Source organism: Salmo trutta, chromosome 33, assembly GCF_901001165.1.
Source record: "Salmo trutta chromosome 33, fSalTru1.1, whole genome shotgun sequence".
In the NCBI taxonomy this organism is placed as follows: domain Eukaryota; kingdom Metazoa; phylum Chordata; class Actinopteri; order Salmoniformes; family Salmonidae; genus Salmo; species Salmo trutta.
Window position 1 is genome coordinate 26,903,399 of NC_042989.1, and position 225,166 is coordinate 27,128,564.

Consider the following 225,166-nt stretch of genomic DNA (forward strand, 5'->3'; position numbering starts at 1 on the left):
TGAAACGTTCTTTACTCTGGCAGTTTGGAGATTACTTTCCACAGGATACATAAAATGCCAGTGTCATGCAGTGACACTGGCAGTAAATTATGTTTTTGTGATTTGCTAAAAAAACATTCAATCTTCTTGGTACGGCTAACATATCTTACTTCATGTCTTTTGTTTTTGAGGTAAGATGTTTTCACTACTTACAAAGCCATCACAGTACTCTGTTTTAATTTTACTGACAATTCACTGAGATGTTTGCATGAAATGTGTTTCAAATCTTTCATCTTGAAATGGTAGCAGCGTAAATGATTCACCACTGCAGCCCAAGTTTGGGATTTGACGTTTCTATGCCTGAAGGCCCTACTGTTTTCACCAAACAGAATCACCTGGAAAGATCATTATATTTCCTTGTTTATCTTGGACCTGTCGAAAGAACTCCCTGATCTTTCCTACTATTCTGGCACCAGGCAGAAGTAGGGCTTGCCACCGAAGAAAACAATGAAATAATATTATCATATTTCTTCGAATGTATTTATAATGGCGTTGGGGTTGAAGTGAAATGACGACAATAAATTGGTGGTGAAAGTAAACAATAATAAAACCAAAGCCAGCAATAGCACATCATCTTTGCAGAGCTTCAGTGATTGATTGTAGTGATTGTATTACCAGACTGGCAGAAGTGGTAAATCCTGTCCAGTGGTGGAAGAAGTACCCAGTTGTCATACTTGAGTAAATGTAAAGATACTGTAATAGAAAATTACTTCAGTAAAAGTGAAAGTCACCCAGTAAAATACTACTTGAGTAAAAGTCTAAAAGTAATTGGTTTTAAAAATACTTATATATCAAAAGTAAATGTAATGCTAAAGTATACTTAAGCATCAACAGTAAAAGTAAAAATAATTGCAAGTTCCTCAAATTAAGCAACCCATATGACAACATTTTCTTGTTTTTATTTGTTTATGGAAAGCCAGGAAATGTCAGGTATGTGATGAAAACTCTGGGGAATTTGTGGGGAACCCTATACCTTTATGGGCATATCAGGTAGAGATGGTTACATATATGCACTGCTCAAAAAAATAAAGGGAACACTTAAACAACACAATGTAACTCCAAGTCAATCACACTTCTGTGAAATCAAACTGTCCACTTAGGAAGCAACACTGATTGACAATAAATGTCACATGCTGTTGTGCAAATGGAATAGACAACAGGTGGAAATTATAGGCAATTAGCAAGACCACTCCTTTATTGGGGGTGTTCTGCAGGTGGTGACCACAGACCACTTCTCAGTTCCTATGCTTCCTGGCTGATGTTTTGGTCACTTTTGAATGCTGGCGGTGCTTTCACTCTAGTGGTAGCATGAGACGGAGTCTACAACCCACACAAGTGGCTCAGGTAGTGCAGCTCATCCAGGATGGCACATCAATGCGAGCTGTGGCAAGAAGGTTTGCTGTGTCTGTCAGTGTAGTGTCCAGAGCATGGAGGCGCTACCAGGAGACAGGCCAGTACATCAGGAGACGTGGAGGAGGCCGTAGGAGGGCAACAACCCAGCAGCAGGACCGCTACCTCTGCCTTTGGGCAAGGAGGAGCACTGCCAGAGCCCTGCAAAATGACCTCCAACAGGCCACAAATGTGCATGTGTCTGCTCAAACGGTCAGAAACAGACTCCATGAGGGTGGTATGAGGCCCCGACGTCCACAGGTGGGGGTTGTGCTTACAGCCCAACACCGTGCAGGACGTTTGGCATTTGCCAGAGAACACCAAGATTGGCAAATTCGCCACTGGCGCCCTGTGCTCTTCACAGATGAAAGCAGGTTCACACTGAGCACGTGACAGACGTGACAGAGTCTGGAGACGCCGTGGAGAACGTTCTGCTGCCTGCAACATCCTCCAGCATTTCCGGTTTGGCGGTGGGTCAGTCATGGTGTGGGTTGGCATTTCTTTGGGGGGCCGCACAGCCCTCCATGTGCTCGCCAGAGGTAGCCTGACTGCCATTAGGTACCGAGATGAGATCCTCAGACCCCTTGTGAGACCATATGCTGGTGCGGTTGGCCCTGGGTTCCTCCTAATGCAAGACAATGCTAGACCTCATGTGGCTGGAGTGTGTCAGCAGTTCCTGCAAGAGGAAGGCATTGATGCTATGGACTGGCCCGCCCGTTCCCCAGACCTGAATCCAATTGAGCACATCTGGGACATCATGTCTCGCTCCATCCACCAACGCCACGTTGCACCACAGACTGTCCAGGAGTTGGCGGATGCTTTAGTCCAGGTCTGGGAGGAGATCCCTCAGGAGACCATCCGCCACCTCATCAGGAGCATGCCCAGGCGTTGTAGGGAGGTCATACAGGCACGTGGAGACCACACACACTACTGAGCCTCATTTTGACTTGTTTTAAGGACATTACATCAAAGTTGAACCAGCCTGTAGTGTGGTTTTCCACTTTAATTTTGAGTGTGACTCCAAATCCAGACCTCCATGGGTTGATAAATTGGATTTCCATTGATTATTTTGGTGTGATTTTGTTGTCAGCACATTCAACTATGTAAAGAAAAAAGTATTTAATAAGATTATTTCTTTCATTCAGATCTAGGATGTGTTGTTTAAGTGTTCCCTTTATTTTTTGAGCAGTATATTTCCACAGTGCAGAGGCATATACAATAAAGCAGAATCAATTAGTTAGCCAGCTAACTTGCCAAAATAACTCTATTTTTTAAGATAAGCTTGAAATTGGCATGGTCTAATTGACTCAAACACAAACACATATCGAAGTTTAGCTATCTTAGTGAACCAGAATTTCTGGTTCTTTTTCAAAGTTAGCTAGCTGTGTTGTATTGAAAAATAAAGGTCAGCAGAGAGTTAAGGGACCACTGATTTTAGTTTGCATCGGAAAATCGACAAAAGAAATTAGCCAGGATCTTGTTTCATAAGAAGGTACAACAGAGTTATAGTTGTGTTTTCATGATTTAGTATTTGTCTCATGATAAAAAGCACTATGTATGTTTCCAGCGGCTACGAAACAGCACTTTTGCTGTCTGCCGGTTCTTCAGTTGGTGGCTCTTTCTACTGAATCTGTGTATTCATTCACACGTGTCTGATTAGACTCCAGCTTAATATCAAATCCAGTTGAGGTGTTTCCAGTGTTTGTTCAAAACCTCCAATAAATCTCCTGCAAATACAACCCTTCTTTCCCATGAACCTCAGCAGCAGCAACAGAGGAGACTATTTCAGCAGATGACCACAAGGGGGAGAGGACAGGAGCCTGTCGTCAGACGGATGGTAGCCTAATATATACTCCCTTTGGAAAACAACGCCAAACAACACTAAACAAGAAGAATACATACATGCTAGATGGAAAAAGTGACCATCCAGATTTTGCCCCACAGAATAAATCAATCAAACGACGGTGAAACATTGTTGAGAACCCATGCCAATCTGTATGTTTTCATATTGATTTGTTGTGTGGAGGTGTTTGAAATGTATGTGCTTGAAATTATATGATGTTATGGTGTCAAGAGTTTGAGGGTCTTTGTAACTCAGATGATATTCTGGATCCTTTAGGAAGACATCCTCCCCAGTGATGATAAATGGGAAGTGCAATATTTTGACATGAGACACAGCTTGGACACTTGACATATGCAAAGTGAATCAAGCTACATGAAGATGCTGATATTTTCCATCTGATATGACCATTCCCCTAATTTACTATGTAATCCTCATGGTTACTACATCCCGTCAAATAAGGTAATTCTATTAGCCTCCATTATCATCATTAATATCTATTAAGAACATACAGTGTAATATAAACATACCAGATGTGTGTTTGAGTGGAAGAAAGTGGTCAGGGTTCTGGTCATCTCTCCAGCCCCATGCCAATACAGATGGATCACAGGAACTGGCTGTGAGTGTGTGTGTGTGTGTGCATGTGTGTGTGTGAATGTGTGCATGAGTGTGTGTGAGTTTGTGTGTCTGGGCAACACAGGGCAATGCACTCCTGCATTGCACATTCACCAGACATGAGACATAGAAATGTTCCACTCTCTCACTCCTGGTTTAGCACTTTTCATGTCATTTCACACTATCATTAATCTGATCATGTTTGTTCTCTGCTAGGCGGAAAAGCAGGTAACAATGATTGGTTTTGGTCACATTGTGGTTATGGAGGTCAGATCAGGTTGGTCACTATCCTTGTTCAAATAGTAGGAAAATAGTTTCCTGATGACTCTTGAAATAGTGGCTATTTCTAACGTGATTGATTTAATGCCTCTGCATTGGGGCAGCTATAGGAAAGCCTCACAATCTAGAGCTTTGAATTTTGGTAGTGAATTTAAACTTGAATTTTGATTCCCTTGATGGGTGGAATAGTCATGAACTTTCAGTCACTGACCAACCAAGATTGGAGTTTTCCTTATAAAATAACCTCTGTCAATGTATTTAGGCTATGTTTACTGATTGTAGCTAATTATAATCTCAATTGGTGGTTGGAGATATCCCTCCAGTGGTGTGGAGGCTGTGCTTTGGCAAAGTGGGTGGGGTTATATCCTACCTGTTTTCCCCTGTCCGGGGGTTTCATCGGATGGGGCCACAGTGTCTCCTGACCCCTCCTGTCTCAGCCTCCAGTATTTATGCTGCAGTAGTTTATGTGTCGGGGGGCTAGGGTCAGTCTGTCACATCTGGAGTATTTCTCTTGTCTTTTCCGGTGTCCTGTGTGAATTTAAATATGCTCTCTCTAATTCTCTCTTTCTCTTTCTTTCTTTCTTTCTCTCTCTCGGAGGACCTGAGCCCTAGGACCATGCCTCAGGACTACCTGGCTTGATGACTCCTTGCTGTCCCCAGTTCACCTGGCCGTGCTGCTGCTCCAGTTCCAACTGTTCTGCCTGCAGCTATGGAACCCTGACCTGTTCACCGGACGTGCTACCTGTCCCAGACCTGTTGTCCCAGACCTGCTGGAACCCTGACCTGTTCACCGGACGTGCTACCTGTCCCAGACCTGCTGTTTTCAACTCTCTAGAGACAGCAGGAGCGGTAGAGATACTCTCAAAGATCGGCTATGAAAAAGCCAACTGACACTTACTCTTGTGTTACTGACTTGTTGCACCCTCGACAACTACTATGATTATTATTATTTGACAATGCTGGTAATTTATGAACATTTGAACATCTAGGCCATGTGCTGTTATAATCTCCACCCGGCACAGCCAGAAGACGACTGGCCACCCCTCATAGCCTGGTTCCTCTCTAGGTTTCTTCCTAGGTTTTGGCCTTTCTAGGGAGTTTTTCCTAGCCACCGTGCTTCTACACCTGCATTGCTTGCTGTTTGGGGTTTTAGGCTGGGTTTCTGTACAGCACTTTGAGATATCAGCTGATGTAAGAAGGGCTATATAAATACATTTGATTTGATTTGATAACATGCTACCTATTCATTCCAACATCCAATTTTTCATGGGACGGTTGTAAAATCAATCACAGGTTGTAAATAAATCTGCTATCTCAGGTGGGTCTATCTTCAAGCACTTAGGAAAAATCTAATTCTAAATCTTTTTATGCTTGTTGTCTCTTTTGAAACATAATGTAATGTTTTACACATTCAAAAGTCTCTCAGCCTATCACACAATGTTATGCAAATTAGTTGCTCTATGTGAGGATGCTGAGGGAGAGTTTTTGGGAAGGCGTTGAGTGCTGCTGGTCAGTGCTGGGGTGCACTGTCTGTTCATCCAAATAAACTATCAACTTGATTATTCCATGGGAAATCAGTGTCTTAGACTGTTTACGCTAGTCAACAAACAACGTGCAAGTTTCCGTGGCCTTACAAGTTCGTTACAAATTGGTGGCAGCAGTGGGATCAGCACGTCAACTACAGTGGCTTGCGAAAGTATTCACCCCCCTTGGCATTTTTCCTATTTAGTTGCCTTACAACCTGGAATTAAAATTGATTTGATTTAAAGTGGTCCTATGGACAGATACTCCAATGTCCGCTGTGGAGCTTTGCAGCTCCTTCAGGGTTATCTTTGGTCTCTGTGTTGCCTCTTGTCACGTCCTGACCAGTAAAAGGGGTTATTTGTTATTGTAGTTTGGTCAGGGCGTGGCAGGGGGTGTTTGTTTTGTGTGTTTTGAGGTTTTTGGGTTATGTTCTATGTTAGTCTATTTCTATGTTTATTCTAGGTTGTCTATGTCTAGGTTGGAAGTGTTTGGGATTGGCCTCTAATTGGAGGCAGCTGTATCTCATTGCCTCTGAGACTATATTTAAGTAGGGTTTTTTTCCTCATTGTGTTTGTGGGTGGTTATTTTCTGTTCAGTGTTTCGTGTACCTGACAGTACTGTTTGGCTGTCGTGTTTTTTTTCTTGTTTTGTTTAGTGTTCTAAATAAAGTTAATTATGAGTACTCAACCCGATACGCCTTGGTCTACTCCCTTCGACGGCCGTTACACCTCTCTGATTAATGCCCTCTTTGTCTGGTCCATGAGTTTTGGTGGGCGGCCCTCTCTTGGTAGGTTTGTTGTGGTGAAATTTTCTTAACATTTTTTAATAAGGGATTTAATGGTGCTCTGTGGTATGTTCAAAGTTTTGGATATTTTTTTATAACCCAACCCTGATCTGTACTTCTCCACAACTTTGTCCCTGACCTGTTTGGAGAGTTCCTTGGTCTTCATGGTGTCGCTTGCTTGGTGGTGCCCCTTGTTTAGTGGTGTTGCAGACTCTGGGGCCTTTCAGAACAGGTGTATATATACTAAGATCATGTGACAGATCATGTGACACTTAAATTGCACACAGGTGGACTTTATTTAACTAATTATGTGACTTCTGAAGGTAATTGGTTGCACCAGATCTTATTTAGGGGCTTCATAGCAAAGGGAGGTGAACACATATACAAACACCACTTTTCCGTTTTTTTTTTAATTAAATATTTTGAAACAAGTATTTTTTTTATTTCACTTCACCAATTTGGACTATTTTGTGTATGTCTATTATCTGAAATTCAAAATCCATTTAAATTACAGGTTGTAATGCAACAGAATAGGAAAAACGCAAAGGGGACGAATACTTTTGCAAGGCACTGTAGCTTACAGCAACTCGCGAGCTTGGCTAAGTTTAGCTGGTTAACAGCGTGGAAAATGGAGGGAGAAGTCGAACAACCCGGGAACAGCAATCAACAACCACTGACCGACAGCCGGTGGTGGATCTGCCGGGTGCCATGGACAAGCGGATTGACCGGCCAGTGTTCATGCCCGAATCTTTCGAGGGGAAAGAAGGCGAATGGACTGTTTGGATTGAATAATTTGAGTTAGCAGCACAAGCGAACGCCTGGTTCGCGGCAGATCGTTTGAACTTTATCATGTTGTTACTGAGGGGAAATGCTCTGAGATTTTGTAGTACTTTACCTCAGGATACAAAGAACGATTACAACAGCGTGAAAGTGGCTTTGCAGGGGGCATTTTGAGCCACCGGAACATGCTAACTGGAATTGTGCATTGTTTTAGAATGGAAAATGTAAAGTGGGTGAGTGCATTCTGGACTTTGGCCATTATTTAAACCGTCTAATTTCAAAGGCTTATCCAGATTATAATGCAAGCACACGTGATTCACTGGCACGAGACCAGTTTATTACACACATTGGGTGCAGTGGTCTTCGTATGCACCTGCACAAGGCAGTACCAAAAATGTTGGAAGAGGCTATTAGCATTGCTACAGAGCTTGATCAGATAAGGCAGCTAGAATTGCTGAAAGGCAAAGTCACTGCACAATACAAAGTGAACATGTGTGGGACAAGCGAGGTTACTCTGCCTCCAGTTGGAGACAATGTCAGAGTTCCAAAAGAGCTGTTTGTGTGAGTCATTGTGTGAGAACATTGCACAGTTGCGGACCGAGGTGCAGCATCTGGCTGCGAGACAGCCACATCAGAGGAAGACTTTCCAAAGCAGCAGATCGTTTCCAGGGTCTTCTACAGTAGCAACGACGGGCACCGTGGGAGGATACAGACCGGATCAGGGGAGAGGGAGATCTAGGTTCCCCGGGAGCGACAGAGGACAACCTACGTCGACCAATAGCAGGGCTTGCTGGCACTGTGGTTGCACATTGCACATGGAAAAAAAACAGTTCTTACATGGAAAAGAACAGCACAGCATTGACTTAAACTACTTGCACAGCTGACCAGTCCACGGCGAGGATTACTACATGTGTTGTGGGGAGTGGGGTCTACCTGGAGTTCAAATTTGCTGACTTTGAGTGTGAGGTCATGGTGGACTCGGGGGCCCAGGTTTCCATGGTACACGAACAGGTATGGAGAAATGCTACTGGATGTAAGAATGGTACACTGCAACCGTACCACAGCACGGTTAAAGTAGCAAATGGACAGTTTCTATCAGTCCTGGGGAGCAGGTCGACATTCATGAATATTGACAGTTTGAATTTGACCTGGGAGTTTGTAGTCACTAGCGACGCAGACCAGTGCACTGATAGCGACAGACTTCCTGGTAAAATACGGTCTGTGCTTGATTTGAGAGAGAAAACATGTTGTGATTTTCAGGGGAGGGTCAGGGGGAGTGTGTAAAGTGGTGGTGATGAATGACACGATTATCCCCTCCAGAAGTGAAATGTTCTAACTGGTAAAGTTGAGGGGACAGTAAACAATGACAAAACTGAGGGTCTTCTTGAGCCCTGTGTTCAAGTCACTGATACAAGTAACCTGTTGGTAGCATGTAGCGTTTGCAGCTCAGTGCGTATGATGAATGTAACTCCAGAATCACAGTTACTGAGGGAGGGCACTGAATTGAGGGGTTTCTCTATCTGGGAGAAGGGTAGTGAAGGCACTATCATTGCTAGCCTGCAGGATTCTAACCAGCCACCATACTCTCCCACCACAGCAAAGTGGGATGTAGAACAGTTAATGCAAAAGCTGGACATAGATTGCAGCCAGCTAACTGAGGTGCAGCTGAAAACTGTAAAGGAAATGGTGGGAAGGTATGTGGGAGTGTTTAGCACTGGTGATTTTGACTTGGGCTGCACAAAACTAGTCCAGCATAGGCCTGTTGTCCCCTGTGTCAATCCTATCAAACAAGCGTTGAGGAGGGTGCCTGTTCATCTGCAAGCAGAATTTGACAAGCATTTGCAGGACATGTTAGAAATGGGAATAGTTAGCCCATCCAGCAGTCCATGGGCAGCACCAGTGGTGTTAGTAAGAAAGAAGGACGGCTCAATCAGGTTCTGTGTGGATTACTGAAGGTTAAACGAGAACACTGTTAAAGATGCTTATCCACTTTCTAGGATCGACAAGACCTTGGACTCACTTGCAGGTGCTCAGTGGTTTTCCACTTTAGACTTAGCCAGTGGGTACTGGCAAGTCGAGATGCACCCTGAGGTTCCTTGAAAAACTGCTTTTGTGACAGAGGGCTTTTCAAAATCTAGGTCATGGGGTTCTGGTTGAGCATCTTCCAGCGTCTCATGGACCTGGTTTTGGCTGATTTACAGTGGACAACATGTTTGGTGTACTTAGACGACATCATCATGGGCTCCTGAGTGGCGCAGCGGTCTAAGGCACTGCTTCTCAGTGATAAAGGTGTCATTACAGACCCTGGTTCAATTCCAGGCTATATCACAACCGGCTGTGATGGGGAGTCCCATAGGGCGGCGCACAATTGGCCCAGTGTCATCCGGGTTTGTCCGGCGTAGGCCGTCATTGTAAAGAAAAATGTGTTCTTAACCTGTTTGGGCTAGGGGGCAGTATTGAGAATTTTGGGAAAAATATGTGCCCATTTTTAACTTCCTCCTACACCAACTCAGAAGCTAGAATATGCATACTATTGTTCAGGTTTGGATAGAAAACACCCTAAAGTTTCTAAAACTGTTTGAATGGTGTCTGTGAGTATAACAGAACTCCTATGGCAGGCAAAAATCTGATAAGGTTTCATGCAGGAAGTGGCCTGTCTGACAAGGAGTCGTTCTTCTTGCCTCTGTTTATTGAGGAGTAAGGATCTTAGCTGTAACGTGACAATTCCTAGGGCTCCAATAGGCTCTCAGAGCCCGGGAAAAACAGGAACGATGACGAGGCGGCCTCAGGCTGAAACAGATTATCGCCTTTTCCAAGTGTCCCATTAGGTGACAATGCAATGAGGTGCGTGCGCGATTCGCCCCCGTGGGGAAATTTCATTCGGCTGTTTAGCTTATTGCAGATTCCCGGTCGGAATATTATCGCTTTTCTACGAGATAAATGGCATAAAAATTGATTTTAAACAGCGGTTGACATGCTTCGAAGTACGGTAATGGAGCATTTAGAAATTTTTTGTCACGCCATGCGCCATGCTCATGACCGTGATTTAGTATTCTGATAGTGTCTAGAACGCAAGAACAAAACGTCGTTGATGGAACATAACGATGGATTATTTGGGACCAAACCTACATTTGTTATTGAAGTAGAAGTCCTGGGAGTGCATTCTGACGAAGAACAGGAAAGGTAATAACATTTTTCTTATAGGAAATGTGATTTTGGTGAAGGCTAATCTTGCCGGGTGTCTAAATAGCTAGCCCGTGATGGCTGGGCTATGTACTTAGAATATTGCAAAATGTGCTTCATCCGAAAAGCTATTTTAAAATCGAACATATCGAGTGCATAGAGGAGTAATGTATCTATAATTCTTAAAATAATTGTTATGCTTTTTGTGAACGTTTATCGTGAGTAATTTAGCAAACTGTTAGTAAATTCCCCGGAAGTTTGCGGGGGGTATGCTTTTTCTGAACGTCACATGCTAATGTAAAAAGCTGGTTTTTGATATAAATATGAACTTGATTGAACAGACATGCATGTATTGTATAACATAATGTCCTAGGTGTGTCATCTGATGAAGATCATAAAAGGTTAGTGCTGCATTTAGCTGTGATTTGGGTTTTTGTGACATCATATGCTAGCTTGAAAAATGGGTGTCTGATTATTTCTGGCTGGGCACTCTCCTGACATAATCTAATGTTTTGCTTTCGTTGTAAAGCCTTTTTGAAATCGGACAGTGTGGTTATATTAACGAGAGTCTTGTCTTTAAATAGCTGTAAAATAGTCATATGTTTGAGAAATTGAAGTAATAGTATTTCAAACGTTTCAAAAATCGCGCCACTGGATTTAAGTGGCTGTTACGCAGGTGGGACGAATTCGTCCCACCTGCGCCAGAGAGGAACTGACTTTCCTAGTTAAATCAAGGTTAAATACAATTTTAAGAGCATGTGAAGCATTTAGACAAGGTTTTCAGCAGATTGGAGCAGGCAGGACTTTTGCCATTTGTTCAGGTCGCAGGTGAGCTACCTAGGACACATCATCTCGGCTGAGGGAGTGTCCACTGACCACATGAAAACAGAGACAGTCACGTCATCCCCAGGTCACTGACAGAGGCAGGAAGCTTTTTAGGCCTGGCGTCATACTACAGGAGGTTCATACCAGATTTTTCAGCTATGGCGGAGCCTTTGTACAGATTGACAGGTAAGGGGAAAATGTTTGATTGGAATGCATCGTGTGAAGTGGCCTTTAATTAATTAAAGTCCAAGCTTACCACATCCCCCCATACTGGCTTTCCCGGACGATAATCTAGATTTCATAATGGATACTGACGCATGTGACACAGGCATAGGGGCAGTCCTCTCCCAGAAACACGAGGGTAGACAGTGAGTAATAGCATATGCAAGTTGGGCACTGTCAAAACAGGAGATCAGGTATTCAACTGCCAAGAAGGAGCTTCTTGCTGTGGTAGTGTTTCTTAAACATTTCCAACACCTTTTGCAGGGGAGGAAATTTCTACTGAGGACTGATCACAGCTCACTGAGGTGGCTGAGTAACTTCAAACAACCTGAGGGACAGTTGGCTAGATGGTTAGAGAAACTGGATCAGTTTGACTGATCCAGGCCAGGGAGACTGCACAGTTATGCAGATGGTGTGTCACGCTGACACACACAGACAGAGAGTGTGGACACAGCCGTCTCACAGGAGGCCACTGTCAATCTGAGAGCCATCGTAAACAAGCCTCAGGATGTCACTATTGAACCTGTGGTTGGAGCTCGAACAAGCCAGGCAGTACTCCAAAATTCAGCTTTCCTTTTGGAAGCACAGGATAGACACCCAGTGGTCTCCCAGTTAAAGAAATTTAAAAAAGAGGGAAGAGCAAAGCTCAGCAGTACCTGTGGAGTTGCAATCGGAGCCAATATTCAGGCCTTCCAAGCAAGTGTGGGGGGCATATGGGGTGTTATGCCTTGCGAGTCAAAACTAAGAGACAGATGACACCATCTGGAGAGGGGTTGTATCAGATGAGCTATTACATGAGATTGGTATCTTTATCCACAATGATAGAACAGGAGGCCATTTAGGAGTTGAAAAACTCACCAGTAAAATTAGAGCAGTGGTGTAAGGGTTGCATGGCGTGCGCTGCATTCAAGTTGCAGGGTCCAGTCCCCAGAGCACCCATGACAAGTTATTTTACAGGCCACCCTTTTGAGAGGATAGCTGTAGACTTAATGGGTCCATTTACAGAGATGGAACGAGGTAACAAACACATTATGGTAGTGTCAGATTACTTTACTAGGTGGTCAGAGGAATATGTCATACCCAATCAGGAAGCAGTAACAGTGGCCAAGAAACTGGTAGAGGAATTTGTGTTGAAGCTAGGCGTTCCTCGCTCTATCCATAGCGACCAGGGGCGACATTTTGAATATAGTCTTTTTAGAGAGATGTGCAATCTTTTATAAATGAACAAAACACGAACAACTCCGTACAACCCACAATCAGATGGTTTAGTGGAAAGAATGAACAGAACTCTGATCAATTTGCTGTCACTTTTTGTTGATGTCAATCAAAGAAATTGGGATGAGATACTCCCATATGTGATGATGTCATACAGGAGTAGTGTTCGATCTTTCACGGAGTTCACATTATAAATGGTGCTGTTTGGTACTGAAATGACTTTACCGGTTGATGTAGTTATGGGGACACAACATAATGAAGGGAAACAGTATGTTTTCTCAATATGTGCAAAAGGTGCAAGGGTATTTAAGCACTGTAAGGGAAGCTGTAAAGATCCCATAAAAGCCACCGGTAAACAAAAGCAATACTTTGATATAAAGGTGACACCCCAGATGTACGAGGAAAATTAATAGGTGTGGCTTAGAGACTACCAGACGAAAAAGGGGTTGTCACCCAAACTGAGAAAGAAATTCAAGGATCTTTCCAAAATGGCAAAGAAAGTGCTGTATGAAGTAGTACAGTGTAATGGACCTTATCTGGACACTGTCAGGACTGAAAGCTCAGTCAAAGACACAGAGACTCATACCACGCAAACTGACTTGAACACTGAGTTGTCCTGTGCACCTACAAGAGAAAGTGTCTCCTTTGAGACGGGTCAAGCACCTGAGTCAATTGCAGCAGAAGATCACATGGATCAGGGGGGTAGACCTCAAATAACTATTAGGAGGCCTGTTTGGCAAGAGGGTTTTGTGTTGAACACGGTCAATGCATTCTGAATGTGTTTAGTTACTGTACACTTCTCATAGGGTATTGTGTGTGTGTTTATCCAAGTAATTAAACACAGGGTGTGTTCAGTTTAAGAATGGGGTAATGTAATGTTTTACACACTCGAAAGTCTCTCAGCCTATCACACAATGTTATGCAAATGAGTTGCTGTATGTGAGGATGCGAGAGGATGCTGAGGGAGAGTTTTTGGGAAGGTGTTGTGTGCTGCTGGTCAGTGCTGGGGTGCACTGTCTATTCATCCAAATAAACGATCAACTTGATTATGTCATGGGAAATCAGTGTCTTAGTCTGTTTACACTAGTCAACAAACAACGTATGAGTTTCAGTGGCCTTACAGGTTTGTTACAATAACTAATGAACCTTGTCAGCAAAATGTTGCCTGACACTCCTCCCAATATCCTGTTGTATTAGAGACAAGTGTACTTCCCAGATAGGAGAACAGAAAAGTTCTTCAGATTTCATCCCGCACAATAAAGAGCTTCTGTTGTGGAAAAGCGATTAAATCCAAATCTCGTTAAAGTACCTGTATTTAACAACACTTCCTCATAAGTCAGTGCCAAAGCTGTGGTTCATTTTCGTTTATAGCGCCTCAGCATGCAGTGTTATTCTCTATTTCTTCCTTAAATCTACTGTGTCCAATCTGTTGCTTTTACACAATTTTCACCTCACCTCACAAACACCCAGCAGCCAATCATCTGTGATTAGATGCCTTTTCATCCTTCATACTCTACAAAGCTGAGCTTACAGCTAAGGCACTGACTTCCCTGAACTGGGGTTGTTGTGCAGACCCAGATACATAATAGAATTCAATATCTAGAATTGTTATTACTGAGAGGTACAGTACTTAAAGAGGAAGTAAATGACCGCGTTAAGGAGTTTGGCAGTCAGCGGAAGGTGAGATCAATAACTCAGGGCTAGCCGCGGCCCGCACGTCTCTGGCGCAACGTTGAAGAATTGTCTGTGAATTAGTCTCCTTGGCAAATCAAATCAAATCAAATTGAATTTGTCACATGCGTCGAATACAACAGGTGTAGACCTTACTGTGAAATGCTTACTTACGAGCCCTTAACCATTTGATTAATTGTGCAGCAGTCTTATGGCTTGGTGGAAGAAGCTGTTATGGAGCCTTTTGTTCCTAGACTTGGCGCTCCAGTACCGCTTGCTGTGCGGTAGCAGAGAGAACAGTCTATGACTTGCGTGACTGTCTTTGGCAATTTTTTGGGCCTTCCTCTGACACCGCCTATTATATAGGTCCTGGATGGTAGGAAGCTTGGCCCCAGTGATGTACTGGCCCATTCGAACTATGCTCTGTAGTGCCTTAAGGTCAGATGCCGAGCAGTTGCCATACCAGGCAGTGATGCAACCAGTCAGGATGCTCTCGATGGTGCAGCTGTAGAACTTTTTGAGGATCTGGGGACACATGCCAAATGTTTTCAGTCTCCTGAGGAGGAAAAGGTGTTGTTGTGCCCTCTTCACAACAGTCTTGGTGTGCTTGGACCATGATAGTTTGTGATGTGGACACTAAGGAACTTGAAACTCTTGACCCGCTCCACTACAGCCCCATCAATGTTTTTCGGAACGCCTTTTCCTGTAGTCCACAATCAGCTCCTTTGTCTTGCTCACATTGAGGGAGAGGCCCACCACTGTTGTGTCGTCAGCAAACTTAATGATGGTGTTGGAGTCATGTTTGGCCATACAGTCATCGGTGAACAGGGAGTACAGGAGGGGACTAAGCACGCACCCCTGAGGGGCGCCAGTGTTGAGGAACAGCATGGCAGATGTGTTGTTGCCTACCTTTACCACCTGGGGGCGGCCCATCAGGAAGTTCAGTATCCAGTTGCAGAGGGAGGTGTTTAGTCCCAGGGTCCTTAACATAGTGATGAGCTTTGTGGGCACTATGGTGTTGAACGATGAGCTGTAGTCAATGAACAGCATTCTCACATAGGTGTGATTAAGATTGCGTCATCTGTGGATCTGTTGGGGCAGTATGCGAATTGGAGTGGGTCTAGGGTTTCTGACGTGAGTGCTACAGGGCGGTAATCATTTAGGCAGGTTACCTTCGCTTCCTTGGGCACAGGGACTATGGTGGTCTGTTTGAAATATGTAGGTATTACAGACTCGGTCAGGGAGAGGTTGAAAATGTCAGTGAAGACACTTGCCAGTTGGTCCGCGCTTGCTTTGAGTACATTCCTGGTAATCCGTCTGGCCCTGCGGCTTTTTGAATGTTGACCTGTTTAAAGGTCTTGCTGACATCAGCTACCGAGAGAGAGAGCTCACACAGTCATCTGGAATAGCTGGTGCTCTCATGCATGCTTCAGTGTTGCTTGCCTTGAAGCAAGCATAAAAGGCATTTAGCTCATCTGGTAGGCTTGCGTCACTTGGCAGCTTGCGGCTGGGTTTCCTTTTGTAGTCTGTAATAGTTTTCAAGCCCTGCCACATCCGACAAGTATCAGAGCCGGTGTAGTAGGATTCAATCTTAGTCCTGTATTGATGCTTTGCCTGTTTGATGGTTCGTCTGAGGGCGTAGCAGGATTTCTTATAGGTGTCCGGATTAGTGTCCCACTCCTTGATAGCAACAGCTCTAGCCTTTAGCTCGGTGCAAATATTCCCTGTAATCCATGGCTTCTGGATGGGATATGTACGTACGGTCACTGTGGGGACGACGTCGTCGATGTACTTATTGATGAAGCTGGTGACTGAGGTGATATACTCCTCAAGGCCATTGGATGAATCCTGGAACATATTCCAGTCTGTGCTAGCAAAACAGTCCTGTAGCGTAGCATCCACGTGATCTGACCACTTCCGGATAGAGCGAGTCACTGGTACTTCCTGCTGTAGTTTTTGCTTGTGAGCAGGAATCAGGAGGATAGAATTATGGTCAGATTTTTGCTCCTGGTGCAGAACAGTCCCGAGATATGCTTTACTGTTGGCCACCTATTCACATTCAGTATCAAGTGAATTGTGTCACACCCTGATCTGTTTCACCTGTCTTTGTGCTTGTCTCCATCCCCCTCCAGGTGTCGCCCATCTTCCCATTATCCCCTGTGTATTTATGCCTGTGTTGTCTGTTGCCAGTTTGTCTTGTCTGGTCAGGTCTTACCAGCGTTCTTTCCTGCCTTCCTGTTTCTCTAGTTCTGTTTCCTAGTAGTTCCCGGTTCTGACCATTCTGCATACCCTGACCCCGAGCCTGCCTGCCGTCCTGTACCTGCCTGACTCTTACCTGATCGCGAACCTCTGCCTGTCCTCAACCTGCCCTTTGCATGCCCCGTGTTTCTAATAAATCATCTGAGAACTGTACTATCCGCCTCCTGTGTCTGCATCTGTGTCATATCCTGAGTCGTGAGAGAATTGCATGCATTCCAAATCTGAGACGATATATAATGATCTACTGTTCATAAAGGGTTGAATCCTTAAGTGTCACACCTGTTCTCCTTATGTACTGCAGCCTACATGAACCTCAACTTTCATTGCAGAGTGGAGTACTTACTTGTATCCCTATTCTTCCCAGTTAACAAGTTAACTTCAATCTTTGTAAACCTCCTCTATGGAACTATTAAAAATTTCCCTTGACCCCAACATCATTGTTTAGACAGAAGCTAGAAAATGAAGTATGGAGGGAAAACAAGAATTATGGAAAATAATCAAATTTAAAGTGCATTTGACAGACATGACAAGTTAAATAAATGTAATATATTGAATGCTTGTGCTGAATAACTTCCTCTGAAGGAAACTGAAGAAAAATTGTACATGATTTACCCAACGTGTTCAGCTGGGTATGCACATATGATTCTATGGACGTGGCAGAGACGGAAAGAATTGTAACTGGAAAAAGAAACGCATCACTTGCTCCCCATTGCCCGTCCGTTCTGTATATTATGAAGAATTATATAATGTTATCTATTTTAGATTATGTCAGGTAGAGCCTAATAGGCAATAATAGACAACACTATGGATGGATGTTCTGTTTTTAAGTCTTGTAATTGAAATGTGCTGCAGGTGAAGCTTGACTGAGTTTCTGGCGTAAATAGTAAATGTTTGTATCAATATGTTTGTCATCACCCAAGAAGAAGAATGGAGCTCCAATACTTATGGTTTGCTCCAAGGCTTCTGTGAAGCTGTGGATAACTGAGCTGGACAAGTCCCAGTGACGTGACCACCCAGAAGGAGAGATTAGCCTGCTTCTAGCCAGGGATACCCGCCTGTAACACAGACTGCATCCCACCGTCCCACACCAACCCTGGTCACGGTGAATCTTCTATTTATGTCTCATGATTATCAGTGAATCATGTGCTAACAGTAAATATCATGAATGCTCCTACACTGCTACAATTCATCTTTGTTATTACCATAATGGATGCTGCACATATACAGTATACAAGTCAGAAGTTTACATACACCTAAGCCAAATACATTTAAACTCAGTTTTTCACAATTCCTGACAAATTAATTCAAGTAAAAATTCCCTGTTTTAGGTCAGTTAGGATCACCACTTCATTTTAAGAATGTGAAATGTCAGAATAATAGCAGAGAGAATGATTTACTTCAGCTTTTATTTATTTCATCACATTCCCAGTGGGTCAGAAGTTTACATACACACAATTAGTATTTGGTAGCACTGCCTTTAAATTGTTTAACTTGGGTCAAACATTTCGGGTAGCCTTCCACAAGCTTCCCACAATAAGTTGGTTGAATTTTGTTCTGGGATTGATTTGCACTTTTCGCACCATAGCACGTTCATCTCTAGGAGACAGAACGTGTATCCTTCATGAGCTGTATGATGGCTGTGTGGTCCCATAGTGTTTATACTTGCGTACTATTGTTTGTACAGATGAACGTGGTACCTTCAGGCGTTTGGAAATTGCTACCAAGGATGAATCAGGAGGTTTAGAATTTTTTTTCTGAGGTCTTGGCTGATTTGTTTTGATTTTCCCATGATTTCAAGCAAAGAGGCACTGAGTTTGAAGGTAGGCCTTGAAATACATCCGGAGATACACCTCTAATTGACTGAAATGATGTCAATTAGCCAATCAAAAGCTGTTAAAGCCATGAAATCATTTTCTGGAATTTTCCAAGCTGTTTAAAGGAACATTCAACTTAGTGTATGTACATTTCTGACCCACTGGAATTGTGATACAGTGAGTTATAAATGAAATAATCTGTCTGTAAACAATTGTTGGAAAAAGTATTTGTGTCATGCACAAGGTAGATGTCCTAACCAACTTGCCAAAACTATAGTTTGTTATTAACAAGAAATTTGTGGAGTGGTTGAAAAACTAGTTTTAATGACTCCAACCTAAGTGCATGTAAACTTCCGTCTTCAACTTTAGGGAGCGAAGAGTGGGGTAAATATAGATTTTTTTTTACATTCAGCATCACTCGGTCAAGGGAAATATACTACAGTATTCTTTATAACAAATATATATATACGTATGTATCGGGATGTTGTGTATAATAGTAAATAGTCAGAATTCATGTAAACATGAAAAAAATGTGGTCTCATGTCCCAATTTACACCGGGTATGGGGTAAATTGAGCAAATTATGGGGTAAATTGAGCATAAGGACAGGGTAAGTTGAGCTGCCTAGAAATGTCTGTACTGAATTAAATATTACCACTACCTTTTAAAAACTATCTTTATTTCCCAAACACAATTCAACACAATTACAATAACCTTTTGTATTTGAATCATTTTTAGCAACTTTTAACACAGGCTTAACATCTAACAAACACTATACTTTTTTTTAAACACTTAAAAAAAAGGTTTAACATAGGCCAGGTCTGGTTGTTACCACATATACCAATGATATTGCCTTGCATTACGCCTGGGAAGATTACGTTTATCTAACTTGCCATTGGCTCAACTTATCCCTTGGCCATTCGCTCAATTTACCCCAAAGCAAACCCTTTGACTATATTAGCCCACACAGCTACAAGGATGCACTTTCATGCTAGGTTTAGGACCTCATATTGAAGTTCATAGAGACCCCAACTGATGTATAGAAAAATAACAAGGGTGGCTCAACTTACCACTTTGGCTCAACTTACCCCACTCTTCCCTTTAGCTGTTTTTTAACATGGTGTATAATGTTGATATGTCATCCCTGTCATTGGGCTGGTAAATGGGGGAGGAGGGTGTGGGGGAATGAGTTGAGTAAACATAGATGGTGTGTAATGTTTCAAGGAGAGACCAAACAAATGCAGTAGTGTACCGAGGGGTGGTAGCAACTCTGAAATTCTGATCTTCTCTCAATAAAGTACAAAATTAAAAGCGGTTGCTTTCTGCTGTTGTCCTTCCAGCTCACGGTCTTCCTTGCTCTCTTCTCTCCAGCACATAATCTGGAATCTTCCTCTAATGGATGTGGCCAAGGCAGACTTAAAGACAGTTTGCTACAGCAGGAAAAGAATCCTGCAGCAACAGGACATGTGAATTATTATGTGGATTATAATTAATTTACTTTTTTTGTAGGGGTTGATAAATTTTTCTTTCGGGCAAGTCAAGTCGGACATTTTAATGTAGAAATTGCAAACTTTAGAAGCCTTTTTAAACTTCGAATACACTACAAGTTTGTATATCCTACTGTGCAGGAAAATTCTCAGCAACAAAAGAGTGATCAAATTAAAATCCCACATCTGTACTCATCCACTGCAGATCTTAGTGGAAAATCTGTGTCCAGTTATGTTGCAAAAATACGCAAGACCAAACCCGTCAAAATCCAATTGAGTAAAACAGGTCGGTAAGAGTTGCCACTGTGACACACCGGAACAATGTGCATCATTTGTCTGCTACATCATCGACAGAGCAAAGGAGCACTACGTCACTCTTAGAAAAAAAGGTGTTTTCTAGAACCTAAAATGGTTCTTTGGCTGTCCCCATAGGAGAATGCTTTGAATTATCCTTTTTGGTTCCAGGTAAAACCCTTTGGGGTTCCATGAAGAAGCCTTTCCACAGATGGTTCTACATGTAACCCAAAAGGTTTCTACTTGAAACCCAAAAGGGTTGTACCCTGAACCAAAAATGGTTATCCTATGGGGACAGCTGAAGAACCCTTTTGGAACCCTTTTTTTCTATGAGTTTACTATCCACTGTCTCCACAAATAGAATAGCTATCAAAATGTTAAAAAGTCAGCCAATAATAACCATAACTTTTGGGGTACATTATCAGAAGGTATGTTCTTCCAAATGAATCAAAGCAGTCAAACTGGAGTTTCTTTCACAACACATGTACAAGCAGCTCATTAATTGAAGCCCTGCAGCATGTGTTGTCAATCGTGACCCATTTGCTACTGAATTGCTAAATTAGGTGTTTCTGAGAACACAGTGGCAGCTTTACAGCCCTTTTGTGAGGTGACCATGTGAGTAGTGATTGTTGGAGTAATATCTAGTCAGTCAACCATTCAACTCTCTCACCTCTGAGCCTCAGGTGAAAGAAACAGTTGGTTGTGCCATGTAGCTTCTCTTTCCAGGCGTCAGGAAGATACATGGCTAATGTTATCCATGGCTGAAAATAGCTTGATTCTCTTTGGACACTGCCACACACCATTCTCTCTGATTTATAGGAATTCCTGAACTTTAACATACTGTAGGTCTGAGTGTTTGTTTTGCAAGGTAGATGATATCTTGTCATTTACAGACTAGTGCTATTTAATACAAAAATGTGGTCCCATGTGGCTCAGTTGGTAGAGCATGCTATTTACAATGCCAGAATTGTGGGTTCTCTGCTGTATGTTGCTCTGGATAATAGTGTCTGGAAAATGTAAATCAAGAAATGTGGCTTTATTGCCAGCCGGCATGATCACCTAGCTGTGGGGTGTTATTTAATTCATAACGTTTATGATATCTTATCTCCATTAGAGGCACTGCTGGGGTGGGTTTTCTACAAAAACATGTACAGTACCAGTCAATAGTTTGGACACACCTACTCATTCAAGGGTTTTTCTTTATTTTTTCTACATTGTAGAATAATAGTGAAGACATCAAACCTATGAAATAACACATAAGGAATCATGTAGTAACCAAAAAAAGTGTTACACAAATCAAAATATATTTTGATTCTTCAAATAGCCATCCTTTGCCTTGATGACAGCTTTGCACAATCTTGGCATTCTCTCAACCAGCTTCATGAGGAATGCTTTTCCAACAGTCTTGAACGAGTTCCCACATATGCTGAGCACTTGTTGGCTGCTTTTCCTTCACTCTGCGGTCGAACTCATCCCAAACCAAATGTGGACTCATCAGACCAAAGGACATATTTCCACCGGTCTAATGTCAATTGTTCATGTTTCTTGGCCCAAGCAAGTCTCTTCTTATTGGTGTTTCTTTGCAGCAATTCGACAGTTGATGTTGAGATGCACCTGTTACCTGAACTCTGTGAAGCATTTATTTGGGCTGCAATCTGAGGTGCAGTTAACTGTAATGAATTTATCTTCTGCAACAGGTAACTTTGGGTCTTCCTTTCCTGTGGCGGTTCTCATGGGAGACAGTTTCATCATAGAGCTTTATGGTTTTTGTGACTGCACCTGAAGAAACTTTAAAAGTTCTTGAAATGTTCTGGATTGACTGACCTTCATGTCTTAAAGTAATGATGGACTATCGTTCCTCTTTGCTTTATTTGAGCTGTTCTTGACATAATATGGACTTGGTCTTTATACCACCCCTACATTGTCATTGTCATTGAACACAACTGACTGGCTCAAACGTATTAAGGAAAGAAATTCCACAAATTAACTTTTATCAAGGCACACCTGTTAATTGAAATGCATTCCAGGCGACTACCTTGTGAAGCTGGTTGAGAGAATGCCAAGAGTGTGCAAAGCTGTCATCAAGGCAAAGGGTGGCTATTTGAAGAATCTCAAATATAAAATATTATTTGATTTGTTTAACACTTTTTGGTTACTACATGATTCCATATGTGTTATTTCCTAGTGTTGATGTTTTCACTATTATTCTACAATGTAGAAAATAGTAAAAATAAAGAAAAACCCTTGAATGAGTAGGTGTGTCCAAACTTTTGACTGGTACTGTATGTATGCTTCAGGTTAACGTTCTATAGTCAAGATCCAAAGTACAGTATAGAACTGAACATAACATTTAAAAGAAAATACATCAAACACATACAGTAGGGTCGTATTTCTGGACAGCTGGAGTTATATTACTTTTTGAGGTTGTGCTAACATGTAAGAATGCATATCTCAGAGGGCCTTGAACACTCCAGATGTCTGCCCCACTAGGTCCCTCACTAGGTTGGGGATTTTGGGTAAAGTTACTGGAATTTTGAAACCCTATCTTTCACTGATTGGAACTTTGAATATCTGCTTTAGCCATCACTGCAGAGACAGAATGGTAATTTGATTTCAGAATGTCATCGGGTCCTGCATCAGATCGCATGTGCTTCTCTTAGTTCCTCCTGTTACATGGTGATTTCTTGACGTCTACATGGACATGTGGCAACACTTACCTAGATTCCAGATTCTTTTCCATCTGTGTTGAGGTCCCTCAGAAATGTTTCTCATTTTAAGCCCCTGCTTTGCTGTTTAAGTGAACTCTCTTGTCAGACACCACATCTGAAATGGGGTGCCACTTTGAAAGCTACCACTTATGTCTAATTTGCAAAAAGCACAAGTCCAACATCTGTTTATTCCAATACCTTTTATTTCTATGTTTAAGTTAGAGCAACATGTGTTTGTGCATGTCCTCATCAAAGAGTTTAGATACTTAGCACACACTACAGATCACTGTGGAGAGACCTGTCAGCAGGATGTGTAATTCCTGTATGTAATGAGCCAACCTAGAGCACAGTGGGGAAGAAGACATCAAGGAAGCTAGTCGACAAGCTTCAAAACAAGATTGTTGAATATATAAACTCCTACATGGGAATGTGAGGTCCTTATTGCTATCATAAATTTGTCTCTAAAATAAGATACTCATAAATGGAAAAGCTCATACCAAATGTATAGTTTTGATTCACACAGGGAACTCATAATTCATTAACATCATAGTTTCCAATAACATAATCCTGCCATATTCAAGTGAAATTCAACAATTTATTGGATCATTTATTGGACATTAATTGTTTTCCAAATACATGTATCCACTTGTGCCAAACCACCAAATCCCCAGTGATAAATCCCATTAAAAACTTTAAAATACGTATTTCCCTCATTAAAATGCAAATACATTTTTTTACATTTTTGACATGCGGTTTTCTGGATATTTTTGTTGTTATTCTGTCTCTCACTGTTCAAATAAACCTACCATTAAAATTATAGACTGATCCTTTCTTTATTAGTGGGCAAACGTACAAAATCAGCAGGGGATCAAATACTTTTTTCCCCCACTGTAAAAGGCACAACAATCTTTGAAATATATTTGTTTTGCATGATTAAATATCTAAAATATGATTCAGGTTTACAACAGTACAGCGTGGTGCTGTTAAAAAATAATGGATGATTGTGCTTTAGAACAGAAGCCTATGAGTCAATAAGGGAACCAGTAAAGCCAAAAAGACACTGAGCTCTTGAATCCAGCTAACCCACATTTAATGATGACAATCAATTGTCTTGACAGAACTATTCTATATCCAACCATAACAAACTATTGTCCAGAGATGTCAAAGTCCTTATTTTCTCCCGTGAGTCATTAAAAGTTTAAACATCCATAATTATTTGTGTGTCCTTGTGGGTATACAGTATATATATATAATATTATTTCACACAATCATAAAGTATACCTTTAAATCCTATACCAATTTGTGAATAATATTCCATGGACCTCCATGGTGTACACTCAAAAACTGGATTGATAGGAAACAGATTGGAGAATCATAAAATTATAATTTAAGAAATTAGCCCAATGAGTTTTGGTTTTCAATAATAGTTTCCAGAAGTATAAGAGCTCTTTGTTTCATTTTTATATTTTCATTTTCACGAGAAAGGAGCCTATTTGTGAGCAGCAGGATTTGGTCTATAAAACCAATTATTTGGCAAAAATAAATCATAAAGAATGTTTCTGGTTTTTAAACATGCTAGACTGTATGTTTAGATCTTGTGAATGTCAATCAATGCTGTAATTTGTTAAAGCCTGTAATTTGTTTCATTTGACTACAGCTTGGTAAATGTATGGAACAGTCATGCTATTGGTGATTAACATAGTCAATAACCTTAACTCATAATGTACAGTACTTAACATATATCAGTCGGGAATGAAATCCTCTCTCAAATAATGTTATTTCAGTAAGCTCACAGTGTGACCAATTGCTGCAGATTCAAAGCACAAAAGTAAATGTCTACAGCTGAAGTCACAAACTTCTGGGAAAGGAGATGACAAATGATAGATTCAAGACAGTGATGCGTGTGGAAGGCATCTTAACCACAGTTCTCTTGTGAGTCACGTGCCCCAGTCCTGAGGCCTGTCTTTACAGGTAGTGGGGGCCAGGGGTGGCAGGGCTGGGTGTTTTGAAGGTGGTTGGTTACCAAGGAAAGGGACTGTTTTTTGAGGTTGTTTTAAAAGGGGCAATAGTGTTAGACACGTTTTGTTCCCTTTATTTATGTTCCCTTTATTTATGGACTAAACCCCATGCTACTGTTCAGGTGCCTGCCCAAAACGTATGACGTGATTCAGCCTAACAACCACTTGGTAACAACCACACTGTTTCCTCTGTGGGGCCAGATAGGGAAGAGAAATACAGATTCTGATGCAGAATACGGAGTGTGTAGACATTGTAACTGAGCTGTTTAAAGCCGAGTGATGTTCTCTCTCAGAATCAGCTATTAAAAATGTTCCATAATCCTTCTGGAGTAGATTGTGGATGCAGTCATGGTTGGGGGAGCGTTACAGTCGTAAAGTGAACGCCAGACAACACAGACATAAAACACACTACACTGTTTCTCATTTCACTTTATGAAAAAAGAAAAATGTGAATGTTTTGTAGTCAACTGACAAAATCTTGCCATAATGTGTTGTATGAACAGAAAACAACTATTTTATTGTGTTAGTCCAACTATTTGTTACTAAAATAAATAAATGTACAGTACCAAGTCAAAAGTTTGGACACACCTACTCATTCCAGGGTTTTTCTTTATTTGTACTATTTTCTACATTGTAGAATAATAGTGAAAACATCAAAACTATGAAATAACACATATGGAATCATGTAGTAACCAAAAAAGTCTTAAATATAAAATATATTTTGATTTGTTTGAGATTCTTCAAAGTCACCACCCTTTGCCTTGATGACAGCTTTGAACACTCTTGGCATTCTCTCAACCAGCTTCATGAGGTAGTCACCTGGAATGCATGTCAATTAAATTGTTAAAAGTTAATTTGTGGAATTTCTTTCCTTCTTAATGCGTTTGAGCCAATCAGTTGTTGTGACAAGGTAGGGGTGGTATACAGAAGATAAACCTATTTAGTAAAAGACAAAGTCCTCTTTGCTTATTTGAGCTGTTCTTAAGTTATGGATAGGGGGCAGTATTTTCACGGTCGGATAAAAAACGTACCCGATTTAATCTGATTATTACTCCTGCCCAGAAACTAGAATATGCATATAATTATTAGCTTTGGATAGAAAACACTCCAAAGTTTCTAAAACTGTTTGAATGGTGTCTGTGAGTATAACAGAACTCATTTGGCAGGCCAAAACCTGAGAAGATTCCAAACAGGAAGCGCCCTCTCTGACCAGTTCTTGGCCTTCTTGATCATCTCTATCCAAAACACGGGATCTCTGCTGTAACATGACATTTTGTAACGCTCCAATAGGCTCTCAGAAGGCGCCAGAACGTTGAATGATGACTTTGCAGGCCATGGCTGAAAAACAGTAGCGCATTTGGATAGTGGTCGATCTGAGAACAATGAGACTGGCGTGCGCGTGCACGAGAAGAGTCCATTTTACTTTCTCCGTCTTTGAACAAAAACAACGACTCCCGGTCGGAATATTATCGCTTTTTTTACGAGAAAAATCGCATAAAAATTGATTTTAAACAGCGTTTGATATGCTTCGAAGTACGGTAATGGAATATTTTGAAATTTTTTGTCACGAAACGCGCCGGGCGCGTCACCCTTCGTTACCCTTCGGATAGTGTCTTGAAAGCAGAACAAAACGCCGCTATTTGGATATAACTATGGATTATTTTGAACCAAACCAACATTTGTTATTGAAGTAGTAGTCCTGGGAGTGCATTCTGACGAAGAACAGCAAAGGTAATCCAATTTTTCTTATAGTAAATCTGAGTTTGGTGAGTACCAAACTTGATGGGTGTCAAAATAGCTAGCCATGATGGCCGGGCTATCTACTCAGAATATTGCAAAATGTGCTTTCACCGAAAAGCTATTTTAAAATCGGACACCGCGATTGCATAAAGGAGTTCTGTATCTATAATTCTTAAAATAATTGTTATGCTTTTTGTGAACGTTTATCGTGAGTAATTTAGTAAATTCACCGGAAGTATTCAGTGGGAATGCTAGTTCTGAACGTCACATGTTAATGTAAAAAGCTGTTTTTTGATATAAATATGAACTTGATTGAACAAAACATGCATGGATTGTATAACATAATGTCCTAAGAGTGTCATCTGATGAAGATCATCAAAGGTTAGTGCTGCATTTAGCTGTGGTTTTGTTTTTTGTGACATTATATGCTAGCTTGAAAAATGGGTGTCTGATTATTTCTGACTGGGTACTCTGCTGACATAATCTAATGTTTTGCTTTCGCTGTAAAGCCTTTTTGAAATCGGACAGTGTGGTTAGATAAAGGAGAGTCTTGTCTTTAAAATGGTGTAAAATAGTCATATGTTTGAAAATCCGAAAACTTCAATTTTTCGAGGACTTTGTATTTCGCGCCACGCCCATCATTGGATATTGGAGCAGGTTTTCCGCTAGCGGAACGTCTAGATGTAAGAGGTTAAGACACGAAGGTCAGTTAATACGGAACATTTCAAGAGCTTAGAAAATTTCTTCAAGTGCAGTTGCAAAAACCATCAAGCGCTATGATGAAACTGGCTCTCATGAGGACCGCCACAGGAAAGGAAGACCCAGAGTGACCTCTGCTAAAGAGGATAAGTTCATTAGAGTTGCCAGCCTCAGAAATTGCAGCCCAATTGTCACGGCTATCGGTGTAGCAGGAAGGGTCAGAGTCAAGGGCAGGAGACGGAGGTCCAAAAACACAGATGTTTATTAACACCATATGGAAAAAATAGGCAGTCGTAATACTGGGTGCGCCTAAACACCCGACAGGAGCACAGCTCCAAAACAATAAAGTGAACGGGGTGCAACCCGGCAATGATAAATCAACAGCTCCACCAAAAGGCTGAACTAACAAGAAAAGTAAATACAAACAGCCCTTCGTACAGATTCAAAACAATCCCAAACCGAATACCTTAACAAAAAAGACAAACTAAATACCCCCACACTAATTACAAACAGGGAACAGGTGCAGACCTAGACAGACAAAACCAAACACAGAAACATAGATCGGTGGCAGCTAGTAGGCCGGCGACGATGACCGCCGAGCGCCGCCCGACCGGGGAGGGGCGCCACCTTCTGTGGATACTGTGACACCAATTAATGTTACAGACACATCTCAACATCAACTGTTCAGAGAAGACTGTGTGAATCAGGCCTTCATGGTCGAATTGCTGCAAAGAAACCACTACTAAAGGACACCAATAATAAGAGACTTGCTTGGGCCAAGAAACATGAGCAATTGACATTAGACTGGTGGAAATCTGTCCTTTGGTCTGATGAGTCCAAATTTGTGATTTTTGGTTCCACCTGCCGTGTCTTTGTGAGACCCAGAGTAGGTGAACGGATTATATGTGTGGTTCCCATCGTGAAGCAAGGAGGAGGAGGTGTGATGGTGCTTTGCTGGTGACACTGTCTGATTTATTTAGATTTCAAGGCACACTTAACCAGCATGGCTACCACAGCATTCTGCAGCAATACGCCATCCCATCTGGTTTGCGCTTAGTGAGACTATAATTTGTTTTTCAACAGGACAATGACCAAAAACACACCTCCAGGCTGTGTACGGGCTTTTTGATCAAGAAGGAGAGGGATGTTCTTGCCTGTGCCCAAGAACACTAAGGTAACCTGCCTAAATGACTACCGACCCGTAGCACTCACGTCTGTAGCCATGAAGTGCTTCGAAAGGCTGATCATAGCTTACATCAACACCATTATCCCAGAAACCCTAGACAAACCCCAATTTGCATACCGCCCACACTGATCCTCAACATTGGGGCCCCTCAGGGGTGCGTGCTCAGTCCCCTCCTGTACTCCCTGTTCCCTCATGGCTGCATGGCCAGGCATGACTCCAACACCATCATTAAGTTTGCCGATGACACGACAGTGGTAGGCCTGATCACCGACAACGACGAGACAGCCTATAGGGAGGAGGTCAGGGACCTGGCCATGTGGTGCCAGGACAACAACCTCTCCCTCAACGTGATCAAGACAAGGGAGATGATTGTGGACTACAGGAAAAAGATTTGTCATGGATCCTCAGATCCTCAAAAGGTTATACAGCTGCACGATCAAGAGCATCCTGACTGGTTGCATCCTGACTGCTAGCATCCTGACTAGTGCGAATGACCTAGTACATCACTGGGGCAAAGCTTCCTGCCATCCAGGACCTCTATACCAGTTAGCGTCAGAGGAAGGCCCTAAAAAATTGTCAAAGACTCCAGCCACCCTAGTCATAGACTGTTTTCTCTGCTACCGCATGGCAAGCGGGACCGGATCGCCAAGTCTAGGTCCAAGAGGCTTCCAAACAGCTTCTACCCCCAAGCCATAAGAGTCCTGAACACCTAACCAATTGGCTACCCAGACTGTTTGCATTGTTGTTGTCCCCTCCACACTTTTACACCGCTGCTACTCTCTGTTGTTATCATCTATGCATAGTCACTTTAATAACTCTACCTACATGTACATATTACTGTGCTTGAACTAACCGGTGACCCCGCACATTAACTCTGTACCGGTACCCCCCAGTATATAGTCTCGCTGTTGTTATTTTACCGCTGCTCTTTAATTACTTCTTACTTTTATTTCTTATTCTTAACCATATATTTTTTAATATACTTTTAAACTGTATTGTTGGTTAGGGGCTCGTAAGTAAGCATTTCACTGTAAGGGCTACACCTGTTGTATTCGGCGCATGTGACTAATAACATTTGATTTGTTGGTGCTGCATCAGATTACCTGGCCTCCACAATCAACCGACCTCAAGCCAATTGAGATGGTTTGGGATGAGTTGGACCGCAGAGTGAAGGAAAAGAAGCCAACAAGTGCTCAGCATATATGGGAACTCTTTCAAGACTGTTGGAAATGCATTCCAGGTGAAGCTGGTGGAGAGAATGACGAGTGTGCAAAGCCGTCATCAAGGCAAAGGGTGGCCACTTTGAAGAATCTCAAAAAATTCTTTAACACTTTGTTAGTTACTACATGATTCCATATGTGTTATTTCATAGTTTTGATGTCTTCAATATTATTCTACAATGTAGAAAATTGTAAAAATAAAGAAAAACCCTTGAATGAGTAGGTGTGTCCAAACTTTTGACTGATACTGTATTTCTATACTGTGCTATGATGACTATTACAGGTAGGTTACAAGTAGTTGGACTTTAAAGCAACAATCAGCAGTTAAAACAATAACAAGTTTACTCTCCGCCACTGTTTTGCTATAAAGCTGAGCGATGTAGAAATGTAAACATTCTCAAATTCATAGACTGAACTATGGATGCAAGGACTGACCGTCCATGATATCAAAATTATAGTTTTAACCATGTTTTGAGGCTATACAGTGTTTGCTTACATTTACTTTGTTTACAAACATTTGAGAACAACAAGCTTATATTCTGTGTTTTGATGGGGTACAACAGTTGAACTAAGCTCATGAGGCATTTATAAGTTATGTTATTCAATCATCACTGGGTACATATCATTAATTTATAAGTACAAACATTGATGTAGCTACTGCAGATTGCCCTTTTAAGTACTTTCTATCGGACCATCAGTTGTACACATCAAAACAGCCTACAGTATTTGACTCCTCAGACTTGTGAGCTACTTCCTGAACTATTTTGCATGAAATAGTATTTCCTCTCTTCCACCTGAGAGTCCTCCAGCTTCAGATCACCAGAGAAAGATTACATTATCCCAATTAAGTCTGACAGCTCACATTCATCTACTGAATAGGACAGTGGAGGCTGGTGGGAGGAGCTATAGGAGGACAGGCTCATTGTAGTGGCTGGAATTCAATCAATGGAATGGAGTCAAACGTGTGGTTTTCATATATTTAATGTGTTTGATTCCGTTCCATTTATTCCATTATAGTCATAACAATGAGCCCGTCCTCCTGTAACTCTACCCACCAGCCTCCTCTGGTATGGGACAGCTGCATATGTTTTTCTCTTTCAATTTAAGGTTTGAGGTATAGTAGCCATATCCTGCTCATTACACCTTGTACACATTTTAGTCATTTAGCAGCAGACACTCTTATCCAGAGCGACTTACAGGAGCAATTAGGGTTAAGTTCCTTCCTCAAGCGCACATCAACAAATTAGTTACCTAGTCGGATCAGGGATTTCAAACCAGCAACCTTTCGGTTACTGGCCCAACTCTCCCGCTAGGCTACCTGCCACACCAGAGACATTTAATCAAAATCCAGTACCCCTAGGTTGTTCAAATCAGACACTAACATTTTACAGCCTCACATGAAATAGGTCTTTGAGTGACATTTTATTAGTATGTACAGTATATTAGATGAGTGATCCTGAGAGGATGTTGAGGCTGTTCATTTCCAAAAAGTCCCACTGCAACATAGGTTTAAAGTATATGCCTCCATATGAGGTTGGTGTCTCTGCTATTCAGAAGATTGTCTTCAAAGTTAAAAGACAATATCAGTTAGCCCAAATATGTTTACTAATCGAACAAGCGTCTTTAGGACTGTGTCCCGGCCTCTCAAACAGTTCTGTTTAGAATGAGAACTGCATCATGTCAGGATAGAAGTTCTTAGCAACTCCAGCTTTTCATTAGCCCTGTATTTGAACATTTAGCATTCACCATAGTTTCCGTCCCACTTGGCATAACAGATGCTTAGATAACCTTCAAAGGCCAGGCAACGTGTAAAAGTCAATTAAGAAATCAAGTCTAGACATTTGTCCAAACCACAGCCATGGGCAAGGAAATTGGCAGAGTAGCGCTTGTTCTTTTTGCAACACAGAGATCGAACCGATCAGAACTATTTTCAGCCTCACGAATCCCTTACTAAATGTTATATAAAGGAGTGAGTCAGGGGCTAATGGTATTATTAATGAGGGTAAATAGCATACCTCTGACTCACTCCTTCATATAACGTTTCTCACAGTCTGACATACTGTAATTGTAGCCTTCCAGCCAGGCTGCTGACCACACAATGTACGCATGATGTCTTTAAGCACACATTTACTGATCAGCCTCTGATGTATCACTGTTTTAATAACCTCCAGAGAGATGGATATGCTTCTTTAAGCTCTATAGCCAAAATTACAGACAGTGTATTCCTACATTATAGAAATAACAGAGGAGTATGTTCTAGTTTACAGCTAATGAAGTTTATGTAGAATGGATGCTCTAAGTATCTGAACTCCTTGTCCTTGTTGCCAAAGAGTGAGGGGAGAGAGTGAAAATGCTAATTCTGCCTCAGCTTGTCAGAAAGTGCAAGTGAAAATAAGGATTTCTCAAAACCAGGAATTGAATGTTTCTCAACACTGGCCTTCAAACAAAATATAAGTTGCCAAGCATTCTCTGAAAACAAATGTAGTTAATATTCTACTGCTTTTTCTCAGACAATTGTTCATGGTTGCATGTACAAATGTAAATTTGTACATGCAACATGATCTGCAAGAGCAAATGATGCATTAAAACACATTGTGGATATTTTGATTCACCCAATGCACTGCATCTCCTTTGTTAAATGTGCATTCCTTTTCAAAGTTTAAAGCTGTGATAAAATAATGTGCAATAGTCAAAAACCTACTGTTACACCCACTTTCTAGTAACCTAATTGAAACCGACAACACACTCTATGTTAATATGGTGGTCTATTTAGTCCACCAGGTTCTGCACACACTTTTCTGATGGCTGCTTGCACGCTGGTGTTCTTGGTGATATGGTATTGTGTAACATGCGTTACTCACATGCATGTCTGTTTTCTGCTTTCCCACCACCCACCCCAGCCACCACCTGTTTGATTCTGTGTTTCCTTCCTGCAGGGGGATCACTATAGCAAACCTTGCTCTCTGCCTGTAATTATTATTATGTTAACATTATGCATGCTCTGGCAGTGAGCTACCCCGAAGGAGCAGAGCCTAATGCCAGGACTAACGTATTGCATGTACTGTCATTTTTTCTGATAAATGGTTAAACAAACCCCTGGCGTTTCCTGTCTGCACTATACTATAACAGTAAAACCCAGCAGGAACAGGGGCCAGTGACCCTCTGAGGCTTAACCACCCTGGCTCAGTGGTTCATCCCTGTGGAGGGGGCTCTCGCTCAGTGGTTGATCCCTGTGGAGGGGGCACTGTCTCAGTGGTTGATCCCTGTGGAGGGGGCTCTCGCTCAGTGGTTGATCCCTGTGGAGGGGGCTCTCGCTCAGTGGTTGATCCCTGTGGAGGGGGCACTGTCTCAGTGGTTGATCCCTGTGGAGGGGGCACTGTCTCAGTGGTTGATCCCTATGGAGGGGGCTCTCGCTCAGTGGTTGATCCATGTGGAGGGGGGTTTGGTTCAAGGGTTCATCCCTGTGGAGGGGGGTCTGGTTCAGGGGTTCATTCCTGTGGAGGGAGGGTCTGTCTCAGTGGTTCATCCATGTGGAGGGGAGTCTGGCTCAGGGGTCCATCCCTGTGGAGGGGGGTCTGGCTCAGGTGTCCATCCCTGTGGAGGGAGGGTCTGGCTCAGGGGTCCATCCCTGTGGAGGGGGGTCTGGCTCAGTGGTCCATCCCTGTGGAGGGGGGTCTGGCTCAGTGGTTCATCCATGTGGAGGGGAGTCTGGCTCAGGGGTCCATCCCTGTGGAGGGGGGTCTGGCTCAGTGGTTCATCCATGCGGAGGGGAGTCTGGCTCAGGGGTCCGTCCCTGTGGAGGGGGGTCTGTCTCAGTGGTCCCTCCATGTGGAGGGGGGTCTGTCTCAGGGGTCCATCCCTGTGGAGGGGGGTCTGTCTCAGTGGTCCATCCATGTGGAGGGGAGTATGGCTCAGGGGTCCATCCCTGTGGAGGGAGGGTTTGTCTCAGTGGTCCATCCCTGTGGAGGGGGGTCTGGCTCAGTGGTCCATCCCTGTGGAGGGGGGTCTGGCTCAGTGGTCCATCCCTGTGGAGGGGAGTATGGCTCAGGGGTCCATCCCTGTGGAGGGAGGGTCTGTCTCAGGGGTCCATCCCTGTGGAGGGGGGTCTGGCTCAGTGGTCCATCCCTGTGGAGGGAGGGTCTGTCTCAGTGGTCCATCCCTGTGGAGGGAGGGTCTGTCTCAGGGGTCCATCCCTGTGGAGGGGGGTCTGTCTCAGTGGTTCATCCCTGTGGCAGGTGTCTCAATTGCTAAGTGGCCATGTGTCAGGTGGAATGATGGATAACCAATGATCAGAGGAGGAGAAGAGATGGTCTTATTGTACCATCATCGATGGTTCTGAGTCAGTACTACTGAAAATCTCAGGCCCTTTGGTCCTAATATGTTGTAATGTTCCTCATTGATAATTTTAAGAGCATTGCTAGTGGTTGTAAATTATTATTGACTTTGAAAACAAAAGCTGTGTGGGAAATAACAGAAGAAAAGAGGGATTTCCCACTGAAAAAAAAGAACGTCATTGTAAAATGAAACCATTATCCTGAGTAGGCTAATCATCACTTGCATCTAACATCAGGTGAGTTCATTCAGATGATCAGGAAAGAGCAAGGACACACAGACTTTTGTTTTCTCAAGAAAGATTTCCACTGATATCCAACATGTTCCCTACCTTCAACATGTAAAGTCAGTGAATCTCCTGTAGGCTGTGTGTGTGGTTTGAGGCCAGAGTCCTATCAATCCGTATTATTCCAAACATCAGCTGAGGATACTGTATGCAGGGTTGGTTAGGTTACTTTCTAATCCGTTACTAGTTACCTGTCCAAAACTGGAATCAGCAATGTAACTTTTGGATTTCCCAAACTCAGTAACGTAATCTGATTACATTCAGTTACTTCTAGATTACTTTCTCCTTAAGAGGCATTAGAAGAAGACAAAAATGTATGTTACCATTTGAACGATATCTATTGCAGGATAAATCGATGTTGAAGTTTACATAGCTGGCCATATATGGATGTTAAATGCTACTTTATGGGTTGAAAACCCCAAAAATGGAATTATTAGCTTCTACCCCTTTGACACGTATGAACACAGTGAAGGCAACACACCTCAATTCAAAAATTCAACTTGTTAGAAAATAATTGACAAGTCAAAACATAGCCTATAGATAATTAGCAGGCAGCGTGCCTTGGTTTGAGGGCAGCGTGGGTTAACTTTCCTGTTGCGTAACAATCACATTTTGGAACAGTGAGTACATCCTGACATCAGGCGCATAAAAAAAACTCACGCTGGGGCAACCGAATCGCATCCAAAATATACAGTATGAGCATACTTTATGAAGATGCCCCACTAGCTTTTACTGTCAGCTTTTCTTGAACTCAGATAACCCTTACACCCTATCCCTTGATTGCACATGAAGTTCTTTGAAAGGCTGGTCATGGCTCACATCAACACCATCATCCCAGAAACCCTAGACCCAGTCCAATTTACATACTGCCCCAAAAGATCCACAGATGATGCAATCTCTATTGCACTCCACACTGCCCTTTCCTACCTGGACAAAAGGAACACCTATGTGAGAATGCTATTCATTGACTACAGCTCAGCGTTCAAAACCATAGTGCCCTAAAAGCACATCAATAAGCTAAGGCCCCGGGGACTGAACACCTCCCTCTGCAACTGAATCCTGGACTTCCTGACGGGCCGCCCCAAGGTTGTAAGGGTAGGTAACAACACATCCGCCACGGTGATCCTCAAGACAGGGGCCCCTCAGGGGTGCATGTTCAGCCCCCTCCTGTACTCCCTGGTCACTCATGACTGCACGGCCAGGCACGACTCCAACACCATCATTCAATTAAAAACAGTGGTAAGCCTGATCACCGACAACAACGAGACAGCCTGTAGGGAGGAGGTCAGAGACCTGGCCGTGTGGTGCCAGGACAACAACCTCTCCCTCAACGTGATCAAGACAAAGGAGATGATTGTGGACTACAGGAAAAATAGGACCAAGCACGCCCCCATTCTCATCGACGGGGCTGCAGTGGAGCAGGTTGAGAGCTTCAAGTTCTTTGGTGTCCACATCACCAACAAACGTACATGGTCCAAGCACACAATGACAGTCGTGAAGCGGGCACGACAAAACCTATTTCCCCTCAGGAGACTGAAAAGAGTTGGCATGAGTCCTCAGATCCTCAAAAGGTTCTATACCTGCACCATCGAGAGCATCCTGACTGGTTGCATCACTGCCTGGTATGGAAACTGCTCAGTCTCCGACAGCAAGGCACTACAGAGGGTAGTGCGAACGGCCCAGTACATCACTGTGGCCAAGCTTCCTGTCATCCAGGACCTCTATACCAGGCGGTGTCAGAGGAAGGCCCTAAAAATTGTCAAAGACTCCAGCCACCCTAGTCATAGACTGTTCTCACTGCTACCACACGGCAAGCGGTACCGGAGCGCCAAGTCTAGGTCCAAGAGGCTTCTAAACAGCTTCTACCCCCAAACCATAAGACTCCTGAACATCTAGTCAAATGGCTACCTAGACTATTCACACACCCCACCCCTCCCCTCCCCTCTCCACACCACTGCCACTCGCTGTTGTCATCTATGCATAGTCACTTCAATTAACTGCACCTACATGTACATACTACCTCAACTAACCAGTGCCCCCACACATTGACTCTGTACCGGCACCCCCTGTATATATTGTTATTTTTTTACTGCTCCTCTTTATTTACTTGTTACTTTTATCTCTTATTCTTATCCGTATTTTTTTAAACTGCACTGTCTGTTAGGGGCTCGTAAGTAAGCAATTCTAATTCCAAGGTAAGAAACTCCAGCACAAATGATCACATTTTCAAATGTTCGCAAAACACATCTAAAGTGGGAATTAATCACTCTCAAAAACCACAAGCCAAGCCAATCACAGAATATGATGACAGAACTGAAGCAAATCATAGAATCTGGCCAGGTTGATATCAAGATTTTAATTTGGTCACATCGCACAGTAATAATTATAAAAGGCTGAATCCGAAGTACAGTGTGGGAAGGCCTTAAATGGAGCACAATCTCCATATCTTTGGCTGAGCTCCTCAACCTCTTCAACACACCACCACATTTGGGAGTGATTCAACGCTGAAAGTTAATTTGCAGTATGACAAGAAGAAAAATCAGATTTTGAATCCAGTCCTATTGGACTCCTATGGGATTATATCTTATAGTATCCTATAAGATCCCAATACAAAAAGCCAATAGAAAAATCCTAATCAGAATTTGGAACCAGTCCTATTGGAGTCTTACATGGTTTTATCCTATAGGATCCTATAGGATTCCAACAAAACTATCAGATTTTGGAACCAGTCCTATTGGACTCCTATAGGATTCTCTCCTATAGTTTAAAATCCTATAGAACAGGTCCTGTAGGATTCTAACCAATTGGATAAAATCCTATAGGAAAGGATCCAACATCTGATCAGATTTTCTATATATATATATATATATATATATATATATTAAAAAAAAATTGGACTACTATGTTAAGTCTAATCTTTGAGGCCAGGCTGCACAGACAGACACACAATATTTTTCACTTCCAGATGCACAGCAGTTACCTGGACTAACCCCATACAAACATCAAGAAATGAAATGTTTCTGCGAATGAATAGTAGCCTATCATAAATAATGTAGTTGTTTCCTTCAACACTGAAATCTGATGTTTTTACATTCATGGATAAGTGGATGATTTCTCATCAAATGACGTACAAACACAGGTGTTTCCTCAACAGTTTGACCCAAACCAATTTTTTTTCATTTCCTAATTCACTTTCCTCATACTGTGGTTTGACAGTAATATATGCTATTCCAACCCTACATCCTGCTCTCCAGGTGGATTTGGTAAAACGAGAAGCGCAGGAAATGAATAATTGACTGTGATAGCGTGCTCATCACTCTCAGATAAACCCACTTCCCATTTCTAAGATCCCGTTGACACCCTACACCATCTAAGAAACAGCAGCATGATAGTGTAGCTATTGTGAATACATCAAACTAAATCCACAGCATCACATATCAACATTTGCATGTGTAGTATAAAGTACTGTATAACGAAGTCTAATAACTTTCCCCCATCCCCAACCCACTGACAAAATACATATTCAGAGGGAGAGAGCCAAAATCCTAAAACAGTCCTGTTCAGATTTAATACTCAGATATATCATGTATTATGACCTTCTCTCCTCCAATCTATGGATTAGCTTCCTTCTATTTGATTGTGGTGGGAATGAGAGTAGTGTTTGGTTTTCCCATGGGTAAAAAGGGGGAGATCAAGGAAAATCACTCACTCCGCTATTTCTGGTGCATCTGAATAGTTACAATGATTCATGCTTTTTTATGATGCACACTGTGATATGGGGTAATTACAAAGAAGCTATAAAATCTAAATAAAGAGGCGTCTAATAGAGGGCAGTAAGCGGGACAGGACTTATAAAAGTCAGCCTTTACAGTAAGAATACAAATAACTCACAATTCACTTAATTATGTAATATATCAAATAGAAATACATTGTCATCCACTGTGGTTTCTGTTTTAATGAGAACATGCAACAATGAACTTTAAACTTGAACTAAAGGGGCAGTTGGACTACATCCATGTCCAACTCAAAACTGAACAAACAAAAACAGAATGAAATAGACAGTTTTCATGGGGCATTCAAACTGCACAGGGGATTTTGGCTTCCCCCACTTCAACCTATTTAAGAAGTATTATAGCAAAGAATAAGGTGCCTGAATTTCTGTTGCAGAACATTAAAACTGAGACTTTCAAAGCAGATGGAAAATGTGAGCAAATGAAGCTACAACATTGGAAAAAGCGGCAGCAATGGCTTGAACATGTCTAATTGAACTAGACAGTGCTTGACTACAGAGACGAGGATTCCATTTTCAGTACATATTTCACAGCTGGCACGGCGCTGGTTCAAACCATGAATAAATAAATCCATAACAACTTAAAGGTGTAAAAATCTTCTATTTTGCCAAGTCAGATGTTTCATGGCCACCTCATAACTAAACGCAGGCCTTCTGTCGCAGAAAATCTGTCTCAAAAGGGAGTCTTCTTCTAGAAAGTTAATACCTTAACTCAACTGCCGTCATTTACCTCCTAACTCAAGTGTCATGTGCATAAGAGGATACCTAAAGGTAGCCCAGAGGTGAATGTTTCTGCACACAAAGTATTAAACGTTTCCTTTTTTCAACAAAGTCGCCCAAAATCACTTATCTTGCATTTGCTTTCCACATTCTTAGGTATAGCACCAGTTCCCAATATCTGGGGAGTCTGCTCTTTCCACCTTTTTCATCCCTTAGCCCAAGTAACACACGGGCAGGGGTCTTTTACTGGAATTCATATTCTTCCAGAAGTCACCTTGCCATCCACAGCAGGTCCAGGGGCTGTGTCTTAAATAGTTCTCATACAGGCATACAGTTGAAGTCAGAAGTTTACATACACCTTAGACAAATACATTTAAACTCAGTTTTTCACAATTCCTGACATTTAATCTGAATAAAAATTCCCTGTCTCAGGTTAGTTAGGATCACCACTTTATTTTAAGAAAGTAAAATGTCAGAATAATAGTAGAGAGAATGATTTATTTCAGCTTTTATTTCTTCAATCACATTCCCAGTGAGTCAGAAGTTGACATACACTCAATTAGTATTTGGTAGCATTGCCTTTAAATTGTTGAACTTGGGTCAAATGTTTCGGGTAGCCTTCCACAAGCTTCCCACAATAAGTTGGGTGAATTTTGGCCCATTCCTCCTGACAGAGCTGGTGTAACTGAGTCAGGTTTGTAGGCCTCCTTGCTCGCACACGCTTTTTCAGTTCTGCCCACAAATTTTCTATAGGATTGAGGTCAGGACTTTGTGATGGCCACTCCAATACCTTGACTTTGTTGTCCTTAAGCCATTTTGCCACTACTTTGGAAGTATTCTTGGGGTCATGCTTGGGGTCATCTTCCCTGTGGCTCAGTTGGTAGAGCATGGTGTTTGCAACGCCAGCATGGTGTGTGTGCAACGCCAGGGTTGTGGGTTCGATTCCCACGGTGGGGGCCAGTACAACAACAAAAAATATGCATGAAATGAAATGTATGCATTCACTACTGTAAGTCGCTCTGGATAAAAGCGTCTGCTAAATGACTAAAATGTAAATGTAAATTGTCCATTTGGAAGACCCATTTGTGAACAAGCTTTAACTTCCTGACCAATGTCTTGTTGCTTCAATATTTCCACATAGTTTTTCTTCCTCATGATGCCATCTATTTTGTGAAGTGCACCAGCCCCTCCTGCAGCAAAGCACCCCCACAACATGATGCTGCCACCCCCATGCTTCACGGTTGGGATGGTGTTCTTTGGCTTGCAAGCTTCCCCACTTTTCCTCCAAACATAAAGATGACCAAACAGTTCTATTTTTGTTTCATCAGACCAGAGGACATTTCTCCAAAAGGTACGATCTTTGTCGCCATGTGCAGTTGCAAACCGTAGTCTGGCTTTTTTATGGCGGTTTAGGAGCAGTGGCTTCTTCCTTGCTGAGCGGCATTTCAGTTTATGTCGATATAGGACTCGTTTTACTGTGGATATAGATACTTTTGTACCTGTTTCCTCCAGCATCTCCACAAGGTCCTCTGCTGTTGTTCTGGGATTGATTTGCACTTTTCGCACCAAAGTACGTTCATCTCTAGGAGACAGAACGTGTGTCCTTCCTCAGCGGTATGATGGCTGCGTGGTCCCATGGTGTTTATACTTGCGTACTATTGTTTGTAGAGATGAACGTGGTACCTTCAGGCTTTTGAAAATATGCTCCCAAGGATGAACCAGACTTGTGGAGGTCTACAATTTTTTTCTGATTGTCTTGGCTGATTTCTGTTGATATTCTGATGATTTCAAGCGAAGAGGCACTGAGTTTGAAGGTAGGCCTTGAAATACATCCACAGGTACACCTCCAATTGACTCAAATTATGTCAATTATCCTATCAGAAGCTTCTAAAGCCATGACATCATTTTCTGGAATTTTCCAAGCTGTTTAACGGCACAGTCGAGTTAGTGTATGTAAACTTCTGACCCACTGGATTTGTGAAGCAGTGAATAGTAAGTGAAATAATCTGTCTGTAAACAATTGTTGGAAAAATGACTTGTGTCATGCACAAAGTAGCTGTCCAAACCGACTTGCCAAAATTATAGTTTGTTAACAAGAAATTTGTGGAGCGGTTGAAAAACAAATTTTAATGACTCCAACCTAAGTGTATGTGAACTTCCGACTTCAACTGTATATCTGGGTCTAGGTGTGCTGGAGCACCTTCCCTTTTGCCCTGTTTTGCCCTGTTTTTTTTACTAATTACTTTCTTACTAAAGGACACCAATAATAATAAGAAACTTGCTTGGGCCAAGAAACACCAGCAATGGACATTAGACCGGTCCTTTGGTCTGATGAGTCCAAATTTGACATTTTTGGTTCCAACCGCAGTGTCTTTGTGAGACGCAGAGTAGGTGAACGGATGATCTCTGCATGTGTGGTTCCCACCGTGAAGCATAGAGGAGGAGGTGTGATGGTGTGGGGGTGCTTTGCTGGTTATACTCTCAGTAATTTGTTTTGAAGTCAAGGCACACTTAACCAGCATGGCTACCACAGCATTCTGCAGTGATACGCCATCCCATCTGGTTTGCGCTTAGTGGAACTATCATTTGTTTTTCAACAGGACAATAACCCAAAACACACCTCCAGGCTGTGTAAGGGCTCTTTGACCAAGAAAGAGAGTGATAGAGTGCTGCATCAGATGACCTGGCCTCCACAATCACCCGACCTCAACCCAATTGAGATGGTTTGGGATGAGTTGGATGCTCATATGCTCAGCATATGTGGAAACTCCTTCAAGACTGTTTGGAAAAGCATTCCAGGTGAAGCTGGTTGAGAGAATGCCAAGAGTGTGCATAGCTGTCATCAAGGCAAAGGGTGGCTACTTTGAAAAATCTCAAATATAAAATCTATTTTGATTTGTTTAACACTCTTTTGGTTACTTCATGATTCCATATGTGTTATTTCATAGTTTTGATATCTTCACTATTATTCTACAATGTAGAAAATAGAAAAAATCAAGAAAAACCCTTGAATGAGTAGGTGTCCAAACTTTTGAACGGTAGTGTATATATATTATTTTAACAATACAAAACAGACACATACAAATGACAACATACAGAAGCTCACAAACATCCACAACATCACCCGTCCACTGCTCATACCCCCATCTCTAGCGCCACGTCACTCTCCACCACATGGCCACAAACTGCACCATTTTGTTTCTCTCACTCGCCCACACACTTTCAACATTTAGATAATAATGCATTTGACCTTTCCATTGTGTTGATGATGGAGGATTGGTTGATTTCCAGTTTTTTAACTATACGTTTTTTCAAGATGATTGATGGGAAAAGAAACGTCTAACCCATCCAGTATCTCACTGCACCCTCCTATGCCATGTCTTGAAATAGACAAACGGATTAAAAGTAAATTTACATTGTAATACTTCTATCAGCCAACTTTCTAACTCCGTTCATAACTTTTTGACTCTATAGCATTCCCAGAAGGCATGGATTATGGATTATTATAGTCACTTTAACTATACATTCATATACATACTACCTCAATTGTCTCGACCAACCAGTGCTCCCGCACATTGGCTAACTGGGCTATCTGCATTGTGTCCCACCACCCGCCAACCCCTCTTTTTACGCTACTGCTACTCTCTGTTCATCATATATGCATAGTCATTTAACCATATCTAGAAGTACATACTACCTCAATAAGCTTGACTAACCGGTGTCTGTATATAGCCTTGCTACTCATATTTTCAAATGTCTTTTTACTGTTGTTTTATTTCTTTACTTACCCACACACACACACACACACACACACACACACACACACACACACTTTTTTTCGCACTATTGGTTAGAGTCTGTAAGTAAGCATTTCATTGTAAGGTCTACACCTGTTGTATTCAGCGCACGTGACAAATAAACTTTGATTTGATTTGATTTATTGAGTCATTGTTAGTTTTAAACTTTAGACAGGATTCTGCCATTGTGCTGCAGAATTTGTGAATTTTGTCTCTTACTGTATGTCAGCAATTCTATACATTAATTTATACTGGATTAAGCGTACATTTTTGTTAACTGTAATTTCATTAGTTATGTTACAACATTCTCTCCATCCTGTGCCAATACCAGTTATTTTTAAGTCTTTATAGTCTCAAGCTCTTGACTAGTGAATTAACACAGATATATTGATACTCTGGATGAAAATAAATTCCTGACACGTATATCAGTATTTTCAATGACATCAACATATCATCCTGCACGTGCACGTGCTGCATACCTTTTACTCGTTTTATTTTGTCTTCTCCCCATTTCCTATGGTTACCTCACTTTCTCATTGCTCTGGACAGTCTGGTCTATATAAGCTCTGGAGTGCAGCTTAGACTTTTATTGGCCCTGCTCGCTTTGGGGACAGTCAGTGGTGATGGTCACCAGACCTGGGCTGGACTGCGAGGGGAGTCGTGGTGTGTGATCAGAACACACTGCGTGCTCTCTCTGTCTGACTGGACCTTTAAAGTAGGCCCAACGCTGGGAGGCAGCACAGCACATCTCCTTTTACATCCAGTCAGCCAACCAGGCAGAGGGTAGGAGAGCGGTGTAAGTCCCATAGTAACTTAGCCTTGTGGCCTAAAAAGCATGGTGTCCGGCCAGCGGATCCCATGCTCTGATGGAAGGCCGCCTTGCCTGCTGACTCACTGGAGGACCTCTCACACAAACTGGGGGTCTCTCTATATCTCTGTCCCTGATGATGGCCAAAGCAAGCAGCCCCATACTAATAATAGTCAAAGCATCCCTCTGGAAGCTCATGACTTCCTGAATAGTGCTGTACACCTAATTCTGTACCTCTGATTACATCCAACCTCCAGTACAGAACTAGCTCCCTCTGCAAGGTTATAGTGTGAGTCATTACTCACTTCCAGTCTAATAGAATTACTGTTTTGTACTAACACGTCTGTTGTGTATTGACTTCTTGACTTTACAAAAACTGTTGGCTATGAATCATCTAACTTGATTGTATGATTGATATACACTGCTCAAAAAAATAAAGGGAACACTTAAACAACACAACGTAACTCCAAGTCAATCACACTTCTGTGAAATCAAACTGTCCACTTAGGAAGCAACACTGATTGACAATAAATGTCACATGCTGTTGTGCAAATGGAATAGACAACAGGTGGAAATTATAGGCAATTAGCAAGACACCCCCAATAAAGGAGTGGTTCTGCAGGTGGGGACCACAGACCACTTCTCAGTTCCTATGCTTCCTGGCTGATGTTTTGGTCACTTTTGAATGCTGGCGGTGCTTTCACTCTAGTGGTAGCATGAGACAGAGTCTACAACCCACACAAGTGGCTCAGGTAGTGCAGCTCATCCAGGATGGCACATCAATGCGAGCTGTGGCAAGAAGGTTTGCTGTGTCTGTCAGCGTAGTGTCCAGAGCATGGAGGCGCTACCAGGAGACAGGCCAGTACATCAGGAGACGTGGAGGAGGCCGTAGGAGGGCAACAACCCAGCAGCAGGACCGCTACCTCCGCCTTTGTGCAAGGAGGAGCAGGAGAAACACTACCATAACCCTGCAAAACGACCTCCAGCAGGCCACAAATGTGCATGTGTCTGCTCAAACGGTCAGAAACAGACTCCATGAGGGTGGTATGAGGGCCCGACGTCTACAGGTGGGGGTTGTGCTTACAGCCCAACACCGTGCAGGACGTTTGGCATTTGCCAGAGAACACCAAGATTGGCAAATTCGCCACTGGCGCCCTGTGCTCTTCACAGATGAAAGCAGGTTCACACTGAGCACGTGACAGACGTGACAGAGTCTGGAGACGCCGTGGAGAACGTTCTGCTGCCTGCAACATCCTCCAGCATGACCGGTTTGGCGGTTGGTCAGTCATGGTGTGGGGTGGCATTTCTTTGGGGGGCCGCACAGCCCTCCATGTGCTCGCCAGAGGTAGCCTGACTGCCATTAGGTACCGAGATGAGATCCTCAGACCCCTTGTGAGACCATATGCTGGTGCGGTTGGCCCTGGGTTCCTCCTAATGCAAGACAATGCTAGACCTCATGTGGCTGGAGTGTGTCAGCAGTTCCTGCAAGAGGAAGGCATTGATGCTATGGACTGGCCCGCCCGTGCCCCAGACCTGAATCCAATTGAGCACATCTGGGACATCATGTCTCGCTCCATCCACCAACGCCACGTTGCACCACAGACTGTCCAGGAGTTGGTGGATGCTTTAGTCCAGGTCTTGGAGGAGATCCCTCAGGAGACCATCCGCCACCTCATCAGGAGCATGCCCAGGCATTGTAGGGAGGTCATACAGGCACGTGGAGGCCACACACACTACTGAGCCTCATTTTGACTTGTTTTAAGGACATTACATCAAAGTTGGATCAGCCTGTAGTGTGGTTTTCCACTTTAATTTTGAGTGTGACTCCAAATCCAGACATCCATGGGTTGATAAATTGGATTTCCATTGATTATTATTTTTGTGTGATTTTGTTGTCAGCACATTCAACTATGTAAAGAAAAAAGTATTTAATAAGATTATTTCTTTCATTCAGATCTAGGATGTGTTGTTTAAGTGTTCCCTTTATTTTTTTGAGCAGTGTATTTTCTAGTAAATTATAACAGTCCCCCTACAATTCTAATATTCCAAATATGCAATATTCTATAACACTGTGTTACTCAGAAACCTAATAACTAAAAAAGCTCTGACTTCTGAACTAACATGTTTTATATGAGAAACATGGTTTACATGCAGTCTTTTAACTGTGCCTGTGTGTAAACCTGCATGAGAAAAGGACTAGGTCTAGGGAGTGTGGTTCAGACAGAAAGAACAGAATAGGTGTTGTGCTCTGAACTTGACAGCCAAGTAAAATAATCACTATTGTACCAACAAATCACCTGTTAAAACTGTCCTGTTCAAAATATAAAGCACAGTATATCATGGCTTTTATGTCACCATTGGTGCATGCATTGGCTGATGCAATGGCCCTAGAACAATGCATCTAGCTGGGCCCTGCTGATTACAGTATCTGCCAAAGTACAGTCATCAACAACACCACAATGAAATAAGCACCATGTTGCTTTACTAAGGCACAAAGAAATGGCAAATTTAGTGAAGAGGAAAGTCTTTGAACACTTTCCACCAAAGACAGCTACTTGGGTCTCTTTTTCACTCTTGTAAAAAGAGAAGCGAATGAGGAGAGTGGGGAGAGACCGTTCTGTATTTATGAGTTTCTAGTCAACACTCTGAAGAAGGCTGCAAAGCCAAAACGTACTCTGTATGATATCCAGGGGCTGGAACCAAAATTATTTTCCAATCGTTTCGTACTAAACAGAACCATTATAGTTTTGACATTCCGTTCCCCTGTTCCTACCAGCAAAATTCATTTCTGAACCGGTTCGATCAAAAAAAGTGCAGGTTGATATCTTTCCTTTCTGTTCCTTTTTAAACCTCTGACATTAAACATTAAATAGCTCAGCATTAAATAACTTCACCAATAAGTGCGGATAGAGCAGCTTGCATTGGAGCGGGTAAGCTATTTAATCTTAATAGGAAAGTCATTAATATAAGGGCACAGGGCGAGACCCAGATGCAGACACAGGAGGCAGAGTCTCTGATATTTATCATAATCCAAGGGGCAGGCAAGAGAATAGTCGTGGACAGGCAAAATGTCATAAACAAGGTCAGAGTCCAGGAGGTACAGAGTGGCAGGCAGGCTAGAGGTCAGGGCAGGCAGGTTTAGAGTCAAGACAGGCAAGGGTCAAAACCGGGAGGACTAGCAAAAGAGAGATAAGAAAAAGCAGGAGCACAGAAAAACATGCTGGTTGACTTGACAAGACAAGATGAACTGGCAACAGACAAACAGGGAAAACCGGAATAAATACCCAGGGACTAATGGGGAAAACAGTTGACACCTGGAGGTGGGTGGAGACAATCACAAAGACAGGTGAAACAGATCAGGGTGTGAAAGTACCCCCGCCCCACCCCCCTCTAGGGGCACCACCTGGCATCCTACCTGGGCGCATACCTGGCTGACCGGGGTGCCAGCGATGAAAGTCGTGATGAGGGCCGGGACCAGGATGTCTTTAGCGGGAACCCAGCACCTCTCCTCTGAGCCATAACCCTCCCAGTCAACCAGGTACTGGAAACCCCTGCCCCATGGTCGAACCCTCAGGAGGCGTCTCACCGTGTACGCTGGCTGACCGTCGATGACACAGGGGGAGGGATGGGCTTAGAGACAGAAGACAAAGGACTGTGAGACAAGGGCTTAATCTTGGACACATAAAAAGTAGGGTGAACATGGAGGGTGCGGGGTAACAGCAAGTGAACAGCAGTGGGACTAAGGACTCAAGAAAGGGGGAAAGGACCAATGAAACGGGGGGAAAGTTTGCGTGATCCCATCCGGAGGGGCAGGTCCTGTGTGGACAACCATACCCTCTGCCCGACCCGATAGCGCAGAGCCAGAGTCTAGTGGTGGTCCGATTGTCGATGATACCTGGCTGGGAACATTGTGCCTTGCGGACCAGAGCCTCAATACCCCAAACAACCAAAGCTGCCAAACATGAGGCAGGGAGGATGGTCTCAGATTCAGAGGGAGTGGCAGTGGAACTGTACAGATGTGAGAAAGCGTCCAGCTTCACGTTTTTGTACCCTGGTCGGTAGGAGATGGTGAAATTTAACCTGGTAAATAACAGGGCCCAATGAGCTTGCCTTGGGTTGAGGCGCTTGGCAGTGCGGAGGTATTCTAAATTCTTATGGTCTGTCCATACCAAAAATGGATGTTCCACCCCTTCCAGCCAGTGCCTCCACTCCTCCAGAGCCATATTAACCACTAGGAGTTCCCGGTTCCCAACGTCATAGTTCCTCTCCGCAGGGTTGAGACGATAGGACATGAAGGCACAGCGATGAAGCTTTTGGTCCTGGACGGATCGCTGGGAAAGGACGGCCCCTACTCCCACGTCAAAAGCATCAACCTCAACCACAAACTGACGAGTCGGGTCCGGATGGATGAGGATGGGGCAGTAGTGAATCGCTGCTTTAGATCCCCAAAAGCCTTGGCCGCTGCTGGAGACCATGTGAACGGTATCTTGGGAGAGGTGAGTGCAGAGAGGGGGGGCCGCCAGGTTGCTGTAGCCCCAAATGAAACGATGCTATAAATTAGCAAACCCCAGAAACTGTTGGAGCTGCACCCTGGACATGGGCTGGGGCCAATCCACAAATGCTCTCACCTTTTCTGGATCCATCTGAACATTCCCTTCAGCGATGATGTATCCCAGAAAAGAGATAGTGGAGCGGTGGAACTCGCACTTCTCATTTTCCAGGAGGCACTGAAAAACCTGTCGAACATAGAGAATGTGTTCCTGGGCAGAACGGGAGAAAACCAGGATGTTGTCAAGGTAGACAAAAACAAAACAATTCAACATGTCCGGGAGCACATCGTTGACCAGGGCCTGGAAGACAGCAGAGCGGGCGCGTTGGTGAGTCCAAATGGCACGACCAGGTAGTTGAAAACTGTTTTCTGCCCCTCCCAAAAGATAGAATTTGTAGATAATTGACCCTCTTTCCACAAACAGGACCAAGGAGTGACGGACTCCATCCTATCTGGAGGGGTGCTCTCATCTTCTCTACGAACATAGACAGGGCTTTAACTCCCCTAGCTCCACAATTAAATAGGGTGCAGGCAGCAGGCTGTTAGCCAGCCTGCCAGCTTAGTGGAGTCTGCCATTAGCACAGTCAGTGTAGTCAGCTCAGCTATCCCCATTGAGACCATGTCTGTGCCTCGATTTAGGTTGGGCAAAACAAAACTGGCGGTGTTCGCCTTAGCAATCTCACTGGAATAAAGACCTCCTCCATTCCTGCCATTATTGAAAGAGATTGTGATACCTCACATCTCAAAATAGGGCTACTTAACTTTTTAATGTATAGGGGGCAATATTTTCATTTTCGGATGAAAAGCGTGCCCAGAGTAAACTGCCTAATACTCGGGCCCAGAGTCAAATATTTGCATAGTATTAGTAGATTTGGATAGAAAACACTCAGACGTTTCTAAAACTGTTTGAATGATGTCTGAGTATAACAGAACTCATGTGGCAGGCAAAAACCTGAGAAAAATCCAACCAGAAACTGGGAAATCTGAGAATTGTAGTTCTTCTTTTGAATCCCTATCGAAACTACAGTGTCTGTGGGGTCACGTTGCACTTCCTAAGGCTTCCATTGGCTGTCAACAGCCTTTAGAAATGTGTTTCATCCTTCTCCTGTTACTGGGCAGAAAATAGGAGCTCAGTCAATGAGTGGACTGCCTATGGACAAAGGACTTGGTGATGTGCAAGCCCGCCAGCGCGCCGTTCCTTCTTTTTCTTCTTGAATGAATACGCTATTGTCCGGTTGGAATATTATCGACGTTTTAGGTTAAAAATACCCTAAGGATTGATTGTAAACAACGTTTGACATGTTTCTACGAACTGTAATGGAACTATTTGACTTTTCGTGTCTGGATTTGCGCTCGCGCGTTATGCCTTTAGATAGTGATCTGAACGCACGAACAAAACGGAGGTATTTGGACATAAATATGGAGTATTTTGAACAAAAAGAACATTTCTTGTGGAAGTAGCAGTCCTGGGAGTGCATTCTGACGAAGATCAGCAAAGGTAAGAGAATATTTATAATACTAATTCTGAGTTTAGTTGATCCCAGAACTTGGCGGGTATCTGTATAGCTTGCTTTGATGGCGAGCTATGTACTCAGAATATTTAAAAACGTGCTTTCTCCGTAAAGCTATTTTGAAATCTGACACAGCGGTTGCATTAAAGAGAAGTATATCTATAATTCTTTCAATAACTGTTGTAAATTTTATCAACGTTTATGATGAGTATTTTTGTAAATTGATGTGCACATTCACCGGGGGTTTTGGTGGGAATAGATTTTCTGAACATCACGCGCCAATGTAAAATGGGTTTTTTGGATATAAATATGAACTTTATCGAGCAAAATATACATGTATTGTGTAACATGAAGTCCTATGAGTACCATCTGATGAAGATCATCAAAGGTTAGGGAATACTTTAGCTGTATTTTTGGTTTTTGTGATTCATGTCCTTGTTTGGAAAATGGCTGTGTGGTTTTTCTTGTGAGGTGCTGGGTTTTTCTTATGTCCTAACATAATCTAATTTTATGCTTTCGCCATAAAGCCTTTTTGAAATCGGACAATGTGGTTAGATTAACGAGAAGTTTATCTTTAAAATGGTGTAAAATAGTTGATTGTTTGAAAAAATGAAATTATGAGATTTTTGCTGTTTTGTATTTCGCGCCATGCTATTTCACTGGCTGTTGAATAGTGTGTCCTGCAGGTGGGACGGTAGCGTCCCACGTAGCCCTGAGAAGTTAATGTTAGATCCCTCACTTCCAAGGCAGTTATGGTCAATGAACTAATCACTGATCATAATCTTGATGTGATTGGCCTGACTGAAACATGGCTTAAGCCTGATGAATTTACTATGTTAAATGAGGCCTCACCTCCTGGTTACACTAGTGACCATATCCCCCACGCATCCCGCAAAGGCGGAGGTGTTGCTAACATTTATGATAGCAAATTTCAATTTACCATAAAAAATAACGACGTTTTTGTCTTTTGAGCTTCTAGTCATGAAATCTATGCAGCCTACTCAATCACTTTTTATAGCTACTGTTTACAGGCCTCCTGGGCCATATACAGCGTTCCTCATGGAGTTCCCTGAATTCCTATCGGACCTTGTAGTAATGGCAGATAATATTCAAATATTTGGTGACTTTAATATTCACATGGAAAAGTCCACAGACCCACTCCAAAAGGCTTTCGGAGCCATCATCGACTCAGTGTGTTTTGTTCAACATGTCTCCGGACCTACTCACTGGCACAGTCATACTCTGGACCAAGTTTTCTCCTGTGGAATAAATGTTGTGGATCTTAATGTTTTTCCTCATAATCCTGGACTATCGGACCACCATTTTAGTATGTTTGCAATCGCAACAAATAATCTGCTCAGACCCAAACCAAGGATCATCAAAAGTCGTGCTATAAATTCTCAGACAACCCAAAGATTCCTAGATGCCCTTACCAGACTCTCTCCGCCTACCCAAGGATGTCAAAGTACAAAAATCAGTACACTTTTTGAGGAAAGGGGGGCAGTATTGAGTAGCTTGGATGAAAAACATGCCCAAAGTAAAGTGCCTGCTACTCATGCACAAAAGCTAGAATATGCAAATAATTAGTGGATTTGGATAGAAAACACTCTGAAGTTTCTAAAACTGTTTGAATGATGTTTGTGAGTATAACAGAACTCATATGTCAGGCAAAAACCTGAGAAAAATCCAACCAGGAAGTGGGAAATCTGAGGTTTGTAGTTTTCAAGTGATTGCCTATCTAATACACAGTGTCTGTGGGGTCATTTTGCACTTCCCAAGGCTTCCACTAGATGTCAACAGTCTTTAGAACATTGTGTCATGCTTCTACTCTGAATGGGGAGAGTATAAGAGCATATGGAGTCAGATGACTGAGAAAATGACATGAGCTCAATCGCGCGCACTCCCATGAGAGTTAGGTGTGTTCCTTTTCATTTCTGAAGACAAAGAATCGTCCAGTTGGAATATTATGGAAGATTTATGATAAAAACATCCTAAAGATTGATTCTATACATCGTTTGACATGTTTCTACAAACTGAAATATAACTTATTTTACTTTTCGTCTGAACTTACTGCACGAGCACAGTGCATTTGGATTACCCGACTGAACACGTAAACAAAATGGAGGTATTTGGACATAAAGATAAACTTTATCGAACAAAACAAACATTTATTGTGGAACTGGGATATCTGGGAGTGCATTCCGATGAAGATCATCAAAGGTAAGTGAATATTTATAATGTTATTTGTGACTTCTGTTGACTCCAAAATGGCAGGTATGTGTATGGCTTGTTTTGATGTCTGAGCGCTGTACTCAGATTATTGCAAGGTTTGCTTTCGCCGTAAAGCTTTTTTAAAATCTGACACAGCGGTTGCATTAAGGAGAAGTGTATCTATAATTCTTTGAATAACAGTTGTATATTTTATCAACATTTATGATGAGTATTTCTGTAAATTGATGTGCTCATTCACCAGCAGTTTTGGGAGGTAAAACATTTCTTAACATTACACGCCAATGTAAAACGGGGTTTTTGGATATAAATATGAACTTTATCGAGCAAAACATACATGTATTGTGTAACATTAAGTCCTATGAGTGCCATCTGATGAAGATCATCAAAGGTTAGTGATTAATGTTAGCTGTATTTCTGGTTTTTGTGACGCCTCTCCTTGCTCGGAAAATGGCTATGTGGTTTTTCTTGTCTAGATGCTGTCCTAACATAATCTAATGCTATGCTTTCAACGTAAAGCCTTTTTGAAATTGGACAATGTGGTTGGATTAACGAGAAGATTATCTTTAAAATGGTGTATAATACTTGTATGTGTGAGACATTTTAATTATGAGATTGTTGTTTTGAATTTGGCGCCCTGCTATTTCACTGGCTGTTGGCGAGGTGGGACGCTACCGTTCCATATGTCCTAGAGAGGTTTAACCACCTAACTGAGGAACTCAATTTAACCTTGCACAATACCCTAGAAGCAGTCGCACCCCTAAAAACCAAAAACATTTGTCATAAGAAACTAGCTCCCTGGTATACAGAAAATACCCGAGCTCTGAAGCAAGCTTCCAGAAAATTGGAACGGAAATGGCGCCACACCAAACTGGAAGTCTTCCGACTAGCTTGGAAAGACAATAACGTGCAGTATCAAAGAGCCCTCACTGCTGCTCGATCATCCTATTTTTCCGACTTAATTGAGGAAAATAAGAACAATACAAAATACATTTTTTATACTGTCGCAAAGCTAACTAAAAAGCAGCATTCCCGAAGAGAGGATGGCTTTCACTTCAGCAGTGATAAATTCATGAACTTCTTTGAGAAGATCATGATCATTAGAAAGCAACTTACGGACTCCTCTTTAAATCTGCGTATTCCTCCTAAGCTCAGTTGTCCTGAGTCTGCACAACTCTGCCAGGACCTAGGATCAAGGGAGACACTCAAGTGTTTTAGTACTACATCTCTTGACACAATGATGAAAATAATCATGGCCTCTAAACCTTCAAGCTGCATACTGGACCCTATTCCAACTAAACTACTGAAAGAGCTGCTTCCTGTGCTTGGCCCTCCCATGTTGAACATAATAAACGGCTCTCTATCCACCGGATGTGTACCAAACTCACTAAAAGTGGCACTAATAAAGCCTCTCTTGAAAAAGCCAAACCTTAACCCAGAAAATATAAAGAACTATCGGCCTATATCGAATCTCCCATTCCTCTCAAAAAAAATGTTTAAAAGCTGTTGCGCAGCAACTCACTGCCTTCCTGAAAACAAACAATGTATACGAAACACTTCAGTCTGGTTTTATAGCACTGAGACTGCACTTGTGAAGGTGGCAAATTACCTTTTAATGGCGTCAGACCGACGCTCTGCATCTGTCCTTGTGCTCCTAGACCTTAGTGCTGCTTTTGATACCATCGATCACCTCATTCTTTTGGAGAGATTGGAAACCCAAATTAGTCTACACGGACAAGTTCTGGCCTGGTTTCGATCTTATCTGTCGGAAAGATATCAGTTTCTCTGTGGATGGTTTGTCCTCTGACAAATCAACTGTATATTCCGATGTACGTCCATCGGTGTACATATCCTGAAAGAAAGAACTTCTCACTCCAATACATTTTTATAGAAAGTTAGCAAAAATAGATAAGATCTTGCTAACATGGAAAGGAAAATACCTGTCTATTTGTGGAAAAATCACCCTGATTAACTCTTTAATCATATCACAGTTCACCTATTTGCTTTTGCCTACACCTAGTGACCTGCTTTTAAAATTATATGAACAAAAAATGTTACATTTTATTTGGAATGGCAAGCCAGACAAAATTAAAAGGGCCTATTTATATAATAAAAATGACTTCGGAGGGCAGAAATGATTAAATATTAAAGCATTAGACCTCTCACTAAAGGCATCACTCATACAAAAGTTATACTTAAATCCAAAATGGTTCTCTAGTAAATTACTAAGAATATCTCACCTCTTGTTCAAGAATGTGTCACGGTTCTCTAAAGGATCGGACCAAAGTGCAGCATGGTTGTAGTTCCATATATTTATTATTTCCGTGAAACGTTGCAATACACAAATAACTTGAATAACAAAACAACAAACCGTGACGCAGAGAGAAATAAACACTACTCAAAAGATAACAACCCACAAACACAAGTTGAAAAAAAACCTACTTAAATATGATCTCCAATTAGAGACAACGAGGACCGGCTGCCTCTAATTGGAGATCATCCCAAAAACCCCAACATAGAAATAGAAACCTAGAATAACCACATAGAAATAGATAACATAGAAAACCACCCAGAAACACCTCCTGTCACGCCCTGACCTACTCTATTATAGCAAATGACATCTTACAAGGGTCAGGACGTGACAGTACCCCCCCCCAAAGGTGCAGAATCCGAATGCAAACAAAAAAACAACAACAAAAGCAACCACAAAACACGAAGGGAGGGTAGGGAGGGTGACAAATGTCTATGGCGGCTCTGGTGCAAAACCCAGAACCTTACTATCCCTCAGATCCTCCAGCAGCGGAGGTGGCTCCGGTTCAGGGTGTAACCCCCGTTCCGCCCGCAGATCCCTCCGCTTCTGTAACACCGGACCGTGGATCGTCATCGGAGGAATCGGACTGTAGGTGGCGCCAGACTGGTAACACGCACCTCAGGGCGAGTGCGGGGAGGAGGCACAGGACGTACTGGGCTATGGAGGAAGAGTGCGAGGAGCAGGCACAGGACGTACTGGGCTATGGAGGAAGAGTGCGAGGAGCAGGCACAGGACGTACTGGGCTATGGAGGCGAACTGGAGACCAGGAATGCTGAGCAGGCATACTCCTTCCTGGCTGAATGCCAATCTTAGCCCGACAACGGTGAGGAGCTTGCACCGAGCGCACCAGGCTGTGAGTGCGTATGGGCGATACAGTGCGCATCACCGCATAACACGGTGCTCGTTCAGTCACTCGCTCCTCAGCACGCCCGCTCCGCAGCGCTCTCAACGCCAGCACCTCTCTCCGGAATCTTGATTCGAGCTCCACACTCGACTCCCTGACTGGCTCTGGTTCACTCCTCGGCTCTCCACGGTAAGCACGGGAAGTTGGCTCAGGTCTCCACCATGACTCTGCCAAACTCCCCGTGTGCCCCCCCCAGAAAAATTATTTGGGGCTGCCTCTCACTCTTGCCATCTTGGTGCATATAGCGCCTCGTAGTATCGCCGCTCCACTTTTGCTGCCTCAATCTCCTCCCTCGGGCGGCGATACTCCCCAGCCTGCCTCCAGGGTCCTTTCCCGTCCAAAATCTCCTCACAAGTCCATTTTTCCTGCTGATCCCTACCACACTGCTTGGTCCTTTTGTGGTGGGTTATTCTGTCATGGTTGTCTAAAGGATCGGACCAAAGTGCAGCATGGCTGTAGTTCTTCATATTTATTATTTCCGTGAAACGTTGCAATAAACAAATAACTTCAATAACAAAACAACAAACCGTGACGCAGAGAGAAATAAACACTACTCAAAAGATAACAACCCACAAACACAAGTGGGGAAAAAAACTACTTAAATATGATTTCCAATTAGAGACAATGAGGACCGGCTGCCTCTAATTGGAGATCATCCCAAAAAACCCAACATAGAAATAGAAACCTAGAATAACCACATAGAAATAGATAGCATAGAAAACCACCCAGAAACACCCCCTGTCACGCCCTGACCTACTCTACTATAGCAAATGACATCTTACAAGGGTCAGGACATGACAGAATGGCCTTTTCCCCTTTACTGAGATTACAACTGCTCACTTTTGGTTATTTGAAAACAAAATCATCTCCAAAATATAGTTATTTTTTAAACAAGCCTAAGAAAGTTGGTTGCAATTTCAGTTTAATCCACCTGAAAAGACAGAACAAATAATACAACAAATATTGTGACTAAACTCAAATATACTAATTGCTAAAAATAAAATAAAATTTGATAAAATATCATCTTTGTAAATGTTATCATACATAGGACTGGCAGAGTTATGTCACACATGCAGCTAACACAGAGATATGGAAATGTCTGCTCTACCTGAAATTACAACCAACTAATTGCAACATTACCACAAAAATGGAAGAGGCAAGTGGAAGGGGGAAAAAGTAAGGAACTTGTCTGTCGGCCCTGCATTAAAGACCAAAAATGGTTAAGAAAATTGTGATAAATAAAAATATATACCAATTTAATTTTAAGGACCAAAAAATTGACAGCTGTGCCATATAAATTGCAAAATAGTTGGGAAGAGATTTTTGATGTATTGATTCCATGGCACATGGTTGATGAATTGACACACAAAATGACGCCAGTTTCAAATGATCCTGCTGGAAAAACCAATCCTCAGAGTTGGGAAACATTGTCAGAGCAGAAGGATTCCAGCCTTGCTGAAGCACCCCCAGATCATCACCAATCCTCCACCAAATTTCACAGTGGGTGCGAGACACTGTGGCTTGTAGGCCACTCCACGTCTCGCACCCACTGTGAAATTTGGTGGAGTATCGATGATGATCTGGGGGTTCTTCAGCAAGACTGGAATCAGGGAGATTTGTATTTGTGAAGGACGCATGAATCAAGCCACGTACAAGGTTGTCCTGGAAGAAAACTTGCTTCCTTCTGTTCTGACAATGTTCCCCAACTCTGAGGATTGGTTTTTCCAGCAGGATCATTTGAAACATGCCAGGTCAATCAAGATGTGGATGGAGGACCACCAGGTCAAGACCCTGTCATGTCCAGCCCAATCTCCAGACCTGAACCCCATTGAAAACCTCTGGAATGTGATCAAGAGGAAGATGGATGGTCACAAGCCATCAAACAAAGCCGAGCTGCTTGAATTTTTGCGCCAGGAGTGGTATAAAGCCATCCAACATCAATGGGAAAGACTGGTGGAAAGCATGCCAAGACGCATGAAAGCTGTGATTGAAAATCAGGGTTTTTCCACCAAATATTGATTTCTGAGAACTCTTCCTAAGTTAAAACATTAGTATTGTGTTGTTTAAAAATGAATATGAACTTATTTTCTTAGCATTTTTCAAGGTCTGACAACACTGCATCTTTTTTGTTATTTCGACTAGTTGTCATTTTCTGCAAATAAATGCTCCAAATTACAATATTTTTATTTGGAATATGGAGAAATGTTTTCAGTAGTTTATAGAATAAAACAAAAATGTTCATTTTACCCAAACACCTACCTATAAATAGTAAAACCAGAGAAACTGATCATTTTGCAATGGTCTGTTAATTCTTTACAGAGCTGTATATGTGTATATGTATGAATGTTTATGTATATATATATATATATATATGGGTATGTGTATGTGTATGTATGTATGTGTATAGATATATATATTTACCCCCAAAATATATGGGGGCTTGGAAGTGATGCAGACAATTACACTGATGGAAGTAATAATCTATCCGCAACATGAAAGCTGATCCACCCCCTGAATATATATATTTTTTTAATCTTAATTTTCCGGTTTTCGATTCTGTTCCCTGAACCAGTTCCAACCCCAGACGATATCCCTGATGCAATGAAAAAAAAAAATGTTTAAAGTAAGTTTTATGCAAATAATTTTTGAGTGCTGACCCATCACACTTTTTTGCTAGTTTTGAAACAGGAAAAGACGTCACCTTGTTCACGTTGTCAGAGTGCAGGGGGCTGTGAGTGGGGCTGACCGCACTGAGCAGGTCTGGAGCTTAAACGACACCACACCAGGAGAGAGCGGGCTACCTTCAGAGGAAGTCATGAGGATTAGTCCTGACCCACGTCTGAACCACGTAGGAGGCATTCAATTATTCTGTATTTCCCCCATTGTTAAGTCGATCTGGAGAGAGAGCGATAATTAGCTTGCTGTGTGGGGCCTAAGTGAAAACCGAAGGGGAAATACTGTTGTGTGTGCTATCTAGAACCCTACTAGGTTCTAGATAGCACTTTTTTTCTAAGAGTGTAGCGTGGGTTTGGGAGTTGTGTTGTAACTCCCCGGCTGCCACCATCACTCCATGGCCCAGCTCTGACTCATCTTGGCCTGTGTACAGCAACACAAGGGGCACCCTTGTTCATTGTACTGTATTTTCTGTGCTGCACAGAATTGTTGGCAGCACCTGAGCTCCGAAAACCCAATCAAACTTCAGTATGAAACCAGGACTATCCTACATATTGATCATGTCATGGGCCTCTTTCAGGGTTGTAAATTCACAATACAGAGCCCATTCCCTTGTATTGCCTGTACAGAGTGCAGTGACTTTGAGGGGGTATGTTCGCAGAAGAAAAGCTGGAGGAGTACAACAAAGTCTCTTAGTCCCTTATTGTTTTCATGCCTTTGGCTCCTCCAGTTTTTGACAACAGTAGTGTTTGCTAAAGCTCTTATCATGGGCTCTAGATGGAGGAGCAGAACGGGCCAATAAAACCACAAAATAAACTGTGCTGAGGAAGCAGGTGAGACCCATGGAACATCGCAGACCCTGTGAGCTCAGAAGGGAAGACGTGTCTGCTGGCTAACTGTTTTCTCCTGATGACAAAGACATTTCCCAACAAACCGTCAGGACTACAGTAAACACAGTCCGTAACAATCTGTCTGTCGGCTGAGATATAAATCAGAGGCACACCACGTTCTCTTTGTAATCGGTGCAACAAGCTTCTAGAATGGATGCGGCAGACATGGAACTGAGTCGTCCCAGAGGACAATAGAAAGCCCCTCCCAGCTAAGAGCCAGGGAATGACCCGGTTTGCAGAAGAGAAGATCACCTCCTCTGGGAGTCTCTGGTCTCATAAAGTCTTCACCTATTTGTTAACACTACTATAACATGACATACTTCTGCAGGCCAGTGGAAAATATACACAAATGTCCCTTTTGAGGAGGGAAAAAGAGTTGCCTTCATAAACGAGCAGTTGTCAACTATGCAGTGCTCAGTACTACTGGAAGGTTAAATATATCACTGTTTGGTTAAATGCCTGATTCTGATTGGTCAAGGGACGTTCAACAAAAACATTCTATCCACAACTGGCAGTAGAGGTACAATAACATTACCAACTACACAAACTGAAATTTGACTATACTTAAATGCATGGGAAGGTTGGGGAAATGGAGAGTGAAAAGGGATGTATTTTTAGGGAAGGTTGGAGGGAGGAGGGAGGCAAGGTTGGAGGGAGTATAGGGAGAGTGAAACCTGATGCCCCACTCATGAAAATGTGGAAGAGTTAATGTTTCTCTCCACAGCTGGTAGCTGGTGCTGCCTGAGGGTCTGCAGTATAGACTAACAATCAACTACCACACCAAAACGTATCTGCCCCATCAGGCAGTGGGGATACAAACTAACTCTTCATAGTACGCAGTCCATTACTCTCTATTACTGCTATTCATCCATTCACATGCACAACTCTCTTTCCTTGCTCATCATCCACTAAGGTTTGAATTTCATGTCAGTTAAAAGGAGCTGTGGCCAGTCATGAAGTGCCTCACATCAATACTTCAGGAAACAATACCTGTAGTCACTTATGTCAGATGTCAAACTTAACAGCAAGGCAATTACACACTCCCTTCAAGCATCTCTCCCAATCATGTACTAAAGCATTGCTGTAGACATTGTGATGTGTTGTTAGCTTTTCAATGCCTTTTTAAAGGATCTAAACCATTTCTTCCACCCAATCTCACAGGGACTGCCACTGTTTTGTCAATGTAAATACTGACAGCATGCCTAGTCACCACAGTTTACATCTCATGTTTCCCAGTGTGGTTCGAGCCCGGTAACAGTCACAGGGTTTCAGTCTGAATTGAGGTTTGAGTGCTGCCACTTCAACAGACTCTTAAAGGGCAAAAGTGAAACCAGGAGGCATAAGCCAAATTACAACTTCTATCAAGTGTCACAGACTTTCCTTCATGACTCATGTTGAAACCAATATGAGGAGAGATGATTACATCACTTTGTTTAGCTCCACTGCAAAATGTATGAAGGAAACTGCTATCAACTTTGCTATGGCTAGACAGTACACTGTAAAACCGAATAAGTTAGCAGAAATCAATACATTTCTGGCAACTGATTGCTTTGTTTTTTTGTTTGTTTTGAAACTTAAAAGTATTGATTGATACAGTACTTAAGAATTTCTGTTAATTCATATATCATTTTTATTACAGGTAACTTAAAGTAATTACAATTATTAACTTTATTACTCTGATCTACAGTAACTTAAAATATACAGTATATATATCAATTTCACTCATTATGTTTAAGTAAATGTAACACACCCCTTTCAAGTAGTTTTACCACAAACTTCATGTTGTAGAACTTAATATTTTTTGTGTTATCCTTACCTCCTAGCTATTAACCTGTAATCAATTATTATAAGTTGTGACAACTAACAGGCAAATTGAGAAAACAAACTTTCTTAAATCAAAAGGTACATCTACTCAAATCTTTGTGGCAACTGATTGCCTAGGTTTTTTTAGTAGCAGTAACTCAAAGAGCACAGATTGGGGTCAATGTGGCAAAGTCTCAGTGGAGGTCAGGTTTGGGTCAATCATTTTCAATTCAGTCGATTTGCCTCTTTTGAGGAAAATATTTGAATTTCAGTGTCACGCCCTGATCTGTTTCACCTGTCCTTGTGCTTGTCTCCACCCCCTCCAGGTGTCACCCATCTTCCCCACTTATCCTCTGGGTATTTATATCTGTTTTCTGTCTGTCTGTGCCAGTTCGTCTTGTTTGTTCAAGCCTACCAGCGTTTTGTGTCTCAGCGCCTGCTTTTTCCAGTCTCCCTTTTCTCTCCCTCCTGGTTTCGACCCCTGTCTGTCCTGACTCCGAGCCCACCTGCCTGACTATTCTGCCTGCCCCTGAACCTGAGCCTGCCTGCTGTCCTGCACCTTTGCCCCTGCTCTGGATTACCGACCTCTGCCTGACCTGACCCTGGGCCTGCCTGCCGTCTTGTACCTTGGCCCCACCGCTCTGGATTATCGACCCCTGCCTGCCTTGACCTGTCATTTGCCTGCCCCTGTTGTTACGATACACATTGTCACTTCAACACAGTCTGCACTTGGGTATTACCTGAAACCTGATATTCAGTTTACTTTCTGAATTGACAGAATTTAAAATGGAATTGACCCGACCCTGACCTCCACTGCGACATTGCCCCATATGTAAGCCCCAAAATCTACTTGACAGTGCTAGGCCGTGTTACAAACAGTGGACAACATGCTTGAAAAAAGTAAGTGGTAGACCGATCCAAGTGCTGTGTGTTACAAACAGTGGACAACATGCTTAGAAAAAGTAATCTCCATGCATTTGAGCAAGGAAATAATAGAATAAAGAAAACGGCAGATCTAAGAAACACCATGACCTACAATTATTAGCCTAAATACTGCAAAGGTTCACTTATAAAGAGACGTATTTTACAGTAGCACTTCCACTGTGGTTGGGATCAATTCCTTTTCAATTCAGGAAGTAAACTAAAATGCCAATATCAATTCCAATTTTCCTCATTGCGTCCTATGAGACAAAATTAGAACTGGAATTTCAGTTTACTTCCTGATTTGACCAGAATTGACCGCAACCCTGGTGGAGGTGCTACTTTAATCATGATTACAGGGTAAGAGGATGTCACGCCCTGACATCATGGGAGGAGACGAGACCCTTCCTTGGCGGGAGTCACAGAGGACGCAGGAAGGACAGCGACGACGCCGGGGACCGCGGCCACAGAAACCCCAAGATTTATTTTGGGGGGGGGCACGAGGGGTGGTCGACTAAGCAGCGGGGAGTGCCAGAGCCCGTCTGGGACTCGATGGAACAGTGTGAGGAAGGATACCGGAGAGAGGGGTTAGCTAGGAGTATGAGGCAACGCAGGCGTTTGGAGAAGCGTGTCATCAGTCCGGTGAAACCTGTGCCGGCTCCACGCATCAGGCCTCCAGTGCACCTCCCCAGTCCGGTACGTCCTGTGCCTGCTCCCCGCACTCGCCCTGAAGTGCGTGTCACCAGTCCGGTGCCACCTGTGCCGGACAGATCATTTGCCCATAGATTAGGGATCCCCATCGTTCCAGTGGCTATGCCCTTCCCAGTTCACGCCTTAGACAGTCGACCATTAGGGTCAGGGTTGATTAAGGAGGCCACCGCTCCTCTGGCCATGGAGACATGGGACGCCGCTCATGTTCACCTTCAGCGCGCCGTACTGCGCCAGAAAGCCAGCGCAGACCATCACCGCAGTGAGGCCGGGTCTGGCTCTCGACCCGAAACCTGCCACTCCGCCTGCCCTGCCGGAAGCTGGGTCCGCGGTTTGTGGGGCCATTTAAAGTCCTGAGGAGACTGAATGAGGTGAGTTACAGGTTACAGCTTCCCCCCGATTACCGTATTAACCCCTCGTTCCATGTGCCTCTCCTCAGGCCAGTGGTGGCTGGCCCACTTCGGGAGTCTGAGGTGCGGGAGGTTCCTCCACCCCCTCTGGACATCGAGGGGGGCCCCAGCGTACTCCGCGGCGTACTCCGATTCGAGGCACTGGACGAGGGGCCTTCAGTACCTCGTGGACTGGGAGGGGTAGGGTCCGGAGGAGAGATGCTGGGTTCCGGTGGAGGACGTGTTGGACCCTTCAATGCTGCGGGAGTTCCACCGTCTCCGTCCGGATCGCCGTGCACCTCACCCTCCGGGTCGTCCCCGAGGCCAGTGTCGGCGCGCTGCTGGAGCCGCGCGTTAAGGGGGGGTACTGTCACGACTTCCGCTGATGCCGGTTCCTCTCCTTGTTCGGGCGGCGTTCGGTGGTCGACGTCACCGGTCTTCGAGCCATCGCCGATCCACCTTTCATTTTCCATTTGTTCTGTCTTGTTTTCCCATACACCTGGTACATCTCATTACATGTCGTGTATTTAACCCTCTGTTCCCCCCATTACCGTGTGTGTAATTGTTTATTGTTGAGGTTGGCACGCTTCAGGCTGGTTTGCTGGTGTCCTACTCTCTCATGCTTCTTTAAATGTCCCCTAAGGTGACTGAAAAGTACAAATTCAAAGAAAGGTTGCTTGAATGTACACAGAGGGCAGTTAAAATATGCATGCTCCTGACCTGCCCTATTCCTGACCTCTGCATTGTGGCATCGCGATAGATGAGTTTTAAGTGCATTGAGTACCTGAAATGTGCAAACACAATCTTCATAGAGACATGGCAGTCGACCCACTCTTGAGTAATGACTGTGCTTTAGACGATTGGATTAAAGTAAATGTGTTCTAGACTGAAATGGGGTTGCGCACAACTCACATTTCCAAGCCATTCTATCATCATCTGCAACCTGTAAGCAGAAGAAATGGTGTTCACTAACTGGTTATGACTAATTGGCTACATAAACGGAATAATCCAAAATTTGTTCCTGAAATCATAGGTAAAACTTTGGTGGCCTATCATTTTTAAAACTAAGAACATTTCATATCCTCTCTAGGGTCGGTGGGACGAAATCGTCCCACCTACTCAACAGCCAGTTGAATCCCGTGGCGCGTTATTCAAATACCTTAGAAATACTATTACTTCAATTTCTCAAACATATCACTATTTTACACCATTTTAAAGACAAGACTCTCGTTAATCTAACCACACTGTCCGATTTCAAAAATGCTTTACAACGAAAGCAAAACATTAGATTTTGTCAGCAGAGTACCCAGCCAGAAATAATCAGACACCCATTTTTCAAGCTAGCATATAATGTCACAAAAACCCAGAAGACAGCTAAATGCAGCACTAACCTTTGATGATCTTCATCAGATGACAACCCTAGGACATTATGTTATACAATACATGCATGTTTTGTTCAATCAAGTTCATATTTATATCAAAAAACAGCTTTTTACATTAGCATGTGACGTTCAGAACTAGCATACCCCCCGCAAACCTCCGGTGAATTTACTAAATTACTCACGATAAACGTTCACAAAAAACATAATTATTTTAAGAATTATAGATACAGAACTCCTCTATGCACTCGCTATGTCCGATTTTAAAATAGCTTATCGGTGAAAGCACATTTTGCAATATTCTCAGTAGATAGCCCGGCATCACAGGGCTAGCCATTTAGACACCGACCAAGTTTAGCCCTGACCAAAGTCAGATTTACTATAAGAAAAATGTTATTACCTTTGCTGTCTTCGTCAGAATGCACTCCCAGGACTTCTACTTCAATAACAAATGTTGGTTTGGTTCAAAATAATCCAGAGTTATGTTCAAATATCCTCTGTTTTGTTCGTGCGTTCAAGACACTATCCGAATGGTAAAGAAGGGTGACGAGCACGACGCATTTCGTGACAAAAAATGTCTAAATATTCCATTACCGTACTTTAAAGCATGTCAACCGCTGTTTAAAATCAATTTTTATGCAATTTTTCTCGTAAAAAAGCGATAATATTCCGACCGGGAAATCGTTTTTTAGTACAAAGAGAGGGAAAATAAAAGCATGGTGTCCCCTTGTGCACGAGCCTCAGTCTGATGGCCCTCTGATCGACCACCATCCAAATGCGCTAAAGTTTTTCAGCCAGCGGCTGGAATTACATCATTCAGCTTTTTCCCGGGTTCTGAGAGCCTATGGGAGCCGTAGGAAGTGTCACGTTACAGCAAAGATCCTAAATGTTCAATAAACATAGCCAAGAAGCCCAATGAATGGTCAGAGAGGGTACTTCCTGTTTGGAATCTTCTCAGGTTTTTGCCTGCCATATGAGTTCTGTTATACTCACAGACACCATTCAAACAGTTTTAGAAACTTTAGGGTGTTTTCTATCCAACGCTAACAATTATATAGTAGTAACCAGATTAAATCGGGTATGTTTTTTATCCAGCCGTGCAAATACTGCCCCCTATCCCCAACAGGTTAAGTTTGTCTTAGAAAAATACTGTTCTACTAACAAATGAAGGGATTGCATTCCCTGGGTGACCAACTTCCCAGCCTTCTCATTCTGTCTCTGTTCATTGTAGACGCCTCAAACAACTTTCTAAAGACTGTTGACATCTAGTGGGAGCCTTAGGAAGTGGACAATTATTACTACGTCACTCTGTGTTCAATAGGAAATGACTTGAAGAGAGCCCATGCATCCAGATTTCCACTTCCTGGTAGGATTTCTCTCAGGTTTTTGCTTGCCATATGAGTTCTGTTATACTCACAGACATCATTCAAACAGTTTTAAAAACTTCAGAGTGTTGTATATCCAAATCTACTAATAATATGCATATCCTAGCTTCTGAGTTTGAGTAGGAGGCAGTTTGATATGGGCACATATTTTTTCCGAAATTGTCAATACTGCCCCCTATCCCTAAAGGGCTGTAAGAGGATAAGAGTTCAAAGTTCATACCATTCACATCCAAAGCTCACGCTGAGGTTGGCTTAGTTCTGTAGTTGACATTAGTCCTTTTTTAACGTATGGACCGTCGTCCTATCGTCCTCAGAACAGGAGGTTACATTTTCGTCAAGGGCTTATATAGTGGAGGGCGAGAAGGGTGTGTTTCATAGTTTATAACCCATGTCTCTTCACAGGGGCGGGCCACTGATTGAGCAGGGCTCTAACCTTATGAAAACCCAATTCTCTCATTTGGAAGCTAAAATTACATTTAATCTTTTCACAAATAGTTTCATTTAAATTGCATTTAAATTGCACAACAATTCCATGTGAATCTGAAAACTATAATGTGTAGACTTTCACAGACACAGTTTATGTCGTCCTGTCATCAGTCATATTGTCTCAGATGACAACCGAACTGACATCATATTCATTAAGTACCAATGCATATTTTCAACTGGTTCTATTACCGAAATATGGTTCCTTTCCCCCCACTTGTTTGATGTTCCCAGACTCTCTATGTTTAACAAAGGATATTCAAGAGTCCTTCAGTAGAGTCAGAGAGAGAGGGAAGGGAGAAAGGTATTTATGGGGGGGGGTCATAAACCTTACCCACAGGCCAACGTCATGACAATTGTTTAGAGACAGATTATTTCACTTATAATTCACTGTGTCACAATTCCAGTGGGTCAGAAGTTTGCATACACTAAGTTGACTGTGCCTTTAAACAGCTTGGAAAATTCCAAAAAATGATGTCATGGCTTTAGAAGCTTCTGATAGGCTAATTGACACCATTTGAGTCAATTAGAGGTGTACCAGTGGATCTATTTCAAGGCCTACCTTCAAACTCAGTGCCTCATTGCTTGACATCATGGGAAAATCAAAAGAAATCAGCCAAGACCTCAGGAAAAACATTGTAGACCTCCACAATCTGGTTCATCCTTGGGAGCAATTTCCAAACTCCTGAAGGTACCACGTTCAGCTGTACAAACAATAGTACGCAAGTATAAACACCATGGGACCACACAGCTGTCATACCACTCAGGAAGGAGACGTGTTCTGTCTCCTAGAGATGAACGTACTTTGGTGCGAAAAGTGCAAATAAATCCCAGAGCAACAGCAAAGAACCTTGTGAAGATGCTGGAGGAAACAGGTAAAAAGTATCTATATCCACAGTAAAACGAATCCTATATCGACATAACCTGAAAGGCCGCTCAGCAAGGAAGAAGCCACTGCTCCAAAACCGCCATAAAAAAAAGCCAGACTACGGTTTGCAACTGCACATGGGGACAAAGATCGTACCTTTTGGAGAAATGTCCTCTGGTCTGATGAAACAAAAATAAAAATGTTTGGCCATAATGACCATCGTTATGTTTGGAGGAAAAAGGGGGAGGCTTGCAAACCAAAGAACACCATCCCAACAGTGAAGCACGGGGGTGGCAACATCATGTTATGGGGGTGTTTTGCTGCAGGAGGGACTGGTGCACTTCACAAAATTGATGGCATCATGAGGAAGGACAATTATGTGGATATATTGAAGCAACATCTCAAGACATCAGTCAGGAAGTTAAAGCTTGGTCGCAAATGGGTCTTCCAAGTGGACAATGACCCCAAGCATACTTCCAAAGTTGTGGCAAAATGGCTTAAGGACAACAAAGTCAAGATATTGGAGTGGCCATCACAAAGCCCTGACCTCAATCCCATAAAAAAGTTGTGGGCAGAACTGAAAAAGCGTGTGCGAGCAAGGAAGCCTACAAACCTGACTCAGTTATACCAGCTCTGTCAGGAGGAATGGGCTAAAATTCACCCAACTTATTGTGGGAAGCTTGTGGACGGCTACCCAAAAGGTTTGGCCCAAATTAAACAATTTAAAGGCAATCCTACCCAATACTAATTGAGTGTATGTAAACTTCTGACCCACTGGGAATGTGATGAAAGAAATAAAAGCTGAAATAAATCATTCTGTCTACTATTATTCTGACATTTCACATTCTTAAAATAGAGTGGTGATCTAACACCTAAAGCAGGGCATTTTTACTAGGATTAAATGTCAGGAATTGTGAAAACTGAGTTTAAATGTATTTGGCTAAGGTGTATGTAAACTTCCGACTTCAACTGTATATGACTTCAGACTTAATCAAGGTCGAACTTGACAGATATTTGTGCCTGTCAAACTATCATCAGAAGTTCTGTTTACCTAAACTCTCCCATGCATTTCATCTGAATAAAAAAATACAAAAGTCTCTCAAAATCAAAAGTGAGGTGCATGTTATGGGAACCTAAATCCTAAAACAGTTATGTTACTACAATGTTTTCACATTTCTTATTTTTACAGAACAGTACAATTATTGAATAATACTGTTCGGGTTTACAGTGTAGACATTCAATGCCAGATTTGGCAGTTTGAATTGATATTCAGTTGTTTTTTTGGTGTAATTAACATGATTTTGCAGAGTTCAAACAGACATGCAGATAAACGCAACTCTTTGTAATTTATTTTGGAAACCTGGTCACCAGGATGGATTTAATTGGACCCCTGTGTTTAAATACCCTACAGCTGAAATGTGGTCTGGCCTTCTTAAGTTACTGTAAGTAACAGGGTTAAGGCCTGAATCCAATGTATCAACATTCATCTCAGGAGAAAATGCATTACAACACATGACACACTCACACGTAGCAGAGACAAATAAAACACTACAGGATATACTGCACCATATATAGTATACTGTTACTATGATTGGTTAGTTCAATTAATATCTTAACAATTCGTTCACTGACAGTAATCCTTCAATCAAACTGGAATGTTCATTTTCTGTAAACAAAACAATGGACCACTTTAGATGTCATGAAGATATTGTTTCTGTGCAATAAATAGCATGACTAGTTTACGTTTGGTTCTCTTTGATCTCAGCGTGAAAACTGGCGCTGTATTCAGAGTCTGCACAGCATACGGTGTCTCACGTGTTCTCTGTTCTCTGATTTACATCAAAGCAAATGTGCTGAAATGTTCTGAATAACCCTCAAATGCAAAACAGGACCATCACTTCTGTGGTGCTTCATATGTTGCCCATACACATTACTAGGAGGCAAGGATGTAAGGTTTCTGAGTGAGGGGAGAGAGGAAGACCAGCTCTTTGAGAAATGTTTCCCTCAAGGCGTTATCACGTTAGGCTGTAGCAAGGGACCTGCAGAACATACCAGAACAAACATCAGTGAAGATGATCAGTGATAAAAACAGGGATCATTAAGTCCATTATTATCCATTCGGCCATCAGATTTGCCACTAATGCTCCTTACTGGACACATCACTGCACTCTATACTCCTCTGTAATCTGGTCATCTCTGTATACCCATCGCAAGACCCACTGGTTGATGCTTATTTATAAAACCCTCTTAGGCCTCACTCCCCCTATCTGAGATATCTACTGGAGCACTCATCCTCCACATACAACACCTGTTCTGCCAGTCACATTCTGTTAAAGGTCCCGAAAGCACACACATCTCTGGGTCTCTCGTCTTTTTCTCGTCTGGAACGAGCTGCAACAAACACTCAAACTGGACAGTTTTATCTGAATCTCTTCATTCAAAGACTCAACCATGGACACTCTTACTGACAGTTGTGGCTGCATTGTGTGATGTATTGTTGTCTCTACCTTCTTGCCCTTTGTGCTGTTGTCTGTGCCCAATAATTGTCTGTGCCAAATTCCACATACAGTAACTGACTACTTTCTGACAGTACGTGAAAGACCAAATGGTGGAACTTAACCTTAACAACAAGCAAGGGACACATGGAATTGTTTTCTACACATGTTCATATTTCATTCGCAGTTGGTTAGGTTTATGATCATGTACAACATTTAAAGTGTTTTCTTAGTCTTAAAAACAATTTAAGCCTCGTTTGCCAATCATGTCTATCTAATTAACTCAATGTTTGCTTACTCTAAAATGAATGTATATCACATTCTACCAGAACCACATTCATGTGGAGATGCAAAATGTGTTCCAAATAAATAGAATTTCATACCAAAACAAGCACAACTCCATTTCTCTCATTCACTCCATATGAGAATGTTTATTGCATCCTAAAACTGAAAAACAACACTTTCTTATACAGCAAATGGATGAAAACACCACAAAACATTCTTCATCATGACCAGTCTTCCCTTCCCGTTGAACAGCAGCAGGCGTTTCTCATCAGCCGCTCCGGTAGCCTTACACCGCCTCCCCCCCACCCAGAAGAAAACTCAGGGGAGCTTCGTCATCCTGCTTCTCTTCCTCTGTTGGGGGTTCTCCCCTGCTTAACACATCCCCCAGGCCCCAAGTCATGATGACCAACAGTCTACCAGCTGCTCAGAACTGTTCAGAACTAGAAGCCTATCATTGTAGAGCTGAGAGATGATTTTCCAAGGAAAAGCTGCCAGGAAAAAATGACACAACACAATCATATTTTGAAGTGAGTGTTTCCCCTCATTGCCCTCTAGGGAGAAGCGTTGGAGATCATTTGGCCAGGCAGAAAACTTTCAGGCCCCCTCACCAACACCCACACTCAGCTCAGCTACATCTGAATAAGCCCAGCTTGAAATAACCAACTGAAATGTTCTCCCTTTGTCCCAGAATGCTGCCAGTGCAAATACGGTAAGCTTCACTCAGACCCAACTGACCTTTCCGGAGGAGATGTGATGATTTGAAATGGAATGTGTATTTTCTATTATACTTCATTGCTTTGTTAAAGCTGAGAAGAAGGATTTTCAGGACAGAATTCTATGGTAATTTCTTCCTCAAAATAATCCATCTGTGAAGAGGCATCCTCTGCCTTTCCATCATTTCCCTCTCGTTAGAGACAGCCTTCATATCCACAGGCTCTGACATGTTATTATCTCTTTATCATTTAGACCAGGGGTATTCAAATTTTACTATACAAGGTCAGTAGCCTGCTGGTTTTCTGTTCTACCTCATAATGAATTGCACCCACCTGGTGTCCCAGGTCTAAATCAGTACCTTATCAGATGGGAACAATGAAAAAAGCGCAATGGAACTGGCTTCGAGGTCCAGATCTGAGATTGAGGGATTTAGACATTGTTTACGAGTCCACAATCCCAGACATCAAATCAAATCAAATCAAATGTTATTAGTCACATGCGCCGAATACAACAGGTGTAGACCTTACAGTGAAATACCTACTTATGCATCCCTAACCGACAGTGCAGTTTCAAAAAATACGGATAAGAATAAGAGATAAAAGTAACAAGTAATTAAAGAGCAGAAGTAAAAACTAACAATATATACAGGGGGTGCCGGTACAGAGTCAATGTGCGGGGGCACCGGTTAGCTGAGGTAGTATGTACATGTAGGTGCAGTTAATTAAAGTGACTACGCATAGATGACAACAGAGTGGCAGTGGTGTGGAGAGGGGAGGGGGGGCAATGCGAATAGACTAGATGTTTGACTAGCTGTTTAGAAGACTCTTGGACATAGACTTGGCGCTCCGGTACCGCTTGCCGTGTGGTAGCAGAGAGAACAGTCTATAACTAGGGTGACTGGATTCTTTGATCATTTTTGGGGCCTTTCTCTGACACTAACTGGTATAGAGATCCTGGATGGCTTGAAGCTTGGCCCCGGTAATGTACTGGACTGTTCGCACTACCCTCTGCAGAGCCTTGCGGTCGGAGGCCGAGCAGTTGCCAAACCAGGCAGTGATGCAAACAGTCAGGATGATCTCTATGGTGCTGCTGTAAAACCTTTTGAGGATCTGAGGACCAATGCCTAATCTTTTCAGCCTCCTGAGGGGGAATAGGTTTTGTCGTGCCCTCTTCAAGACTGTCTTGGTGTGCTTCAACCATGTTAGTTTGTTGGTGATGTGGACACCAAGGAACTTGAAGCTCTCAACCTGCTCCACTGGCGTGCTCGGTCCTCTTTTTCCTGTAGTCCACAATCATCTCCTTTGTCTGGGGGGGCTGAGCATGCACCCCTGAGGGGCCCCTGTGTTGAGGATCAGCGTGGCGGATGTGTTGTTACCTACCCTTACCACCTGGGGGCGGCCCATCAGGAAATCCAGGATCTAGTTGCAGAGGGAGGTATTTAGTCCCAGGGTCCTTAGCTTATTGATGAGCTTTGAGGGCACTATGCTGTTGAACGCTGAGCTGTAGTCAATAAATAGCATTCTCACATAGGTGTTCCTTTTGTCCAGGTGGGAAAGGGCAGTGTGGAGTGCAATAGACTGCATCATCTGTGGATCTGTTGGGGCGGTATTCAAATTGGAGTGGGTCTAGGGTTTCTGGGATGATGGTGTTGATGCGAGCCATGACCAGCCTTTCAAAGCACTTCATGGCTACAGACGTGAGTGCTACGGGTCGTTAGTCATTTAGGTAGGTTACCTTAGTGGTCTTGGGCACAGACACTATGGTGGTGTGTTTAAAACATGTTGGTATTACAGACTCAGACAGGGAGAGGTTGAGAATGTCAGTGAAGACACTTGCTAGTTGGTCAGTGCATGCTCGCAGTACACGTCCTGGTAATCCATCTGGCCCTGCGGCCTTGTGAATGTTGACCTGTTTAAAGGTCTTACATCGGCTGCGGAGAGCGTGATGCTCTCATGCAGCTGGTGCTCTCATGCATGTTTCAGTGTTATTTGCCTCGAAGCGAGCATTGAAGTAGTTTAGCTCGTCCGGTAGGCTCGTGTCACTGGGCAGCTCTCGGCTGTGCTTCCCTTTGTAGTCTGTAATGTTTTGCAGACCCTGCCACATCCGACGAGCGTCAGAGCCGGTGTAGTAAGACTCGATCTTAGTCCTGTATTGATGCTTTGCCTGTTTGATGGTTCGTCGGAGGGCATAGCGGGATTTCTTATAAGCTCCGGGTTAGAGTCCCGCTCCTTGCAAGCGGCAGCTCTAGCCTTTAGCTCAGTGCGGATATAGCCTGTAATCCATGGCTTCTGGTTGGGGTTTGTACGTACGGTCACTGTGGGGATGATGTCATCGATGCACTTATTGATGAAGCCAATGACAGATATGGTGTACTCCTCAATGCCATTGGAGGAATCCCGGAACATATTCCAGTCTGTGCTAGCAAAACAGTCCTGTAGCTTAGCATCTGCTTCATCTGACCACTTTTTTATTGATCTAGTCACTGGTGCTTCCTGCTTTAATTTTTGATTGTAAGCAGGCATCAGGAGGATGGAATTATGGTCAGATTTGCCAAATGGAGGGCGAGGGAAAGCTTTGTATGCATCTCTGTGTGTGGAGTATATGTAGTCCAGAGTTCTTTCCCTCTGGTTGCACATTTAACATGCTGATAGAAATTTGGTAAAACTGATTTAAGTTTCCTGAATTAAAGTCCCCGGCTACTAGGAGCACCGCCTCTGGGTCAGCCTTTTCTTGTTTGCTTATGGGGGAATACAGCTCATTCAATGCTATGTTAGTGCCAGCCTCTGACTCTGGTGGTATGTAAACAGCTACAAAGAATATAGATAAAAACTCTCTCGGTAGGTAATGTGGTCTGCAGCTTATCATGAGATACTCTACCTCAGGCGAGCAAATAGCTCGAGACTTCCTTAGATATCATGCACCAGCTGTTGTTTACAAAAATACATAGACCGCCGCCCCTTGTTTTACCATAAGCCGCTGGTCTATCCTGCCGGTACATCGTATAACCAGCCAGCTGTATGTTGATATTGTCGTCGTTCAGCCACGACTCCGTGAAGCATAAGATGTTACAGTTTTTAATACAATGGCTACTTCATGAACTAAATCCAACTCAGTTTTGGTAACGTCCTGGTACTAGTCACTATGTTTTGTTACCGTCTGTTGGTCTGTCAGAGTCCGCCATAACCCAGTGTGCATCTGTGATTACTTTGTGGCAAGTGTTTGAAGTGGGCTATGTTCCAGAGACTGTCTCTACTGGCTCTCTACTTATAATTGTTCCCCTCATTGTCAGACAATGTACTAACTTCATGTGGCTGAGACCTGCAATTATGTCTCATTTTCTCTATCGACAACACAGCTTTCATTGATGATACTCTGTATACTGTATTTGGTCTGGGATGGTAATCTACAGTATGGAAACCAGTCATCCTGCGTACTTTCTAATGACATGGACTGTATTATGTTCAGAAAATAGAGCTTCTTGAAATTAAATCTCTTGTCCTCGTTGTATTTATCGGTTTCATTCATCAAGCTTTATTGTCCAACAAAATGTACATATGATGGAACATTACATTTTTATTTGACTGATAACACACAAAATAAATTGACACTTGACTCACAAAGATCTGACTGGGTAGAGACATCCAGCAGGACCGCTATCAATATCTTGCTATATGAGCACTGATAGGTACAGTATGTGGTTAGATTAACTTTCTATTGAATAAGTATTTTATTACATTTTATTCAAAACAGTATACCACACTGCTTTGATGTACCCTCTTACAAGAATAATATCACTAAGATGCCTAGTACCTGAGCATGTCTCAAAAAGTGTTTCTCCCTGGTGTAATATGACGATACTGAATTCATATTGACCCCATGAGGACTGCTCCAAGTGGAGACAATGTCAGACACATTGGCAAGTCAAAACAGTGTCTGTCTGTATGGAGGTTCAAAGAGAGGGAAACCTAACCACAGTGATTCCCACAAGTTTCTGATTTATTATGGAACCACAGAACTGAATAAACGTTCAAAGAAAGTTTGAAAAGTTGTCTGTGTCTTTGTTAAACAATTTACATTTCATTGTAAGCTATTAATCAAACGGTTTGATTTATAGTGAGTCGTTGCATAAAGCACCACACATAATTTAACGCCAAAATGGGCAAAAATAATTGGACCATGCAAGGACATTAGACAGCCCTTGAGCAAAATGTACCCAGCATTGAAAAATGCATTAAAAGTGATTGAGAAGTAAACTTTTATTGGACCAATGATTTTAAAGAGGGCTATGAAAATCCACTGGCCACTGATGTCATTTCAACGTCTAGTTTTGATTTACATTTGGCTGAGTTGTCAACTAACATGAATTAAAAGTTAAATCCTCTGGCAAAAATGTCACAATGTCATTGAATTTAGGTTAAAAGTTGGGTCTAAAAAAGACACAATTCCCTTACTTTGATTACTTTTTGCAAATCCAATCAGTTTTCCATCTTGATTCAATGTCATCACATTGAATTGTTTTGTTCAAAGGACGTGGAAACAACATTGATTTTCATTTTTTAGTGGGAACAATAGTATGAGGAAATGACCAGATAAGGAAATTACACATAAAAACTAACATGAGAACATACATGTGGAAAATCTTTATATTTTCCTGAAACTGTGTTAATGGTCAGTGCTTTTTGAGGATGCAATATATTAACGGTTTTGTGGGGTAAAGATGCACAAACATGTGGTCATTTCAATAATTCAATAAAGGTGAATAACCTCAACTGATTCGGAGTGGAGAACTGTGGATGAAACATGTGAACTTACTTTTGGGTGAGTTTTATGGTAAGTTGAAAAATTATGAACACATTTTACTTTTGGTTACTTGGGCCTAAACATTTCTGCTCTTGTCATATACACTGCGAGGTTCTAAGTTAACCACATTAATATCAACATTACTAAACGATTATTTGACTATTTTAAGCCGTCTGTCTATTTGTAGCACCGATATTAAGTTATATTCCTCAGTCAACTCTGCTTTTCTGTTTTTGGTCTTGGTCCTTTTCTGTTTGCTTATTATGTTACCACACAGACAGCAGCTCCAAGTATTGGACAAACTATCTTTGTATTTCGCTATGGGAAAGACAGACAGTCTCCACATTGATGCTGGTTTTATATCAAGTCTGGCTTTGTATTGAATCATGCCATTTAGAATTTAGAATTTCATTGTTCCATAACACTGTAAACTACAACTCTCATCTTTAACAATTTAGATACTAAATACATCAGTTTTAATACAAGAATTAGGCTTTTCGTTTAGGAAAAAAAAAAGGTATCTTTGTAAATAAGAATTTGTTCTTAACTGACTTGCCTAGTTAAAAATGTGGCATTACATATCAGTCATTCCTGATGTAATAACCTTTTCCATGTTTTCTGTTCATCACTACACAAATCGAGTTTCTGGGCAGTTCTGATGTAAAACAAAATGGTCAGAACCACCAAAAACACACACATTGCTTGACTCAACTGAAAATGGTACAGAAAGTCTTTAATTCATAATCTGCCAAGCGACACTTAAGGAATAAAGCACTCCTTTAGATCAAGAAAGAGATTCTCCTCAAAGGTCAAGGAGGAAGGATGCAGGCAAAGAGCTCTCTAACTGTGGAGCAGTCCAGTCCTCAATCATGAATTAAAGCCTGTCCTCGTCTCAAACCTGTCCCTCCCATGTCCCACACATTTCCCAGACACTGGAAAAGAAAGACGTGTGAGAATACTGTAGAGTTCATAAGGTAGTACAATATGCAGACAACACCAGTTCAGAGCAATTCCATTTCCATTTTCTACTTTTAGTTTCCCACGTGTATAGTTACTATAATCCAGTGATAAAATCTGAGTTTCAGAATATAGATAATATGTGATGTCAAGTCTTGTTAGCTGTGCTGGGAGGCTAAGCAGCACAGCTGCCACTTACAGGAAGCCCCTGAGCAGAAAACGGCTTTTAATTGACCTTTTGTCATAAAAGTGTCATCTGATCTAATCTCATTAGTCTAGTCTGTAATTTCTCTCAGTCTGAAGTCATTCAAGTGTTTTATGCTGTTGTTTACACTCTGTGTGCTCCTGCAGAGAGAGGAGGAAAGGAGGATAGGAGGAGAGGAGTCTCCCTGTGTCCTCCATCTTGGCTCAAACAGCTTCCTCTCCAGCAGAAAGCACCACATGGAGTCTGAGACACAGCTGTGCAGATGGCTGTTACTCAGGCTGCCGCTGTTTAGATTCCTCACTCCCAAAGAAGAACTGTTTATATTTGTGAAACAAACGTCTGATCTTGTCTAAGTGTGAGCTCTGATCACATGTTTTCCCTGAAGTGAAAATCTTCCCAGATATTTCACTATCTTGTCCAATGTTGTGTGTAGAGGGATTGTGAGATAAATTGTCTTGGATATTTGACTGTTGCCATCAGCGGGTATTGTTAGGAGAGTTCATTATTGTTCATAAATCCAATTTTTCACTAAATGGACATACACTTTAAGAACGGTAAATATTATGTAATCTCATATACTGTCACGTATCTTAGCGTAAACGGTCAGGGCATGGCATTTTAAGTTATTTTCCAAAACCTGTAAAAGTCAAACCCCATCCATTTCAATAGTCCTCCTAGGACTTGTTATCCAAAATGTTAACAAGCTTACATGTGTATTATGCCTTTGTTGGAGTCTCCAAATACCATCAGGCAGTTGTGAGATATTTTATTACAAGTCATCTCCATTGTTTGGCATGGTCCATCAGCTTCCATTAAAACATGCTCGTTTCATCCCAACCTCTTACTTCCCTAAGCCCATTGGATTTCACAGCAATACCAGCCAAATGACACAGGAATTTGCTGGAATTCATATTATGTGTTTCTGCCTTCCGAGAACGATAGAACTCCACATGCTGCATCATGAGTCCAAACTGTGATGACACTGGGAACAACAGACATCTATCTCTGTAGAGATAATTTTGTGTCATTCGGTCTTTATTGAATATAAACCATTTTCAAAAATAGAGAAACACAACAGTGATTTGATTACATTGGTTGAAAAAATAGGAATATTTGTGTCTCGCTCCCTTTGCTTCTAAATAATATCAGAATTTGTGTGACATTTTAACCAGACCCGAATACTGAGGTCTAGTGTGGAAACTACAGGAGTCATGCAATCCCTTGAGTGAAATACGATAGTGAGTGGAATAATTAGCGGGTATGACACACTGGAACATGGATTGAACATGGATTGAACTTCTAGACATAAAGACTGCGATTACACACCACGGACTAGCAGAATCCTTTTTCTTCTCTCTTGACTCTGAAGAGCCCGAGGCGGAGGATATACGGCTCCCTCAGGAACAGGCCCCGACTCCAGTGATCTGCGTGAAGAGGAGGCGGAGAAAGAGAGGCCAGAGGGCAGGCTGCCTTCTGAAAGAGTCGGAGGCGATCGAATAAGCCCCCACTCCCTTCAATTCCACTAGCAAACATGCAATCTTTGGACAATAAAATGGCCGAGTTTTTGGGAAGATTAAACTACCAACGGAACATTAACTCTTAACTCTTAGCGCAACATCCTGTGAAGCTGGAGTGCGCCAAATTCAAATGACAAAATCGTAATATTAAACATTCATGAAAATACAAGTGTTTTACATCGTTTAAAAGCTTAACTTCTTGTTAATCCAGCCGCGTTGTGAGATTTCAAAAAGGCTTTATGGGGAAAGCATACCATGCAATTATCTGATGACAGCGCCCACACCAAACTTCTTTTCCAAACCAACCACTAAATCGCAAATAGAGATAAAATAAATCACTTACCTTTGAAGATCTTCCTCTGTTTGCAATCCCAAGGGTCCCAGCTACACAACTAATGGTCATTTTGTTCAATAAAGTTTATATCCCAAAAATGTCCATTTAGTTGGCGTGCTTGATTCAGTAATCCACTCTTTCAACATGCATACAAACGAATCCAAAAAGTTATCAGTAAAGTTTGTCCAAACAAGTCAAACGATGTTTCTAATTAATCCTCAGGTACTCTAATATCTAAATAAACGATACAATTTAAGACAGAGAATAGTTTGTTCAATGGGGAAGATAAATAACGAGGAGCGTGCCCCTCATTCATGCGCGCGACAAGACTACATTTCTAATGAGAGACACCTTAGAAAAACTACAACTACTCTGTCATTTTTCAAAAAACAAGCCTGAAACCCTTTCTAAAGATTTTTGACATCTAGTGGAAGCCATAGGAACTGCAATCTGGGAGCTATTTATTTGTATATCCCATAGACAAGCATTGAAATGGACTGTGAGCTCAAAAAAAAAATTCCGGGTGGATGTTCCATAGGTATTCACGTGCCATATCATTTCTGTTATACTCACAGACATCATTTTAACAGTTCTAGAAACTCCAGAGTGTTTTCCATCCAATGCTATCAATTACATGCATATCCTAGCTTCTGGGCCTGAGTAACAGGCAGTTTACTTTGGGCATGTCATTCATCCAAACTTCCGAACACTGCCCCCTAGCCCTAAGAGGTTTTAAGGCTACCAAAAGTCATAATTCAGACATGTTGAGAGGGTCAGGTTTTGATTAGCATGGAATGTGGTGTTTTTTGTTGATTTTTAACTTATTTCCTTCTTATACTCACTTCATAATCAGACCAATTGCCCATATCGACTTCAAAGAACAGTTGGTTTTGACACAAATCTGTATGTTTATGCTGCGGTTAACATCTTAAAAATAGAGGATTGGTTTTAGTGCATTTAACAATATCTTATAAACAAAGGTCCTTCAGACTCACTACTCTGATGCTCATATTTCTTTTGATGGTTAAGGATCAAAACCCCTATAGCATCAGGCTATATACAGCTGTGGGTACTGTATTTGGATTTCAAACCTCTGTGGGTTTTCTCCGCTTTTTAATGGCTAACACATATCATCTGGTCACAAAAACACTACCTGCAGGCAATTTAGCACGCTCTTACAAGCGGGGCTTTAACAAATAAAAAGCGTGTATCAAATTTATTTGATCATCCAGGAAGCAAATAAAATGTTTTTAATAAGCCGTTTTATAGCCGTTAATGTTTGTATCCGGGCGCAGTGTGAAAATACTTGGATCCTTTGACTGCTGAGAATCCAGTGTTTTCAACAGTTTCCCATGTCTGCCAGTGGTAGCAGTCTTGGCCTCCAAATGCCTCTTCTCCCACTCTTTCTCAAGGGGATTTCTTCTATAGAACTCCCCCTGTAAGGGTATTTTCCCTTCATAATGATGAATTGAAATAAACTCAGTTGTTCCTTACTTCACAGTTCTGATCGTTTTCCTAAGTGGTTGTTTTCTCTTTGGATGGAGATCTGCAGAAATTTTCCAGGTGTTATTTGAGCCAAAAATGCATAGGAGTAACAACCTGAACACTATCACATAGTTGTTATTAGGCTTCATGTAAATACATTTCTGATCATTAAAAAGCTGATAACATGAACCTTGTGGTCATGCCGATATAATAAAGTATTTTTCCACAGTTGGAAGAGAGACTGGGAAAGTAAGCTTGAATCCCTCCAAAGAGCACGGTAGACTTTTATGGGGTTAAAGACATACGCAAGCACTGCTTATAACTTACCTTTTTAATTGTGTGTCTTTGATGAGTACATCCCTGCTCCAAGGCTGCAAATTAGCAGGGACTTCAAAAGGAGTTTCCCATGGGTGACTCATCTGGGAGGAACCACAGTGTTTTGTCTAGCAAGGTCACACACTACATCCTTCTGACTGGAATACCAAAGGCTGAGTGAATACTTCAAAATCAAATCAAATTTGATTTGTCACATGTGCCCTGAATATAACAAATACAACAGGTGTAGACCTTACCGTGAAATGCTTACTTACAACGCCTTAACCAACAAGGCACAATAACGAGGCTATATACAGGGGGTAACGGTACCGAGTCAATGTGTGGGGGTACAGGTTAGTCGAGGTAATTTGTACATGTAGGTAGGGGTAAAGTGACTATGCAGAGACAATATACAGCGAGTAGAGCCGTGTAAAAACAAAGGGGGGGGGGGCAATGAAAATAGTCTGGGTGGCCCTTTGATTAATTGTTCAGCAGTTTTATGGTTTCGGGGTAGAAGGCGTTAAGGAGCCTTTTGGACCTAGACTTGGTGCTCCGGTACCGCTTGCTGTGCGGTAGCAGAGAGAAAAGTCTATGACTTGGGTGACTGGAGCCTAACAATTTTTTGGGCCTTCCTCTGACCCTGCTTGGTATATAGGTCCTGGATGGCAGGAAGCATGGCCCCAGTGATGTACTGGGCTGTACGCACTACCCTCTGTAGCGCCTTACGGTCGGATGCCGAGCAGTTGCCATACCAGGTTGGTGATGCAATTGGTCAGGATGCTCTCGATGGTGCAGCTGTAGAACTTTTTGAGGATCTGGGGACCCACGCCAAATCTTTTCAGTCTCTTGAGGGGGAAAAGGCATTGTCGAGCCCTCTTCACAACTTTCTTGGTGTGTTTGGACCATGATAGTTTGTTGGTGATGTGGACACCAAGATACTTGAAACTCTCGACCTGCTCCATTACAGCCTTGTCGATGTGAATGGGGGCGTGTTCGGCCCTCCTTTTACTGTAGTCCACGATCATCTCCTTTGTCTTGCTCACGTTGAGGCAGAGGTTGTTGTCTTGATACAACACTGCCAGGTCTCTGACTTCCTCCCTATAGGCTGTCTCATCGTTGTCGGTGATCAGGCCTACCACCATTGTGTTGTCAGCAAACTTAATGATACGGTTGGAGTCGTGCTTGGCCACACAGTCACTGGAGTGTGTCTACTTCCTGCCTTAAGTTGTTGGTGACCAGTGAGAAACGTGGTTTATGTCTGATGATGTCTCAATGAAAAGAGTTCAATAGGATGATTTTAAATAGTTTAGACCAAACTGAAATGTTAAAAATGAAGCCAGCAACCATACATTTTAGCCAAAAACCTGGTTGCCCCTGCTAGAAGGCTGTGGCAGCAAGTGGATCTTCCAGCATGACAATAACCCCAAATCTAATCAAAATCCACAAAGAAATGTTTAATTGACTATAAATCAACATTTTTCAATGGCCATCTCAGTCTCAAGACTTTAACCCCATTGAAAACCTGTGGTTTGAAATGAAGAGGGCGGTCCATAAGAGCAGACGGGATATCAAGGATAGCAGGCTATCAAGGATCCGGAAAAGTTCTGTTCAGAGGAATGGTCTAGGATCTCTCCCCTACATAAAACATTTAAGAATAAGACTCAGTGTCATTATCCTCAGAAGGGGAGGATGCTAGAGTACTGACAACAGGTTGTCAATCATTTTTACCCCTATCTATTTTTTATTTATTTTATTGCTTCTTAAACAAAATGTCTTTCTCATAACATTTCCCAATTTTATTATTTATTTTATACAGCCTTTTTTGCTTATCTTTATCAAGGGTGCCCATAATTATGGACCTGACTGTATATTATATACCCATTGATTCTTGAATAATATAACTTATATTATTTAACTTATAATTTCTCACGAGTTTAGTTCAACTGTCGTACCCAATCAGAACCCACAATTTAAACATGTTTAAGTCCATTGTTTGCAAACAATGTCATTGTAAAAAATCACTGTATAGCCTCAAAACATGGTAAAAACTATCATTTTGACGTCATGGATGGTCAGTCTTTGCATCCATAGCTCTGTCTATGAATTTGACAGTGGCTACTATTCTCCAGACCCATCCCTCATCTTTATACCAAAATAGTGGCAGGGTGGCTGCTTTGTTATAGTTTGAACTGCAGATTGCCCCTTTGAAGCTGTACTCACTCTCGTAAAGACCGTTTTTTGGGATTGGCATCTGACATGTGATCATATTCGATCCAGTGTTTGCAGCTACAGTGCATTTATCAAATAACTGGGACATAGACTGAGACACCACAGACATGAGACTGAAACAAAAGGTACAATTTTCAGTAGTTTTATTGAAAAATGCCTCTTCTGTTTCAGAAATAAATAAGAAAATAAGGCTGTGGAATTCACAATGTGCAGTTAAAACATGAAAAAGCAATTCTATGTCCATAGTCTTGCAAACAAATTCCAACTGCATTTGATATTGATACAAAACAATAACTATATTCTGATTTGTTTTTGTTTTGTTGAAATCTTAAATATACAACACAGACATGCAACTCCACCTTTGGGAAAAATCAGCTGTGAGTTGGTATTATAAAAAAAGATACACATTTGGTCTAAAGTAACTCATTGAAAGCCTGATTTGATAATAGCTGGGAATCTTTGGGAACATTTAATGGAGGGAGCTGGAACCAGTAACCCTCTTTCTGATGAAGAGGGTGGCAAACTACATGACTTCAAAAGAACAACAGACAGCTTGACATTGTGAAATTTGCAATGAACTGTGAGGTACAGGGCTAATGTGGAGGGGTACAGAGACATACATATACCTTCCCCAACGTATTTGCTGACTTTCCGATGATTAGTGCATTAAACATTGGACTCTAACACTTAATGCAGTTATGTTACAAGCAGAGACACTGAAGGAAACAGTTAGCAAGCACACAGGTTTGTAATGAAATAATGTCGAGATTCATTATATTTCCACTTAATCTTGCTAAACTTAATTTGTTGATGCGTAAAGATATGTTCAATAAAGCCAAGGGTTTCAGACCCATAGATTTTATTCTCTGAATTTCACTTAATACTCGCACATGTAATAATGGAGATAAATTCAATATAACAATCCTTTGTTTTGTTTTTGTTTATGGTACTATCCTCTCGGTATCGTCTCTTGATAGTGACCTCTTTCCTCTCTGGTTTCGTGAGTAACCAGGCGACTGTATGGCCTCAGATTCATCTTCCGGTTCTTCCTCAGGTATAGGGACTAGGTAGGTTTCAGGGTCGGGCTCGTAGCCGGTGGCTAGAAACATTAGTTTGGCCAATCAAACAGGACTTTAGTCAACAGGCTGAGACTTAACATGCACAATGTACAACCTAAACGTTTGACTATGTCCTAAACATGAAAAATCAACCAAGGTATTGAATGTATGGACCAAAGAACTGTAATTTATCTTGTTTCTATGTTAGAATGATTACATGCACTCCTGAACTTAATGTTATTGAGAAATATCAACCATATTGAACACATACCTCATATAAAGATAAATATCAATACAAGTAACAAAGCTGGGATTGAATTTGTAACAAAACACTAATACAACACTGCCACTTGTCTCTAGCTCTATCCTATCCTTTTGCTACTCCTAAAAACTATATATATATATATATATATATATACACACTACCGATCAAAAGTTTAGGGTCACTTAGAAATGTCCTTGTTTTTGAAAGAAAAGCACATTTTTTGTCCATTAAAATAACATCAAATTGATCAGAAAAACAGTGTAGACATTATTAATGTCGAAAATGACTATTGTAGCTGGAAACGGCAGATTCTTAATGGAATATCTACATAGGTGTACAGAGGCCCATTATCAGAAACCATCACTCCTGTGTTCCAGTGGCACATTGTGTTAGCTAATCGAAGTTTATCAATTTAAAAGGCTAATTGATCATTAGAAAAGCACAGCTGAAATCTGTTGTTCTGATTAAAAAAACAATAAAACTGGCCTTCTTTAGACGAGTTGAGTATCTGGAGCATCAGCATTTGTGGGTTCGATTACAGGCTCAAAATGGCCGGAAAGAAAGACTTTCTTCTGAAACTTGTTAGTCTATTCTTGTTCGGAGAAATGAAGGCTATTCTATGCGAGAAATTGCCAAGAAACTGAAGATCTCGTACAACGCTGTGTACTACTCCCTTCACAGAACAGCGCAAACTGGCTCTAACCAGAATAGAAACAGGAGTGGGATGCCCCAGTGCACAACTGAGCAAGAGGACAAGTACATTAGAGTGTCTAGTTTGAGAAACAGACGCCTAACAAGTCCTCAACTGGCAGCTTCATTAAATAGTACCCGCAAAACACCAGTCTCAACGTCAACAGTGAGGAGGCAACTCCAGGATGCTGGCCTTCTAGGCAGAGTTGCAAAGAAAAAGCCATATCTCAGCCTGGCCAATAAAAATACAAGATTAAGATGGGCAAAAGAACACAGATACTGGACAGAGGAACTCTGCCTAGAAGGCCAGCATCCCAGAGTCGCTTTGTCATTATGGGGTATTGTGTGTAGATTGATGAGGGAAAAAAACAATTGAATCCATTTTAGAATAAGGCTGTAACGTAGCAAAATGTGGAAAAAGTCAAGGTGTCTGAATACTAAATATATATAAACAGAAGAAAATGGAAGGAAAAGAACATTTAGCATAGATTAGGCAAACATACAAAGAACATCATGATTAAATGTACAAATGTCACATGCTTCGGTTTGGACCGGAGCACAAGCTGTGTAAATCACAGGCCTCATACTGTAATAAAACAGAGGTTATGCTTGCATTAAGTCAGTAAGAAGCGGGTTAAAAGGCACAAGCTCAATACAGATGTTAAATGATTTTAGTGGATTGTGTGGTTCAAACATAATTTACAAGGCACAATTAGTTTATTTACAGAGATCACCTCTACGTCAACATGTTAACACTTGTTCATTTGTTATGAGATCCACTTTGTTAGTAGTTTTTGGTTTGTTTGTTTTTTTACATGCTCCTTCCCGCGTAGAGAAGCTCTCTCTGTTTGCTGGGGTTTTGGTTCAAGATGCAAACAGGCCAGTAGGGTTGCCATCTCTGCATCTTGTCTGATAGTAGCTGTGAAGTGGTGTTAGTGCGAGTCCACTCCTTTGTCTCGTTTTTGGGGTTTTAACGTCGTTCATTAATTATGTCCCCGGTGGTTATCCTTAAGGGCTCATTAGCCAGTGAGCTAACATCTCATGAAACAGGACTGTAAGCAGCACAGGCAGCATAGAGAGTTTACTAGGACCGACCTGAAAACAGTTCAAACAGGGGGTTAGATCTCTCTGTTGCAGAAAGTTATTTGCCATTTCTATTTCTACTTGGCAGTGTTTAACATGCAATTATGAATATCCACTCTATAACAAACATATTGAGACCTTGGAAGTAAAGGGTTCATCATGTTGCCAAAAGGGGGTTGTCCAGACAAAAATAAGTCTGCTGTGTCATTTGCATAAAGTTTTGTTAACAACTGCATTTTGTTTAGAACCCTTGAAACCCATGGCCTCCGTACATTGAACCAGAGCAGAGAGTTAGCTGTTGAGTATAAAGTTGTAAATAAATTAGTGTGCATACGTTACATTCACTATGTACTCAGCTACCCTGCCATGCAGATTGGGATTCAGTCAGTTGTGGACATACCTGGGTAACCTTGTCCATTGTAAGGAATGCCAACACACTGGGAGGAGTCGCAGTAGCCAGGGGGTCCTGGTGGTCCCCTCACTCCTGAGGTTCCCTGGCGACCAGGAGGGCCCCGAGGCCCAGCAGAGCCCGTAGCACCTGTAGCGCCGGTTCGAGCCTCGCCTGGTGGCCCTGGGAGTAGGGAGAGGGAGGTGGGTTGTGGAAAATAATTAAAGAATAGTCAGAACGAAACCTCCCTGACATCACCCTTAAATCCCAACTGGAAGTGGAGGGGGGGGACTATTGGTTTCTACCACTGTAATTTCAATATTTAGACGGCTCAATTAAAAGACATTAAAAAGTTAAAAAGTGAGCCAGTCAGGGCTCTGGTGAGTTACCCCCTGCCCCAGTCTGTCTAGACAGTACAAACAAAGGATGGAATTTCCTCCACTCTCTCGCTCTCTCTTGCTCTTTGATCTCTTAAGTGAGCACATGTGTTGTCAATGAAGGAGCCACCAAAGCAACGCTCATTGTACAACAATCTGATTCTCCCACTCAACAATGAGTCATCATCGCTAGCTAACTAGCTTCCTCCTACAGGAGTTTAGTAGTGTCTTACTTCATTCACAGAAACAGACTTGGCAGTGTTCGACAGGAGGGGGAAGTAGACATCATATATAGCCTGATATTTCCACTAGCCCCCCCTACCCCTTGTGATAGGAAAGCTTCTGGGGACTCAGGGCCTTCACATGCTGAATATCAATTAAAGGTGGATGTTATGTTGCCTCCATGAAGACAGCATAATATCAACAGTGAATAAGACAGCTATTAGAGATTAATCCTCAGCCATTTCTAGAATGGGTTTGGGATCACTGATGAATGAGAGGTCGGGGTAACATTGTTTTGATAAGAGAAGATAGCAGCTATAATGCATAATGTTAAATCCTTCATCCAGAAATAGACCTTGGCTCTCAATTCCTTTGATGTATCGTATGTTGATCAAGACGTGTGAACACATCTGTGCGGACCAATCCCATGAAGAAGAAGCATAAATTCTATCTCGAAAAGAGAAGTGTTTTTCTGGGAATACGTTTGACCGTTCACTGAGAATTTATGAAACACAGCTGCCCAAACGAAGGTTCATGAGACACATCTAGGTCAATCTTGGCCTGCCCCTTGGGTCTGTCATTTATATTGCACTGGGAGGAGTTCTAAAAGTCACAAAGAGAGGTCCAGGGATAGGATTTAGAACAAAATGGCTACCATGGTGAAATAAGTTAAGAACTGTAGATCAGCAAGTAGTGAATAAGGAACCTCCTGTCTCCAGTTGTTAAGCACAACCATTTACAGTTAGTATGCGAGAAGATTCTTATGTTCCATACCTTGTTGTTAAGGTACAGTTGAAGTCGGAAGTTTACATACACCTTAGCCAAATACATTTATACACTCCGTTTTTCACAAATCCTGACATTTAATCCTAGTAGAAATTCCCTGTTTTAGGTCAGTTAAGATCACCACTTTATTTGAAGAATGTGAAATGTCAGAATAATAGTAGAGAGAATGATTTATTTCAGCTTTTATTTCTTTCATTACATTCCCAGTGGGTCAGAAGTTTACATACACTCAATTAGTATTTGGTAGCATTGCCTTTAAATTGTTTAACCTCTCTAGGGTAGGGGGCAGTATTTGCACGGCCGGATAAAAAACGTACCCGATTTAATCTGGTTATTACTACTGCCCAGAAACTAGAATTTGCATATAATTATTGGATTTGGATAGAAAACACCCTAAAGTTTCTAAAACTGTTTGAATGGTGTCTGTGAGTATAACAGAACTCATATTGCAGGCAAAAACCTGAGAAGATTCCTTACAGGAAGTGCCCTCTCTGACCATTTCTTGGGCTTCTACACTCTCTTTATTGAAAACTGAGGATCTCTGCTGTAACGTGACACTTCCTACGGCTCCCATAGGCTCTCAGAAGGCGGCAAAACGGTGAATGATGCCTTTGGAGCCCCTGGCTGAAAAACAGTAGCGCATTTGGATAGTGGTCGATCAGAGAACAATGAGACTGGGGCGTGTGCACGAGGCGACACCATGTTTTAATTTTTTGTCTTTGAACGAAAACAGGGTTTCCCGCTCGGAATATTATCGTTTTTTTACGAGAAAAATCGCATAAAAATGTATTTTAAACAGCGGTTGACATGCTTCGAAGTACGGTAATGGAATATTTTGAATTTTTTTGTCACGAAACGCGTTGGGCGTATCACCCTTCGTCACCCTTCGGATAGTGTCTTGAACTTTGCAAACCGTAGTCTGGCTTTTTTATGGCGGTTTTGAGCAGTGGCTTCTTTCTTGCTGAGCAGCCTTTCAGGTTATGTCGATATAGGACTCGTTTTACTGTGGATACACATACTGTTGTACCTATTTCCTCCAGCATCTTCACAAGGTCCTTTGCACTTTTCGCACCAAAGTACGTTCATCTCTAGGAGACAGAACGTGTCTCCTTCCTGAGCTGTATGACGGCTGCATGGTCCCATGGTGTTTATACTTGCGTACTATTGTTTGTACAGATGAACGTGGTACCTTCAGGTATTTGGAAATTGCTCACAAGGATGAACCAGACTTGTGGAGGTCTACAATTTTTTTTCTGAGGTCTTGGCTGATTTCTGTTGATTTTCCCATGATGTCAAGCAAAGAGGCACTGAGTTTGAAGGGAGGCCTTGAAGTATATCCACAGGTACACCTCCAATTGACTGAAATGATGTCAATTAGCCTATCAGAAGCTTCTAAAGCCATGACATAATTTTCTGGAATTTTCCAAGCTGTTTAAAGGCACAGTCAACTTAGTGTATGTAAACTTCTGACCCATTGGAATTGTGACACAGTGAATTAGAAGTGAAATAATCTGTCCGTAAACAATTGTTGGAAAAATGACTTGTGTCATGCACAAAGTAGATGTCCTAACCGACCTGCCAAAACTACAGTTTGTTAACAAGAAATTTGTGGAGTGGTTGAAAATGTGAACTTCCGGCTTCAACTGTATATGAGGCAAATTACTGAGTCAGGGGCTTCCGTTAATGGTCTCTGCTTTCTTGTGAGACAGGAGACCTTGGCAGAGGCATAGCTGTGAAATGGGTTATTGTACATGAGAAGTGAGTGACGGCCAAGGTCTTACCAGGGGGACCACTGAGTCCTCTCTGTCCTCTCTGTCCTGTTCCAGGGGATCCTCTCTCTCCCTTCTCTCCTGGCGTCCCTGCAACAGCACAATCAGATACACAGGCAACAGGTTATTAGCAATGACAAAAGGTCCCATTGTACAGCACCATGTATTTGTAAAAACCACAATGGAGCATGTCTGAGGATGGAGGAAATTGTAGCATGGATTAGATTTACTGTAGGAAGTGAAGCGTGATGGCAGATGACCATCAATTATTTACATGATGTCATGAACTCTATATTTTTAGAATAGATGTATTTTGCACAATTGCTTGCAATCAAAACTTCCATTTGATCTTTGTGCTCCAGGCATTATTTAATTGTACCATTGTTGTAAAAGTTGCAATGTTACTCCAGGCTCAAAGAACAGACCAACCGTTATCCTAGGATGTTACATAGGTTGAAGAAGAGGACCGTGTCCTGTCATAACTTAAAGTTTTGCATCTCTGAGAGGTTGTAATTTACTTTCTAGCCATAGAAAAACAGGAAGTAAGAAAAACAGGCAAAAAATACATAAACAGCACACTATCACTCACCTCTCTCTCCTTGGTTTCCAGGTAAGCCGGGGTTTCCTGGGAAACCATTTCGGCCAGTCTGTCCAGGTTCTCCACGAGGACCCGTGTTGCCGGCGGGACCAGGGGGGCCTACGGGGCCTGGGTTGTTGCTAGAGTAACCGGTGGGGATCTGGTTGATCATATTATTAATTCTGCTCATTTGACCTGAGAGGAATGAATGAAGATATGATTAAGGCAGATAGCAAAATCACATAGATGGTTTATTTGTATACATTGTATGTGTGTGTAGGTGTACCCAACCAATGCTGGTTTATGAAGGTCTAAATAGGAACTCACTATTCACAAGCTGTTCGCAAACTTGTCTGGCAATGGAACGCATCAGATTCTGAGATGCAAAGTCCCCCTGGAAAACAAACACATTTTGGTGAGACAAGGTTATGCTACTCTGAGAAGCAGGAGTCGACAGCAGGCGTCTGGCGGGCAAATAAAAAAGCACCTCCCAAAGTTCTGAGGATTTTTGTTTTTGGTCAAAAAAGGACTAAAATCACCAGGAATTCAGATAAAAAATAAATAATTTAGGAAATCTGTTCACCAAGTATTCCCACGAATAAAAAAAAGAGATGTGATCGTGTCTCCATGTAATTAAGTTATGAAATGGTTGTTATTTTCCAATACAACCTCTTTTGTGCCTTACTTGTGGTCAATTAGCATGGTACAAATAATTATAATTATGTTCCGGCACCATTGACCATCGGCTCCGACAAAAAATCAGCCCACGGCAGAATCTAGTTGCCTAGTCCTGGACTAAAGGATACAGTAGTTGCCTAGCTCCGGACTAAAGGCTACAGTAGTTGTCTAGCCCTGGACTAAAGGATACAGTAGTTGCCTAGCCCTGGACTAAAGGATACAGTAGTTGCCTAGCCCTGGACTAAAGGATACAGTAGTTGCCTAGCCCTGGACTAAAGGATACAGTAGTTGCCTAGCTCTGGACTAAAGGATACAGTAGTTGCCTAGCTCTGGACTAAAGTATACAGTAGTTGCCTAGCCCTGGACTAAAGGATACAGTAGTTGCCTAGCCCTGGACTAAAGGATACAGTAGTTGCCTAGCTCTGGACTAAAGGATACAGTAGTTGCCTAGCCCTGGACTAAAGGATACAGTAGTTGCCTAGCCCTGGACTAAAGGATACAGTAGTTGCCTAGCCCTGGACTAAAGGATACAGTAGTTGCCTAGCCCTGGACTAAAGGATACAGTAGTTGCCTAGCCCTGGACTAAAGGATACAGTAGTTGCCTAGCTCTGGACTAAAGGATACAGTAGTTGCCTAGCCCTGGACTAAAGGATACAGTAGTTGCCTAGCCCTGGACTAAAGGATACAGTAGTTGCCTAGCCCTGGACTAAAGGATACAGTAGTTGCCTAGCCCTGGACTAAAGGATACAGTAGTTGCCTAGCCCTGGACTAAAGGATACAGTAGTTGCCTAGCCCTGGACTAAAGGATACAGTAGTTGCCTAGCTCTGGACTAAAGGATACAGTAGTTGCCTAGCTCTGGACTAAAAGATACAGCACATACCCTCTCTCCCTTTTCTCCTTTTATTCCAGACAGTCCCTGTGAAAAAGAGGAAACATGGATGTTTTCAATACAAGGAAAGCCATTCATTTGCATGAGATTTGCAACAAAACATCACAAATACGCTATAAAATAGGAAGTTGGTTAACATTTTCCAATTTAATCAAATGCAGTGGGATGATTCAAGACTGTCTTTGAAGAGGTAGGATTTCAGATGTTTTTGGAAGATGGCTAGGGACTCTGCTGTCCTTGATGAAACATACATCATCACTATATGACCACTTGTATTTGTACATACTGGGTTTCCTGTGTCTCCTGGTTTTCCTGGGCTTCCTGTGTTTCCTGGTGAACCCGGAGATCCTGGACTTCCCTGGATGATGAGAAGATGGACAGTGTTATTGCTACATCCACTTACCAAAGTTACCAAACAGTAAACATAAGGACAACAACCACTCCTGGTCCTCGTTAAATAGTTGTTGTACAATAGGGACCAGCCCTATACTGAGATGTACATCCACAGTCAAGGCACAACTTGGTATACTGTGTCAAGAACATTTAAAGGACAACACCACCCAAAAACGATCTTTTGGTATTTGTTTCATTACCGGCTGTATTTCTGTATTTTGAAAGTTTTATATCTTGAAAACTTGATTGCTGACATGCAAGACATTTTTGGGACAATATCAACAATGGACTAATGAAACAAATACCAAAAGATCGTTTTTTTGGTGGATTTTTCCTTTAACTGAGTGGAAACACTCCCAACAGGGATGGGATGCTTAATGGTCCTCAGAGCAGACCGAATGGTAAAGTAGGCTATATATTAATATATTTATTTTCTTTTTTATTTAACCTTTATTTAACTAGGCAAGTCAGTTAAGAACAAATTCTTATTTACAATGACGGGCCTACAGGTTGACAGTGGCGTGCTGGCCCTTTGCCTATTGGTATGGTGTGGCCATTAACTACTGTAGAGGCAGGCCTCAATCATAGTAGGGAGAATGAGATGCATGCTTTTTCTGCATTACTGACTGAAGGACTTAATTTGTCTGTGTTTTGACCACGTCTTCTGGCTGCAGTACTCACCATTGGTCCTGTTGGACCTCTAGGTCCCGATGGTCCTTCCTTCCCTGGTGGTCCCTGGGAAGAGAAGATAGACACTCACAACATGCAGCAATAAAAGTTGGCATTAAGTTGTTGTTGTGTTAAAGGTATGTTGTCAATGTTAATTTATTTCTGTATATATGTACTGTACGTTTTATGGTGCTGTTAAACTGGTGGTGCTTCCAAGAGATGGGACTATAAAAACTCAGTGAAATAAACCAGGTCCTCGCTAATCTCCCTAGCAACCAATCTCTGTAGTGTGTTCTACTGCGCCAGTTTAATGGAGCCCAATGAAGTCATCTGACATGCACCAGAATACTAGGAGCACACAACAGTTTAACTGCACACGTTGAGTTAAGTAGGTGCTGGCTAGATTCATGGCCTTTCAACAGTGCCTGTACACTGAGCAGCTCTGTGTAGAGGTACAGAGATGCTGATCTTACCCTCACTCCACCTGGTCCAACAGAACCCATAGGACCAGCAGCACCAGCAGGACCCTGCAGGAACACAACACACTCAATCAAACTCTGATAACCAGTAATAACACACAATTCTGACAAAATGGCTCAAATGGCACAAAATTGCCTTTTCATTTTGCCAGAAATGATAACTACTAGCTGTACTGTGTAATAACTGCTCTCTAGTTTCCTTGTGAGAACTCTCTAGTTTTTTAGTGAGAACATGATAGACTTTTTTGATGCAATTAGGTTACTTGATTTGGTTGTTGAAATGCATGTTGTTAGCAGAACCATTCGACAGCCAAGGCTGCTATAGTCATAAACATCTTAATGTGATGAGAGATTCTCAAACTAATTATTCTCAAGTATTGCTAACATCACAGGGTAATTGTTAGTATTCAGGTGCGTCTCATATTTCCAAAGTAAAGTCGTCCTTGATGGGGGTGAGTGATTCTCAACTAAATTATGCTCATTATTGGCGTCACAGGATAATGCCTCCAATCTTTGAAATCCAGGGGCCGATCATTCAGCACTGGAGTTGTCAGTGATACAGTCTGGTCAAGCTGTAGGTTATCAATGATACAGTTTGGTCATGGTGGAGGTTGTGTGGTTGACCAGTTCCAAAACCCTAAACAATTCATTATAACCCCCTTCAGGTTGTTTCCTCTTTACAAGAGGGGCAAGGAATCCATCTAACGTAAGAAGATGAAGGATATCCTCCAAGAAATTACCAGGCAAGGGTAGGTTTGACTTCTGATATGTAGTCCCATTGTCTCCAGCCATCGTTCTTTGGGCTTTTGATGCAAATTAGGATCCAAATATTCCCAGACACTTTGACGGTCATTGGCAACCTTGAGGGATGTAGTCTTATAATCCTGAGGTTGCTTATCTTCACATCACTTATTTTCTCAGCTATTTAAATCCAATTAGTGGCACCTAAGTAAAACGAAGAATACACTCTTAGAAAAAAAGGGTTCCAAAAGGGTTCTTCGGCTGTCTCCATAGGAGAACCCTTTTTGGTTCCAAGTAGAACTCTTTTGGGATTCATGTAGAACCCTCTGGGGAAAGGGTTCTACATGGAACCCAATAGGGTTGTACCTGGAACCAAAAGGGTTCTACCTGAAACCAAAAAGGGTTCTTCAAATGGATCTCCTATGGGACAGCCGAATAACCATTTTAGGTTCTAGATAGCGCATTCTTTCTAGGAGTGTAGTCTACAATTCACTCTTTTTGGCCATGATTATAGGGTTTACACTATAGGGTTTACAGTAACGGTTTTACAGTTTAGGGTTTACAGTATACGTTTTACACTAAGGTTTACACTATAGGGTTTACAGTATAGGTTTTACAGTATAGGGTTTACACTATAGGGTTTACACTATCGGTTTTACACTATAGGGTTTACACTATAGGGTTTACACTATAGGGTTGACAGTATAGAACATGTACAGTTCATATTAATCCTCTATTCCCATTAGCAAGACAATTCTGTGCCCCATGATAGCTTAACTGCACCACTGGCCTTCCACTGTAAATCAGCAGGTTGCTTGGAGTGTATACCCCACTCTGGGGACTGCATGGTCAACCTCCCACTTTGAATGTGGTTTCAGCTTTGCCATGTGGACAGATTCCAGACTCCAGTAGCGCTGTTTCTCTCTGTGGATCGTCTCTGGTTTCTTGTTGAAAACCACAGCTAATGAAAAAGAAAGCTGTACTCACTTGCAGCCCAGTCAGGCCTGAGTCTCCGGGATCTCCCTTTGGTCCGGGACGGCCCTGAGAAGACAAAGGGAAGGAGAGGTTTAGAGCTGGAGTACAAAGGGAACTCCAACCCTGAACAACTACAGATCTGCTCTTTCTCTTGACCATGTAGTCTGTCACTGAGAGTGAATTTACATCCCAGCTTCAGGAGGATGTCTAGGAATAAATAAGGTCTTCTTAACACAGTGACTGTGTGTGTAAATCATACGTCAGGGAGGACATCCTACAGTCCCCCACACTGTAAATCCCTAAGAACACTGCAGATGACTTACAGGTTCTCCGGGCAGAGACAAGCCATTAGGGCCTTGTGGACCTGGAGGTCCGGATGGTCCTGGAAGTCCTTGTTCTCCACGGGGGCCCATTGAACCCTATGGTAGAAGCAGAATGACAAAACCAAACAGTCACACTAATATTAAACTATTTACACCATATCTCCCGGTAGACCTACCCACTGCTTTTCCCAGCAGGGCTAAGAGAATGAGAAGGAACCAGAACAATCAGTGACCGTTGGTGAGAAATATGTTCTACTTCTCATCAGACCTCTCAACATAGACCTCCTTAAATCAAGCTGGGGGAAAATAAACAGGACATAACAAGCTGCAAATTATACAGTACATTCAATAAGTGAGTTCAGATGTGAGAAATCTGTTTTGGCTGATGGGGCATGCTAATGGTATGTGCTTTGAGATAACTACTGCATTAGGCTGAACTCTGATTTACTGTAAATGCGTTAGGCCTTGGACTGTATCCCAGCTCAGTAGGATATGGCTTGATTTAAAGTCAGATTCAGGCTTGGACCACACATCCATAATATTCAATGAATCGCTCTGGATCCAAGTGTGTGTTAAATGGCTCGATATTGATACAAAACCATTACTTACAGTTGGGCCTGAGTCTCCTCTCTCTCCTCTGGGTCCTTTAGTTCCTGGTCCACCCTGGGAAAGTCAAGAAAGGATGAAAGACAGAGTCAGAGACTGAGAGTCAGAGCCATCCCCTCAACAGGAGCTGCTTCCAGACCTAAATCCCAAGCCAGCAGGAATCCCCCAGGGGCTTAGTGAGGTTGCGGAGTGAAGCAAACATATTCCAGATGTACTGTTTTTCCGATGGGCATTTATCTTTTGACACATCCCTAAGTCTGATAGTCCACACCTCATTGCACACCATTCATCTCATCCCCCTGTCTTTCAATTTCCATGGGAAAAAAACACTCACATGTTGACCCCACTCTAATATCCACATGCTTAATCTATAGAGCAGGGCAACAGTTATGAGGAGAAAAATACCCCTGTAACACTATTCCTATATGTCCACATAATCATAGTGGGGACTGAGAGTGGCATCATCATCAACATCATCACATTAGTGAGTAGAGAGAGCTCTACCCTAAGACGAGGACAGACAGAAGCAGAAAGAGCCCTACCCTAAGACGAGGACAGACAGAAGCAGAGAGAGCCCTGCCTCAAGACGAGGACAGAAGGAAGCAGAGAGAGCCCTGCCCCAAGACGAGGATAGACAGAAGCAGAGAGAGCCCTACCCTAAGACGAGGACAGACAGAAGCAGAAAGAGCCCTACCCTAAGACGAGGACAGACAGAAGTAGAGAGAGCCCTGCCTCAAGACGAGGACAGACAGAAGCAGAGAGAGCCCTGCCCCAAGACGAGGACAGACAGAAGCAGAGAGAGCCCTGCCCCAAGATGAGGACAGATGGTGGGATGGTTATTGTCTTTACCGAGGGGCCGGGTGGTCCCGGTGGGCCAACGCTGTCTTGTGCACATGTGCAGGCATGGGGAAGAGCCGGGCACTTAAGCTCATCTCTCTGCAGTAGAGAAAGGAAGGAGATGGTGAAAGAAAGAAAGACAATAAGAATGTTATTTAATTTTTTTACTGAAATACAACAGTAATAGTTTGTCCATCTCTTGACATCTGACATCTGTGGGCCTTTCTGGTAACTCACGAAATACAACAAGTGAAAATAGGAGTATCTGTGATGAAAATGAGTGCCACTGCTCTGGCAACCCAAACCATAAAATGGCGCCTTGAAGTTTTCTGCTAGGAAACACATTAGAAAGGCTACTAAAGCCATGATAAAACTGGGGTGCATACTAAAATATAACTGCTACCATAGCATGGCCTACACACAAATACTATTTGACAACAAAAAATCCATCCGTTTTTTGTGGAAGGGAATATGTGAAATCTTTTACAACACAGCCGTCATTGACATGATACATTAATATCTCATGCAAATTACACTGAGAGAGAGATGGATAATTGGCTGTAGTCAAGTATATAACATGTATCCAGTAATAAACATACCATAGACGGGTACAATGATTTATCTGTCCACCCCATGATCAAAGGGACCAGTTGTTTTGGTGGGGTTGGGATTGTAAAACTGTACTGAGATTAGTCCAATTAGCGAGGAATGCAATGGTCTATTCAGGCCTGACAGTGCAATCATTTCATTTCAAATAACTTTCTTGCCAGCAAGGCATCACTTCGTAATGGCTATACAGCATGTGTACTCTTAAACGTTAGGAATGACATATAAACTCCAAAATGAACATGAAAAACTACAATGGCTCTCTTAACCTATAGTAAGTGCTCAATGGTGTATAGTGAAAGATGAGCAGAGTCAATGTATCAAGGCTTGATGGTACAGTACTGTACAGGTATGAGGCCTTATTAGAGGGCTGTCTAGAGTGAAGCTGCTCTTACCGTGGCCGGGAGATCACAGCATTTGTCTTTGCTGGTCCAGCTCAAGCTGCACACAATATCAAACATCTGGAGCTGGAACTGCACAACAGAACAGAAAGATGAGAGAAGAGAGAGACGAACACAGATGGGTGTTACACATGGCTTCCATTGAGCTCCAGCGTTCAGGACTTAGAAACAACACGGCTCCAGACGCAGGCCAGAACCCACAGAGAGCTGGAACACAGATAGCATGAGAAAACAAGACCGAGAGAGCAGCGTCCTCCATCCCTCCAACAATCACCGTGAGTTGTCAGCTCTTAATTGAGCATCAACACATGAGGAGCACATCTGGGCCCTTTGCACTTCACAGTTCACACCAACAGCTTGTGTGTGAGTGAGGGATGCATTTTATCAGGAGTTTTCCATTTCAAATAAGTGTTGTCAATTTTTCACTCACTGTAGCCGACTCTCTCTTTGATCCTCCTGACTTCGCCATCTTGCCCAGCACTTCATAGCCATCTGTGGAGATGTTGTTGGCCTCCTTGATGGGTTTCTCTGCAACCTCCTGGCAGTCCACATTCAGTTTGACCCTCTCGGGAGAGACACTGATGTGAAGCTTTAGGAGGAGGAGGAAGAGGAGGAGAAGAGGATTATTAGTTAAGACCACTCTAGTCTTCTCAATATGAACAACTACAGCAACAATATTTGGACATAATGGCTTGGTAAAGAGTACTGAAAGCGTTCAGTGTTTTTGACATGGTATTTCTGCAATAGCCTAGTGGTGGCAGGTACTAGTGTGACGGCAGGTAGCCTAGTGGTTAGAGCGTTGGACCAGTAACCGAAAGGTTGCAAGATTGAATCCCTGAGCTGACAAGGTAAAAATCTGTCATTCTGCTCCTGAACAAGGCAGTTAACCCACTGTTCCTAGGCTATCAATGAAAATAAGAATTTGTTCTTAACTGACTTGCCTAGTTAAATAAAGGTACAAAAAAACTATTCTTCAGGAGTCCTGTACCATAAACTAAGAACCCAGTTGTGCAAACAAAACCCCTAAGTCTTCTAACTGATATTTATAAAGATTGTAGGTCCCTTGGAAAAAGGTTAATGTCAGCCACTTTCACTGATAAACAGAACATTGACTGATTAACATGAAACAACAAACTATAGGCTATACATGAAATAACACAAAACTGCCAGGTTATGGGCCATTTCTCAACATTAACTCTCCAAAACTCCCATCACATCTCGAAATGATGTTGTTTATGGTACACCATCAAAAGCGCTACTCTCCATACTTCCTGCGCAGCTGAATTTTTCTGCCGAACATTCTGACAAGCTTTCACCCTGACAGAGACAGCAGGCTAACGTTACTGCGTTACTGTCCTGCAGAGCGAAACCAACCGCACTTGACAACCACTCACAACATTATTATCTGGCCAACCACAGGAGAGGGGAGGGTCTGATACCCCAAGATCCTGGCATGGGCATACAGTATATACCATGATGCACTTGAGGGCTTACCAAAATAACGCTAATTTACATACCGCAAGCGCAAATAATGCGTACATATACATTATTTCACTAACCAACAAGAATATTACTGCAAAATGAGGATTCACGAAAATGTCAGTGTCCTTCGCCGACATTCATCATTTGAAAGCAACATGAAATTCCATCAACTGACGTTGGCTGATGTTGGGGAACACGAAGCATATTCTATTGGAACACAATCAATGAGTCACACAATGGCTCATTCTCTAACAAAGGCCTGAGAAATCTATCACACTGACACAGACGATTAACATCTTCTGAATGGATCAAAAACCACAGGAGTCAAGAAAGACTAGACCTTGACTTCCACTATTACCGACCAAGTCACAATTACACTTAATTACTCCTCCCTCCCTCTGACTACAACTCTTCTGGACAATAACACATCCTGGACACATCTCTTTTTCAGCACTCCATTCACGCTTAGTATGGATTCTCCCTCTGGAATACTATAGACGTCATATGCTATATCAGAACAAGTTGTCCAGTCCACAGACATAGCAACAGTATACTGTATGTGGTTATATTTGGGTTCCAGTGTGTCTGACATACTTTCATGATTTCTATCAGACTCCATTTTATTGTTGTTGGCTGTGTCTTCACAACTCCTCCATGTTTTCATTCCATTTCACGATGGCCCGTGAAATCCCAATTCACATGCAGCCTGATATGGGAATCCTACATTAGTTTGATTAAAAGTAAAAGTGGATCTTTCCTGATATTTTTGATGCACTGACAAATTGCATTGACAGATTCCTTCATGTATACCACTGCCGCCATATCATTGCAGACATCTACGCTCCCATGTCCAGTCTTGGAGGACAATACAATATTCCCATCCTGGTTTCAGAAAAGGAGCTTGCTTAGCTTTGGTTGTAAAGTCACCATTTCATTTCTGAGTGGCTTCTTCTGTTGCAGGAATGGTTGCATGCGTCATTAAGTCTGCTTGGCTACATCACGGAATGGAGGGCTTTTAAAAGAAGGCTTCAGAGGAAACTCTTATAATGAGAGTACAAAGAGGGCAGTCAGGGCTATGGAAATGTATCAGTCAGATTGACCGAAGACCAACGTTTTAAACTGCTTTGGTTCTTTGGAGCATTCTCTTCTCCCACTCATTCTCAATTAGTGCTTGCAAATACTGACAAAACCCAACCGCTCATTCCACCCAATCCCTGAATGGAAAGTTTAGATTGTTTGGGTCCTCAAAGAGAATAATAGCTGCATTTGTGAAGCTCTAAGTATGGGGAACCTGTTGAGTGGATGGACTGATTACATCTAGCTACTACCAAAAGCACAAAAAAAGTTCATATTTCCACTTGATCGCAACCAAATGCAAAAAAGCTAATGGCACCAATGATACATATATGGAAAAAAATAAATGTATTGGTCACATACACATATTTAGCAGATGTTGTTGTGGGTGTAGCAAAATGCTTGTGTTTCTTATTTAGTGGAACGCTCTTTGCCTGAGAATAAAGTTTTCCCTGGTCAAACACCCCTCTAAGACCACCACCCCTGCAGTGTGTGGGGTCCTAATAATCTTCTATGTTCGGATTACAATATTAAATCCCAGTGGGGGTCAGTGAGTACATAGCTAGAGTCATTACTGTACATGACTGTAAACATCCATCAGTCACCCAAGGCTTTCTAACCCAGTTGAAATAACTCGGTGGATTGTCATTATTGTATAAAAAAGCCATTGGTCCTCTGGAATGATTTTCTCAGTGTTTTACAACCATAATATACAGTGTTTTTGTCACATTCTGAGTAACTCAGTCACAGCAGGAGTAGAGGAGCACATGTGGGACATCAAACGCCATCCCCAGCTCAAAGCAGAGTAGAATATAAAACATCCTCTGTAGTGCTCAGATATCATACTGTACGGTGACAAGGATTTCAACAATGAACGTCAGTAAGATGCAACTAAAATTAAGAAATGACTGTTTCCAGTGGACGTGAAGAATGTTTCAAGTGTATCCAATGTTTCTGAAGGGGAACAATATGCCTCCTATTATGTAAACATTTCAGCTATTCTTTTTCTAAAAACACATAATGAGGACACTCCCTCTAGTGTGCTCTACTCTGATCCAACATCAAATGTACTTCCTAGGGTCAATGAATCCACTGTAAACACTTCGAAGTTATGAGGGACAATGTTTCGCCCATAGAACATCAAGTTGATGTAGTTTCAGTCAGACTGCTAAGCAGCAAGGCTAATTACAGACTAATGTTATGAATGGAAACCTGGAAAATGTCGGGTCAGGGCTTTAGCCGATGACATGACTAACATCAGTACAATGACATCATCAGAGCTCCAGTTGGATGTGTGCTTCTTTTCTCTTCCTATGGCTGTGGTGGTGCCTGCAGTCTGAGTGTGCTCTGGGTGGTTAGTTTGTGGTACTGTGTAGTTACTGCTCCAAGCGAACAGGTGTCTTCGGTGGTCTACCTACCTGCTTTTTCTCTGGTCAGGGAAACTATTTGCCACTCAAAGAAAACGAAAAACTATTAACATGTACAATGTGTCCTACCTCAGAGCAGTTCACATCTTTTGACGTGAACTCAGAGTAGATTGTTATGAGACACAATAGATTATTCCCCTCCCTCGACTATTTCTCTCACAAAATGAATTGTTTATACTTACTAAGATCAGACATGTCCATAGGGAAGTATGAAACAACTAACCCAAACCAACCATTATCTCGATTCCTAGTCTGACCCATGCTCTCATTTGAACTATAGTCCTGATATTTACTAGGTGTTGTAAAATGTGTAGGGTGTAGCTACTTCATATAGTTTAAAGGCAATGTGCATGTTACAGAGAGCAGACTGATCTACCTCTCCTTTCTCCTTGGGCCAGTAGCTAAATAGAGAATTATCCAGGTTAGAGAGGTCTGGCTCTCCTCTGATTCACCATGTGGGAAATCTCCTAATGATAGCTTTAGCAGACGCTAGCCCTCTCTAACCAACTGGGGATTCCCTCCCCACACCCAATGGGAATCCACATTCAGAGGCAGTAAAGATGTATAGAAGATGCAATATACACGTATGTCAAAATATCTCCATTCATGTTTACATATTGTTGTAGGTCTCTTTGAGCTTGTTGAATTTTTTGGGGTCGATTTCATCAGTTTATTCAGATTTTCTCAGACTGTCTGTTGAAGCAGGAAAATCATTTTATTGACAGATAATTTTATTCAAGCAGAAAATACTCCTGAAAATACCTCATTGGGCACACGCAGCTAGCTTTCTTTTATGCGGTCCAAAAGTACGACGTGGCTTTTTTCCCAATTTATTGAGTTTCATTTATCATAAACGAGGTAAAACAAAACAAACACTGATCCAATAACAGCCCACTTCCTCAGAATGTTCTTGAATTCCCACCTGACCGCCGCCAGGACAATGGCCAATCAGCACGCCGTAAGTCTCCATTGCTAGGCTAACTATAACTGGTTCCAAATAAAATAAAATCTTAAGGTTGCACATTGTGCAAGATCACCATGGGTCACCAAAGTCTCCTCCAACCTTTGGAAAGATATTTATAGTCCCTCCAAACCATTCATCAAAGTAACTTCCTTCAGCCTCAGAAAACAAAGCTAACAGCAGAGCATAAAAAGGCCTGAAGACTCAACTTTGGCACCGAATCCACATCACAATACTATAAGATGGATCACATTTAATTTCATGAGAGGAAAGTAACCATATCCTAGCTAGATCTTAGTCTTGGCGTGGATTATCCACAAGATCATACCCTCAGGAGGTGTACTCAATGAGGCATAACACTAATCAACAGAAACATCAACTATGAACAGACATGACCAACCATAATGACAGAACACATCTATCATAGGTGGTGACCATATCAAGGCTACACATCCCAGACAAGGTGTATACTCTGCCTTGAAAATGTATCTAAACATTTTACCACAGAAATTCATCATTCATGTGAAAATATATCTTTGGAACCTGGTGTTTTGGATGTTATTATCCCAAATTATTGCTGATTATTGCTGATCTGCATGTCCTTGGGAAATTCAACCAGAAAAATAGGCCAAGATATGTTACTCTTCTGCCAAGCCTCAATGTCACCATATGGCCCATAAACCGTTTTCATTCAAGTGAAATGGTGTTTACCTTGTGGAAGCTCCCGTGGAAAATTCTCTTCACTTGATCCTCATTAAACGTGGCTCTTTGGATCTCCCCTCTGGTGTCCTTGTTGTAGAACGTGATTGTTTTGCTGGAAGCTGAAAAGAGGGAACAAGGGGCTTCAGATGGACCCCTAAACATGCATTTCAGGAAGAAGTCATGAAACGCACATTGAAGCAGACACACAGAGAGAGAGAGAAAGAGAGAAAGAGAGAAAGAGAGAAAGAGAGAGAGAGAGAGAGAGCGAGAGAGAGAGCGAGAGAGAGAGCGAGCGAGCTACAGGGAAGATGGCCCTCACAAGTGAACACTTACGTAACAAGTGAATACTTCGGTACAATACTTAATCTCAAACTTAGGCACACAAGTGAACACTTATAGACTTGTAGAAAAAGTGTGAAAAGTCAATGCCAAACCAAAACTCTTCCCTAGAGGGGATCAGTGGACTGTATCAGCCCACTAATCATTACACTGGTCTAAGTTTCCAAAGACTGTTATTTGATGCAGTAAGGAGGGGAATCAGACCATAGCTGTTAGGTATCTTCAGCTAACCCAGAAGAGAAACAAAGCATGATGGGGGCTTACGGTTGACAGTGACCCCGACCTCAGGGTTGTTGTTACCATCGGCAATCTGCCAGATATCAAAGGCCTGGTTGGGGGTGTCAGGAAGGAGACGGAAGAGCAGGATAATGGTGTAGGATGGAGAAAGACCCTCTGGGTGGATCTCCCTGGCAGGAGGAAAAATACAGGATACAGGTGTCATGGCAGAGCTTTTTTATAAAGCTAAGGGATTCTCTTCTGTAAGATGGTCAACTTCATAGACACCAACACTGAGAAAATCTGATCACTAGCTGTATTCATTTGACATGCAAAATGTTGACTTAAGTTAGTTAATCAGATAATCATGAATCTTTGATCAAAGTGAGAGGGTCCACTAAAACCTGTTTGAATTAAGATAGCCAATCGTAATATATAGAGCCTTTGGCCAGGACGAAACACTAGGTCCTTTGTAACTTCTGGAAAATCAAAGACACAGAGGAACAAGGTTGGCATCTAAAAGCCACACCATAAACCAACAAAAACACACAATATCCACCCTGTCACGTAGACCACAGAATCTGAAAATGGTTGCCAGTTCTACCCGACTCAAAAAATTACAGACATATTGAAAGTATTTTCCGTCCCTACTTTACTGCTTGAAGTGTTTCCATTTGTGCACATGAAGTCAATGACTTACCCACGCACAAATATAGATGATTATGGACAAATGAACTAAGCATGCTCATGCCTGTTAGCGCAGAACTCTTGAGCAGCTCAGCATTTGCCTGAATACATTTTAATGGGCCCAATAAAGAGCTGGGCTCTTGACCTTCGGCTACTTTGGTTGATCCCTCTCCCACATACACTACCGTTCAAAAGTTTGGGGTCACTTAGAAATGTCCTTGTTTTTGAAAGAAAAGCATTTTTTTGTCTATTAAAATAACATCAAATTGATCAGAAATACAGTGTATACATTGTTAATGTTGTAAATTACTATTGTAGCTGGAAACAGCTGCTTTTTTATGGAATATCTACATAGGCGTACAGAGGCCCATTATCAACAACCATCACTCCTGTGTTCCAATGGCACGCTGTGTTAGCTAATCCAAGGTTATCCTTTTAAAAAGGCTAATTGATCACTAAAAAACCCATTTGCAATTATGTTAGCACAGCTGAAAATCGTTGTGCTGATTAACCTGTTAGGGCTAGGGGGCAGTATTTACACGGCCGGATAAAAAACGTACCCGATTTAATCTGGTTACTACTCCTGCCCAGTAACTAGAATATGCATATAATTATTGGCTTCGGATAGAAAACACCCTAAAGTTTCTAAAACTGTTTGAATGGTGTCTGTGAGTATAACAGAACTCATATGGCAGGCAAAAACCTGAGAAGATTTCATGCAGGAAGTGGCCTGTCTGACAAGGTGTCGTTCTTCTTGTCTCTGTTTATTGAAGAGTGAGGATCTTAGCTGTAACGTGACACTTCCTACGGCTCCCATAGGCTCTCAGAGCCCGGGAAAAAGCTGAACGATATCGAGGCAGCCCCAGGCTGAAACACATTATCGCCTTTGCCAAGTGGCCGATCAGAGGACAAAGGAATTAGGCGCGTGCCCGAGTCGACCCCATGCTGTATTTTCTTTCGGCTGTTTACCTAATTGCAGATTCCCGGTCGGAATATTATCGCTTTTTTACGAGAAAAATGGCATAAAAATTGATTTTAAACAGAGGTTGACATGCTTCGAAGTACGGTAATGAAATATTTAGAAATCTTTTGTCACGAAATGCGCCGTGCGCGTGACCCTTATTTACCATTCGGATAGTGTCTTGAACGCACGAACAAAACGCCGCTGTTGGAACATAACTATGGATTATTTTGGACCAAACCAACATTTGTTATTGAAGTAGAAGTCCTGGGAGTGCATTCGGACGAAGAACAGGAAAGGTAATCAAACCTTTCTAATAGTAAATCGGAGTTTGGTGAAGGCTAAACTTGCTGGGTGTCTAAATAGCTAGCCCTGTGATGCCGGGCTATCTACTTAGAATATTGCAAAATGTGCTTTCACCGAAAAGCTATTTTAAAATCGGACATATCGAGTGCATAGAGGAGTTCTGTATCTATAATTCTTAAAATAATTGTTATGCTTTTTGTGAACGTTTATCGTGAGTAATTTAGTAAATTGTTAGTAAATTCGCCGGAGGTTTGCGGGGGTATGCTAGTTCTGAACGTCACATGCTAATGTAAAAAGCTGGTTTTTGATATAAATATGAACTTGATTGAACAAAACATGCATGTATTGTATAACATAATGTCCTAGGTGTGTCATCTGATGAAGATCATCAAAGGTTAGTGCTGCATTTAGCTGTCTTCTGGGTTTTTGTGACATTATATGCTAGCTTGAAAAATGGGTGTCTGATTATTTCTGGCTGGGTACTCTGCTGACATAATCTAATGTTTTGCTTTCGTTGTAAAGCCTTTTTGAAATCGGACAGTGTGGTTAGATTAACGCGAGTCTTGTCTTTAAATAGCTGTAAAATATTTGAAAATCGCGCCATAGGATTCAACTGGCTGTTACGTAGGTGGGACGATTTGGTGCCACCTGCCCTAGAGAGGTTAAAGAACCAATAAAACTGGCCTTCTTTAGACTAGTTGAGTATCTGCAGCATCAGCATTTGTGGGTTCGTTTACAGGATCAAAATGGCCAGAAACAAAGACCTTTCTTCTGAAACAAAGACCTTTCTTCTGAAACTCGTCAGTCTATTCTTGTTCGGAGAAATGAAGGCTATTCCATGTGAGAAATTGCCAAGAAACTGAAGATCTCGTACAACGCTGTGTACTACTAACTTCACAGAACAGAGCATAATGGCTCTAACCAGAATAGAAAGAGGAGTGGGAGGCCCCGATGAAGTCGCCTCTTCACTGTTGAAGTTGAGACTGGTGTTTTGCGGGTACTATTTAATAAAGCTGCCAGTTGAGGACTTGTGAGGCATCTGTTTCTCAAACTAGACACTCTAATGTACTTGTCCTCTTGCTCAGTTGTGCATTGGGGCCTCCCAATCCTCTTTCCATTCTGGTTAGAGCCAGTTTGCACTGTTCTGTGAAGGGAGTAGTACACAGCATTGTACGAGATCTTCAGTTTCTTGGCAATTTCTCGCATGGAATAGCCTTCATTTCTCCGAACAAGAATAGACTGACGAGTTTCAGAAGAATGGCCATTTTGAGCCTGTAATCGAACCCACAAATGCTGATGCTCCAGATACTCAACAAGTCTAAAGGCCAGTTTTATTCATTCTTTAATCAGCACGGCAGTTTTCAGCTGTGCTAACATAATTGCAAAAGGGTTTTCTAATAATAAATTAGCCTTTTAAAATGATAAACTTGGATTAGCTAACACAATGTGCCATTGGAACACAGGAATGATGGTGGCTTATAATGGGCCTCTGTATGCCTATGTAGATATTCCATTAAAAAAATCTGCCGTTTCCAGCTACAATAGTCATTTACAACATTAACCATGTCTACACTTTATTTCTGATCAATTTGATGTTATTTTAATAGACCAAAAAATTGGCTTTTCTTTTAAAAACAAGGACTTTTCTAAGTGACCCCAAACTTTTGAACGGTAGTGTATGTGGGAGAGGGTCCTACCCTGGGAGCTTTACACTCTGAACCAAATCATTTTCTCTTCCTAACACCTCATATTCTACAAGCTGCAACAACAAACAGGGCTGGCAAAGGGCTCTTGGCACAGCACTCTCCGAGCAGGCTGGCCAGCATTACAGTACACAGGAGAGGAGCAGGCAACGCGCAACGGAAACAGCCCGCAAACAGGCACACACTCTTACTTTGTGGGTGCAGAGAGGAATGCATCCTTGTGTAGCCTGTAGCCTATAAAGCTGTTGAAAGAGCCAGGTTCCATGGACACGCCATTCATGGCAGCGAAGGTCCTGTCTGTGATGTTGAAGCCCTCGAGCATTCTGAAGCCTGGTGAACACACGTCAGGTCAATACACAATCATGAGAAGATACACGTCAATGCACAGGAACATAGTACTGACATTGTTGGTAGGAATGAATTAGGGCTCAGAGTTTTTCTACGTCAGTAAAGAGCTCCAGCCATAGGTGTTATCAGCAGCTGTCAGTTTATTCAGAATATAGGTGTAGCATATACTTACCAGGTGAGGTGAACCCGTTGATGTAGATCAAAGGACAAGCTGAAGATGGAGAAATAAAACAAAACATAATGCGATGGAAAATGCTGGAGGACAACATACAGCTAACGTCAATCTGCTTTCACTTGTGTCCTGAGGTACTGTGTAATGTAGATGTAAATCTTACTGGATGTGGCTGTTTCACAGATGAATGTGAGGAGGTTGTCCTGGATCTTGGCGAACGCGTCAAAGTCATCCACAACAAAGACGTGTCTTTCACTTGGCTTGCTGCCAATATTCCTCAACTCTGCCACATCCACATCGGCCACACCGACCACAAATACACTGTAACCTGGAGCAAGACGAGCACAAAGACAACCGTTATGATCCATACGCCCTAGCCCAATGACTGTTCAGATCTTCCAATTTGACCGTGAAAATCACAAAAGGAGTAAGTAATGCTTTATCTCAAAACATATCTTGTCATTTCTAAAGTTCTGGAGCTACACTTACGTTGACTAAATATGGACTGAAAATATCCTGTTACTGACTTCTGTAAGGACAAATCGAAATGTTGAACACTTACCAGAGTGTATCAGGTTGGAGGCACTCTTCTGGACCTCGTCTTGGGAGCGACCATCGGTGACGACCACCAGAACCTTAGGCACGTACTTCCTCATGCCGTTGTCTGAGGTGAACACCTTCTCACCAACGTGCTTCAGAGCAGCACCTGTACACAGAGGGGTAAGACATCAATTTCCACCTTTAATAACTATAGACCCATTCAGCTCCACCAGCAAGATGAAGACACTGTAATGACATTGGTGGTGAGTGAATGTTTGTAGACTCTTTAATTAACTCAACATTATGCAATTGGTGTTAACGATATCATCCAGTAAGATTGAGAGTAGCAGTCTTTGGGCGTACCTGTTTTGGTGTTTCCTCCCATGTAGCGGACGAGCTGCAGCGCAGCCAAGGTCCTTCCCTTGTCTTGGTAAGTGTTCAGTTTGAACTCTGTCTTGGCACTGTCACTGAACTGCACAAAAGACACCTGTTTCCAGAAGACAAAAGAGGGGGGAGAGGGAGCGAGAGCGAGAATAATAAAGCATTGACATGAAGAATACACACTGAAAGAGGAAAAGAGAAGAGAATATGCTGTAAACATCAAAGAGCTAACGCTCAGAGGATAGCCTGAATGGCTACGTACCTGCATGCCACCAGGGTGGATGACGTCGAAGGCTCCGATCATGCTGAACACAAACTGGATCACTTTGCTGAAGCTCTCATCTCCGATACTCCAGGAGCCGTCAATCAGGAACACCAGGTCAGCCTTGGCTCCTCTGCACACTGTGGTGCACATAGAGCAAGTCAATGTCAGGTAGGACATTTATAAAGAGTTTCTTCTCAGTGTTAGCTTCACTTCTCTTCACAGCATGCTGACTTCAAGCCTTTCCTTACCGTCCATAGCAGGGGGAATGGTGGGGGGTGGAGGTGGAGTGGGGGGCTCAGTTGGGGTCTCTGTGGGCTTAATCACTGTAACAAAGACCAGAACATAAACAGTCAAACCATTTGGACTTCACTAGCATGCCCTGTTAGCCCCCTGCAAAAACCCTGAGGTGTTTTCTTATCCCCGGAGTGTGGTGGGAGGTATACATGTGTGTAAACACAATGAAATGTTACATGTTACAGGTCTGATGATTAGTGGAGTTTCTTACGGGTCCTCTCCTTGACGCTGACTCCAGGCCCCTCCAGGTTGGGGGTCTGTGTGTACACTGTGGCGTTGTAGAGGGCGTCAGGGGTCAGGCCGTCCCAACAGTAGTGGCTCTCAGACCCAGTGATGGTGGTCTCCTGACCTCCCCTCTTAGAGGCTGTAGGAGGAAAGAGTAACACACATTGGTAGTGGATCAGGTGATTTATCCCCATACACTTTAAGCATATACCCCATTTATCCCCAAGCACTTTGAGCAACTGGAAATCACACCTGGTAAAAGCGCTATATAAATCTAATTCATTATCATTATTAAGATTATTTTCAAAGAGAGGGGAAGGAGAGGGGTTAAAGCCAGCCAGTGGTAGCGCTTGGACTGAGGTAGCAGTGGGCTTATACAGTGTTTTGTCTTATTCAACATGCCCTTTCAAACAAACATGAATTAACTTAATGAGGCAAAGTGCAGTGCTTCCATCTATAATGGCTACCATACTGTAAACAGACTTAAATATTGCAACATTTTTTCCCATATTTTTTCTCTTACAGTCCACCAGCGTCAGAGAATTAATAGGAGACAGATGGATCAGTGGGCATGAATAAAATACAATTATATAACATATTTAGACATTCGAACAAAGACACCTTTGTGATAGGGTGGCAACTTTGTCTACATATCTGATCGACAGTAAACATTCTCAAATCAATATAGAAACAGTTCTCCCCCACAGGTATCAAGGTTATATGGAATGGGCTCCCAGCCAGGTACAACACTTACGGTCGAATGGATTCAGTTTGAGTCTGTAGGAAGTGGCAGCCCTGTGGGGGGTCCATCTCATGCAGAAGGTGTCATAACCAACGTTGTAGGTGGTCAGGTCAGTGATGTTCAGGTACACTGTGAAAGACAGGAACAGTCAACCAATCAATCAAACAATAATTTGATCAACCAAACAACTAATGAATCAAGCAACCAATCAAACAACCAATCAATCACTTACATGTGGTTCCTTGTCCAATGAGAGGTCCGCTGAGGCCAGCGTCGTACTGGGCCAACACCTTGAGGTCGTAGGTTGTTCCAGGCTGCAGGTTGTGCAGCTGATAGCTGGTCACATCTCCAACAAACGTCTCCATGGTCTGATCAGTACCTGCAGGCACAGACAGGGACACTCCAGGTCAATAACAGCAGGCACAGACAGGGACACTCCAGGTCAATAACAGCAGGCACAGAGAGGGACACTCCAGGTCAATAACAGCAGGCACAGACAGGGACACTCCAGGTCAATAACAGCAGGCACAGACAGGGACACTCCAGGTCAATAACAGCAGGCACAGAGAGGGACACTCCAGGTCAATAACAGCAGGCACAGACAGGGACACTCCAGGTCAATAACAGCAGGCACAGACAGGGACACTCCAGGTCAATAACAGCAGGCACAGAGAGGGTCACTCCAGGTCAATAACAGCAGGCACAGACAGGGACACTCCAGGTCAATAACAGCAGGCACAGACAGGGACACTCCAGGTCAATAACAGCAGGCACAGAGAGGGACACTCCAGGTCAATAACAGGAGGCACAAACAGGGACACTCCAGGTCAATAACAGTAGGCACAGACAGTGACACTCCAGGTCAATAACAGGAGGCACAGACAGGGATAATCCAGGTCAATAACAGTAGGCACAGACAGGGACACTCCAGGTCAATAACAGTAGGCACAGACAGTGACACTCCAGGTCAATAACAGCAGGCACAGACAGGGACACTCCAGGTCAATAACAGTAGGCACAGACAGGGAAACTCCAGGTCAATAACAGCAGACACAGACAATACAGGTCAACAACAGCAGGCACAGACAGGGACACTCCAGGTCAATAACAGTAGGCACAGACAGGGACACTCCAGGTCAATAACAGCAGGCACAGACAGGGACACTCCAGGTCAATAACAGTAGGCACAGACAGGGACACTCCAGGTCAATAACAGCAGGCACAGACAGGGACACTCCAGGTCAATAACAGCAGGCACAGACAGGGACACTCCAGGTCAATAACAGCAGGCACAGACAGGGACACTCCAGGTCAATAACAATCACATCTGTGACTTTCTTCTATAGCTGGATATGTATATTAAGTAAGCCAAGTGAATCTTCTTTCACAGCTGAATATAATAGTATATTAGAATAGTAAAATAGTAGCTATCTGACCTTCAGGTGAGTAGACCAGTTTGTAGCCCACCACTCTGGAGGGTGCTGCGTCCCAGGACACCCTGAAGCGAGTGTACCACTCATCTGACACTCTCAGATTTTGAGGTCCTAGCATGCCAACTATGGGGAAGAAAATACAGACCGTCAAAACATATTAAAAACATATTACAATGTTTTTAACATTAATATCACAGCCATGCAGTCCTAGGCTATGACTTTGCTTTGATGTGGTGTAATTTGTTAGAGGAAATGAGACTGGGTATTAGGCAGCTCTAGTGTGAGATCTAACATTGGAGGACAGCTAGTTCAAAAGTTTCTGGTATTCACAGGCAGACTGAACTGAAGCCATGTTTCTGACATCCAGGATAATAATCACTGGCTGAGTTTATAAAACTCCTGTACTGTGAATGTGGAAAACCGTGTGCGTCTGTTTGTCTATCATGTTGAATAGTGGACCAAGCATAGAATGTGCTAGCGTACCTGTATGCCCGTCTCCATCCAGATCTCCCCCTGGTCCGTCAGGGTAGATGGCCTGCACGTTGATCTTATAGGGAGTGTCTGCATCCAGGTTGGGCAGGATGACGGTATTTCTGTTCCCAGGAACCATGGTCTACAGGACACACAGGCAAAACATTGTATTACTGTTCATTAATACTATTCAACAGGTACTTCAAACAGAGGAGAAATAAGGATCCTGACAACATTGCGGCTTGGGCCACACTCTAATTCATGCTGTAGACTCATCAAGATGGTGTTTGATGAGGGTATCATCAGAAATAGCAGCAATATATGTGCTTACATGCTCCTCGATGGGGTCTCCAGTGGTGGGAGCGTAGGTAATCTTATACTGCTGCACAGGTCCCTCAGCATGTTCCCATGCCACGGTTAGAGAGCTGGTAGTGGCATCATACACACGCATGTTCCTAGGGCCACTGCGGGGAACTGGGATGGGGATAATAAAGAAGTTAGCACAATATCAAGCATATACTTGGATGTGGATAAACATGTAAAGGCAAAAGGATGTTATATATGATCTTACGTGTTGTGCCCTTGTCTTCAGCCGGTGGTCCTTCTCCGTTGGCATAGATGGCGACCACTCCCACGTTGTAAGGCGTGTCCGGGACCAGCTGCTCCAGCAGGGTGGTGGTGGAGGTCCCAGGAACCAGGATCTGACCACAGGGGATAGAGACACAGAGGTCAGCACTGAAGGACCAATCGCAGTCTATAGCATGCAGCATACATTACAGTGGGTTGGATTCAATCAAACTACAACTCTCGCACCCACACGTTTTGATTCTCAAAACTAGAGAAATTATGATGAAGACAAGCATTAATAGTAATAACAAGGATAGCTGTAACTATCAACATTATTCTACATCAATTAGGCTAGTCTACACTGACACATCCAGATGGGGGAGAAGAGTACTTCCTGTCTGAAAAGTGTATCAGCTGTAGAGGGAAAACAACAGTCATGCTGTAATGCTGTTTGACCCACGGCCCTGGCAGCTCTGACACTCACTATGATCCCCCAGTCTGACAACTTTACAGCTGTTTCAGTGTGACACCTCTATCAACTCGTCCTCACCCCACTCAACAACCACTTGTGTTGACACTTCTCAGTGCTCAGTGAATGGGGGAACACAAGTATTAATTTTATGTCAATGATGTATGGCCCCTCCAGACAGTCAGGGCAATAACACACTGAGTAACTAACGTAATGTGTTGACAGTTGCTTACAGCAGCATGGCTCCTCTGCTCTGTCCTGACTGGCTGGTGCTCATCTCTGTGTGTCTGTGTTCTCCCATACCAGACCCCACTTGTCCTTCACTTGATAACATTATCAAAGGTTATCAGCCTCGACCCTGATCTTCTCATCTACCTGCCTTGTCCTAGTATCACATACAGTACAAAATATACAGTCCACCCACCTGGTATTTGGTTTCCCGCTCTCCCTTTGACCCCAAAAACCATTGTGTCGTGTTCAATGTGTGTATCTCTATCTCTGTGTCTCTGATGGGACTGTTTTTGACGAATGTCATCGAACCCTTACGTCGGTCATCGCTTTGGAGGGTTTAATAGCAAAATGTTCTTCTCAAGGAGTAAACCCAATACGACAAGGCTGCTTTCCTAATCTAGTAGTGCATACACCAAACCTCCCTGTGTTAAATGTGATGGTGCATCGTGACACTGGCCACATGGCTGCTGACGTGGAAAGCTGGCCCTGGTACTGGAAAAGCCCAGTCCAAGTCCATCATAATATTCCCCCAGAATCACAATGTTGTGGCTTTATAAGAACAAAGAGAGTACTTCTAGCTATCAATAAAATGGAACAGCATCACTCTTCAAAGACCTGTAAAGTCAAAACAGGGTCTCAGTGTCTCAATGCTTCTCACAGATGTGACTGTTTGTGCAATGTCAAGTAGCAGTTTATTAGTTGTTTGTGACATCCTTTATGACTCCAGATGTGGGCACCGTCAAGCCAGATAAGGAGGGGAAAAAGCCCAGACAGCTTCCTGTTTTAATTAATGAACATGAAAATCTGGCGTTAAACCAGTAATAGACTTAAATAACAACCCCCACCAGAGAGACAGATGAAGTGGAGCACAAACAGGTTAATGTTGTGTTCCTTCACAAAGAGCTGTATTGATGTAAATCGGTAAATGGACCGAAGCGTTCCACTCGGCCACCCCTGCACACACCCCAAGTCACTGGACATTAACATTTGACCTCTGACCTGGGGCGGGGTTAATCAGAGACCCTATGGGTCTCCCTGGTGGTGACTCACCGAGTCGGAGGGCTTGGTGCCGCTCAGGGGGGCGTAGACGACCCTGTACTGCACGACCTTGCCTGAGGCGGGATCCCAGCGCACATTCAGGGTGTTGGTGGTGGGGCCGAAGACCTGGATGTTCCTCACGGGGCTACGCTCCACTGTGGAGAGAGAGAGAGAGAGAGAGAGAGAGAGAGAGAGAGAAAGAAAGAAAGAGAGAAAGAAAGAAAGAAAGAAAGAAAGAAAGAAAGAAAGAAAGAAAGAAAGAAAGAAAGAAAGAAAGAAAGAAAGAAAGAAAAAGAAAGGGAGAGATGGGGAAAGAAGAGAGTGGGGGTCAGTGGGAAGAGAACAGCAGCTGAAAAAATGTATTAGAGAGTCCAACTAAATTATTGGTGGCTGAATCAGACACTAGGGAATGTTCACCTTGAAACCATCAAAGCGTTCACTGGGTCTATGTACAATACATACTAGTTGACTAGTATGATGTTTCCAGTCTTTGTACCACTCAGCATTGCACCCTCATAAAGACAGAGTGGGAAGTACATGGGGAGCTTATTTTCTTAGAGACCAGAAGTATTGGCCAGAAATAAGTAACAAAAGTCCTGGGCTTCACCCTGAAAGCACAGCATCAATGGATAGTCCACATCAATATCAATATATATATTTTGAAATCATAAATTGATAAAAGATGACTAAAGCCCAATTTAGATTTCATTAGCCACATCTGTCAGATGGCCTGAAGAAACATAGATTCCATTGAAATTGAAGAAGCAAGATGTAGAGTCCTATAATTCTGACAGAGATCAAAAGCTTGAAAGCTGTCATTGATCGGTGTCCCTGGGGGTACATTCTGATGGATTTAATACAGGACAGATGAACCTAACAACAGGATAGACAGAAGACCATTAGGCTATGGCTTTGGGGTAATCAGGGTACCAGTAACAGTAATGACATAAAGTGACCTTTGATAAATATAGCCAGTCTAGAGAAGGTTGATGAATGGAAAGTGAAAAAAATACTCTCAATTCATTCTCTTCCCGCCTCTAGTTTTTTCCATGGGAGGAGCAAATTACTCACGTCATGCTATCCCCCCAGCCGTGCTACCACAACCACTACCAGTCATTACACCCCTATTACCTTAAGGCTGGAGACATCACAAGTGTTGCCAATACAGAGGAATTCCTTCCTGTGCAATCAGCCCATTAAAGACTGAGTCATACTGAGTGGAGGCTCAGCCTTATAATTGTGGAAGAAACTGGAAGAGGGATGGTCTGTTCAAAATGGATGGAAACCAGCAAATAAACTAAATATAGTGTCTACAGTGAATCATACTATCTAGCATGGCATTGGACATTTTAGCTGTAAACAGATGACAACCAAAAACATGTTAGATCTTTTTGGCATTACCCCCAGAAATAAAAGGGGTTTGCTTAATTTACTAGGAAAATTCCACTACAATAAGACTGGGACATATTTTGGGCGCATTACAAGAGTTTACTGGCATAAGGAGTAAGCAAGCCAACACACTAGACCAGAGAGTGCATGCTCTACAGAAATGCCAGGTCTCAAAGAATGACCAAACCCATTATCATAGATTGTATCCTTAGCACACTGCACAATCTTCTCCTCAGGAAATGATGTACCAAGAATGGTAGAAATATAACTGTTTTATATTGTACACAGGCTCCTTCATTAAATTAACCATGGTAGGTCATGACAATAGCCATGAGAAAAGGGTTGTTGAGGCAGGTCATCTATACTAGATAAGGTGAACCATCCTAACAGTAAACCTGTACGTGGACTCACGTGTCTTGCCGTTATCAGACATGCGTTTGCCTTCTCCAGGGGGGTAGAGAGGGACCACAGTGACGGTGTAGAGGGTGTCAGACATCAAGTTCTTCAGCACAGTGTTGGTGGTGCTACCAGACACCTGGGCCTGTAGATACAACCACACAACAGGACTGAGTCACAAAGCTACACAGAGGTGATCTGTCTATTTGAAATGTCTGGTAAAAATGTGGAAAAACTTAATAAAACACGATTACAAAGAGAGAGAAAGGGTCCAGTAAAGGAGTAGTATTTTGCATGTATGTTTGACTGTCTGAGTGAATCTATGATGTATCAGTGTATTGGTGTTTGTATTCTTTCAGCATTAGATAATGGATGTTGCTCTCTCTAATTCTCTCTTTCTCTCTTTCTTTCTTTCTCTCGGAGGACCTGAGCCCTAGGACCATGCCTCGGGACTACCTGGCATGATGACTCCTTGCTGTCCCCAGTCCACCTGGCCATGCTGCTGCTCCAGTTTCAACTGTTCTGCCTGCGGCTACGGAACCCTGACCTGTTCACCGGACGTGCTTGTTGCACCCTCGACAACTACAATGATTATTATTATTTGACCATGCTGGTCATTTATGAACATTTTAACATCTTGACCATGTTCTGTTATAATATCCACCCGGCACAGCCAGAAGAGGACTGGCCACCCCTCATAGCCTGGTTCCTCTCTAGGTTTCTTCCTAGGTTTTTGGCCTTTCTAGGGAGTTTTTCCTAGGGAGTTTTTCCTAGCCACCGTGCCTCTTTCACATGCATTGCTTGCTGTTTGGGGTTTTAGGCTGGGTTTCTGTACAGCACTTTGAGATTTCAGCTGATATACGAAGGGCTATATAAATAAATTTGATTTGATTTGATTTGATGTGATAATGAAAGAGTATGCATGCCATAGTGAGATTCGGTAGTGATTGGTTAGAGGTGGCCCAGCCTACCACTTCCTCAGCTCCTCCAGCGGTGGGCACATAGTAGATCTTGTACTGGCGCACATTGCCCTCGGCGGCCTCCCATTGGACGTTCAGGGTGCTGGTGGTAGGGTCAGTGACCTGGAGGCTCCTCACTCCACCCATAGGCTCTGGAGAGAGAGAAGAAAGGTGGTCTTAGGATTCATACTAAGTTAAATGACAACAATGAGCTACAGATGTTAAAATGTAAGTAGAGGTACAGAAGTGGCAAGTGGTAGGCATAAAATCAATGTTTACAAACACAGTATTTAGGGCATCTTTAACATTAGCATCTAGGTAACAACTGTAACCCGGTTCCCTGGTGAAGCTGAGAGGACGAAAGGGAACATGATGTAATCATGAAGGCCTTAGTGAGGCCACAGTTACAGTAGGTTACTCACTGGTCTTTCCGTTGCCAGAGATGTCCTTGCTCTCCCCACTGCTGTAGATGGCTGACACGGTGATGGAGTAGGGAGTGTCGGGGGTCAGTTTGGGAAGCAGCACCGTGTTCTTCTTCCCTCCAATCTGCGTCTGTTGGGGAATGAAGACATTGAAATGCCAGGGAGAGAAGACGGAAGGACCCTCACTTTGTTCACCTGGTCCATGATCACACTCAAGGCCTAAGGGTCGACTCATTTCGCAATTATTGGATCAACTCTAAATTCTTGTAATATTCCCTTCAGATTACAAATGCGTCAAATAGTCCATTCAATGTGGCCTCAGAAGAGATGACATAGGAAAAACAGTTGTATTTTCTTATTGGATGTGGATGTCTCTGATTCCAGCTTCTCTCCCTTGACAGTTTACATCAGTGTCAGAGACTTGATGGAAAGAATGCAGGTTGAGAAATACCAGACTGTTAAAAAAAATTGTCAGAGGATGCATCGAGCATTTTTGCACTTTGCTATTGTAGTGAGCAAGATCTAAGGTAAAGCTGTACTCTAATGACCCTAACAGTGGGATGGGTTGTTTTAAGAGGTATGATTGATGAATTTACTGCATTGATTTTGGCCAAGGAGATGCTGTATTAAAAGGACCGATGTTGGGTTGCATCGCCTCACAGAGACGGCTGACTGAGTAAACCCTGTGTGTGTGTGTGTGTGTGTGTGTGTGTGTGTGTGTGTGTGTGTGTGTGTGTGTGTGTGTGTGTGTGTGTGTGTGTGTGTGTGTGTGTGTGTGTTTTCTAGTTTTTTTTCTTGTCCTCCACAGAGTAAGTTAACCACTGACAGCATGCCTGGTGAAAACGTATCATTTGTGTCTCCCATTTCCTACACAGACTTATTGTCACAAATGAATCAAAGCAGGGCCTCTTGGGCTCTCCATACTTGTTGAAAATCTGTCAATGAACCAAAAACACTTGGCTAAGCTTGGCTCATTAGCTTCCAGCTTTCCAACAATGCCTCAATGTTTAGCGTGTGATATCATCACAGCAACCGAGGGATGGACGGCCACTGAACAGAACTGGGTTCTCTCCTCTAATTAAAAAAGGGAAAACATTTCATCCATCCTGCATGGGAATGGAAACTCTGAATGGACAAATAACTCACATAGCGCTAGCTACCCTTGACTCCAATATGGTAGGCCTATCACATCACAGACAAGACCGATGAGATAAGAGAGAGAGTGAAATTCTCTAACTGCTTCCTTCCATTTACTGGATCTCTCTCTGTGTGCCTCAACATCATGCAAACGCTAAGCGCCTAAACATCTGGCCTGAGGAAAAAAGCCTTTCTGTCTAAACTACTATCCAGCTCTATAGAGTGGAGCAGCAGCGATGCCAGACAGCTTGAAGGACCCTGTAAACACTGTCTGCAGTCAACGACCCCCTTGGTACCACACTCCCTGTCCTGTTACATAAACACACACATGCACATACACATACATCCTCAACCCTGCTGGGCCCAGACATTCCATCTCTGCCCCCCCTTCTCCTCCATCTCTCCACACTGATAACCCCAACTCCCCTGGGGCTCTGGTCAAGGTCCCTGACCACCACGTGTTTCTAAAATGCATCAAAGCTGGGACCGAGAGACTGAAAAACATATTCTATATCAAGGCCATCAGACTGATAAATAGCCATCACTATTTGGCCTCCACTCAGTATCTTGCCCTGAATTTACAGTAGTCACTGTCACTAACCGGCTACCACCCGATTACTCAACCCTGCACCTTAGAGGCTGCTGCCCTATGTAGATAGACATGGAACACTGGTCACTTTAATAATGTTTACATCATGTTTTATTCATTTCATATGTATATACTGTATTCTAGTCAAGGTCATCCTTTTCAACTATTGCTGTACATATACTATTCTATCCTACGTATTCTTCAGATATACTACAAATTCTATCCACATACTGTCCATAAAGTCTATACATCCCGTCACATATATATATATACACTCCGGACTCTGACATTGCTCGCCTTATATACGGGGCGGCAGGGTAGCCTAGTGGTTAGAGTGTTGGACTAGTAACCGAAAGGTTGCAAGTTCAAATCCCTGAGCTGACAAGGTACAAATCTGTCGTTCTGCCCCTGAACAGGCAGTTAACCCACTGTTCCTAGGCTGTCATTGAAAATAAGAATTAGTTCTTAACTGACTTGCCTAGTGAAATAAATATATATTTTTTGCATTGTAATTTCAGAAAATGGTGCTAATAGTGGAATGATAGTGTTTCACAGTATTCCTTACCCGCCATTGTTGTGATTGGCTGTGATATTCATCAATCTATTGTCAAACTGGGAAAGCTGTTCTGACTTTGTGGCTGTGTTATCTAGTGAAAATCGCGCTGTCCTTTCCTGGTTGGTGAAATTCTACATTGTTCGCTCAATTTCAGTTTATGTGAGAAAACAAGCACTGAATAGTGTAGGGAATCATTGTACCGTCTAAATCGCTGTGAAATATCTTTTCAATAACAAAAAATATCCTTTTTACAGCTGTTTGAAGCTGGTGGACCAAAACGAAGGTCCAGAAGCTTCAAACAGAGGTTTTGGTCCACCAGCTTCAAACAGCTGTAAAAATGTTTTTTTGTTATTGAAAATATATTTCACAGCAATTTAGATGGTACAATAATTCCCTACACTATTCATTCAGTGCTTGTTTTCTCACAACTGAAATCTCTTTCCCAGTTTGACTGAAATCTCTTTCCCAGTTTGACAACAGATGCCGCTCCGGCAGGAGAAATCAATAGGCGAATATCACAGCCAATCACAACACGGCGGTTAAGTAATACTGTAAAAGATGATACTTCCACTATTAGCGGTAGATATATTATGGACATTTTCAGAAATTATAATGCAAAAATTGCTGTGTGTTATAGCTTTAAACTGTGTCATCTGAACATTCTGGTGGGAGGTATTATCTTCCCATCATACAAACAAAGTGCCTCTGTGTCATGCTACAAGGGCTCCCTTCCTTATCCTTTCATCATCCAGAGGATGGTTAGGATTAAACGCTGATGTTAGGATTAAACGCTGATGTTAGGATTAAACGCTGACGTTAGGATTAAACGCTGATGTTAGGATTAAACGCTGACGTTAGGATTAAACGCTGACGTTAGGATTAAACGCTGACGTTAGGATTAAACGCTGACGTTAGGATTAAACGCTGACGTTAGCACTATGAACAGCTTGGAATTGTGATGCCCTAAGCTGACCCGTGTGGCTATTGGCTGGTCCTGGTTTTACCGACTGGGTCTTGCCCCCGGCGGTGGGGACGTATGTGATCTTGTAGTTCTGGACACGACCAGGGGCGTGGTCCCACTTGACGGTCAGAGTGATGGTGGTGGCGTTGAACACCTGCAGGTTCTGGGGAGGCCCTGTGGGGGCTGGGCACGAACAAAACATCATAAACAACAACATAAACTCCAACGTAAACACACATCCAATCAACACAGATCACCTAACTTCTGGATGGTGACACTTTGATAAAAATACATGTATTTGATTCAAATTAATTCTCTCTATGAGTGCTGTATGTATTTTTGTTTGATTACAACAAATAAACTTACCAGGGGTTAAAATAACCTTGGACACTGCAGAGGGAAACAGAAATATAAAGAGTCATTGTTAGTAAATCTGATCTGCATGGGCATTTCCTAATCTGTATTTCTTGTGATGCATTAGATTAGATAATTAACTTGTCTTACATGTTCTCTGGCTGCCCAGCAGGTCCTCACTCTCAGACTCGTCAGGGTAGATGGCGGTGACGGACACGTCATACATAGTGTCTGGTTGCAGGGTTTCCAACACGTTACTGGTCTCATCACTGTTCAGGATGGACTGGGAGACACAACACAAAATGGCTTATATACTGGGAGACACAACACAACAGGGCTTATATACTGGGAGACACGACACAAAATGGCTTAGATACTGGGAGACACGACACAAAAGGGCTTATAAACTGGGAGACACGACACAACAGGGCTTGTAGACTGGGAGACACAACAGGGCTTGTAGACTGGGAGACACAACAGGGCTTATAGACTGGGAGACACGACACAACAGGGCTTGTAGACTGGGAGACACAACAGGGCTTATATACTGGGAGACACAACAGGGCTTATATATTGGGAGACACAACACAACAGGGCTTATAGACTGGGAGACACAACACAACAGGGCTTATATACTGGGAGACACAACACAACAGGGCTTATAGACTGGGAGACACGACACAAAAGGGCTTATATACTGGGAGACACGACACAACAGGGCTTATAGACTGGGAGACACGACACAACAGGGCTTGTAGACTGGGAGACACAACACAACAGGGCTTATAGACTGGGAGACACAACAGGGCTTATAGACTGGGAGACACAACAGGGCTTATAGACTGGGAGACACAACAGGGCTTATATACTGGGAGACACAACAGGGCTTATATACTGGGAGACACAACACAACAGGGCTTATAGACTGGGAGACACAACACAACAGGGCTTATATACTGGGAGACACAACAGGGCTTATAGACTGGGAGACACAACACAACAGGGCTTATAGACTGGGAGACACAACACAACAGGGCTTATAGACTGGGAGACACAACACAACAGGGCTTATAGACTGGGAGACAACACAACAGGGCTTATATACTGGGAGACACAACACAACAGGTCTTATAGACTGGGAAACAACACACAACAGGGCTTATAGACTGGGAGACACAACACAACAGGGCTTATATACTGGGAGACACAACACAACAGGGCTTATAGACTGGGAGACACAACAGGGCTTATAGACTGGGAGACACGACACAACAGGGCTTATAGACTGGGAGACACGACACAAAAGGGCTTATATACTGGGAGACACAACAGGGCTTATAGACTGGGAGACACGACACAACAGGGCTTATAGACTGGGAGACACGACACAAAAGGGCTTATATACTGGGAGACACAACAGGGCTTATAGACTGGGAGACACGACACAAAAGGGCTTATAGACTGGGAGACACGACACAACAGGGCTTATAGACTGGGAGACAAAACACAAAAGGCTTATATACTGGGAGACACAACAGGGCTTATAGACTGGGAGACACAACACAACAGGGCTTATAGACTGGGAGACACAACACAACAGGGCTTATAGACTGGGAGACACAACACAACAGGGCTTATAGACTGGGAGACAACACAACAGGGCTTATATACTGGGAGACACAACACAACAGGTCTTATAGACTGGGAAACAACACACAACAGGGCTTATAGACTGGGAGACACAACACAACAGGGCTTATATACTGGGAGACACAACACAACAGGGCTTATAGACTGGGAGACACAACACAACAGGGCTTATATACTGGGAGACACAACACAACAGGTCTTATAGACGGAGACAACACACAACAGGGCTTATAGACTGGGAGACACAACACAACAGAGCTTATGGACTGGGAGACACAACAGGGCTTATAGACTGGGAGACACAACACAACAGGGCTTATGGACTGGGAGACACAACAGGGCTTATAGACTGGGAGACACAACAGGGCTTATAGACTGGGAGACACAACACAACAGGGCTTATAGACTGGGAGACACAACACAACAGGGCTTATATACTGGGAGACACAACACAACAGGTCTTATAGACTGGGAGACACAACACAACAGGGCTTATATACTGGGAGACACAACACAACAGGGCTTATAGACTGGGAGACACAACAGGGCTTATAGACTGGGAGACACAACAGGGCTTATAGACTGGGAGACACAACAGGGCTTATAGACTGGGAGACATGACACAACATAGCTTATGGACTGGGAGACACAACACAACAGGGCTTATAGACTGGGAGACACAACAGGGCTTATAGACTGGGAGACACAACACAACAGGGCTTATAGACTGGGAGACACAACAGGGCTTATGGACTGGGAGACAACACAACAGGGCTTATAGACTGGGAGACACGACACAACAGGGCTTATAGACTGGGAGACACAACAGGGCTTATAGACTGGGAGACACAACAGGGCTTATGGACTGGGAGACATGACACAACAGGGCTTATAGACTGGGAGACACGACACAACAGGGCTTATAGACTGGGAGACACAACAGGGCTTATAGACTGGGAGACACAACAGGGCTTATAGACTGGGAGACACAACAGGGCTTATAGACTGGGAGACATGACACAACATAGCTTATGGACTGGGAGACACAACACAACAGGGCTTATAGACTGGGAGACACAACAGGGCTTATAGACTGGGAGACACAGCACAACAGGGCTTATATACTGGGAGACACAACACAACAGGGCTTATATACTGGGAGACACAACACAACAGGGCATATAGGATATATGTCGGCAATGCTTCCTAATCACAACTTTATTGAGAATACCAAGAATATTCAAATTCTGTACATTATACCAATATTCTGTACATAGTCAATCAAAATCTAATGTCATGATTTTGTTTAAGTGCAAACCACCTGTATGGTTGTCTTACATATTGAAAGTTGGTTTCTCCTTTCTTGGTCCAGCCGATACGATAGAGAGCCACGTCATGGGCCCCATGGTCCCAGTCGGCTCTGAAGCTGGTCTGGGTCACCTCAGAGAAACGCAGGTTCTTAGGAGCAGGAACAACATCTACACAGAAGAAAGGAAACATTATATGGGAGAGATTGCCATGCCATTACTATACCCTATAACTAGGGCATGACTATACCCTATAACCAGGGCATCACTACACCCTATAACTATGGCATCTCTGTCCTCCTGAGTAGCGCAGTGGTCTAAGGCACTGCAGTGCTTGAGGCGTCACTACAGACCCGGGTTCGATCCCAGGCTGTGTCACAGCTGGCCCTGACCAGGAGACCCATGAAGCGGCGTACAATTGGCCCAACGTTGTCCGCGTTTGGGGAGGGTTTGGCCGGCCGGGATTTCCTTGTGGTGGGCCGAGCGCCTGCAAGCAGATTTCAGCCGCCAGCTGGGCGGTGTTTCCTCCGACACACCCGGAAGCCAGTGCGGCAGGCTTCCGGGTTAAGCGCGCAGTGTGTCAAGAAGCAGTGCGGCTTAACAGGGTCATGTTTTGGAGGACGCATGGCTCTTTACCTTCGCCTCTCCCGAGTCCATAGGGGAGTTGCAGCAATGGGACAAGACTGTAACTACCAATCAGATATTATGAAATTGGGGAGAAAAAGGGGTAATTAAAAAAATAATAATAATTTAAATACTATGACACCCCTATAACGAGAACATTACTATACCCTATAACTATGACATTACTATACCCTATAACTATTTTTTTATTTAATTTTTATTTCACCTTTAATTAACCATGTAGGCCAGTTGAGAACAAGTTCTCATTTACAACTGAGACCTGGCCAAGATAAAGCATAGCAATGAGACAAAAACAACAACACAGAGTTAAACATAATCAAACATACAAACATACTACAGTCAATAACACAAAAGAAAAGAAAATAGAAAGATCTATGTACAGTGTGTGCAAATGTAGAAGAGTAGGGAAGTAGGCAATAAATAGGCCATAGTGGCGAAAATAATTACAATTTAACATTAATACTGGAGAGATATATGAGCAGATGATGATGTGCAAGTAGAGATATACTGGGGAGCAAAAGAGCAAGAGGGTAAGTAATAATATGGGGATGAGGTTGTCGGGTGTGCTATTTACAGATTGGCTGTGTACAGGTACAGTGATCGGTAAGCTGCTCTGACAGCTGATGCTTAAAGTTAGAGAGGGAGATATAAGACTCCAGATTTTTGCAATTCGTTCCAGTCATTGGCAGCAGAGAACTGGAAGGAAAGGCGGTCAAAGGAAGTGTTGGCTTTGGGGATGACCAGTGCAATATACCTGCTGGAGCGCGTGCTACGGGTGGGTGTTGCTATGGTGACCAGTGAGCTGAGATAAGACATGGCTTTACCTAGCAAAGACTTATAGATGACCTGAAGCCAGTGGATTTGGCGATGGATATGTAGTGAGGGCCAGCCAACGAGAGCATAGAGGTCGCAGTGGTGGGTAGTATATGTGTCTTTGGTGATAACACGGATGGCACTGTGATAGACTACATCCAGTTTGATGAGTAGAGTGTTGGGGGCTATTTTGTAAATTTACATTTACGTCAAGGATCGGCAGGATAGTCAGTTTTACGACAGTGTGTTTGGCGGCATGAGTGAAGGATGCTTTGTTGTGAAATAGGAAGCCGATTCTAGATTTCATTTTGGATTGGAGATGTTTAATGAGTCTGGAAGGAGAGTTTACAGTCTAGCCAGACACCTAGGTATTTGTAGTTGTCCACATATTCTAGGTCAGAACCGTCCAGAGTACTGATGCTAGTCGGGCAAGAGGGTGCGGGCAGCAATCGGTTGAAGAGCATGCACTTAGTTTTACTAGCATTTAAAAGCAGTTGGAGGCCACGGAAGGAGTGTTGTATGGCGTTGAAGCTCGTTTGGAGGTTTGTTAGCACAGTGTCCAAAGAAGGGCCAGATGTATACAGAATGGTGTCGTCTGCGTACATGTGGATCAGAGAATCACCAGCAGTAAGAGCGACATCATTGATAAATACAGAGAAAAGAGTTTGCCCGAGAATTAAGCCCTGTGGCACCCCCATAGAGACTGCCAGAGGTCCAGACAACAGGCCCTCCGATTTGACACACTGAACTCTATCTGAGAAGTAGTTGGTGAACCAGGCGAGGCAGTCATTTGAGAAGCCAAGGCTATTGAGTCTGCCGATAAGAATGCGGTGATTGACAGAGTCGAAAGCCTTGGCCAGGTCGTTGAAGATGGCTGCACAGTACTGTGTTCATCGATGGCGGTTATGATAACGTTTAGGACCTTGAGCGTGGCTGAGGTGCACCCATGACCAGCTCAGAAACCAGATTGCATAATGGAGAAGGTACGGTGGGATTTGAAATGGTCGGTGATCTGTTTATTAACTTGGATTTAGAATATTTTAGAAAGGCAGGGCAGGATGGATATAGGTCTTTAACAGTTTGGGTCTAAGGTGTCTCCCCCTTTGACCGCGGCAGCTTTCCAATCTTTGGGGATCTCATACGATACGAAAGAGAGGTGACATTACTATGACATTATAAGACATCACTATACCCTATAACTATGACATTACTATACCCTATAACAAAGACATCACTATGCCCTATAACCATGACATTGCCATACCCTATAACTTGGACATTACCATACCCTATAACTAGGACATTACCATACCCTATAACTAGGACATTACCATACCCTATAACTAGGACATTACCATACCCTATAACTAGGACATCACTACACCCTATAACTAGGACATCACTTTACCCTATAACCATAACATTGCCATACCCTATAACTTGGACATCACTATACCCTATAACTTGGACATCACTATACCCTATAACTATGACATTACTATAACCTATAACTAGGACATCACTATACCCTATAACTAGGACATCACTATACCCTATAACTATGACATCACTATGCCCTATAACTATGACATCACTATACCCTATAACTATGACATCACTATACCCTATAACATCACTATACCCTATAACTATGACATCAGTATAGCCTTTAACTATGACATTACTATACCCAAAAACTAGGATATTACTATACCCTGTAACTACGACATCCCTATACCCTATAACTATGACATTACCATACCATATAACAAAGACATCACTATACCCTATAACTATGGCATCACTATTGCCTGTAATTATGACATTACTATACCCTATAACTAGGACATCACTATACCCTATAACTAGGACATTACTATACCCTATAACTATGACATTACTATACCCTTTAACTATGACACTACTATACCCTATAACTAGGACATCACTATACCCTATAACTATGACATCCCTATACCCTATAACTATGACATCACTATACCCTATAACTAGGACATTACTATACCCTATAACTATGACATTACTATACCCTTTAACTATGACATTACTATACCCTATAACTAGGACATCACCATACCCTTTAACAAAGACATCACTATACCCTATAACTATGACATCACTATACCCTATAACTATGACATCACTATACCCTATAACATCACTATACCCTATAACTATGACATCAGTATAGCCTTTAACTATGACATTACTATACCCAAAAACTAGGATATTACTATACCCTGTAACTACGACATCCCTATACCCTATAACTATGACATTACCATACCATATAACAAAGACATCACTATACCCTATAACTATGGCATCACTATTGCCTGTAATTATGACATTACTATACCCTATAACTAGGACATCACTATACCCTATAACTAGGACATTACTATACCCTATAACTATGACATTACTATACCCTTTAACTATGACATTACCATACCATATAACAAAGACATCACTATACCCTATAACTATGACATCCCTATACCCTATAACTAGGACATCACTATACCCTTTAACTATGACATTACCATACCCTATAACTAGGACATCACTATACCCTATAACTAGGACATCACTATACCCAATAACTAGGACATCACTATACCCTATAACTAGGACATCACTATACCCAATAACTAGGACATCACTATACCCTATAACTAGGACATCACTATACCCTATAACTATGACATTACTATACCCTTTAACTATGACATCACTATACCCTATTGCATCACTATTGCCTGTAATTATGACATTACTATACCCTATAACTATGACATTACTATACCCTTTAACTATGACATTACTATTCCCTTTAACTATGACATTACTATACCCTTTAACTATGACATTACTATACCCTTTAACAAAGACATCACTATACCCTATAACTAGGACATCACTATACCCAATAACTAGGACATTATTATACCCTATAACAAAGACATCACTATACCCTATAACTAGGGCCCAAAAGTTTTTTGGGCCTATAGTACTGAGTAGGACTTCCATGGAGTGTAACCCCAGTGTGTTAACCCTCACATAGGCTGTGTGACTGTACCTGTGATGGCTGTGTTGACCATGGGGTTTCCAGCTCCATCATTGTAGATGGGGGTGACAGCCAGGATATACTCAGTCTGAGAGATCAGGTTGTCCAGGGCCTTGGAGGTCACACCTCTCCCCACTTCAAGCTGTAGACCAAAACAACATCTTTGTTTACATCAAGCCCTACAGTCTGTCACATTATTCCAGTGTAAACCATGTTAAATCATTTACTTGTATCAACAACTGAATGACTATTGCATTATTTTGTAAATGGAAGGTTAGGGTTTGTCAATTCTGTTTTCCTCATCATGGTCATGTTGAATGCCTTCCAAAGTCATTTTCCATTCTCATTGATGAGTTCCAAAGAATCTGTGAGAGAAACTGTGGGCGTCTTTGTATACATCTGACGAGACAGCACGTTATCTCCACTTCATGTGTAAATCCTTAGCACACGCAGAGGTGAAGAGAGATAAACAATCAAGTAAAAAAAAAATATATATATATATATAGACAGTCAAGCACAAACATACTGCACTGGAAAAGTACCCCAAAAATATTTCTAAATGCACAATAAACTTCTCTGTTTCTTTTCAGTACTCAGGAATCGCACGATCACGGCATTTGGTACAGGAGGTCATTCCTAATGTTCCTTAGTGTGAAATCTCTGTCAGTGGTGTGATCCTTCCACCAGACTCCTGGTCCAATGGTGTGATCCTTCCACCAGGCTCTTGGTCCAATGGTGTGATCATTCCACCAGGCTACCGGTCCAGTGGTGTGATCCTTCCACCAGGCTCCCGGTCCAGTGGTGTGATCCTTCCACCAGGCTCCCGGTCAAATAGCACAGCCCCAGAGGTCCACTGCATACCCTTCTCACCAGCTGCCCTTCCCATTACGCTGTCTAATGTCATATCTCAAATGATGCATAAAAAATATCAATATCAATCTGCTAGCTGACATAAACAGAGAACGTGCTCAGCACAGGAGCTGGTGTCTGCTGTGACCAGTAGGAGAGGAAGCTAGGCATATGTCTCTGCCCCCAGAGGGAGTATGTAGAGTACAGAGTATTGCTTTCACTGCCGTCTGTATCCTATAGATGTATTGTGATTGTCGTATCTCACCTCTTTGGCCTCTCCCTCGTCAGGCGTGTAGGTGATGATGTATTTGAGGACGGCACCTGGAGCAGCATCCCAGTTCATCTTCAGGGTGCTGTGGGTAACGTCTCTGACCCTCAGCTTTCCCGCAGGGGGCATGGGCACTACGGAGGGGACAGAGATACAGAACATGAGGCTCACCAAATTACATTATTACTTTAATCCCTTTCATTCCATAAACTAGGGAGTGAGGAGACCTGATTTACTCTATACGAGTTAGGACCTGCCGTGCCTTACCCTCCCTTAGGGCACTGAGCACAAAACATTAATAACAACATTTGAATGTAGAAGAGTACTGTTCTGTATGTACATGTGACTCCTTGCTCGGTCAGGGGGTCGCTGGCTGACTGTCCATGCAGGGCTAAGATGGACAGAGTGTAGGCCGTGTTGGGGATCAGCTGCACCAACTGGACATCAGTCGTGTCCCCTCCAACTCTCATCTGCAGGGGAGCACCATGACAGAACAAACATTAGTTTACAAGGCTCACTGTCGTTCAGACAGGCAGTTTGGATGAACATGTTTCCACAGATTACATGTCTTAGGCAGTGTCCAGTGTCATATAACTTATCTAAGTGTTGCCAATACTACAGACGATCTAATCCTCTTGATTTGACACCTCAGGAACTAATATCATGCCAGAGTGAGATAAAAAATGTAATAAATAATTCTGTGTTTTGTTGTCTCTGCATCCATAAAAGGAAAGTTATTCTTCACTGCTCCTTGACATCTGCATGCTGTCAGGAGACATTGGCAGGGGACCGGTATATCCGGTCATTGGCAGCATCCGTGTATGTGTGTCAGTGCAACAGTTGGTCTGGCGTCTCTCTCTTTCTCTTGCTCTCTCTCTCGCAGTTGCCGTCTCACCTCTTTCTCCACGGAGGGCTCTGTGGCGTTGATGGCTCTGTAGAGTAGCATGTAGTTCGTGGCACCCACTGCTTCCTCCCACTTCACCCTCATGGTGGTGGGACGCTCCTCATAGATGATCATCTTCCTCACTGCGCTGAGGGGCACTGGACATGGCAAGAGGGAGAGGGAAACACTTAGATTCTAAACACACACACAATCCCGTCCAAAACGAAATGTTTGCAGTGAAATGTAGCAATGCAGATTTCATGTGCCTATTCAAGTGGTGAGAACTAAACAATGAGGTATTTTATAGGCGATTTAATTGAGAAATAACTCAAAAAGAAAATTACTTCATAAAATCACGTTATTCTATAGGACAAATAAAAGCATAGTGAAGAACAACATTTAAAAAAATCTAATTCTTGATGCACAATATTGATTGATTACAATAATAGCAGCCTTATATGGTATCATAAACAAGACATTGATGTTCTTTCTTTAACGTTAAAAACAGGGACCGCACAAGCACCGCAGGAACATCCATACAGTCACTGTGGTGTGCTGAATGTAATGGAAGAATACTTGTTTTACAGTCTCAAAGACATCCATTGTTGATCCTATAGAGATTACGTGTGGGACATACAGGTATGTTAAAGGACAGTAATGGACAGGTACAGTATAGTGGATCAAAGAAGAACACAGAAAAACAGATTAGGACTCACAGGTGGTTTCAGCGCCCTTCAGTGGGTCGCTGCTCTCCTCTCCGATGACAGAGTAGACGTTGACCAGATACTCAGTCAGTGGGTTCAGGTTAGGTAGGACGGCTGTGGTCACAGAGCCATCAACAAACATCTACAACCAGACAACAAGAGTCAACATGAACGAGGCGAATACAGTATGAGGTTGTAGAATGACTTGGGATGTCTATTTTAAGTAACCCCATTGACAAGCATGGAAAGGTTGGTTTCTGTTGGAGGACAATTAAGCCAAACAATACAACAAAGTACAGCTATCAGTGTTTCCTGTGTTGATGCTACTGGTTTTCATTGAACCACAAATATGACCCGTTTCTGGAAGCTAGGCGTATGTTGCACATCACTACTTTACAGGAGAGGCATTTGAACGTATTTTTGTTTTCAGAAATTCTTGCTGGAACATATGAACTTTCATGTGCCTTAATAACAAAATGTGTATGCCTTTTGTAAATACGAATGCAATTGTTAAATAACGAGCCTAGTTGGTTTAGCCACGGAAAATACAGGAACCTTCCCACTAGTCATGATTGGCCAAGATAATGGATGGGCTGGACATGCCGAGAGATGAGTTCGCATTGGTCTGCCATGTAGCATGCTTCTGTTTACAACATGAGCAGCTAAGTACTGTATGTGTGGATAATCCTGTCTACTGCAGCTTTTTTTTGAAAGATATCATGAAGAACTGAAAAATGTTTGCAACTGTTCTCAACATTGCTGCCCTGAAGTTAATAGCGCTATTGCCAAAGCTCAGTGGGAAAACATTGTGATGGAGTACTTTCGAGAGGATGATCGAGCAATGCTGACTCTCGCTGACTCTGAAAATGAATAAGATAATGAGGAAATCACTGATTTAGGTCAGAACATTTTCATTGAACCAGACATTGTAGAGTCTTCTGATGACAATGGTGGGGAAGAAATGGTATCGTTGTCATGGAAGAAGTTGACCCGAGTTTTGAAAACAGTGGAACGCCCAGTGGAAACAGAGGGATGATTGCCAAATGCGGAGAGAGTCTGTTGTATAAAACACCTGTCTCCGGATAACCTCTTCAAACTAAGGGCAACCATGGCATCCATGACGAAGGGAGAAGCGTTCATCCATGTATACAGGTAAGAGTCTAGCGACATTTTCAGATATTATATGTTTCCAATTTTGTCAGAAAGTCATTTTCATTGCAAGTTAAAGCATACTGTTAACTAGCTAGCTAACTTTAGCTAGCTGGCTCACTAGCTAATGTTACGTGTATGATCTGTGTAGGAGCTCCAGAAAAAGGCCCGAGTTCCGGAGTTGGAATTCTGAGTTGGATGACCATTCGAATCGATCTTTCCCAGTCTGAGTTTTTTTGTTGAGTTCGAAGTTGTTTTGAACGCGGCATTAGAGTTGGGATTATGGTTCATTGTTTAGCTAGCTACATGTATAAACAAAAGACTCCACTATCCAAGTAACCATTTCACTGTACCGTTTACACCTTCTGTATCCTGTGCATGTGACAAATACATTTAGATTTTATTTTATATAGTGTTTGTTTACCAGAGACGGTAATGTGAAAAACAATATGACCTACACCAAAATCAGATTAGGATATAGGTCAAGGACTAGATGAAGTTTATTTTACTACTACTTTTTGCTTCTACTTTCACCACTTTTAGTCTTGAAATCTTTGGATGTTTACTACATTGTGAATCCTTAGAGAGATGGGTGTGGCTAAGTTCATTAACTTTCAAAGCAGAATTACTTTCTCATTGTTCCTCAACTGTAGTGTATGATATACCATACACTTTTATCCAATGTAAAAAAACACAATTTCAAATTTTGCTACATAGGACCGAATCCAGGTTGTGGGTCAGAAATTGGTTGTAGGAACTCTGAACAACCTCTACACTTCCAACCCACTCTGTTTCTATTTAGAAGAGTAAATAACAAACAAAACCTCGATCACACACTAGACCACTGCATCACAAAACCATGACAGCTGGAATAAAATAAATACTTAGAAAAATGAAATTGGAGTCCAAGAAGTTGGAAGTTAGCTACCCCATTCTAGTACACTGGAGCCAAGACCCTGCATCTGTCAGATAAAGGGATATAAAATAAACAAAACAAACCTTTTTTGCTACTAGTACTCTAAATTGAAAGCCTTGTATTTTGTGGTCTTACCCTCTGTCAAAACCATTTTACCAAACACCCTCATACTGAGCAGCCAACACAAACTTGAGGAAGTGAGGTGGGGAGAATTTCTGGGGTTTCCCTCTAATCTCTGGTAGATCAGAGGCTAGAACTAAACCCAGGACAATGAAAACGTCTTCCCATGAAACTGCCCATTATGTCCTCAAAGCTACATGTAGGGTAGGTGTGGGGTCAGGGTGAATACTCACAGTATGTCATCTCTTCTATCTTTATTTAGTCAAGTAAGTCATTGAGAATAAAACCTTTACAACTTGCTTCCATCCTCAGGCCCGTGGTGGGAGTGACAGAGGGATTTGTGATAGAGGGGGAGTGACAGAGGGGTTTGGGTGTTGATAGAGGGGGAGTGACAGAGGTGTTTGTGATAGAGCGGGAGTGAGAGAGGGGTTTGGGGGGCTGATAGGGGAAGAGTAACAGAGGGGTTGGTCTTTGATAGGGTTGTGTTAGGGTGGAGGTTAAAGGTATGTACCTGCTGAGGGCGTCCAGACAAGGTCATGTACTCCACACGGTACTTCTCCACTGGACCTTCAGGGCCTGTCCAGCTGGCACGGAACGAATAGTGGGTCACCTCTGAGGTCACAAGGTCCGTGGGTGCCTCGGGGCCACCTCCTATCAGGGAAAAGGGGAGAGAGGGGGTCAAATCAACCCAAAGCATAGGATCTCATTGTTTATTATATGTCACTTTATTCCTAGTTAGAGTTGAAGTCGGAAGTTTACATACACCTTAGCCAAATACATTTAAACTCAGTTTTTCACAATTCCTGACATTTAATTTTACTAAAAATTCCCTGTCTTAGCTAAGTTAGGATCACCACTTTATTTTAAGAATATAAAATGTCAGAATAATAGTAGAGAGAATTATTTATTTCAGCTTTTATTTCTTTCATCACATTCCCAGTGGGTCAGAAGTTTACATACACTCAATTAGTATTTGGTAGCATTGCATTAAATTTATTAACTTGGGTCAAACGTTTTGGGTAGCCTTCCACAAGCTTCCCACAATAAGTTGGGTGAATTTTGTCCCATTCCTCCTGACAGAGCTGGTGTAACTGAGTCAGGTTTGTTGGCCTCCTTGCTTGTACATACTTTTTTAGTTCTTCCAACAAATGTTCTATGGGATTGAGGTCAGGGCTTTGTGATGGCCACTCCAATACCTTGACTTTGTTGTCCTAAAGCCATTTTGCCACAACTTTGGAAGTATGCTTGGGGTCATTGTCCATTTCGAAGACCCATTTGCGACCAAGCTTTAACTTCCTGACGGATGTCTTGAGATGTTGCTTCAATATATCCACATAATTGTCCTTCCTCATGATGCCATCTATTTTGTGAAGTGCACCAGTCCCTCTTGCAGCAAAGCACCCCCACAACACCCCCACAACCATTGTGCTTCACGGTTGGGATGGTGTTCTTCAGCTTGCAAGTATCCCCCTTTTTCAACCAAACATAACAATGGTCATTATGGCCAAACAGTTCTATTTTTGTTTCATCAGACAGGAGGACATTTCTCAAAAAAGTACCATCTTTGTCCCCATGTGCAGTTGCAAACCGTAGTCTGGCAATTTTCTGGCAGTTTTGAGCAGTGGCTTCTTCCTTGCTGAGCAGCCTTTCAGGTTATGTCGATATAGGACTCGTTTTACTGTGAATATAGATACTTTGTACCTGTTTTCTCCAGCATCTTCACAAGGTCCTTTCCTGTTGTTCTGGGATTGATTTGCACTTTTTGCATCAAAGTACATTCATCTCTAGGAGACAGAACGCGTCTCCTTCCTGTGCGGTGTTTATACTTGCGTATTGTTGTTTGTACAGATGAACGTGGTACCTTCAGGCGTTTGGAAATTGCTCCCAAGGATGAACCAGACTTGTGGAGGTCTACACATTTTTTTCTGAGGTCTTGACTGATTTTCTTTTATTTTCCCATGATGTCAAGCAAAGAGGCACTGAGTTTGAAGGTAGACCTTGAAATACATCCACAGGTACACCTCCAATTGACTCAAATTATGTCAATTAGCCTATCAGAGGTTTCTAAAGCCATGACATCATTTTCTGGAATTTTCAAAACTGTTTAAAGGCACAGTCAACTTAGTGTATGTAAACTTCTGACCCACTGGAATTGTGATCCAGTGAATTATAAGTGAAATAATCTGTATGTAAACAATTGTTGGAAAAATTACTTGTGTTATGCACAAAGTAGATGTCCTAACCGACATGACAAAACTATAGTTTGTTAACAAGAAATTTGTGGAGTGGTTGAAAAACTAGTTTTAATGACTCCAACCTAAGTGTATGTAAACTTCAGACTTCAACTGTATATGTACCTGTACATATCTAACTACTTTGTACTCCTGCACATCGACTCGGTACTGGTACCCCAAGTATGTAGCCAAGTTATCACAACTCATTGTGTATTTATTAAGCTTTTATTATTACGTGTTTTACTTTTCTGTAATTTCTCTATTTTCTCTCTTTCAGCATTGTTGGGAAGGACCCGGATGTAAGCATTTCACTGTTAGTCTACACCTGTTGTTTACCAAGCATTTGACTTGTCTTTCACAGATTTGGACACAGCTCCCTAGCAGAAAATCCAGTTGACAGACAGACAAAGACTCTTTACTCCAGACGGCTGCACGCCACGTCTAAGCCTTTTCAAAAAAAGAAAAAAGAAAAGGAACTTCTCCCATACAGTATCCAGTTCCAGCTCATTAATTTGATTACGGAGCAGACTATTTCTAATTTCAGAGAGGATAAAATAGAGCATCAGGGGAAAGAGGACTAGATTCTATATTATTTCCAGTGGTAGGCTGGCATTCAGCTCTTTGTGTTGTCTCCCCTGGTGCTCCAGACTTGCAACTCTATTGAGGGTCTCTCTTAGTCATGACCTAAACCCTGTTTACATAACTACAGCCTCACACAGATCGAGATCGTCGCCCGTATTCACAAAGAGTCTCAAAGATCTAGGATCAGGTCTCCCCTCTTATTAATTATCAAATCAAAGGCAAAACTGATCCTAGATCAACACTCCCGCTCTGGAACATTTTGTGAATATAAGCCTTAGCACTAAGCACTAGTATTAAGACTAAGGGGTTTAACCTGCATAGCCAATAAGACTGTCACCTTATTAACAGTCACGACAAGGAGTTTAATGGAAGGCTGAAGGTACCTGGTCCCTTGACGCTGTTACAGAGGTTCTCAGTCAGGTCGTCCACTATGTCCAGCAGAAAGGAGAAGTCGGCCACGTTGTACATGTGGATCTCCTCCGGGTCAGAGGCGATGGACCTCAGCTCATTCTCATCAGCGTTCTTCACACCTAGGAGGAGTCAACAAGGGACAACAGTCAGGTCAGCTGTCCCGTCTTAGAGCAAGGTGAGGCAAAAGTGTGTAAGGAATTATTCTGGGGCAACTCGAGCATTCACACGCTACTTCAAGACGACAAAGATAACTGTCATTATTCAAGTTGAGATGGATACAAGGAGTGTCAGATGTCCTATCAAGTCAAAATAGAACAAAGGGAAAACTTCCCAGTGAAGATGGCAGAGACTCACCGATGGCATACAACTCAATGCCCTGGTCACGCAGGTTCTGGGAGTTGGCAATGATGTCATCCTGAGACTTGCCATCAGTGACCAGCACTCCGATCTTACGAGCGTTGGGTCTCATCCCAACATTCTCCTTGAAATTGTTCTGGAGGATGTAGTTCAGAGCCAAACCTGCAACGAAGACAGAAACATTTATTTTGTTTAATCATTTCTCTGAGGCCTTTCCAACGAGGCAGCTAAACAGAATGCAGATTATTATAAAATACATTGTGAGCCTATTAGGAACAACAAAGTTTTATTTGCATAATGGAGCATACAATTGAGTTCAGTTCCCTTCACCCTCTGGCTATCACACAAACAGCTCAGCTGCCAAGAACCAAAGCAGTGGCACAGTTTTCATTGTGAAGTTTACGAACTGGAACCTTTTTCATTAGCCAATACAAGCACGAACATGCATTGAGTTTATAGATGTAGATTAAGTACCAGTGAGGGTGTTGCCTCCTTTGTAGGGCAGGTTGGCTACAGCCTCCAACAGGGAAGCCCTGGTCCTGTGGGCGTTCAGGTGCCACTCAGTCTTAGGGTCACCACTGTACTGGGCCAAACCTGCGAGAAATACACAGAGAGCCTCTGTCAGATGAGATGCCATGTAAATCTACCCAACATTATAACACCTACAGAATTACTGGAGAGTGGAGCTACAATAGTTTTATCTACAGCAGAGAGAAGGAATGCTCATGTCCTGTGAGACCTTAGGCACACTGAGGTTCAACCTACCAATCTGAACCCTGTCAGGGCTGATGTCAAAGACTCCCACCATGCGAGAGATGAAGGAGCGAATGGTCTTGAAGTTCAGACGGCCGATACTCCAGGAGCCATCGATCAGCAGGACTATATCAGCCCGGGCTTTGGTCTTACACACCACATCTGAGAGGTCAGAGGTTACAGGTCAGAGACACAGAACAGAACAGTGATGGGCTCTAGTTATTATGATGCAGTTTCCGTTATATTACAGGTGAAGTTATGAGGGCAGACATGTCATGGAGATGGCTCAGAGGTGTTTAATAATGCATGGGTGTGAAGAGAGGTAAAGGATTAGGAAAGAAAAGAGGTCATTGACATGACATTGTTGACATCGATTCACAGTACATCACACACACTTCCCAAACAGAAAAAAAAACACATCTTCCTCTTTACAAGCAAGCAGTAAAAACACTTTCTATTCCATTTTTAGGATTACAAGCTATTTTCATCATACACATTTCATTTCCAGCTGCCGATATAATTATTGTCTTCTTTTCTTCCAACAAGTTGAGACTGTTCTGTCTCTTTCTCTCTGTGTGTCCGAGGAGTGTTCTTCACTGGCCACTGCTCAGCCTCTCCCAGGGAACAACAAAAAGAAGCTCTCCTGACATGATACACGAGGGTCTCCTTGGTGAGAGTTACTGTGCGTTCCTCACTGGCACAGCTCTCACTGTTTTCCAGACACCTGTGGGATGAGAAGAAGGCCTCGTCTCCAGTCCGTTAAGACTGCAGATGCGCAGCAGCAGCCGCACACAGACATTGAGCAGTCTGCCACTGTCTGCAATTGAAAACAGGTTACATGATGTTTGATTTACAGACTAGTCTTTCCTTCCCCATGCGGCCCACAGATAAACAGATGTCTAACGGAGTGGGAGGGTCCTAGAGTGGCTGAACCGTGTGTCGTTCGGATTACAGGCTGTTTTAGTTAGCTACACAGTCGTAATAAAGACAATTATCTAAGGCTATCGGGCGAGACTACAGGGGGAAGATTTATCGGCCACGGCAGATTTGGCTACGGCCACGGCAGTCCTTTGACTGCAATATGCATTTCACCAAATAAATAAATTCACATCCAGTCTCTGTTTATGGCACTGTAAATTCAATGTTTGGTTTACTCGTGCGTTACAGCACAAATGTATCTGTGACTCAAAGAACGGTTATCTATTATTTACAGGAAAAAACACTTTGAATGTGGAAAAGGAGACAAAAATGTCCATTACTGTCTGGTGTAAAATATCTTCAGAGTTGAGGGAGGCTGATGAACGGATTACTTCAGACCCAATCCCTCTCTCCTCACTCCCTTCTTACTCTCACTCCTCCAGGACTGGGGATGGGGGACTGAATTGAGGAGTACTGGGTAAGGAAAAAGGTGGAAATGGGGTGTAGGAGGGGTGTTCTGCCCCCTTTATTAAATTATATTATTGTGGGTGGGTGGCTGCCTGGCTGACTGGCTGACTGGGTCTTGTCATTGTATCTGCTCCCTATTAGAGGAGGCCTTCCAGTCAGCTGAGGGTCAGACTGGCCTCTCTGGAGCCTTCCATCAAGCACATTACATTTTCCTCCTTCTCTCTCTTTCCTCTCCTCTCCTCTCACTCACTGCCCTGCACCACGCCACGCGCTCACACCCGGTAGGTTGTAAAACACTTGTAATTGCAAACAGCTTATCCTTTTTTCAATTCTACTGCTCTTAGCTGCCGCAGGATCCAGAAAAAGAAAAGGAACCCAGTGATGAAAAAAGCAAGCAGCCAACAGATGGAACAGTAGTTAAATCTGTTATTTGGTGAGACAATTAGCTTTGAGGAAAGGCATTTAGGGCAACTCATCTGTTTTTATGGGGAGAGGGATTAAAAATGTATACCCACACTTTGGCTATGGACACAGGAGACACAACATATATATATATATAAGGTCTTAAGTATCATGAGGGAGATTAATAAAACAATAAAGAAAATCCTATAGGTCATTAGGGTTGTTGGGTTCTTTGAGAAAAATGTGTTATTTCGCTTTTGCCTCTAAAATGGATCACAGCTTGTTTTATATACGATTCCTGCATACAAATATTTACCTTACGCATGACCCTTTAGTTTTTAACATGGCTGCCGTGCCCTCGCCTGTTGATTGGCTGTGCGTAAGATCAATTCTTTCCAGGGTAGTCTCCTGTGTAGTGCTGTGTTGCTGTTGCTGGCTATGATTACTCATGTAGGAGGGGTTTGAGAGTAGGCATTACCTCCATCATATGGTGGTGGTTCAGGGGCATCAGAGAGAGTCGTCTTTTCCTCTCCATCCAACGGCTGGCTCTCTCCTCCCTCAAACATCCCAAACACACTCACTGTGTACTTGGTACCAGCCCTGTGAAACAAACTTAAATCAGTTCATTCATCTCAACAGGTTTGTCAGTTTGTCTGAGAGATATGACTGATAGACGGACACAACAAATTGCTGAACTAATGAAAATGCGGCGTAGCTCAAACTACAGTACCTGTGCAAAGTAATACATTACATGTGACAGTCCATCTGATATACTTTACATTCCAGTCCAAGGATAAGCCTACCTAAGCTCCTCCAGAACCACAGTGTTGTCATAGGGTCCGACCAGCAGCTCTCCCAGGTCTATATCATTCCCAATGGGGTGGAAGGTGACCTTGTAGCCCTTGACCTCCCCTGGAGCGGGGTCCCAGGTCACTCTGAAACTGGTCCTCGCAGGCTCGGAGGTCTGCAAGTTTCTAGGGGCTTTGTACGGTGAAACTGGAACAGAGAAAATTAAGATTTGATATAAGCAGATGAATATAAAGTGGAAGTAAAATGTGGCTAAACTATTACAATTGCTTGGAAAATACTAGTTATTAGCTGCCTATTTGGAGACCCATTCTCTCCTGGGCTATCCTACTGCAAGCATCTGTTTCATGCGAGATTTAGTAGTTGATGATGATTGATGATAAGTACTTGATATGAGTCTGCATAACCCTCCAGTGACTAACTACTGTACAAGACTCTCCTAACCTAACGAAAGCAGCACAGAGCACAGTTCAGTTGTGGTTAAAGATAAACCAACGTACGTGTGGTTCCTACTCCTTGCCTTGCTTTTCCTTCTCCCTGCTTGTACACAGGCAGCACTGTGATGTCGTAGGTGGTCATGGGCGTTAAGCGTCTCAAGATGGTGTTGGTGGTCCCAGCGGGCACCTTGGTGGCCAGCTGTCGCCCTCCCGACGCCGGCTTGTACGTCACCCGGTAGTTGACAACATTCCCGGGTGCAGGCTGCCATGTCACCTTCATGCTCTTCTCCGTCTCCTCGGAAACAACCACAACTTTTCTGGCTGCGGACACTGGGAGCACAAATGAAAGAAAATGAATGCTTGATGGATTGATTTTGGTATCATGCTGCGAGTTTGAGCAGAAAGTAGAATTGGAATGCATGCCAAATTGCTGCCTACATTTCAAAATGGTACGAAGCCATGGCTTCTTCTGGGCAATCTAAATATTGACACGGTTGGATACCTCCAAGGTTTTCACGGCGGTATCTGTTCAGTTTCCATATGCTTGTGAACACAAATCCATCCAAACATAGTTTTATTTCCCAGTCAGACCATACACTGACCAGACTCTGCTTTACTAGATTGTGTTGAGGTGGTGGGTTGTACCCACTGTGTATTGTATCTTTCCATAATATGACCCCAGTGTGTTTTTGGTGCAGGAAGGACAAGTGTGAATTGCCAAAACCCCTAAACGAGCTCAGGAAAATATTCAGACAGCTAGACTTCAGAGAGAGGAGTTTTATGGACGGAAAAAAGTAGCCTGTCCAAGTTTTCACTGCGTGGTTTGATCCAAATGGACCTGTCCTGTTAGCGGAGACAGAGAGAGGGAGAGAGAGAGAGACAGAGAGAGGGCTGGTGGTTCTGGTGACCATAGATATAAACCATACGAGCCTCCAGAGGTGCCTCAAGGTTGTTTTCGGTGTAAATTGCACCTGTTCCGCTTTCCAGAATCAATAAACAAAACGATGGAGATGCACATTTTTCATTAGCACATTTTGTCTCGCTAACCAGCGGATGAATTCCCCAATCGGGGTGAGTTTCCGTCAATGTGCTTTTCTCATTTCAGTGGGTCGCTGTATTGCAAGGAGAGGGGAAGCACTGTCTACTCCTGTGTCTATCCGAATCCACAATCTCCCCTGATAACTGGGAGTAGGTGTGGCGCATTGCGTCATGGCCATATACGTACATAACATACACGTGCACATGCTTGCACAAGCATGCACCAACGCACGCAGTCACACACGTCACCCTGATTACAAAAGCATCTCGTTGGCTGTTCAGATGGATCAGGTGAATGCCAGCAGCATTGACGTTATCTCCAAGCTCAAAGAATGAGCCGGAAATGTCACCGTATCTCACTTTTTCCACATCATGCACCCAAGAATGGGGCTGAAGTTTCCTGCATAACTCTAAAGCCTGGGTCACTGCTTTCAACAGTCAGGGTGATAGGACTGAAGTTGTTTCATATTATTTTTGACCTTTTTTATCTACTCCTGGATTATAAAGACTATGAAAGCTTTACGCTCATGGTGTATTTACGGAAATAAGGTCTGTTCCCAAGTCCAATCTCTTCAAGGGCTCAAACCATCTTGACACACTCTTTAATGTCATCAGACAAATGTGACCCACTCTGGATCTCCTATTCATTCCAGGTGCTTTATATAGGCTCGTTCCAGTTATATAGATAGATTTTCTGAGGTCATGGGGTATTTTTATATACTACATCTATATATTTTTTCAGCTCTGAGGTAAACTGGGGACGAAAAACCCAGAAAACCATCTTCTCAGGCAGACAGAGAGGGTGAGTGAAAGAGAAAGAGAGCGAGAGAGCGAGAGAAGGAGAGAAACAGACACAGAGAGACAGAGAGAGCGGGTCCCACAGTAAGTCTGTGTGTGGTGGAAACATTAGGGAGGTGAAGTGACTTACCATCTGTGGTCTCAGCACCCACGAGCGGCTCCCCCTCTCCCCTGTCATAGGTTGCGTAGACAGAGACCTGGTAGCGCGTCTCTGGAGTGAGCCCGTCCAGCACTGTGGCCGTTACATCTCCGGGGACTGACTTCTCCCCTGTCTCCTCCGTGTACAACGATTTCCACTTCAACCAGTAGGAGCGCACATTACCAAGCGCTGCCGTCCAGGAGACAGCGAAGCTGGTTTCCGTGACATCTTTGGTAACCAGGTCTTTAGGGGAGCCAAGGACTGAGGGGAAAAAGGACAGAGGAAGCTGGGCAACATCTCACATACCAGTGTTAGTACAGAGAGTCTTTATCAAATGGACCAAAACAGTTTGTGTTAGGTCTGCTAGTTGATATGGCAGTTTGTCTCACTCTGGATGCAGATAGTGTGGGCGAGTGTATTCTAGTGAGCAGGAGGAATTCGCTGGTATAGTGATAAACCACCAACAATGTATCTGTCTCCGTTTAACCCCTCAAGGTCTTTTTGAAACAAGTGATTTACTTTGTTCATAATCAGAGGGTTCGGAAAAAGCTCTGCAAAACCAATCACCGGATTCCAGCGCTCAGCTCAGAGTGTCTCGCTCACAACACTTTCATTTTCCATCGAAACAGAATAAACTTGATCCATTAAAGTGTGTTTGTTACAATTGCAGATGCAGAGAGAGAGAGAGAGGGAGAGAGAGAGCTGATCCAAATATGAGGGGTAATGAATTCACAAGGAAATTAATGGAGAATTCCAGATTTTGGAGGGCCTGTCAAGGATAATATTCTGTGACCCCTCTAGATACCAAGTCCCCTCCATCCAGGGAGCATCGAGCTGCTGCCAAGCGCTGAGGAGAGAGACCACTGACTTTCCCGGCTGTGCTGCTGCACAAGAGGGACCAGATCACATGATAATGACTTCTGCAGACAATGACCCACTTTTCATCAGTACTCTGAGCACAGCACAGTCACAGGGGCCAAGCGCTGAAGCACATACATGCAGCACGTGGAATACAGACGGACACAGCTACCTGCCTCCATTTTGAAGTATGCTTAGTTGGAATTAGAAAAACATGCATTTGAAACCAACAATGTAAGCAAAACGTAGATTTGTAAATGGACAATCTCTCCCAGCCTCTGTGCAATGACGAAAAGCATTGAAGAAGCATTGAGGAAGGAGCCATCAACAAAGGATGAGCTATTACACATTTTAATCATCACACTGGCAAATACAGTTGTGATCATAATCCCCTAAATCTCGAAAAGAAAAATAAGGAAACAGATCTGACAAACACAATGGGTCTAGATCACTGAGAGACAGAGTCTAATCTGTATACTTCACTAAGTGATGTATAGGAGTAGACCAGCCAGGGGCTTCCTGTAACCAAGGTATGTTTGTTGATGTAGCTAACCCTCAAATCGTCGGCCAAAAGCCGTGTTGGTTTGGGCACGAATTGGATATGTGGATATATATCAATATGTGTCAAGAGGATGAGTCAGGTGCTAGGAAAAGTACACCGTGTGTGCTGCCTGCTATGAGGGTGAGCCTCCATAAAAAAGCTCACCCTCTCAGCTCACATATGGACACAAATATTGCTCTTATCAATGTAACTTAACAGCATGCATTTACTGCATTCATACAGTACATGAGTTATTGTCTAACAAACGCCTACAGGCTGTGCTTATTCTTGAGCCCACAGTTAAAGAAGAAACACCACTGGAAATGGAGACTTCAATTTACAGATAAACAGTTTAGCCAAGTCTCATTTAAAGAACAGCTCTTTGCAGATGGTAAGTGCTATCCGGAATCCTTGTGACATCCCTACCCTAAACCCTACCCTTAGCCTAACTTTAACCATGACCCTTACCTAACCCTAACCTTAACCCTTACCTTAACCATTTTAAATGTCAACTTCCAATGGGGTAGGGACGTCCCAAGAATGCTCAATAGCAAAGGCACTCTCCAGATGGCAAAGGGAATCCATCAAACTCACTGCACTTCTATTTACACTTCCCTCATTTAACTGCCCTGGAGCCTGGTCCACCTAGGCTCTGTGTAGGGCTAGACCATGATGAAAACACATGGTTCACCTGCGTGCAAGGGGCTATGCCCTGCTCTGCCCTTTCGCCTCAAAGGACCTTCAGTCTGGAGGAAAAACAGTGTCTCCTGGCTCCGCTAAGTCACTGAGCCTGGCAAAGCACTACCCAGCCAGGAGCCCAGTTTCCAAAGGGATCGTCATGAAAGGAAATCAAAGCAAACCGTTGTGAATTCACCTGGTTTCACGCCACACTCTGTGGCCCATGAAATGCTTACTACTGAAAAGCTCAGCTCTTATGCCCACGAACAAACATTCACTCAACATGAACCTTGCAAACATTGCATATTATTGTCTACAGCCACTTGCACACGAGCTAGCTAGCTATACCTGTATGACAGCAGTTTGTGGTTTGTATAGTGTACACCAAACTGCACTTTTAGAGTTTTATCGAAAACATATGTTTGTCCCATGAAACAAAATAGAAGTAGAAGTATGGCTTGGTGTCAGTGGCGTGGGTTATCTCTGGTCTTTCTCTCTCCATGCTCTTTGGCCTCTCCCTGGACTGGGACGAAGAGGACAGACAGCCAGTTCTCTGCTGGAGGAACCAGCCAGCACTCAACCGCTCACAGCTTTGAAGTAGCTGCTAAGTAACACCTAACACATGTTGGGAAAGACTTCCTGCTTTAATACATATAAGGCTCACATTTAAAATATGAATCCCAGACATTTAACTCAGGCCCCCTTTTTCTGATTCAGTTAATCAAGCCAATCTTTAGTGGTCAGGAATCAGGATGTGGTTGGCTGAACATACAAGATAGATTGGCCACTGGCTGCCACAGGGCACACTATTGTCTCCAATAGCCAGTTAGGTTACCTCACACAGTGGGTACCTGGAAGCCAGTGGCACCGTAAACAATGAGATCAGTGTTGGCCTGTTGTTCTGACGTCAAGCTGTGCTGCTGTAACCAGACCCATGCTTTGTCATGGAGCACAGAAAGGAGCCCAGACAAAGGTTCTACTCCGGTGGGACGCCAGGTCTGATGAGTCAGCAAAACTGACCATGTCATGGAAACTGAGCATCTGACTTCTGACCATGCCCGGGCTGGAGGTCCAGATATGGACAAAGGAGGTCAGCTTTACTGTCAAAGAGAAGGGAGCCCCAGGCAAATCAAAATATGCACCAAATACAACAGGTAGGATACAGTGAAATGCTTATTTACGAGCCCATTCCCAACAGTGCAGAATTAAAAAATAAGACACAAATTTGTTAAATAAAAAAAGGAAATAGTAACACAATAACGAGGCTATTGTCACGTCCTGACCAGTATAAGGGTTATTTGTTATTGTAGTTTGGTCAGGACGTGGCAGAGGGTATTTTGTTTATGTGGTTAGGGGTGGTGTTTTATGTAGTAGGGTGTTTGATTTATTATTTCGGGGTTTTTGGGGTTATGTTCTAGGTTTGTATTTCTATGTGGTCTCTAGTCTTTTGTATTTCTTTGTCTAGTTTATTGGGGTTGGACTCTCAATTGGAGGCAGGTGTTTTCTAGTTGCCTCTGATTGAGAGTCCTATATATGGGTATGTGTTTGGTTAAGTGTTTGTGGGAGATTGTTTCTTGTTTTGCCTGTGTGAGCCTGACAAGACTGTTTTGTTGTTCGTGCGTTCTTCGTTTGTTATTTTGGTGTTCTCTTTATTTAAAATAAATATCAAGATGAGCATCCACATTCCTGCTGCGTTTTGGTCCTCTATTCCCGACGACAACCGTTACAGCTATATATAAGGAGTACCAGTACTGAGTCAATATGCAGGGGTACGAGGTAATTGAGGTAATACTGTATGTACATGTGGGTAGGGGTAAAAGTGACCAGGATATATGATAAACAGAGTAACAACAGCGTGTGTGAAAAAAAAATTGTGTGTGTGTGTGACGTCAATATGTGTGTGTGTTTTATGTGTGTGAGGGTATGTAGTGTGTGTGTGTGTGTGTGTGTGTTTTTTGTGTGTTGGAGTGTCAGTGTAGTGTGTGTGAGTGTGTGAGTAGAGTCTAGTGAGTGTGCATAGAGCCAGTGCCAGGGAGTCAATGTAATAAATAAATAATAAAGGGGGTCAATGTAAAAAGTCTGGTTAGCCATTTGATTAACTGTTCAACAGTCTTATGGCTTGGGGGTATTAGCTGTTCAGGTGCCTTTTGGTCTCAGACGTGGCGCTCCGGTACTGCTTGATGTGCGGTAGCAGAAAGAACAGTCTATGACTTGGGTGGCTGGAGTCTTTGACAATTTTAGGGGCCTTTCTCTGACACTGCCTGGTATAGAGGTCCTGGATGGCAGGGAGTTTTGCCCTGCCATCCAGGGAGCCTTGCGCTTTGATGCTGAGCAGTTGCCATACCAAGCGATGATGCAGTCAGTCAAGACGCTCTCAATGGTGCAGCTGTTGAACTTTTTGAGGATCTGAGTGCCCATGCCAAATCTTTTCAGCCTCCTGAGGGGAAGAGGAGTTGTCGTGCCCTATTAACGACTGTGTTGGTGTGTTTGGACCATGATAGGTCCTTAGTGATGTGGACACTGAGGAACTTGAAGCTCTCGACCCACTCCACTACAGCACCATCAATGTGAATGGGGGGTGTTCGGCCCTCCATCTCCTGTTGTCCACGATTAGCTCCTTTGTCTTGCCAACGTTGAGGGAGAGGTTTTTGTCCTTGCACCACACTGCCATGTCTCTGACCTCTTCCCTATAGGCTGTCTCATCCTAGTCTGTGATTAGGACTACCACCGTCGGCAAACTTAATGATGGTGGTGTTGGAGTTGTGCGTGGCCACGCAGTTGTGGGTGAACAGGGAGTACAGGAGGAGACTGAGCATGCACCCCTGATGGGCTCCCGTGTTGAGGGTCAGGAAGTCCAAGATCCAGTTGCAGAGGGAGGTGTTCAGTCCCAGGATACTTAGCTTAGTGATGAGCTTGGAGGGCACTATGGTGTTGAACGATGAGCTGTAGTCAATGAACAGCATTCTTACCTAGGTGCTCCTTTTGTCCAGGTGGGAAAGGACAGTATGGAGTGCAATATAGATTGCATCATCTGTGGATATGTTAGGGCGGTATGCGAATTGGAGTGGGTCCAGGGTTTCTGTGATGATGGTGTTGATGTGAGCCATGACAAGCATTTCAAAGCATTCCATAGCTACAGATGTGAGTGCTACGGGAGCGGTAGTCATTTAGACAGGTTACCTTGGCGTTCTTAGGCACAGGCACTATGGTGGTTTGCTTGAAACATGTATGTATTACAGACTGGGTCAGCAAAAGGTTGAAAATGTCAGTGAAGACACTTACCAGCTGGTCATCACATGCTCTGAGTACGCATCCTGGTAATTCATCTGGCCCTGCAGCCTTGTTAATGTCAACCTGTTTAAAGGTCTTACTCACATTGGCTACGGAGAGTGTGATCATAAAGTCGTCCGGAACAGCTGGTGCTCTCACGGATGGTTCAGCGTTGTTTGCCTCGAAGCGAGCAAAGAAGGCATTTAGCTTGTCTGGTAGGCTCGCATCACTGGGCAGCTCTCGGCTGGGTATCCCTTTGTAATTTGTGATTGTTTGCAATCCCTGCCACATCTGACGAGAGTCAGAGCCGGTGTAGTAGGATTCGATCTTCGTCCTGTATTGACACTTTGCCTGTTTGATGGTTCGTCGGAGCACCATCAACATTTAAAAAAAAATATTTTTATAAATGTTTTACTTCCGGCGCTGACAAAGATGGCCGCCTCGCTTTGCGTTCCCAGGAAACTATGCAGTATTTAGCTTTTTGATGTGTTATTTCTTACATTGTTATCCCAGGTAATCTTAGGTTTTACTACATACAGTCGGGAGGAACTATTGGATATAAGAGCAACGTCAACTCACCAACATTACGACCAGAAATACGACTTCCCGAAGCGGATCCTCTGTTTGGCCCACCACCCAGGACAATGGATCGGATCCCAGCAGGCGACACAAAACAACGGCGCCGCAGAAGGGGCAGACGGAGTGGTCTTCTGGTCTGGCTCCGTAGACGGGCACATCGCGCACCACTCCCGAGCATACTACACGCCAATGTCCAGTCTCTTGACAACAACGTAGACGAAATCCGAGCAAGGGTAGCATTCCAGAGAGACATCCGAGACTGTAACGTTATTTGTTTCACGGAAACATGGCTCACTCGAGACACGCTATCTGAGTCGGTACAGCCACCTGGTTGCTTCACGCATCGCGCTGACAGAAACAAGCATCTCTCTGGTAAGAAGAAGGGTGGGGGTGTATGCCTTATGATTAACGAGACGTGGTGTGATTATAACAACATACAGGAACTCAAGTAATTTTGTTCACCTGACTTAGAATTCCTCACTATCAAATGCCGACCGCATTATCTACCAAGAGAATTCTCTTCGATCATAATCACAGTCGTGTATATCCCCCCCAAGCAGACACATCGACGGCCCTGAAAGAACTTCATTGGACTCTATGTAAACTGGAAACCACATATCCTGAGGCAGCGTTTATTGTAGCTGGGGATTTTAACAAGGCTAATCTGAAAACAAGGCTCCCCAAATTCTATCAGCATATCGGTTGCGCTACCAGGGTGGGCAAAACCCTAGACCACTGTTATTCTAACTTCCGCGACGCATATAAGGCCCTCCCCCGCCCTCCCTTTGGAAAAGCTGACCACGGCTCCATTTTGTTGCTCCCAGCCTATAGACAGAAACTAAAACAGGAAGCTCCCGCCCTCAGGTTTGTTCAACGCTGGTCCGACCAATCGGATTCCACGCTTCAAGATTGCTTTGATCACGTGGACTGGGATATGTTCTGCATTGCTGCGAACAACAACATTGACGAATACGCTGACTGGGTTTGCGAGTTCATTAACAAGTGCATCGGTGATGTCATACCAACAGCGTCTATTAAAACATTCCCCAACCAGAAACCATGGATTGATGGCAGCATTCGCGCAAAACTGAACTCGCGAACCACTGCTTTTAATCATGGCAAAGTGACCGGAAACATGACCGAATACAAACAGTGTAACTATTCCCTCCGCAAGGCAATCAAACAAGCTAAGTGTCAATACAGACACAAAGTGGAGTCGCAATTCAACGGCTCAGACACGAGAGGTATGTGGCAGGGTCTACAGTCAATCACGGACTACAAAAGAAAAATCAGCCCCATCGTGGATCACGATGCCTTGCTCCCAGACAGACTAAACAACTTTTTTGCTCGCTTTGAGGACAATACAGTTCCACTAACACGGCCCGCTACCAAAACCTGCGGGCTCTCCTTCACTGCAGCCAACGTGAGTAAAACATTTAAACGTGTTAACCCTCGCAAGGCTGCAGGCCCAGGCGGCATCCCCGGCCGCGTCCTCAGAGCATGCGCAGACCAGCTGGCTGCTGTGTTTACAGACATATTCAATCAGTCCTTATCCCAGTCTGCTGTCCCCACATGCTTCAAGAGGGCCACCATTGTTCCTGTTCCCAAGAATGCTAAGGTAACTGAGCTAAATGACTACCGCCCTGTAGCACTCACTTCCGTCATCATGAAGTGCTTTGAGAGACTAGTCAAGGACCATATCACCTCCACCCTACCTGACACCCTAGACCCACTCCAATTTGCTTACCAACCCAATAGGTCCACAGACGACGCAATCGCCATCACACTGCACACTGCCCTAACCCATCTGGACAAGAGGAATACCTATGTAAGAATGCTGTTCATCGATTACAGCTCAGCATTTAACACCATAGTACCCTCCAAACTCGTCATTAAGCTCGAGACCCTGGGTCTCGACCCCGCCCTGTGCAACTGGGTCCTGGACTTCCTGACGGGCCGCCCCCAGGTGGTGAGGGTAGGTAACAACATCTCCACCCCGCTGATCCTCAACACTGGGTCCCCACAAGGGTGCGTTCTCAGCCCTCTCCTGTACTCCCTGTTCACCCACGACTGCGTGGCCATGCACGCAACCAACTCAATCATCAAGTTTGCAGACGACACTACAGTGGTAGGCTTGATTGCCAACAACGACGAGACGGCCTACAGGGAGGAGGTGAGGGCCCTCAGAGTGTGGTGTCAGGAAAATAACCTCGCACTCAATGTCAACAAAACAAAAGAGATGATCGTGGACTTCAGGAAACAGCAGAGGGAGCAGCCCCCTAGCTACATTGACGGGACAGTAGTGGAGAGGGTGGAGAGTTTTAAGTTCCTCAGGGTACACATCACGGACAAACTGAAATGGTCCACCCACACAGAGAGCGTGGTGAAGAAGGCGCAGCAGCGCCTCTTCAACCTCAGGAGGCTGAAGAAATTTGGCTTGTCACCAAAAACACTCACAAACTTTTACAGATGCACAATCGAGAGCATCCTGTCGGGCTGTATCACCACCTGGTACGGCAGCTGCTCCGCCCATAACCGGAAGGCTCTCCAGAGGGTAGTGAGGTCTGCACAACGCATCACCGGGTGCAAACTACCTGCCCTCCAGGACACCTACACCACCCGATGTCACAGGGAGGCCAAAAAGATCATCAAGGACAGCAACCTACCGAGCCACTGCCTGTTCACCCCGCTAACATCCAGAAGGCGAGGTCAGTACAGGTGCATCAAAGCTGGAACCGAGAGACTGAAAAACAGCTTCTATCTCAAGGCCATCAGATTGTTAAACAGCCATCACTAACATTGAGTGGCTGCTGCTAACATACTGACTCAACTCAAGCCACTTTAATAATGGGAAAATTGATGACTTGCCACTCAATTTATCACTTGCCACTTTATATTATTTATATTAGATAATGTTTACATAACCTACATTATTCATCTCATATGTATATACTGTACACCATACCATCTACTGCATCTTGCCATCTTGATGTAATTAGATGTATCACTAGCCACTTTAAACAATGCCACTTTATATAATGTTTTCATAACCTACATTACTCATCTCATATGTATATACTGTACTCTATACCATCTACTGCATCTTGCCATCCTGATGTAATGTATCACTAGCCACCTTAAACAATGCTGCTTTATATGTTTTCATACCCTACAATACTCATCTCATATGTATATACTGTACTCCATACCATCTATTACATCTTGCCTATGCCGTTCGACCTTCACTCATTTATATATTTTTATGTACATATTCATATTCATTCCTTTACACTTGTGTGTACAAGGTAGTTGTTGTGGAATTGGTAGATTACTTGTTAGATATTACTGCATGGTCGGAACTAGAAGCACAAGCATTTCGCTACACTTGCATTAACACCTGCTAACCATGTGTATGTGACAAATAAATGTGATTTGATTTGATTTGATTTCTTATATGCGTCCAGATTAGTGTCCTGCTCCCTGAAAGCGGCAGCTCTAGCCTTTAGCTCAGTGCGGATGTTGCCTGTAATCCATGGCTTCTGGTTGGGATATGTATGTATGGTCGCTGTGTGGACAACGTCGTCGATTGACATATTCATGAAGCCGGTGACTGATGTAGGAAACTCCTCAATGCCATCGGAGGAATCGCGGAACAAATTCCAGTCTGTGCTAGCGAAACAGTCCTGTAGCTTAGCATCTGCTTCATTGGACCACTACCATATTGAGCGTGTCACTGGTACTTCCTGTTGAGTTTTTGCTTGTAAGCCGGAATCAGGAGGATGGAGTTATTGTCTGATTTGCCAAATGGCGGGCAGGAGAGAGCTTTGAATGCTACTTTACATGTGGAGTAAAGGTGATCTAAAGTTTTTATCCCTCAAGTTGCACAGGTGACATGCTGGTAGAAATGAGGTAAAACGAATTTCAGTTTTCCTGCATTAATATCACCGGCCACCTCTGGATGAGAATTTTCTTGTTCTATACAGCTCATTGAGAGAGGTGGTGGTAAATAAACAGTTACAGAAAATACAGATGAAAACTCTCTTGGTAAATAGTGTGGTCTACTGTACAACTTATCATGAGGTGTTCTAACTCAGGCGAGCAGAACCTTGAGACTTCCTTAATATTAGAGATAAAGCACCAGCTGTTGTTAATAAAGAGACACACACCGCCCCTGATCTTACCGTTCTCTGCCGTTCTGTCCTGCCGATGCGTAGAAAAAACAGCTAGATTTATATTATCCATTTATATTGTCCGTGTTCAGCCATGATGCCAAAAAGCAATTGTATATTAAAGTTCTTAATGTCGCATTGATAGGATAATCTCGAATGGAGCTTGTCCAGTTTATTTTCCAGCGTTTGCACATTCACCAATAGAACAGAGGGTAGAGGCGATTTATTCATTCATCGCCGTAATCTCATCAGAGTGCAAGCGCGCCGGCCTCTATCTTGCAGTTTTCGTGCTCTACAAGAGTCAGGGCCTAGTCCAGCAAAATCAATATATTTCACCTCTGACTAATGAGTAGAAATCCTCATTAGTGATAGCTGTTTCCGATGTCCAGAAGCTCTTTTCGGTTATAGGAAACGATGGAGGAAACATTACGTACAAAAAAAGGAATGATCAGCTCAAAAAAAATACACAAAACAGCACAATTGGTCAGGAGCCCGTAAAATGGCTGCCATTCCCTCCGGCGCCATTCTACCATGAAGAAAGAATGAATCTGAACCGTTCCGCTTATGAACTGAAAATAGCTACATACTGGACACCTCTCCATTGTTCTCCAGAGTGGGATAAGGCCTCTGATATTCCCTGATGCAGAAGCCATGTGGTCTGCTATTAATGTTGTCATTAGTGAGATTTAGGTAGGAGGCAACATTAAGAGACAATGACTCCACTCTTTGGTCATGGTGAATGACTAAGCTTTGCTGTGTCGGGGGGCTCAAACTGAAACCATTTGGCATCTTCCACTTTAAATCAGCAATCAGCAGTTGAAACAATTACAAAGTGCACTGTTTTGGTAAAAAGCTAAGGGATGGGTCTGGCGAAATGTAAAAACTCTTCAATTCATAGATGCAAGGACTATGGATGCAAGGACTGACGATCCATGATATCAAAATGATAGTTTTAACCATGTTTTGAGGCTATACAGTTTATATTTTGGATTCTGATGGGGTGTGATAGTTGAACTAAGCTCATGAGGCATTTACAAGTTATATTCTTCAAGAATCAATGGGTACATATCATACATTTACTGTATAAGTCAAAAAATTTATGTAGCAACTGCAGATTGCCCCTTTCAAGGTAAAGGGCTGGAACAATATTCCTCTCTACATGCATACTGCTGACCCCCAAACCTAACTAAATCATAGCACATACAGCCTCCTGTCTGTCTGACCTCAGTCCTAGTTGGTCCTCCCCTCCCCAGACCCCAGTCCTCCTAGTTGGTTCTCTCCTCCCCAGACCCCAGTCCTCCTAGTTGGGCCTCTCCTCCCCAGACCCCAGTCCTCCTAGTTGTGCCTCCCCTCCCCAGACCCCAGTCCTCCTAGTTGGGCCTCTCCTCCCCAGACCCCAGTCCTCCTAGTTGGGCCTCTCCTCCCCAGACCCCAGTCCTCCTAGTTGTGCCTCCCCTCCCCAGACCCCAGTCCTCCTAGTTGGGCCTCTCCTCCCCAGACCCCAGTCCTCCTAGTTGGGCCCCCCTCCCCAGACCCCAGTCCTCCTAGTTGGGCCCCCCTCCCCAGACCCCAGTCCTCCTAGTTGTGCCTCCCCTCCCCAGACCCCAGTCCTCCTAGTTGGGCCTCTCCTCCCCAGACCCCAGTCCTCCTAGTTGTGCCTCCCCTCCCCAGACCCCAGTCCTCCTAGTTGGGCCTCTCCTCCCCAGACCCCAGTCCTCCTAGTTGGGCCTCTCCTCCCCAGACCCCAGTCCTCCTAGTTGTGCCTCCCCTCCCCAGACCCCAGTCCTCCTAGTTGGGCCTCTCCTCCCCAGACCCCAGTCCTCCTAGTTGGGCCCCCCTCCCCAGACCCCAGTCCTCCTAGTTGGGCCCCCCTCCCCAGACCCCAGTCCTCCTAGTTGTGCCTCCCCTCCCCAGACCCCAGTCCTCCTAGTTGGGCCTCTCCTCCCCAGACCCCTTCCTAGTTGGGCCCCCCTCCCCAGACCCCAGTCCTCTTAGGTGGGCCTCCCCTCCCCAGACCCCAGTCCTCCTAGTTGTGCCTCCCCTCCCCAGACCCCAGTCCTCCTAGTTGGGCCTCTCCTCCCCAGACCCCTTCCTAGTTGGGCCCCCCTCCCCAGACCCCAGTCCTCTTAGGTGGGCCTCCCCTCCCCAGACCCCAGTCCTCTTAGTTGTGTCTCCACTCCCCAGAACCCAGTCCTCCTAGTTGGTTCTCCCCTTCCCAGACCCCAGTCCTCCTAGTTGGTTCTCCCCTTCCCAAACCCCAGTCCTCTTAGTTGGCCCTCCCCTCCCCTCTCATTTTTCTAGTTGGGCCTCCCATCCTCAGAGCTTTCTCTTCTAGACCACCCTGATCAAAGACGTTCCGGGACAAAACTCTACTAATGTCGTAAAGCTGTCTAGAGACCTATGATTGGGCTGCCACGAGCAGAACGGATTGTGGGGGCGTGTCTGTTCTGGCGTGTGGGATAGAGTGGTCTTTGTTATTGTTGGGCTCCCTAGCAGCCAGACCAGCGTGACCCAGACCATAACCTCCTGCTGCCCTGGCCTGAATGGCTGCCTACTGAAACACCTATATCACTAACAGATGTCCCTCACACTAACTCACTGCATGTCAGTCCTGAACAACCTAACACTATCCCTCAGTGTTAGAAAGAGGAGTGTAGTCTACAATGGGTTTGGTAAATTTTGGTTAACATTCTTGAAGACATAGGCTTAAGTATGCATCAAGTTCTATGGTTGAGGATCCCAGTTAGCAGAAAAAGCCGTCTCTGATCAGCAGCATTGCTATTCCAAATGGTTTACAAAATCATTGAATGAAAATACCACAAAATATATATATTTTGGCAAAACAAAAACTTGATTGCCGACATGCAAAACATTTTGGGACTGTATCGAACTAATGAAACGAATAGCAAAAGATTTTGAGTGGTATTTTCCTTTAAAGTGATATTGAATATGACAAATAAAATAATCTCAAATAACCCATATGTCCCTGGAGTGTGTAAAACTGCATGAGCTAGTCTAGCATGGCATGTGTTGGCTGTACTCAGGAGTGTTTTAGGTTTACGAGAGTACCCCCACCCATTTCCAGCTCTCCCTGCTTCATGGGCAATAAAGCAGAGCTAACCTACAGTCTGTCTGTGTCACAGAAATTACATAAAGTTCAACATTCCAGCATTTGCAGAATTTCCCTTAACAGAATTTCCCTCACACTTAACACAGTCAGAGAAGAGGTATCCTGAGATATCTAGGAAGGATTTCTAGGGCAGTATGTTTTCTATCTATCTATCTGTCTCCCTCTCTCTCGCTATCTATCTGTCTCCCTCCCTCTCTCTCTCTCTAAAACACAACCCCTTCAAAGCAGCCAAAGAGCAGACAGTTATAACAAACATAAAAGTTGTACCTTCTAGGGTGGTGCCTGTACCCAGGAGTGGGTCTCCCAGCCCAGAGGTGTAGCGGGCGCTGACAAACAGCTCATATTCAGTAGCAGGCTGGAGGTTCTTCAGCAGAGCCACGGTGGTGTCTCCTTTCACGGCTATCTCCTTCCTCTCCCCGGTGCCGTCGGCTGGTTTGAAGGCCACGCGGTACTGGAGGACATTCCCGGGAGCGGCCCTCCATGACACCTTCATGCTAGACACGGTCTCGTTGAAGACACGGAGATCACGGGGAGAACCATGGACTGAGAAGGAAAGGACAAACATGTATGTACAGTATAAACTGCATTAGCTATAGGTAAGGAATAGAAATGTTAGCAGCCACGCTGGTTAACTGACTAACCTTCCTTGGTGGTTCCGTCGACCTGCATCTCGTCTCCCAGGCCGGAGGTGTACTCTGCAGACACAGACACATGGTAGGTGGTGATGGGGAACAGCTCCTGGAGCACGATAGTGGTGTCAGGTCCGTTGGTCTGAGCCTCCAGCACCTCTCCTCCCCCTGTCACAGGGATGTAGGACAACCGGTACCTCACCACGGGCCCTGGCGCCGCCAGCCATGACACCCTGAAACTGTCCGTGGTCTCCTCAGACACACTCAGGCCCTGCACCGTCCCTCGTTCTGGAAAGAAGAATGTTTCGGTTTTGTTTAGCAGTGGCTTGTCAATGTAATTTGTGAGGACAAAGACTCCACACCCAGCCTTCTGTATAAACTATTGAACTTGTGAGAAACATAAACTTCTGAGAAACAGCAAAAGCACTATAACATATACACTCTTAGAAAAAAAGGGTTCCAAAAGGGTTCTTTGGCTGTCCCCATAGGATAACTCTTTTTGGTTCCAGGTAAAACCCTTTTTGGTTCCAGGTAGAACCCTTTTGGATTCCATATAGAATCCTCTAAGGGTTCTACATGGAAACCAAAAGGTTTTACTTGAAACCAAAAGGGTTCTAAACTTGAACCAACAAGAGTTCTTCAAAGGTTTCTCTTATGGGTACAGCAGAATAACTATTTTGAGTTCTAGATAGCACCTTTTTTCTAAGCGTGTACTGTATCTCTTCACTTGATTATGCTGTGAAACCCCTGAATGTGTATGCCTTTAACCCCTTACCTTCCAAAGTGGTCTCCTCCCCTGACAGAGGGAAACTGTCTCCTTTGTCATACTGGGCGAACACGTTGACCTCGTAGGTGGTGAAGGGGGTGAGGTGTGGAAGGATGGCGCTGGTGGTGTCGGCTGGCACAGCCAGGGAGATGTAGTCCCCAGTGATGTCCTCTGCCTTACGGAAACGCACCAAGTAGGACATGACGTTGGTGGAATCGGTTGTCCAGGTGACACGGAAGCTTCTGGACGTCACCTCAGAGAACTCCAGGTCCCTGGGTGCAATCAAACCTGATGAGAGGGATAAAACACAATTAAGTGACTGGTTTGTGTTTTGTCCTCACAAAAATGTCATCGTTATGGCTTTTGATAATGGTAAGCAGAGGTGTCTATCTTATTCATTCAGAAAAGCTGGAATGGAACCAATGAGTTGAACTCATTCAACATCATTCACAGGTCCATATTTGACCATTTATCTTCCATGAGTGTCTTGGTCATAGGAAACACTCCTCATACTGAATGCTAGCATTATGCATTAAGCCGACAAGATTGCAACATTACATTTACATTACATTTAAGTCATTTAGCAGATGATAGAGTGGTCTTTGTTATATTAAAAACCCCAGGACATTGCCAATGAATAATTGTTTTGTGTTCTTCGAAAAGGGGGATCATTAATGATAATAAGTGCAGCAAATAAACTGATGTCATGCTACTGTGGTGTTGAAAACTATCTAAAGTCCTGTTGACTTTCAGAGACGGGTGGCCTTTGAATTGGAAGGACATTTAGGTCAGAATAACAGAGGGTCTCCAGTCAGTTGCTATAGTGTTTAAAAACAGTAAACGATAACAAATGGTTCAACGAGCTCCCCTGAGATGCAGGCATATGGTTTTGTGATATTTTGAAGGCAGCATGCTCAGTCAGGAAGAGATAAAACAATCAGGGTTCTCCCCAAATAATGCAAGAAGGGCACTGCGCTGACTGGCTGCACCACAATGTTTAAAAAAAAGTACTATATATTTTATTATTATTTATTTTCTTTATTTGTTATCATTTAAGGCCAGGCACCACACCCTAATTGAGTATTTATTTGCTCTAGATTGCAGGAAATGGCAGTTCCAGGTGTTCTCAGCAGCACCAGCTTGTTAAAAAATCTTGGGGAGAACCCTGCCAATGAATACCTCGCCTGTGTCTGCCTGACCAGAAGCCAGCTGAGGAGAAAGAAACAGGCCAAGGCAAGGGTAATAATAGATTCAGATTATTACTCAGCCTTTTGTGTAGTGGAGATGTAGATACATTATGATATCGCTATTGCAGTAGCACAGTTCTGACCTGCTTTACCACAGCACAAATAACTGATTACAATGGACTATACAGAGTTCGAGGTCACTTAGCGGCTGCCACTAAAGTAACCCGTATGGTTATGTAGCTATAGTTACAGGTACAGTGCAGCCCAGAGTAAGCATGCTAAACTTCAAACAGGGGTATGTGTAATGAGTAGGGCTAGGAGTTTTTGTTGACCACATGACCAGAGCAGTAAAACCCCCAGCCCTTTGTTATAAGGGTACAGGCATGCAATACTGAGACTCAGAATTTCCACTTTAAAATGTATGTCAAACAAAAACCAATGATTCTTAAACAAACCATACAACTCTATGCACAAGGACTACTATTAACAATTTCCACTGAAAATGTTACAAAAACACGTTTACTTGAAGAACACTGCAGATGCTAAGTTTGGTAACATAATTAAAGTTTTTCCTGTTTGTGCTGTCATTCTGCTACCAAACTTAGCATCTGCAGTGATCTTCAAGTAGATGTGTTTTTGTACAATTTTCAGTGGAAATTGTTAAAAGTAGTTGTGCATAGAGTTGTATGGTTTGTTTAACTTTACAATCATTGGTTATTGTTTGACATACATTTTAAAGTGAAAATTCTCAGTCTCAGCATTGTTCTATTACCATGGAATTGCCTGTATGTTAAATGGCTACTCACTCCTCTTCTTGATGTTTAGGAGCTCTTGTTCGATCCTCAGGCAGATGGACTGGGTGAGCTCCTTGGAGATCCTCTGGAAAGCATCAAAGTCCTCCACAGTATATACGTGGGTCGCTGCTGGGGCGTTAGCAATGGCTTCCAGCTCTGACCTCACAGCGTCCTTCACCCCCACAGCAAAGATCTCCACATCTATATTCCTTAGGTTGGTGGCCGCGTCCTTGAAGGAGTCCGAGGACTTGCCGTCTGTGATGAGGACCATGACACGTGGGACGCTGGTTCGAGCGCCTCGGGTGGAGATAAAGATCTTCTCCCTGACGTAGTTCATGGCCTTGCCCGTGTTGGTGGAGCCTCCGCGGTAAGGGAACGTCCGGACAGCCTTGACCACTGAAGCAATGTCATTATAGGTGTTCAGGGCGAACTCGGTGTGGGGGTCCCGGCTGTACTGGACCAAGCTGAGCCGGATCTTGTCAAGCCCGACGTTGAAGGAGTTGACCAGGACCTCCAGGAAAGCTCTGACTTTGGCAAAGTTTTGTAATCCGATACTGTAGGAACCATCGACCAGCAGGACCACGTCAGCTTGTACGTCCACTCCAAGAGAACATTCTGGGGTGGAAAATACATTAGATGTCATCTCTATATGGTCTACATTATGAAATAGGTTGTTCTTTTACATAGCAACTAAGTAAACGTTCAGTGAGTTAGTATGTGAGTGAGTGGATCACTGATATGCTGTTACAGAGTGTTATCTCACCCAATGACACCTTGACAGGCTGTGTCTTCTCCATGGCCAGGACAGCATCACTGGGTGTCAGACCCTTCAGGGCGAACAGGCTGATCTCGTACTCAGTCTCTGGGGACAGGTCCCGGACATTGACGGAGGTCTGGGTGGGCCCCACGTATACCACCTGGCGCTTCATCCCTGCCATCATGGGCATCAGGGTCAGCTTGTAGCCTGTGATCTCCCCCAGAGAGGGATCCCACGTCACCCTCATGGACTTAGAGGAGATCTCAAGTACCTGGAGGTTAGAGGCCGGTTCCACCACTAGAGACAGAACAAATGTAGTTTGGTTAGGCAACACTTTAACAATACATTTACAGTTACAAAGTTGTTGATTTGTTACATTGACCATACCTATTTCTGACAATGTACTTGAAATATGTGAAGATTTAAATCAAACAATGGAAATGTGATGTAATACATCGTCTATGTCTTACCGTCATCTTTAATGTCTTACCATCATCTATAATGTCTTACCATCATCTATAATGTCTTACCATCACCTATAATGTCTTACCATCATCGATAATGTCTTATCATCATCTATAATGTCTTACCATCACCTATAATGTCTTACCATCATCGATAATGTCTTACTATCATCTATAATGTCTTACCATCATCTTTAATGTCTTACCATCATCTTTAATGTCTTACCATCATCTATAATGTCTTACCATGATCTATAATGTCTTACCATCATCTCCGCTCACTAGAGAGTTGAGCTGGTCTTCCACACTGGAGCACACCTGAGTGATGAGCTTTTTCTGCACTGCCTTGATCACATCAAAGTTAGGAACGTTGTAGACATGTGTGTTGTGGGGAGTTGAGGCCATTTCCTTCAGTTCATCCTCATCTGCTCCTTTGATGCCTACATTGTGAAAAACATCTTAGAAATTAGCCTGAGAAATGGAGTACTCTGGTCATCAGCCATTACAGAATCTCCAGGCACACACAAACTAAAAGCATTATAAGGATGTTCTCAAGAAAGAGCAGTACCTAAGGCAAATATTTCCACTCCAATGTTCCTGAGTCGTTTAGCATACTCCTCCACTGGGTCCTGGGATTTTCCATCTGTGATGATCATGGCTATCTTCGGAAAGCCTTTCCTGGCGCCAGCCGCCTCCGTAAATATGTTTTTCAGCAGGTAGTCCATGGCATCCCCTAGAGACAAAGTGTAACATAATTTACCTTTAAGAAAATAGTGTTACCTAAAATCTTTCAGCGTAAGATAACATTTATTGTCTGTGGGCGGAAGCCTACCTTGAGAACAAGCACGGAAACAGAACATAAAATGGAAGATTTGCACCAATGTTCTAGTTACACACACAGATCTCAAGTTAGGATTCGGTCCAACAAGAATTTACAAATTATCTACAGGATATCCATGCACTCACTGTAAGGGATCAAACATGTCCAAGTTGGCTGTTTAGTCACACCTATCATGTATACCTGTCATGGTGTTTCCTCCCTTGTAGGGCAGGGTGTTGATGGCTTTGAGCAGCTCTCCTCGTTTGGAGTGGCGGTTGAGGGGGAACTCAGTGCGGGTGTCTGTGCTGTACTGGACCACGGCCACCCTGGTCTTGTCCTCTCCGATGTCGAAGGCACCAGCCAAGGCACTGATGAAGCTGCGGATGTGCTTGAAGTTTTCCCTGCCAACGCTCCAGGAGCCATCCACCAGGAAGACTAGGTCTGCTATGGCATTGACTGAACACTCTGGAGGGGTGGAGAGGGGGATGAGGAGAGAGGAAACACAATTAATTGTCTGAACACAATCTGACAGATTGGTGCACCTTTTTGGTACTCTAATGAAAATATCTGACAGATGATATTCCAACAGTCATGAAGACAAAAATGTGTTTTTATGGACCAAATAATCACTGAAACTTTCAACGGTATTGTTCGGTTTTATGTTTCAAACCCTAGTGGGTTTTTAAATCACAGATCCATCAGATTCTCTGGAACATTCAAGATGCAATAATTGGCAGGACTTCTATGAATGTCTTGAATCTTAGATCCCCTAGGTCTATTTGACTCTTTACGCGTATGTGCTTCTCACATCTTGTTATTCTCACTTTTTGAAGATTTCTTGATAAAACATAAAATATTCTACGGATTTAGCAGGACAATTAGGTAAATTGTGAGAGCGCTAAGAGCGTTCTACCAGATAGTTTTTCGGGAATTCTGGTTCAATTTCCACCCAAATCGTACATGGTGGGGAAAAGTGAGTGTGTCTCCCTGTCAATCCACAGACTGGACTCATGGAGAGGCAAAGAACTCCAGTAAAAGGACTTCTGGTCAGAGCAGTAATCCTTTCCACTTCTTTCAACATTTAATTTAAAAGACAGACATGCACAGAGTTGGCATGACAGTGACGTCATCCCTCTCATTGGATTATGGGAACACAAAAGGAATCTGTTTGCCTCAATGTGATGACTGTTTTCAATTACGAATTACAGTGTACATTCTCAGCCGCTGTCGGTCCACCTGTCTGCTCACACTGTGACAACTCATCAGTGCAGAAGGGGTATTTGAGGCTTAGGAAAATATTCCAGGGAAAAATATTATGATTATGATGGAAGTTCATGGAAAAACACAGAAAATGTACTGGAAAAAATGGTACAGCTATGTGGACAGGTAATGGGCATAGAGGGGTCTGGTTGACATTGAGATAAACATACTTACTGATTGCATCTGAAGTCTGAGGTCTCCTTGCTGTTCCACTTGTGTTACTGGATTGAACTGAAACACAAGAGAACTTGAACTGTTATCATGACATCCTGTGTGTCATATGACATGTATACATCCAAGACAATCAACACATCATCAAGCCTCTTCAATGGGATATCAACCACATACATATAAACATATTTTTCATGGTGCATTAGCTATAAATTATTCAAGTTTCAATAAACAAATGTGATTTCCTTCTTCTGATGTGTCTAGAAGCTAACGCTATAAACTCTCAGTTGTTCCATTAAATATCTTATGTTTTTCATCTCACTTGGCAGCTACACCATAGCCAGCTGGAGGCTTGAAACTATGTAATTGGCCCATTGTTCCTATGGCTGAGTGGTCTGATCTGAGGTTAAACCCTTTTGATATCAGTCCACATCAGGCTTTTGGGAAAGCCATCTGACTTTTCACACAAGTTATTTTTAACCTTGTAACAGCATCAGAATACATCACTGGGCCCAAGCTTCCTGCCATCCAGGACCTATATACCAGGCAGTGTCAGAGGAAAGCCCAAAAAATTGCCAAGGACTCCAGCCACCCTAGTCATAGACTGTTCTCTCTGCTACCACACGGCAAGCTGTACCGGAGCGCCAAGTCTGGGTCAAAAAGGCTTCTTAACAGCTTCTTCTACCCCCAAGCCATAAGACTCTTGAACAGTTAATAAAATGGCTACCAGGACTAATTGCATTGTCCCCACCCCCCATTTTTACGCTGCTTCTACTCCCTGTTTATTATACATGCATGCACTTTACCTCTACCTACATGTACATATTACCTCAATTACCTCAGCTAACTGGTGCCCCCGCACATTGACTCTGCACCGGAACCCTCTGTACAGGAACCCCCTGTATATAGCCTCGCTACTGTTATTTTATTGTTGCTCCTTAATTATTTGTTACATTTCAACTTATTTTTAAGTAATTTAAGCATTTCATTTTAAGGTCTACATCTGTTGTATTCGGCGCAGGTGACACATGACATTTGATTTGATTTGATTTGAATATTGCACACTTACTAGTGAGCTGGCCAAAGATGGGTATACTCTCCTCTGTGCCATCATAGGAGTTGATGGACACTGAGTAGTCCAGATCAGGAGTCAGGTCTGTGATAGATGTCTTTGTGGCAGTGGCAGGGAGGTTCAACTCTTTGGTTGGTTCATCTGGTATATAGAGAATGGGTTGCCATTAGCATTGGTGCAAATTATCATTCAGCTTGGCCTGAAAAGCTAAAACTAGTAAGGCAAACATCAATTAAATGATGAGATCAATAAATACGAACCTGTATCCGATACAACTTGTATTTTGTAGCCTTGTATCCTTTGCGATGGTTTTCTCCATGACATTTGCACTGTGTTCTCATTTAGAATTTTAAATTTCAAGTCTGAGGGGGGCTCCACTGCAAACAAAAGAGGAACTGGTGTTAACTTACATGTAAGCAAACATGTGTATGAGTATATAAGTGTTGATCAAGTATTTCAGCAAGGCATTTTATATCAAGCCTTCACATTTAGCCCAACGATAAACACTTCATGACTGAAGTTGAGACGTTCATTGTTGAGGGAGACAAAAACCCACATCCATGGTAAATGTGACAAAGAATAAACTCACAACAACATTTAAAAAGTGTGAGAAGCCATTTTGGAAAACAAAATGGCATTTGTTTGAGTTGCACAACCAGGTGACCCTAGTCAGCAACTCAAGCACCGGAAGTCTGGAGTAAACAACATTAATACAGACCAACTCCACACAAAACTCCCCTAAGGACAAACATTGAGTGAACCATCCAATACATGCTGAGTGCAGTCATTACCACGCATGCCCAACCAACCAGCACCAACACGTTGCTCTCAAGTCATGGAGTTGATTGGAACAACACACAAGTACAACAACATTTTCATTCCAACGTTATTGATTATACAATGGAGTCAAGATTGCCAGGTAATGTTGATGGCATTTGCTGAATTTAACACATGTTATATATACAGAGTATATATACATATTTTGACAAAGTATTTGTATATTTAGAGACTCTAGCACAAGTCATTGGCATACATCCATTGCAAACCTTGCAAAAAGAATACACAATGTGTCACGGGAGACTGTTGTGTACGTTCTTTTCATTGGCAGTGAACAAGATGGCATGAGGTGCTGGGACACTGCTTGCCTTACACAGGCAAAATGAAGAGAGAGTTGAGATACAGAGGAAAATAATTTACAAATATATTGAAAATAAAAAGAATAAAACAACAACAGATGCAATCTGACAACAACACACGTGTCCACATTGAGCTGGCTGTCACGGCACCATGCACATGTACATGAGAAAGTTGTTTAGAACAACTTGACAAATTGGATGAAAGTTTCCATGTACATGACGGACCACACACAGAGATAATAAACATATTTTAACATGATATTCTTCCTCAGTTGGGTTTCACATGCAACCTATTTAGATCAGCTGAGTGTTGAGTGACCTTTCACCTTTATGTGAGTACAGTTAAATGGGAAACAAAAGTGTTTGGACATATAAACATGTACTTGAGGGTAAACAGAATAACAAGATTGCTAGAACTGTGAGAATGTAAGAGTCTTAACATCTACGAAGTGAGGTGCTGTAGGAGTGCCTCTTCCTCCTCTAGCCTATGTCTGTATAGGCACTTCTTATATGCTACATACTATAGTCCATGATGATGATGAGTATGTGATGAAGACATACATGCCAAGGCTGGCCTTGCAGACCATGTCAGCAGGTGGGTGGCATGCAAGCTGTTGAGGAAGGGCAGTGGGATGGGATGCAAGAATATCATTGTAAAATACCCACTGAGAAAGCAACAGCTCAGGACACACCGAATGCACAGGCGGACAACAACTAGGACCTGAGGTAAGCTGCTATTGGTACACAGTAAAGGAGGATCACCAACCTGACATCAATTCAGGGGGCCCGGGAAAGCTCCCCTCATGTCTCCAAGAAAGTCTCTGAACAAGAATAAATAAACCCACTTGGGGATAGGGAGGGGAGTTGAGTAAAGGGTAGATGGGGAGGGGAGATGGAGGGGGAAGTTGGGTAAGGAAAGGTTGTAGGGAGGTTGTTTTCACTCACAAGAGCAAAGAGCTGTCACTTTGCGCAAGCTGTTTGAGCATCATTGTAGAAAAAGTCGCAAATAGTTGGAAACACAGTTGTTACAGAGTTGTTACTGCGCACATTTTCTGTTCAATCTTCTCATCTTGCATTTTAACATACTTTACTAAAACAAGACATTGAAAAAAAGCATTGAAGATATAAAATAATCACAATAAACATTGGTGGATATCTTTTCAGTCGAGTTCCCTCAACAGGTGTGGATGCAAATCATAGCACCCTGCCTGACCAGAGGACACCTCTGCCTTTCCCATGAGCCAGACTCTGGCTACTGTCAGTAACCTTAGTCTACAGCCAGTCAGTCATTCAGAGGAAAGAGCTATGACTCTCCAAAAGAGGCAGAAGGGATGCCAAAGCAATTTCGCAACATGTACTGACAAAAATTACTTCATATTAACTTTCCATATGGATTGCAACTCAACGTTTTCAAGAATGCCCGCATTCTCTTTGTCTTTGCCCTGTCTGAGGATTAATTTGCGATTCTCATATTACATATTTCCATTCCGTTAGTGAAGATATATGGGAGTAGACATTGGACTCCCCAAAAAAGCTTTCAGGGGAAATAATCACAACTTTCCATTTGGGGTTTTTGTCTTTGGTCTGAAAATGTTTTTACACTTCAAAAAAAAATTATTCTCACGTTTTGAACATCAGGGATATTGAAACTATGATCTCACATTTCTACAAATGATCATGTCATGACCACTTACTTTTTTTGGCGATTGAAATATGAGAAATTCTAAAATCTAGAACAGCTAATGTAACTTCATTTTAGTTGACATAATTACAGAGGGGAATAACTAAACCATGAAATGATTTTAGTTTTACTTATTTTTAGTGTACTTTTGTTTGAGAACACATAATTGGAAAATAAATAAAAAATCCTATCCAATTTTCAATGAAGGAATGACTATTGGGTCCTGGATTCTTTTACCGAACCATAACATCAATACGACTGTGGTTACACGTGATGGTTTCAGAGCCCTGTGAGGACTCTGACATCAACATAAAAGTCAGATCCAACTGTTGAGACAGTAATGTCACATACTGGGTATTACAGATGACTGTTGACGACATAATACCAGAGTCCCTGATTTCTCATTGGCATAGTTGGAGACATTTCCTGATTTTGGTTTCATGACAGAGTTTGTATATGTCCTATCATAATTCTAAAAACTAATTTAGAATATATTATATACATGTACGAAGACTGAGTAAATGCAATTATAACTATTCTGAAATAACTCATAATACATTACAGAACAAGAGAAGAGGTTCGGGACAAGTCAAATCAAGCACAATACACACATAACTGGGTATAATTTTATTAATCATACTGTACAATGCATTAGGGTTGTTTCCATGTGATAGTATGTCCACACACAATAAAACACCCTACATCATAAACACTGTAATCAAACAACTAGAGAGAGAGAGAGAGAGAGAGAGAGAGAGAGAGAGAGAGAGAGAGAGAGAGAGAGTTGGGGGTATATGAAAAGGTTTGGCAGGAGGGATAGGGGGAAGGGACATTTACCTTGAGCTTCAACTGTGGAGAATAACACTGCAACGAAGGCAACCACGGCCAGCGACAGCCTTATCTTCATTTTTAGACGTTATGGGTCAGCAGCACATGAATCAATCTGAGAAGAGAGTTGCATTCAAATGTTCAAACCCATTTAGTGTAGCGTTGGGAAGAGAGTGGACAGAAAGTCACGAGCCCTTGAAAGAGAATAGATTACATTTGCCTGACTGAAAGGGCATCTGCCAGCGGAGGAATTTACCTAAACCACTGTCTGGCAAAATTTGGTTCAATGAAAAGAGAGAAAAACGTAGGCCTATTTAACGACCAAACTTCTGTCACCTTGTGCACGGTTATCTCAAAAAATAGAATCACTATTTTTTCTGAACTACATTCGTTATTAAGCATAAGTAGTCAAAAAAATTATTTCGTTGACTCACTGTTAATAAATAATGGAATCATAATTCAACCTGTTGTATAGGTTAGGCCCATAGATGATAAAAGTATATATATTATGTAGAATAAAAACTTTTGCCAAAACAATGTGCCCAATAGCACATTTATCATTGCCCTAAAGTAAAGTTTTACCAATTATCAACTAATTTATTGATTACTTTGGCTAAACTATTCTCCTTCTATGCGCATACTCCCATACAGTATAATTCTTGATTCCACACTGGGTCCAGAAATAATCCAACATAGATGTGTTTCTTTATGGACAAACTATAACCTGAAGAATAAATGGCCGCGAAAAAAATCACTAATCTTGCAGTTATTCCCAGAAATAAATAAATCTTTGCATTCGTGTATCCATCCAGTGTATCCATTTGAAAAAGCGCATAAATAGCACATACAGATTAGCACAATGTCTTATTCATTGAAAGGCATTTATTTTGTATGAATTTTGAATTATTTCTAATCAACAGCAGGATAAAATAAAATATTTGTAGCTCACCTGGTCAATTCTGACAGAATAAAATCAAAAAATGTAAATGCAGTCTCGTTGAAGACTCCCCCTCTGGAAACGAATAGATAACTTTTAGGAGCTCTGGGTGTACCCTTCTCTCCTCTAGCTGGCTACTGGAAGCTCCAACAGCAGATGTCCAAGAAAGAAGTCTCTGTCCAAGTGGGTAGAATCTTTCCACAATCTGCTACTTAATAGGGGGCTGTTCCCAACTCTCCTTTTACCGCCGTAAACTCTTACGAAACTCCACCGGTAAACCTTGCCATGGTTTGATATATGAAACATCCACCAGTGGGAACACACTTCTGGAAAGTGCATTATTTTCTGCATTCCTTTGGCACATCACGATCTTCTGTCTTAAGTGCCTATAACGGGTTAACAGGGATAATGTGAGTCACAGTCTATATAGCCAGTCAACCCTGAGGATTATTCAAATGTAGGCTATATAAGTTTTTTTTTAAATGGTCTACTTACTATCTATTTCAGTGAAAGTATTTGTTCAATCAATAAAAACCACTTGAATTTACTATCCAAGCGACCCGTTCGTGGATTTTCTTGTGGATCGCTCTGAGAATATATGCAGTCGCCCGGGCAACCTAGACTACCTGCGGGTAACTTGTACACTTAAACCAAGTTTAACCACCGATTTTAAAACACAATGATACGGTCCTACATTTATTGACAACGGCAAACAATAAAATATATAACTTATTTAGGACAATTTCACTTGATTAAGTAATTGTACAGGACAGGTAGTCCCAGTGGTGTATCGGAGGGTATACGCAGGTATACCCACTTGTTTTCTGTGGGCATTGCGTATACTCCTTAATCCCCATTGATACGTATCAAAGTGGTGTAGTGGACGTATACGCCGTATAAATTAATAGGACTGATGAAAAGGATTTGAATGTCTAGCTTAAAATATTGATAAACTATTATTCACATTTTAGGGGCAGCAATGTACACACTGCAGTTGGCCTATGCATGAATATTCTAAAATGCAATTAGCGGGAAAACACCATTCTAAAATGCGCACCGCACAAGCAAGTGGACAGATATGGAAATATCCGTTAGAAAGAGGGGGGACTTAAAGATGCAACAACTATCATGGTTTGATAATATGATTAGGATAATGCCTTTAGCTGCTATACAATGAAAAAACGTTGACATAAACCAATAGAACAGGGGAACGCATACGAGTAAGTCTATAAAAATAATTGCCTCCACGTTTCTACGGTGGTGTTTTGGCTACAGGCTACTTTGAAGCAAGGTAAGACATGCTTCATAATATGAAGTAAAACGTCCAGGTTTAAAACAATTAAGGAGCAGGAAAAATATAGCGATGCTAGTGATAGGTCTAACTGTCTTCTGGTAGATGGAAAGGCTTTCTCAAAAACCTTCTCTATTAAATGTAGGTACAAAGTAGCCTATGCCCAATGATATGATTATTTGGATCAATCCAGTGACCATTACTTTAGCAAACTCCATCTCATATGCTACAGAAACACTGCTAATTAAACAATTGAATTAAAGGGTAACTACTCTAATAAATCCACATTTATTCGATTTGTTCAACCTCAAAAGTGGTCTCCTGGTGTGGTTTAAGCATTGTTATAGACTTAGAACATACAATTTAGTTTTTCTAAAAAAAATAAATAAAAAAAAGCATGATGTGGAATGTTTGAAACCTGTGAATTTCTAACTCAGTTTATCTGTTTCACTTGTAGGCATACTATTATCCTACTGCACAGTACAGTTTGGGTTGGTCTACTATTATCCTACTGCACAGTACAGTTTGGGTTGGCATGACTGTGAAAGACCAATATGGGATTCATGATTTTAGTTCATTCTGAGTGTATGTCACTGTTTCTCACAATTTTTCACATGGGGCGCCTTTCCTTCCCTTCCCTGTTTTGATATTTTTTTAGCAAAATGTGAGTATACCCACTACACCACTGGGTAGCCCATATCAACAGCATTGAACAGCTTGGGTATCATTGAGGCAGTGTCACCTCTTGGGATGATTGTAAACATTACGAATGGATCTTCATGGATCAGAAATTGTCATTCCAGTTTCCTCAAATCAAATCTACCTTGATAAAATGTCCCTCATTTCATGATCAGTGAGGGCCTCTAGTGTTTAAAAGCAGGAAATACATTTTGGGCAGAGCATTGAAAGTCAACCACATGCACAGAAGTAACCATTATCCTATAGGCCCAGGGGCTTTTGTCCCATATAATAGTTTATCTATTGGTTCATGTAGACAATCACAGCTAAATACAGAATTTCTATAGACAAAGTATACATATTATTTTTTTTGTTCAAGAATAACTCTTTATATCAGATGTATTGAGATTTTGAAATGACCACACATCACATGGATAAGACTTTGTATTGTGGTTGTTTTATTCTCTATGGTACATTCATTGAACAATCAATAAATATTGATCCCATGCATGAAACAAATTGGCATTATTGACAGGACAAAAAAAATATCTCCCAGATCATACATTTGTACAACAGAGAAGATGAATTTAGGGATGGAAATGGACAAGGGCACTCATGCCTTCTTGGGAATTGCTGCATTGAGGAGTTCATACACGACAAATCCGCTTCCTGTGAAGAGAGGAGAACAAGGCAGTTAACCCACTGTTCTTAGGCCATTATTGAAAATAAGAACTTGTTCTTAACTGACTTGCCTAGTTAAATAAAGGTAAAAAAAAAATAGCAGGACGTGTGAAAGTGGTATTTGACTCCACTGTTTGTAGTTAGACTTGATCTATATTATTTGATCATATGCCGTAAGAATTCCATTAGCACTTACAATCAATGTTACATTCAAGGAGGGTCATATCAGGGTTGTACAACATTATATAGCCAATTTCAGTGTAATGCATACTTACCAAAGACTGTAAGGGCCATCGTTGCCCTGTACAGAATAGCATCCTTGGCTCCTCCCTTCAGATGGACTGGTATCCCGTTATCTGCCTGTGTAAACAGGAAGAAGAGGAAATTAGCCTATAAATGATATTCAGAAGTATGCAAAGAAGCCCTTTATAGCAACATATATGAACCACAAACTAAATGGTTCGGTCTGGGTGGTGGCCGTATTTTAAGTGGTCTAAGCACTTTTGCACCACCTGAATATTTCATTAATCAACACACACTGCAATAGCCCCAACTATTTTGTGAGATGTTTATAACTGCAATTAAAACAAGTAAAAGTTTAAAAAAATAAGATGTATACTTATTGGAAAGCAAAGTGCTGCTTGGGACATATTACAGCCTAACCTAATACAAACGGAAACACTTACCATGAACATTATGACCTTAAAAGGATCAGGAATTTCTTAGGCTAAGATGAAAATCAACAACAAATTGCAGAAAAGCAATCATTGCTTTAGCAACAGAATTTTAAAGCAGGGCAAGTGTCAGCTATGGACATCTTCTGGGTGTTATGCAAGATTCAGCAAAGCACGGATATCAAAAGTCTAATTTTGCATCAGCTGTTTGCATCACGCTGCATGCAAAATTAGTCAGCCCAGCCCAAACTAAGAGTGAACCTATGAGCAAACATCATAAATACTTATCTTTCAGGCTACAATGGTGGGAAAATAAGATTCTGTTTCCAGAACCTGAGAATAAAGTGCAAACTTTAACCTTAGCATTACTGCACCATTACTAGTCAAACAAGATTGAACACAAATGTTGACTGTCAAAATTAGGTAAACAAAACCAGAACAGAATTGGCAACTTCTACTTTTAAAAACAGTCTTTGAGCTTCGGTAGACAGGTGTTCCATTCCACATTTCCACTCCATCGCCATCTGCCTGTCTTGGCCCCAGAGCTTACCTGGAACAGCTTCTGCTTCTCCTTGACCATGTTGTCCACTTGTCTGCGGGCACTACTGGAGATAGTCCGGCTGGACAGCTGCTGAAGACTCTAAAAATATAAGTGATCAGTAACAGATGCATAAAAATAAAAAAATTAACTAGAAATGATTACTGAAGTATTTATATGTGCACTAACTAATAACCTTACTTTAGCTACAATGCATGACCAAAAGTATGTGGACACTTGCTCGTTGAACATCTAATTCCAAAATCATGGGCATTAATATAGAGTTGGTCCCCCCTTTGCTGCTATAACAGCCTTCACTCTTCTGGGAAGGCTTTCCACTAGATGTTGGAACATTGCTGCGGGGACTTTCTATGAGCATTAGTGAGGTCGGGCACTGATGTTGGATGATTAGGTCTGGCTAGCAGTCGGCGTTCCAATTAATCCCAAAGGTGTTCGATGGGGTTGAGGTCAGGGCTCTGTGCAAGCCAGTCAAATTCTTCGACACTGATCGCGACAAACCATTTCTGTATGGACCTCGCTTTGTGCACAGGGGTAATTGTCATACTGAAATGGGAAAGGGCCTTCCCCAAACTGTTGCCACAAAGCAGGAAGCACAGAATCGTCTAGAATGTCACTAGCATCTGTAGCGTTAAGATTTCCCTTCACTGGAACTAAGAGGGCTAGCCAAACCATTATTCCTCCTCCACCAAACTTTACAGTTGGACTATGCAGTCGGGCAGGTAGCGTTCACCTGGCATCCGCCAAACACAGATTTGTCCGTCAGACTGCCAGATGGTGGGGCTTGATTCATCACTCCAGAGAACGCGTTGCCACTACTCCAGAGTTCAATGGCGGCGAGCTATACACCACTCCAGCTGACGCTTGGCTCGGTCATGGAAACCCATTTCATGAAACTCCCGACAAAGTTATTGTGCTGACGTTACTTCCAGAGGCAGTTTGGAACTCTGTAGTGAGCATTACAACTGAGGCAGACGATTTTTAGGAACGATGCACTTCAGCACTAGGTGGTCCTGTTTTGTGAGCTTGTGTGGCCTACCACTTCACAGCTCAGTCGTTGTTGCTCCTAGACGTTTCCACTTCACAATAACAGCACTTACAGTTGACCGGGGCAGCTCTAGCAGGGCCAAAATTTGACAAACTGACCTTGTTGGAAAGATGGCATCCTATGACAGCGCCACGTTGAAAGTCACTGAGCTCTTTAGTAAGGCCATTCTACTGACAATGTTTGTCTATGGAGACTACCTGGCTGTGTGCTCAATTTAATAAACATGAAAGCTACGGGTGTGGCTGAAATAGCCAAATCCACTAATTTGAAGGGGTGTCCACATACTTTTGTATATACTGTATAGTGTACTTCTGCTAGATACTGTAGATCTAGCCAACAGAATTGGTCCATTAGAAAGCCATGTAGCTAGCTGTGATTCTAGACAGTTGAGCATAAGTTATGCCGTGTTCAAACCACTGGTAACTCGGAAATCTCAGACTTCCAAGCTTTCAAGACAACTGGGAAGTCGGGAAAAACAAGCTCCGACTGGGAAACATATTTTTGAACGTCAACTCGTAATTCCAAGTCGGAAACTCTGGCATCTTTCCAGAGCTCCGACTTTCCGAAGTGAAAATCATTGACGCCATGATTTGACCTAAAAGTTCCCAGTTGTCTTGAAAGCAACATTATCCTCCACACATACAATAAATCTACAATGTAACTTTTTGGGCTACCTGACCAAATTCACATTTTAGTTATAGATCATTCATTCAAGCAAGTCTAATATCTGTTCTGTGTGCTATGTCTATGCTTCCCGTGCTGAAGGTTCTGCGTCTTTTACTTTCGGTTTTCTACACCAACTTCAAACAGATGAATATACAATATTTTTAGTAATGGAAAATATATTTCAAATCGGTTTAGATGGTACAATTATTCTTTACACAATGACTGCTTGTTTTGTCACAAACTGAAATTATATATATAATGTCTTGTTTTGTACGCTTTGTACAAATAATAAAACGCAGAACTACAGGATGTTTCTTAACATAACTCTTTATTAACTAGCTACAACTACATGTTCGCCTATCTCCAACCACGATCAACTGACCATGCCCTAACCGTCTGGGTGGTGTTAACCAATCACTGCACAGTAGGATACGGCGGTAAAATGCATCCAATTATAATTCAGTATGTATTCACATATGAATATTACATCCCCCTTCTTTTAAAACAAAATACAAATGTTTACATATTCTAAGCATTTCTTTTGAATACATGCTCTGTAGTTTGAACTCAAGGTAAGTAACCATTTATATTGCATAACACACCAACTGAATCAACATAGACTCTGAAACAATGATCCAACATACTGTTACTTTTAGAACAAGGGATTCTCAGCAACTCAGCTTTCACTGTAGAAATGACATCTTAACATTTCAAACAAATACGATACCAAAGCATTTCAAGTGAACTTTCAATAACAAGTTTACAGTCTGGAACTCTTTTAGGGCAGCGATCCGCCTACACCCTTTGACATTTCACAGGTCGAGGACAGCTCTGGGCTTGACCTCTCTTCCTGACCTTGTGCGATATGATGTTGAGCATGCTTCTGTGTCAGTCAACAGCTCTTGTGGTGTTGCAGGTAAGTATGGTGTATGTTGTGCTGTGTGTGTGTTTAGTCCATCACGTACTCTTTCAGGGGAACAGTTCATCTCATCAGTGTGTTGTTTTTTTGTGTTCAGTAAGTGACGACGATTGCGGCGGTACACTGCTCCTTCTGCTGTGCGGACGTGATATGAACGTTCAGTGTCAGCTGGCTGGATGACGACTGCTGGTTTCCAGAGGCCATGCTCCTGGATTCTAACTGACTCTCCGTCGATCAGTGGTGGCAGTGGTCTAGCTGACCTGTCGTAGTATCGCTTTTGTTGTTGTTGTCTCTGTGCACGTTTTCCATGCATTTCATTGTAGCTGACGACCTCAGGTTGCAGCTGCTGGTTGGTGCTGGGAAGGGTTGAGCGAAGTCTGCGGCTCATCAACAGCTGGGCTGGTGATTTGAAGTTGTCAACTGGAGTGTTGCGGTACTCAAGGAGACTGAGGTAGGGGTCTCTCTTGTCTGCTTTTGCTTTGTCCATGAGTGATTTAGCAATCTGCACAGATTTTTCAGCAAGGCCATTACTTTGAGGGTAATGTGGGCTTGTGGTGACATGTGTGAACTCCCATGCTTTTGTGAAGGATTCAAACTCATTTGATTTGTAACAGGGCCCATTGTCAGATATTAAAGTCTCTACAATGCCATGCCTGGCAAAGGCTGCTTTTAGCTTGTGTATCACAGCTGCAGATGTGGTGCTGTGAAGCTTGTCGAGTTCAAAGTATCTGCTGTAGTAGTCCACTGTTACGATGTAGTCCTCGTTGTTCCAGGTGAACAGATCGGTTGCCACGACCTGCCAGGGTCGGTCTGGGATACAGTGAGGTAACATTGGCTCTTTGGTGTTTGAGGGGCGTCTTTCAAGACAGATGGTGCATCTACCAACAATGTCCTCTATTTGTTTGCACATTCCAGGCCAAAACATAATGTCCCGTGCTCTCTGTTTGCACTTTTCCATGCCCATGTGTCCAGCATGGATCTTTGTCAAAATCTCTTCTCTGAGACTGGTAGGAATAATGATTTTCTCTCCTTTGAAAATGATTCTGTTGATCTGTGATAGTTCATCACGATGGTTCCAGAATTCTGAGACGCTCTGAGGGCATTTTCTCCTCTCCTCAGGCCATCCATCCTGTATGACTTCCCTCAGCTGTGTGAGTTGAGAGTCCTTTCCTGTTTCTGCTTGGATCTCCTTCAGTTTTGTGTCACTAACTGGTAAGTTGCTGTACACAGTGTGTACTTGCATGTCCATGCCTTCACTGAGGCTGCTGTCCTTGTAGGTAAGAAACTTCCTGGAGAGTGTGTCTGCGACAGGGATGTCTTTGCCTGGACGGTGAGTGATTGTGAAGTCGTATTTTTATAGTTGAAGGATCATTCTCTGTAGCCTTGGCGGGGCTGCAGCTAGTGGTTTCCTCATGATTGACTCAAGGGGCTTGTGGTCGGATTCCACAATGACTTGTCGTCCATATACGTACTGATGGAAACGTTTACATCCGAATAGAATGGCATAGAGCTCCTTTTCAATTTGAGCGTAGTTGATTTCACAGTCTGTGAGAGATTTGGAAGCGTAGCCGATGGGCTTTCCTTCTTGCAGTAGCACTGCACCTAGTCCATACTTCGACGCGTCCACTTGGAGTCTGAGCTCTTTGTTGGGGTCGTAGTAGGCAAGGATTGGTCCTGGTTCTCTCGTGATCAAGTCTTTCACATTCTGGAAAGCAATGTCGTGTTGCTTGTCCCAAAGAAACTCACTGGACTGCTTTAGCAGTTGACGCAGGGGTGCATTAGCATTGGAGAGGCTGGGTGCGAACTTGGATAAGTAGTTGACCATGCCAAGCACTGTTTCCAGCTCTGCACGGTTTTTTGGTGGCTCCATTTCTTTTATGGCTGAGATCTTCTGTGGATCTGGCTTGATTCCATTCGCTGTGAGAAGATGTCCGAAGTAGCTGACCTCTGTAGCGCCGACTGTGCTCTTCTCTGGGTTGAGCCGGACTCCTCTCTCGCGGGATCTTTGCAGCATCGCGCGGAGGTTTCGGTCGTGCTCTTCTTTGGTTCGACCATAGACAAGGATGTCATCCACAATTGCCACAACTCCGTCGAGGCCTTCGTACACTTCGTCGATCTTTCGCTGAAACTCGTCTTGGGCTGAGATAATCCCAAAAGGCAGGCGACGGAACCTGTAGCGTCCAAACGGTGTGTTGAATGTTGTGAGCTTAGATGACTCTTCTGTGAGCTTGATAGCCCAGTAGCCTGATCTAGCGTCCATGACACTGAAGTAGTGTGCTCCCGCTAGCTTGTGTGTGATGCCATCTAGCGTCGGTAAAGGGTAATGGGGCCGTTTGATAGCCTTGTTCAAGTCTCTTGGGTCGAGGCATACTCGGAGCTTGCCTGTGTGTGGTTTCTCCACCACCACTAACGCGTTTACCCAGTCGGTCGGTTCTGTAACCTTGGTGACTATGTCAGATTGTTCCATGCTCTCCAACTCTTTCTTCAGACGGGCACGGAGAGCAAGGGGAATCTTTCTCGGGGGGTAGACCACAGGGGTTGCGTCTGGGTCAAGGTGAAAGGATTATTCCCAGGAGAATGTACCAATTCCTGTAAAGACATCAGCAAACTCCTCCAGTACATTTCCTGTCTCTACTGGTGCTGTTACTGATAAAACTAGCTTGATGAGGTCCATGTCTAAACATGCTTTAAGACCTAGCACTGCAGGTGCTCTAGTGTCAACAACGTAAAAGTCCAACATCATGTCACTTTCCTTGTATTTGCATTTGAAAGTGCATGTGCCTTTTACTGGGAGCTGTTCACCACCATAACCAGTCAGTCTGCGCATGGTGGGCTGTAGCTCACACTCAGATGTCAAGCTGCGGTACTTATTCAGAGGAATAATGTTTACTTGTGCACCAGTGTCTAGTTTGAACTTTAGCTTTGTGCCTTGTGTTCCTATCTCAATGTCAGCAAAGGCTTGCTCTGTCTCTGATATGTGACTTTTTCCTGTCACTGAATCAATAAACAGTTCATCATCATTTGACTCTTTGATTGACATTTCATCTTCACTCACTGTGTGTACTGTTTTTCCACGGTAAGCTCTGCACACTTTTGCAAAGTGATTCCATTTACCACATTTAGTACACTGTTTGCCTTTAGCTGGGCAATTTCCTTGTTCGCCATGCACTTTGTATCCACAATATCCACATGTTTTGGGGCGTTTTGAGTCTGTGTCGCTCTGTTTTGGAGTTATGTCTCTCTCCGTTCTGAAACGCGCTCTCTGGGCACCGGAGGTGTGCTTTGATGTCTGCCTGACTGCGTGCACTGCTTGTTCACGTGATGCGCTCGTGCTGCGGCGCGAAATGGTTTTCATCTGAGCCTGTGCTAGCTCGTGAGATCTGGCTATGTCGATAGCTTTGTCCAGCGTTAGCTCAGACCCAACATTCAAAAGTTTCTCTCTCACTCGCGGTGAGTGTATTCCAAATACAATACGGTCCCTGACCATCTCATCCTTGTTTGCATAATCACAGTCTTTCACAAGCAGACGCAGCCCAGTCACAAACGGTTCAAAAGACTCGCTAGCTCCCTGTACTTTCTCATGGAATTTGTACCTAGCGAAAATTGTATTAGTCTTCGGCACAACATATGCTTCAAAACGATCGTAGTATGTTTTCAGTACCTTTGATTCAGCTTCGGTAAGTGTCCATGTGTTGTAAATATCTCTCCCTTTTTCACCGATCCAGAGGAGCAGGTAGCTACATTTTCCTCTTCTCCTCTTTCCTTCAGAGGACCCGTGAACATTAGCTCCACATGCTGTTTGTACTTACGCCATGCATCGGGTAAGTTTGTAGACTCCCAGTCCATTCGAGGTGAAGGAACTCCAGAAAAATCCATCTTTTAAGACCATTTACTCTGACACCATGTCTTGTTTTGTACGCTTTGTACAAATAATAAAACGCAGAACTACAGGATGTTTCTTAACATAACTCTTTATTAACTAGCTACAACTACATGTTCGCCTATCTCCAACCACGATCAACTGACCATGCCCTAACCGTCTGGGTGGTGTTAACCAATCACTGCACAGTAGGATACGGCGGTAAAATGCATCCAATTATAATTCAGTATGTATTCACATATGAATATTACAGGCGGACTATTTGAATTTTAGCAACCAGGAAATAGTGGAGCGATGTCTGCGTAGCGCATCTTTAAGTGTCAGATGACGTAAACCCTGTTCCAAAAAACAGCCATTCCCATGACATGTGTACGTGCAAACGCCACCTTTACAACACTTGGATAGTTAGTTAGAGCTAGGCAGAATTGTCCTGGCTAACCTATGCGACCTTTACACTTGTGGATGACAATTCAAGACTGTGAAAGAGAATACGTGGCAAGCTAGGTTTAGCTGATTGAATAACTACTATGTAGTTAGCTAGATAACGTACTACTTACTCATTTAGTTAGCTTACCAAGTAGCTAACATGTGTCATTCTAGCTAGGTTAACAATATACTGTATAAAAACAGCTATGTGTTTAGATCAGAAGGCTAACTTGATTGTCAAGCAAGTGTAAAATATCAGCTGATAGCTGGCTAGTAAGCCAACTACCCTGATAAAAAAGGCTAGTTAGTCAACGGTTAACGTTACACGCTAGCTTAGCAACATAGCTCGGCAGCTTAGCTAGAGTTCACTTGAGGAGGCATGTCAGATAACGGCAGTAGCCAAAAATAAAACATCGAATAGCGTACACAAATACATAACAATTGGTCGAATAGGGTCGTTACAATATAATTACACGCTTACCATAAGTTGTCTGTACATTTTGGTAAACTTCTAAGTGAGTGCACAAGGACACTTTGAAAACCTAGCTACTGTGCTTCCGGTGATATCCCAAGATTCTTTATGGCGAATAAATTGCAGTTGTCAGTCAGTAGAGAGGAAGAAGGTGAGAGTGGCCCAACTCGGCAGAAAATCTGTCTCCCTCCAGCAGGTGGCGTTTTTGTTCGTTGTTTCGCCCACCAAGCAAGGAGTTTTTGTATGGAAATCAATGAGAGTTGAATTTGGTCCCACAAACATAATGGCTTATTTGCTACGTGAGGTTCATTTGATAAAATGGAAGTTCCGTAATGCTTAACATGTTACGAGTGTACTGATATAAGTAGGACACGTGACATCCCGACAACTCTGAGAAAAAACACCTTATTTGGGAGTTGTCTCGAGATGGCTATGCATATTCATGAATTGAGGCTAGTAGCGTAGCATCTCTACATTGAATACAGGCGGTTGACGTCACCAACCCTCATCGAAATTAATAAAACGATTATAATAATGTGTGCACACCGCTCACAAAATGAGGTGGAAACTGAGCTGCACTTCCTAACCTGCCAAATGTATGACCATTTAAAGACACGTATTTCCCTCAGATTACACAGACCTTGTCCACTTTAATAAATGGAACACTAGTCACTTTAATAATGTCTACATATCTTGCATTACCCATCTCATATGCATATACTTTATCCTATACTATTCTACTGTATTTTATTATATGGCCCTCTGACAATGCTCGTCCATATATTTAAATATGCTTAAATCCATTCCTTTACTTAGATGTGTGTGTATTGGGTATATGTTGTGTAATTGTCGGATATTACTTGGTAGATATTACTTTACTGTCGGAGCTGGAAGCACAAGTATTTTGCTACACCCGCAATAACATCTGCTAAACACGTGTATGTGACCAATATCATTTGATTTGATTTGACCCACAAAGAATTCGAAAACAAATCCAATTTTGATAAGCTCCCATATCTCTTGGGTGAAATACCACAGTGTGCAATCACATCAGCAAGATTTGTGACCTGTTGCCATAAGGAAAGGGCAACCAGTGAAAAACAAACACCATTGTAAATACAACATATATTTCTATTTATTTATTTTCCCCTTTGTACTTTTACTATTTGCACATTGTTACAACACTGTATAAAGCTATAATACGACATTTGAAATGTCTCTATTCCTTTGGAACGTTTGTGAGTGTAATGTTTACTGTATTTTTTAAATTGTTTATTTCACTCTTGTTTATTATCTATTTCACTTGCTTTGGCAATGTAGACCCATGCCATATGTTACCCATGCCAATAAAACCCTTAAATTGTATCAACCAATTCAAAGAAAGGATAGGCGGGAGCTAGACATCCAGCCGTGCCGCTTTGCGGATGACGACTCCTATTGTTATGGTGGAGAGACATATCTTGTCAGAAAATCCATAATCTTTGTCACTTGTTAACACAGCCATAGTCTCGCGTTGCCATACCCCCCAGAATCACGCTGAGGCTACCACAGCCGCAAAGCCCAAATCGTACAAATTTATGAAAACAAAATAAAAATGTTGGTCTTAATTCAAGGTTAGGGTTAGGCATACGGTTACTAGTGTGGTTAGGGTTAGGTTTCAAATCAGATTTTAAGAAGATAAATTGTAGAAAGAGGTGAGTTTTAGCCATAACTATGACTTTGTGGCTGTAGTAACTAGTGACGACCGGAAATTGCTGCAATATGTTCACACGCTGCTCATTGGTTGCTATGTGTGAAGGCTGGACTCTTGTAGACAGGTGCTAGTGTAACGATAAAATATTTTGTATCATTTTACATTTGTATTTATTAGGGATCCCCATTAGTTGCTGCCAAGTCAGCAGCTACTCTTCCTGGGGTCCCAAACACATTGAAGTACTAACATTGAATATAAAGCAAAAGATAAAACAGTACATCATATAACATTATTAAACCACTACATATCTACAATACAAAATGTACAATACAAAATGTATAGTACCACCATACAACAATATTAAAATGTATACGTATGCGTGTGTATGTACCTTTGTGTGTGTCTTCACAGTCCACGCTGTTCCATACGGTGTACTTTTACATTTTAACAAAAAAATCTGATTATATTGCTTGCATCAGTTACCTAATGTGGAATAGAGTTCCATGTAGTCATGGCTCTATGTAGTACTGTGCGCCTCCCATAGTCTGTTCTGGCCTTGGGGTGTCTGTAGTTTAAACAGACAGCTCGGTACATTCAGCTTGTCAACACTTGTTACAAAAACAAGTAGTGATGATGTCAATCTCTCTTCCACTTTGAGCCATGAGAGATTGACATGCATATCATTAATGTTAGCTCTCTGTTTACTTTTAAGGGCCAGCTGTGCTGCCCTGTTCTGAGCCAACTGCAATTTTTCTAAGTCCCTCTTTGTGGCACCTGACCACACTACTGAACAGTAGTCTAGGTGCAGCAAAACTAGGGCCTGTAGGACCTGCCTTGTTGATAGGGTTGTTAAGAAGGAAGAGCAGCACTTTATTATGGACAGACTTCTCCTAATCTTAGCTACTGTTGTATCAATATGTTTTGACCATGACAGTTTACAATCCAGGGTTACTCCAAGAAGTTTAGTCACCTCAATGTTGAAAGAGTGTGTACATAACGTCACAAAATGTCACTTACGGTAATATTGCCATTGGGATGAATGTGCAGATCACAGACTGACGGTCATCCTATGTAGTAGGTCAAAATGTTTTTAAAATCAGGACTCACCAAAAATAAGGAAAAAATCAATTCTAACAAATCAATATTCCAATTGGATGAAAAACAGAAACATCCATAACTATCACTTTTGCACCATTCTTCCCCTCTTTGTGTATGACTTCATTAAGTCTGCTTTTTGGTTCATGAAATTGAGGAAGTCAAAGTTTAATAATTGTCTGTAAACAACACAATAGAGCACAGTATAATGATGGCCTACTGAATATAAATCAAACAAAACATTAAAACTTCCAGAAACCCCTGACATATATATATATATATATATATATATATATATATATATATATATATATACACACACACCTACACTTTGTACACTTGAGAAGCTAAAGTGAAACAAACTACCTGCCTGTTAATAACCTAGTTATTTTAAATAAAAGAAACAATTTACCAATGTTACACATATTATGGCAAGAACAGCTCAAATAAAGAAAAAGAAACGACAGTCCATCATTACTTTAAGACATGAAGGTCAGTCAAACCTGAAAATGTCAAGAACTTTGAAAGTTTCAAGTGCAGTGATGAAACTGGCTCTCATGAGGACCGCCACAGGAAAGGAAGACCCAGAGTTACCTCTGCTGCAGAGGACAAGTTCATTAGTTACCAGCCTCAGAAATTGCAGCCCCCAAAAAATGCTTCACAGAGTTCAAGTAACATACACATCTCAACATCAACTGTTCAGAGGAGACTGCATGAATCAGGCCTTCATGATCGAATTGCTGCAAAGCAACCACTACTAAAATAAACCAAATAGAAGAAGAGACTTGCTTGGGCCAAGAAACACGAGCAATAGACATTAGATTGGTGGAAGTCTGTCCTTTGGTCTGATGAGTGCAAATTTGAGGTTTTTGGTTCCAACCGTGTCTTTGTGAGATGTATGATCTCCGCATATGTAGTTCCCACCGTGAAGCATGGAGGAGGTGTGATGGTGTAGGGGTGCTCTACTAATGACACTGTCTTTGATTTATTTAGAATTCAAGGCACACTTAACCAGCATGGCTACCACAGCATTCTGCAACGATACACCATCCCACCTGGTTTGCGCTTAGTGGGATTATAATTTGTTTTTCAACAGGAGAATGACCCAACATACCTCCAGGCTGTGTAAAGGCTTTTTGACCAAGAAGGAGAGTGATGGAGTGCTGCATCAGATGACCTGGCCTCCACAATCAAATTGAGATGGTTTGGGATGAGTTGTACCGCAGAGTGAAGGAAAAGCAGCCAACAGCTGCTCAGCATATGTGGCAACTCCTTCAAGAAGGTTGGAAAAGTATTCCAGGTGAAGCTGGTTGAGAGAATGCCAAGAGTGTGCAAAGCTGTCATCTAGGCAAAGGTTGGATACTTTGAAGAATAAAAAATTGATTTAGATTTCTTTAACACCTTTTTTGTTACTATATACTCTATATGTGTTATTTCATAGTTTTGATGTCTTCACTATTTTTCTACAATGTACAAAATAGTAAACATAAAGAAAACCCTTGAAAGAGTAGGTGTGTCCAAATTTTGACTGGTACTGTATATTCCTCAATAAGCTGACAGTTTCCACATTGGAAAATTGGTCGGACAATATTATCCCGGAACTGTGAAAAGTAGGTGCAGCTCCTACATGGGATGAAACGTTCACCATAGTCTATGAAGGTGGTTGCAGCCAATTTGGAAAAAGTCAGTTTCCCCGTATGGCGAAAAGTGACATTGGCAATTGGTGTGTTCTCTGCTCAAATTTAGAGAAGCCTGGCCTGACATTCAGTAGGCTACTGAGAGTCAGTAACTTCTGAAATGTGTATATTGTGATAGAATACCTGTGTGTGTGAAATAACTTGGTATGGGGCAATGCCAGTTTTATATATACAGTAGATGACTGACAGGGGGCTCTGTTTTAAAGCCCCCACACCTCCATCTTGGCACTCACCCACATTGTAAAATAATTTGGACGCTATAGAAATACATTTACTAATGTCTACATTTGTTTTTGCCACATTTATTCTATTACAGACAGCTTAATGCATACTTTAATCATGTTCTGTAAGCTAAAAATAAACATTTATTTTGTAAGTTCTCATTTTACAGTGCCCAATACAAAAAAATAACATGTACTTTTGTCCTTGAAATTAAATACTCTATAATTCCATTCATTCCTACGTGTATGTAGGACTTATATGGCTGGTCCTTCGCTGCAAAGCCCCTCATTGGCCAAAACATAGCAGGCAAATTCTAGGGTTTCTATACATCATTGGGCAGCACCCAGGAGTGCACCTCACATTTCCTTTCCATTAACAACATTGACGGGGGAAATAAAAACCAATCAATAACTTGCAAATATTGTTTTTCACATTTGATTAACTTTTGAAATATCAGCAGATTATCCAATGCAATATATTAAAGAATAAATGGCAGAATTAGCTTTAAAACAAAGAAAACCTAAATAAAAATTTAAGTATTGCATAACAAATGTAATACTTTTAAAGTGCATAGCATTTGGTCAACATTAAAATTATGCTTGTTAAATGTTTAAAAATGCATTTTGATAGTCAAGTCAACAAGTTCCATTGTAGAGGTAACATCAACAGCATTGGTCCATAAAACCTTCAGATCAAGTTGGCTATGGCTGTATCCTAAGAGTTGACAAAATAGGATTTCACACATATCATACTAGAAAAAAACCGCAGTTTGACCAATACAGTAATTGATCAAGATAAAAATGTGATTAAACATGGGTTTGTCAATCTCAATAAGATTGCTTTTGTTGAGCGGCAATAAAATCGATACGTGAACATTTATTTGATCAAATCAATGACTGCTTATATCCTTAAACAATCAACATGTCTATGAACTTTTGTTCCCAATTCAAAACTGTTTGAAATTGCCTCAGAGGTATGTAAATTAAAAACATTAGTACATTCACAAACAGGAAATATTACAGAATAATGTGTGTAGAACTTACATTTAAATATAGTGCCATCAAGCCATACAACAAACATTGCTCAAATAATATACATGTTGTCTTTTGAGATAAGATATGGATAAAAAGATCATACAAACACTATGTACTTCAGGACCACAGAGAACATTTTCAGCAGTCATCTTGTACAAAGACACAGTATCCTAAGCTCCCAGAGCCTTTTTGTGTCTCATCCCATTAGTTTACAGGGTGTAACACACAGGCCTTTTTCAGGAGGGCACAATATTACAGACATATATTGTGTAGAACAGACATTCTTCTTTGTCATGAGAATCCGCAATGGTGTAAGTTCTATACAATAGATATCTAGAACATGCTGAAATTATATATAATCACCCTTCTGAAAAAACACCCGACTTCAGCCTTCCCCTGGAGGTGGGAATGAGTGAGCTAACATTACAACACAAAACAAACATTTTAACAAACAAAGAGCAGTGCATCCAGGCTAAATCAGCAAGCAGTCCAGAGCAGGGCCAAACTGGTGGTGGATAGACCCAGGCATGCAGAGGGAGGAGGAGGTAGAGTCTCCATATGAGCAAGCCCTTCAGCTGGAAATATCTGCACTGTTGTTACGTTTGCCATATCTATAGTGGATGCTGAGGAGGACTAAGCCCAGGCAGAAGCAGACAGAGCCCACAGTGATGTAAGCAATGCCCAGGAAGGGGTTCTTGCCACCCATCCAGGAGATGGTGCTCAGGATCATACGCTTCCTCCCATCGAAGCTCCGCACGGGGTAATCTGAGGTCACATGGTTAAAGAAAATGACAGCAGCACATCTGGACACGAGGATTCTAAAGATAAAATGATGTGTCCTATGTAGACTTTGTGAATGGTAAAAGAGAATAAAGATTCATTACAGTAAGCATTGTACAAGACATAGGTTTATAACTGAACACAAACTCATATGGCTCTGTCTCCTATGTGCAATGTTCTCTCAATACAAACATATGCCTGCCATGAATCTCTATGTTGTAATGTATTGCAGTCTTTCTCAAAAGGATACTGTAGGTGACCTCGAGGATGTATTCTCCTCGGGGCAGTGTGGGGGTCATGTTGTTGGGCTTCTTCTGGATGATCCGGTATAGCTTGCGGAAGGTGGGCAGGGCAGCAGTCCTCATCCACACAATGAAATCCTCATTGATGAAGCCATTGTTGTCAGAGTCTGATGGGTCCAGCTCAAAGACAGGCTTTCTCCAGTTCACAGGTTTGCTTGTGCCTGAAGGAGGAAAAAGGCCTAGTCAGTCATGATAATTTGATTATTACAAAGTAGTTGTGTCATTTTGCATGGTGTGCAAATCACCTTGGAAAACTACAGTGAGGTTGTTGTTTCCACTGGGGTTCCTGAATTTGACATGCTTGTCCGTCCACCATGCAATACCCTTCTTTACCAGAGGAATTACGGTTCTGGAGCCATTGGGGTCAATGTAATAGAGCTCCAGAGTGTCTGATGAGAAATACATGGCAGTCAATAACAAGCCCGGTCTCTGAAATAGTGGACCAACACTGACGCTTCATGGCAAACTAGAGTAAAGCCACTCCAAAAACTCTATTCAAGGGTTGGCCCAAATAGGCAGACGTTTATCTACAGTACATTTGTAAAGTATTCAGATCCCTTCCCTTTTTCCACTTATTCTAAAATTCATTAAAACATTTCCCCCCCTCAATCTACACACGATACTCCACAATGACAAAGCAAAAACAGGTTTTTAGAAATTTTGGCTAATGCGTTCAAAATCAAATAGAAATACCTTATTTACATAAGTATTCAGACCCTTTGCTATGAGACTCGAAACTGAGCTCAGGTGCATCCTGTTTCCATTGATCATCCTTGAGAGGTTTCTACAACTTGATTGGAGTCCACCTGTGGTAAATTCAATTGATTGGACATGATATGGAAAGGAACACACCTGTCTATATAAGGTCCCACAGTTGACAGTGCATGTCAATGCAAAAACCAAGCCATAAGGTCGAAGGAATTGTCCATAGAGCGTCAAGACAGGATTGTGTCGAGGCACTTGTCTGGGGAAGGGCACCAAACAAATGTATGCAGCATTGAAGGTCCCCAAGAACACAGTGACCTCCATCATTCTTAAATAGAAGAAGTTTGGAACCACCAAGACTCTTCTTAGAGCTGGCTGCCCAGCCAAACTGAGGTCTGAATACTTTCCGAATGCACTGTAAATAGTTTAATATACGTTTTTAGTTGCGCATTGGTGTGTGCCGTAACGTTACTAAGAGATTGCGGAACTGAAAATGGCAACTATTTGTTAAGTGAATTTCGCCCTCAAGTCTTACCATTGAAGAGGCTATTGGCGATAGCACCACATGGAGCAATAGGCTTGTCACTGCTGCGGTACGGCTCACATTCCTTGCTGGGGCTCTGTAATGAGTGCCAAGAAGTTTCAGTGCAGCGTAAAAATAATGATGTTTAAAGCTAACAATTAGGCCAACATCTATTCAATGTATGTGATACTTGATAGATGTAGCTTACACCCTCTCAACTAAGTGCACCTTTACCATACCTGTAGAGAAGTCTTATCTCCATTTAACTGGCTGTCATCTCTGGACTTCACATAGCGTCTGTGATTCTGATAAAAGTTGGACAAGCCGTAGTACATGAAGACGTTGCTCTGTAGGAGAAGAATTTCAGATCAATGAGTAATGAATTAGTTTAGTTATTCATCGGATGAGAGATTAGGCCTTCATAAGACATTGCAACAATGCTGCAACTCCAAGATGAAAGGGCAGGAGGCTGAGAGTCTAAATAAGGATTTCCTTCACATAATATCATCCTGTAAAATCTATTTGAGTGCATAATAAATAATTCAAGGAAATTGTGTAAAATAGTAATAATCGATTCTGAACAGAGGCCGACCGTTAAGTGTTTCTAAATAGAGTAGCTAATGGACATTAAGTATGCCTCCAGTCCAGTTATTACTGATTGACTTGCGTACACATTTAATTGTGATTATACAGTACATTGAGGACCCAAAAGGGTAAATAAGGTTGTAGGTTATGTTCAGTTTACCTCAAATGGTTGATCCAGAGAGAAGGGTACAGAACAGGTACATGACTTTGTGGTGTTCCAGCTGTAGCTTTGAGAACAGTTGTAGCACGGACTTGACATGTCAACACCAGTGTAATCAATCTGTAAATTAGGGAGATGATCAATAACACTTAGCGTCAATTTAGCTAGCAATTACATGCAAAGTAGACAATGACTGAAAGATGGTTAGCTAGCCAACAGCATTAACCCATACACAATGAAAATGAGTTGACTATGTTTTGGTACATAAACTTTATGGATTGTTAGTTAACGTTACCTCGAACTCTTTGATGTTGTTGGACGTCACGAAAAGCCCAACGCCGATGGGGATGAAGATGAGACCAATTACAAAGAAAGCAGGAAGAACAGTGCCCGCTGTCAAAATAGGTTGCCAAGCGGGCAGTCTTTGCTGTTTGAACGCAGTGTTGTCCGGCTTTTTATTTGTCATAGTTCCTGCGCCTACATGGCCGGTAGCACCAGGCTGGTGTCCGTCCTCTTCCTTAGCGTTGTAGCTAGACGCCATCATGGCTGCAGTTCTCGTCGAACAAAATAATCCACACTGTCAACAACAGTGACAGCTGGCTGTCGCGAGAAAACTTTCGTTTCTAAGTGAATCAACCCGTTATCTTCTCAATAATGTTACGTAGCGTTAAATGTAATCATTTAAAAAAATACAAACATTGTGTATTTACTTTGGAGGGAATTTCGAGTTACCGTGAGAGCGAAAGTCGGCAGCTATGAGAAGTCAGGAAACTTCTATTAATCAAATGGTGTTGCAGTCCGTTGCACGTGATCAGGTAAGGACCACGCCCCTTTGAATCTTTAAAATAAATACCCTTGTGAGACCATATAAATTAATCAGAATAATATTTTCGTTGTGAAGCAGAGGTTTGAATCTCCCATCCGAACAGACAATTTTCAATTATAATTAAAACAAATCTTTATTGTTGTATAGGATGTATTCATCATTAAAGCTGCAATATGTAACTTTTTTGGCTAAGACCAATTCACATAGAAATGTGTGTTATAGATCTGTCATTCTCATTGAAAGCAAGAAGGATGCAATTGCGGGCGTTCTTGCATGTGGGCATATCTGCATTTGCAGGATCCCTCTTTATACTTCTATTGTTACATTTTTAAAGGACAGGCTGGAGGCAGGGGTGCTCCAGTCATTGGTGACCTGTCATTCAGGGCAGGTGGGGCTCTAGCTCATAATTTCTATATATATTATATACACACACCGCTTGTGCGCATGTTGATTTTGTCCACTCACACCTGACGCGTTCAGGACACGCAGGTTGAAATATCAAAACGAGCTCTGAACCAACTATATTAATTTGGAGACAGGTCCAAAATCATTACACATTTATGTCAATTTAACAAGCTAGCTTGCTGTTGCTAGCTGATTTGTCCTGGGATATAAACATTGGGTTGTTGTTTTACCTGAAATGCACAAGGTCGTCTACACTGACAATTAATCCACAGATAAAAGGGTACACCAAGTTCTTTCTAGTAATCGCTTCTTCTTTGAACTTTATATGGCGGTTGGCAACCAACTTTAAGGTGTGTTACCACCACTAACTGTGGTTATATGTTTCTAAAAACCAATGAGGAGATGGGAGAGCCGGACTTGCAGTGCGTCAAGTGTTACAAATGGAACCACGTTCTATTTTGGCACCTGGCTATGCCGACGCGAGCGAGCAGTGTGGGTGCAATGATTGAATAACATGTATGTGTACATTTATTTTGCAATGCTTGCGCACGCGACGTGGGCGGTGTGGTCAGTATGTAAGAATTTTGTTCCTCTCCCCCTCAGATCTTATCCTACTGTTCTGACTTGGTGATAGCCTGTTTTAGAGTAATGGCATCATCGAATATTGTAAGTGCTTTCATTGTCTGTTTATATGCCCCCTTTATTTATCCTATGGTTCTGACTTGTTGTACAGGGAGAATGATGCAAGAACGGCCTATGTTCTAATTTCAGTGCTGCCTGTTTCAAAAGTGCTGAACAAATAGGCATATTGACTACATCCATCTTAGCTCGCTCATTTGTCTTAATCAAAATTACGGCTTAACTCTTATCCGCTCATCGTTCCCTTAAGTAATCATTTTAGGCAATATTGGAATGATGCATTTCATTGTTTTGCTTACTTTGTGTATTATAATTAGCTCGTGCTTTTCTCCATGAGGAGGGGATACTATATAATGTTGTTGGGCATGTAACCGTGTTTGCCAGTGACAGTCTCTTCCTAATTTCCCCCCAAATAATTCTACAAAAAGATCAGTTACAGACCCATGTAATTCCAGTTGATATTGCGAGAGTTATGTTTGCGCGGTGCGCTGTCAGTGTGTCGGTATATTGTCTTTAAAAGTGGAACCTCGTGATTGTATTTTCCTTCCTTTTTAGACCACATACTGTAGGCCTTTTAAAATGGTAGGCATACCGCGTCTCTCTCTGTCTCTCTCTGTCTCTCTCTGTCTCTCTCTGTCTCTCTCTGTCTCTCTCTGTCTCTCTCTGTCTCTCTCTGTCTCTCTCTGTCTCTCTGTGTGTGTGTGGTGACTTAAAGAAGAGTGAAGTTAAGGCCTCAACATCTTGCTGATTTTATCTTAATTTCAGTCAGTGTCCATTTGAAAGTGCCGAACAACTAGGCCTACCTCGTCGCAGTTCGTTTGCGTGCAGTTTCTTATACTTAGAGCTAAGTGTTAATGATGAAGCTCAAACATTATGAATTTACTGAAAATAAATGTAATAATGTTTCTGTATGATTCAAAACTCAATCATGTCGGCATTTGTTAATTTTGAAGAAGTATGCAGTTCTTATCTAGTTACACATATCCACAAGGAGTTAGTAGAAACCATATTTATTTAAGCACGTCAGGTATGTTTTTTAAAAAGTCAGTAAATGAGGCTGAATGAACTGTTTCGCTGTCAGATGAGGCTTCACTGATAGCCATGTGTAGCAGTGGTAATGATTCACTCCATGGTGCTAAAACAAAGCTCTGTCGGGACAGCTTTATGTAGGCCCTAACAGTTTGTGGGCACCATTTGTCATCGTTATAGTGCAATGAATGTATTGTTTAATGTTATGTTGTGTAGTGTCTTTGCTGGCATGCATAAAAAAACAGGTTTAGTTTGCCCCATCATACTAAAATCGCCACTGGCTCCAGTACATTAATGCACAATAACATTGGATGCCAGCCGCTGATAAGCCCCACAGAAGAAGGGGCGGGGGCGACAACGATAGCTAGCTGTACACCGGTAGTGTCCTCCCTGCCTATCGGGCACTATGGGGTATGCTGGCACTTATCACCCGCCGTAGTGTTGTGCTAGCGGGAGACGGGGTGACCGGTAGACAGTGTCCTTCGCCCCCGCATGTCTGGCACTGTTTTCCCACAGATCTGGTAACGGCGATGAGGGCAGGTGTTTTGCGGGCGGGAGCGAAGGACACTCTACTGGTATCCCTCGCGCTAGTTAGCAGGATCAAAACATTTTTTTATAATACATTTATTTCCCTTTTGACCCACATTCAAAACTGTCCTGCAGGAACGCTCAAAGAGGGGCATTCATGTAAGAACCGATGGGATGCTTGTGGGTGTTCATGAAGGAACCGTCTACATGCAGGAACATACCTAATTGCGGGCTTCAGTTGAGCACTAGTTGAAAGCAAGTCTAAGAAGTGGTAGAGCTGTTCTATGTGCGCTATTTCTATGCTCCCCGTTCTTAAATTTAGTTTCTTACGTCTTTTATTTTTGGGTTTTGTACAAAGACTTCAAACAGCTGAAAATATATTTAAAAGCAGTTTAGATGGTACAATGATTCTCTACAGTAGGTGATTTTTAATGCACTGTAACGTTGGATGCCAGACGCCGGGGGTATCAACTGAAATTAGGCGAACTATTAGCATTTTAGCAACAAGGAAATGGCGGAGCAATTTTTGCATATTGCCCCTTTTTAACATTTTGAAGTGATCACTTTGTGTCGCAGTGGATTTTAAAATGTGCACTCAGTGTTTCATTATGTTTTCATGTGACACTGGACATATCATCCTCATCGGATGAGGCTACGTTATAAGTTATATCTCAATTCAATGTAGTCTATATGATATACAGTATACCCTATTCAGACTTCACTGAAGTTCCCTCTGGGAAAATACTCTCTAATTTTTTATTATATTCTATTCTAACCCCATGTTCACTGACTTTAATTTGTGACACAAACAGGGGCGAAAATCTGATATCAACTTTGGAGGGGACAATTACTTTACATTTTCTCAAGAGCAATTCCTGAGGGGGACACCAAAAGTAGTGCTGTAACACATAGCCTACATTGTAATATGGTAAATGTATATTGAGGAACCAAAGAAATAAGGTGTTTGCCGTACTCCTAACTACCGGTACTCAAAACTACACAACTAATCACAACAGCAATACCATTGCCTTTAACAAATCTTAGTTCAGTCACCAGTTTAAGTTGAGAGTGGGGGTATCCATGGCATTTTCCAATTATGTTCCTATTTTACAAGTAAAACAAATTGAGAACCTTTCATAATGTTGCCAAACAAAGACTCAACAAACTTACCTGAGACTCCCTGTCTCTGCCAGTCTGTCCATGCATATCTGTCCCCAACTCTGCTGTCTGTGTGCCATCTGTTGCCTGATCTGCCTAATGACATCATTGTGAAACATTTCCATTAGAATTTCATTTCTTTCTTATAAACATTTTATCAACTAATCTTTGAGATATTTGGCTACTAGGGTTCTTACTTTGCGTTTTGGTGTACTGAAAAATACTCTGATGTCCGTCTTTTATTTTTCTGCCATTTTTCTACCTGGCTGGCTACACACACACAAAGTGTGTAGGTTATTTACAGTAGGAGATGGGCTTCTATCATCTTATCTTTTATCATTCTATTTGGGCTTCGATCTAAAAGGTAGCTAGCAAATGTGAAACGGATTAAAATGACAAGAGTTGACAGCTGTATTAGTTCACCATTTACACAACATATGCTGCAACCTTTTGTAATTTTAATAGTTTGTTTCATATTGGCTGGCTTCCAACAATAGCTGAATTTGCAAAGCAAACGAGCACCAATTCCGTTTCAGTGGTGTTTGCTATAATCTTTGCTACCCGGGTTAATAAAATAAATAAATAAAAGTTCCCTTGCGACAATTTAGCTTTTGCAACGAGACCATTAAATATATTTAAGACAATGGTAGAAGAGAGTGTAGTTCTGTTCAGTTTATCGCTAACCTTATCACAGGGACTTTGAAGCACTAACTTACATCATCTGCATGTTGATCTTGGAATAAATTGACGATAGCAAAGATTCCATCTTTGACGAGGCCACATAAATGGAATAGGTACTAGCTAGCTTAATAGTTAATATTTGCGCGCTAGCTCTGCATATTCAGCTAGTGTGTGCGCGATTAACTGGATTAACCTCACGTCAGTTACGTTCATTGAGTGCCTTTCAGACAGTAGACATGACCCCTCTGTTACCTTGCCAACTAAGGAACTGGCAGTGGATCAAACCATTGTGAGGCAAAGGGTGGGGGGGGTCGCAGTCTTTTGAAACTTAAAAACGCGCTATTAAGTGTCTATAATCAGCACAATTGCTTTCATTGCGTATTATTAATATTATTTCAATTACATAGTTATGTTTCAGTGATATATTGGGGGGGACAAATCATATTTTTCCCAGGATGGGGGGGTCGTGTCCCCCCCCCGTCCCCCCCGGGATTTCCGCCCCTGGACACAAAGTGCCCAAATAATATTTATGTTTGGGATGGATGTATGTGTCAGTGATGTAATAGATTGCAAGTGGTAGATTTTTCTGGAATGACTGACTGTAGGTGCTCTATACTTGTATATTGCTTTACGCTACACTAGGTTTAGCTCCAAGACTGTCAGCCAATCATGGCTTTCTCTGGTGATCTGCTAACATCAACTGCAAGTCTATGGGGCCGCAGATCCCCTACACTGATGTGACCATCTCAAAGCCTCCAAGCCAGGGGCCTGGACCACTCCCTCAACAGCTCTCCGGCCTGCTCCCTCCCTCACGCTTTGCCCTCATGGCATCAATGGTTGTCACATGACAATCTACCCTACTGAGGTATGACTGAATCCTTCCAAAATGTATCAGTTCATCTACTCAACTGAGCTTTTACTTTAACATCCCTGCTACTTCAGCCATATAGTAACCATTCTTCTTTTTGTCCCACAGGCCATTTGCTCAGAGTGAATTTGCGCATATCCATATCAGCATACAAAAAAAGACTTCAGCATAGAAAATGTATTAAAATTACATTTCTTTCATTTGATTCATCATGTGCACATGAATTCAATGTGTTCTATTATAATTGGCATTGCTCATTGCTTGTGCATTGAGTTATGTTACATACTGTAAAGGCAAGTATATTTTATACACATTTAAAACATTTAGAAATATTTTATTTATGGCATAGACATTACAAAATATATTTTGACGCATTTTGAATTCCTATATTTCTATACATTTCCCGTAGGGGCTCTCAGGCTAGTTACCCTTTGACTCACAACAAACCCATCTAATGACACTGGTTTGATTGTCTCTCATTGGTCGATTGAGCAAATTAGAAACAATATTATTCTTTCATTCAGAGGGCACATGGTTGGTGATTGTAGACACAGGCAGCTTGTTAAATGAGTTGATTTTAATTGCTCTATGGCAAGTGGGTGCTCCACAATTGAAAGATGACTGTGAAAATTTGGCTCTCCAGTGTATCACAGCAGAAGCATTGATGTATATGGCCATTTGTTTTGATATATTTTCCAATTTATATATTTCCAATTTCATAACACGCAGCAAGTCAATACAAGCACTGCCTAGTCAGTAAATTAATGTGAGATTAATTAATTACTACAGTGAGTCTCGTTCAACTGATGCCTTGCCCAAAAAATGCATCGAAAATAATGTTAGAACATTAACATTGTGCACTCAATGTTGCATGTATTCTCATAACAATATTCTTTGTTGAATATGCTGTAGGTAATCTTTCAGAAAAAATTGTTATTTAAAAACTTTTACATAAAAAGGACACATTTAATTTGCTGCAAACCAAATGATATGGCCTCAGTACAAAAATGCATAATGAAAAGCTCACTAGGTGAAGCAGTCCCTAACGAATACATGACGCAGTTAGTAGAAGATTTGCCTGACAATACACACTGCCTCTCCCCTTACAAAATGCACACATGCCAGCGGTTATCAAAGAAGGCAGTTAAGTTGATTTCATCCACATTACAAACACTGAGAACAGAATATAAATAGTTTCTAAAAATATAATATATTAGATATGTGTACTGTTTTCAGTTAGACAAGAACACAAGGATCAACTCAGGCTCCTGCTCAATAGAGAGGAGCCAAACGACTTAACCTTGTCTGAAAATCCCCCCTCGCTCGGTCTCCAGGTCATTTAATGGTGCCTCTATACTGAGCACCTCTGACCCATAGAACATTACTATGGGTTGGCAGCTTGTTTGACTTCTGTTCCCTGTTAGTGTCTCTGGCTCTAACAGCTTTTCCCTCCATTTTGAAAGGCTGTTGTGCTGCTGATTGTGGATTTCTTCAGCTCTATCCTCATGGACTGGCTTTCTGCTCTCTGCTCCAGCCTCATTCCTCCAGACATCCCCAGGGCCCCCAGCATGGCTTTGCCCGTCTTCAGGCCCTTGGACATGGGGATACGGGTGAGCCCTGCCCGGGGTGGGTGGGCATCATGCCCGGGCTGGGCGATAAAGGGATAGGATAGAAAGAGGAGAGTGGGTGAGAGAAGAGGAGGCCACAACAGAGAAACGGGTAGAAGAAAATAATCAATTACTGAGGGGTAATATCAATGAAAACATTTCCCTTAGAGAACATTTACTATAGGAACTGTCTTCCTTTCAAGACCAACTCAGTGGGGGACTAATGGTGCAAGTCATGTTACAGTGTATGGCAGCCTACCGGCTCTGTGCTGCCTTTCTTCTGTCGGTAAGGGTGTTTGTGTCCTGTGTGTCTATGTGAGAATGAACACACTGAGCAGCAGCTATAAGTGACAGGGTGATTGTAACATGGTGGCAGATTGCCACATCATTAGAGCTCTGTTGTCTGGAGGGCTGTTGATAAAGCTCTCTCTGTCACGCTACCATTTGCCCCACAAAGACCTCATTATACCACCCATTCAGTGAGATGCTACCTTGTCGCCCATCAATATGTTACATAACAGAAAGGAACGTACATGTCCACAATCTTACAAAATCATTATTTTGCTAGTTCATAAACAGAATTATTTTCATAGATTTCCTTTTATTAGATTCCTAATTTAATTGCGGGTGCATAGGGTTAACACAACTCAAAGTATAAGTTTGAACCAGTTAATAACAAATTAACATAACAGCCAGGTGAATTGATGTACTGAGGAGACTCACCACAGCTTGTGTTGGTCTGGCAGGGGTGGACGTGACTGCAGTGATGGTGATGCTGCTCATCACTTTACTGGGTGTGGTTTTGACAGTGGCACTATGGCGAGGGGAGCGCAAAACCGTGCCTGTGGATAACATCATCTCTCTGCTACACTCTGTTGCCATGCCGACAGGCCTAACCACCTTGGGTCCTGTGGTGTTGTTGTGGCCCTCCGAGGGGCCCTTATTGAACTGGGAGCCATGCAGGTGGATGTGAATCTTGTTGTCCTCTGTGGTGGTGATGATACTGGCATTGGAGTTGTACTTCCTGATCGGTGTGGGGACCATCTGTTTCTCAGGGGTCACCTTGAACACGGCCCGGCCCATGGTCATCTCCTGGGGCTCTGGGGAGGTGGACATGTTGGACACCATAGAAGCGCTAACTGTCATGATGGATATGGGTGATATGGGTCTGCCTGATGAGGAGGAGGCCTTGCTGATCTCTGGTGACTTGGCCCTGGAGATGGTGGTGACCGGGGACTTGGCCCTCTCTGGTCCCCCTGGCCCGGCGCTGGCTTTCCCCCTTGAAGCTGCGGTGGTGTGGGTGGGAATGATTGTGATCCGAGGCTTCTGGTGGCCCTGCAGGGTGGGACTGAGGCTGATGCTGGAGCTGGAGCTGGAATAGAGGTCCTCAGCAGACGGACTGCTGATCTCCAAGGTAGCCGTGCTGTTCTCGTGGTCTGGGGTCACTCTGATGCGTAAAGGCTGCCCTTGCTTCTGGGACATGGCCAGGTCAGAATGCATGGATTCACTGTTGATATGGACAGACTTGTCCAGATTACCACCCTGAGGGATGAGTTCCCTCTTCCTCATCCAGGGAATCCAGGACTTCTTCATGCTGAGGTCAGCGGCAGCAGAGGGTGAGTAGCGTTCATGACCACCAGCTTTCTCTGTGGGTTTCTTGAGACCCTTCTGTCGAAGATTACTCATGATGTGATTCTCTTCCTGGACGGACTTCCTGATGAACACAGCCGGGGTGTCCTCTTCTGCCGTCTCATTGGCCAGCGCATCAGTCTGAACTCCTGTGGATGCCATGGCAATGTCCACCATCCTCCTCCCGTTCAGACTGGGTCGTAGAGCGCGGCTGTGGCGCTTGGTCACCTCCAGCTCTTTGGTGAGGTGGAGGACCTCAATGCTCATGTTGTTCTTCTTCTCCTCTTCCTCTAGGAACCTCTGCTGGAGGAAGGAGTAGTCCACTTGGAGTTGAGAGAGCTGGTCTTCTTTGTGCATCAGCTCATGGATCTTCTCCTTGAGGGCTACCATGTCATTCTGCAAGTCTCTGGTGTTGGCGTTCTCTGTCCTGCAGCGCTGTCGTAGGTCTGCCTCCTGGCTCTCCACCTCTCCATTCTCTATTACTTTAATCCTGGCGATCTGACTCCTCATCTCCTCCACCTGCTGGGAGAGAAAGTTGGCCTTGTCTTGCTCCGTCATGAACTTTTTCTCCAGCAGGTCGTACTGATCCTCTGTCTTTATCAAATCGCCCTCCACAATCTCTAGCTGCTTGAGACGGTTTTTCAACCGCTCTATTTCAAACGTTAGCTCCTTCACCCTGTTGTCCTCTTTTGAACTCCTGTCTGACAAGCTTCCCAGTTCCCTCTTTGCTATGTTATTTGTGGATATATTTTCTGCCTCCTGCAATCCATCTAACCTCTTGTTCATTTGGCTGACTTTGGCGCTCAGATCCTTGCTCTTTTCCATTTCACATGCGAGCTTAGTGCTAAGCTCTCCTTTCTCTCTGGTGAGGGTCCCAACCTTGGCCTCCATCTCTGATTTCAACTTCAGGAGCTTTTTACTCTCCTCTATCAATCTCTCAGTCACCTCCATGACCTTGACCTGCTCTACTTTGAACATCTTACTCAGATCATCCCTCTTCTTCTCCTCTAACAGCATTCTCTCCATCATATTATTTTTCTCATCAACCATTACCATAATGAATGATTTCAGCTTTGCCAGGTCATCTTTAAGGCCCTGCTCAGTCTTTTCCAGTCTCAGCTCAGAGGATTCCATCTCTTTCATGCGTATTTTAACGGCCACCAGTTCGTCGGCGAGCTCCTTTGACACGTCCTTCTCTCTCTCCAGAGTGGCGTGTAGCTGGAAGCACTCCGCCTTGCTGGCATTGAACGCCCCCTCTAGTCTCTCCAGTTCCACCATTCTCCTCTGGAGCTTCTCCACTTGCAGTTTGAGTTCTTTCCCTCGGCTCTCTTCCTCCTGCAACCTCTTCCTCAGCTCCCTGCACTGGGCCTCTGCCTTGGTGATCTCCTCGTCCTGCCCTTCCATCTCAAATACCCGTTTGCGGAGGTTCTCCAGTTCAGTCATTAGGTTAGAGTTCCCACAATCCCCTTTGCTGATCTTATCCCTCAGCTCGTCCAGCTCCTCCTTTGACATCCTCAGAGCCCCGGTGCTCTCCTCCAGCTCCTCCTTTGACCTCCCCAGAGCCCATTTGCTCTCCTCCAGCTCCTCGTTTGACCTCCTCAGAGCCCCGTTGCTCTCCTCCAGCTTGTCCTCTGACCTCCTCAGAGCCCCATTGCACTCCTCCTCTGACCTCCTCAGAGCCCTGTTGCTCTCCTCCAGCTCCTCCAGCGTGTGGGTGAGTCCAGACAGCTTGACATCCAACTGGCGGTTCTGGGACTCCTGGCTGGCCAGCTTGGCTGTAATCACCTCCTGCTCCTGGGTAAACTTGGCCTGGCACTCACTCAGCTCACCCTCCAAGCTCAGGGCCCTCTGTCTGTCCTCCTGGGCCCGGGCACTGGCGCTGCTCAGGTCCTGCTCCCTCTGGGACAGCTGCTGGGTCAGCTCCTGGACCCTCTGGCTCTGCTGGTCCATCTGCTCCAGGTGGAGTTGCCGCTCGTCCACCAGCATCAGGGCAAAGGACTTCAGTTTGACCAGCTCCTCCCTCACCTTCTCCAGACGCTTGGTGTTCTCCTTCTCTTTACGCACCTGGTAGGCTTTCTCATTCTCCAGCAACCTCTTCAATCTGGCAAGAGATTAAAAAAAAAATATATATATATATATATATATATATATATATATATTGAGGATGTGTAAACTGTTCTGCTGGACTGTACATCCTTGAAGTAAGTGTTTTTATATGGCGTATCATTCTGCAATTTAATCTTTCACAAAGAAAAATATAATTTAAACATCATTCACTTCAGCCAAGCTTGATACTTTGTAGCACAAGAATGTTTTGAATTTCTACAGAAATGTCAAACCATAGAGAATTGGTCTCGCATGACAGGAGTGACTGAACACAGTAAGCTGCCATGAAACTTAAACACTAAGATACTACTTATTTACAAGACATGACTACTGATATTTGCTGCTGCTACATACTCTTTGGGATGTTTTCAAAATGGATGAATAAGTGATTCTCTCATATTCCAAATTAATAAACCTGGTAGATGTCAGCATGATTTCCTCTGTTTATTTTACTGCATTCAGGATAAGGAAGGATTAATTAAAAACACATGATGCTGTGTCACAGGGAACAATGATGGGTCAGATCAGACACTGAACCCTCCACTAATTCTTTCTGGCTCAGATAGCCATGGTTCGCACACTTAATTTGGCAAAGAACTGCAGCACACTGAACGATCTAGTACACTAGGAAAAACTGCCAAAAACTCCCTTGCTGTTTTCCGTCCTTGCTGCTGGAATCAAGACTGAGAAAACAACAAAATGTGAGTGAAAGTTTGATTAAACCCCCACTGAGCGGTCTCTTTTTCTTTCTGCTTCTTTTTATGCTGTGCATGTCCATGTGAGGAATCTCAACACACTGAATGCAAAGTTGTCTTGGGAACTCTCCTCTCCATCTTTTGCCTGAAGTGCACACTTTATATATACAGTAAATCTCACACTGAGCAAGGATATCAACCAAGAAACATATTTCTGACAGTAGTACATTTTATACCAGCAGAAACATTTGCACTCTAAACAACTTAAACACCAACCAAAACTTACCCACTATTCTAGATGAACTACAGGAGAGTCCATGTCTAACATGTTTGCCATAGTACAGGATCCACTCCAAGTTCAGAGTTGGCATTTCTCCATAAGAACTCTACCATCACATTCCAAGCATGTCATCAGGACAATGAAAGGTGAATAAATGCTGTGTGTGTAACACCGGACTTTTAGCTGGTGACGTCAACTCACCCATAGGCAGTTAGGCAGAGATCTGTGAGGCTCTGGTTTAGACTGTGAGGAAGTAGGAGGGACCCTGGTCAGATGAGGGCGTTCTTTACACTCCTCCTTAATTTGTTTCCCCCCTTTTCTGTGTTCACTAACAGGCAATTTGTTTCAAGAGAAATGACTCCTACACACAGGCTCCTACAAAAGCCTGTGTACACAAGTGATTCAGACACTTCTTACATTACTTAAAGCGGTCTCCATAGACACAGTGCTGTTTTGGCTAAGCCAAATTCTGTTGATGGAAAACAATGCAAAGTAGCCCTGTGATTAATCTCCTAATACCCCTGCCTACAGACAGGAAATGATCTGATCAGACAGGAAGCTTTAAGCTCAGTAGGAGAGAGGACAGTGAGTTTGTCTGCTGTTGTGTCACCTTGGGAGAAGTGGATCTGCGTTCTTCTCCGTGTAAAGCTGACGTATAATGGGGAAAACAGATAGGGATGAGCCAGTTCGGCTCCCTGGAGGTGAGGAGACAGACTCCATGAACACTCGGACAGATGGGAACCCTGACAATGGTTTTATGAGGTGCTGACTCTGAGCGATATGGTGACCGTGTGGATCAACACAGAGACCGTAGGCCTAGCACTCTACAACTTACAGGCAAACAAAGAAACTTCTGTTTTCAAGAATGAATGGCAATGCAATGAATCTGTAATTAAATTTCCTTTTTTAGAGCTCATCATACTTCAAATAAAAATGTATTTGTCACATGCACCAAATAAAACAGGTGTTGATCTTACAGTGAAATGACCTCTATACAGAGGATGCGTTGAATTCTAGATTCTAATAGAGCAGATCCTTCGTTTATGTTGAAGGATTATGAGCATCGGTAACATTCAAATCCCACTGCCAAGTCAGATCACCATGTCAGCCTACTGTACAGAGTATCATCCAGCCTCTACAGCAGGGGTGGCAAACTCATTTTGCCCCATGGGCCGCATTTGGTCTTCACCGAGGTCTGGAGGAACACACTTAAAATTGGTTATATTTCACATCGTATAAATGTTCTAAAAATAGTCCTCTATCCATTGCTTTGCATCGATTACTCCCTGACTGTCTAGCTTTGGTTTCGATGACTGTTAGCGAGCTGGACAGAGACTTTTGAGCCATTATCATTTCTACACAGTTTGGTTTTAGTCATTTCAATGTCGATATAAGATATTTTTTTCCATGAAAAATGAATAAATAATAATAGAAAAATAATATTTTTTAAATGACTCAAACCACCCGCTACCCGAATTGAATGGGCTTGCCATCCAGATCTGGTCTGTGGGCCATATGTTTGACACTCCTGCTCTACAGTGTGCCACTTGATCTTCATACATGCTTACCCACGTCCATAAGTCATTGACACCTAAGCAATCGGCACTCTAAAATTACCCCCACACAAAGGTCACAGGCATGATGTCACTGTCAATTGGGCCTACAGCGGCGAGGTCACATTGGGGAGAAGTCACTGACACCTGACCTTCAGACGTAAAGTAGAGCTCCCTATCTCCCTGGAGAAAGTCATTCAGGAGGTAGTAACTATGGTCAAACGGCTACCCTGACAAACCCATCAGAGGTGTAGCAATGTCCTCAGGAGCCCCTCATGTGATCTAAGGCCAAGTCAAAGTCTCCAACAAGTAGCAGCATTGACCTTTAAACAACCAGACTATACTGTAATGAAGTTAGTCCACCAGCATGATGAGTTATGAACTACACAGACTGCAGGTATGTTAGGATTCACGGAACATAGGTGGAACGTTATCGGCTCTGTTTGATCATGGATTCAGGATGGTCAAATGATTGTAAGTTTCATAATGACTTGGTCCATAAACATGAGATCCTGAACTCGCTTGAGCACATGTTCAGGTGCAATCAACAGTGGGTCCCTGAGAAAACACATGTTCATGATGAAACAGCATTTCACTCATCCTGTGTTTCCCTGAGGAATGTAGTTGGAGGCGCAGCAGCTTGTATGTGTCAGAGGGTTGTGGATTGAAGCTGAGACGCCGTGCCAATGCCTGTCAAAACACAGCCGTGGACTGTAATCACTGCTCTTGAGGGGAAAAAGCATTAAGTGCTCAGCTACAGCATAATCAATAAACTACATCTCATTGATGTTGTGTTAACAGACGGGCACCAGAAGCTAAGCTACTTTAAAGCACCCAAAGTCTGGATCACAGGCCGATGTAGGTTTGATCACAATGACGGCTAGCGGCATTAAATGCCTCTCTTATGAATACAACTTGTGTCAACTGCAGCAACGCTTCTATTGCCTAATTTACAACATACTGTATGTGTAAACAAAGTCAAGAGCAGAGTTAGCAACCCCTTCACTCCAAATTCCTTCAGTAGTTTGGTGTAAGACCTGTATGTGTTTTCGCTTTTTTTCTTGCACTCACACATGTCAGTGAGCTATTTAAATGAATAGGTGTGAGATGGATGGACATGTAGACAGATTGCTCCCACCTTGCACTGACAGAGAGAATCATCAAAACAGTGGCAACTCTCTACCAAGCATGTGTGTGTGTGCGCGTGCGTGCGTGCGTTGCGTGCATGCGTGGCCCTTCCCTGACTCCAGGCCAGGGAAGGGGAATGTGGGCTCAGCCAGTGCTGATGGAGCAGGAGATCTTAAACACAGGGCTGTAGGCACTAAGAGGAGGTTGTGGAGGGCAGTAGGCTGAACACTGGCCAACCAAGACAGTGAAACAACCTGGCAGAGGTCGTCACCGGCACCGCTAACACCTACATTAAGATCAACTGGACTTAAATTAGATCTACCTACTGAAACCTGTAAACTCCAACAACTATCTCAGGTTTGGATTTAACAATGTATAGTTCATAACCACCTTCTTCCATGTTTTTAGAATGAAAGTCACTGCTGTCTCGTACTGTACATAGCTAGCACCTGATGAAGCCTAGTCTAACTCAGTCCCACTGACTATCTGTTTCTCTGGGGTTGGTTAATGTGGAAGGCTTTCATCAGACAGTCTGAAGGTTCATTAAAAGGGAGATCCTGCGGTTGCTATCTCTCTCCAACAAAGCGTGAAACCGTCTGCCTGGGGTTAGGCATGTTCAGGGTCTACCTCAGTCAGGTGTCAATCAAACACATCCTGGGCAAAGCTTCAAGTTTGTTCTACTGTTTGGAACCAATGTACAGTAATTCATCTCCCTCTGTCCTCTTTCTCCTTCTCCCAGGCCTCTCCCACTGTCTCTGACGGCGGCTCTTTTGACAGTGATGTAGCCTTCATGGTCGGTCTCCTGAGTTGTCCAATAAAAGGGAAGGAGAAGGGGCTGTGGAGCTTTGAGAGTACATTGGGCCTGTCTGGGAGATGCTGTTTGAACTTTTATAGCTTATGAAATGCAGCTGGGGCTCCACTCTGGCCTGCAGATGACTGGGTGTGGGGAACATACACGCACACACTCGTGCACACATGCAGGTTGACTGTACAAACATTACACAGGCATGCATGCACACACACACACCTTAGTTCTAACACATCATCTATCAGCCAGAGTAAATGGTCTGTGTTCAGAGGCGGCTGGTACTGCACGCATTAACCCTCAGCACAACTGAACATTTAAAACTGTGCAATGGCCCTTTATGCTGCTGCTGGATCCAAGGGAAATACATGGACTTTATGGGCATACAGGTTCTCCATGCCCCCATTGCCCACAGGGAGAAGAGCAAACACATATGTCTCTGCACTGGGAAGCAACAATAGTGCTTGCTGCAAAAGCCTCATCCAATGGATCTAGCCAGTGGAGTCTGCGAAAGTTATCTGGCCCTCTGACTTTACATGTCCTGGCCATATGATAGGTATCATATAAACCGTGGTGATTAGTGTCAATGGGAGTCACAGTGTCGGGTCATGGTTCCGCTTGGCTTCGAAGGCAGGGTGAGGTCACACCAGCACACACTGGTCAGATGACCTCATTCATCCCTCTGTGTGAGTAGTTTAATCCAACCTGGACTCAAGGGTAGACGCAATATAGTACAAGTAAATCTGAGAGATTCCAATTACCAAATCGAAGTGTCTTGGTCACATGCGCCGAATACAACAGGTGTAGACTTTACAGTGAAATGCTTACTTACGATCCCATTCCCAACAATGCAGAGTTAAAAAGTAAGACAAACATTTGCTAAATAACAAAAAAGGAAATGGTAACACAAAATCTGTAATGAGGCTATATACAAGGAGTACCAGTACTGAGTTAAGATAGTATGAGGTAGTTGAGGTAAATTAGGTAATACTGTATGTACATGTGGTTAGGGGTAAAAGTGACTAGGCAACCAGGATATATAATAAACAGAGTATCAGCAACAGCTTGTGTGAAAGTATAGAACAAGAAGGCCTGCACACTGTTAAAATTCCCAATTCACTGTTTAATTGACAACATTATGTATGACAGTGTGTGTAGCGTCAATATGCATGTGTGTGTTGGAGTGTCAGTGTAGTGAGTGTGTGGTTAGAGTCTTGTGGGTCTGCATAGAGCCAGCACAAGGGAGTTAGTGTAAATCAATTAAGATAAAGAAAGAAATAATAAAGGAGGTCAATGTAAATTGCCGTGCGGTAGCAGAGAGAACAGTCTACGACTTGGGTGGATGGAGTCTTTGACCATTTTTAGAGCCTTCCTCTGACATCGCTTGGTATAGAGGTTAGAATGATATGTTACCTTTCGTATGGTATGTATTCATTTGTGGATGTCCATCATCCATTTCATACAATATGTTACGAATCACAATTTATATGACAATAATATGTTACGAATTTGCTGCTGTTGCTGCTACGAATTTACTGTATGATATGTTATGAATTTTAATTTGTTGTGGCTAATGTTAGCTAAGTGGCTAACATTAGCTAGATGGCTAACGTTAGCTAGGCTATGGGTAAAGGTAAAGAATTAGGATAAAGAGTTAAGGTTATGCTTAGCTAACATGCTAAGTAGTTGCAAAGTAGAAAATAGTTGGTACTCAAATTATGTTTACTATCTTACGTCTAGTCTATGAGACCAGGCTGATTTCTCTCTCTCTTTCTCATGTCTGATCCCTTTGAGAGGTTCCCGCTCTCTGTGTCCTTACACACTCCTCTCACACACATAGTCATGCTAGGACTACTGAAGACTAGGTCCCAATGGTCCTGATGACCTGATCTGAACCTCCACCAGATGATGTCATGGGAGAAAGAGAACTGGGAGATATTGCCTCATCACCAACTTCATTATGCCCTAATACTGAGTAAACCTTTTCTTACTTTAATTCTCTCAGCTTTGGGTCAGAATGAAATGAACTAGAGCCTCTTCCTCCCCCTCATCCTCTGACCTCTCTCTCTTCCTCCCCCTCATCATTTTACCTCTCTCTCTCCTGCTCCAATAGGTTAGTGAATTCGTCACTCTTGTTCATGTAGTCAGCATGTTTGCGCTTCTCGCTGTCCAGCTCGTGCACGGTGCGGCGATGACACTTCTCAGCCAATAGAAGCTGTTCCAGCATGCGCCGATACGTGTCCTTGTGTTTATCCTGCAGACGGTCCAGCTGAGGAAAACACAACACAGAAGGATCATTAGACTGTAACTCTGACTATTCAGTCAACTAGTGTACTTCTGTCTTGTTGATCTATGCATCCTTATTGTATAATAAAACTGTTAGATTTCATGGCAAAAATGTGTAAAACTAATGATCTTCAACATTTAACATCCAGATTTGTCTGTATGAATTACATGGTACAGCAATTGTTGAGGGAGCTAATGTAGCTCGTAACCATTTCAATGAACCTTTTATACTTGTTGTAAGCTGTGTACATGACAAATAACATTTGATTTAAAAAAAAGAGAAAAAAAATAATACTACAATCAACGAATATTATTGGTTTGTAAGGTTATAAGTATCTGTCAGTACTGTTGGTGACTAACCTCAGCCATTGGCCTCTGGTAAACATTGTCAATGTGTGTTTGTGTGTTGGTGAGAAGGCTGTCTCTCTGTAGGGCCTGGAGGGCTGTGGTAGGAGCTGCAGAACCATAGTGGGACCTCAGAGCCTCCGGATGTGTCCTCTCAGTCTTCAGCACACAGATAACATCCTCCCTCGCCTGGGGGTTACACACACAAAAAAACACACTCTCTTAGTACTTTGAAAAAAACCTTGCAAGTTACTGTTTATAATAATCTCCTACAAGGAAAGGTAAGAGTAGGTTTTCTGTGATGTTATGTAATGTGTGTTAGTACCAACATCAGCCACTAGAGGGAGGTGTAGTATAGACAAGAATATATCTAATTTTGGACTAAAATATTGTAAGGGTTTACAAGCATGGCAATCGGTTCCACCTAGTGGATAATGAAAGTAAACAACATCCCAGCAGACAAGATTAATGGTTCACTCCACAGTTAACTATTAAGCTATGTACAATATCATCATACGGTAGTTTATCAATATGAATCAGTCTCACCTGAACCTCACCTTCCATGACCCCTAGCAGCCTCAGAAGGTCCTTTTTAGTAAGGTTCATGATTCCCAGTCTTTTGTCACTAGTACCTAAGCTGTCCTCGGTTAACTTCTCTATGTCAGAGACCACCACCAACTCCTCAATGTTTGGTTGAACTTTGACCTTCAGACTCTTTATGGGTGAATGCAGATTTACATCCTCTTCCTGGTTGATGTCTTGCGTTGCCTGGGGGACCCCGAGTACCCCATTGGCTGGGCTCTCCACCCCACTGCTCTTGGACCTCATCCTCTACCTGGCCAGAGAAAAATAACAGAGGGAATCATATTTTAATATTGTGAATAAAAGTGAGGGAAATTGTCATCTAAATCAATATACTTAATGTAACAGAATCTGTACAAACATCAATTGAAAGCATGTGAAAAGTGAGAGTGTGTGAGTGTGTGAGAGAGAGCGAGAGAGAGAATGAGAGCGAGACAGAGAGAGAGATACAGAGAGGGAGAATACAAATAAGCATCCTGGACACTACTGAGACTGTAGACAAATCACTTAGTCGGTTTTATGGCCTTGGCCTTGGCAACCCATCTTCATAACCCTCCTCCCTCATCCCCTTCCTGTGCCTTTCTGACCATCTTATATTCAATGACAGGAGACACACAGGTTAAATTAGAACTACATGCGGAAGTGTCTAATATTATAAGGTGTGAGGTCAACTATAAGAGCGCTCCAAGGTAGCATGTCCTGCATCTGTCATTTCTCTATTCTATCCGAGCTTAGCCAAATATTCAACATACAAAATCACTCGACAGTGTGTGCATGTGGTAGTGGAGTGTGTGTGCATATGTGTGGTGTGTGTGTGTTCCTGTCAAGTATTTATGACATGTCCTGTTCTTTTACAGAGTATCTCATGCTGGGTGGTGAAACGTTGGATGGGAGGACGCTGGAACATTTGCAGCACCCCTGGGTGTTTGGCTTGTTTGTCATGCTAATCTGTAAACAATCTGGGATCCAACTCAAAAAGAAATACAGGGCTTAAACTATGATGGTCTGTATGTACCATATTATACAGTAAGACCAGGTTACAGGAATCTTTAGAGTTACATTGCATTCATGTACAGTCCTCCTGTACTGTCATCCATGTACAGTCATCTTGTGTCCGTTGGGGTCAAGTGCACTGCACACAGTGTAGGTCAACAGTGTAGGTCAACAGTGTAGGTCAGGGGTACTCAACTAATATATGAGGTCCGGTCACACAAATTCCCTGCGGTCAAAGGTCCGGATGGATATTGTCTTTATCGGCATAGTAACAAACCCCTACCTCGGGACCCATGCCACCCCAAACTGTTCACACCCCTCCTGTTGGCGAAAATAATATTTTCCAGTTTTAAAGCTAATTTCCTACAATTCAACACATTTTGCCATGTCTTAAGTGTGCATCTGAAAAAGTTACAGATGTGCAAATATCATACCCCCAAGACATGCTAACCTCTCACCATTACAATAACAGGGGAGGTTAGCATTTTATATCATATCCCCAAGACATGCTAACCTCTCACCATTACAATAACAGGGGAGGTTAGCATTTTATATCATACCCCCAAGACATGCTAACCTCTCACCATTACAATAACAGGGGAGGTTAGCATTTTATATCATACCCCCAAGACATGCTAACCTCTCACCATTACAATAACAGGGGAGGTTAGCATTTTGGGCTGTATGATATTTATGCCTCTGTGCTACTGTCCATGCACTACTACAATTCAAAATTGTACTTTGTTTATTCTACTATTACAACTCTCAACCAAATTGCATTGAAATCCGGACTAAGTTCTTAAAATGATTTTTCTTCTTCTTCTTCTTCTTCTTCTTCTTCTTATTATTATAATATATATATATATATATACACTGGGTATACAAAACATTAAGAACAACTGCTCTTTCCATGACATACGCTGACCAGTTGAAAGCTATGATCCCTTATTGATGTCACTTCAATCAGTGTAGATGAAGGGGAGGAGACATCTTAAAGAAGGATTTTTAACTCTGTTTGGTGTATTCAGTGTATATACATTTATTTATTTTGGTCGGGACCCACGGTCCGTATTGACCCCGCTCTGGGTCCAGGTCCGAACCTCGGTCCACCTGTTGAGTATGGCTAATGTAGGTCATCAATGCATTTGTGTGTGTGCATGCACTGTATATGTTAAACGTCATAGAGCTTTGATCTTAGAGCCTCTCTCCTCTTACCTGAAAGAGTTGTGATTAATGGAACAACTACAGTCCTTTGAAGGAGTTGTGATTAATGGAACAACTACAGTCCCTTGAAGGAGTTGTGATTAATGGAACAACTACAGTCACCTGAAGGAGTTGTGATTAATGGAACAACTACAGTCACCTGAAGGTGTTCTGATTAATGGAACAACTACAGGCCCCTGAAGGAGTTGTGATTAATGGAACAACAACAGTCACCTGAAGGAGTTGTGATTAATGGAACAACAACAGTCACCTGAAGGAGTTGTGATTAATGGAACAACTACAGTCACCTGAAGGTGTTCTGATTAATGGAACAACTACAGGCCCCTGAAGGAGTTGTGATTAATGGAACAACTACAGGCCCCTGAAGGAGTTGTGATTAATGGAACAACTACAGGCCCCGGAAGGAGTTGTGACTAAGGGAACATCTACAGGCCCCTGAAGGAGTTGTGATTAATGGAACAACTACAGTCCCCTGAAGGAGTTGTGATTAATGGAACAACTACAGTCCCCTGAATGAGTTGTTATTAATGGAACAACTACAGTCCCCTTACTGTGAGCAAGTGTTCTCTCTGTAATCCTGTTCTGGTACAGTATGGCATCAGTACTTTTATCATTACTGACAGATAAGGAACAATTCCCTTGCAGGTGATGTCACACGACCCCTGACTCATCCTCTGAGCCGTCCTGAGCTGAGTGAGCTCACAGAACTATGTCACACATTCTCTCTCTCCCCTACACGACTCCACCGCTCTCTCTGCTCTGAGATCAGTTTGAGGCTCAATTAGGTGTGTGACCCACCTCCTTGGGACCGTTGAAACAACGCAATCCATAGCCAGAACAGCACAACACTGGGACTGTGAACATCAATAAAGAACAGTAACTCATTCTAACCTCGATGAAAACAAGATGTTCACTAGGAGAGCTATGAGACTGGGAGCAAAGCAGGCCTGACTGTACTGTATGTATGTGTGAGATACAGGGTTCTGACAGCGGTTCACTGGAGGTTTCAGCTCACTCCTCAGGGATTTGGTTATCTTCCTCTTTAGTAGCGGTCTGACTCTGCAGAGCTCTTACTGATCAGAATGACTTAATGGCGTCTGAAACGAATCTACCCTAATCTGAAATGTTTCCTGGAAAAAGGTCCAGGTGCAAGAAAGGGTTGAAAGAAAAGATCTTCCAAAATAAGAGAGAAGAAAAGCCATCTCAAGTGCTGAATTGGGCTGCTCAAACTGCTTTCCATGCCCTGTAGTACATTACAGTATAATAACATCACATTGAGTCTAACTGGAGTGATTTTCTCTAGCACAGTAGACTACCCAGTACCCACTGCTATGCCACTCCTCAGCCCTGCCAGGACACGTGCAGCCAAGGATAAAGGGGTACCAAGGTTACACTCTATGCCTTGATGATGTAACATCTACAGTACTGTACTGTACTTGACTCCAGCAAAGGATTAGATTCCAATGGCATGTTGTGTTAGCTAATCCAAGTTTATAATTTTAAAAGGCTAATTGATCATTATTAAAAAAAAACTTTTGCAATTATGTTAGCACAGCTGAAAACGGTTGTGCTGATTAAAGAAGCAATAAAACTGGCCTTCTTTAGACTAGTTGAGTATCTGGAGCATCAGCATTTGTGGGTTCGATCACAGGCTCATAATGGCTAGAAACAAAGAGTATATTCTTGTTCCGAGAAATGAAGGCTATTCCATGCAAGAAATTTCCAAGAAACCTAAGATCTCGTACAATGCTGTGTACTACTCCCTTCACAGAACAGCGCAAACTGGCTCTAACCAGAATAGGAAGAGGAGTAGGAGGCCCCGGTGCACAACTGAGCAAGAGGACAAATACATTAGAGTGTCTAGTTTGAGAAACAGACGCCTCACAAGTCCTCAACTGGCAGTTTCATTAAATAGTACCCGCAAAACACCAGTCCCAACATCAACGGTGAGGAGGCAACGCCGGGATGCTGGCCTTCTAGGCAGAGTTTCAAAGAAAAAGCCATATCTCAGACTGGCCAATACAAAAAAAAAAAATAAGATGGGCTAAAGAACACAGACACTGGACAGAGGAACTCTGCCTAGAAGGCCAGCATCCCAGAGTCGCCTCTTCACTGTTGATGTTGAAACTGGTGTTTTGTAAATAGTAAAGTAAAGTACAGATACCCCAGAAAAACTACTTTAAAGTATTTACACTTTACACCACTGTTCACCACAGTGTTTGGATCGATAGGCTTTACTGAGTATTACTGTAAACCACTGAGATAAGAATTAACACAGTGACCAATCCACTGGCTCTCAACTGACCCCACGTTTATGTGGTCTTCGTCTGGTTTAAAAGGTGGGTTAAGAGAGGTTGTAAGAGGTCAGAGAGGAATCAGACACAATCAATGGAGACCATATTTTGAAAGCACCTACTTCTCTCACACACTTCAGAACAAAACTCTGGATATTGTTTTGAACTTATGGTCAGGACATGAACCTAAGTACATTCAATGTAAAACTTGCATTTATTATTGAAGTACGTGCACACTTCCAATATGTAACTATGCAACAGCTCTGTAGAGTACAGTATCACTTCTCCCTAGTCAATTTGGGCTTCATCCTCCATTTAACTTTGGATAAATACTTTAGCTCCAACTTCTGGCTCCTTTGGCTTCCACCTATGATTCCAAACTCCAAGAACACATTTATTTTTCCTCTAGCACAGTTTAATTAAACCGGTTCTTATTCCCACAGTTCTGTATGTATTGTGTAATGCTATCAGCTGGAACATGCATTACTTTGATTCAAGGGTAATGAGCTGATTGGGAGTTAAGCCGTGAAAGCTCAACATTCACATGGAACTGAGGTTAGATAGATAGCCGACTGGACACTGTTCAAATAGACCATTTCAGGATAATGATCTATTACTCCAATTTCACCAAGGCGTAATGATAACAAAACCTTCTCTATACCCTTAACTCCTTCCAATTTTTGTGTTTTCTATTTAAATTTCAATCAGATTCCTACAGCATGACTCTCCGTTTCAGCTCAATGGTTTGCAACTGTTGTGAGTGAAGTGAATTCTAAGAGGGCAAATGGGGATTCCAAAGCCACGTGGCCTCTGAGCCTCACATACCATTCCTGCATGTTGCATTCCCTTCTTCCCTGATATGGAGGGAGCTGGCTAATGGACAATGAGCCCTCACTGGGTACCCCTGACCAGCATGCCCACAAATCCATGGAATCCAAGTCATCTGTAGTACGTTACTGTCTGACTGCCTGCATCAAACGCCCAAGTTCCCTCTGATGAGAAGGCCAGGGCCTAATGATCTGTGGGGCCTGTGAAGGCATGGGACTAAAGTAAGGTTGGGTCCCATGTCTACCCCCACATAGCCAGGCTAGACCCTGGCGGTCATGGCCAGCTGTCACTCAGGGTATTTATAGGGTCTCCGACCCCAACACACGTTCCCCTGGTCCATGCTGGAGAAAAAGGAGCCCTATCACTTTAGCTGTGATCAGCAAGTAAACAGATGCCTTTCACTGAAAGGGAGTCCAACCGCTTTAGGTTGGGGCACAACATACTGCTCAAATGATCATTGAAAAGCAACAATGTTTGGCTACAGCTACACCACCTACATACAATCCAAATTCAACCACAAGGTGTGTGGACATACCGTGAAAATAAACAAACTTCGTTGGAGGGCCTGATTTAGCCAGTGGATGTGAACTCTTTCCCAGACCTGTCTAGAGTTGTTGTTGTTGCTTGTGTGAGACCTGTACCTCCTCTTTCAGTGCTCCTCCAGAGGTCCCTCCCAGACTGCATGGCTACATGGTCCTGATTTGGCCTGTGATGTCAGCCTTAGTTGATAGATAGCTCCTGCTCCCTGAAACACTAGTGACAGCAGTTGTCGGGATTCCAGGGGCCCTCCGAACTCTTTGGAAAAACGTATAGTTTGATTGGGGGAGTTTGATATACTCACTGGGCAAAAACTAGTTGAATCAACGTGTTGTTTCCACGTCATTTCAATGTGATGATGTTGAATCAAGGTGGACAACTCATTGGATTTGCAAAAAGTAATCAACGTAAGGCAATTTCATATTTTTTTCAACCAACTTTTAACCTAAATCCAATGTCATAGTAACATTTTTGGTTGATTTCACATTGAATTGACCTTAGTTGACAACTCAACCAAATGTAAATCAAAAATAGATGTTGAACTGACATCCATGCCCAGTGGGTAGCCATGCTATGAACCCAACGTGACTAAATATGGGCTGGGAACTGTGCCTCAGCATGAAGGAGATTGGCAACGCACCATGCCTGCAGACCTGATCAAATACCGTGGGGTCCAAAGGCTCTTCCATCTTAACAAGGAAAACATGACTCTACCAGAAAATATCAGAATTTTAATAAACGGATGTTTCAGTCAACCTTGACTCAAAACTGTCACAGAGATTGTCTTGAATCAAATGTTAGTATCCTGTTTTTACAAGTCCCTCTTTTCCATGTACTGCTACAGACTGGTATGTCTCAGCTTTCTGCAGACACATTCCTCTGCAGACAAACAGTGACCTTTCAGGGTCAAATATTACATAACAGACGTGTTTCAGAGGCAAATTTAGTTAAACTAAAGAGTGATGACGTCTTTTGTCGGTTGAGACAGCTGAACACACTTACGGTATACATATTTCTTGTTGATTGGTATTATATCACTAAATTACACATGGAATTTCTGTTTACAATATATTCTTATTTCACTTGGAATTTCATAATACTTTGTTTCACTTAGAATTTCTAAATACTAGATGACATGGTCTCTGCTGACATGGTCCCAGTCCTGTTGGTTACTGTATATGTATATTGGCCATGGTACAGTTTGTCTAGTGATCTGACCTACTTCTATTTATACTCTGCATCAATATTTCTTACACCTGACATGTCATCCTGCTAGGGCAGAACATTACTTTCCCTACCAGGTTTCTACTCGTTGTATCCTCTTCATCACCACATTACATACACAGTCTTCTGATTGCAGATGAGGTTCAATGAGTTTCCACCATTAGCAAAAACAGGTATTTTTAACACCAGGGCCACGGTGTCCCAACAGTGTCATGTATGACAGAAGAAAGACACATTGAAGTCGGAAGTTTACATACACTTAGGTTGGAGTCATTAAAACTTGTTTTTCAACCACTCCACAAATTTCTTGTTAACAAACTATAGTGTTGGAAAGTCGGTTAGGACATCTACTTTGTGCATGACACAAGTAATTTTTCCCAAAAATGATTATAGACAGATTATTTCACTTATAACTAAGTTTACATACACTAAGTTGACTGTGCCTTTAAACAGCTTGGAAAATTCACGAAAATTATGTAATGGCTTTAGAAGCTTCTGATAGGCTAATTGACATAATTTGAGTCAATTGGAGATGTATTTCAAGGCCTACCTTCAAACTCAGTGCCTCTTTGCTTGACATCATGGGAAAATCAAAATAAATCAGACAAAACCTCAGAAAATAAATTGTAGACCTCCACAAGTCTGGTTCATCCTTGGGAAGAATTTCCAAACGCCTGAAGGTACCACGTTCATCTGTACAAACAATAGTACGCAAGTATAAACATCATGGGACCACACAGCTGTCATACCGCTCAGGAAGAAGATGCGTTCTGTCTCCTAGAGATGAACGCACTTTGGTGTGAAAAGTGCAAATCAATCCCAGAACAACAGCAAAGGACCTTGTGAAGATTCTGGAGGAAACAGGTACAAAAGTATCTATATCCACAGTAAAACGAGTGCTATATCGACATAACCTGAAAGGCCGCTCAGCAAGGAAGAAGCCACTGCTCCAAAACCGGCATAAAAAAGCCAGACTACGGTTTGCAACTGCACATGGGGACAAAGATCGTACTTTTTGGAAAAATGTCCTCTGGTCTGATGAAACAAAAATAGAGCTGTTTGGCCATAATGACCATCTTTATGTTTGGAGGAAAAAGGGGGAGGCTTGCAAGCTGAAGAACACCATCCGAACCGCAAAGCACGGGGGTGGCAGCATCATGTTGTGGGGGTACTTTGCTGCAGGAGGGACTCGTGCACTTCACAAAATAGATGGCTTCATGAGGAAGAAAAATGATGTGGATATATTGAAGCAACATCTCAAGACATCAGTCAGGAAGTTAAAGCTTGGTCGCAAATGGGTTTTCCAAATGGACAATGAACCCAAGCATACTTCCAAAGTTGTGGCAAAATGGCTTACGGACAACAAAGTCAAGGTATTGGAGTGGCCATCACAAAGCCCTGACCTCAATCCCATAGAAATTGTGGGCAGAATTGAAAAAGCCTGTGCGAGCAAGGAGGCCTACAAACCTGACTCAGTTACACCAGCTCCGTCAGGAGGAATGGGCCAAAATTCACCCAACTTATTGTGGGAAGCTTGTGGAAGGCTACCTGAAATGTTTGACCCAGGTTAAACAATTTAAAGGCAATGCTACCAAATACTAATTGCGTGTATGTAAACTTCTGACCCACTGGGAATGTGATGAAAGAAATAAAAGCTGAAATAAATCCTTCTCTCTACTATTATTCGGACATTTCACATTCATCAAATAAAGTGGTGATCCTAACTGAGCTAAGACAGGGAATTTTTATTCGGATTAAATGTCAGGAATTGTGAAAAACTGAGTTTAAAGGTATTTGGCTAAGGTGTATGTAAACTTCCGACTTCATCTATACATGAGAGACAGAAGTTGTACAGGGACCTTCAGTAGATGAAGATGGTGCAGCTAGTAGGCCCTAATACTGTACACTGTAGGCCTATCAAAGGCAATGCAATTCACATACAGATGTAGGATCTTAATTTGAGCCAGTTTGCTACAGCAGTAAAATAATCCTGCAGCAACAGGAGATGTGCGTTATTATGTGGATTATAATTGATGGACATTTTTGTAGGGTTTGATACATTTTTCGTAAGGGAAAATCAAGTCTGACATTTCAAAGAGGAAATTACAGAAGCCCTTTTCAACCTCATACAATGCACGTTTTACAGTTCCTGCATTGCAAGTTCTCCTGAAACAGGGTGATAAAATTAACATCCTACATGTGTATATTTATCTCCTTTTGCTCTAAACGAAGCTTGTATGTCTCCAAGAGCCAACAGATATGATATTCACAACTCTACTGTACTGGGTAGCAACCCAATTCACTTGATCTATTGAGGGAGCAGCATGGAGTAGGCTTACAGAATCTGTAAATGGACACCAACCAATCAAGCACCAAATTCCTTGAGTAACATGACATGATATCATGTTTAAAAGGAGATTCTAAGGGGGCGGGGAACAAGACATGTTCTGAATGTTGCATAAAGACCATATAGAGGTTGCAAATTACACATGGGTGAAGCACACTCACATACACTAGGCCCAGGAGCACAACTTTCACTTTTTGTCCCCTCCAGTTTTATCATTGGAATGTGATACAAAACGAGGCAACAATGTGCTTTAGGACCATGCGGACGCCTCCGAGCGGTCAGGTAGGCTGTTTGGAGTGTATATATATTTATATTATGTCCCCCCAACTTCTAAAACCAAAGTTGCGCCCCTTACTAGGCCATAATTCCATACAATTTCAATGGTCTGCTATGATCTGTCCATGTGTGATGCACATGACATTACATGACATTACATGACCCTTTCACACTGCTGAAAAAAAGTTATACACATTTAGCCTAACTTGAGTCGTGTGTCCAACTCAAGAGTTGCCTAGTTAAATAAAGGTTAAATAAACATTTCATAAAAAGAGCTCCAACAGTCAGCCAGTACAGACACTGAGAACCCAGGGCGATAAGGCAGCTCTATTTCTGAATCATGGATCGGTCAGCAAATATGTGCAAAACCGTCCAAATAAATGACATCACAGAAAAAATGGAAGTCTCCAGCAGTCTATCATGATGTCACTCCCCCACTGACTGGGAGGAAGAGAGGAAGCGAGACGCAGCCTGGTTGACTTGAGATCACTGATTACTACAATAAGACTCACTTCAGGGAATTCAAAGTCTCCCTACCTGAACCTTTCAAAGGTTCAGCAAGAAGTTCTTGGAATGACTGCTTTTTCTAGTGAAAAGAGAGGGCGAAGGTCAGTTGGAATAGGGCCAGAACCATTTGCAATGAATAGCATCACTATCCCAAGCTACTGACGATTAATATAGATACATCTGTGACATACAGAAGGCTTAGGATTCAAAAGATTCCTTTAAGATATCACATTGAAGGAGAGGACTTCTCTAGTCGCAATATTTGGAGAATGTCAAGATGGTTTACTATGAACTTTATAAGAGAACAAAGCCCACTAGCTGCATGGTCAATCGATGTATTCTGCTGAAGCACTGTGGTTTTCCTTTACACATCAAAACATGGAAATGGAAGAAGCATTATTCTATGTAAATCCCAGAAGGTCTGGAACACATTCTCTACATTCATGGCTTAGTGTCATAGAAATGGGGGTGACACGTGCCGGGGACAGCTGTTGCCGAATCTCCCCAGCAGGTCTGAAGGCTGCACCACAGTGACCACTGGGAGTATAGTGACCAGCCCCAGCCCAACTCCCTCTGTCTGGCCTCAACAAGGGACAGAGCCAGGGTCACTCCTCCAACCTCCCCCACAACACACTACAGGCTACAGTCTGGCCCACTCCCAAAAGCGATGAGTTGACCACGTGAAGCAGACCTCTGTTACCAGATCATTCCAGAGTGCTGATGGCAGTGCACTGGACAGTGGACACATGCTAGGCAGATACAATCACCCTTACCATATACGCTCGCTCCCTCTCTAGAACATTTCCAAGCCAAGTGCATGATGTAGCCTACTTCCTACCAGAATCGCTATGCAGGCTATAAAAAATACAATTAAGAACTGGCTGTCCATTGATGATTGTGCTACAGTATGTTGTCAATGGAAAAGCCTGGTCGATTAACACCACAGTGGAGTGGTATCTCTTTCCCAATCTACCACTGCTGAAAGAGCTACATTACCTCATAACTTAGCCATGTCCTTATCATCTCACTGATCAGAAGTAAGTGATGCAAGATCATAATAATGTAGTGACATAAGGTGATTTGAGGCGACGGGCATCTCAGTGGAGAGGGATGCAGTTTGAGTAAGCGAATACTCTCTCTGCACCTGTGCCACTTGTATGAGCCAATGACATAGCTTGGTCTGTCTGAATAGATAAGTCTGACTTGATAACTCTTCAAACATTGTAAAAAGAATGAACTGTGAATGAACTTTGGTAACCCCTGGAAACAAAACACTCAAGTGTAAAGTAAACCACTCAAACTAACATTAGGAAAGGATCTCCTTATCCCGGACCTGGACAAAGTGCCAGAAATATTCATGACAGATCTCTCTCTCTCTCTCTCTCTCTCTCTCTCTCTCTCTCTCTCTCTCCCCTCCTCCCTGCATCTACCATGATATTATTAAGTGCTAGGGGACCACATCAGCTGGAGTGTGAGCAATTAGCTCTCCTCTCTCTTCCAGAGCTGGACTGCATTAGGAGCAATACAGAGACAGATAGGTGCTGAGGAGATAGATGACAGTTAACTTAAGGTATGCCTGAACACTCTAAGAAAAAAAGGTGCTGTTTCGAACCTAAAAGGGTTCTTTGACTGTCTCCTTAGGAGAACCCTTAGATTAACCCTTCTTGGTTCCAGGTATAACCCGTTTGGTTCCAAGTAGAACTATTAGGGGGTTCCATGTAGAACCCTTTCCACAGAATGTGCTACATGGAACTCAAAAGGATTCTGCCTGGAACCAAAAAGGGTTATTATATAGACACAGTCGAAGAACCCTTTTCGAACCTTTTTCTTGCAATCCCTCTAAAAGAGAGATATTTTGCACATTTCATTTGGCTCAGCTAAACAGTGTGATGTATGTCTTGACAAATGGATTAGTTCTTATGATGCATGTACATGCATGTTCTATGATTGATGGCCTGGTGATAAATGAAATAATTTGACATGGAGGAATGAATAACCATGTAGAAATGATGCTGTTTCACAACAAGTTGAACCCCCCCCCCCCCCCCCCCCCCCCAGGTTCGAGGAGACGATCCATTCCCAATGTTAACGGAGGAATCTGGATTAGTTATTCCTTATCTCCCAGCCTAAATATCTCAGGAGAACGTTATTTGTCTGGATTACGCTGTCAGCTCTAAGTCCTCACAAGGCTTTTCTTACTAGTATAACACTAGAAGGGGTTCTCACACTGCTTTTATATAACAATGACAGAGGAATAAGTAGTGATTTATAGGGTACATTACATTCATGACTTTCTCTTTCCTGTGTGTGCTGTCTCAGTGCCAGTGTCTAACTCCTAATGACCATTCTACCTCCTGAGAACAGTCAAAAGGCCTTTACTCTCTTAAAACATGTCATCAACTCAATGTGTTTTAATGTATGTGGACAGCATGGATTTTAACCCGTTCATACTGCACAAAGCAGGCAGATAGAGTCCATTGAAATAGTGTTCCTTCACACAGTATATCTGTGCAGAACAGCACTGACAAAGTCCAGCAACATTTCAAACTCATAATACTAGAGCATTTCAGCTGATAAGTTTATCTCCTGCCACGGCACGGGCACATGGTCTAACTTCCCACACTGAGTAGAGATGAGAGAAGCATGCTTTCACTGAGGCACACTGTGTAGAAGACAGTAAGCTGTACTTTCTTACCTGTTCTTTCTGGTCCCCAGGGTTAGGTTTGGAGTGGTGCCTAAGGTAATCCTACAGGAGTGACTCAGTCTGCCCTTCTCTATGTGAATGTCCTCTGAAGACCTCTTCTTATTGCTCTTCTTCCTGTTCAGCTGCCCTGCTACAGAATGAATGCCATCACCATGGACAAGCTCTGCTCTCTCACTTCTCCTCCTCTAGGATTCCAGGTCAAGAAGGAAATGCTACAGCAACGAGAGCTGGGTCTAGTCCTCTCTTTCGCTCTCTCTCTACTCGCTTATCCACTCTCCCTACTTCCCTCTCACCCCTCTCTCATGCACGCTCTCTCTTTACACTCTCTCTGTCTGTCTTTCTCTCTCTCTCTCTCTCTCTCTCTCTCTCTCTCTCTCGCCACACTCCCTTTTTTCTTTCTCTGTAAGTCAGCCAAAGATATACACTCTTTGAGGAGTCAGTGGGAGAGTGTTTGTGACAGAAAGAGAATGCAAGGGAGTGAGGGTGAGAAAGACAAAATAAAGGAGAGAAAGCCTTGGCGGAGGAGGGAGACAGGCAATCATGGAGGCACAGTTCTGTTCCCACTCCCACCCTGTCTGTGTTTGAAAGGAGCCGTTGCTCAGCGGGGAGAGAGAGGTGCAGCAGTGTGATGTCCTTTGTCACACGTCCAGGTCTTTTCATTTACTCCTCCTTTGTCCCCAGTCTTTCAGTGTGGAGACGGAGGCTAAAGCATGGGTCTATATTTAACTACTATGCTGCAGTCACTAGGAGCTGTTAGCAGCTGAAGCCGTTTGGTTTGGAGGCTGGCTGTCTGGCTGGGTCCCTTGCTCCCCTCTCCACTCCTGACAGCTGAGCTATGCCACTTCTCTCTCTCCCATGCTGGGAACGTCCAGCACAGCCAGCCCCCCCAACCCACCCCAACCCATTGGCAGTCCAAGTCACTACCATTTTCTAAGCTAGCTAGGGCTGGGGCTGCCAGGCTCTTCAGGACTTTGGCAGTTAGACAGCTTACCACCCGGCCCACTCACATAAAAACAAACTAAATTAGCTTGCTGAGCTAAATGTGTGGTACAGTATATTGTTTACAGTGTCGATGGGTATGATTGGAGTTGCTGTGAGGTCATTGTGGGTGTTCTACTGCTGTTGGGACATGTGAAAGGGACTTGTAGAATCTGGAGCACAGCCTACAATGGGTGAAAGACATAGAGCCAAATAAGGACACAACAAGAGGAATATCCATTTCTCTATGTCATCAAATCACTAAGTACAAACAAAAACAGAACAGAAACTCTCATTTCACAGGAATATCCATCCACTCCTCTGCTTTTTCCTGTGTCGTGTTAGGTCACTGAGTCGCCTCAAACACTTCTGTTCACATGTATCTGTCACTTGTGTGGGTGTGGTGTGCTGACGTAATGTTTTGCACAATGAAAGAACAAACACACCACACACAGAAACAAACAGAATGGTGATTATCTTGTTGAGATACTCTCAGTTGGCAACATGGTGCTCTTACCTGGTCTTGGCCAATGCTATTTTTGACATTAACTTCACTGCAACTCTTGATACCTAAAAAGACAGATAATCCAAGGGTTAATACACTCTGTAGTCTATGCATAATGCCTCTGTTGTCCTGTGCCACTCCAAATGTGATCATCATTGTGAAACACAAAGCAGTTGTTTGACAGCCTCTTTCCTTTCTGTACATCATGTCATCCCATAAGAACATGTGATATCGTGGATGAAGATCTATCCAAGCTGAGGTCATCACAAGTATATGTTTGATTGAATGTCATAATTTCCACACCCAGATGAGGTCATGTGGTCATGTCCAGTAGAAGGAAAGTTTGTTATTCTTTAAGTCTGTATGTATAACCTGGGATGGTGGTCAGGTGGCAGTACGCCTAGCGAGCATTGGGCCAGTAACTGAAAAGTTGCTGGTTTGAATCCCCCAGCCGACTAGGTAAAAAATATGCCGATGTGCCATTGAGCAAGGAACTTAACCCTAATTACTCCTTTAAGTCGCTTTGGATAAGCGCGTCTGCTAAATGACAAAACATTTGGTCTTATTTCACAGAATCAGCACTGTGGTTAATATGATTCACAGTTATGTGTGAAGTAGCCCTCATTTCTCCCACTAACATGTCTCAGATAATCAGCGTGAATAAAAATCCCACTGAGAGAATACAAGACAACAGACCAAAATATCCCACCAATAGAGTTTACATAATGATGCTATTATGGTTTTCTTTTTGACCAAAAAGCTTTTCCTTCTTATAGTTGGTGTCTGTTAGGACAAGCACACAGATACTATAGCATTTGCACTATTTGTGGTTTAAGTCACCTTTAACTGACTGAATGAAGCTTACTGGTCCTTTGTAGCCCAGTTGGTAGAGCATGGTGCTTGTACTGTCAGGGTTGTGGATTTGATTCCCAGGACCACCCCATATGTAGAATGTATGCACACATGACTGTAAGTAGCTTTGGATAAAAGCATCTGCAAAATGGCATATATTATTTTATTATTGAATGAAATACATGTACTGTACGTCAACCCCACTCTGTCTCTCTCTCCTAGGAAGCTCCAACCTTTAGCATAGCAACAGAAGACATTTTTAAGGGCCCATCCAACAATACCATGACCAAAACACTGCTGCCTGTCACCCTTAGCAACACCAAGTCACTTCCTGTTTCTGTGCCCAGACATCACCTCAGCCCTCTCTCTGGTTCCTCTGGGATGTGGGCCATGGGGTTGGGCCTGCTGAAAGAGTCAAGACCCTTATGTGCACACAATGAACCTGGCAGCGAGGGTCTATGTCTGCTCCAGAACAACAATTTGGTGACACAGGTAGACAGACACAGGTAGACAACGATTCTGTTAGTTGGGTTTGTCATATTCCAGTTGTCAATTTTTCCTGTGTTGGATCTTCAAGAAGCGTCTATACGAAGAGTATTTTTCAATTAATGTGATTTATGCTACAGCTAAATACCCAGTCAGTTATCACTGATATGAGAAAACACTGGATCACATGATCCTGACTCAAGTTTTAGCATCTCAATGACAAACAATTAACACAGCAATGGTGTCTGTCTCGCCACCTACTTGACTGCCACCTTGTGGTGAGTTGTGGATAGTACAATGAAGCTACAAACAGGCATGCACCCATAGCTGGCTGGCACGCTCCACTAGGCTGCAGTGCAGTGTATATTTTACCAGTTACCCATTACAGTAAATCATGTTTTTTTCTAAGACATTGATTGCCAACAAATTAGTTATTACAACTAAACTCCACAACAATACATCATCAAAGCCATGAATTTGGTTCATCAAACCCAGTTAAGTGAATTCAACCTATTATGGTAGCCTACTGATTTATTTCAATTAGGATATTCATTGGGATGGACAATACAAGTGTTCCCAGTCCCACCTTTGTTTTCATGTCTTGATGAAGTGAGTTGAAAGTAGGGATCTTTGCCAACAATGTCAAGGGTTTCTGGTTCAAGTACCCCCCAGGTTGTCCCCCTCAATCACTGCTCTAGCCTACTGAAAAACACATTTTTAATGCTTCATTGACATTGCAATGTGTTAAAACGCGGCATATTATTTTGAAGGTTTCCTCATTACCATATCAAAGTGACGTCATCATTTGTGTTTCTATCACATGCGTTTTCTTGTTACTAGTGAGACATCTCTCTTTTATTGAACATTTATTCTGTGCCATGGCGTTGATTGAGGCTTGGTTCATGGACGTAAACTAAATGCAAACAAACCTGTGTCTTTGGAGGAGTTAGAAAAGCTTGGCGTTTTCTACTGGAAGGTAGTTAGCTGTAGCTAATAGCAAGCTAGCGAGTAAGGAACAACTTGATAACAGCCCATCAATCAAATGATCCATAGTATATACTTAAGCAATAAGGCCCGTGGGGGTGTGGTATATGGCCAATATACCACGGCTAAGGGCTGTTCTTATGTTCGACGCAACGCAGAGTGCCTGGACACAGCCCTTAGACGTTTATTGGCCACATATCACAACCCCCCGAGGTGCCTTATTGCTATTATAAACTGGTTACCAACATAATTAGAGCAGTAAAACGAAATGTTTTGTCATACCCGTGGCATGCAGTCTGATATACCATGGCTTTCAGCCAATCAGAATTCAGAGCTCGAACCACCCAGTTTATAATATAAGCTATAGACCATGGCTAAACGAAGAACAACTTGATAACTTTAGCCGTTTGCTAGACAAGCTTCAGCTATCAATAAAAATGTTTTACAACATTTAGCTAGCAAGGTACTTTGTTATTCACTATCATATACAAATAAATGTGACTGTAGCTACCTAAATGAGATTGCATGAAACAGTAGTGTCTGAGTCGCCCAGTCTCAGCTCACGTTTGGAAGGATGATCTGACCTCGCGAGACAAGAGTGACTGGTTGATTCAGTTCTGTCCTTGTCTTCAGTTAGATGCTGATATTTATGAGACAGACCCCGCGCTGGAAAAGATCTGTAAAGTAATGCAGTGCGAGATATTCCGACATCATTATTATCCACGGGGATAAACTACCCAACTATGAGGACAAGGTATAGCATAGAGTGAACAAAACGAATTTCAGTCTGCTCACATTACAATTAATATTTTGTTCCGGACTTTACGTTATTTATAATGAGGGATACCTGGAGGAAATCGGACCTCTCTGAACTGAAAATGGATGGCCCTCCCTTCAGTAAAATATAGTTCTACCTGACCCTCCCTGAATGCTTGAATAATCAACAGGTTACCCTCCCCTATACCCAAAATAATGAAACAAAGTGGATAGCAGATAACATGCCTACCGCTTCCCCTCACTCCTAGACAGACCAGAGCCTTTAAAATATGCAGTTTCATAATCTGTTCTTCATTGTGTAAGCATTAGCCAACATGGCAAAGTAGCCAGAAGGTTGTGGATTCACATTCCACCGCGGACATGGGTAGAGGTGAAAAGATCTCCATTATATTGAAAGCACTGCATGAATCTATCATCTTATTTGCTGTCCTAGAAAAAATGGTTACAGTTCATATAAGGAAATCAGTCAATTTAA

At 42.7% G+C, this 225,166-nt stretch overlaps 4 protein-coding genes across 7 annotated transcripts; all 4 read right to left on the reverse strand.

Annotated features, from left to right (window-relative positions):
• Positions 1-81,988: 81,988 nt before the first annotated feature.
• On the reverse strand, positions 81,989-168,309 carry LOC115172768 (collagen alpha-1(XII) chain). 3 transcript variants are annotated; one of them, XM_029730504.1, is made up of 66 exons: positions 167,951-168,303; positions 167,011-167,116; positions 163,617-163,733; positions 163,354-163,497; positions 162,288-162,344; positions 161,055-161,318; positions 160,602-160,766; positions 160,300-160,473; positions 159,576-159,866; positions 158,825-159,427; positions 156,841-157,119; positions 156,078-156,353; positions 155,704-155,979; positions 142,203-142,472; positions 140,300-140,566; positions 139,796-139,988; positions 139,471-139,592; positions 137,217-137,366; positions 136,926-137,045; positions 136,449-136,613; positions 136,067-136,213; positions 133,379-133,518; positions 130,695-130,824; positions 129,991-130,136; positions 129,436-129,565; positions 129,093-129,229; positions 127,991-128,120; positions 123,461-123,600; positions 120,623-120,755; positions 120,485-120,508; positions 120,162-120,301; positions 116,876-117,005; positions 116,466-116,605; positions 115,510-115,639; positions 113,722-113,864; positions 111,976-112,105; positions 111,736-111,878; positions 111,417-111,546; positions 110,937-111,056; positions 109,733-109,879; positions 109,513-109,629; positions 108,745-108,897; positions 108,488-108,562; positions 108,237-108,376; positions 107,957-108,080; positions 107,616-107,759; positions 107,217-107,381; positions 107,054-107,092; positions 106,725-106,863; positions 102,925-103,067; positions 102,331-102,440; positions 97,106-97,264; positions 96,670-96,747; positions 95,681-95,767; positions 94,835-94,888; positions 94,226-94,321; positions 93,915-93,968; positions 92,181-92,234; positions 91,720-91,773; positions 90,932-91,003; positions 90,637-90,672; positions 89,405-89,471; positions 89,090-89,272; positions 88,513-88,590; positions 85,359-85,529; positions 81,989-82,961 (listed from the first exon to the last, which is right to left on the reverse strand). In XM_029730504.1, exons 2-66 carry the CDS (start codon positions 167,078-167,080, stop codon positions 82,804-82,806), a joined length of 9,363 nt encoding a protein of 3,120 aa, XP_029586364.1. In that variant the 5' UTR covers positions 167,081-167,116; positions 167,951-168,303; the 3' UTR covers positions 81,989-82,803. The 3 variants fall into 3 exon arrangements, with proteins under 3 accessions (XP_029586364.1, XP_029586366.1, XP_029586365.1); XM_029730505.1 differs by lacking the exon at positions 81,989-82,961 and adding an exon at positions 84,524-84,970 and having other exon boundaries at positions 167,951-168,309; XM_029730506.1 differs by lacking the exons at positions 139,471-139,592; positions 139,796-139,988; positions 140,300-140,566; ... (10 more) ...; positions 163,354-163,497; positions 163,617-163,733 and having other exon boundaries at positions 167,951-168,282.
• A 2,033-nt stretch (positions 168,310-170,342) lies between these two features.
• Positions 170,343-179,393, reverse strand: LOC115172770 (cytochrome c oxidase subunit 7A2, mitochondrial). The gene is made up of 4 exons (XM_029730507.1): positions 179,239-179,393; positions 171,813-171,902; positions 170,864-170,948; positions 170,343-170,576 (listed from the first exon to the last, which is right to left on the reverse strand). The coding sequence occupies exons 1-4, from the start codon at positions 179,254-179,256 to the stop codon at positions 170,521-170,523; spliced, it is 249 nt and encodes an 82-aa protein (XP_029586367.1). The 5' UTR covers positions 179,257-179,393; the 3' UTR covers positions 170,343-170,520.
• Positions 179,394-183,996: 4,603 nt separating this feature from the next.
• Positions 183,997-188,812, reverse strand: LOC115172771 (cell cycle control protein 50A-like). The gene is made up of 7 exons (XM_029730508.1): positions 188,321-188,812; positions 188,026-188,145; positions 187,520-187,627; positions 187,293-187,377; positions 186,298-186,441; positions 186,001-186,213; positions 183,997-185,735 (listed from the first exon to the last, which is right to left on the reverse strand). Exons 1-7 carry the CDS (start codon positions 188,567-188,569, stop codon positions 185,542-185,544), a joined length of 1,113 nt encoding a protein of 370 aa, XP_029586368.1. The 5' UTR covers positions 188,570-188,812; the 3' UTR covers positions 183,997-185,541.
• Positions 188,813-194,472: 5,660 nt separating this feature from the next.
• LOC115172772 (filamin-A-interacting protein 1) lies at positions 194,473-220,374 on the reverse strand. 2 transcript variants are annotated; one of them, XM_029730509.1, is made up of 6 exons: positions 220,101-220,374; positions 207,140-207,428; positions 206,609-206,782; positions 206,053-206,231; positions 196,490-199,496; positions 194,473-195,807 (listed from the first exon to the last, which is right to left on the reverse strand). In XM_029730509.1, the coding sequence occupies exons 2-6, from the start codon at positions 207,419-207,421 to the stop codon at positions 195,595-195,597; spliced, it is 3,855 nt and encodes a 1,284-aa protein (XP_029586369.1). In that variant the 5' UTR covers positions 207,422-207,428; positions 220,101-220,374; the 3' UTR covers positions 194,473-195,594. The 2 variants fall into 2 exon arrangements, with proteins under 2 accessions (XP_029586369.1, XP_029586371.1); XM_029730511.1 differs by lacking the exons at positions 206,053-206,231; positions 206,609-206,782; positions 207,140-207,428; positions 220,101-220,374 and adding an exon at positions 200,483-201,614.
• Positions 220,375-225,166: the final 4,792 nt, after the last annotated feature.

Coding starts and splice junctions, on each gene's coding strand:
- LOC115172768 (XM_029730504.1), bottom strand. CDS start 167,080: ATGAAGATAAGGCTGTCGCTGGCCGTGGTTGCCTTCGTTGCAGTGTTA. Junction 129,230..129,435: donor GACCGAGCAAGGAGTCACAT/GTACATACAGAA, acceptor TCCCCTCCGTAG/TGCCCATGCCCCCTGCGGGA. Junction 88,591..89,089: donor TGGAAACCAAGGAGAGAGAG/GTGAGTGATAGT, acceptor GTGCTGTTGCAG/GGACGCCAGGAGAGAAGGGA.
- LOC115172770 (XM_029730507.1), bottom strand. Junction 170,949..171,812: donor AGAAGCAGAAGCTGTTCCAG/GTAAGCTCTGGG, acceptor CTGTTTACACAG/GCAGATAACGGGATACCAGT. Junction 170,577..170,863: donor GATGGCCCTTACAGTCTTTG/GTAAGTATGCAT, acceptor CTCTCTTCACAG/GAAGCGGATTTGTCGTGTAT.
- LOC115172771 (XM_029730508.1), bottom strand. CDS start 188,569: ATGATGGCGTCTAGCTACAACGCTAAGGAAGAGGACGGACACCAGCCT. Junction 187,378..187,519: donor GAGATAAGACTTCTCTACAG/GTATGGTAAAGG, acceptor CACTCATTACAG/AGCCCCAGCAAGGAATGTGA. Junction 185,736..186,000: donor CATCCTCGAGGTCACCTACA/GTATCCTTTTGA, acceptor ATGTGACCTCAG/ATTACCCCGTGCGGAGCTTC.
- LOC115172772 (XM_029730509.1), bottom strand. CDS start 207,421: ATGAGGTCCAAGAGCAGTGGGGTGGAGAGCCCAGCCAATGGGGTACTC. Junction 206,783..207,139: donor TCATGGAAGGTGAGGTTCAG/GTGAGACTGATT, acceptor TGTAACCCCCAG/GCGAGGGAGGATGTTATCTG. Junction 195,808..196,489: donor CCAGACCAACACAAGCTGTG/GTGAGTCTCCTC, acceptor TTTATCGCCCAG/CCCGGGCATGATGCCCACCC.